The 288,358-nt window shown below is 42.1% G+C and overlaps 1 protein-coding gene across 6 annotated transcripts; it reads left to right on the forward strand.

Moving 5' to 3' along the window:
• Positions 1 to 78,452: 78,452 nt before the first annotated feature.
• On the forward strand, positions 78,453 to 220,656 carry PTPRU (protein tyrosine phosphatase receptor type U). Of its 6 annotated transcripts, none has more exons than XM_075853332.1 (32): positions 78,453 to 78,713; positions 152,779 to 152,898; positions 153,093 to 153,364; positions 173,062 to 173,143; positions 173,234 to 173,349; positions 173,906 to 174,080; positions 174,379 to 174,672; positions 174,929 to 175,222; positions 175,531 to 175,640; positions 176,291 to 176,492; positions 177,191 to 177,293; positions 178,059 to 178,332; positions 178,473 to 178,509; positions 178,775 to 178,913; positions 179,079 to 179,108; positions 179,537 to 179,688; positions 179,936 to 180,126; positions 180,571 to 180,640; positions 180,723 to 180,811; positions 189,085 to 189,102; positions 189,899 to 189,935; positions 197,182 to 197,279; positions 199,646 to 199,762; positions 199,856 to 200,010; positions 200,090 to 200,225; positions 200,336 to 200,485; positions 200,770 to 200,946; positions 202,261 to 202,401; positions 203,100 to 203,225; positions 219,420 to 219,571; positions 219,658 to 219,793; positions 219,923 to 220,656. In XM_075853332.1, exons 1-32 carry the CDS (start codon positions 78,641 to 78,643, stop codon positions 219,983 to 219,985), a joined length of 4,329 nt encoding a protein of 1,442 aa, XP_075709447.1. In that variant the 5' UTR covers positions 78,453 to 78,640; the 3' UTR covers positions 219,986 to 220,656. The 6 variants fall into 6 exon arrangements, with proteins under 6 accessions (XP_075709447.1, XP_075709449.1, XP_075709451.1 ...); XM_075853333.1 differs by having other exon boundaries at positions 78,454 to 78,713; positions 180,735 to 180,811; XM_075853334.1 differs by lacking the exon at positions 189,085 to 189,102.
• Positions 220,657 to 288,358: the final 67,702 nt, after the last annotated feature.

Here is a 288,358-nt window from a genome sequence, read left to right on the forward strand (position 1 = left end):
TGTCTTCACCCTCCAGTTGTAACCCACTAACTGCATGCTCTGTGAGCAGCAAGCTCCGTTCAAAATTGTCTATCCTCCTCAGTGTTGCATTCTGCTCCTCCAGATCTCTAATACGAGCTTCCAGGTGAACAATATGCTCACATCTGCCACAGAGATATTCACCCTGGAACTCCGGCTCCAGACGTGCATACATATGGCAAACTGTGCACTGAAGAAAACCTCCAATCTTGCTGTCCATTATCCCAGTTACAAAAAAAAACAGCGAACAGGTGTTAATCAAAAAGATAAAGAAGTAGAAGAGCACTTACTTGGGCTTTAACTCCTCTTTTCAACTCCGGTTTTTGTAACTCCACTTAATATACAAACCACTTGCTATTCAAGTCACAGAGCAGGCTCTACAGAGTAGTGAGGCCTGATTTATACCACCTGGTAGCAGCTAACCCCTCCCCCTTACTCAGCTACTCAGGAAACTGCAAAGGAAAAATGGTTACAAATTATGTCACTTTTGCAAACTTTGTAGCAAGTTCTCTTCTTCATTTCTACCACATTCATATAGTCTCTCTTTTTCGCATTTCTTGGTACCAGTACTCAACACATTTGACCCAGGTGATTTTAATTAAAGCATGACCTCATAAGGCCTCATTCACACGACAGGGTCCGAGTGTCGGCCGGTAAAATCGGCCGATTTTCCCGGCCGGTTTGCATCCGTTTTGCATCCGTTCCGATTCCGTTCCGGGCCGAGTTGCCGTTTTTACCGGCCGATTTGGACCCGATTGAATCCGTTTTTTTCCCTGTCCGTTTTAAAATCGGATGAATTTCATTAAGATTTGTTGCCACACACAGCCCTTTGTAGATAAAGCCACAGCCCCCCTGGTAGGTAATGCCACCCAGCCCCCTGTAGGTAATGCCACACAGCCCCCTGTAGGGGATGCCACCCAGCCCCCTGTATGTAATGCCACCAAGTCCCCTGTAGGTAATGCCACCAAGCCCCCTGTAGGTGATGCCACCAAGCCCCCTGTAGGTGATGCCACCAAGCCCCTTGTAGGTGATGCCACCAAGCCCCCTGTAGGAGATGCCACACAGCCACCTGTAGGCGATGCCACACAGCCACCTGTAGGCGATACCACATAGCCCCCTGTAGGTGATGCCACACAGCCCCCTGTAGGCGATGCCACACAGCCCCCTGTAGGCGATGCCACACAGCCCCCTGTAGGCGATGCCACCCTGACCCCTGTAGGCGATGCCACCCACCCTGCCCCCTGTAGGTGATGCCACCCACCCTGCCCCCTGTAGGTGATGCCACCCTGCCCCCTGTAGGTGATGCAACCCTGCCCCCTGTAGGTGATGCCACCCACCCTGCCCCCTGTAGGTGATGCCACCCTGCCCCCTGTAGGCGATGCCACCCACCCTGCCCCCTGTAGGTGATGCCACCCACCCTGCCCCCTGTAGGTGATGCCACCCTGCCCCCTGTAGGTGATGCCACCCTGCCCCCTGTAGGTGATGCCACCCTTCCCCCTGTAGGTGATGCCACCCTTCCCCCTGTAGGTGATGCCACCCACCCTGCCCCCTGTAGGTGATGCCACCCACCCTGCCCCCTGTAGGTGATGCCACACAGTCCCCTGTAGGTTGCACCCATCCCCCCCCCCTTTCCAGGAGAAGTCACTGACTTCAATGTCCATATATGGACAGTGTAGTCACTGACTTCTCCTGAAGAGGAATTCCCTGCCACAGGTCGGGAATTCCGCTTCAGCAGTGAGTGACGTCACTGTGTCCATATATGGACAGTGTAGTCACTCACTTCTCCTGTAGCTGAATCCCCGGCCATAGAGTCGGGGATTTCGCTGCAGAAGTGAGTCACTTCGCTGTGTCCATATATGGACAGTGTAGTCACTCACTTCTCCTGTAGCGGCATCCCCGGCCATAGAGTCGGCCTAAGGCGGTATTCACACGACAGGGATTCCCGGCCGGGTGCCGGCCGTTCATAAATCGGCCGGCACCTGGCTGCATTAGGAATAATAGACCCCTAATGGGGCTATTCACACGACCGATTTTTTGACGGCCGGGACATGCTCTATTTTCAGCCGGGGGCCCGGCCGCCCGGCTCCCATAGAAGTCTATGGGGCCGGGTAATACACGGCCATCACCGGAATGTGTCCCGAGTGATGGCCAGGTCTACCGTCGCTCGCGCACTCTCTCTCTCCTCCTCCTCACAGTGCAGAGTGCATGTGAGGAGGAGGAGGATCTTTTATTGCTCGCTGTAGGAGTCGGAATCCCCAATCCCCGGCTGGGGATTGGGGATTCCGCTACAGGAGAAGTGCATGACTGCACTGTCCATATATGGACACAGCGAAGTCACGCACTTCTGCAGCGGAATCCCCGACTCTATGGCCGGGGATGCCGCTACAGGAGGAGTGAGGGACTACACTGTCCATATATGGACACAGCGAAGTCACGCACTTCTGCAGCGGAATCCCCGACTCTATGGCCGGGGATGCCGCTACAGGAGAAGTGAGTGACTACAGTGTCCATATATGGACACAGCGAAGTGACTCACTTCTGCAGCGAAATCCCCGACTCTATGGCCGGGGATTCAGCTACAGGAGAAGTGTGACTACACTGTCCATATATGGACACAGTGACGTCACTCACTTCTGAAGCGGAATTCCCGACTCTATGGCCGGGGATGCCGCTACAGTAGAAGTGAGTGACTACACTGTCCATATATGGACACAGCGAAGTCACGCACTTCTGCAGCGGAATCCCCGACTCTATGGCCGGGGATGCCGCTACAGGAGAAGTGAGTGACTACACTGTCCATATATGGACACAGCGAAGTGACTCACTTCTGCAGCGAAATCCCCGACTCTATGGCCGGGGATTCAGCTACAGGAGAAGTGAGTGACTACACTGTCCATATATGGACACAGTGACGTCACTCACTTCTGAAGCGGAATTCCCGACCTGTGGCAGGGAATTCCTCTTCAGGAGAAGTCAGTGACTACACTGTCCATATATGGACATTGAAGTCAGTGACTTCTCCTGGAAAGGGGGGGGGGGATGGGTGCAACCTACAGGGGACTGTGTGGCATCACCTACAGGGGGCAGGGTGGGTGGCATCACCTACAGGGGGCAGGGTGGGTGGCATCACCTACAGGGGGCAGGGTGGGTGGCATCACCTACAGGGGGCAGGGTGGCATCACCTACAGGGGGCAGGGTGGCATCACCTACAGGGGGCAGGGTGGGTGGCATCGCCTACAGGGGGCAGGGTGGGTGGCATCGCCTACAGGGGGCAGGGTGGCATCGCCTACAGGGGGCAGGGTGGCATCGCCTACAGGGGGCTGTGTGGCATCACCTACAGGGGGCTATGTGTTATCGCCTACAGGTGGCTGTGTGGCATCGCCTACAGGTGGCTGTGTGGCATCTCCTACAGGGGGCTTGGTGGCATCACCTACAGGGGGCTTGGTGGCATCACCTACAGGGGGCTTGGTGGCATCACCTACAGGGGGCTTGGTGGCATCACCTACAGGGGACTTGGTGGCATTACCTACAGGGGGCTGGGTGGCATCCCCTACAGGGGGCTGTGTGGCATTACCTACAGGGGGCTGGGTGGCATTACTTACCAGGGGGGCTGTGGCATTATCTACAAAGGGCTGTGTGTGGCAACAAATTTTAAATGAAATTCATCCGATTTTAAAACGGACAGGGAAAAAAACGGATTCAAATCGGGTCCAAATCGGCCGGTAAAAACGGCAACTCGGCCCGGAACGGATGCAAAACGGATGCAAACCGGCCGGGAAAATCGGCCAAAAACGGCCGATTTTCCCGGCCGACACTCGGACCCTGTCGTGTGAATGAGGCCTAAGTGTTTCTTCTGGTGCTCTCAGTTGGCCACTGGGGGAACATGAAAAGGTGCTGTGTAATGGTGTCTGTCGCTGTGGTGCTGCACTAGTGGGGGGACGTGGCCCAGAGCCAAGGTGGTTTGGCGTTTGGCCTGGCACCATGAGGGCTTCCTGGCCTCTTGGTTGCTTCCACTGCGGGTGCAGTGTTGCGGGTGCGGTGCTGCAACCAATAGAGTAGGAACCCACTCAAAAGAGGTCGCTGTGAAGTGGCAAGTGGGCTTTTACAATTTGATCAAAATGTTAACAAAGAACCTCATGTTCATGTTTATTGATTAATATTGTGGATGTGCGGTCCAAGTTTCCTTCTTCATTTTGACCTTATTAAATGATAGGTAAGGAAAAATTTAAGGCACATGAATCACAAGTTCACGTTTTTCTTAATCGACAAACTAGGAGGAAACAGATGATTTCAATAAAAACAACACTTTCTACACATTCTGCAAATTATAATGGCCAAGTTAAATGGGGAAGGGACTTGGGAGCAATATCTGATAAACAATGGGGAAATGTTTATAAGGGTATTATGTTGATTTCACTTAACTTTGCCCATCGGTTAATCATAGACTATTATACAACCAAGCTTTTGATTCATGATGATATCAGAGATAGCTCTAAATATCTCAAATGTTTTATGTGTGATGCAGACTTTGCACACCTGCTCTGGCAATGTGCTAAGTTATATAAATACTGGATGGAGATATTAGGTCATCTAGTAATGTTTTTTGGACAAATATTCCAAGGGAGCCTATGCTTTGTATCCTTTTGTGATTTTGTGATGCCAGAAAAAATCATAAACTAATTTTTCAATTATACAGTAGGTCAATTGACAATTCTGTCATTGGTGTTTGAGAACACTATCATCGTTGTTGGAGTGGATAAGGCAATTGAACAGGGTCTTGCTTTTTGAGAAACTTTACTTCTTAGTGAATTTGGTAATAGAAAAGTTTTATTATAAATGGCAACATTGGAAGCATTGCTTGGATCTTACAGAAAAATATATGCTTTCTGTATAATGGGAATAAAGTAGTGGGCACCTTGATGGTGAAAAAGATAAAAAAAAAAACCTGTAAAAAAACTCAACACTTCTCTGAGCATTAAGGATTTGTAGGATAGTGAATGTGTGTGGGAATAATTTGTAGATGACTGTTATATTTGTTCATGAGAATCTGGTTTGTAAAACCAGGAATATAAATGTAAAAATAAAGACGGACATCGGAACAGGATGGACAAAGTGTGCCGGTCGGCTAATAGGAAATATTTCAGAACTGTCTTGTAAGACAAAATATCATATATAATTAGAATTCTAGTTTTTTAGATCTGTAATTCTGAAAAGTCATGGGATATGGGTTAAAGAGGAGGTGATGATTGCTAATGGTATCAGAAAACGCTGTAGGGCATAAACCAACATTTCTTTGTTTCTCATCCATTTTCATGAAATAGGTCTTTGCCTGATGTCCCTGATCTTTTAAAACTGCAGAAATAATGTTTTCACTAGGTAATTGGTTACATGACTATTATGCTTATGTTATATTCTTTATGCTATTGTGTTTACACTGGAGAACATGGTCTGCCACTGAATGAGATATTAGGGATTTAACTTTTCCTCCCTTTTCAGTGGCTCCTTTGGGAAAATCATGTAATAAAATACAGCTTTCATTTTATTTATCACTTTACTGACAAGTGTCAATGTTTTCCCCAAAAGTCTGCTTATTGCATGTCATAATTTAACAAGACACTGTGAACTTTAGTTTCTCCACCATTTATGCTGACATTTATTTCTCATATATGCCTCGCCCAGTTTAACACATAAAGGCAGGTTACATTGCCAAGATACACTCTTGTGTTTTTGGTTTGTGTTTCATCCTAGTATTATTTGCCAAAAATGGGAGCAGATCAGAGGAAAGAAGGAAAACCATTTACCCTCATTTTAAAATAAATATGTACTATGTTAAAAGAAAACACAATTAAAATAAAATATGTTAACAAATTGTAAATGCTATCTATTCGCTATCTTGTACGACTTTTGAGTGAAATAATTAATTTTCTTCTCTGTTCATGTCCAAAGCCAAATTCGGAGTTCTGCTGCTTTTCTGTAAGGGCATCTTCAGACGTGACAGAATTGCAGCCTTTGCAATGCAAAGGCTGAAACCTGTGGCAAATCGTCATGTCTGGATGAACCCTCAAAGATGAGGATTTTGCAACAGATTCATTGCGTAATTGCCGCAAATTTGCAGCAAAATCCGCAGCGGGAAATTTCCGCCACATCTGAACATACCCATAGGGAGCAGTGCAATGTGAGGACTCGATTTCCAAGCTAGAGCATATCTGTAATTGAAGTGGAGATAATCCTGTCTGTCTTCCCTAATATAGAGATTTATGGCATATCACGTAACCTCTGTTTTGTACTACAAGCTGTACCGCAGTGGCCACAATGAGGAGGAGCAGCAGGGGAGAGCGAGTTGTGCATGATCACAGCTCTCACCGTTATAGTCTATAGAAGAGATGAAAGAAAATGTACATGCATGTTACAGTTCCATTCATTTTAATGGGAAAACGGGTCAACATGCTCCAAAGAGCTAAAGCCCAAAATGCCATAGCAACATGTAAGCAAGCATATAAAAATTAGGGTTTTGTTTTAGTAATACAGAGCTCCAAATACCCTACATATACATATTAAATGATAAAATTCAAACTGCCTGCCGTCAACATAAGGGAAGCCTAGGAGTTTACTGTATAAGATTTAGGCTAGGGCTCCACAGAGCCATGAAGTTGCATGTTGTCAATTGTGTTTGTGATGTGACTTAAATTGTTACATATGGGGTAAAAATAATTGCAAGCTACCTTGTGTTTATAATAAAATTGGTGACCCTATAAGAAATCTTACAATCCTGTTTCCTATAAGGAAAAAGTTACAACCAGGATTTTACTTGGGTTATGTATGCCTACGTGTACCCATGGACAAAAAAAATCTGCTAGCTGCTAATGGCATCTAATAAATAAGCGCCTATGTGCTGCTCCAACATGCAGGGCTGGCGTTAGGGGGACCAAACAGGACAATTGCCCAGGGCCCCCATCCTCCTATGGCCCCCTGCCCGCGGATGCTATGTGCTATGGGGCCTGAGCAAGCGCACGCCGGCACGGCCCCCTCATGCTCGGTGGCGTCGGAGGCCCCGGTGCTAGCGACAGCTACATACACTTGTATCTGCGTCCTCAGGACGCAGATACAAATTAATACTACAGGCTGCAGGCCACGTTAGGCCTGCAGCCTATAAGGCGCTAGAAAAGACTCCCTGCGCAGGCCGGCGTGATAACGTCACTGCATAATGCTGGTCTGCGCATGCGTCCCAACCAGAGTGTGTGCAGCGCTTCGTCCGTCGCGGGAACGGGGCAAGGTAAGTACAATATTATTTTTTGGGGGCTGTGTGCCAATATACTGGGGGGATTGCCGTGTAGCACTATATAAAGGGGGGCTGTGTGGCACTATATACTAGGGAGGGATGCTCTGTGGCACTATATACAAGAGAGGGGCGCTGTGTGGCACTATATACAAGTGGGGGCTGTGTGGCACTATATACAAATAGGGCTGTGTGGCACTATGTACAAGGAGGGGCTGTGTTGCGCCTTATACAAGGGGGGCTGTGTGGCACTATATACCAGAGGGGCTGTGTGGCGCTATATACAGTGAAGGAAATAAGTATTTGATCCCTTGCTGATTTTGTAAGTTTGCCCACTGTCAAAGACATGAACAGTCTAGAATTTTTAGGCTAGGTTAATTGTACCAGTGAGAGATAGATTATATAAAAAAAAATAAAAAAAATCAGATTGTCAAAATTATATATATTTATTTGCATTGTGCACAGAGAAATAAGTATTTGATCCCTTTGGCAAACAAGACTTAATACTTGGTGGCAAAACCCTTGTTGGCAAGCACGGCAGTCAGACATTTTTAGTAGTTGATGATGAGGTTTGTACACGTTAGATGGAATTTTGGCCCACTCCTCTTTGCAGATCATCTGTAAATCATTAAGATTTCGAGGCTGTCGCTTGGCAACTCGGATCCTCAGCTCGCTCCATAAGTTTTCGATGGGATTAAGGTCTGGACACTGGCTAGGCCACTCCATGACCTTAATGTGCTTCTTTTTGAGCCACTCCTTTGTTGCCTTGGCTGTATGTTTCGGGTAATTGTCGTGCTGGAAGACCCAGCCACGAGCCATTTTTAATGTCTTGGTGGAGGGAAGGAGGTTGTCACTCAGGATTTGACGGTACATGGCTCCATCCATTCTCCCATTGATGCGGTGAAGTAGTCCTGTGCCCTTAGCAGAGAAACACCCCCAAAATATAATGTTTCCACCTCCATGCTTGACAGTGGGGACGGTGTTCTTTGGGTCATAGGCAGCATTTCTCTTTCTCCAAACACGGCGAGTTGAGTTAATGCCAAAGATCTCAATTTTAGTCTCATCTGACCACAGCACCTTCTCCCAATCACTCTCAGAATCATCCAGATGTTCATTTGCAAACTTCAGACGGGCCTGTACATGTGCCTTCTTGAGAAGGGGGACCTTGCGGGCACTGCAGGATTTTAATCCATTACGGCGTAATGTGTTACCAATGGTTTTCTTGGTGACTGTGGTCCCAGCTGCCTTGAGATCATTAACAAGTTCCCCCCGTGTAGTTTTCGGCTGAGCTCTCACCTTCCTCAGGATCAAGGATACCCCACAAGGTGAGATTTTGCATGGAGCCCCACATCAATGTCGATTGACAGTCATTTTGTATGTCTCCCATTTTCTTACTATTGCACCAACAGTTGTCTCCTTCTCACCCAGCGTCTTACTTATGGTTTTGTAGCCCATTCCAGCCTTGTGCAGGTCTATGATCTTGTCCCTGACATCCTTAGAAAGCTCTTTGGTCTTGCCCATGTTGTAGAGGTTAGAGTCAGACTGATTAATTGAGTCTGCGGACAGGAGTCTTTTATACAGGTGACCATGTAAGACAGCTGTCTTTAATGCAGGCACCAAGTTGATTTGGAGCGTGTAACTGGTCTGGAGGAGGCTGAACTCTTAATGGTTGGTAGGGGATCAAATACTTATTTCTCTGTGCACAATGCAAATAAATATATATAATTTTGACAATGTGATTTTCTTTTTTTTTTTTTATATAATCTATCTCTCACTGGTAAAATTAACCTAGCCTAAAAATTCTAGACTGTTCATGACTTTGACAGTGGACAAACTTACAAAATCAGCAAGGGATCAAATACTTATTTCCTCCACTGTACAAGGGGGGCTGTGTGGCACTATCTACTAGGGGCTGTATGGCCCTATTTACAAGGAGGGAGCGCTGTGTGGCTCTATCTACAAGGGGGCTGTGTGTGGCGCTATCTACAGGGGGGCTGTGTGTGGCGGTATCTACTGTGGGCTGTGAGTTTGTTTAGAGGATGGGGTATAGGTGTGGAGGATGCTGGAAAAGCAAGAAACCAACATGTCTGTGTGTCAAATCAGTAGTGACGAGTCGTGGCTGGAATAAGTCGTCACAGCGGTCTGGGCTGGATAGAGAAAAAAGGGAAAGTTAACAACTCTAATCAGAGAAAACATCACCTGTGAGACACTAGATATAAATGTGTTGTAGTCACTTTTATCGTCTGCAGTGCACCTGTGTATAACAGGCATCTACCACTATATGGTCACTATGTGGTGGTAATATTTGTCTTTGTATAGTGTTATTTATTCAGTAACAGTATAGGATATTATTCAGTCGCCATGTGGTTATGGTGTGGAGGTATTATTCAGTAACAGTATGGTGGTATTATTCATTCACTGTGTGATTATGCTGTGGATGTATTATTCAGTGACAGTATGGGGGTATTATTTCGTCATTATGTGGTTATGGTGTGGCGGTAGTATTCAGTAACTTTATGGGGGTATTATTCAGTCACTATTTGGTGGTAATATGTGGTTATGGTGTGGCAGTATTATTTGGACATTATAATGTGTTATAATTGGTAATATTTGTCTTATAATAGTGAGTAGTGTTAAGTAACAGTATGCAGGTAATATTTCATCTGGTATAGTGGTATGATTTAATAACTGTATATGTATATAGATATTTTTTTGTGAGAGAGGAAGGACATATGCTTTTGGGACTCCTGGACACGCTAGAAATCTGTGATGCAGTTCTCTGCACACCGCCTTCTGAATTGACTGTATTATTGATACAGTAAGAGTGTGTTCACATCAGCGTTTGGTTTCCGTTGGTGGGTTTCATCAGACCTTTTCGTCGGAGGAACCCATCAACTGAAAGGCAAACAGAAACCATAGCTTCCATTTGCAATACCACTGATTTCAATGGTAATGCTTTAACGCAATCATTAGTGCAGTCGACTGCGCTACTGTTTCCGGCAAAAAAATGGAAACCTTAAAGAACGTGGACAAATGGAAACCAACGGAAACATTACCATTCAAATCAGTGGTAATGCAAACGGAAAGCTATGGTTTCAGTTTGGTTTGCGTTCATGGGTTCCCCTGACAGAAAGGTCTGACGGAAGCCATCAACGGAACCCCGACGCAGATGTGAACAGGTCGGTATTGGTTCAGAGTGCACTAGACTTATAGGAGGTGCACGAATAGGGTCCCAACCCAATCGTATGTAGAGAAGTATTCGGCACACAGACAATGGTGGTTCAAAAATTCTTTCGTTTTATTTATATTGTATTCAAATGCCATGGGCGGAGTGCGTGCAACGTTTCGGTCCAAGAAACCTTCGTCAGGCACTAGAACCCTGTTGGCGTGGATGTATCCTGTTGGCGTGGATGTATCCTGTTGATGAGCGCTGTCGTTCATATCGCGGCTTACCGCTCGTTTTTGGCGCCAAAAACGAGCGGTAAGCCGCGATATGAACGACAGCGTTCATCAACAGGATACATCCACGCCAACAGGGTTCTAGTGCCTGACGAAGGTTTTTTGGACCGAAACGTTGCACGTACTCCGCCCATGGCATTTGAATACAATATAAATAAAACGAAAGAATTTTTGATCCACCATTGTCTGTGTGCCGAATACTTCTCTGCAGATGTGAACAGGTCCTAATTCAGCATTTGGAGCCCCACTTTGAACTTTGCCCAGGGCCATACCTTGTCTAAAACCGGCCCTGCCAACATAGCGCGTCATCACTGCAGTGATGTAAACAGAAATTCTTGGGGAAACCGCGGGACCATTACCACTGGTGGAGGAGGGGGAATGGGCGTTAAGAAGTGAATCGGTGCCTTTTCCTTATTTTATGCCTTGAAAATCCATTTAACTCAACACTGAATGTGTGGTGGGAAGCAGGAGGTTTGGAGCTCTGCATCAAAAAAAAGGAGCTCTGATGATTATTAAAATTCAGAATTTTGCGACTACTTAGATAAAAAAAAAAGAAGACAATACAAACAACATAATCCAACCTATATCCACTGCATGTGATTCCATTACCTGAACATCTTAGATGATCCCAATAAGTAACAGAGCTGTACTCATACAGTATATATGAAAACCTATTAGAGACTGAGTGTTTAAGCTCAATAAAAAGAAATACTTTATTTTATATTCTTTAACACTTTCACGTTACAGCCATTTTTTAGATTTTAATTTTTCCATCGATAAAGCCATATGAGGGTATGTTTTTTGCAGGACGAGTTTTAGTTTTTTATTGCTGCATTTATTGTACCATATAATGTATTGGGTAACTGTAAAAACATTATTTGTGGGGTGGAATAGGAAAAGAACAGCAATTCCTCAATATTTTGAGGGGTTTCGTTTTTACGGCTTTCACCATATGGTAAAAATGGCATGTTACCTTTATTCTACCAGTCAATACGATTACAGTAATACCAAATTTATATAGTTTTTTTTATTTTTTACTACTTTTACAAGGAAGGAACCAATGTTAAAAATAAAAATTCTGTTTTGTCGCCACAATCTGAGATCCATAACTTTTTTATTTTTTCGTCGATAGAGCGGTATGAGAGCTTATTTTTTATCCGGACAAGCTGTAGTTTCTATTGCTACCAGTTTGGGCTTAAGAGAATTTGTGATCATTTTTTATAAACTTTTTTGTAAGATATAAAGTGAGCAAAAAACAGCGATTATGGCGTTTTATATTTTTTCTTTTTACGGCATTCACCGCGTGCATTAAATAATGCTATATTGTAATAGTTCTGACATTTACGGATGTAGCGATACCAATTTAGTATATTTTTTTATTTTTTACATTACTTCAGAAAAAATGGGAAAAGTATTTTTTTTAACTTTTAATATATACATTTTTTTTACACTACTACAATCTTTATCATACTTTTTTTTTTTTACACATTTTATTAGCGCTCCTAGGGGATTTGAACCGGCGATTGTTAGATCGCTGGTACAATACATTGCAATACTAATGTATTGCAGTGTATTGTACTTTTTACAGGCTCCTGTTAAGGCAGGGCTTAACAGGAAATGAAGAAAGGCAGCCTTGGGGGCTGTGAAGTATGGTTTATTTGCTTATATTCTCCGTATTAAATTGCATTATGAATTATCAAGCAGGATGCCAAATTACTAAGATATGTATTCTCCATATTGTATTCTTTACATGATGTGAAAGTGAACCCGTTGGCAGCATCCAAGTATTTTAATAAGTAAGTGACCAGGAGGAGGGTAATAATAAATCCCCCACAGGACACCACCGTACAGTCTGACACCATAATTGTGTGGGTTAGGCCTTATTCACATGAACGTGTATTACGTCCATGATACGCGTGTGAAAATCATGCGCGTCGCATGGACCTATGTTAGTGAATGGGGCCGTTCAGACAGCCCATAATTTTCACGCAGCGTATGTCCGCTGCATAAAACTCACGACATGTCCTATACTTGGCGGTTTTTCGCACATCACGCACACATTGAAGTCACTGGGTGTGTGAAAATCGTACACGGCACATGGAAGCACTTCCGTGTGACGTGCGTGATTCGCGCAACAGTAGATAAATAAATGAAGGAAAATCACGCAGCCACGCAGCACATACTGATGTCACACGCAACTGCAATGCGCAAAAAATGCAGCGTTTTTTGCGCCCGCAAAACGCACACGTTCCTGTGAATAAGGCCTTACGCTAAGGGCGACAGTCAGTGAAGAGCAGAAGACAGATGAGGATGACAATGTACAGGACTTGTCAATGCACTGGTGGGACCCTATACCCAAACCAGACATTGCTGATGGCATTATATTATTAGTTGTGGCCCTATTGATATATTGTTTGAGGTTTATAATCATAATATATAATTTCTGTAATTTAATATGGGTTTGTGAAGGATGGTTTATTTGCTTATATGAATAAGAAAGTCATTGTTCCTTTAAGACAAGTATATTATTGTTGATTTCGTATGTTATTAAAGCTAGTTATCTTTGACCTTGGTTCCCATACGAGGCTTGCAGAGAAGGAACAGGGAGTGAGATGGGAGGGCGGCAAATATGCATGTGGGAATGCCTCCCCCATCTTACAGAAATATTCTTGCTAAGAGAGATAAGGCACCTGCAAACCTGATGTGTGAAGAATTATAATGATGTATCTGGAATGTATCGTATGTCTGTAATTGGCTGAATAAGAGTTATTGTCACATTGTCTCTGATTGGTTAACCACAAGCCTACACCCCTTCTGAATGATATTATAATTGAGCTTGGCAATAAACCTCCAGAGGAGTATTTTGAGCATATCAGCAGCATCTGTGTGTTATTTCTCCTCTCTTGATATATATTGATATGAAATCTCCTGATTAGGATGCTGGATAAAGTGCCTGGCGTGAGTGTCTGTTGGAACACTCGTCCAAATTTCAGTCTAATATATTTTGAGCCATTGACTTCGGCGACAGGGCCTTCACTAGGCCCCTGAGCTGCAATGACAACCTTCGGCACCCACTGATCGCGTCACGGGGGAGAGCGATGAGCTGTCGGAGGGGAGTGCCCACTTTCTAACATATTAGATGCTGCGATCCACACTGATGACAATAAGATGACAGGGAAATCACATACAAATTGTCATGTAGGGTTCGTGGACCCACTGGGCCGTACCGCCTTGGAGGTATGGCAGCTGGCCAACAGGGCACAGGTCAGAGTCTATAGTTTATATAGGGTACCTGTGGCAGCTCGAACAGTAGCAAGGCAGGCTAGGCAGGAACTAGGTAGCAGGTAGACGTCAGGCGTGGAGAAACAGGACAGGCGTGGTATACAGCATGGCTACAGCTAAGCACGGCACTAGATAAGGATACAGGAACAGGGAACACTGGGAGCAGGAAACACTAGGGGACCATTTGCAAGACAGACTTGGAATACAACAACAAAGGCGTGGAAGGATGGGGCTGGGACCTTCTTATAGCCCAGGGTGCTCTGGAGCAATTAGCTCAATCACCAACATTCATGTGCTCTAGCTTCTTAAGTGTGGACTGAGCTCGTGAGCGCACCCTGGTGGTCACTGTGGAGCAGGATGGCCGTATGTGCAAACATCTCTTGAGAGAAGGGCGTCGACTGGATGGAAGGAGTTTGTGGACAGTGACCACGGACGTTACAGTATCCCCCCTCTTACGCCGCCTCCTCTTTGGACCAGAACGATAGAGAAACCTCTTAATGAGGGTAGGAGCTTTGACATTCTCCTCCGGCTCCCAGGACCTCTCTTCTGGACAAAACCCCTTCCAATCTACTAAATAAAAGGTTCTTCCTCTTACTTTTTTAATGTCCAAGATCTCCTTAACCTCGAAGGTGTCTGAAAGGCCGTTGGAGGCAACCACAGGGCTTGGAGTCTTGGTAAAGTAGTTCAGAACCACTGGCTTCAGGAGAGAAACATGGAAGGAGTTGGGGATCTTGAGGGAAGGAGACAGCTGAAGCTTGTAGGCGACAGGGTTGATCTGCTGCAGGATCTCGAAGGGACCAAGGAACCTGGGAGCAAATTTGTACGACGGCACCCTCAGTCAAATATTCCTGGAGGACAGCCAGACCTTCGTGCCAGGAAGAAACTGAGGAGGTTCTCTTCTCCTTGTATCAGCCTTCCGCTTCATGCGGTCGACCGCCAGCAGGATGGAAGATCGAGTCTGCTGCCAGATCTGCAGAAAGTCCACAAAGGCCATGTCAGCAGATGGCACCTCGGACGTAACCGGGACCAGGAGCGGAATTTGTGGGTGCTGGCCATAGACAATAAGGTATGGTGTCTTCTGTGTGGACTCGCTGGTATGATTGTTGTAAGAGAACTCAGTCCACGGAAGCAACTGCACCCAGTCATCATGCTGCTTGGAGATGAAGTGGCGTAGGTAGTTCTCCAAGATCTGATTGGTCCTCTCGACCTTACCATTGGACTGAGAATGCTAGGCTGAGGAAAAGTCCAACTTTATACCTAGGAGTCCGCAGAGGGCTCTCCAGAACTTCGGGGTGAACTGAACCCCCCCCCCCCCGATCAGACACAATATGCTGCGGCAAGCCATGCAGGTGGAAGATGTGTTGGATGAACAGCTTGGCCAGCAGAGGAGCAGAAGGAAGACCGGTCAGAGGAACGCAGTGGGCCATCTTTGAAAATCCTAACCACCACCCAGACAGTACTGCATCCGGCAGAGAGAGGCAGGTCCGTAATAAAGTCCATAGCTATATATTTTGTCAGGGGGCATTGGGCACAGGCAATGGCTGGAGCAGACCAGCAGGTCTTTGAGTGAGCGACATTGTTGGCTGCACATACTGAACAGGAAGAAACAAAGTCCATATTGTCCTTGGGCAGCGTGGGCCACCAGAAATGACGAGCAATCAGATCCCGAGTCTTATGGGTCCCTGCGTGACCTGCCAGTCTAGAGGAGTGTCCCCAGCGGAGGATTCTTCCACAGTCAGCCAGGCGCACAAAAGTCCTCCCTGGAGGAATGTCCCCAACATGCAGGGGATTGACAGAGACAATGCAAGACAGATCAATGATGTTCTGTGGAATCTCCATGGTGTCTCCTGTCTCGAAAGACCTGGACAAGGCATCGGCCTTCACATTCTTGTCGGCCGGGCGATAATGGAGCTCAAATTGGAACCTGGTAAAGAACAGTGACCACCTAGCCTGACAAGGGTTCAGCCGTTGGGCCGTCTGAAGATAGGTAAGGTTCTTATGGTCCGTAAAAATCAGGATGGGATGAGCTGAGCCCTCTAGTAGATGTCTCCACTCCTCCAGAGCCAATTTGATGGCCAGTAACGCCCGATCCCCAATCGAGTAGTTGCGTTCTGCGGAAGAGAAGAGCTTACAAAAATATCCACATACCATTGACTTGCCCTTGGAGCCTCTCTGGAATAGGAGTGCACCAGCACCGACAGTGGATGCGTCCACCTCCAATGACAACTGTAGAGAGACATCTGGATCATGGAGGATAGAGGCTGACGTGAAGGCACTCTTCAGGCTAATGAATGCGGACTCTGCCTCGGGAGTCCACGCCTTGGCGTTCATGCCCTTCTTAGTGAGGTTAGAGATAGGAGAAGTCAGTGAGGAGAAGTTTGGAATAAACTGTCTGTAAAAATTGGCGTATCCCAGAAAGCGCTGTATGGCCCTCAAGCCTTGAGGGCGTGACCATTCCAGGGCAGACTTTACCTTTCAGGATCCATCTCGAGACCTCGATTCGAGACTATATAGCCCAGGAAGGGTAGAGCATCTTTTTCAAACATGCACTTTTCCAACTTAGCGTACAGACGATTCTCCCTTAACAGCAGCAAAACTTGACGGACATGTCTCCGATGCGTCACATGATCTGGAGAAAAAAATCAAGATATCATCAAGGTAGACTACTACACAAACAGAGGAGGTCACAGAAAATGTCATTTACAAATTCCTGGAAGACCGCGGGAGCCTTACACAGGCCGAAGGGCATTACTAGAAATTCATAGTGTCCATCACGGGTGTTAAATGCAGTCTTCCATTCATCACCAAATCTGGACTAGGTTGTAAGCCCCACGCAGGTCTAGTTTGGAAAAAATCTTGGCACCACGTATACGATCAAACAGTTCTGAGATCAGTGGCAACGGATATTTATTTTTCACAGTGATCTGGTTGAGACCTTGGTAGTCAATACAAGGATGAAGAGAACCATCCTTCTTATTGACGAAGAAGAACCCGGCTCCTGCCGGGGAGGAAGACTTCCGTATGACGTCCCTCTCCAAGTTCTCTTTCACATAGGCGGACATGGACAGAGTTTCCAGAGAGTCAGCTCGATAGGGCAGTCATATGCCCGGTGTGGAGGCAATGTCTCCGTCTCCCTCTTGCTGAAGACGTCCGAAAATGCAGCATAATGACCCGGCAATCCTACCAATGACCAAGGCAGCAAAGGCTGAGCCGAACTAATCTGCACCAGGCATCGGCTTTGACACTCAGGGCCCCACTGGAGAACCCCTCCAGAATTCCAGTCCAGGACTGGGGCATGTGTAGTGTCCCAGTACACTCCCTACTTCCATAATAGGAGTAGTTGTCGTATGGTAGTAGGTTTGTCACAATGTAATAGTACTGTGTGTCAGTATGCCTCTGTATATCATGTAATTCCTGTGCATACACTGTGTATATTATAATTTGCCGCCATCTATGGTTGACCCACTGTAAGTGCATGTGAGTGTAGGATTTCAATTACTGCTGAGTCATAACCAGATTTCCCTGCAGAAACTTCTAGTATTCTGTGGGTGGAGACTTTAGCCCAGCCTACCTCTTAGCAGAGGGCTCGAAAACCAGTGCAGATGAGTTCTGGGAAGTCTAGTGTGAGGTGCCAGCATCCCATGCTGTGCAAGAGATGGCAGGGAATCTACAGCTACCTATCTGCCATGCCTAGCAGCTGCATGGTGAATCTCACGGCCCATGCAAAGCACAGATATTCCTAGGACCCTTCACCAGTCCATACAGAGGGGATAACATATACATTTCTACCGCCTCCAAGAAGGAGAGAATCTACCTGCCAGAAAGGAGCAGTTTCAAGAGGAGCCTTTCTGCAATCCTGGACCTTAAAGTAGACCTCTGGTCAAGTCCAGTGCTCCGTGGTTTCCAAGCCACGTGTCTTAGGTTCGCGTCCGGCTGTCGGATACCGCGGCCCAGTAACCGTGAGTAACTAAATTTCCCTCAAGTTAGTCACCCGCCGGGAGCCAACCGGTGCAGATCCATTCTGTAGCCATAATAAGGACTGTGTCTCCCCCAAAACCATAAACTGTATAATCTGAGGAAATTACTGTGTCAGCATCACCCCTCACAAGTATATCCCTGCAAGTCAGCTAACAAGGGGTCCTCCTCACATGCACACTCCAATATACTTGTAATAAGAGACTGCATTGCTGTGAATTATTGCTGCACTTTATTGAAGTTCTCCTCAGTAAAGAGACTTTTGGTTAGCAGAGAAATGTGTCTGCTTTTGCTTTCCATTTTTTGACAATTGACTTTGTGCGTGTCCTAAGAGAGGTGCCCAGGGTAGGACCCCCCTGCCGCGACCGTGACATCACTAATAAACCAGCCATTAGGGGGACTACTACCCCCATCAGGTCCTCTCATAACATTTGCATCCTCTGGGATACCACACATGTAGTCTGAGCCAAGGCAGGCCCAGCAACACAGGGTTAACAGCATTGGATAGGGCATAGAACAACAGGAGTTCGGAGTGAAGAGCTCCCACTTGGAGCCTCAGCGGCTTGGTTACAGCTATAACTGGGTCTGGCAGAGGTAGTCCATTCACTGATGCAACCGTCAACGGCCTCTTCAGGGGTGTGGTGGATAATTGAAGAAGATTCACCAGGTCTCTACAGATGAAATTAGCAGCGGATCCAGAGTCCAGATACGCAGAGACCTGATGCGTTTTCTCGCCGGACACTATGGTCACTGGTATGGACAATTTAGACAGAAGTCCTTTCTTATCCAAGGTTGCCTCTCCTATCAACCCTAGGCTTTGGGATTTTTTGGGACATAGGCGCACAAGATGGCCACCGAGGTCGCAATATAGACAGAGTAGAGTGCCGAAGTGCATCTGTGTTGTCTCTCCTGGGTGGATAGCTTACACTGGTCCATCATCACAGACTCCTTAGGAGGATCGACATCTGAGGACAGCAGCGGTTGCTGCAAAGTAGGGACCAAACTAGGAAGGCCTCCCTCCCGATGAACCTCTTGGAGGCGTTCTCGGATCAGCATATCAATCCGGGTCGACAGAATGATGAGGTCATCCAGGGTAGATGGCAGGTCTCTTGCGGCAAGTTCATCCTTAATTTTAGGAGACAGTCCATGCCAGAATGCAGCCACCAGGGCCTCATTGTTCCATAACAGTTCTCTCACCAGGGTGCGGAAGTCTATGGCCTACTCGCTCACAGAGGGGTCTCCTCGGAGCTGAAACATATGAGCAAAGCAGAACATGTGTCCAACCAGTTAACCCCATAAATGCTGTATTCAAGTGGTACAGTACATCGGCTGATATAGCATGGGTATAGCCAGGTCCGCCATCAGGGCAGTACTAGGGGTACTCCCATCAGGGGCACGGCCACATGGCTGAAGAAAAGGGGCCCGTCGGGCTGTTGTCGTCGCCCCACCGGACTGTTGGCCCCCACGGGCCCCCCATCGCAATCCTCGCGGGCCCCCCCCCGCAACGCTCGTGCCCCCCCTGCAGACCTGTTGTAACTTCCCGAACTGGACGAATAAGAAACCAACTTCAGCATCGTAGAGGAATAACAGAAGGGGAAGATGCAGCATGAGAAGCAGAAGCTCCGTGTGGAGATCCCTCCTCCCAGACACGTCCTTCTTTACACAGCCAAGTGGACCTGCAGGCTGGTATGTTAAAATGTTTTCGTTTTTTTTCATTTTCCTAGCGTTTTTTGCAATTGCAACAAAAATGCGCAGTTTTGCCAACATTATATAAAACTCATGGCAAAACGGCATGATTTGTGCCGCAATTCGAATATTGCATGAAAAAAGGACACAAAACATGAAAAAATAGTGCTGTTAGGCTATATTCTCACAGTGCAGTCAAATCATGTTTTTGCCGCGATTTTGCAAAAATTGGGGAAAATAATTGGGATTTTACTGCTCTGTGTAACTAGACTAAGGCCTTATTCAGACAGTCGTGTTTGGTCCGTGATATATGGAGCGTGTATCGGCCGTATTTCCCAGGTCGATCACAATTCATGGAGCCGGACTCCTAGCATAACAGTAATCAATGGTTCTCCTCTGGCTCCCAGGACCTCTCTTCAGGACCAAATCCCCTCCAATCCACCAAATAAAAAGTCTTTCCTCTCACTCTCTTGGTGTCCAAGATCTCCTTGACCTCAAAGATGTCAAAGGGGCCGCTGGAGGCCACCGCAGGGCTGGGAGTCTTGGAATAGCGGTTCAGGATCACAGGTTTCAGAAGGGACACATGGAAGGAGTTGGGAATCCTGAGGGTAGAGGGCAGCCGAAGCTTGTAGGCGACAGGGTTGATCTGCTGCAGAACCTCGAATAGTTCGAGGAACATGGGGGCAAATTGACACTACCGTTCAAAAGTTTGTGGTCACCCAGACAATTTTGTGTTTTCCATGAAAACTCATTATATTTATCAAATGAGTGGCAAAATGACTAGAAAATACAGTCAAGACATTGACAACGTTAGAAATAATGATTTTTGTTTGAAATAATAATTTTCTCCTTCAAACTTTGCTTTCGTCAAAGAATGCTCCATTTGCAGCAATTACCGCATTGCAGACCTTTGGCATTCTAGCTGTTAATTTGCTGAGGTAATCAGGAGAAATTTCACCCCATGCTTGCAGAAGCCCCTCCCACAAGTTGGATTGGCTTGATGGGCACTTCTTGCGTACCATACGGTCAAGCTGCTCCCATAACAGCTCTATGGGGTTGAGATCTGGTGACTTCGCTGGCCACTCCATTACAGATAGAATACCAGCTGCCTGCTTCTTCCCTAAATAGTTTTTGCATAATTTGTAGGTGTGCTCTGGGTCATTGCCCTGTTGTAGGATGAAATTGGCTCCAATCAAGCGCTGTCCACAGGATATAGCATGGCGTTGCAAAATGGAGTGATAGCCTTCCTTATTCAAAATCCCTTTTACCTTGTACAAATCTCCCACTTTACCAGCACCAAAGCAACCCCAGACCATCACATTACCTCCACCATGCTTGACAGATGGCGTCAGGCACTCTTCCAGCATCTTTTCAGTTCTGCGTCTCACAAATGTTCTTCTGTGTGATCCAAACACCTCAAACTTCGATTTGTCTGTCCATATTTTCCAATCTTCCTCTGTCCAATGTCTGTGTGCTTTTGCCCATATTAATCTTTTCCTTTTATTAGCCAGTCTCAGATATGGCTTTTTCTTTGCCACTCTGCCCTGAACGCCAGCATCCCGGAGTCGCCTCTTCACTGTAGACGTTGACACTGGCGTTTTGCGGGTACTATTTAATGAAGCTGCCAGTTGAGGACCTGTGAGGCGTCTATTTCCCAAACTAGAGACTCTAATGTACTTGTCTTGTTGCTCAGTTGTGCAGCGGGGCCTCCCACTTCTCTTTCTACTCTGGTTAGAGCCTGTGTGTGCTGTCCTCTGAAGGGAGTAGTACACACCGTTGTAGGAAATCTTCAGTTTCTTGGCAATATCTCGCATGGAATAGCCTTTATTTCTAAGAACAAGAATAGACAGTCGAGTTTCACATGAAAGCTCTCTTTTTCTAGCCATTTTGAGAGTTTAATCGAACCCACAAATGTAATGCTCCAGATTCTCAACTAGCTCAAAGGAAGGTCAGTTTTATAGCTCCTCTAAACAGCAAAACTGTTTACAGCGGTGCTAACATAATTGCACAAGGGTTTTCAAGTGTTTTCTAATCATCCATTAGCCTTCTAACACAGTTAGCAAACACAATGTACCATTAGAACACTGGAGTGATGGTTGCTGGAAATGGGCCTCTATACACCTATGTAGATATTGCATTAAAAACCAGACGTTTGCAGCTAGAATAGTCATTTAGCACATTAACAATGTATAGAGTGTATTTCTAATTAATTTAATGTTATCTTCATTGAAAAAAACTGTGCTTTTGTTGCAAAAATAAGGAAATTTCTAAGTGACCCTAAACTTTTGAACGGTAGTGTACATGACGGCACCCTCAGTCGGATATTCCTGGACGACAGCCAGACCATAGTGCCAGGAAGAAACCGAGGAGGATCTCTTCTTCTTGTGTCAGCCTTCCGTTTCATGCGGTCCACTGCCATTAGGACGGAGGATCAAGTCTGCTGCCAGATCTTCAAAAAATCTCAAAAAGTGGAGTCAGCTGCAGGTACCTCAGAAGTATCAGGCACCGGGAGAGGAATTCGTGGGTGCTGGTCGTAGACAATGCAGAACAGTGTATTCCTAGTAGACTCGCTGGTGTGACTATTGTAGGAGAACTCCGCCCATGGGAGCAGCTGCACCCAGTCATCATGCTGCTTGGAGATGAAGTGGCGTAGGTAGTTCTCCAAAATCTGGTTGATCCTCTCAACCTGACCATTAGACTGAGGATGGTAGGCAGAAGAAAAGTCCAACTTTACGCCAAGAAGTCTGCAGAGAGCTCTCCAGAACCTCGAGGTAAACTGACCCCCCGATCAGACACAATATGCAGCGGAAAGCCGTGCAGGCAGAAGATGTGTTGGATAAATAACTTGACAAACTGAGGAGCAGAAGGAAGACTGGTCAAAGGAACGAAGTGGGCCATCTTCGAAAATCGGTCCACCACCAGCCAGACAGCACTGCATCCAGCAGAGAGAGGCAGGTCCATGATAAAGTCCATCGCTATATGCTGCCAGGGAGCATTGGGCACAGGAAATGACTGGAGCAGGCCAGCAGGTCTGGAGTGGGTGACCTTGTTAGCTGCACATACAGCACAGGAAGAAACGAAGCCCACAATATCCTTGGGCAGAGTGGGCCACCAGAAATGACAAGCAATCAAATCCCGGGTCTTACGTAACCCCGCGTGTCCTGCCAGTCTAGAGGAGTGACCCCAGCGGAGGATTCTTCCACGATCAGCCAGGCGCACAAAAGTCCTCCCTGGAGGAATGTCCCCAATTTGCAGGGGATTGACCGAGACAATGCAAGATGGATCGCTAATGTTCTGTGGACTCTCAATGGTGTCTTCTGTCTCGAAAGACCTGGACAAGGATTTGGCCCTCACATTCTTGTCGGCCGGGCAATAATGAAGCTCAAACTGTAACCTGGCAAAGAACAGTGACCACCTGGCCTGACGAGGGTTCAGCCGTTGGGCCGTCTGGAGGTAGATCAGATTCTTGTGGTCCGTAAAAATCAAGATCGGATGAGCTGCGCCCTCTAGTAGATGTCTCCACTCCTCCAGAGCCAATTTGATGGCCAGTAACGCCCGATCCCAAATCGAGTAGTTGCGTTCTGCGGAAGAGAAGAGCTTGGAAAAGTATCCGCATATCCTTGACTTGCCCTTGGGACCTCTCTGGAACAGGAGTGCACCAGCACTGACAGAGGATGCATCCATCTCCAACGAGAACTGCAGAGAGACATCCGGAAGATGGAGGCTAGAGGCTGATGTGAAGGCACTCTTCAGGCTATTGAATGCGGACTCTGCCTCAGGAGTCCACACCTTGGCGTTCATACCCTTCTTTATAAGGTTAGAGATGGGAGAAGTCAGTGAGAAGTTTGGAATAAACTGTCTGTAAAAATTAGCAAATCCCAAAAAGCGCTGTATGGCCCTCAAGCCTTGAGGGCGTGGCCACTCCAGGACAGACTTAACCTTTTCAGGGTCCATCTCAAGACCACGATTCGAGACGATGTAGCCCAGGAAGGGTAGAGCATCCTTGTGAAATACGTACTTCTCCAACTTGGTGTACAGACGATTCTCCCTTAACCGTAGCAGAACCTGACGGACATGTCTCTGGTGCGTCCTAGGATCTGGGGAGAAAATCAACATGTCATCAAGGTAGACTACAACACAAACATAGAGGAGGTCACGGAAAATGTAATTCACAAACTCCTGGAAGACCGCGTGGGCATTACACCAGCCGAAAGGCATTACTAGATACTCATAATGTCCATCACGGGTGTTAAATGCAGTCTTCCATTCATCACCCTGGCGAATCCGGACTAGGTTGTAGGCCCCACGCAGGTCTAGTTTAGAAAAAAAATGTACACCACGTATACTATCAAACAGTTCGGAGATCAGTGGCAATGGATATTTATTCTTCACTGTGATGTGGTTGAGACCACGGTAGTCGATGCAAGGATGAAGAGAGCCATTCTTCTTTTTGACGAAGAAGAACCCGGCACCTGCCGGGGAGGAAGACTTTCGTATGAAGCCCCTTTCTAAGTCCTCTTTCACATAGGCGGACATGGACAGAGTCTCTGGCAAGGAGGGAGGATACACCCTACCACGGGGAAGGGATGCACCAGGGATCAGTTTAATAGGGCCGTCATACGCCCGATGTGGGGGCAATGTCACCACCTCCCTCTTGCTGAAGACGTCCGAAACTGCAGCATAATGACCCGGCAATACTGCGAATATCCAAGGCAGAGAAGGCTGAGCCGAACGAATCCACACCAGACCTTGACACTCAGGGCCCCACTGCAGAACCTCTCCAGAATTCCAGTCCAGAACTGGGGCATGCAGTCGGAGCCAAGGCAGGCCCAGCAACATAGGGTTAACAGCTTTGGGCAGGACCTAGAACGACAGGAGTTCGGAGTGAAGGGCTCCCACCTGGAGCCTCAGCGGCTTTGTCATGGCTATAACTGGGTCTGGCAGAAGTAGTCCATTTACCGAAGCGACTGTCAACGGGCTCTCCAGAGGGGTGGTGGGCAATTGCAGAAGGTCCACCAGATCTCTGCGGATGAAATTAGCAGCGGATCCAGAGTCCAGATACGCAGAGATCTGATGCGTTTTCTCGCCGGACACTATGGTCACAGGTATGGACAATTTAGACGGAAGTCCATCTTTACCCAAGGTCGTCACTCCAAGCAACCCTAGGTTTTGGGATTTTTGGGGGCACAGGCGCACAAGATGACCATCGAGACGGCAATAAAGACAGAGTCCAGATGTGTGTCTGCGTTGTCTCTCTTGGGTAGATAACTTATAATGGTCCGTTATTATCGACTTCTTAGGAGGATCGACATCTGAGGACAGCAGGGGTTGCTGCAAAGTAGGGACCAGACTAGGAAGGGTTCTCTCCTGTTGAACCTCTTGGAGGCTTTCACGGATCCGTATATCAATCCGGGCAGTCAGAAGGATGAAGTCATCCAGGGTAGATGGCAGATCCTGGACGGCAAGTTCGTCTTTAATTCTGGAAGATAGTCCATGCCAGAATGCAGCCACCAGAGCCTCATTGTTCCAAAAGAGCTCTCCCGCCAGGGTGCGTAAGTGGATGGCGTACTCACTCACGGAGGTGTCTCCTTGGCGCAGGTTAATCAAAGTGGCCGCTGCAGATGAGACCTGTCCAGGCTCCTCAAACACCATGCGAAAAGTCCGGAGGAAGGCAGGGAAGTCACGGGTCTCTGGTCCTTGTCTCTCCCAGATAGGGTTCACCCATGCAAGAGCCTTGCCGGTGAGGAGAGAAATGATGAAAGCGACCCTGGCACCATCAGACAAAAAAGTCCTAACATACAGGCTGAAATGGATCTGGCATTGATTAAGAAAACCACGACAGGTGCTTTCTTCTCCATAATAGCGGTCAGGAAGTGGCAAAGAAACACGTGGGTCAATACTGCCAGGAGGTGTAGACTGAGGATCCACATTGCCAGGAGCTGTAGTAGGAGGAACGGCAGCTTGTGCCTCCTGCTCATGTGCAAGAATGTTCAACGCCTGGAGGAGTTGGTTCTGTCGAGACCGTAGGTCCAGCATATCCGCTTGCATCTCCTCTGACGACGTCATAGTCTTGGATCGACCAGCGGGGTCCATGGCCTGAGCGTACTGTCACAAAGGGTCTGTGGACCCACTGGGCCATACTGCCTTGGCGGTAAGGCAGCTGGCCAACAGGGAGCAGGTGAGAGTCTATAGGTACCTGTGGCAGCTCAGACAGCAGCAGGGCAGGCTCGGCTGGGACTTAGGTAGCAGGCGGACGTCAGGCGAGGTGAAGCAGGTCAGACGTGGATGCAGCACGGCACGACAGCCCGTGCTAGACCAGGAAGGTATGGATTACTAGGAGCAGGAACTGGAAACAAGTATAGGTACAGGGACAGGAACTGGAACACGGAACATACTAGGAGGCCATCACATAGACAAACTATAGGGAGCACAACAACGCTCAGGCATAGAACTAGGGGGCTGGACCCCTCTTATAGTCCAGGGTATTCACGGGTCAAAGTTCGTCCATGAGGTCCGGTGCTTGTGCTGCCCCTTTAAGAGCAGGCACGAGCGTGTGCGCGCACCCTACGGGGTCCGGCAGAGGTGAGTGGACGCAAGCGCTGGCGTCTCCTGTGGAGGCGGCTGGGGCCAGCGCTTGCCGACTCGTGGCTTCGGCTGTCAGGGGGAGGTTGGAGCTGACAGCCCGCAGCCACGGACATTACAGATATTAAGCTTACTGGTCTATAATTACCAGGGGAAGACCTAGAGCCCTTTTTGAAAATAGGCACCACATTTGCCCTGTGCCAGTCCCTTGGCACAATACCAGTCACTAGAGAATTTCTTAATATTATGAAGAGGGGGACAGAATTAACTGAACTAAGTTCTTTAAGAACTCTAGGGTGTAACCATCTGGTTCCCGAGCCTTGTGCATATTTATTTTATTTAACTTAGCTTGGACCATATCTACATTCTGCCAATTAACTATATTAATTGATGTATTAACAGCACTGGCACCACTATATCAGCTGCTCTTTCTTCTGTTGTATATACAGAGCTAAATAACCCATTTAGTAACTCTCCTGAAATAGCAGGGCAAACCACCATTTTATGTTCATCAGGAAGAATATTTAAGTTTCTTGTAAATGGTTACATTTCTCTTTGCCTAGAGCCACACCCATATAGATGAATGGAAATTCCTGTTTATGTGGCATAGGTTAATCAGTGAAAAAGTACCCACGCCCTTAGCAGAGAGTCAGCCATTGTTAAAGATGAGTTGTATGCTTGTGATTGGATAAAACAGCAGATGTAACCATATAAGGTATATACCATTTACCTCTTTGCGCTGGGCTTTATAAACCCTGAATGCAGTGACAACAAAGCAGAACCAGCTTGATTTACACACATACAATTGTGTCTGTGTGTTCTTTGATTCTCTCAAGAGCTCTTGATAATTAGAACTTTGTAGGAGGACTAGGCCCGATAGTCATTGCCTATCAACCCAAAAAGATGAATTAAGAAAATTACTCTATCACTGCCTTCTCTTGATCCCTTGTGACCAACACCCCATTACCACTATTTAGGGGTCCTACATGTTCAAGAGGCTCTATCACCACATTATAAGTGCCCCATCTCCTACATAAGGAGATCGGCGCTATAATGTAGGTAACAGCAGTGCTTTTTATTTAAAAAAAAACAATCTGTTTTCACCACTTTAATAGCGATTTTAGATTTATGCTAATGAGTTGCTTAATGCCTAAGTGGGCGTGTTTTTACTTTAGACCAAGTGGGCGTTGTACAGAGGAGTGTATGACGCTGACCAATCAGCATCATGCACTCCTCTCCATTCATTTACTCAGCGCATAGGGATCCTGCTAGATCCTTATGTGCTGTCTTATACTAACACATTAACAATACTGAAGTGTTTAGACAGTGAATAGACATTCCACGGGATGTCTGTTCACAATCTCTGCACTTTGTTACTCTGTCTGTGGTAGTTACAGCAGAGGAAGCGTAATCTCGCAAGATCTCGCTGTAAATGACAGGTTACAACGAGATTACGCTTCCTCTGCTGTAACTACCATAGAAACAGTAACGAAGTGCAGAGATTGTGAATAGACATCCCGTGGAATGTCTATTCACTGTCTAAACACTTCAGTACTGTTAATGTGTTAGTATAAGACAGCACATAAGGATCTAGCAGGATCCCTATGCGCTGAGTAAATGAATGGAGGGGAGTGCATGATGCTGATTGGTCAGCGTCATACACTCCTCTGTACAATGCCCACTTGGTCTAAAGTAAAAACACGCCCACTTGGTCTTTAAGCAACTCATTAATATAAATCTAAAATCACTAATAAAGTGGTCAAAACAGATAGTTTTTTTAAAATAAAAAGCATTACTATCACCTACATTATAACGCCCATCTCCTTATGTAGGAGATAGTGCACTTATAATGTGGTGACAGAGCCTCTTTCAGACTTTGGCTTTTTTGCATTTACATACTTGAAGAATTTTTGGGGATTTGTTTTACTATGCTTGGCCACCTGCCTTTCATTTTGTATTTTTGCTGATTTTATTACCTTTTTACAGATTTTATGAAGCTCTTTATATTTTACAAAGGCTACAACTGTACCCTCAGATTTGTATTTTTCAAATGCCCTTTTCTTGTCTTATATTGCCCTTTTTACAGAAGGTGTAAGCCATGTGGGGTTTAATTTTAGTCGTTTATACTTGTTAAATATAGGAATACATTTTGCACTATAATTATACAAATGGATTTTAAGATCTCCCATTTATCATTTGTACCTTTATTTGACATTAGTTCTTCCCAGTCTATGTCCTGAATTGCAGCCCTCATCCTGGGGAAATTGGCCTTCTTAAAATTAAGTGTTTTTGCCCTCCCAGCCTGTGTTTGTTTTTTACAGTATAGGTAAAATATAACTATATTATGATCACTGTTACCGAGGTTTTCACAAACAGTGACATTCCCAACAAGCCCTGCATTATTAGAAATGACCAGATCCAACAGAGCTTCACCTCTAGTCGGGTCTTCCACAAACTAGCCCATAAAATTTTCTTGCAACAGGTTGAGGAAATTTCTCCCTTTCGCAGTTGTACCAGAACCATGACACCAATTAATATCTGGTTAATTAAAACTCCCATTATCACTGCAGTACCAGCCTGTGCAGCCCCCTCCATCTGATTATATAGCTGACCTTCCATCTCCTCAGTTATATTGTAGGGGACTATAGATTATACCAAAAGTAATTTTTTCAGTGTTTACCTCCCTTTGTAATTCCATCCACAAGGTTTCAACCTCCTCACAATCTTCACCCACTATTGCCTCTTTCACACTCGCCTTCATATCACTTCTCACATACAGACATACAGACATACACCACCGCCATTCCTATGTGCCCTGTCTTTTCGAAACAGTAAGGCCCCATGCACACGACCGTAAAAACTGCTGTAATTACGGGGCCATAGACTTCTATTGGCCACGGGTACCTCCCCGTATGCTTACGGGAAGGTGCCAGTGCCGTTGAAAAAGATAGAACATGTCCTATTTCAGGCCGTATTTACGGCACGGGCAGCCCATAGAAGTCTATGGGGCTCCCGTAATTACAGGTGACTACGTGTGTGCACCCGTAATTACGGGAGCGTTGCTAGGTGACCTCAGTAAATAGTCACTGTCCAGGGTGCTGAAAGAGTTAAACGATCGGCAGTAACTGTTTCAGCACCCTGGACAGTGGCTACCGATCAGAATATAAATAAAGCTGTAAAAAAAAAGACGTTCATACTTACCCAGAACTCCCTGCTTCTTCCTCCAGTCCGGCCTCCTGGGATGACGTTACAGCCTATGTGACCGCTGCAGCCAATCACAGGTCAATCACAGGCTGCAGCGGTCACATGGACTGCCGCGTCATCCAGGGAGGTCGGACTGGATGTCAGGAGAGGGAAGCGTCACCAAGACAATGGCCGGGTAAGTATGAATTTCTTTTACTTTTATTACGGAAAGGCTTGTCCCTTCTCTCTATCCTGCACTGATAGAGAGAAGGCCTGCCGATTAGTGCAGTGCAATTTTGCAGCCAAAAACTTGCCCGTAAATACGGGTGGAATACGGGTGACACCGGACCCGTATTTACGGGCACGGGTCCGTAAATACTGGTGCAATACGAGTCGAATACGTGTGACCAAGGACCCGTATTTACGCCAGTATTTACGGGTGGACAAAAATACGGTCGTGTGCATGAGGCCTAAATGTGACATTTTATGCTGGAATAATAAAAAAAATTGGTTCACGAAGGTGCTTGAAAGCGAAGAGCACTGGATGCTACATTAACAATTTTCTGCTATCCGAAAATTGTTGTTTATTGATCATTTCAGATACCTCTACATATCATACATGCTTATTGTTTGATCTTCTGGCCATGCATGATTAATAATTATTGTAATAACATTAGTTTAGCTGCAAAACATCCACCAAATTTACTGAAAACACACAGAACGTTGTGCATCATCATGCCTTCTGCTTTATTGTTTTGTTTTTGTAATTCTGATCTACAGAACTAAGTCATATATACAAAATCTCATCATTGTTACATCACATGGATTCAGCTCATTGAATGAACTACAAGGAATGCATTCTGCATGACTGCATTAAGACTCATGAAGCCATGGATTATCTATGCACCTCTGGTTTTAATTGGATGAAGTAGTAATTCTACTCCCAATAAACATATGATGGTTCTTCAAATGCAAAAGAAAATATGGCCCCTCTGGGCCCTTGGATAACCTTTCCTTAACAAGCTGAGTATGTGAGATGTTATAGGAAGAAACTCTTCAAAGCAAAATAAATAATTCAAACTGGAAGCAGACGGTCAGAGATCACAGTGCGGAGAGTCTACATGCAGAGCAAAGAGATCATTTATTTTAATATTCAGTATGCATTTTGCTCCATCTCCTGTCTGTATATAACTTCAAAACCCATGAATACAGAAATATAGCTAAATGTCGAAGACCAATAACTCAAATGCTGATATTAAATGATATGCAGAATAGTGTGAAGGACCATTCAATAATTAATTTGTCAATTATAGAGCTGTGGATCGAACTTCAACCAGTTCTCTATTAGTAGTTAGAACTTAGTACTGTGGCTACTGAAGGCCATCTACATTTAATCACAAGGAAGGGCAGTTCCTATATTATACCTGCATCTACTTTTCGTCTTCTTAAAATCCCCACCTCTATATAAGGAAAGAGTAAACAGGCTTAAATGGTTATTTGGCTTTTAAATGAAAAATCAAGATCATCCTCTTTTTTATTTATAAGACTTTGGTTGTTCTTTCAAATAATTATGCCTAATTTGACTGAAGTAAAATTGTGGATCTTTGTACAAGTCTGAAAGTGGGATACTCCTGGTCCACCATATGAAATTATGCCTCCACCCTCCAATAGTGAACTAGTTCACATCTTTTTTTTAATTGTGCATTAAAGTTGTTTGTTAACATTGCAAAGACAGACAAAAGGTTAAATAGATTAGTGAATTAGCCCCAAAAAAAGAGACCTCATGGGTTCTGTTGTGGCTGGAACCTGTTATAATATCAGAACCAGGACCCACCACAGGATCCTCTGTGGACCAGCCGGACTTTAACAGATGTACTGTATATATGAACATGCGTTTCCTAAGAAGGCTTAAAACGAAACGCGCGTTGGGGTGGACACTATCTGAGGTGCAGATTATAATGGGTCAGTATTATTTTATCTTTGTATTCATTTATCTATGCGTCTTACCAGATTGATCATGTTTGCAGCACTTTGCACTTTACCTGTTGGATCATATACTGCATTGCACTTTATCACCTGTACGTTGCCCTCCCATTCCATGCAAATTGTATATACTATTTATTTTGATTGTTACTACCATTTGTTGTGAACTCCTGTACACTTTCTGCATACCTCTTGATGTTGTTCCTTTGTTGTTCTGTAGTCGTGTGTCTCATTTTTTATTGTATGTTTTCTTACATGTACTATTTTTGTGAATAAACTTATACCTTTTTATGGCATGTCTTTGCACATCTTTTTTGGTAATTAATTTCTACATATATGCAGCTGTTTGCATATGAAAGATTTATCTTTCTACTTGGTTTGTTTTATTTGTTTTACTTATTAGCTGTAGATAAATGTAGCATTACTTGGCATTCATTCAAACGAGTCAGGTGCACCAGAGCGAGCGCCATGTGTCCCGCTTTTCTGCGGCCTGAGGCGAAAATTGAAATGGCACCCTCCAGGCTGTTCTACATTACTATCAGTCATGTCTACCTCTTTTGGATGCACCGTTGCCTTGTACCCCCTGGCGATGAAGCCGGGCATAAAATGCCTCGCTGCACGGTGCATGCCCATGCAAATTGCGCATTCGAGAAAGTTGGAGGAGACTGGTAGTGATGAAGAACAGCCAGGGGATGTCAATAAAGCATGGAAAGGTGGGACTGTAGTCATTACACCGTGTTCCAAATTATTATGCACATTGGATTTAAGTGTCATAAACATTTAATTATTAGTTTTTCAATTAAACTCATGGATGGTATTGTGCCTTAGGGCTCTTTGGATCATTGTAATCAATCTCAGACACCAGTGATAATTAGTTTGCAGTGTGTGCCTAATCAAAGGAAAACTACTTAATAAGGACGTTCTACATTATTAAGCAGGCCACAGGTTTCAAGCAATATGGGAAAGAAAAAGGATCTCTCTGCTGCCGAAAAGCAGTGAACTAGTGCAATACCTTGGACAAGGTATGAAAACATTGGATATTTCAAGAAAACTTAAGCGTGATCATCGTACTGTGAAAAGATTTGTGGCTGATTCAGAGCACAGATGGGTTCGTTCAGATAAAGGCATAATGAGGAAGGTTTCTGCCAGACAAATTAATAGGATTAGGAGAGCAGCTGCTAAAATGCCATTGCAAAGCAGCAAACAGGTATTTGAAGCCACTGGTGCCTCTGGAGTCCCGCGAACCTCAAGGTGTAGGATCCTCCAGAGGTTTGCAAGTGTGCGTAAAGCTATTATTCGGCCACCCCTAACCAATGCTTACAAGCAGAAACGGTTGCAGTGGGCTCAGAAATACATGAAGACAAATTTTCAAACCGTGCTGTTTACTGATGAGTGCCGTGCAACCCTTGATGGTCCAGATGGATGGAGTAGTGGATGGTTGGTGAATGGCCACCATGTCCCATCAAGGCTGCGACATCAGCAAGGAGGTGGCGGAGTCATGTTTTGGGCTGGAATCATGGGGAGAGAGCTGATAAGGCCCTGTAGGGTCCCTGACGGTGTGAAAATGACCTCTGCAAAGTATGTAGAGTTTATGACTAACCACTTTCTTCCGTGGTACAAAAAGAAGAACCGTGCCTTCCGTAGCAAAATTATCTTCATGCATGACAATGTACCATCTCATGCTGCAAAGAATACCTCTGTGTCATTGGCTGCTATGGGCATAAAAGGAGAGGAACTCATGGTGTGGCCCCCATGTTCCCCCGACCTCAACCCTATTGAGAACCTTTGGAACATCCTCAAGCAAAATATCTATGAGGGTGGGAGGCAGTTCACGTCAAAACAGAAGCTCTGGGAGGCTATTCTGACATCCTGCAAAGATATTCAAGCAGAAATTGTCCAAACACTCACAAATTCAATGGATGCAAGAATTGTGAAGGTGATATCAAAGAAGGCGTCCTATGTTAACATGTAACTTGGCCTGTTAAGTATTTTTATTGAAAGAGCTTTTGATTTCTGTAAATATGACCTCCTGATGCTGCAAATTCAACAAATTACCATTTTAGTTTCTCTGTTGTGCATAATAATTTATCAATAAGTTATCATTAGGAGATTTGTTCAATAAAATTAGCATTATACTCCAACGGTTGATGGCTTGAAGATTATAATGACTGTCATTTACATCGACTATTTAGGAAAATCAGTGAAAAATAACATTTGCATAATAATTTGGAACGCGGTGTACTGTGTGACTCTTCAGGATAGCGGCACCGCCACATGACCATTTATAGATTAATTAGCATATAGCGTGCCCCGTTTTAAAAGTTGATTTTACATATTTTGCTTCATCCAAGAAAAAGATATATGGGAATGTTTGGAAATATTGTCAGGTCATGTATTATCGCATGGTAGCAGTTTAAGGGGTTAAAATTACCTGATTGGTTCCCATTAAATATACAATGAATTTAAACAATTCTATCTGCCCTGCAATTTTGTTATTATAAATATATCCTATATAATTACAGCACCATAGCCAAGATCAGTACATAAATACAGCACCAGAACAAAGATCAGAACATATATACAGCAGCAGAGCCAAGCTCAGTATATATATATACACTACCGTTCAAAAGTTTGGGGTCACCCAGACAATTTTGTGTTTTCCATGAAAACTCACACTTATATTTATCAAATGAGATGCAAAATGACTAGAAAATATAGTCAAGACATTGACAAGGTTAGAAATAATGATTTTTATTTGAAATAATAATTTTCTCCTTCAAACTTTTTGCTTTCGTCAAAGAATGCTCCATTTGCAGCAATTACAGCATTGCAAACCTTTGGCATTCTAGCTGTTAATTTGCTGAGGTAATCGGGAGAAATTTCACCCCATGCTTCCAGAAGCCCCTCCCACAAGTTGGATTGGCTTGATGGGCACTTCTTGCGTACCATACGGTCAAGCTGCTCCCACAACAGCTCTATGAGGTTGAGATCTGATGACTGCGCTGGCCACTCCATTACAGATAGAATACCAGCTGCCTGCTTCTTCCCTAAATAGTTCTTGCATAATTTGGAGGTGTGCTTTGGGTCATTGTCCTGTAGTAGGATGAAATTGGCTCCAATTAAGCGCTGTCCACAGGGTATGCCATGGCGTTGCAAAATGGAGTGATAGCCTTCCTTATAAAAATCCCTTTTACCTTGTACAAATCTCCCACTTTACCAGCACCAAAGCAACCCCAGACCATCACATTACCTCCACCATGCTTGACAGATGGCGTCAGGCACTCTTCCAGCATCTTTTCAGTTGTTCTGCGTCTCACAAATGTTCTTCTGTGTGATCCAAATACCTCAAACTTCGATTCGTCTGTCCATAACACTTTTTTCCAATCTTCCTCTGTCCAATGTCTGTGTGCTTTTGCCCATATTAATCTTTTCCTTTTATTAGCCAGTCTCAGATATGTCTTTTTCTTTGCCACTCTGCCCTGAACGCCAGCATCCCGGAGTCGCCTCTTCACTGTAGACGTTGACACTGGCGTTTTGCGGGTACTATTTAATGAAGCTGCCAGTTGAGGACCTGTGAGGCGTCTATTTCTCAAACTAGAGACTCTAATGTACTTGTCTTGTTGCTCAGTTGTGCAGCGGGGCCTCCCACTTCTCTTTCTACTCTGGTTAGAGCCTGTGTGTGCTGTCCTCTGAAGGGAGTAGTACACACCGTTGTAGGAAATCTTCAGTTTCTTGGCAATATCTCGCATGGAATAGCCTTTATTTCTAAGAACAAGAATAGACAGTCGAGTTTCACATGAAAGCTCTCTTTTTCTAGCCATTTTGAGAGTTTAATCGAACCCACAAATGTAATGCTCCAGATTCTCAACTAGCTCAAAGGAAGGTCAGTTTTATAGCTCCTCTAAACAGCAAAACTGTTTACAGCGGTGCTAACATAATTGCACAAGGGTTTTCAAGTGTTTTCTAATCATCCATTAGCCTTCTAACACAGTTAGCAAACACAATGTACCATTAGAACACTGGAGTGATGGTTGCTGGAAATGGGCCTCTATACACCTATGTAGATATTGCATTAAAAACCAGACGTTTGCAGCTAGAATAGTCATTTAGCACATTAACAATGTATAGAGTGTATTTCTGATTAATTTAATGTTATCTTCATTGAAAAAAACTGTGCTTTTCTTTCAAAAATAAGGAAATTTCTAAGTGACCCTAAACTTTTGAACGGTAGTGTATATATATATATATATATATATATATATATATATATATATATATATATATATAAACACACATTAACTGGCCAAAATTATGTGGACACTGGCCCATTGTCACCTATAAGAGCTTTTTAGACAAACCATTTTAAAATCATGGGCGTTGACATGGAGTTGGGCCCCCTTTTGCCTCCACTCTCCTAGGACGGCTTTCCCCAAGATTTTCGAGTGTGTCAGAGGGAATTTGTGCCCATTTAGCCAAAAGATCATTTGTGAAGTCAGTTACTGATTTTTAATGAGATGGTCTGGCTTGTAATTGGCATTTCAATTCGTCCCAAATGTGTTTGATGAGGTTGAGGTAAGGGCTCTGTGCTGGCTACTCTCATTCCTCCCCATCAAACCTCTCAACCATGCCTTTATGGACCTTTGCTTACAGAGGCACATTCATGCTGGAACACAAAGGAGCCTCTTCCAAAACGTTGCGAAAAAGTTGAAAACATACAAATGTCTAAAATTTATTTGCATTTAGCTGTAGAATTAACACTACACTCCACTAGAAATATGGGTCTTGCCCAAACCCTAAAAAAAACCAGTCCCATTATCCCTCCAACAAATTTTACAGTAGGCATTATGGTAGGTAGTGTTCTCCTGGCATCCACCAAACCCAGATTCATCCTTTAGACTGCCAGATACTGAAACATGATTCACTCCAAAGAACACATTTTCACTGTCCCAGCATCCAGTGGTGACGTGCTTTACCCCACTCTAGCCGATGCTTGGCAAGATGTTGTGCTCAGCTGGCTTTATGGAATGGCCATTCACGTCTCGCAGCTGCTGAAATCCCCAGGTCTTTATTGCTGTTGTTTGGCATAGTGTGGTCACACAACCAATAGTAAGTGTAGACTTTACACTTAACTTTTATCTTTTAGGAGGGCTTTATGCACGCTAGCACTTTAGGACCTCGGACTGCAGTATGTAAAGGAGAACACAGCAGGGTGTAATCACAGTGTTTGATGTGGAAGGGAGGCACCTAGGTTTTTGGGCCTGGTTGAAACTTCTACCTATGGTACCCCTATAACAATGCCAGTGGTGCCCCAGCCCTCCCCCAGCTCCCCGTAATGAAGAGCTACAAGTTTCAGATGTACAGTACATAGAATGTTTTTTTGCCCAGGTAATGAAAAAGCTTTAAACTACATTTGCATTTGTTCTATAACTGTAGGGAGTTAAACTTAATTAAAGCAGTAAAACACACAGCCCTCCTTTTAAGTTCATATTTCAAATATACAGTGTATTTTATTTTTGTCTACTTTGGACAAAATTAAAAAACAGCAGCAGGGTGCAAGATGACAAAAAATGGTTTTGAAGTGAAATAAGGCCTCAAATTAGCATCACTTTTAAAAGTTGTGACCACTCACATTTGACAATACTGTCTCAGACTACTACAACATACAGTATGGTGCAACACATTTTAAATGAACACCCAAAGCAGGGACACGTTCCCCCAGTTTTTTTTTTATGTGGCTTTTTTTCACACAAAGATCTTAAAAGGTTTATCTGGGCTTTATAAAAATTTTAATTCTATCTGCAAATGGTGTAGTTTACTGGAAAAAAAAGCTATACTCACCTTATAATCCCCTGCCACCCCAGTACTGCTGGTCCACGGTCTCCGGTCGTTCCCTTTTTACATTGGCTGAAGCTGTGACATACTGTACCAGCACATGCCGGCTACTGCTAATCACTGGCCGCAGTAGTCAAGGGCCTTACTCACTGAGAACATTGCTGCATCCAGTGATTGGCTGGAGCAGTCACATGCTGCCTGTTAAAGGGGGTGGGGTAATAGCGGGATTCACTGGTTAGGGTCACCCACTATTTCTACCTCCTTTATAATCAGGGTCACTAGGGTTATGCCTAGTACCCCTATCTTTTCCTTATACTAACCTCGATCTAATTGCGTTTGCTGCTACTCAAGGGAATAAGACTGTATAGTAAATAAAGGTAATATTTATTAACATACAGTAATCACTCTCATATATAAAATACAGTAACTAATTACAGTACAGTATAAACACGGTATCACAATCCTAATTATACCGCCACCCACTTACCTAAACATACATAGAAGTTACGTTACAACACAATATACATAAGTTACTTGTAATTCTCACACGCTTACTATCTCTGTCCCACTCCCTCCTAATATAACTGTCCCTGCACACTAAGTGTTAATAATCAGGTAAAAGGGTCAACAGTGGGAAGGGTTAAATGTTTCAAGTGTTAAACTAGGGATACAACAGGGGATGCGCAGGTCAGCAAGGTGTTAACTCTGGGACTGCAAGGGGTAGTAAGGGTTAACTCAGGGCAGCAATCGGTTAACTTCAGGGACTGCAAGGGACTCTGGGACAGCAAGGGTTAACTCATGGCAGCAAGGGTAAACAGGGACTCAGGGCAGCAAGGGTCAACAGGGACTCACGGCAGCAAGGGTTAACAGGGACTCAGGGGTACCAAGGGTTACTCAGAGAAGCAAGGGTCAACAGGGACTCAGGGCAGCAAGGGTTAACTCAGGGCAGCAAGGGTAAAAAGGGACTCAGGGGCACAAAGGGTTACTCTGGGACAGCAAGGGTTAACTCAGGGCAGCGAGGGTCAACAGGGACTCAGGGCAGCAAGGGTTGCTCAGAGAAGCAAGGGTCAACAGGGACTCCGGGCAGCAAGGATTAACAGGGACTCAAGGGTTACAGCAAGGGGTTAACTCATGTACAGCAAGGGTTTCAAGAGTTACTGACAGCAAGGGTTAACTCAGGGACAGCAAGGGTTAACAGGGACAGACAGACAGAGAGGGAGAGTTTAAAGTGTAGCCGTAGCTACATTGATACTTAGCGTTTTCGTTGGTGGAACAGGGGAGCAGAGCCAGGAGCCGTAGCAGGAGACAGGAGCAGGTTGTTGGAGGAGAGGCAGGACAGGAGAGGTGAGCCGCTCCGAGGTGGTGTGGGAGGCAGGCAGGTCCCAGCTGCTCCTCGTTGGTGGAGTGGTGAGGTGGTCTTCAGCCGCTGAGCGTACCGACGCAGGGCTATTTAACCCTGCCGGTATGCTCGCAGCGGGGGACGAGTGGCACTCGCCCCCGGCTAGCATGGGTCGGCATGGTGATAATATATCACCAGCCGACTCATGAGCGCCCACGGTAGATTTGAAATGGAGACAGGAGATAAAACTATATCCTGTCTCCATGGTTTCCAAACAAAGCAGGGCAATGCTAATTGTCCTGCTTTGTTTACCACAGTATTCATGAACAGGGCTGTGTTTCCACAGCCCTGGCTTATGAGATATTATATGTATTATACATACACACTAATATATATATATATATATATATATATATATATATATATATATATATATATATATATATACATATATATATACACATACACACTAATATATATATATATATATATATATATATATATATATATATATATATAAAAATAGGGACACTTCCCTTTACACTGCCGGTACAAAACATCACAGCTACAACCAATATGAATAGAGATCGACAGTGTACCGTGGACCAGAGGTAATGGAGCAGCAGGCAGGGAAATAGAAGGTGAGGACTATGCAGGTAAAATTACAATTTTTGTAAAGCCCAGATAACCCCTTTAGAGATAGGAATATTAACAAATAATCCTGTTTTATTTTTTCTAAAAAATGCACTGTGTGAACCAGGACAAATCATCTAAAGGGCTTATTTTATGTAGACAAACCCTGTCCATATGAATTATTAGAGGGTACTTCCTCAGTCAGAACCCCCTCTATGAGCCAGAGTGAAGATCCGCTTTGTAAAACAGTTTCTGTTTCGGAGGACTCAAGCCATCCATGTATTACATGAATAGCCATTCATCTGCATGGCTGCCATGCAAATACTAAATGAGTGAGAAAAAGACCAAAATTGGACCTATAACGGCGCTGCTAAGATGAAGTTTAAAACATCGAAGTATATAAATAAATATGTTTTATTAATAGATAGGCTATGCGTTACGACATCGAACTGATGTCTTCATCAGGCCAAATGAAGACATCAGTTCGATGTCGTAACGCGTAGCCTATCTATTAATAAAACATATTTATTTGTTTATATACTTCGATGTTTTAAACTTTATCTTAGCAGCGCCGTTATAGTTCCAATTTTGGTCTTTTTCTCACTTATTCTGGCGGTAACAATCCCTGTTCCCGGATCGGACCTTGGCAGCAGCTATTTCCATATTTACCCATGCACGCATCAGAGTTGTGCCTGACCAAGCACAACTCTTATAGGTGAGCTTATACCTCACCTTTTGTTTTTTTCCTTTAAACATTATTTTATCTGCACTATGGTGGCACCGTGCATTTTCTTAAATTTTTTTATTTTTCTCCCCTACAGATGCAATACTAAATGTCTGGCTGGTCATGGCTTCCTCTCCTGATCAATGCAGTGGCTCTAATCTCGGAGGGATTGTATCTTATGAGCCAAACTGTTTAATAGTTTTTTAATAAAGGGAGTCACACAGACGTTGCTTTCTTCCACTGCTAGCAGGAAATTACATGTGTGCCATTGGGTAGCTAAAAGATGGTCAGACAAATCTTCATGACTGTAAATGATTACAGAGTAAATTATTTTAACCATGACTATCAAGCAGCAATGTATCTAAGAGGAACCAATAGTTTAGGTTCCTTACACAAGGCTCCCTTCTGATTTCTAATCATGAATTCACAGAGACTGTCCCTATATATAGAGGGTTCATTGAAAGGGTTCAATGATTCCATGCCTTTGTTGTGCTGAACAGCTAAATCACAACTGTATGTACTACAATAGGCCACCTGAGATGCTTCAGAGTCTATATACTAACACCTACAATTGTGTACAATGTAGAGAATCTAGATATTAACTACACAGGTGTTGTAAAACAGTGGTATTTTAAATCAAAGTCTCTGAAATTATCCTTCCTGTATGATGTAAACCAGGCTACGCTTTTTTGTGCCTACTAATATATACTCTATTTTTCCCCTAGTCTGATAAAATATGTACCAGCCTTTTATTACCATTTCTTGGATGACTTTTGTATAGCATAATATAAGTGTGTGAACACTAAACAGTAAATATTGGGTGCCCAGTAGCTATTCTCTGCCTGGCAAAATCTCTCCCAGAGCTACTAGTAAAGTTTATGACACACTGAGATTTTCCAGTCTCATTTCGATGCTTTGCCTCCATAAATATTAAACATTGTTGGCAGAACGTGTTGAAATGGAAATATGAAAATAACAAAGCAGGAGTTTCTTGAAGGGGTTTTAGGAATGGTTTCAGGAGATGGCAGCCAAAGGTGATTACAATGTCTACAATTCCTCCCCAAAATGTTTATTTCCCTGTATAAATAACCTTGGTTTACTTTTGCATTTTGGCTGTCATAAGATCCCTAAGGCCCCATGAACATGAATGTTGCTTTTGCGGCAGCAATTCCCCCGAAAATCCACGGGAGAATTGCGGCCCCATTCATTTCTATGGGGCCATGCACACGACTGTAGTTTTTATGGTCCATGCATGGCCCGGGATCCCGCATCACAGAAAGAACGGATCCGTCTTATTATGGCCCTCTTCTGCGGCCGGGCTCATTGAAAATAATGGCCGCGGCCATGTGCATGTCCCATGATTTGCGGGTGGCTCGCGGATGACAGTCCGCAGCCGGCCGACCCGAAAATCACGGCCGTGCACATGGTTACGGTCGTATGCACGAGGCATTAGACTAATGGACTTTTTAAGACGCGACAATAGATATTTTACGAAAAAAGTTGTTGAGAGGTTTCCATGGTTACTAGCAAAGAATGAGTAGCTTCAATTTGGATATGGACTGTGCTGAAGTTGTGTTATAACATATTAATGAAAATAACCAAAGGAACGGGTAAAAATAACCCAGGAAACTTTTAGGGTGGGAGGGGGGTTGAAATGCTTGAATTTACATCAAAGAAGAAAAAATTCCTGCCAAATTAAAGAGCAGCATAGTATGGGACCAGGTCCGCTCTACTTCTTTCTAAAATAGCACAAAAAAATATTAGGCCAGATTTTCTTTTTGAAATACGCCAGGAATCGAGATCAAATTAAGGCAGAGTTCTGGCACACATGCCGTGGTTTTCACGCGGGTCGCACGGACCTATGCAAGTCTATGTGGCAGTGCAGATTGTCCGTGAGTTTTGCGCAGCGTGAGTCCGCTGCATAAAACTCACGACATGTTCTATATTTCGGCGTTTTTCGCACATCACGCACCCTTTGAAGTCAATGGGTGCGTGAAAATCACACGCACCACACGGAAGCACTTCCGTGGGACAAGCGTTATTCGCGCAACAGCAGTAAAAGAATGAATGTAAACAGAAAAGCACCACGTGCTTTTCTGTTTACAAACATCCAAACGGAGTGTCATAATGATGCCATATGAACATGACAAACGGAGCTGTCACACTGCGGTGACGCTGCTGCCACGCGCGCAAAACGCAGCGTTTATTTGCACGCGCAAAACGCTCACGTTCATGTGAATCCGCCCTAATTCAAAAACGGTTTTAGACACTTTTTGCTTTTCACTCAGCAAGGGGCGTGGTTTACAGAAAAGGAGTATGGCTTAGAAGTAAATGGAGCGTGGCTTGAAATGCACTACATTGCGGCAAAATTTGGACACAAAAAAAGGTGCCATAAGGTTAGACAAAAGTGTCTAAGGATGCACCAAATTTGTCATACAGCATGAGGCACTGTGATAAATTTTGCACATCAAGTCTAGTTCTAAGCTATCTAAATTTAAGACACTAGATAGGAAGAAAAAACACACGGCGCCACATAGTGCAGTTATCCGATGGTCAAGGAAGACAGCAATGCTAGGGCGATATACACTCACCTAGACGAGTTATGCTGACCAGGCACAACGCTGTTGAACAGTATGGAACGATCTCCAGAGAGCACAACGCTGTGAAGCTACGTGCAGAGGAGACACACCCAAGGTGTGTACGACCAGGTGCGAGGTGTAGCTGCTGCCAAGGTCCAAAGGCCGGTGAACGGGGATCCACCGTCAATGATAAGGTAAGAATATTGAAAAAAAGAGGAGGACCAATAGAAAGCGCTGCTATAACAAACTAGGTTTTTATTGAAATATGATTATTGATAGGCTACGCGTTTCGACGCAGAACATGCGTCTTCATCAGGCCATGAACATACAAAAGAAACATCATATATATATACAAGTAAGTGATAAAATATCAACCAATCACAAGAAGGGAACAGGGAGGGAACACGGGGAACTCCTACAGAGAGAACCAGACGGAATCCCGCTAAAAGAACAAACAAGTTTGATTAATAAACTGTGTGTGAATATGATAAAAAAGTATGTATGATAAATGAATTTAAAATGAATTTAAAATATGGGACAATTATGTAAAAAACAAAAATTTACTGCTAACAAGTCGAATTTAATTGGTATTTGAAGTGTAAGCCGTATTGGAAACACAACATCGCTATATCTCCTACGGCCAAAAAATACTGATCTAGTAATTTAAAATAGACAATAGTGATAAAATTGGGAGTATTGATAATAATGTATCCACTATATTGCTCCTTAATAAAGGCAAAAGAATCTAATTAACAATCAGATGGAAAAACCGGCAAAATGGACAAACGATATGAAAAATGCTATAAAATTCTATAAAAAAGCCAAATATTGTTCAGTCAATTAAAAACGAAAATTACATTTAATAATTTAATCTGACTATTCTGAATAAAAATCATGATAATAAAATCAAGAATTCATTCATAAAGGGGCGGAATGCAAGTATGTGCCAGGAGGGCTAAACTAAAAGAAAGAAAGAGAAAAGATTGATTTTTTAGATCTAACTATTTGTAGAAATGGTGAAACATTCACAACCAAAACACATTTCAAATCAGTGGATGTAAATAGCTATCTGGATTTCACCAGTGCCCACTATCCCCCGTGGCTCCGGTATGTCCCATTCGGACAATTCCGGAGATTCAGGAAAAACTGCTCCAATCCAATTGATTTTAAAAATGAATGTTTGATTTTAAGGAAAAGATTTAGGGAGAAGCATTTCCCGATTAGCCTAATTGAAGGAGCACAATCTAAAGCAACAAAAATGACCCAAGAAGAGTGTGTAAAAGTAGCGGAAATAAAGAAAGTTGATCATTTCGATTATAAATACAATTTTATTACGACCTTCAATGCTGGGAGCAAATCTATCAGGTCAATCTTATGCAAGCATTGGCATATTCTCTGCAACGATCCGGTTCTTAAGGGGTTACTTCCCCCTTTACCTAAGGTCACTTTTAGAAGATCAAAAACTCTTAAAAATCTACTAGCCCCAAGCAAACTGCAAAACAAAGGTATTCCATGTTTCTCGAGGCTACAACCACCATTATTAGGCTCATTTCGTTGCGGACAACCTAGGTGTATGTGTTGTTCCAATATCACACATAAGATCACTAAATTCACGTCTATAGTTACATCAGAATCCTTTGACATCAAGAGTTTTCTAAATTGTGGCAGTGAATATGTAATTTACCTCCTACAATGTACCTGTAAGTTACAATATATAGGACGTACTACTGAAACCCTACGGAAAAGGATTAATAACCATAGGTCAAATGTCAGCAGAGGTTTTTCCAAACAAAGTGTATCCCGACACTGCTTATATAGACATAATTGCAATTTTGACTGTATAAGCATCACTCCCATTGAGCAAATACCTGCAGACTACACCAATAGATTTTTACGCTTAAAACAGCGTGAGAACTATTGGATATACAAATTGTGTACACTTCATCCTGAAGGCTTGAACGATATTAGTGAGTCCTCTTTAGATTAGATCATTATTTAAATAGTTTTGTCCCCCACTATACACTTAGTCACTTTTTAATGGGGGTTTTATTGGTCTCCTATTCAATGTGATATGGATTGTTTTAAAAGTTACACATTTTATATAGATTTATCGCATCCTAGTGGTAGATTTATTTTCAATTGACCAAACAATATGTTTTTTTCTTATAATTAAATTATCCACTTCACAGTTGTCTCTTTTGCATTACGGTAACGCTATTCATACTTTCCGCATCATTTATTTTTCTTTGGGTAAAATAATTTCTAGTAATATAATATAATCTAATATTAATCTGAAATAGTGGCATTTAAGTGCCATGGAGGTCATTCAATTTCTGATATACTTGTGTCGTTATTATATTGTGTTTTTAGACTTGGTTCAGAATTAATCACTATGAAGTATAGCTACATATATATTTTTATTAATTGATTCTAATTTTTCATCAAATACTGACCATAATAGTTTGTCATGTTTGGAAGTTTTTGGCCGTCCTTCGCATCTCCCATTTTTTTGTGACTATTTATTAATACATTGTTTTATATAGACTCATTTTGACAATTGTTTTGTTTTTTATTATTGTATAAATTGATAATCAGTGTGATTTGAATATAGTATAAATTGTCCTATCAATTAAACATATTTTCCATGCACCTATCTTCATAAAACTGTTGTTGCTATGACTACAAAGACGCCATTAGTTTAGCCCTCCTGGCGCATACTTGCATTCCGCTCCTTTATGAATGAATTCTTGATTTTATTATCATGATTTTTATTCAGAATAGTCAGATTAAATTATTCAATGTAATTTTCGTTTTTAATTGACTGAACAATATTTGGCTTTTTTTATAGAATTTTATAGCATTTTTCATATTGTTTGCCCGTTTTGCCGGTTTTTCCATCTGATTGTTAATTAGATTCTTTTGCCTTTATTAAGGAGCAATATAGTGGATACATTATTATCAATACTCCCAATTTTATCACTATTGTCTATTTTAAATTACTAGATCAGTATTTTTTGGCCGTAGGAGATATAGCGATGTTGTGTTTCCAATACGGCTTACACTTCAAATACCAATTAAATTCGACTTGTTAGCAGTAAATTTTTGTTTTTTACATAATTGTCCCATATTTTAAATTCATTTTAAATTAATTTATCATACATACTTTTTTATCATATTCACACACAGTTTATTAATCAAACTTGTTTGTTCTTTTAGCGGGATTCCGTCTGGTTCTCTCTGTAGGAGTTCCCCGTGTCCCCTCCCTGTTCCCTTCTTGTGATTGGTTGATATTTTATCACTTACTTGTATATATATATGATGTTTCTTTTGTATGTTCATGGCCTGATGAAGACGCATGTTCTGCGTCGAAACGCGTAGCCTATCAATAATCATATTTCAATAAAAACCTAGTTTGTTATAGCAGCGCTTTCTATTGGTCCTCCTCTTTTTTTCAATATTCTTACCTTAAATTTAAGACCATATTACTGTATCTGCCCCATTGTGTCATTTGACTTATAGAACCATATAAAGAATACAGCAGACTCATAGTTATGAATCCGCTGTATTCATGAGGGGGGCTCTACCTTCTTCCCTACGCCACTCTCACCAGTGAATGATGTATAGTACCAGATCATTATCCCTCCTCCACCAAATTTCACAGTAGTAGTACTATGCATTCCGGTATGTAGCATTCTCCTGGCATCCGCTATACCGAGATTTGTCCTATCAGACTGCTAGATATTGAAACATAATGTATCATTCCAGAGAACAGGTTTCCACTGTTTTACTTTAAATCAGGTGTCAGTGCTGAATTTTGTTTATTACATAAATAAAAATTACTTTAAGTTCAAGTGTAGCTAAACGTTTGACAAACTTCTCACATGTCATAGTGACATGTTCGAAGTTTGTATTGGTGGGGGTCCGAGCACTGAGACCCCCACCAATCGCTAGAACGAAGCAGCTGAAGCATTCGTGTGAGCGCTGAGCCTCTTCGTGCCTGTTCGGCTTTTTTCGGAAATAAATGTATCGGTGTACGGACTCAATAGAAAGTCTATGAGCCCGTACTCCGATACATCGGCTTTCGGAAAAAGCCGAACAGACACGAAGCGGCTGAGCGCTCACATGAGCGCTTCAGCTGCTTCGTTCTAGTGATTGGTGTAGGTCTCAGTGCTCGGACCCCCACCAATCCAAACTTCTGACATGTCACTATGACATGTCAGAAGTTTGTCAAGCGTTTAAATACACTTTAAGGCCGGATTCACACGAGTGTGTGTTTTGCACACGCAAAAAACGCGGCATTTTGCGTGCGCAAAAGGCACTTAACAGCTCCATGTGTCAGCCCCGTATGATGCGCGGCTGCGTGATTTTCGAGAAGTTATTGTTCTACTAATGCAATAAAGGAACAAGAATGCAACAATATAGCAAGCAGGCTTAAGGAACGAGGATGCCCTATGTACAATTAAAAGAGCCAAGGGGATAGCGGATAGCAAAATCGTGAAATATGGCTGGGCATTTAAAAAAACTATTATTACAAAGGAAACAGGAAATGTTCTGATTTTCTCTACAACTTTCAGTGCGCGATATACTGTACACATATAATGGAAATTGTTAAGAAGAACATAACAATTCTGTTTCAGGATAGCATTCTTTACAAGATTCCTAAGAAAGGATGTTGTTTTGTAGCAAGTCGAGGTTTGACTGTAGGGAAATTTACTTTCCCCTACTTACTCTGAAAGTCCAGCAATAAAAATGGAAGTATGTGACTTATGACAAGGGGATTCTTGAGATCGTGCTGCATGTGTCCTTATGTTACACCTTTAAAATAATACTTTGTTCTGAAGGAACTGCAAATTAACCATTATACCTTTATCAAATGGAATACTAATCACCTAATATAGGTTATTAGTTGCACTTCATTTGATTTATCATATGTAGGATGAATGACACGTAAATTGAAAATATATTATGAATTCACAGGAAAAACTTATCAGAAGCATCCTGACATTTTTGAATAGTACATGAAGGGAAACTGGTTACCCTTAGGATATGTGCAATAGAAAAAGTGAAAACAATAAAGAGATTTGAGGCGGCTGTTATTAACACCTTCACGCCGCATGCACTTTTCATTTTCTTATCCTGCCATGAGCCCAAAGTTTTTTCTTTTTCCATCAACAGTTGTGTGTGGGGGCTTATTTTTTTCAGGGACGAGTTGTATTTTTTAATTGCACCATTTAATGTACCATATAATTGACTGAAAAACTTTTTTGTGGGGTGAAATGCAAAAAAAACCCAGCAATTCCATCGTTGTTTTTGGGGTTGTTATTTTATGATGATCAATGTGCAAAAATAATGACATGTTAGCTTTATTCTGTGGGTCAGTACAATTATGGTGATATCAAATTTATAATGTTTTTTTATTACTACTTCTAGAAAAGAAAAATATTTTTGGGCCAAGATATTCTTAGACCCATAACTTTTTTATTTTACCATCAATAGAGCTGTAGGAGGATTTTTTTTTGTGCGGCGAATTTTAGTATTTGTACCATTTTGTATACTAATTATATTTATTTCTCTTTTGTTTACATGATTTTATATAAAAAAAAAATGGGAAGGAAAAAGATTTGGGTATTACCTTTGAGAACGGAGAGTGGTCCAAAGCTTTTAGATGGATTAATAAATCCCTAAGCTGTAGTTCACATTATGAATCTGCGATGAAAACTATATTGAGATGGTACTATACTCCAGACCGGTTAAGTAAAACGTATCCAAAATCTTCTTATGGGTGTTGTAGGGGTTGTGGTCACAGGGGTACTCTACTTCATATTCTGTGGACATGCCCTTACATATTGGGGTACTGGCAATCAATTTTTAGTCTAATTTCTGGCATTATCAAGAAAACTATTGTTGGATCGCCTCAGTTAGCTTTGTTATTTCTGGAGCTTCATGTTATTCCCCTGAGATTCAGAGCTCTGGTATGCAAGATATTGATCATAGCTAAAATTGTTCTGTCCAGGTATTGGAAATCAACCTCTACTCCCCCTATCGAGGAAGTGATTTCAGTAATTAACAATATATACTTATATGAAAAGATAGTGGCGTATGGATCACCCACTCCTCAATCCTTTTCGGGCATATGGGACGCATGGAGAAATAACTCAAACTGTAATCCATAACACCCTCAAATGTTTCAGGCAGTCTGGAGTACTGAGGGGCACTTGGGACTGAAAAAAGCGAGGTTGATAAAAGTATTTTGGGACTGTAATGTTGACGGTGTATTCACAATGAACGTAATTATATGCTATACGATACACTTAACTGTCAACTTTGTGGAATATTTGTATGTACGTGTGTTTATTTTATATGTTTCTCAATGCTTATTTGCTATATCTTGTTTTATGTTATGTATGACGAGTTGAGTATTCTGTATGAGAAATCAATATGCTTAATGTCATACTTGTTATATCTGAAAAACTTTAATAAAAAAGATTGAACCATAAAAAAAATGGGAAGATTTTTTACTTAGAATTTTGTAGTTTTTTAACATGCGATCACTCCATACTTCCCCTGCTGACATCCGCCATATATATATATACACGGTGAATGTCAGGAAGGGGTTAAACATAGAGGAATTTTGGATTCTTAGTGGCCTCAACTTAAAACATTATTTCATGTATCTTTGTTGCAATTTTGCTTTTATTATTTACAGATACTAATGATAAGTCTTTGTATTTAGATTTTTTTATGTGATGCATCTGGACTGTTTTGGGATTGGATACATAGTACCATGTGATCTCGTGAAATACCAGATGTTTTGAGTTAGCACTGTATCTATAATTTAGGCTTTGACCATGGCGGTCAAATCACATTTTTTGTCACTATTTTCGCAAAATGGTGGCAAAACCATTTTGTGCAATATGTGAACACACCCAAAGGGCTGCTACTAGGCAGAAACATGTCAGCATGTGTGCACCATCTCTCTTGAATGTCTGTTGATTTTGATATTTTGCATTAATAAAAAAAATTCTACTTTTAAATGGAGAAGTGCTGGAAAAGCGAATTCTTACGCCTAGATTTTATGCATGTATTTGCAATGAGTGTGGTTGAAACACTTGCACTCAATAATTAGGAGGTGTCCACATACTTTTGGCGATAGACAGACAGACAGATTAGGTTGGGAGAAATCTTACCAAGGTCTAGGTGCCAGCTCCAAAAGATAGAATTCAGTTGCAATGCACTATATTGCTGGGTCTACACAACCTGGTTGAAGAGAGACAAATGCACATTTTGGACTATCGGGGGCGGCATCTCGCAAGCGTTCACATTTTACACAGGCTCTGACTTCGATTCGAGACCATCCACCCCCCAAAAAAATAGCCCTAGGGGACCTAGTAAACCCCCGACAGTGCTGTGTACATTCTAGAGCCCTCTCATGTGTTTCTTGAATTGTATGAATGGGTTTTCGCACGTTTATACTATTGGGTAAAAAGTAACATGTGATCACAATATATATTTCAGGTTGTTTTAAGAGGAATGTTTTTAGAGATATTTATAACTCATTTTTAATTAAAAAGATAATAAGAATATCTGTCGTTCATTCGGGTATATGAAGCAATATTTGTTTGGTTATTTATGTGATGCTATTTTTTGTTTAACCCCTTAATATCGAAGGTATTTTAAACCTTAATGACCAAGCAATTTTTTACGTTTTTCCAGCTATAACTTTTTTATTTTTCCGTTGACATAGCTGTATAAGGAATTTTTTCTGTTGTATTTTTTAATAGTGCCATTTTGGGGTACGTATAATTTATTGATTAACGTTTTATTAACTTTTTTAGTGGGATACAGGGAAAAAAACTGAAATTTCGCCATTCTTTTTTGCGTCTTAATTTTACATAATTTACTGTGTGGTATAAATAACATAAGAACTTTATTCATCGGGTCGTTACGATTGCAGCGATACCAAATTTATATAGGTTTTTTTATGTTTTCCTACCTTTTCACAGCAAAAACTAATTTTTTTTCAAAATTATTTGTTTTTGTGTCGCCATATTTTAAGAGCCATAACATTTTTATTTTTCAACCAATGCAGCTGTATGAGGGCTTTTTTTTGCATGATGACTTGTAGTTTTTATTGGTACCATTTTGGAGTGCATGCGACTTTTTGATCACTTTTTATCCAATTTTTTTGAAGGAGGATGAACAGAAAACAGCAATTCTGGCATTGTTTTTTTATTTTATTTTTTAGGGAGTTCACCGTGCGGTTTAAATAATGTAAGGGCATGACCACACGTGGCGGATTTCCTCCGCAACTGTCCGCATCAATGCCGCACAGAATCTGCGTTGCAGATTCTGCTGCGGATCTGCCCAAAATGTGCAGTAAATTGATGCGGACTGGCCATTGCGTATTGAGGTGAAAGTACTTCCCTTCTCTCTATCAGAGCAGGATAGAGAGAAGAGACAGCCCTTTCCCTAGTAAAAGTAAAAGAAATTCATACTTACCCGGCCGTTGTCTTGGCGACGCGTCCCTCTTTCATCATCCAGCCCGACCTCCCTGGATGACGCGGCAATCCATGTGACCGCTGCAGCCTGTGATTGGCTGCAGCCGTCACTGGGACTGAAACGTCATCCTGGGAAACCGGACTGGAGGAAGAAGCAGGGAGTTCTGGGTAAGTATGAACGTCTATTTTTTTTACAGGTTGATGTATATTGTGATCGGCAGTCACTGTCCAGGGTGCTGAAACAGTTACTGCCGATCGCTTAACTCTTTCAGCACCCTGGACAGTGACTATTTACTGACGTCTCCTAGCAACGCTCCCGTAATTACGGGAGCCCCATTGACTTCCTCAGTCTGGCTGTAGACCTAGAAATACATGGGTCCAGCCAGAATGAAGAAATGTCATGGCAAAAAAGCAAGACGCATCCGCAGCACACATAACATGTGCATGACAGCTGCGGACTTCATTGCGGAATTTAGAATCTCCATTGAAGTCAATGGAGAAATTCCGCCATGAGTCCGCCACTGCTCCGCAACAGACAGAGCATGCTGCGGACACCAAATTCCGCTCCGCAGCCTATGCTCCGCAGCGGAATTTTACGCCTCGTCTAAACGAACACTTCTAAATAGAAGTGGAAGGCAATGGAGAAACGGCTCCGCTGCGGATTAACGCTGCGGAGTGTCCGCAGCGGAATTTAAGTGAAATTCCGCCACGTGTGAACCCAGCCTAATAGTTTTATAGTTGTGGTCGTTACAGAGGCGGCAATACCAAATAGGAGTAACTTTTTACTTTTTCTCATAATAAAGTATTTTGTAAGGGGAAAAAGTAGGGTTTTAATTTTTTTATTTCAAACTTTATTTAACTTTAATCTTTTGATCGCTATTATAATACACTGCAATACTTCTGTATTGCAGTGCATTATTGCCTGTCAGTGTAAAACTGACAGGCATCTGTAAGTCCATGCCTCTGGCCTAACCTGCAATCACTAAAGGCAGACCTGGGGGCCTTTGTTAAGCCCCCAGGCTCCATAGCAACCATCGGCACCCCACGATGCACGCGGGGTGCCAGTGGAGGGAGAGAGGGAGCTCCTTCCCCCTAAGACCACTCAGATGCGGCGCTCGGTATTGAGCTCCGCATCTGAAGGGTTAAATATGATTGGAGACCACTGCTAGTGGTTTCCGATCATTGCCCTGAAGTCCGAGGCTGTTAGCATCAGCCCAGGCTTCAGAAGCACCCCGCATGATGCGGGAAAAGTTATTCTGAAGTGCTGCCGTGAAAAGTCGACGCTTCAGAAGAACTACCTCAAACGGCCGACATAAAACGGCTATACGCCGGTCGTTAAGGGGTTACATTTTTTGGAATACCTCCAGGACCAATCTCATTTTGGCCTTCAGGACCAGCCCAGTTTTTTTCAAATCTGACTTGTGTCACTTTATGTGGTAATAACTTTGCCATGCTTTTACCTATCCAAGCGATTATGAGCTTGTTTTCTCGTGACATATTGTACTTTATGTTAGTGGAAAAATGTGGTCAATAAATTCTTTGCTTGTTTGTGAAAAACACCAAAATTTAGAAAATTTGAAGAAATTATGATTTTTCTAATTTTGAATGTATCGGCTTGTAAAACAGATAGTTATACCACACAAAATAGTTACTAATTAACATAGCCCACATGTCTACTTTATGTTTGCATCATTTTTTGGAACATCCTTTTATTTTTCTAGGATGTTACAAGGCTTAGAACTTTAGCAGCAATTTCTCACATTTTTAAGACATTTTCAAAAGGCTATATTTTCAGGGACGAGTTCAGTTCTGAAGTGGTTTTGAGGGCCCTATATATTAGAACCACCCATAAAACACCCCATTTTGAAAGCTGCACCCCTCAAAGTATTCAAAACAGCATTCAGAAAGTGTTTTAACCCTTTAGGCGTTTTACAGGAATTGAAGTAGAGGTGAAATTTACAAATTTAATTTTTTTTGCCAAAATTCATTTGTAATAAAAAATAATTCTGTAACACAGAAGGTTTTACCCAAGAAATGCATTTCAATATTTATTGCCCAGATTCTGACGTTTTTAGAAATATACCACATGTGGCCCTAGTGTGCTACTGGACTGAAACACAGGCCTCAGAACCAAAGGAGCACCTAGAGGATTTTGGGGCCTCCTTTTTATTAGAATATATTTTAAGCCCATGTCAGGTTTGAAGAGGTCTTTTGGTGCCAAAACAGTGGAAACCCCCTAAAAGTGAACTTTTTGAGACTACATGCCTCAGGGAATTTATCTAGTGGAATCGCTAGCATTTTGACCCCACAGGTTTTTTGCTAAATCTGTTCGAATTAATCTGTGAAAATGAAAATCTATGTTTTTTTCTGTAAAAACTTAGAATATTTGAATTTTTGCAAGGAATAAAGGAACAAAAAGTAACCCAACATTTGTAAAGCAATTTCTCCCGATTAAGGAAATACCCCATATGTGGTAATAAACTCCTGTTTGGACACACGGCAGTGTTCAGAAGGGAAGAAGCACCGTTTGGATTTTGGAGCATTGATTTTACTGGTAGGGTTTTCGGTGCCATGTCGCGTTTGCAACGCGCTGGAGGGACCTAAACCGCGGAAACCCCCCAAAAGTGACCCCATTTTGGAAACTACACCCTCAAGTTTTTCTAGTGGTATAGTTAGCATTTTGACCCCACATGTTTTTCGCTGAATTTATTGGAATTGGTCTGTGAAGATGAAAATCTACTTTATTTCTGAAAAAAAAATAGAATTTTCTAATTTTTATAAGGGATAAAGGAGAAAAAGCACTCCAACATTTAGAAAGCAATTTCTCCACTTCTATACCATACACATTTCTTTTATACTATACATTCACACCCTTGCACTACACTAATACTGACACTCATTTATCGCACACTTGTGAGCACTTAGTTCGCCACTCCCCTCAAGACTAGTGGGAGTGGCTATCAATATTTAATACACTCTCCTTCTGAAGCATTTTTGACCTGTCTGCGTTCTGTTGGGAACAGGTTTTCACCTACCCACTTAGTATGTCCTTTTCTGTGTTTTTAAAGTTACAGTAGGGTGCCAGCTGTATAATACATCTGTCACCCCGCGGTGATGGTATCGGCTCTGCTTCTGAGTCAGCACCATCACCGCAACGTAACTGTACTGCAGTTTGCGGGAACACCTTCTCGACAGAGCCGTACATATACGGCGGATGTCGTTAAGGGGTTAAGAGGCGTGTTCCAATACTTATACATATACATATAGTGTATTTATTTGCTGTAAGAAAATGAGAAAATTTTTGTGTACATTCAGAGGCAGCAAACCTTTAAACAGTGGCGTAACTACCGCGGCTGCTACGGGGCCCGCGGAATGGGGGGCCTGTGCCGCCAGCCGGAACAACCCCCATGCCCTGAGGCGCTGCTAGCAGCCGCTATGGCTGCTACAGTGATAGCGATGCCACATTCAATAGTGTCTGGGTCCTCCGGACGCAGATGCTATTGAACACTATGACAGATACCTCCCTGCTCTGCCATAGGCTACTGTAAGAGTGGCGTAGCTCTAGGGGTCGCAATTGCGACTGGGTCCCTAAGCCTGGGGGGACCACAGGGCCCCCGTAACCACACAGCGATGACCGCGCTGGTCCCGCTTCCTGAATGCTGGAGCGAGGAGCTCCAGCATTCACTCTGCCGCGAGCGGCTTGGCGCAGGCAGGCGCAATGTAGTGACGTTGTAGTCACTCACAGCACAGACCGGAGGAGAAGGATGCTCCACCCGTCGTAGGAACGGGGATAGGTAATTATGTTATTATTTTTCTATTAGGCACTATGGGGCATTATACTGGGTAGGGAAGAGGGGCTGATATGGTGGCAGCTATAGGGGCATTATACTGTATGGGCAGAATTATACTGTGGGGACAGCTATGGGGGGCATTATACTGTGGGGACAGCTATGGGGGCATTATACTGTGGGGTAGCTATGGGGGCATTATATTGTGGGGCAGCTATGGGGGGCATTATACTGTGTGGGGGCATTATACTGTGGGGGCAGCAATGAGGGGCATTATACTGTGGGGACAGCTATGGGGGCATAATATTGTGTGTGGGGAATTATACTGTGGGGGCAGCTATGTGTGGCATTATACTGTGGGGGCAGCTATGGGGGGCATTATACTGTGGGGCAGCTATGAGGGGGCATTGTACTGTGCAGGGTATTATACTGTGGGGGCAACTATGGGGGCATTATACTGCATGGGGCATTGTACTGTGGGGGAAATCTACTGTGGAGGCAGCTATGGGAGGCATCATATTGTGTGGGGGCAGCCATGGGAGGCATTATACTGTGGGCGCAGCTATGGGGGTAGCTATGGGGCATTATGCTGTATGGGGGAATTTGTTTGGGCATTATACTATATGGGGCATCTGTATGGGCATTATACCGTATGAGGGCATCTGTGTGGGCATTATATTGTATTGGGCATCTGTGCGGGCTTTATACTGTATGGTGGCTTATATGGGGGCATTATACTGTGTGGGGGGCACTATGGGAGCATAATACTGTGTGGGCTAAACTGGGTGTGTATGGGCAGGGATTGGGTGGGATTAGAGGCGTGACTTAAAAGAAAAGCAAATTGCCGCTACGCGCCGCATCGATTGTTCCTCTTTGTGATACTTGATTGTATAGCACTGTCTATAGGGGGGCTGTATAGCACTGTATGGGGAGGCTATATAGCACTGTCTACAGGGGCGCTGTATAGCACTGTCTATGGGGGGGGGCTGTATAGCACTGTCTACAGGAGGGGGATGTATGACACTATTTACGGGGTGGGCACTATCTACAAGGGCAGGCTATGTACTTCTTTGCACTGAATTTTTATTGTTAATTTGCTTCCTAAATGCAAAATTAAGCAACTTTCTAAACAGTCGTCATTAAAATTCTACCATTTTGATGCTGTAGATTCTGTGCAGCTCCTGTAGATAACTGGCTGTGGTGCTGCTTGATGTCTTCTCCCCCCTCCATTTTCTCAGTGTTAGATAGTATCAGGGAGGGAGAGAATGTTGTACAGGCAGATCAGAGTGTGGAGAGGGAAGAAGGCTTCCAAATGTTCAGGGAGGGCAGATCAGACAACCTGTCAGTTTTAAAGTGAAGAGGAGGAGAGCAGAGGGGCAATCACACATGCTATCAGTGTGAAGAGAAAGCTGTGCTTATACATGAGAACTAGTAAAATCCACAGGAGCCTGGACACACAGACCTCACATCCAGCATGCATTACTGGGAAAAGTCTGAAACTCGAGCAGGTTGTAAACTGAATATCAGAGGTCTGAGTATGAATGAAGGAATGAAGATTGCAGCCTGAAACTTAGAGCAACTTTGTTACTCCCGGTAACAATCAACATATATAAAAATAATTTTCTCCATGTCAAAAGGTTTCTATAGCCTTTAAGTCTTATTTACATAAAACCGTAAAATCCATTCAAAGGTGGTGATTCTGGTAATAGAAGTATGTTAGGGAACTGTTCATAATGCAGTTCGGTTATATATGAGTTTAGTTTACTAGAGTAGATAGTGCCACACACAGACCCCCTTGTAGATGGCGCCCCACACATCCCCTCCTTGTAGATAGCGCCCCACACAGCCCCTCCTTGTAGATAGCGCCCCACGCAGCCCCCCCTTGTAGATAGCCCCACACACAGCCCCCTCATAGATAGTGCCACACACAGCCCCCCTTGTAGAAATAAATTAGACAGCCCCCCTTGTAGATGGTGCCACACAGCCCCCCTTGTAGATGGTGCCACACAGCCCCCCTTGTAGATGGTGCCACACAGCCCCCCTTGTAGATGGTGCCACACAGCCCCCCTTGTAGATTGTACCACACAACCCCCCTTTAAATGGTGCCACACAGCCACCCCTTGTAGATGATGCCACACAGCCACCCCCCCCCCTTGTAGAAATAAATTAGAAAAATTACTAACCCTGCCATTGCATAGGCCGGCGTGATCCAGTGATGAAATCACACCAGCCTGCGCTGTGACTCCATCCCAGCGTCTTATAGGCTGCAGGGCTAATATCGCCTGTAGCCTAGTGATAGCGGAGCAGGAAGCTGATCCGCCACAGTATTCAATTGTATCTGCATCCTGAGGACGCAGATACATTTAAATGTGGCATTTAAATGTGCCACCCCCCGGTGCCAAAGACTCCATGGGGCATGAGGGGGCCTTGCCGCCTGGCCCATAATTGCAATGTGCCGGATGGCGCGGGCCCCCGTATCAGCAGGGGGCCCTGAGTGGATGGGACCGCCGCAGAGCTGCGATATCAAAATAGGATATAGGGCACCCATAAGCAGCGATCAGCCTCCCCCTTCCCTACATCGTACACATGCCCCACTTGCCCCCCCCCCTAGCTACGCCCCTGGATAGATAGATATAGATAGATAGATAGAAAGCAGTAAATAGGCAGCACTTACAAAGGCTTATAGTGAAAAAAGAGGGTGCTTAATTGACCCCAAATAGTGGTCAGTTCCCTGAGGCTTGCACCCCTTTCATGTAAGCCTGTGCTGCTGGATTCTAATTTTATAGATAGATAGATAGATAGATAGATAGATAGATAGATAGATAGATAGATAGATAGTCCACCATCCAGCAGCACCAGTCAGGAATACAGGTGGGTGCACGTCCCAGGAGCCCGATCACTGCTCCTAAATCCTCAATATTCGTCCAATAAGAGACAGCACTCCAATTTGTGATAGAAAAAAACGGCTTTTTATTAGCCCCTGTGCGACGTTTCGGCTCTTAACATGGAGCCTTTCTCAAGCATACAAACAGTGTAAAAGCATGTGCTATGTATGGAGACCACACAACTGGTCTCATTAGGCAAGTGATTTAACATAAAACATAAATAAGTACAAAGATACAGTCATGTTGCATCAGTAAAAGTTATAAAATACAAAGAAGTGCCATTGTGTATATATGATGGTCCTCAGATCAATCCGGGCCATCCAGTTTACAGCAGAAAAAATGCTAATTAGTGAACAACTTTAAAAAAAAGTGCAGGTGCACCTAATATAACAAATTAAAAACATGAGCCTTGTGTTTACCTCGGATCCATGTGTTCGGGTTGTAGTTCCGGCGCCTGAAAAGTGGGGTGGCGACTATCTATGACAGAGTAGTCTCTTGCTACAGCGCACTTTCGTGCATGCGCAGTACCACCATGAGGCAGGCGGCGGCCATCTTAGTACAGTATACAAGGCCAGCAGCGGCCATGTTTGTATAATCTTATTGTCAAAATGAAAACTTTATTCTAGGAACCATGCATACAGTCGATTGCGTCCATGTACAGCGTAAAGGGAACTTAGAAGATACCAAAAAATGCAATTTAATGGAGATGACAGGGAATACACCCAGTCACCAATCATAACTGCACTGTGAGATATAGACTAGTAATTTTAAGAGTCAAGAATATGTTGCGCTAAAGATGCGCATATAAATGAGAGCAGTTGATAAAGAGACTTAAGGTAGCCATTTATAGATAAAAAACGGCAAAATAAAAGGGAAGACAGTCATCATACATATCCAGAAAGGATTATGATGATTATGATAATGTTACCCCTGGGAAAATAGCAAAAAAAATGCAAAAGTTCTAAAAACGCATGAAAAACGCTGTACAAACGCATGGTGTGCACAATACCCTTAAAAAAAAATAAAAAAATAAAAACATTTTTTCAAACATTTTTTTCTATTTTTTTATTCCTTTATTTCTTTATCTCCAAAAACCCTTTGGTAGATATATTCATATATAAAGTATTATTTAATGCAATTGAATAAGATACAAGAGGCAAATCATAACAATGTGATAAAGATGGTCCGATACCCCGAAATTGTGGATCCAAGGTAAAACACAAGTGATACTTGATATTTTCTGTTTATATGCGCATCTTTAGCGCAACATATTCTTGACTCTTAAAATTACTAGTCTATATCTCACAGTGCAGTTATGATTGGTGACTGGGTGTATTCCCTGTCATCTCCATTAAATTGCATTTTTTGGTATCTTCTAAGTTCCTTTTACGCTGTACATGGACGCAATCGACTGTATGCACGGTTCCTAGAATAAAGTTTTCATTTTGACAATAAGATTATACAAACATGGCCGCTGCTGGCCTTGCATGCTGTACTAAGATGGCCGCCGCCTGCCTCATGATGGTACTGCGCATGCACGAAAGTGCGCTGTAGAAAGAGACTACTCTGTCATTGATAGTCGCCACCCCACTTTTCAGGCGCCGGAACTACAACCCGAACACATGGATCCGAGGTAAACACAAGGCTCATGTTTTTAAATTGTTATATGATGTGCACCTGCACTTTTTTTAAAGTTGTTCACCAATTAGCATTTTTCTGCTGTAAACTGGATGGCCCTGATTGATCTGAGGACCATCATATATACACAATGGCTCTTCTTTGTATTTTATAACTTTTACTGATGCAACATGACTGTATCTTTGTACTTATTTATGTTTTATGTTAAATCACTTGCCTAATGAGACCAGTTGTGTGGTCTCCATACATAGCACATGCTTTTACACTGTTTGTATGCTTGAGAAAGGCTCCATGTTAAGAGCCGAAACGTCGCACAGGGGCTAATAAAAAGCCGTTTTTTCTATCACAAATTGGAGTGCTGTCTCTTATTGGACAAATAGATAGATAGATAGATAGATAGATAAAAAGCAGTAAATAGGCAGCACTCACAAAGGCTTATAGTCAAAAAAGAGGGTGCTTAATTGACCCCAAAAGCTTTTAGGTTGTGTGAGCCGAAATGTCGCACTTTTGGGGTCAATAAAGCACCCTCTTTTTTTCCACTATAAGCCTTTGTGAGTGCTACCTATCTACTGCTTTTTGTCTAGGGGGACAGTGGTCGGTTCCTTAAGACTTGGACCCCCTTTAATTTAAGCCTGTGCTGCTGGATTCTATTTTTGTAGATAGATTAGATAGATAGATAGATAGATAGATAGATAGATAGATAGATAGATATAGATGAAAACTGGACAGCACACTGCGAACACCAATGCAACCTAAACCACTAAATATACATAAATATGCATTACTGCTAAATCTACTTATAATAGGGAGGTTCTTAGTGCACATTTTGATCAAAAAATGTTTGCCCACCTACCACGACAAGGCGACCTCTGTAAGGTGGGGACCTAATGCAGTAATGCAGGGGTCAGGAACCTTTTTGGCTAAGAGAGCCGTAAACGCCACATATTTTGAAATATAATTCCGCGAGAGCCGTACAATATGTTTAAAGGGCCATTGACAGATCAATCGCTCCAATGTTCACTTAGTACAGCAAGGAATGCTCCTCCCTGCTGTATAAAGCCACAACTGGACTGAAACAATGGTAATTAGCAGTAAAAAAATTAAATAAATAACTTACATTGTGAGCTTGCGATGCATGACATCAGTCCAGCAGTCTGGCTTCTTCTTTTTCCTGCGCATGACTGGAAGCTGGCATTCTTCCCACCTGATGTTGAGAGAATGCCAGCTTTGAGGCATTCGCAGAAGAAAGAAGCTGGAATGTTGGACATGTCACACAACGCATTGTCAGTTATGTCAATTATCTATTTTATTATTTTACAGCGAATTATTGTTTAGGTCCAGCGGTGGCTTAGTGCAGCAGAGAGGAACACTCCTTTGTGTACTAAGTGACCGCTGGAGCAATTGTATCTGTCAGTGGCCCTTTTAAAAGTGTTGGTCTTACAGAAAATGAACAAAAAAGAGAGGCTCAGACCCATAGGGAACTAAAGCATTTACTACTTAAAGTGGTACATACAAGCAGGCACACCCAGCGTAATAAATAATTGAACTTTATTAAATAGTCTCACTGTACATAAAGTGCACACATTGACTTGTATTTAATTTTAAAGAACAACAAATCTCCGAACTCTTTTTTTTATAACATAATAATGTTTTAATGCTGTTGCTAACCAACGATGAATAGAATACTTCCTACCGTTAATGTGACTTCTGGTGCTGCATGGATTTGCTGATGGCTTTGTAATCTGGTTCATACGTGGTGAGGTTTAGCTTCATGCAGGCGTTGAGACTTCCATCCGTTAAACGTGAACGTATGTTAGTCTTGATGTGCTTTAGATGTGAGAAAGACTGCTCGCATGCATAGGTAGAGCCAAACATTGTCAGTACAGCAATACCCACACGCTGCAGTGTTTGGTATGTGACAGGAAGTGCATTCCAAGTTTTGACAATCAGCTGGTCTGCATGTTAGAGTTGTTTCATTTCTCTCCACTTGTGTTTGCTTGCCAACTCTGCTTGCTGTCGTGCAAGTTTTTCCAAATCTTCATTAAGTGATTTAAACTTATTCACCCACATGTCTGAAGCCTTCAGGTCAGCAGCTTGTAGCTCAAAATCTCTGATGGAGACACCAGGGATATAACTCAGGTCAGTGCTGTCCAGTGCACACTCATGTGGATGAGTGATGAACTTAAAAAGACGAGTGTGCTCACGAAATTCTCCAAAGCGCGCTTTGAATGATTGCAGGAGATTGGATGTAAAGCCTGCTAGCTGCTGAATATCAAGATGTTGTGCAGGGTCATTTGCTGTGCATGCATCTTTAAACTCTCCCAGTTTTTCAAAGTGTATTAAACGACCTGTTTCAATGTCTGCGATAAACAGTTCCAGCTTATTTTCAAATGCAAACACAGCTTGTTGAAGCGATAAAACTGTATTACCAACGCCTTGCATTTTCACATTGAGCTGGTTCAGATGTTCAGTCATATCTACAAGATAGAAGAACTTCAGGAGCCACTCAGTGTTGGACAACTCAGGATGGTCAACGTTTTTCATTTCAAGAAAAGTTCGTATTTCACTCAGACAAGCTGCGAAACGGCTGAGCACCTTCCCTCTTGACAGCCAGCGCACGTTGCTGTGCAGAAGCAGACCAGGATAATTATTCCCAACTTCATCCAGGAGTGTTTTAAACTGGCGATCATTTAAAGCACGGGCAACAATAAAGTTGACCACCTGAATGACAAGTGACATCACCTCACCAAGCTGCTCACTAGAGATGAGCGAACCGGGACAACCGAACCCGGTTTCGGTCCGAACTTCCGGTAAAGTTCGGTTCGCAGCGAATCCGAACTTCACCGGGTTCGGCCGAACCCGTTTTGACCGAACCCGGTCAAAAACATTATACAAATCGGCAGCCACTTATCTCTATCAATCACTGATAGAGAAAAGAGGCTGCTGATTAAAAATAAAATAAAAAGCATTTCATACGTACCCGGTCGTTGTCTTAGTGACGAGTCCCTCTTCTTCCTCCAGTCCGACCTTTTCTGACGCGGCAGCCTGTGATTGGCTGCAGAGGCCTCTGCAGCCTGTGATTGGCTGCAGAGGCCGCGGCAGCCTGTGATTGGCTGCAGCGCTCACATGGGCTGCATCGTCATCAAGGAATGTCGGGCCGGATGTCGAGAGGGACGCGTCACCAAGGCAACGGCCAGGAGACCGGACTGGAGGAAGCAGAAAGTTCTCGGTAAGTATGAACGTCTTTTTTTTTACAGGTACTGTGATCGGTAGTCACTGTCCAGGGTACTGAAACAGTTACTGCCGATCAGTTAACTCTTTCAACACCCTGGACAGTGACTATTTAGGGTATGTGCACACACACTAATTACGTCCGTAAATGACGGACGTATTTCGGCCGCAAGTACCGGACCGAACACAGTGCAGGGAGCCGGGCTCCTAGCATCATAGTTATGTACGATGCTAGGAGTCCCTGCCTCTCTGCAGGACAACTGTCCCGTACTGTAATCATGTTTTCAGTACGGGACAGTAGTTCCACGGAGAGGCAGGGACTCCTAGCATCGTACATAAATATGATGCTAGGAGCCCGGCTCCCTGCAGGGTGTTCGGTCCGGTACTTGCGGCCGAAATACGTCCGTCCATTACGGACGTAATTAGTGTGTGTGCACATACCCTTACTGACGTCGCCTAGCAACGCTGCCGTAATGACGGGTGCACACATGTAGCCACCCGTCATTACGGGGCCTCATGCACACGACCATAAAAACACCCGTTATCACGGGTCGTAATTACGACCCGAAATAGCGGGCCCATAGACTTCTGTTAGCCACGGGTACCTTCCCGTTTTCTCACGGGAAGGTGCCCGTGCCGTTAAAAAGATAGAACATGTTCTATTTTTTTATTTTACGGGCCGTGCTCGTAATTACGACTCGTAACTACGAGCACGGCCGGCCGGCCACGGGCAGCCGGCCGCTTTTGCGAACCGTGCTGTCATTATAATTATAGCAGCACGGCCCGAAAAATAGAACATGTTCTATTTTTTTAACGGCACGGGCACCTTCCCGTGAGAATACGGAAAGGTACCCGTGGGTAACAGAAGTCTATGAGCCCGTTATTGCGGGTCGTAATTACGACCCGCAATAACGGGTATTTTTACGGTCGTGTGCATGATGGGAGCACGGCTCGGAAAAACGAACGGCTGCCCGTGCTCATCTCCTGAAATAATCTGTGCTGCCTTAAACTCTGTGGACAGGTCAGGATCCTGTTTCTTTTAAATGCTGCTAGGGAACCCGCTCGATCCACTATATAAGGCTACGCTACAGTGCAGCATTTAAAAGAAACAGGATCCTGACCTGTCCACAGAATTTAAGGCAGCACAGAGTATTTCAGGAGATGAGCGTGCAGATTCAGTGCTGCTGTGAACTCTGCTCTTACCATTACGTAGCTCTCAGTCTGTTATCTCTCCTCCACTCCTGTCCTCAAGAACACCTTCACATGATTGGCAAGTCACCACGTAATGGTAAGAGCAGAGTTCACAGCAGCACAGAGTATTTCAGGAGATGAGCGTGCAGATCTTGTGCGTGGTGGTGACTTGCCAATCATGTGAACGTGTTATAGAGGACAGGAGTGGAGGAGATGTAACAGACTGAGCTACGTAATGGTAAGAACAGAGTTCACAGCAGCACAGAGTATTTCAGGAGAGGAGCGTGCAGATTCAGTGCTGCTGTGAACTCTGCTCTTACCATTACGTAGCTCAGTCTGTTACCTCTCCTCCACTCCTGTCCTCAATAACACCTTCACATGATTGGCAAGTCACCACCCCGCACAAGATCCGCACGCTCATCTCCTGAAATACTCTGTGCTGCTGTGAACTCTGCTCTTACCATTACGTGGTGACTTGCCAATCATGTGAAGGTGTTCTGGAGGACAGGAGTGGAAGAGAGGTAACAGACTGAGAGCTACGTAATGGTAAGAGCAGAGTTCGCAGCAGCACTGAATCTGAACGCTCATCTCCTGAAATACTCTGTGCTGCCTTAAACTATATGGACAGGTCAGGATCCTGTTTCTTTTAAATGCTGCACTGTAGCGCAGCCTTATATAGTGGATCGAGCGGGTTCCCCAGCAGCATTTAAAAGAAACCGTGTTTGTGTATGTGTGTGTTTGGGTATGTGACTTTGTCTGTTTTTGTTTTTATATGTGTGTTTGTGTATATGTGTGTGTATATATGGGTGTGTTTGTGTATATGTGTTTTGTGTATATGTTTGTGTATATATGGGTGTATTTGTGTATATGTTTGTGTGTAGATGTTTGTGTGTGTTTTTGTATATGTGTATATGTGTGTATATGGGTGTGTGTTTGTGTGTATATATGGGTGTGTTTGTGTATATGTGTGTTTGGGTATGTGTGTTTTTGTTTGTGTATATGTGTTCGTGTATATGTGTTCGTGTATGTGTGTATAACTGTGTGTGTGTGTGTGTTTGGATATGTGTGTTTTTGTTTGTATATGTGTGAGTTCGTGTATATGTGTGTTTGTCTGTTTATGTGTGTGTGTGTGTGTGTGTGTGTGTATATCTTGTTGTGTTTGTGTATATATGTGTGTGTCTGTGTATGGTTGTTTGTTTGTGTGTGCGTGTATATATGTGTGTAGGTGAGTAGAAGTATTGGTATTGTTCACATTGATAACTGTTTTTTTATGTTGTTGCAGATTTTGATGTACCGATTGGACTACATCTTCAATTCGTTGGACTACTGCGTAGATCTGCGTTTTTTCAAATTTTAATAAAATGGTTAACGAGGGTTTTGTTGGGGATTTCTTATTTCAATAAAAAAGAATTGTCTTTGTGTTTTTTTTTCAAACTTTATTAGTGCCTAGATAATGGCAGTTGGCTGATTGACAGCATCCATTATTAAGGCGGTACTTAGTGTTAGCCGGTGCAGAGGCTAGCACTAACCACCCATTATTACCCCGGTACCCACCACCACCAGGGGTGCCGGGAAGAGCTTGGTACGATCCAGTACCCGACCATCTGTTGTGATGGTCGGGTACTGGGGCGGCCGTAGGCTGGTATTATGAGGCTGGGAAGGGCCAAAATCAGTGGACCTTCCCACCCTTGTAATGCTAGGCTGCAGCTGCTGTGTTGTATCGGGCTGGTTATAAAAATGGGGGGGACCCCCACGTCGTTTTTTTTTTTGAATTTAACAAATTTAGCAATAGACGGGTCCCCCACATTTTTAATAACCAGCCATATACAAGGCCGCAGCAGTCTGGCATTACATGGGTGGGAAGGGCCACTGGTTTTGTCCATTCCCAGGCTAATAACACTGTGTTGTATGTGGCTGGTTATGATAAATTGGGTGGAACCCCATGTCTTTTTTAAAAAAAAAATGTAAATAAATAAATAATTTAAAAAAAATGACGTGGGGTCCCCCCCACTTTTATAACCAGCCAGATACAACACAGCAGCAGCAGCCTAGCATTACAAGGGTGGGAAGGTCCACTGTTTTTGGCCCTTCCCAGCCTCATAATACCAGCCTGCGGCCGCCCCAGGGCCCGACCATCACAACAGATGGTCGGGTACTGGATCGTACCTGGCTCTTCCCGGCACCCCTGGTGGTTTTGGGTACCGGGGTAATAATGGTGGTTAGTGTTAGCCTCTGCACCGGCTAACACTAAGCCTCGCCTTAGTAATGGATGTTGTCACTCAGACAGCGGCCATTACTAAAGTGGTAATAATAAAATTTGAAAAGACAAAGATATAGATAAAATATTTTATTGAAATAAGCACCCCCAACACAACCCTCATTAACCATTTTATTGTAGAAAAAAAAAACGTCATCTAAGTAGTCCTCGAAACCGACGTAGTCCAAACACCAAACCTGTAAAAAAAAAAAAAAAATGAAATAAAACATGTCGTAGGCTTAGATTCAGTTTAATGTGTGATACTGACTGTTATACCATGTATAGAAGCCTGCCGTGAAGTTGACTTAGATACAGGGCGCCAGCAGACAGTATCATACATGGCCATACATACATATATACAAATATACATACATACATATATACAAACATACATACATATATACAAGCATGCACATATATACATGCAAATATACATACATGCAAACATACACACATATATACATGCAAACTATCATACATACATGCATACACACACACATGAAAACATACATACAAACAAACATGCAAAGATACATACATACATATATACAAGCATGCACAAATATACATGCAAACATAAATACATGCAAACATAATTACATACATGCACATATATATAAACATACATGCAAACATACATGCAAAAATAAAAACATGCAAACATACATACATGCACATATATACATACATACATGACAACATACATACAAACATACATGACAACATACATACATGCAAACATACATACATGCAAACATACATACACACATGCAAACATATATACATGCAAATATACATACAAACATGCACATGTATACATACATGCCAACATACATGCAAACATACATGCACATATATACATACATACATGACAACATACATACATGCAAATATACATACATACACACATGCACATATATACATACATGCCAACATACATGCACATATATACATACATGACAACATACATGCATAGATGACAACATACATACATACATATATATATACACACATGCAAATATACATACAAACATGCATACATACATGCAAACATACATTCATGCAAACACACATACATGCAAACATACATACATACAAATATACATACACACATGCACATATATACATACATGACAACATACATACATACATGACAACATACATGCAAAAATACATACATGCAAACATACATACATACATACATACATACATGCAAATATATACATGCAAATATACATACAAACATGCACATATATACATACATGCCAACATACATGCACAGATATACATACATACATACATGACAACATACATACATGCCAACATACATACATACATGCCAACATACATACATGCCAAAAAATAATAATAATACGTTCATACTTACTTTCCTCCTGTCCGGCCTCCAGCGATGACGTTTCATTCATGTCGCCGCTGCAGCCTGTGATTGGCTGCAGAGGCGGTCACGTGGGATGAAGCGTCATCCTGACGTGCGTGACCGCCACTACAGCCTGTGATTGGCTGCAGCGGCGAAAGGGATGAAACGTCATCGCTGGAGGCCGGACAGGAGGAAAGTAAGTACGAACGTATAATTTTTATTTTTTTATTACATAAATAGTGTTTTCCGCGCGCCGAGCATGTACTGTGAAGGTTGCTGAAAGAGTTAGTGCAGCCCATTAACTCTATCAGCACCCTGGACAGTAGCATGCTCGGCGCACGTAAGTGACAGGTTCGGTCAGAACTAGTTCGGTCCGAACCGAACTTTTTTGTGAAATTCGGCGAACTAGCCGAACCGAACTTTTGATAAGTTCGCTCATCTCTACTGCTCACCAAACATCTGAGCACAAAGTGCCTCCTGATGTAGGATGCAGTGAAAACTAAGGATAGGTCTTTTTTCATGTTCACGAAGAAGCGCTACAAATCCTTTGTTTTTTCCTACCATGCATGGAGCACCATCAGTACACACTGAAATAAGTTTATGCATTGGTAGATTTTTTTCTTTAGTGAACTCAGTGAATGACTTGAACAAATCATCCCCTCTTGTTGTCCCTTTCAGAGGCAAAACAGCAAGACTTTCCTCATGTAACGTGTCACCGACAGCATACCTTGCAATGATGCTGAACTGAGATATATGGCTTACGTCAGTTGATTCATCCAAAGCAAGAGAAAAGAACAGAGCTGTATTTATGTCCTTCACTTGGGATGCCTCAATCTGATTTGCCATCATGATGGCACGGTCATGAACTGTTCTTGCTGACAGAGGCATGTCTTTTATCCGTTTGATAATCTTGGCTTTATCCGGAAAATCATCAAAAAGTTCATTGGCAACATCAAGCATAAATGTTTTGGCATACTCCCCATCTGTGAATGGTTTTCCGTTTCTGACAATTGCCAAAGCACCAACAAAGCTAGCCGAATTTAAGTCACCTTGTTGGGTCCAAACTCGAAGTTGCTGCTGACTAGCTTGCACTTTGCACAGCAGCTCTTGACAGGCTTTCTTCCTGCTGTCCCCTGCAGGATATTTCGATGCAAATGAAGCATGGCGTGTGTCAAAGTGGCGCTTTATATTTGACCGCTTCATGGATGCAATTTTATCATTGCATATAAGACAAACTGGTGAACCTGCTCTCTCCACAAAGGCAAATTCGTCTGTCCACTCCTGCTGAAAAGTACGATACTCCTCATCCTTCTTTCTTTTAGCCATCTTCTTCACTAACTAGTTATATTCGTTGTGCTCTGCAGCTCCGACTACCGGGTTGATCCCTGCATCTTACGTCACGCTGCTCCCTCTCTCTCCATAGAGGTAAATGGAATCTGCTGGCAGCGTATGCGCACCAGTGGCAGCACGACGTAAGATGCACGGTTCAACGCGGAAGTAAGAGCTGCGGAGCACAACGAATATAAATGGAGGGGGTTATGAAGCTCATGTCTCCTCGGTTCAGCAAGCGCCGAGGAGGCAGAGCCGGCGGCGCATGCGTGCTAGAGTGAAAGTATATGCAGCGATCCCACACAGATACGTCATCGGGTGGAATCGCTGCATTATGGGAGAAGGTAAAAACAGGGGCTAGCGCCCCAATAACATATAGCACGGGCGCCGTTCCTGAGCGCTTTATTACAGCTCTGGGAGACCTCCAGAGCTGTAAAGAAGCGCTCAGAACAGATTTTTGCCCTGATAGTGGTCCTTTAAATCAGTTTCTTATGCCCACAAGAGATTAATTTAAAGCCCCCAAGAGTGTAATATGGGTGGCAGATGTTTTTTAAGGCCATATTTTTTTTTTTTTTTTTGGGGGGGGGGGGCTATATAATGGATTATGTGGGATTATTTTCAGGGGTGAAGTGGGAAGGGGGGGTTGGTGGGACACACTGTATTACACAGCCCCTTTATTGATGCAGCTCACTGCTGCTGACCATGAGGCTGTGTAACAATTTCCATGTTATAATGTTCACATTCAAAGCAGCAGCACAGCCAGGGGTTTCTGGAACGTCCAAGGGAGACACAAGGGAGGAGGCAGATGCCGCTTCACTAGGGGACGCAGGTGCGTGCTTGCAGACGGCGCGGCTATGCAGGGAGTTATGGGAAATGTAGTCCATGCTCCCTGCCGCTCACCACTGCCGCCAATGCTTATCAGGCCATCAAAGAACTACCAATATCAGCGTGCACCGCGGCCTGATGGAGCGCGGTGCACGGGCTGATGGAGCGCGGTGCATGCATCCTTTCCATAGACAGGTAGGAGCCCTGTCTGCGAGCCAGATACGGCCATCAAAAGAGCCATATCTGGCTCGCGAGCCATAGGTTCCCGACCCCTGCAGTAATGCATATTTATTTATATTTAGTGGCTTAGGTTGCATTGGTGTTCGCAGTGTGCTGTCGCCATTCTTTTTCTGCTGTATATTTGCAGTCACAGGCGTTCTTGCACCTGTATACACATTTTATATCATTTTGTTGGAATGTACTGTTCAAACTTTTGTGTTGTTTAGATAGATAGATAGATAGATGATACATAGATAGATAGATAGATAGATAGATAGATAGATAGATAGATAAATATGGGAGAGACAGATATGAGATAGATACAAAAATAGATAGCTAGATACAAACATAGAAAGAAATATATTTATTGGAGAAAAAGTGTGTGTGTGTGTGTGTTTTATCACTAACTGTTCTCCCTCCCTGACAGCCTGGCAGGAGAGGGAAAAATTGCAGGAGGGTGGGGGGTGGGGTCGTTACCACGAGGGAGGGGGCAGGGCTGTCACGAGGGGTGGGGCGGACATCTATATCAGAGACTTTGAGCGTCATACACTCTCCATTCATGTCCATTTGTACTCAGCACAGCGTGATCTCGCGAGATCATGCTGTGCTGTCAGCTACTCACACATTAACTTTCCTGAAGTGTCTTGAGCAGTGGCGTAACTACCGCAGTAGCAGCCGTAGCGGATGCTACGGGGCCCGCGGCTTGAGGGGGCCCGTGCCGCCAGCCGACACGCCCCCCCATATGCCCGGTGACGGCGCTAGCAGCCGTTATGGCTGCTACAGCGGCAGAGCCGCTACTACGGGGCCCGCGACGCCGAGCACTCTCATGCCCGTAGGCGTCGCTGGCACCAGAGGGGGCCCCGGTGCTAGCGACAGCCAAATACATGCATTCAGCACTTTACAATGACGCTGATTGGCGGAGCAAAATTACTTGCCCTGCCAATCAGCGCCTTTCAATGTCATCGCGCCACTTCCGTGCTTGAAAGGTGCTGATCGACGGGGCAAGTCATTCTGCCCCGCCAATCAGCGTCATTGAATGAAGCGTCGTTCAGCTCCAACAGACCTGCTCAGAAGAGAGCAGATCTGCATTGCCATCGGATGGCGCGGGAACGGGATCATGTGAGTATGTAAAGTTTTTGGTTTTTTTCCAATAAAATTGTGGCTGGCATTATCTATAGTGGGGGCTCTATCTACTGGGGGGGTCGTCTTTATGTGGGCCACTATATACAGGGGGGTCTAAATGTGGGTTTGTGGAGCACTATCTATAGGGGGGGACTATATGTGGGCCACTATATACAGGGGGGTCTATATGTGGGCCACCATATACAGGGGTGGTCTATATGTGGGCCACTATATACAGGGGGAGCTATATTGTAGAGCACTATCTATAGGGGAGATATTTTTAGGGCACTTTCTATAGGGGTGGGCTATATGTGGGACACTATATACAGGGGTGGGTTACCTGTGGGGCACTAGCTACAGGGTGGCTATATGTAGGGCACTGTCTTACCTAGTTACACCCCTGGTCTTGAGAGTGAATAGACATTGCCTCCAGCCAGGATGCGATGTCTATTCACACTCCCGACACTTCGGTACAGTTTGTGTAGGACTTAATGAGATCACGCTGTTCTGTGTGAGTAAGTCCCACAAAAACGTTACCAAAGTGTCGGGAGTCTGAATAGACATCACATCCTGGCTGGAGGCAATGTCTATTCACTCTCAAGACACTTCAGTAAAGTTACTGTGGGTGTATGTGACAGGACACCCTGATATCGCGAGATCACGCTGTGCTGAGTACAAATAGACATGAATGGAGAGAAGTGTATGACACTGATTGGTGAGCGTCAGAAAACTTCTCTTTACAACGCCCAGTCAAAATTTAAAAAACGCCCAGTTGGGCATTAAGAAAGTAATTAGCATAAATCTAAAATTGCTTATAACTTACTCAAAAATGATCGTTTTTCAAAATAAAAACCACTGTTGTCACCTACATTACAGCGCCGATCACATTATGTAGGAGATAGGGCACTTATAATGTGGTGACAGAGCCTCTTTAAGGGCAGCATATTATGGGGACAGAACCGCTATACTATTAGTCCAAATGACACAAAAATAACAGCACCTAACAAAGAATACAGTGGAGTCATAGTTATGAACCAGCTGCTGTGTTCACATCCCAGTGGTGGGATCCACACCTAAGTTGAGAACGGGGGTCCCCTAACTCGCTTGATGGGACCCACACTTATCAGAAATGATACTATATTCTGTGGATATAAATGTCTGAGTTGGCAATACGCCAAAATTGTCTGGGTCCTTAATATGAATCTGTTATAAAACAATATAACAAAACATTCCTTCCATGTTATCTATATGTTATGTGCGCAATAAACAGGACCATGAATTATTATGATGTTCTGAGCTGACGTCTTATGAAGATTCCAGAAAGGAGTGATCTATAGTGTCAGGACTAGAAGTCATGTTATGATTGTGAAGAAGCTTTCCGTCTCGTCATATATGGTGTCATTTTTCCAAAGATTGTGGTCAATATTGGAACGACTATGTTCCCGCAGGGAAGATAGCAAATATCTGTAAAAATGATTGTTCAACAGTCATTTCAACATAAGGTCATCGTTCTTCCATTTTGCCAAGAAGATATCAAAGTTAATGCAACACAATGGTAAAACTATTGGTGTGAGTGTGACATCATAATTCTCAAAATATAAGGCTCTGTCCTGACTAGTGTCATGGCTTCCATTTATAACAGCCATGACAGCAATGCCGAATCCGTTTTCAAAGAGGTCCTAATGAATCCTGATGGACCCCATTGACTCTATTGGGATTTGTCAGAGTTCTAGTATTTTTGATGGCGTGAATACCGGACAGCTTGATGGAAACCCAGATGGATCCCCTTAACGTAAGTGTTAACAGAACCTTAAAGGTATGTTCTACTTGAGACAAAAGTGCACTAAGGTTGGGTTCATAACAGCGTTCACGAGTCCGTTGTTCTGCTCCGTCAAACTGGATGCGCCACTTCTGCTGTACCACAAACACCACCGACAGCCGACGGAACCTATTGACTTTAAAGAGGCTCTGTCACCAGATTTTGCAACCCCTATCTGCTATTGCAGCAGATAGGCGCTGCAATGTAGATTACAGTAACGTTTTTATTTTAAAAAAACGAGCATTTTTGGCCAAGTTATGACCATTTTTGTAGTTATGCAAATGAGGCTTGCAAAAGTCCAAGTGGGTGTGTTTAAAAGTACAAGTCCAAGTGGGTGTGTATTATGTGCGTACATCGGGGCGTTTTTAATACTTTCACTAGCTGGGCGCTCTGATGAGAAGTAACATCCTCTTCTCTTCAGAACGCCCAGCTTGTGACAGTGCAGATCTGTGACGTCACTCACAGGTCCTGCATCGTGACGGCCACATCGGCACCAGAGGCTACAGTTGATTCTGCAGCAGCATCAGCGTTTGCAGGTAAGATCGACTTACCTGCAAACGCTGATGCTGCTGCAGAATCAACTGTAGCCTCTGGTGCCGATGTGGCCGTCACGATGCAGGACCTGTGAGTGACGTCACAGATCTGCACTGTCACAAGCTGGGCGTTCTGAAGAGAAGAGGATGTTACTTCTCATCAGAGCGCCCAGCTAGTGAAAGTATTAAAAACGCCCCGATGTACGCACATAATACACACCCACTTGGACTTGTACTTTTAAACACACCCACTTGGACTTTTGCAAGCCTCATTTGCATAATTACAAAAATGGTCATAACTTGGCCAAAAATGCTCGTTTTTTAAAAATAAAAACGTTACTGTAATCTACATTGCAGCGCCTATCTGCTGCAATAGCAGATAGGGGTTGCAAAATCTGGTGACAGAGCCTCTTTAATGGGTTCCATCCGGTTCCCTTCGGGGTGTCAGTGGTTTTACCGGAAACAATAGCACAGTATGCTGTGCTATTGTTTCCAGTATTCTCGGACAGATCTGCGACAGAGGCCCCTAGAGGAACCTCTAACACAGATGTGAACGAGACCTAACCTGTGAGGTAATAAACTTTAATGCTAGAATCAAGGAGGCCATAATTTCTGCTGAACTTACTTCTAAATCTTGACTCATAAGTGCTGTGACTATGGTGACAAATGATTGGTTCTGTTGGGAATGAGTTCAATTTATGAAACTTGTTTAAAGGGGTTTTTCCAACATACTAAGTCATGGCATATCGCTAAGATATACCATCACTTACTAATAGGCCTCAAAATGTAGAATCAGCTGCACAGTTTGAGCATGGCTATTCTGTCACTGATTTTCCCTGCACAGCAACAATCCCGGCCACTAATCAGGGGCGGACATACCGCATGTGCAGCCGGTGCAGCTGCACAAGGGCCCCGCGTGGGAAGGGGGCCCGTTCCTCTGCTGGCCGACTCAGTTCTCAGCTGCGCGATGCTGAGGACTGAGACAGAGGCCCGTGGACCACTGGCGTAGCTATAGGGGTCGCAGCGGTCGCAATTGCGACCGGGCCCCGAAGCCAGGGGGGCCCACGGCCCCCCGCACCACATCAATAAAAAGTTACTATAGTAACTCGGGCCGCGGGCCCCTGTTACTATAGTAACATACTTTACTTACCTTCCTGGTTCCGGATCGCAGCGGAGGTCCTGACGTCAGGCGCTGTGCGCAGCACATGACGTCACAGCGCTATGCGCCGCGCACAGCATCGAGACGACAGAACTCCCGCCGCGGCCGAAGAGGAAGGTAAGATAGCCCTGACTGGCGGGGTCCGACTCCTGGGACCCGCCAATCAGCTGTTTTGAAGGGGCCGCAGCACTCGTACGAGAGCTGCTCCCCTTCATTCCTGTCACTTCATTCCGGTCACACTGTGAATCGGTTTCGGCGATTCACAGTGTGGGCGAGTAGTGAAATGAAGGGGAAGCAGCTCTCGTACGAGTGCTGCGGCCCCTTCAAAACAGCTGATTTGCGGGTCCCGGGCGACACATCAGCTATTGATGGCCTATCCTGAGGATAGGCCATCAATGTTTAGGGACTGCACAACCCCTAAGCCTACGATGTAGCAGGCTTAGGGGGCCCATGAGACAGGATCACAGATTGTGTGATGCTGTCTGCTGGGCCCTGTATCTAAGCCAATCACATGGTAGGCTTAGATACATGGCCCATGCGTGATCCTGTCTGCTGGGCCCTGTATCTAAGCCTACCACACTGTAGGTTTAGATACAGGGCCCCAGCACACAGTAATCTTATACTGTATAAGATTACTGTCTGCTGGACCCTGTATCTAAGCCTACCTTGTGGTAGGCTTAGATACAGGGTCCCACAGACAGTATCACACATGGGCCCTGTATCTAAGCCTTAGGGTATGTGCACAGACACTAATTACGTCCGTAAGTGACGGATGTATTTCGGCCGCAAGTACCGGACCGAACACACTGCAGGGAGCCGGGCTCCTAGCGTCGTACTTATGTACGACGCTAGGAGTCCCTGCCTCGCTGTGGGACAACTGTCCTGTACTGTAATCATGTTTTCAGTACCGGACAGTTGTCCGGCAGCGAGGCAGGGACTCCTAGCGTCGTACATAACTATGATGCTAGGAGCCCGGCTCCCTGCAGTGTGTTCGGTCCGGTACTTGCGGCCGAAATACGTCCGTCAATTCCGGACGTAATTAGTGTGTGTGCACATACCCTAACACATGTGTTACTAATCATTTTTTGTGTGTTTTCTTACAGGTTCGGTCGTTGGACTACGGCGGATTCCAGGACTACTTCGATGACAGCTTTTTTTTTTATTAATAAAATGGTTAATGAGGGTTGTGTTTTTTTTTTTTATTTCAATAAAATATTTTTTCTATGTCTTTGTGGTTTTTTTTAAACTATATTACTACCGCCTTAGTAATGGCCGCCGGCTGATTGACAGCATCCATTGCTAAGGCAGGGCTTAGTGTTAGCCGGTGCAGAGGCTAACACTAACCCCCTTTATTACCCCGGTACCCACCGCCACCAGGGGTGCTGGGAAGAGCCGGGTACGATCCAGTACCTGACCATCTGTAGTGATGGTCGGCCACTGGGGTGGCCGCAGGCTTGTATTATCAGGAGGGGAAAGGCCAGATACAGTGGCCCTTCCTACCCTGGTGATGCTAGGCTGCTGCTGCTTTATTGTATCTGGCTGGTTATGAAAATGGGGGGGACGCCACGTCATTTAAAAAATAATTGGAAAGAACGATGTCGGGTCCCCCCCAATTTTCATAACCAGCCAGATACAACACAGCAGCAGCAGGCAGCATTACAAGGGTGGGAAGGGCCACTGTTTTTGGCCTTCCCCAGCCTAATACTACCAGCCTGCGGCCACCCCGGTGCCTGCCCGTCACTACAGCTGGTCGGGTACTGGTTTGTACCCGGCTCTTCCCAGTACCCCTGGTGGCGGTGGGTACCGGGGTAATAATGGGGGTTAGTGTAGACTCTGCACCGGCTAACATTAAGCCTCGCCTTAGTAATGGAGGTTGTCAATCAGCCAGCGGCCATTACTAAGGCGGTGATAATAAAGTTTAAAAAGATACAAGCACATAGAAATTTTTTTTATTGAAATAAAAACACAACCCTCATTAACCATTTTATTGAGAATAAAAAAAACGCCGTCATTGAAGTCCTCGTATCCGAAGTCCAACAACCGAACCTGTAAAAAAAACACAAACACACAAAAATAATCAGTAACACATAAAGAAGCAAAATTATTATTCTTACCTTTCCTGGGTCCAGCGCTGGAGCCGCAATGTCAGCGAGCTGGGCCCTGTATCTAATCCTATCATGTGTGATACAGTCTGCTGAGCTGTGTATCTAATCCAATCATGTATGATACTGTGCTGGGCCCTATATCTAATCCGATCATGTGTGATACTGTCTGCTGAGCCACTGTATCTAATCCTATCATGTGTGATACTGTCTGCTGAGCCACTGTATCTAATCCTATAATGTGTGGTACTGTCTGCTGAGCCACTGTATCTAATCCTATCATGTGTGATACTGTCTGCTGAGCCACTGTATCTAATCCTATCATGTGTGGTACTGTCTGCTGAGCCACTGTATCTAATCCTATCATGTGTGGTACTGTCTGCTGAGCCACTGTATCTAATCCTATCATGTGTGATACTGTCTGCTGGGCCACTGTATCTAATCCTATCATGTGTGATACTGTCTGCTGAGCTGTGTATCTAATCCTATCATGTGTGATACTGCCTTCTGAGCCACTGTATCTAATCCTATCATGTGTGATACTGTCTGCTCAGCCACTGTATCTAATCCTATCCATAGTTTATAGGGTCGTAGTGCTATAGATATGCTATGCTGTCTCCTATACACACACTTTTTTTTGGGGCGGACACATATGTATTGGGGCTATTTCCCGGACATTTTAAGCCCTGAGGGTATGTTCACACGGCAGCGTCTGTTACGGCTGAAATTACTGTGCTGTTTTCAGGAGAAAACAGCACCGTAATTTCAGCCGTAATGGCATGTGCAGGCGTCTTTTGCTGCGTCCACTACGGAAGTAATTGAAGCTGGTTTTCCATGGAGTCCATGGAAAACGGCTCCATTTACATCTGAAGAAGTGACAGGCAGTTTTTTACGCGCCGCCTTTAGACAGCGGCGCGTAAAAAAAAATGACCATCGGCACAGAACATCGTAAGACCCATTCAAATGAATGGGCAGATGTTTTCCGACGCTTTTGAGCCGCATTTTCGGATGTAATTCAATGCTAAAACGCCCAAATTACGTCCGTAAATAGTGTGTGTGTGAACCCAGCCTTAGTGACGCCCCGGCTGCTAGTGCTGCATTGTTGGGTCACTTAGGAGACCCAGCGATGCAGCTGAAAGCGGACCGTCGGCCATGAGAAGTTTGCGGGGTGGGGGGGGGGGGGCCCTGGCACATTATCTGCACAGGGGCCTTTTGCAGTCTGTGTCCGCCACTGCCACTAATTGTACAGGGAACTGCAACATAAGCCCAATCTGCGGTCGAAGTGGGGGGCTATGATGCAGTTCCCTGCAGTGGGTGGCTGGGAGCACTGATGTGCAGGAAATAAGCCAATGGGACCCTGGTCCCTTCGTTGTCAAGAGCGTCAGGGGTCCCAGAGGTAGGACCCCACTGATCATAATGTTCCTAGTGATATGCCATATTATTAGATGGGAATAAATACCCTTTTAAGTGGGAAAATTGGCTATTTTTAGGGCATGCTGTGGAACTCTGATTGTGCTTTTCCATAGAAACAGTAATAAGGGCTCATTATAAAACGAGAAGAGTGTATGGACCCTTAGGCCATTGCCTAGATAGGGTCACATGAAACGCATGCCCTCAAATCCGCACAGATTTTTTCTGCATTATTTTAAAGAAAATAGTTTTTTTAAATTAAAATATGACTGATAAAGGTAAACCTAGAAAATACAATATTAAGTGTTTTTCTATTAGATTAGCATCTTATGTCTCGCCAGTTCCTGGGATCTGTAATTTCACACAGAAGCTGCGCATCATCAGGTACAGAACAAACTGCGACATCAATCGATGAACTGTTGCTCTGTGTTCCTCGTTACCACCAGCAGATGTCACCATTGCTCCACGTTCTCCATTTGTCCAGCAGGTGGCAGTGCTAGCATTTTTTACTTGGAGCATATGACGTCAGCCCTGATACACTGAGCTGGTCTGACACTCCGCTCCACTCTGCAACTTTCCCGTGCTGGAGCAGGCAGGAATGAAAAGGGGGGAGAGGAGTATGCTTTGAGAGAGAGGGGGGAGCCTACAGGTTGGACCGCAGGGGGTAGAAGACTAGACTAATACAGAAAGGTGGAGAAGGGCAAAATGTACCCCCAGCTGGCACTGCTGCTCCTGGTCGCCCCCCTGTGCTTCCCCATGGAGACTGAGACTCCCACAGGTCAGTCACTGGTTGCTGCTGTTGTTCCTCCCCCTCCTCGTGCTCTCACACTCCCCCCTTCCCCTCTCACTTCTTTTCCTCCTCCTCTTCACCCCCCTTTTCCCCGGTCACTTCTTTGCTACTTGCACCTTACCCCTCTTCCCTATTTCCTTCCATAGTTCCTCTGGTGGCACTTTTCTCCCCTTTTTGCATTGTTCTCTCCTTGGTCGTCTTCTTCCTTCCAGTCTCCTCACTTCTCACACAGTTCCTTGTTGACCTCCCTGACTATTATTGTATTGTATAAACTCCCAGCCCTGTCATTATACCCAGTCCTGCTGTTATTTATGCCATCTGTTATACCCCCCTTCATTGCCCCATCCCTCTTCTTGTCCCATTCTACCCTTTAGTTCCCTGCCCCCTCCCCTCATGTCCTGTCACCTTCCTGAGTGTGTATTCCTTTTCTTTTCAAGCTTCCTTTTTGTTCCCTCAAGGCATAGTTTTATCTCCTATCACCTGAGTGCCCAAAGCCATGACAAGCCAGTGTTATGGGTCCTATCCTAAACTCACGGACTCACTTCATGGGCATTAGATATGGCGTATCCAACAATCGCAGCGATAATCATTGTTTCTGTGGTGACCAAAAGATCGACTCTGACCCATAGAAGTTCATGATTCTGGTCACTAACTCACATTTTATTAAATATGACTACGAAATCCCCATGTAGGGTCCTACAGGAAGGTGTTCATTGCCATTCTCTTCAGTAAGAAAACTGTTGTCATCATAGCAAATTGTATCTATTTATTTATGTGTATCTTTATTTATTTATTGTTGCTTATAACATATTTGACAACCCCATCCACAGATTATAAATACTCTCACCATCTTTGCTTATAGGGTGCCATCAGATGAGTATTCCAATATGGAATAAAAAAATATTGTCAGCATCTTCCTATGTATGAATTATCTATTATTATGTATATATGCCTTTACCTATAAAGACTTTGCACTGGACATGATGTAGAAGGCAGCTGTCTGCACCATTTCTTACACCGCCTCCTATTACCTTCTTAACAAATAGTCCTTTTTTGTCGGTCACACCTGTGGGTAGACGCTTAACGCCAATCACTGCCCTTTGATTTATGTGTGGCACCCTCTCCATCTTTTATTTGTAATTCTTCAGAAATTGTCGCTTTATAATGTTTCACTTTTTTGTTTATTTTATACTCCCTAATGCCACTCTCCTCTGAAATATCTTCTTACCATCTCTTCACATGTGTTCTATAAACAAAATGTTGTATTGCCTTTGTCTCTATTGCATTTCGGCATGTCTACCCACATCCAGTTTATCTTTTACCATCTTTTTTTGCATCCTAAAACTTCCAATTACCCATTTTCACTCCATTTGCCTCATTCTCTTTTTCATGTTTCCTTTTTTTTCTTCCAAAACGTCTTCCCCTCCTCCACACTTTTATTTGCATAATCCCTTTCCTTCTTTCTATTTACGGTTTAACATACCTCCCTTTGATGTGTTTTTTTTTGCAAAGTGGATAGAGGAGGGGTATGTGCTGTGCTTGTATACTGGAAATCTTATTCAGGAGACCTGTAAAGTTTGACTTAATGATGGAAGGCCTTCAAAATGTTCATTAATTAGCTGCTAACATGTTAATAATTTATAGAACTTGTATTTGCTGACACAAGGTAAAATTCCAGCACTAGGATCTGTGGGGACAGATAAAGTAGATTTTCCTGAAATGAGAATATATTCCGAGACCCTGGAACTGATAAGTGACAGTCAGATGTATATGTATGTAGTATAGGAACCTGTTGCCAAAAAGGGTCACATTAGATTATGCCCGTTCAACTAGAGGGCACAATTGCATCCATTTAGAGGCAAACATGATTGCCAGGGGGAGGGTACAGTCATGACTGCAGTGGAATCACCCTGAGATCTGGTGAATGTCTGAAAGGGCTCACCGAAGATAGGGGCAACGTCATCAAGCTATTAGTCAGTCCCCTGACTAGCACTTTCTGGGGAGGTTTAGCAAGTAGATTTGCGCCCTCTAGTTCTGGTCATACCTATTTAGGAGAGATGAGGCCTATATAGTGCCCTTTTTGTTGTCTCCAAATCAGGCCTACCTTTTGTGAGGGCAGACTGGAGCCGGGTCTGTAAGATTTATCACCCAAAAGGTGTAAATTTTACTAATTTAACATGAATTTAAAGAGTAATTTCAAGATATTATTGAATGGTGTTTTGTCGCATAACAAAGAACTTATATGAGGGGATGGAACCAATTGTAAGGAACAGTTCCATGGAGAGTTTTGCATCAGCTTTTATATGGGCTGAGATCAACAATGCAAGTTTTAATTATAAAAGGATCTTGAGATGAACTGAAAACTCTTGTGATTCCTCTGAATGGATTGTACCAGCAGTGAAATAGTCACTTGTGACTCTGGACCTTCATGTCTAGACTCATCTTTTTTCTGTTGATTCACCTCACTTCCTAAAGAGATCAAAGTCCCTTTTCTCTAAAGCGCTACTTTCTAACTGCCTGGTCCCCTCTCATCAATGTCCTCATTATAACTGGGCTAGAGGTCTCTTGTCTGGGCACTGTGATGTGCATGTTCTTACATGTGTGCAGACTGCAGCACAGCAGCATTGACAATGCAGGTGGTCATATTGATCAGTGATCCATAAATGCACTAAGCTTTACCTACTGTGAATAGGCACTAAAGAAGCAGCGATATTGTGCTAGCTGCTCTTCGGATAAATCATTAATGGAATGGAATTTCCATTTAAGTGATTTTGTTGAATTGTGGTTTTATGTTGTTCTGCTGTTTACAAATGCAGCTGATATAATATATGATGCATTGTATTATGACATTTCTTGTGCTATCTGCAGTGTTACAAGGGAAAACCAAAGTCTCGTTGATGCTATAAGCCTGCGTTTGACAGTTTGGTATCCTGGATTCATAAGCAAAGTTGTATGTATTGTATAGCGTCTATGGCATGGCTTCTGTTAACTAGCGCTGAGCTGTGATGTAGTTACTGGTTACTAGAATCCTGCAATGAACACTTTAGTATAATCCATATAAAGTGGGATTAATGTGTTTGGTTACCCTCTATGACGTATGTATTGACTATAAATTTTCTTTTTCTTGGGTAGATCCTTGCTATGTGCCTAAATTCCTAGCACCAAGTCTTCTGTGAGGATCAGCCATGTTTCATTGTCATGATATTAATGTGGGAGATTACACGGAATTCCAGTCCCCCCCCCCTACACATAGTCCACACTGTTGTAGCGCCCTACAACACTATAACTAGTTTGAACAGGCACAGGGGGTCTGAAGAGGGAGACAAAAGACTGCTATATTCTGAATAGGAGGAAACAAAAGTGCAGGTTAATCGTGAGAGAAGATGATCAGGCAAGGTGATGATAGGGAAATAATGTGCTTGGGGCAAGAAGGATAGGAAAAAGAAGGTGCTGGAGGTAGATGATACGGTGGTGTCATATCAGGAGATAATAGCCACAGGTTGCAAAGGTAAGGGTTGGAGGAGCTTTGCTGTGGCTTTTAAAGGGACATTAAACCTACAGAATATTTGTAACTATGCTGTGAAATGTAATTTTCTGTTTCTGTAAGCCAATGCTGGACAAAACCCTGGAGCCAGGTAGCCAATGCACCTCGAAATGTGCTACTGGCATCTAACTTTTTGGGCTATTTTCTACAAATGTCTATGGAAGTTCCAATTGCCTGGCTACAAAAATAATCTAATTGGCTTCTGAAGTGATTTACAGTAATTTATCCATTCCTGCTGAAAACAGCCACTTCATGCTAGGAAGAGGTTGACTATTTCTGCCCCTGTGATTACTACTTTAACTCATCTATCTCCAATTTGTAAGAACATTTAAATACATTATTTGAATTGATATACGTAGCTCCTTTTATAAACTGTGTATATTAGTTAGTGCTCATTTGATAGGGAACAGAGGATTATATAAAGCATGACCAGTGGAGCTGACAGGGTACAGTTTTTATAGAATTCCAGCTTGAAATTGGAGCCAGAGAAGAGAGAGGGCAGCTTTCCTAGAAATCTTGAATGCTCTCCACAATTTAATTATCCAAGCTTTCCTTAATACTGTGGCACATTATAGGTTTACAAACAGTCCAATGTCTAGATTAAAATAAACTAGTTGTTATGCTGTCCGATACCATAACACCTCATTATCCTGTGCCCCCCATAATCTCTGCCACAGAGACGTCATCACAAGCAAGTGGAAGGGAAAAGGTTAATGTCTGCAATGAGTAATCCCGCTGACTCTTCAGCTACATGGACTAGACGCTTTGCGAAACAATAGGGACCCTGATAATCCCACAATCTGCAGCCTTGTAAAATCCCCCCTATTGTGGGAACTAGGGCAGCGTGCGCACTCTATGTTTAAAGGGGGTGTCTCATTAGGGAATCCACATTAATTTTCTGGTGGCAGGCATAAAAGAAGCATTAACTGATTTTCACAGCTCTAAAGATGAATAATTTCACATGGAAAATAGTTTTTCTTCTAGTTATGGCATGCATTATAGAAATAATATGGTTGTTTCATTTATCAGATGCTGCATGTTAATTTGAAATCAAGTGTACCTTTGTATATCAGAGAATTCGATTATAGTACGGACTTGAGTACATAGGTAAAAGATGACTGAAATTTACTTAACTAGTTATATGGTACTGTGTTTCCTGGTTTGTAGCAGAAACAGATGCCTCATCTGCTGGTTTAAAGGTTCTCACCTGTGGTAGATCTTGATCCATACTTTGATGGCACGATGTTGACACCATTTGCACCACCACACTCTTGCCAAGCCTTGTCCACAATCTAAGGTCTATGGGGATTTACTCTTCAGATAATTAGCGCTGTGACTTCATATTTATGAGGAATCAGGGTACAATTAAAATTGTACTTTCTTGGAGAAAAAAGAAAAACTCTGTTTACAAAGAGGAAGACAATAAGACATTAACCTCATGGCGAAATATGACGAGTATTCTCATCATAGTGATTTTCAATATAAGGGCAATGCAACGGCTGTAATGTACATCTGCGGCCCCACTCTAACGGTGGAAATTATAGAAACCTTTGATAGTTTAACCGTTTGTAAGCCATGATCGACTGTAATTAGAGATAGAAACTGAGGCGCACGCCTATTTGATCACATCACAGGGAATCCCTGTCTTGTATGAGCAGACAGTCCAGGGTTCAGCGCTGTTTGGCCATATTCCCTGTTGCTAGAGCATACTTAGGTATAAATTTAATATCCTCACATTCGAAGCAATCTGAACAAAAAATATATGACATCATTTATGATTGCTAATTGGTGACTACAAAATTAAATACCGTATTTTTTGGACTATAAGGCCTTATTCACACGAACGTGTCCGTTTTGCGCGTGCAAAAGTTCCATGTGGCATCAGTATGTGGTGCGTGCCTGCGTGATTTCCGCGCATATGGCAGCGTGAAGACACTCTGTTTTTATGTTTACAAACATAAAAACAGGAGGTGCATTTCTTGTTTCATTCATTTATTTTACTACAGTATCGCGAATCACGCGCGACACACGGAAGTGCTACTATATGCCGTGCGGGATTTTCACGCACCCATTGACTTCAGTGGGTGCATGATGTGCGAAAAACAGCCAAGTATAGGACATGTCGTGAGTTTTACGCAGCACACATACGCTGCGTGAAAATCACGGACTGTTTGAACGGCCCCATTCATTTACATAGGTCCGTGCGACTCGCGTGATTTTCACGCGCGTAGCACGGACGTAATATACGTTCGTGTGAATAAGGCCTAAGATGCAGTTTTTCTCTTAGAATCTGTGTTCTAATCTTCTGCTGCGTCTTATCTCCTGAAGGCAAACAAAAGCCAGGAGCAGGAGACTGAGCTCCCAGCTTCAAAGGTTCTTGCAGTGCAGTGTAATGGTAGTTGCATGTCCTGTGCTGTGTGTAAAAGATCACTGTGATCTCACTATAGCTGCCAAAATCTTGTATTTCTGTGTCTGACATTGTTATGGGGCACTGTGGCTGGCATTGTATTGGGGCACTGTGGCATTCTCTCAGGACTCATCAGTCTATATTTCAAAGACCGAGTTCTGTGTTGATGTGTGGTAGTTATGATTATCTTTAACGCCTTCCCGCAATATAATGTACATGTACGTGAAGGCAAGGTTCTCGTATACGTGAGGGTGATCGCGTGGGCGTGGCTGTGACTGAAAGCCCACTGCAACAGCCGGGATCAGAGAATTTAGATCCAAGCTCTTTAACCCCTTTAAAGAGGCTCTGTCACCACATTATAAGTGGCCTATAATGTACATGATGTGATCGGCGCTGTAATGTAGATTACAGCAGTGTTTTTTTATTTAGAAAAACAATAATTCTTGAAGGAGTTATGACCTATATTAGCTTTATGCTAATGTCTTTCTTAATAGACAACTGGGCGTGTTTGCCTTTTTGACCAAGTGGGCATTGTGGAGAGAAGTGTATGACGCTGACTAATCAGTGACCAATCAGCGTCATACACTTCTCCCCATTCATTTACACAGCACATAGTAATCTTACTAGATCACTATGTGCAGCCAAATACACACACATTAACGTTACTCAAGTGTCCTGACAATGAATAGGCATCATCCAGCCAGGACGTGATGTCTATTCAGAATCCTGACACTTCGGTAACGTTTGTGTGAGATTTACAGCAAGGCAAGCGTAATCTCGTTTTTAATAGTTTACAGCGTAATCTCGCGAGATTACGCTTGCCTTCCTGTAAATCTCACACAAACGTTACCGAAGTGTCAGGATTCTGAATAGACATCACGTCCTGGCTGGTAGTTATCTCTATTCATTGTCAGGACACTTGAGTAACGTTAGAATATGTGTGTATGTAGCTGCACATAGTGATCTAGTAAGATTACTATGTGCTGTGTAAATGAATGGGGAGAAGTGTATGACGCTGATTGGTCACTGATTGGTCAGCGTCATACACTTCTCTCCACAACGCCCACTTGGTCAAAAAGTAAAACACGCTCAGTTGTCCATTAAGAAAGTCATTAGCATAAAGCTAATATAGGTCATAACTCTGTCAAAAAACACTGCTGTAATCTACATTACAGTGCCGATTATATTATGTACAAGATAGGGCACTTATAATGTGGTGACAGAGCCACTTTAAATGCCTCTGTCAATAGTGACATTGGCATTTAAGTGGTTTGAGAGACGGAGGGGGCTCCCTCTGTCACCTACCGTCGGCCTGTGATAACTGGTCGTCTGTGTTGCAATGGCAACTTGGGACCTAACAAATGCCCATTAGCCTGTGCCACCCACAGTCCTAATAGACTTCCTGTCAGTTTTATACTTACCGGCAGTTATGCTTTGGTATACTGAGTATACCAAAGCATTATATGGTATCAGCTATCATAAGATCGCTTTGTGAGGTACCCTAATAATACTAAGAAAATAATTAAATACAGGTAAATTCTGTTTATTAAAAAATAAAAAAGTGCACTGTAAAAAAACAAAAAAACGTTTTTCCCTAAAAGTGTTTCTATCTTGTAGTGTAAAAATGAAATACACATACAATGTTTTGCAGAAGTATTTACCCCTTGGTATTTTTCCTGTGTTGATGCATTACAACCTGGAATTACAATGGATTTTAAATTTGCATTTCTGTAATAGACCTGACAAAATAGTTTAATTTGCTACAGTGGAATAAAAAATATATACCTTGTTTTAAAAAAGCAAAAAAAATTTAAATAAAAACTGAAATGTTGTGATTGCATAGATATTCACCCCCTTGCTTTGAAACCCCTAAATAAGATCCGGTCAAACCAATTCACTTCAGAAGTCACATAATTAGTTATATAAGATCCGTCTGCGTGCAAAGTGTCACATGATCTGTCACATGACATCAGTATAAATACACCTGTCCTGAAAGGCACCTGAGTCTGTAACACCACTAAGCAACGTGAAGACCAAGGAGATCTCCAAACAGGTCAGAAACAAAGTTGTGATGAAGTATATATCAGGGTTGAGTTCTAAAAAAAATCCCAAACGTTGAACATCCCACGGAGCACCATTAAATCCATTATAAAAAAATGGAAAGAATATGGCACAGCTTTAAACCTGACAAGACCGGGCAAGGAGGGCATCAATCATAGATTCAACAAAGACACCAACGATAACACTGAAGGAGCTCCAAAGATCTATAGCGGAGATGGAAGTATCTGTCCATAGGACCAGTATAAGCCGAACATGGAAGGGTGGCCAGAAATAAAAGCTGTTTTTTAAAATAAAAAAACTAACCAAAAATAAAAGAAAACACTTTTTTAGTTTGTCAAATAGCATGTGGAAGAAGGTTCCCTGGTCAGATGAAACTAAAATGTAACTTTTGTGGCCATCATAGGAAACGCTATGTGTGGCACAAACCCAACACTTCCCATCACCCCAAGAACAACATTCCTACAGTGAAGCATGGTGGTGGCAGCATCATGCTGTGGAAATGTTTTTCATTGTCAAGGACTGGAAGACTAGTCAGGACTGAAGGAAAGATGGATGCCAGTTAGTACAGGGCAATTCTAGAGGAAAACCTGTCTGCCAGAGTTTTGAGACTGGGACGGAGGCTCAACTTCCAGCAGGACAATGACCCTAAACATACTGCTAAAGCTACACTGTAGTTGAGTGGTTTAAGGGGAAAATTTTAAATCTGTCGCAGTATTTGAAGACTGCTGTACACCAAAGCGACCCATATAACTTGAAGGGGTTGGAGCAGTCTTGCCTGGAAGAATGGGAAAAAAATCCCAGTGTCTAGATGTGCTAAACTAATAGAGACCTACCCCAAGTGACTTGCATCTGTAATTTCAGCAAAAGGTGGTTACACAAAGTATTGACATTTAGTAGGGGAAAGCTTATGCACATTAGAGTTCTCAGTTTATTCGTCCAAATTTTTGTTTGTGTCACAGTAAATAATATTTTGCACCTTCAAAGTAGCTGTCATGCTGTGTAATTGAAATGGTACAAATCCTTAAAAAATACATTTAAATTCAAGGTTATAATGCAACAAAACAGGGAAAACACCAAGGGTTTGAATACTTTCGAAAGGCATTGTATATGGTATTGCTACGACACAACCTGAACAATAAAGTGAATGCGTTATTTAAATCGTATGATGAAGGCTGTAAAAAAAAAAAAAAAAAAGTTTCTTTTTCATTCCCCCAGAAAACAAAATAAATGTTAATAAGACCCATGTACCCCAAAATGGTACCAATGAAAATACATCTCATTCCGTAAAGAACAAATCCTCATACGGCTACATTAATGGAAAAAATACAAAGTTATGGCTCTTGGAACGCAACAATGCAAAAACAAATAGTTTTTGTTTAAAAATATTTTTATTTTGCAAAAGTAGTAAAACATAAAAACCTATACATTTTGGTATTACTGTAATCGTAGTAACCCATAGAATAAAGGTAACATGTTATTTATGCTGTACGGTGAACAGCGCAAATTTAAAATGTAAAAGACCATGCCGGAATAGATTTTTTTTTCACCCCTCCCCATCATAAAAGTTAATCAATAAATTATATGTACCCATAAATGATTCCATTGTATCTTTTATAAATTTTTTTGCTGGATAAAATTATTTCTTATATGGCTATGTCCAACGAAAAAAATAAAGTTAGGGCTATTGGAACACAACAAAAAAGAATGTTTGGTCATTTAAATCATTAGAGAATTGCATAAATGACAATACCATTAGGGTTTGTTCACACGGCAAACAAAAAACGTCTGTAACATACGGAGCTGTTTTCAAGGGAAAACCACATCTGATTTTCAGCCGTTTTTTATGCATCAGGCGTATTTTACTGCGTTTTTTTACGGACTTTTTCAAGCTGTTTTTCTATTGACCCAATGAATAACTGCTCCAAAAATGTCTCAAGAAGTGACATGCACTTCTTTTTTACGGGGCGTTTTTTTTACATCCAGTTTTTACAAACAGCCGCGTAAAAAATTCCCCGTGGGAACCAAATGCCGTTTTTCCCATTGAAATCGATTAGCAGATGTTTGGCGGCGTCTAGTCTCCGTATTTTAAGCCTTTTTTTTTTTTTTTTCTACGGCCCGAAAAATGGCTGAAAATAGGCCGTGTGAACATACCCTTACAATGTTCTTATTGGAATCATTTCCTTTACAAGCAGAAACTATTTAAATGTAACCCACCAGAGCTAGGTATGAACTTCTCTAATCTCCCGTGTACACGGACCAATGATTGTGTGAACGAGCGTTCACGCATGCACTCGTTCCCGAATATTGTCCTGTTTAAACAGGGCAAAGATCAGCCGATGAACGAGCAAATGCTCATTCATCGGCTGATTGCATCTTTTATGCAGCTAAAAAAATGGTTGCTAGTCGGCAGCACATCTCCCTGTGTAAACAGGCAGATATGCTGCCGACATGATGCAAAGGCATGGGGAACGAGTGATCGTAGTAACAATCGTTCGTCTCCATACTAAACGATCATTGCTCTGTTTAAAGGGTGCAACGAGCGCCGATCAACAACACAGTGGTAAATACGAGCTATATCTGCCCGTGTAAAATCACTTTAACCCCTTCCCGCCTAATCACAGTTACGTGATGGGAACTAGTGTCTTAACGCATTTCCACGTAACTGTACTTGAAGGAGATGGAGCTAGCTCAGGAGCTGAGCCTGCGCCATCACCGCCGGGTGCCAGCTATATGTTACAGCTGGCACCCTGAGGTATCGGCCAGGAGCGGAGCTAGCATCCGATCCGGCCGATTAACCCCTCACATGCTGCGTTCAATAGAGATCTCAGCATGTGAGGAGTTTTTAGCCGCCGGCACCCCAGCAACGTGAGCTAGCTCCGATTCCTGCCATTAACCCCTTCGATGCAGCGATCCATTGCGATCGCTGCATCTTAGCGGTTTGTAGCAAATCGGCAGCCTGCCATGCGATGGCAAGGCTGGCGACTGCTACTATGCCAACAAGAGGCCTAACAATTGTCTCCTGCCTGCCATTACGGAAGCTGATTAGGCCCCGCCCGTAGGCGGAGCCTGATCGGCTTGCTGTCATTGAACAACTGACAGTTCCAATACATTGCACTACATAGGTAGTGCAATGTATTAAAGATCCAACTGTTTGATGTTCTACGTCCCCTAGTGGGACTAAGGAAAAGTGTAAAAAAAGTAAAAATAAAAGTTGTAAATACAATAAAAGTTTCAAGTAATAAAATAAAACACAATCGCCCCCTTTTCCCCTTATCAAGTCATTTATTATTGAAAAAAATAAACCATACATATTTGGTATCTGGTTAGAGCCTGAAAGAACGATTAAAAAACTGATATTTTATTAGTTAAATCCTAAAGACAGCCAGTGTATTAGTGCCGTGCACATGCTGAGAGACCTCAAAAAGCACGCAACAGTGCTAACCGGCTATATTATCAATCTAACTTAATCCCTGATGACGTACCCCATATACTGGGGGTACTGAAACGCGTTGGATTCGATAATTTGTGGCAAGGGTTTCAGAGAGAGCCTATACTATAAGGGTGAACGCTGTAAAAAAAAACAAACTAAAAAATACTGACATAATTGCTGTTTTTTTGGTCACTTTGTCTTCCAAAAAGTGATCAAAAAGTCACATGTATCCAAAAATGGTACCTATAAAAACTATTACTCGTCTTGCAAAAAACAAGCTCATACAGCTCCATCGACGAAAAAATTAAAAAGTTATGGCTCTCACAACATGGCAACAGAAAAAATACATTCTCTTTACAAAAGTAATTTTATTGTGCAAAAAGTTGTAAAACATAAAAATTACCATAAATTAGGTATCGCTGGAATCGTACTGACCAGTAAAGTTAACATGTAGTTTATAACGCATGGTGAACGCTATATAATTTTTAAAAAAAAACTATGGTAGAATTTCTGTTTTTTTGTCATCTTGCCTCCCAAAAAAAAGGATAAAAAGTGATCAAAAAAGTCGCATGTACCCCAAAATGATACCAATACTACAACTCATGCCGCAAAAAAACAGCCCTCGTGCCACTACGTCTATGAAAAAATAAAATAAGTTAAGGCTCCAATAAGTCAGGAAAGAAAAATATCCAGTTGTGCAGCCCGGGGGGAACATTTCTTCTGTTCCAAGAGGCAAATTATCAAGTCACTAAAATTAGGGAACCAGGAAGGGGAGGCCCCAAACATATCTGCTGGAAGCGAGGGTGCCCGTATTATAACGGGACAACACTTCCCAGCAAAATTCCCCAAACTACAAAGGTGCAGAGTGTGGACCAAAAGGGGGATAAGGAAGGACATTTATCAGAGCCACACTGGCCTGTGCAGAAAGGATTGCTTCACAGCGTAACACATATCTATAGATTATTTTATTGTTTTTTTTACCCCATTATTATACCACCTGACTATTCCCCTGATGTACTCTGCCCAGCTCACATATGCCCCATATTATAAACAGAAACCCCAGTAAAACTCCAAACAAAACTACTACCAAGCAAAATCCACGCTATAAAAGCCAAATGGCGCTACCTCCCTTTTGAACCCTACAGCGTGCCGAAACAGCTGTTTACTAACACATATATGGCATCTCCATACCCGGGAGAACCCTTTTAACAATTTTTGGTGTGTGTGCCCCAGTGGCACAAGCTGGGCACGACATATTTGCCACTGAATTGGCATACCTAGGGAAAATTTAAATTTATACTTTGCACCTTCCGCAGTGCAATAATTTATGGAAAAGACCTGTGTGGTGAAAATGCTCACTACACCCCTTAATAAATGCCTTGAGGTGTGCAGTTTCCAAAATGGGGTCACTTGTCAGGGGTCTCTTTTATTATTTCACATCAGAGCCCTACAATTGTGAACCAATATTGTGTAAGTCGCCAAATTAGGCCTCAATTTTACATTGTGCTCTTTCACTCCTGAGCCTGGTCGAATGTCCAAGCAAAAGATTAGGGCCACATGTAGGGTGTTTCTAAAACCGGGAAACACAGCATAATAATTAGGGTGCTGTCTTGTTATGGTGGCACAAGCTGGGCACCACATATTGGCATATGTATGGAAAAAATCAAATTTTCACTCTTCAACATCGAGTGCACACTAATTTCTGCCAAACACCTGCGGGGTTAACATGCTCACTACACCCCTAGGTGAATACCTTGAGGGGTGTCGTTTCCAAAATGGGGTCACTTCTGGGGGGGGGGATCCACTGTTTTGGTCCCACAGGGACTTTGCAAATGTGACATAGCGCCCAGAAACCAAATGCAGCAAAATCTGTACTCCAAAAGCAAATGGCGCTCCTTCCATTCTGAGCCCTATTCTGTGCCCAAACCACAGTTTATGACCACGTGTGGGGTATTGCCGTACTCGGGAGAAATTGCTTTACAAGTATTAGGGTTCTTTTTGTTGTTGAGAAAATGAAACATTTTTTAGCTAAAACTATGTCTTATTTAAGAAAATTGTTTTTTTTTTTATTTTCACTGCCCAATTCTAATAAAATCTATAAAACACCTGTGGAGTCAAAATGCTCACTACACCCCTCAATGGATTCTTCAAGGGGTGTAGTTTCCTAAATAGAGACACTTTTTTGGCCTTTTCACTGTTTTGGTTCCTTAAGGGGCTTTGTAAATGTGACATGGCCTCCGCAAACCATTCCTGCTAAATTTGTGCTCCAAAAGCCAAATAGTGCTCTTTCCCTTCCAAACAGCCGTTTATGACCATATGTGGGGTATTGGTTTACTCGGGAGAAATTGCTTTACAAATGTTGCGGTGCTTTTTCTCCTTTAGTCCTCGTGGAAATTAGAAAAAATTAGCTAAACCTACATTTTCTTTGAAAGAATGCAGATTTTCATTTTCAAGGCCTACTTTCAATAATTTCTCCAAAAAACCTGCAGGGTCAAAATGCTCACTATACCCCTAGATAATTTCCTCAAGGGGTGTAGTTTCCAAAATGGGGTCACTTTTGTGGGATTTCCATTGTTTTGGCACCGCAAGAGCCCTTCAAACCTGACATGGTGCCTAAAATATTTTCTAATAAAAAGGAGGCCCCAAAATCCTCTAGGTTCTCCTTTGATTCTGAGGCTGGTGATTCAGTCCATTAGCACACTAGAACCACATGAGAGATATTTCTAAAAACTGCAGAACCTGGGCAATAAATATTGAGTTGCATTTCTCTGGTAAAACTTTCTGTGTTACAAAAAAAAAAAATGAATTTCTGCAAAAAAAAAATGAAATTGGAAAATTTCACCTCTACTTTGCTTTAATTCCTGTGAAACGTCTAAAGGGTTAAGAAACTTTCTAAATGCTGTTTTGAATACTTTGAGGGGTGAAGTTTTTAAAATGGGGTGATTTATCTTACAAGCAGATACATTTAAATGTTGCAATTTTTCACGAAATTTTGGTGTTCTTCACTAATAAATATTTAATTTATCGACCAATTTTTTCCAAAATAAGTACAATAAGCCCTTATTCACACAACAGGGTTTCCCGGCCGGGTGACGGCTGTTCATAAAACGTCCGTCACACGGCTGCAGTAGGAACAATAGACCCCTAATGGGGCTATTCACACAACCGCTTTTTTGACGGCCCGGGAAACCTGGCCGTCAAAAAATGGGACATGCCCTATTTTCGGCCGTTTACCCCGCCGCCCGGCTCCAATAGAAGCCTATGGGGCCGGGTAATACACGGCCATCACCGGAATGTTTCCCGAGTGACGGCCGTGTCTTCAGTCGCTCGCGCTCTCTCTCCTCCTCCTCCTCACAGTGCAGAGTGCATGTGGGGAGGAGGAGGAGGATCTTTTTTTGCTACCTGTAGGAGTCTGAATCCCCAATCCCCGTCCAGGGATTGGGGATTCCGCTACAGGAGAAGTGAGTGACTACACTGTCCATATATGGACACAGCGACGTCACTCACTTCTGAAGCGGAATCCTCGACCCTGACCGACCCCTATTATACTGTGTGGGAGGCACTTTGGGAGCATGATACTGTGTGGGCTGAATCGGGTGTGTATGGGCGGGGATTGGGTGGGATTAGAGGCGTGGCTTAAAATAAATAAATTGTCGTGGCACGCTGCATGCACCGTATCGGTCGTCCCTCTTTGTGATTCTTGAAAGTTGTGAGGTGTGCCTTACTGTCTTAAGGCGGGATTCACACGACAGGGTCCCGACCGAGCCCGAGTGTCGGCCGGTAAAATCGGCCATTTTGCCCGGCCGGTTTGCATAAGGTTTTGCATCCGTTCCGGGCCAGGCAGATCTGGACAGTGACATCAGCGGCAACTCCTGAAGGGGAATCCCCATGTGTTCGGGGATTCCGCTTCAGGAGTTTCCCCTGATGTCACTGCCCAGATATGGACAGAGACATCAAGCGCTCTTTCCAGGAGCGGAATCCCCGAAAACACGGGGATTCCGCTCCTTCAAGGAGCTAAAGTGGGGCTAGCACATAGCAGAGCGGGGAGATACCTCCCCGCTCTGCTATAGTGGCGTCGCTACAGTAGTAGCAGCAGCAGCAGTTGCTAGCGGTGCCATGGAAGGTGTCGCCGGGCTAGGGCGCTTTTAAAACAAGCAGGGGAAGGGAGCCAGCGCAGCGCTCCCTCCACCTGCTGTACACCCCGGCCCTGCAACACAGTCTCCGAATGGCAGCAACGCCTCCTCCTCACAATCACTCTGCGCTGTGAGGAGGAGGAGATAGAGCGCAAGCAACGGAAAACCCGGCCATCACTCAGGACACATTCCGGTGATGGCCGTGTATAGACTTCTATGGGAGCCGGGCGGCCGGGCACCCGGCCGAAAATAGAGCATGTCCTATTTTTTGACGGCCGGTTTTCCCGGCCGTCAAAAAATCGGTCGTGTGAATAGCCCCATTAGGGGTCTATTATTCCTAATGCAGCCGGGTGCCGGCCGATTTATGAACGGCCGGCACCCGGTCGGGAAACCCTGTCGTGTGAATGAAGCCTAAATGAGCAGCTCTACGCATTTGACTGCTGGTTAAAATAAAAAGATATAGAGCACGACCTACCGTAGTAGTAATGGTTACTTTTCTAGTTACCATAGGTACCTGGTAACCTTTTTTTTTTTTAAGCCTGTAGTAAAGATATCTGAAGCCAATGTTGTTTCTACTACTTTTCTGCAACAGTCTATGCATGCATTCGATGACAACAGCAGATCCCCCTATAATTCTGCAGTCACAGAGAGATCCTCCTGGGTGCTTCCTGTCTGCTGTAGATGATTTATCTTCCCCGCAGAAGAGCTATTCTCCCTAAAAGCAGAGGCTAAGGACATAGTCGTGGCACTGCTTCCTCACTTGGGAAGCTATTGTCATTTCTGCAAGAAATATGTTGCTGAAAAAATATCAGTGACCATTGTTTTTTTTTTTTCTCATTTTGAAATTTTAACATAATACCATGTATTCATGGTCTTTTCCTATGTACAACGACCAAAGAATGTACATACACTTGTTTCTAAATGTGCCTTATGCTCTGTACACATAGCCATGTTAGAGCTCTGTAAAGGATACGTAAATTCAAGGACAAGATCAGACCCTGTCCTGTAAGATCATCTTGCTTTGGGAAAGATTTTTCTGATTCTAAAGACAGAATCCAGTTCTTGACACTAAATATAAGGATCATGCACTGGACCATACTATGACTATTCTTATAGCATGTAGTGTAGCACAGAGAGCTACGCTGTTTTCGAAACTCGGGATCTACGGAAACAGCATGCTTTGTTGTGCTATGCTGTTTTCAGAACTCCTATTCACTATTATGGGAGTTCCGGAAATGGCGTAGCAAAACGCACTAGGTTGCTTCCCGAAAACCGGCCACGTTAGCGGCAGGAGTTAGGATTAGGGGTCTGTTGTATATTTCTTTCATATCCTGTGGATATGCCATACATGTCGAAGTTGGAAATTCCCCTTTAAGCCAGACTAGTAGACTTACAGGATAGCTGTGTAATGGTTAATGTTAGCCACGTCCATATTGATAGAGATGGAAAGAAAATATTAAAGCATTAACGTGTGCTTCCAACCAAAAATGAAAACTTGACTGTGTTCCTGTAGCCTTATATGCAGTAACTGTACAGTTTTTTTTCTACGCCCATCCACATATCTCAGGACTCGCTAGCAGTTGGTTACACTAAAATTCCTCCTCCCCATCCCTTTTAGGGTATGTTCACATAGTGTATTTTGGCACTGTTTTTGATGCGGAAACTGCGTCTGAAATAGTGTCAAAAAACGCCCAAAATTTTCTCCCATTGATTTCAATGGGAGGCGGAGGCGTTTTTTCCCCGCGAGCGGTAAAAACTGCTCGCAGGCAAAAGAAGCGACATGCCCTATCTTTGGGCGTTTCCATCTCTGACCTCCTTTTGACATCAATGGGAGGCAGAGAAAGCGTTTTTCATGGCGTTTTTTGCCAATGGCCACAGCCGAAAAACGCAACGAAAAAAGCTGTGAAGAACGCATCAAACAGCGTGCAGGCTGGTCAAAATCTGCCTCAAAGTTCCTGAAGAAATTTTGAGGCAGATTTTTCCGCCTGCAAAAAAACTTTGTGTGAACAGGGCTTTACTGTGCAGAGATTTAGGGATTTTATAATCTGGTGACAGCCTCTTTAAATCTCTGCCTGTAGAGTGTGGAAAATAATCTGTATCAGGTTTATTAGTCCATTAGGGATAAGTGAGACAGACCAAATTACAAGTCTTTCTTTGATTCTTTCTTTCCTTTCCCTTCCTTCCTTCCTTCCTTCCTTCCTTCCTTCCTTCCTTCCTTCCTTCCTTCCTTCCTTCCTTCCTTCCTTCCTTCCTTCTTTCTTTCTTTCTTTCTTTTTTCCTGTTCTTGCATCAACTTCGTTATTTTATGATGTTTTCATTTATATACATAGCTGCTTTTAAGGCGGCAGATTTTGTTGCAGACATTTTCTGCGACTGAAAATAGGTTCCATTCATCTGAATGGAACTTGCAAAAATACATGCATCTGATGCAGAAACAACTGTATTCAGATGTATGAAACAGATTTTCAGTTGCAAAAATTTCTGCAACAAGATCTGCTGCATGTGACTGCACCCTAAAGCTGGGCGCCCGTTGTGCAGCTTTGCTGCAGATTTTGTCTGCATTTTGTAAGCCAAAACCAGAATTAGATCCAGGAGAGCAGACCTAAAAGCAAGGCCTTTCTTTATATATTTCTTTGTTTAGGTTCCGTTCCTGGTTTTGGCTTAAAAAACGAATTCAAAATCTGCTGCGTAAAAATTCCGACCAGAAATTGACCTTCGGTGCGTATTATTCGTACTGCAGCGTGTCAATTCCTGCTCCGAAAAGTGGACTGAATTGCTGCGTTTTTCAAAGATGTCTCTTTATCTCCCAGCATTGAGAAAACGCAGCAAAATACGCACCATTTTCAGGAGTAAAAAACGCAGGAAATGTTGCGTTTTTTTCTGCAGCAGAATGCTACTTTCAATAGAATTGTTGCAGACATTTTCTGCAGCAATTCCTTTACATGTGGAGAAGCCCTAATACTCCAGACAGCTCTAGTCCGCTGCCAGATACTTCGTTAGTGCGTAACATTCATGTGAGCTTCCACAATGCAGTTCTCTTTGGTACCAGGAGAAATTACCTTTCTGTCTTAGCAGCAAATAAAACGTCATATAATTTAATGGTGGTCTCATTTTAACGAAAAATTCCACTTTAGACATTGATAAATATGTCCCTCAGCTAAGTCCAACATGACACATATTTGCAACACCTCTTTTGAAAGATCAAGTGATTTAGATGTTTTAGTCTAGGGGCCCACAATGCAGATTTTGTATGGATGTTCAGCAAATGTAAATTCCATTTTTTAATTATAAATATATATAAATGTCATGTATTTGAATGTTCTAGCACAGCATTCTCACTTGCTGTCTAACTTCTAATCCTTTTGCTGTACTTCAGCATCTTTTTCTTTCTCCCTCCTCTGCATCTAGCTATCATAGACAATGTGAGCCTGTTGTGTTTGTGCCAATATACAGGCACTCCTAGCATACAAATACAGACATATGAAATTTAGTGCTCACAAGAGCGCCCGCTGCATTTCGAGCACTGTAACTAATTCATGAATGATGTTGCAGATGGAGGAAGTTCATCTCTCCAACAATAGTGCCTTCTCCCCTAATTTTAGCAATGCTTACTGGAAGTAGGGTGCATAAATATCAAAAATAAGAAACATGTTTTTTCTGTATGGTATTTTAATGTATAACCCCTTACTGCGTGCATGACAATACTGGAATAGCTCTTAAGCAGTTAAACACCTTCTTACCTATCATATTGACATTACCTATTAGTGACCTTGTAAGGAATATACAGCAGGTAGGAAACGTAACAATAAGGACTGGCCTCACATTGGATGGTTCCTGTTCAGTATCTACCGTTGGCTCCTCCCATATAGTGTACTATCATATAGTGTACAAATAACCATACCATACAATGCATTATTATAAGTGCCATACAGTATGCCCCAATAACAGTGCCATACACTGGTAAAATAACACAGTGCAACAACCACAATACACTATAATATACAGTACACTGTACAACCGCACCATACATAATAACAATGTCTAAATGAAACTGTTATACAGTTAGGCAGAGTTCACACGGGGCAGATATGCTGCCTAAAAGCACGCAGCGTATCCTCCCTGTGCGCCGTAGGGTATTCTGGGTTAAAAACCGCACCAAACTGTGGTGCAATTTTTAGCCCGAAATGCAGCACTTAGCCGGCACGCTAGCAGCAGCAGTCACATGGCATGAAGCATCATCCCAAGAGACCAGCCCTCTGATGACATCCCGGCCGGCCTTTTGGGATAACGCTTCATCCCATGTGACCGCCGTTACAGCCGGTGATTTCAGCCTGGAGAAAGAAACACAGACTACTGGGTAAATATAAGATTTTTTTTTCTTTCAGAGTTGCGTTTTTTTGCAGTGGAATCGCTGTGAATTCACGGCAACAAAACGCAACAACTGGTATTTTTTGCGGGTATTACATCCCCACTGAATTCAATAGGGAAAACCCGCAACAAATAAGCAGCGTTTACGCAAATACAATTGACATACTGCAAAATAAAATTCCACACCGCAATTTCTGAGCGTTTTTTTCCGCTCAGTATTTATGCAGCGTGTGGATGAGATTTGTTTTATCTCATCCACTTAGCTGCTACTGTATTTGCTGTGGATTTTCCGCAAAGAATTCCGTTGCGGAAAATCCTCAGTATTTACGCAACGCGTGAACTGACCTTAAAGTTTGTTAGGGGTTGCAAACCTCAAGTTCCAGGCCATCTGTGTCTAGAGTCTACGGAGGGATGTTTGAAGCTTGGAGAAATAGGACATGTCCTATTTTCTCACTGACCCTTCACACGGTCCGTTGAAAGAATGGTCGTGTGAACAGCCACATTGAATTATATAGGTCCGTGTGATGGCGGTTGTTTCAGCGGCCGTCACACGGATGTTTAACACATTCGTGTGAATAAGGCCTAAGTCATATAATAGATGAATCAGTAGGATTTGGGAGATTTTAAGAGGGAAAACTACTTTTGTTTGTTGAAATAAACATTGCTTTCGAGGAATTTAAAGCTTTTCTGACTAAATGCTGTTAATTCCTTCAGTTGGTGCTTAGCACTGTCTGCCTCCTGTGTATGCAATTTTCTATTCTCCCAAAATCACCTAAGGCTGGGTTTACATGTCGCGGTCAAAATGTGTTTTTTTTGTAAGGATTGTTGAAAAACTGCATGGTTTTGACATGGTTCATGCCAAAAAACGCATTTTGACCACAACGTAAGAACCCAACCTAAATGTGGTTATGGCACACAAGCAGATTTTTTTTTTTTAGCAGTTTTTCATTTTTTTATTTTTTTGTGTCCATAATACATAGTTCCTAATGTTAGTCTATGAGTTTAATCACATGTGCATATAATATACACAAGTTTAAAAAAAAGAAAAAAGAAACACAATACTGTGATCCTGGCATTTATGGAAGTGTTCAGGGTCATTGTCATGCTGCGTGCTTTTGACGGCACTTCAATATTCTGAGAGATAGTCTCACTTTATTTTGAAGTGCTTTCTGGTACAATGAAAAGTCATAGGGGACTCTATAATGACCCAGGCCCTGAGTCAGTAAAGCAGACCTAAAACATATCATATCCATACTTGCTTTACAGTTGGTATCAGGTTCTTCCGGTAAAGTGCTGTCTTTGGTGCTTGCCAAACAGGTCTTCTGGTTCTGTGGACAAATAACTTTTTTCTTATTTTTTTTATTTTTTTAGAATTATTCACTTTTTTTTCTATTTCTTCAAATAATTTAACTTAATATCATGATATGTATCATGATAGAGGTAATGAGTTCAATGTCATTATTGTGATAACATTTCCGATATCGCCCAACCCTAGACTGCAAGCAGCAAATCTTCGGTAGAATAGGCTACCTGGCTTATTGGAATTTGACCAGCCTTGGTGTACTTCAACTTTGCAGATGGCATCTCTAAAATTCCAATGAGTTGATTTGAAGGACAGGTGATTAAAGGCCCTTTTACGTGGACCAATGATCGGGTACAAGAGCGTTCATATGACACAGGGCAACGATCAGCCCATGAACTCTCAAATGCTCACTCATTGACTGATCGAATAAACAGGGAGATGTGCTGCAGATATGATGCAAACGCATGGGGGTCGTGCGTCGGAGGCTCTCTGGCTGGGGGACTGAAGAAGCCCCTGATGCATTTCGGATGCCATGGCCGGGGACTCCGTAGTTAAAAGCTCCTGACGTCATTGTGCGTATATAAAAAACAGTGATGTCAGGGGATTTTCCAGTCCCGGAGTCTCCCCCCCCCCCCCCCCGGTCATAGCGATTCAAGTATGGGAGCATGGCTCGTAAAACGCAAAAGATAGAACATGTTCTTTTGCGGTACAGTTCTACGGCACGGACTCCTATCCGTAGCGATACGGGAAGGTGTCCGCAGCCAATAGGTCTGAACGGTATTTTACGGTCTTGTTCATGGGGCCTTAGCGTGTACAGCGGGGGCTTTCCTGACTTAAGCACTAAATGTAGGGCATAAACGCGATGTAAATGGGGCCTAAAAAGGAAATAAAGGTAAAAGATTCTAGAGTTTACTATTCTGAACTATATAGAACAGGGGTCAGCAACCGTTGGCACTTTGGCTGTTGTGAAACTACAACTCCCAGCATGCAGTGACAGCCAAAGGCCTTATTATTCCCTCTAAATGCTGCCAGGTCATGCTGGGATTTGTAGTTTCACAGCGTCTGGAGTGCTGAAGGTTGCTGACCCCTGATAAACTATGTTAATAAAAGATGGAGCCCCACTTTTAGGCCTTATTCAGACGAACGGGAAATACATCCGTGCAACGTGCGTGATTTTCATGTGCGTCGCACGGACCTACATTCGTCTATGAGGCCGTGCAGACATGTGCGTGATTTTTACTCAGCGTGAGTCCGCTGAAAAAAAGTCACGACATGTCCGTTCTTTGGGCGTTTTTCGCGCATCACACACCCATTGAAGTCAACGGGTGCGTGAAAACCACGCATGTTACACGGAAGCACTTCCGTGCGAACAGCGTGATTCGCGCAACAGCTGTCAAAAGGATGAATGAAAACAGAAAAGCACCACGTGCTTTTCTGTTTACAAACATCCAAATGGAGTGTCATACTGATGGCGGCTGCGCGAAAAGCATATGCTGAGGCCACACGGAGCTGTTAAGTGCTTTTTGCGCAGGCAAAAGCCACGTTTTTGCGTGCGCAAAAACACCACGCTCGTGTGAATCCAGCCTAAAACTAATATAGTGATTATATGAGTGCACATTAGGTGTTCAACAAAATGCAAGACAATCTATGGATGGGGTGTATAATTAGATTTTCTTTCTTGTTTATGTTCCAATATTTCTTTTGTATAAAACCCTTTGTGCACACACAGTACTTTTTCTCCATTGGGATCAATAATACAGATTTTAATATTTGTCTTCTTTACGATCAAAAAACAGAATAGTACATTAGGAGTTAGCGCCTACCGTGTGCACATAACAACCTTATCAGTAATTGTGTCTCAGTGACTGTATATGAAAATATTCATTTTGAGCACACCCGTAGGTGTATGTATATGATTTTTAAAAGTGATTTCAATATGAAGTAATAAATTCCTATAATATATGACCGTGGTATTCACAGGATTTTCCCAAGTGTCATCAATCATTACTATTTTTGTGCTGGAAAATTGCAGGTTAGAACGATGAGACTGTTTTGATATAGGCCTCATTCACATAATGGTTTTTACTGTCCGCAAATACGGATCCGTAGTCATCCGTATATAGGGCAAGCTGTCTACAAATACAGTGTGTAGTGCATCTGTAGTTCATTCGTATTTACGGATCCGCAATAAAAACCCGGAAGGAATCTTGGCCAATCCCCCGACGTCGCATAGCAACGTTTCCGCAATTACGGATGGCTACGCATGCACACTCCTATGGGGAGTGTGGGGACACACATCCGTAAATATACGCAGCGTATCCGACCTGGTGATGTGGTGCGTTTTTCTGGCCGGGATTTCCGCTGCGGAAAGCAGCGCTGGGGAAAAAAATGCTCATATTTGCCCCCTCCCGGCCTCCTAAGATGATGTTGCTGGCCATATGATGCTGCAGCCTGTGATTGGCTTCAGAGGTCACATGGGATGAAACGTCATCCCAGGCGGCCAGACTGCAGGAAGAAGGAGAGCGTTCTGGGTAAGTATTATTTTTTTTCCTGAGTTGCGATATTTGCTGCGGAATCGATTCGATTCAGCCGCAAATGTCGCAACACATGACTTTCTGTTTTTGGTTTTGCATCCGCATTGAATTCAAAGGGGAAAACCCTGCAAGAGAAAAGCAACAAAAATGCAGCTTAAGTTGACATGCTGCGGATTTACATTCCGCAGCGCAGGTCAATTAATTAACGTTTGTGTTTTTTTTCTGTAGGGTGGGCATGAGATTTTCTAAATCTCATCCACTTTGATGCTACTGTAAGTTCTGCGGAATTTCCGCATAGAATTCCGTTGCAGAAATTACGCAGCGTTTACGCTACGTGGGAACCCGGCCTAAGGCCTTGTTCCCACAGTGCAGATTTGCTGCAGATTTTGAATGTAATTTTTTTAAGCCAAAACCAGTAACGGAACCTAAACAGAAGAAATATATAAAGAAAGGCCTTATAGTTCTGCTCTCCTGGATCCAATTTTGGTTTTGGCTTACAAAATGCATGCAAAATCTTCAGCAAATCTGCACTGTGGGAACAAGGCGAGTGTGCAGACTTGGGTTACTTAGTGGTTTAGTGTCCAGGTGATTCAATGGTTTAGGGCTTATCCTTGGTAATCTAGAACTGAGATGTGATCGATATAAGGTGGATCATGTGTTTCAGAGACACCCAGGTCCTGCTCTCAGCCGAACCGTCAGTTTAGCTGAACTGACGGATTCGGTTGAGAGAAAGCAATGCAGTTTTATGTATGCAGCATACATAGAAGCCGAATCGTAAAAAAAATAAAAAAATAACAAAAGTCAAAAAAATAAATAAATTCAAAAGTGTACGTAGCCTTTAAAGCAATGGTTTTGGTGAACCTTTTCTTATGTATTAGGGAATTGCATCTATCTAAATTACATTAATTACCTAATATACCCCTATTAGGCTATGTTCACATGGGGCGGATTGCTGAAATTAAGCGTATATGGGTAAGGCTGGGTTCACACGAGCAGGGCCGCCATCAGGGGGGTATTAGGGGTACTCCTGTAGGGGGCCCGGCCAAACTTAATTGAAAGGGGGGCCCGGCAACTGCCGCGACTTGCCTTTGGTAGAAAAAAACAGGCCCCTGCAATGGGGCCTGTTTTTTTCACCAAAACAATGTCGTGAGCTGCGGGCCCCCCTCTCATCACCGCCGCGAAACACCGGCCGCTTGCACGCGTACGAGCGCGCGCCCGCGCGCGAACGACCGCAAGCGTGCGCGCCCACGCGCGAACGACCGCAAGCGCGCGCGCCCACGCGCGAACGACCAGGCGCGCCGCCGAGAGGGAGGCGGTGCGCCCGCAACACAAGATCTAGGGGGAAGGACAGCACACTGGACAGCGGCGCAGTCTACTTACCTGCTGGCCCGCCTCCGACTCATCCTCCTCGTCCGACTCCGCCTCCTCATCCGACTCCGCCTCCTCCTCCTCCAGAGCGTGGCTGCGTAAGGAGAGGGGGAGGAGTCTAGTTGTTGCACGGCGGCAGTTCTACGATCCCCGCCATTTTCTGGAGCCTGGAGCCTGGAGGTGAAGGACGACATCTGGACCGAAGACATCGCCTGACGAGGACTCGAGTGGGAGCAGCTCTTCTGACACGGTGAGTAAAGTGTCTCAAAGTGCTGTTTATGTATGGCCCTGTTCACACAGAGTATTTTGCAGGCCGAAAAAATCTGACTCAAAATTCCTTAAAGAATTTTGAGGCAGATTTTGACCTGCCCACACTATCTTGCCGCGTTTTCTGCTGCGTTTTTTGCCCGCGGCGATTGAGGACAGCAGACAAAAAACGCAGGGAAAAATGCATTTTCTGCCTCCCATTGATTTCGATGGGAGGTCAGAGTTAGAACCGCGGCAAGAAAGGACGTGCTGCTTTTTCTTTTTTCCGCGACTGGCTCCCATTGATTTCAGATTAAATCAATGGGAGGCGGTTTTGGAAGTTGTTTGGTGCTGATTCTGACGCAGCGTCCGAGTCAATATCAAGGCCCAAAAACTCTGTGAACTGGGCCTTATTGTTAGGGCTTATTCAGACGAACGTGTAATACGTCCGTGCAACGTGCGTGATTTTCACGCGCCTCGCACGGACCTATGTTACTCTATGGGGCCGTGCAGACTGTCAGTGATTTTCACGCACCTCGCACGGACCTATGTTAGTCTATGGGGCCGTGCGGACTGTCAGTGATTTTCACGCACCTCGCACGGACCTATGTTAGTCTATGGGGCCGTGCGGACTGTCAGTGATTTTCACGCACCTCGCACGGACCTATGTTAGTCTATGGGGCCGTGCAGACTGTCAGTGATTTTCACGCACCTCGCACGGACCTATGTTAGTCTATGGGGCCGTGCAGACTGTCAGTGATTTTCACGCACCTCGCACGGACCTATGTTAGTCTATGGGGCCGTGCAGACTGTCAGTGATTTTCACGCGCCTCGCACGGACCTATGTTACTCTATGGGGCCGGGCAGACTGTCATTGATTTTCACGCAGCGTGAGTCCGCTGCGTAAAACTCACGACATGTCCGATATTTGTGCAATGTTGGCGCATCACGCACCCATTTAAACACTTCCGCAGCCGTATAAACTATGAATGAAAACAGAAAAGCACCACGTGCTACAAACAGAGTGTCATAATGATGGCGGCTGCGCGAAAATCACGCAGCCACGCATCATACGCTGCTGCCACACGGAGCTGTTATGGACATTTTGCATGCGCAAAACGCCACGTTTTTGCGCACGCAAAAAGCACACGCTCATGTAAATCCGGCCTTAGGGTAGGAACACACTAGGCATGAACACTGCGGATTTTATGCAACACATTTTATTGTGGAAAATCCGCAGCGTATCACAGTCGCAGCCGAGTGGATGAGGTTTGAACAAATCTCATCCACACGCTGCAAACAAAATGGACCTGCAGTCTGGCTTTTGGCTTTTTAAGCCGCAGCATGTCAATGTATTCTGTGGAATCGCTGCTCCTCTGTTGCGGAAATGCTGCGGTTCTGCCGCAAAAATCACAAATGAGAAAAAAAAAAAGGTACTTTTTTACATTTATAAAAAAGTTTATACTTACCCCGGCCATAGTCCTGGTGACGCGATCCTCTATTCTTAGCGCAGCCCCGCCTCCTGTCATGACGTTTCATACCATGTGACTGCTGCAGCGGTCACATGGTCTACAGCATCATCCCAGGAGGCGGGGCTACATTCAGAAGAGAGAGACGCGTCACCTAAACTACAGCCGGGGCAAGTCTAAACTTTTTTTCCCCTGCAGGATTCCCGCAGCGGACAAGCCTCACGAAACCTGCGCCACTATTTGGTGCGGTTTTGCTGGCAGAATTCCCTGCGGCTACCGGGGCAGATAAGCTGTGTAGTTTTACTCAGCATATCCGCCTAGTGTGTCCCTTATGATGTCGCTCCTGGAGCTGCTGCCGGTCTCTAAATAGGCAGTTGGTCCAGTAGAATTTGGAATTATTTTTTTTTGTGAACCAGCTTAAAAAAATACAAAACTTTTGTGTTAGAGCCTGTTCACATCACCGTTCGCTTCCGTTCCGGGGTTCCGTCTGAGGTTTCCGTCGGGTGAACCCCGCATCGGAAAGTGAAAGTGACAGCACAGCTTCCGTTTCAGTCACCATTGATCTCAATGGTGACGGAAACATCGCTAATGGTTTCCGTTCGTCACCATTCCGGCTGGTTTTCGGACGGAATCAATAGTGTAGTCGACTGCGCTAATGGTGACGGAAATGGAAGCTGTGCTGTCACTTTCACTTTCCGTTGCGGCGTTCACCCGATGGAAACCTCAGACGGAACCCCGGAGCGGAAGCGAACGGTGATGTGAACAGGCCCTAACACAAACGTTTTGTCTTTTTTTAAGCTGGTTCACAAAAAAAAATAATTCCAAATTCTACTGGACCAACTGCCTATTTAGAGACCGGCAGCAGCTCCAGGAGCGACATCATAAGGGACACACTAGGCGGATATGCTGAGTAAAACTACACCGCTTATCCGCCCCGGTAGCCGCAGGGAATTCTGCCAGCAAAACCGCACCAAATAGTGGCTCAGGTTTCGTGAGGCGTGTCCGCTGCGGGAATCCTGCAGGGAAAAAAAAGTTTATACTTGCCCCGGCCGTAGTCCTGGTGACGCATCTCTCTCTTCTGAACGTAGCCCCGCCTCCTGGGATGATGCTGTAGACCATGTGACTGCTGCAGCAGTCACATGGGATGAAACGTCATGACAGGAGGCCGGGCTGCGCTAAGAATAGAGGATCGTGTCACCAGGACTACGGCCGGGGCAAGTCTAAACTTTTTTATAAATTTAAAAAAGTGCCTTTTTTTTTTTCTCATTTGTGATTTTTGCGGCAGAACCGCAGCATCCGTTCCGGGGTTCCGTCTGAGGTTTCCGTCGGGTGAACCCCGCATCGGAAAGTGAAAGTGACAGCACAGCTTCTTGATTTTCACGCAGCCGCCATCATTATGCCACTCTGTTTGTAGCACGCGGTGCTTTTCTGTTTTCATTCATAGTTTATACGGCTGCGGAAGTGCTGGGCGTGATTTTCACGCACCCATTGACTTCAATGGGTGCGTGATGCACAAATATCGGACATGTCGTGAAAATCACTGACAGTCCGCACGGCCCCATAGAGTAACATAGGTGCGTGAAAATCACGGGCGTTGCACGGATGTATTACACGTTCGTCTGAATAAGCCCTAACAATAAGGCCCAGTTCACAGAGTTTTTGGGCCTTGATATTGACTCGGACACTGCGTCAGAATCAGCACCAAACAACTTCCAAAACCGCCTCCCATTGATTTAATCTGAAATCAATGGGAGCCAGTCGCGGAAAAAAGAAAAAGCAGCACGTCCTTTCTTGCCGCGGTTCTGCCTCTGACCTCCCATCGAAATCAAAATGGGAGGCAGAAAATGTATTTTTCCCTGCGTTTTTTGTCTGCTGTCCTCAATCGCCGCGGGCAAAAAACGCGGCAAGATAGTGTGGGCAGGTCAAAATCTGCCTCAAAATTCGGTGCGCGGTTCCAGGCGGTCGCCGGTGCGCATGCGCGGGAGTTTGCGGGTGCGCGCGATCGGTCGCACGGGCGGCGGTGTTTGACGGTCCCCATGACGACCCCCATGCTTCCCAGGGCCGCCATCAGGGGGGGTATTAGGGGTACTGATGTGAGAGGCCCAGCCAAACCTAATTGAAAGGGGGGCCCGCAGCTCATGACATTCTTTTTGTGAAAAAAACGGGCCCCATTGCAGGGGCCTGTTTTTTTTCTACCAAAGGCAAGTCGCGGCAGTTTGCCGGGCCCCCCTTTCAATTAGGTTTGGCCGGGCCTCTCACATCAGTACTCCTAATACCCCCCCTGATGGCGGCCCTGGGTACCATGATATAGTGCTGGACGGAGTACCGTTAACAGGCGGTGCCACGGTAGGGGGGCCCAGAAAATTTAGCTGTAGGGGGCCCTGAAATTCCTGATGGCGGGCCTGCACACGAGCATGTAAAGGTCTGTAAAGGACGGAACGTATTCGGGCCGCAAGTCCTGGACCGAAACACAATGCAGGGAGCCGGGATCCTAGCATCATAGTTATGTATGATGCTAGGAGTCCCTGCCTCTCCGTAGAACTACTGTCCCCTACTGAAAACATGAATACAGTACGGGACAGTTGTCCTGCAGCGAGGCGTCCTTTACGGACGTAACATGCTCGTGTGAACCCAGCCTTAGGCCACACGGTGCAGTCACGGTGCGTTTATGTTGCGTTTTTAAACGGCAGCAAGTCATTTTTCAATAGAAGTCAATGGTGAAATGTTTGTTATGGACAGACTGCTGCTATTATATTACAATGTATTTTTTGTGCGGATGACTGTATCTTCATAATGTCAGACCGCATGCAGTTAATAACCGCGCTGCCAATGTTGTTACTGAACTGCTTGTGTTTTTGCTAACAGTTCTGCAATGCATTGTAATGAACTATATACAGGCAGCACCTAACAAACTTCAACACGGGTGAAAACTATGTCCATCAATTATTTCCTTTAAAAACGCAACAGAACTGCAGCATTACAGAGACAAAAAACGCATGCAGTTGACCGCATGCGGTTTTCAAACACAACAAAACCGCAACAGAACCGCGTCAACGACGCACCGTGTGGCCTTACCCTAACAGTAGAATTCAAAGTGGATGAAATTCAAACAAATCTCATCTACACGCTGCAGAAAAAATCAGCTGAGAAAACGTGCATAAATTGAGCTGCGATGCGTTTTTTTAATCCGCTTGTTGAACTTATACTGCGGAATCGTTGCACTTGTGTTGCGTTTTTTTCCCATTTGATTTCAATGGGGAGGTAAAAACCGCAGCAATTAGCAAATGTTGCAATCTTTGTGTCGACAAGGTGCGATTCGGTCGCAAATCTGAAAAAAAATCCAGCATTTTTTATTGTTTAAATTTGTTTAAAAAAAAGTCTATACTTACCCCTCTCCTGGCATTGTCAGGGTCAATGCACACGATGTGCATTACGTGCGACTTTTCTGCGCGTATTTGCGTGCGGAAAAAGCGCAGCGTAATACAGTACCAGCATAGACAATGAGATTCAGGTAATAATTGACCCAAGGTGCGTATCTTTGAAACCGTGGCATGTCAATTTACCCCGCTATTCCGCTTGCGAATTCTATCGCTGTAGTTCTACAGAAATACACAGCAAAACCCGCAGCATGAAAACGCCGCGATTTATGCAGCAAAACGTAAAAACTGCACCAAAAAACGGACCTTCAGGTGCGTTTTTTCCGGCTAATTTTTTTGCTGTTTCCTGCAATTTAGCTGCGTATTTTCCACAGCAAAATATGCAATGTTTGCATGTGGCCTCATAGCGACAGCTCCTTGTTCCTCTGGCTGTTCTCCGTGCAGTCAGGCCTACAGGGATGACATTTCATCCCATGTGACTGCTGCGGACAATCACAGACTGTAGTAGTCACATGGGCTGCAGCGCCATCACAGGAGGCCGGGCTGCACGGAGACCAGAGGGATGCGTCTCTTTGGCAATGCCAGTGAAGATAAGTATTGCCTTTTTTACTTTTCTCTCCGCAGCGGAGATTCTGGACGAAAATCTGCACCACAATTTGGTGCGGTCTTTCGGACGGAATCTTCTGCGGGTACTAGGTCGGATACACTGTGTACTTTTATGCAGCGTATCCAACCTGTGTGAACATACCCTTACTGTGTCACTTTCTGCACAAGTGAGAGTGATGGTTGTTAAATTGGTGAGAATAGTCATTAGGGTACTTTCACACACAGCGTTTTTGGGGAAAACGTCACTTTTTTGTGGCAAAAAAACGTTGAGGCCAGATGTTAGCTGGAAGTCAATGGTGAAATATTGAATGCATTGCAAACATTGCGTTTTTTTAGGTCAATTTTTTCTCTTTTGTTTTGAGTTTTCTGGATCTGTGGCATTTTTTCAACAAGAGTTTGGTTTGGCGTTCTTTCATGCAATTGATGGTATTTTTCACCCATAGCCCTCCATAAGTTTTTTTTTTCCTCTTAAAAAAAATGCATGTGTCAATATGTTTTTTTTTGTGTGTCTTTTTTGAGAATATATCATGTGTTGCAAAGAGGATTCCTTGAATCACATGATTTTTAAAATCACATGACTTGCAATGTAAAAAACATGTAAAACGGAAAAAAAAAATAAGCGCCATAAAAAATGCATGTACCATTTCAAAAATAAAACTGGAGGGTTTATTTAGATGCATTTGTGTGAAGGAAGACTTAGGAAATTAAGTTCCTGTCAGCCGCCTTTAAGAGAATTCGTATTTCGCAGATTTTATTAGTATCGTTTCATTAATACCACAGACTAAATTTGCCTTCTTTTCATTCCCAGCAAAGAACGTAGGTTTACATAATTTGTGAATATTGCTTTAAAAACAATGTCATAGCGTTTAGCTTTCTGAATCCCTTAATTGCTACTTGTTCCATTTAAAATGAAACACATATTTATGGTACAAAATTAAGTAATGTGGTTACAGTTTTAAATGTCACATAAATGGCTTTGTAGGAGGTCTGGAAAAGCTAGTTGTAATGATATTATTTCAAAGAAACAATTCCGAGCTGTCATGGTGCCAGTCTCCGTTTGTGTTGGTGTCTGGTAAGGGAAAGGGGCTGGGAGGAGGTGGGAAACTGATGGAATGGACTGAAGCTGGGCATAGTTTCAGAAAACATAGGGTTGGGCAGTTTGAACAGCTCAGAATTTTTATTAGCTCAGAATTGTACATGTTTTTTTTTGCAATATTGAATGTGGTGGAAACAGACTGTTTTATCAGCCATGGCCTAACCCGATGCGCTAACAATGTCCGTAAACCTGATGTTCATTCCATAACAGCACTTCCACCAAATCAGTTGAACACAGATTGCACACATTACATAATGCTGCAAAATTTCCATCCGCCATTTGTTTGCGGAAATTCTGCTACGCATTACAGTAGCAGCAAAAAGGATGAGATTTGAACAAATCTAATTTACACACTGTGGAAAAAGTCGGCAGAAAACGTTTGAGGAAATTGACCTGCGTAAGTGCTGCAAACTTGCCGCATGGAACTCCGTAAGAAAATGCAGTAGCATTTACGCTACGTGTGCAGGGGGCCTTACTCTCTTTCTAATAATAGATAATAGCAAGCACCGCATCTAAGTGGTTTTAGAAAAAAGGAGCTCCCTCTCTCACCCCATTGTTACATCCGTAATGCAATTGTGGGATGTTGATGGTTTTTAAGGCAGCCAGGGGACTAACAAAGGCCCCTAGTGGATGCCTACTAGGCCATGCCAGAGGCATGGCCTAACAGATGCCTATCAGTTTTACACTAACAGGCACAATACACTGCAATACAGAAGTACTGCAGTGTAATATAAAAGCGATCAAATTATCGCATAGTGAAGACCTCTAGTGGGACTAAAGACTAAAGTTTATAATAAACTAGAAAAAGTACCCGGCGCTGCCCTGGTATAACGTGCCGGTCTGTCGGTTTGTGTGTTCATTTGATTTTTTCCAAGGGTGCCCTGGAGGCCAATTCATGCCCTTGTAATTTCTTGGTTTACGTTAAATCGCTAGTAGCCCTATATACCCTGGCAGTTACACACTGTTTATTTCAATTTTAACTTCCTAAATACCTAACCGCTAAACTGGTAGGAAATGGAGTCATAAGATTGTAACACAGCCTATTGATTAATAACATTGGCACTTTTATTACTAGTTGGCCATAAACTATGGTTGGATCATAATTGAAAATCATGCATGAAAGCCCACTCACTATCAGCTTGCTTTCTGGCCTGGATTCAGGCATTAGTCTCTGCGCTTCTGAGAGCCACCTGTCTGATCTGTTGCTGAGAAAGCCAGGGCTGAGTTTGCTGAGGAGTTTCAGCAGCTCGAGCAGCAGTGTGACGCATTTGATCAGCTTGCAGTTGGGCAAGAGGAGACCCTGCAGCTTGTAATGCAGCTTTCCTCCTGGCCGTCAGTAAGCTATGGGTAACCTCTCCCCTGCACCTTCCCATCTGGGATTATCCTGTGCACTACCTGTTACTGCCAGATAAATACATCTTTACTATAACACTACCTGTTACTGCCAGATAAATACATCTTTACTATAAAAGCGAATGTCTGTATTCACTTTTATAGTCTTGGATCATGACCATGTGATAATGGCTAATTACAGCGAACAACAGCAATGTCGGAACCTTTACGAAAAACCTTCATGAACACCTGATGTACCTATGTGCCAAATTTGGGGTCAAATGATTCAGACGTTTGGATGGCTATAGAGGACAGACAAACCGACATTGACTCTTATAATATAGATTAGCAGAGTTACCCAGCTTCACACTGGTCTATTTGTTTGTTGTTTGTGTGTGTGTGTAGTTAAAAACTTAATTTCCTACTGATATGAAGCCGAGATATCCAATAAACTCCAAGTGCAGGGTTCCTTTTTGGAGGCTTGACTGGTCTGAAAGAAGTTAAATTTATGTAAATGCTGAAATCCACGGGCTTGGTATTGTTGAGAGATTTCAGCAGCTCAGGCAGCAGCCATGCACTTTGCCACAGCATACCTTCCAACTTTTGAATTTGGAAAAAAGGGACATTTTAAGCCACACCCCTAACCACGCCCAATATCCCGCATAAACACATCAAATCACGGCCAGGTCCTTCTGCAAATAACAAGCGCACATTCTCACTGCGGATCTCTAGACTGTCTGGATTTCACAGCTATTATGGATCAGGTTATATCGTCTTTGTGTTACTTTTCCTATCTTGGGTATAACATTTACTCATTACGGCAGCAGCTGCAGGACAAACCAAAAGGCTGAGAACAATGAAAGTCAAGAGGGAGTTCTGTAACTCTGCTACCGGTCAATGGAAAAATCATCCATCCACCAGAGCCCCCCTGTAGATTGTTCCACACACGGCCCCCCTGTAGATAGCTCCACACACAGCCCCCCTGTAGATAGCTCCACACACAGCCCCCATGTAGATAGCTCCACACACAGCCCCTCTGTAGATAGCTCCACACACAGCCCCCTGTAGATAGCACCAGATACAGCCCCCCTGTAGATAGCTCCAGAAACAGACCCCGTGTACATAGCGCCACACACAGCCCCCCTGTGCATAGCGCCACACACAGCCCCCCTGTGCATAGCGCCACACACAGCCCCCCTGTGCATAGCGCCACACACAGCCCCCCTGTAGATTGCGCCACACACAGTCCCCCTGTAGGAGCCACATTGCCACCAGAGCGGAGAGCAGTAGAGGTAGCCTACTGCTGCCACTGTCCGCTCTGCTTTGACGTCACTCACTGTCAGAAGAAGGCAGGAGTCTTGCAGCGGCGTTCTCACTGGTGTCGATGCCGGCCCGGGAGTGGACCAGTCCAGTGAGAACACCTCCGCAAGACTCCTGCCTTCTGATCGCTGCTGCAGTCAGCAGCAATCAGCTGTTTTGATGCAGTGCTCAGCGGGGCATTTTGCAGACCGCTCGGGACGGCGAGACAGCGGTGAAAAACCGAGACTGTCCCGGCGGACCCGGGACGGTTGGGAGGTATGCCACAGTAGTCTTTCGTGTAAGTGCAGGGTACCTTTTTGGAGGCATGACAGATATGAAAGGGTTTCAATGTATGAGAATGCTCAAATCCAGTATAGGTACTGTTTGTTTACGTCGAGTAAAGAAAAATGGCTTGGTTGTTATGGAAACCTGGTCTAAAACTGAGTGTATGTGAGTGAGGCTAAGAATGAGGGACCTGCGAGCTCTTCTATTGGCTAATATGGGTCATGTGATATGGAGGAAGTTCCTTGATGTGGAAGCCAGTGGTGTCATATTTGCTTTTGTGAATATGTAGAGAACGGTAGGTCTAGAGGTCTGAACCTTCAGAAGCGCGTGATTTACTTATGTGCCAAATTTGGTGCAGATTGGTCCAGTCGTTTGGCCGTGCATAAACAACAGACCACAAAAATAAATTGATAATTGATAGATAGATAGATAGATAGATTAAAAAAAATCCCAGGTGAAAGAAAATGAAAAACCCACTTTTTCCCCTTACAAAATGCTTTTTTTAAACAAAGTAAAAAAGTTACACATATTTGGTATTGCCGTGTCCGTAATGACCCCAACAAAAAAAGGATTACATTATTGCTGTTTACTGTCCATCATGCCTTTAAAAAAAATACTGTCATGTGCATGGGGCCTTAGAGTATCGCGACACAAAAAAAAAATTTTTGAAAAAAAAGTGTTTTTACTGTGTAAAAGTAGTAAAACACAAAATTTTTTTTTAAATTTGGTATCACCACAATCGTAACGACCCACTCAATAAAGTTATGTTATTTATACTACATCGTAAACAACGTAAATATAAGCCGCAAAAAAGTGTGGCAAAATTTCTGGGTTTTCTTTTCCATTTCCCCCACAAAAAAGTTAATAAAGATCGATCAATAAATTATTTGCACCCCAAAATGGTGCTATTAAAAAATACAACTTGTTCCTCAAAGAACAAGTCCTTATACAGCTATGTCGACGGAAAAATAAAAAAGTTATAGCTTTTTGAATGCGACGATGGAAAAACGTAAAAAATTGCTTGGTCAGTAAGGCCTAAAATAGGCTGGTCACTAAGGGGTTAAACTCTAAATATTACATGGTGCCACCGATTATCCGATCCAAAGACCAAAAAAAAATAGTTTTTCCCAGCACTCATTAGGGATATCAAATATTTTCCACTCAATTTAATCATTATTTATTAAAAGTCCATAAATATACTGGCAAGTGCACCCATATATTTGAATCTTAGTAAACAATTAAAACCACTGGGGTCTTTCAAATTTCGCCTGTCCACGGTATATAAAGCTACAAACGTGCAATTGTTCCCAAGTCAAGGTTTTTTCTGAGCATATGTAATGTACATCCCACTAAACATTCCCATTCAAGCAAAGATATCAGGCATTTACATTTAGTAATTGTCCCAAGTGCAAGCTATATGAGCCTCTTGAATATAGTATTCATGTGTAGGTCAGGTACAACATAGATGTATCTGCTATTTAAGCTGTTGTATTCCACAGTTTTCTACAACAAGCAATAGGAAAATGGAGTAATTGCATTTTAAGCCGTTCTATCCAATGGTTATTGGCACAGTAGGTTGAGCGGAAAGAATAATAATATAATAATATTCCACCAAACATCAAGTGATACCAATTTGTTCCACCAAACATCAAGTGACACCAGTTTGTCCAGACACATAATACAGTCCTGGCCAAAAGTTTTGAGACTCACACAAATTTTTGTTATCACAATATTTGCTGCTTCAGTTTTTATAGTGCCAATTTGCATCAACTCCAGATTGTTAAGAGTGAACAGATGAATTGCAATTAATTGCAAAGTCATTCCTTGCCATGAAAATTAATTTATTAATTTAAAAAAATTCCACTGCATTTCAGCCCTGCCACAAAATGATTTGCTAGCATAATTTCAGTGATCTGCTCAGGAGAAAATGTTAACGAGGACAAGGCAGCTAATATCTCTCTGTCATGCTGATTGAATTATAAAAGCAGACTGGTTGCTTTAAAAGGGGGATGATGCTTGAAAACATTGTCTTCTTCTGTTAACCATGGTTACCTCCAATGAAACACGTGCAGTCATCATTGCTTTGCATTAAAAAGGGCTTTACAGACAAGGACATTGCTGATTGTAAGATTGCCCCTAAATCAAACGTTTATCAGATCATCAAGAACTTCAAGGAAAGAGGTTCAATTGCTGTGAAAAATGTTTCAGGGCACCAAAGAAAGTCCAGCAAGTGCCACGACGTCTCCTAAAGACGATTCAGCTACAGAATCAGTTCAACACCAGTTCAGAGCTTGCTGAGGAATGGCAGCAGGCAGATGTCAGCGCATCTGCACGCACAGTGAGGCGAAGAGTTTTGGAGGCTAGCTTGGTGTCAAGAGGAGAAGCAAAGAAGCCACTTCTCTCCAAGAAAAATAGGATAGACTAACATTCTGCAGGAAGTACAGGGATTGGACTGCAGAGGACTGGTGTAAAGTTATTCTCTCTGATTAACGCTTCTTCAGACTGTTTGGGACATCTGGAATAATAATCGTCCAGAGAAGAAAAGGTGAGCGCTACAATGAGTCCTGTATCATGCTAACAGTAAGGTATCCTGAGACGATTCATGTTTGGGGTTGTTTTTCATCCAAGAGAGTGGGCTCACTCACAATTTTGCCTAAGAACACTTCCATGAATAAGGAATGAAATCTAAACATCCTCCAAGAGCAGCTTCTCCCAACGATCCAGGAACAATTTGGTGATGAACAATGCTTTTTTCAGCATAATGGGATCACCATGTCACAAGGTAAAAGTGATAACTAAGTGGCTCGGTGAACTAAACATTGACATTTTGGGTCCATGGCCAGGAAACTCCCCAGATCTCAATCCCAATGAGGACCTGTTGTCAATCCTCAAAAAGCGGGTGGGCAAACAAAAACACAGAAATTGTGATAAACTCCAAGCACTGATTAGGCAATAATGGGTTGCCATCAGTCAGGATTTGGCCCAGAAGCTGATATCCAGCATGCCAGGGCGAATTGCAGAAGTCTTGAAAAATAAAGGTCAACACTGTAAATATTAAGTCTTTGCATAAACTTGATGTATTTGTCAATAGTCTGAAAACGTATGAAATGCTTATAATTTTACTTCAGTATACCATAGACACATCTGACTAAAAGATCTAAAACACTGAAGCAGCAAACTTTGTGAAAACCAAAATTTGTGTCCGTCTCAAAACTTTTGGCCAAGACTGTATGTATCTATTACTTTTTTCCAAAAAGGTATCCGGTATTTTACCTCAATAGAGAATAGAGAACCTGTGATGATGCCAATCATGCCCTATGCTATTGACTAATTTGTTTCATCCCGTTCGGAACCTCCTCAGAGCCATCATCTAATGAAGGTGGTCATTGACTGACCTTTATATTCTTAAAGAGGCTCTGTCACCAGATTTTGCAACCCCTATCTGCTATTGCAGCAGATAGGCGCTGCAATGTAGATTACAGTAACGTTTTTATTTTTAAAAAACGAGCATTTTTGGCCAAGTTATGACCATTTTTGTATTTATGCAAATGAGGCTTGCAAAAGTCCAAGTGGGCGTGTATTATGTGCGTACATCGGGGCGTTTTTACTACTTTTACTAGCTGGGCGTTCTGACGAGAAGTATCATCCACTTCTCTTCAGAACGCCCAGCTTCTGGCAGTGCAGACACAGCCGTGTTCTTGAGAGATCACGCTGTGACGTCACTCACAGGTCCTGCATCGTGTCGGACGAGCGAGGACACATCGGCACCAGAGGCTACAGTTGATTCTGCAGCAGCATCGGCGTTTGCAGGTAAGTCGATGTAGCTACTTACCTGCAAACGCTGATGCTGCTGCAGAATCAACTGTAGCCTCTGGTGCCGATGTGGCCGACACGATGCAGGACCTGGGGCAGGAAGTGAGTGACGTCACAGCGTGATCTCTCGAGAACACGCTGTGTCTGCACTGCCAGAAGCTGGGCGTTCTGAAGAGAAGTGGATGATACTTCTCGTCAGAACGCCCAGCTAGTAAAAGAAGTAAAAACGCCCCGATGTACGCACATAATACACGCCCACTTGGACTTTTACTTTAAACACGCCCACTTGGACTTTTGCAAGCCTCATTTGCATAAATACAAATGGTCATAACTTGGCCAAAAATGCTCGTTTTTAAAAAATAAAAACGTTACTGTAATCTACATTGCAGCGCCTATCTGCTGCAATAGCAGATAGGGGTTGCAAAATCTGGTGACAGAGCCTCTTTAAGCATGACCGCCTCCATCAATTCGTTCGTTTATTTTTCTATTTTTATTCCAAGCATTGCAGGAAATAGTATGTAATTTCGGAATCGTCTTTTTTTAATCATGCATTACCCACAATACTTGTAATATATTCAATTTATTATCAGAAATATAGTATTTAAACCTATCATTAATAGGTTGGTAAATGTCACCCGAAAACCAATAAAAATTAAAGAAATTAATGAAAAATAGAATTAAAAATAAATCTGATAAACAAATAAAAGTGATAGGGGGGTATTTAACTTAAGCATAAGAGATGGCTTGAGACAGCAGGGAGTCGGTTAGTGATGCTAATATGTAGCCACCCCAACCGGGTCATCATCCGCCAGGACCAGATAAAACAAAATAAAAATAACCAAATAAATGGATAGAAGGGCAAAACGAAGTTAAACATTTTATCATAAAGGATAACTAGAGATGGCAGGGGGTTGGTTGGTTACAGTGCCATCCCAACTGGATCCACATCGGCCAAGGCCTGAAAAATCCCCCATGAGGTATCAAATTTAAGACTTCTGACTTCTTCTGACACTGACCACCGCAAATCCTCTGGTGCCGAAGGTAGCCAAAACAGCTAATTGGTGCCGGGTCCGGGTGTCGGACCGCCACGTTCATATACTGATGAACCGCCCTATGCCTGGACAGCCTATTTTAAGTACTGTAAACTACCATACTTGATAGGCAGTTTAAAAATGTTTTTATCATATAATCTTTGCAGTTATTGGCTTCTGTAAATGTATCTGATTTCAATACATTTCTACAGGATGTATAGGATCCACATTTGTACGTTACTTTTGGGCGACTTTTCAACCAGAACGCATTTTCCTTAGTTCGCCTTCTAAATTCTGAGCTAACTAATAGCTATTTTACAATTGCTGCTCTTTTTTTGGACCATATTATTCAGTGAGGAATCTGCACAGAGAATTCGCAACAAATCCACCACGTCTGAACATGGCCTTAGGTCAGGATGGGTTTTCAGCCTCTAAATGTAAACAAGAATGTTCTCATTCACTGACAGCAAATAAAGATATTGAAAATGGTCAGAAACTAAAATGCAAGTATATTTATTTTTTATAACTTCATTTTTTAGTAATGAAGCTATATCTACATAAAAGCAAGAAAGAATAGTAGGAATTCATCTTTTGGACAGTTATTTTGTTTTATACAAATATTATCTATGATTTGGACCATTTTGACTTTGCATTCACATTTCCACATGAAATGTACACTAACTGTGTAAGTATCGTCGAGCCTTGAATAAGTCTCACTAGACAAAGTGAAGAGTTGGCTCAAAGAAATGGTTTATTCCAACATTGCAAAACACATGTGCAGAAATGTCTTACAAAGCATCTAGCAGCAATACCCATTCTGAGGAGACAAAGTGTAGTTTCTAATTATAATGATAATTTGCCAGTGGGAATGAAGAAGTCCAATGATAAAAATCATTGATCTTCATTGAACGTGCCACTGTAAATTTAACGACGGCATAATCGTTTCCTCCCCATGTGCTGTGGGGATTGTATTGACTTAAATCCATTAGCCACGAATTTTCATAAAACCTATTGTTCAGCAGTGGTTTAAAAAGTCAGATTGTAAACCCACCCCCCCCCCCCTATATCTATTTCCTGTAAAGTTGGGTGACAATCCATATGCCCATACAGCAATCCACATCATGTTTCAGTTATTCTACTAGACACCTGAATTGCAAATCTGTCTAGCTCGTGTTCCAAATTATTATGCACATTGGATTTAAGTGTCATAAACATTTAATTATTAGTTTTTCAATTAAACTCATGGATGGTATTGTGTCTTAGGGCTCTTTGGATCATTGTAACCAATCTCAGCCACCTGTGATAATTAGTTTGCCAGGTGTGCCCAATCAAAGGAAAACTACTTAAGAAGGACGTTCCACGTTATTAAGCAGGCCACAGGTTTCAAGCAATATGGGAAAGAAAAAGGCTCTCTCTGCTGCCGAAAAGCGTGAAATAGTGCAATACCTTGGACAAGGTATGAAAACATTGGATATTTCAAGAAAACTTAGGTGCGATCATCGTACTGTGAAAAGATTTATGGCTGATTCAGAGCACAGACGGGTTCGTTCAGATAAAGGCATAATGAGGAAGGTTTCTGCCAGACAAATTAATAGGATTAGGAGAGCAGCTGCTAAAATGCCATTGCAAAGCAGCAAACAGGTATTTGAAGCCGCTGGTGCCTCTGGAGTCCCGCGAACCTCAAGGTGTAGGATCCTCCAGTGGTTTGCAAGTGTGCATAAAGCTATTATTCGGCCACCCCTAAACAATGCTCACAAGCAGAAACGGTTGCAGTGGGCTCAGAAATATATGAAGACTAATTTTCAAACCGTGTTGTCTACTGATGAGTGCCGTGCAACCCTGGGTGGTCCAGATGGATGGAGTAGTGGATGGTTGGTGAATGGCCACCATGTCCCAACAAGGCTGCGACGTCAGCAAGGAGGTGGCGGAGTCATGTTTTGGGCTGGAATCATGGGGAGAGAGCTGGTAAGCCCCTTTAGGGTCCCTGACGGTGTGAAAATGACCTCTGCAAAGTACATAGAGTTTATGACTGACCTCTTTCTTCCGTGGTACAAAAAGAAGAACCGTGCCTTCCGTAGCAAAATTATCTTCATGCATGACAATGCACCATCTCATGCTGCAAAGAATATCTCGGTGTCATTGGCTGCTATGGGCATAAAAGGAGAGAAACTCATGGTGTGGCCCACATGTTCCCCTGACCTCAACCCTATTGAGAACCTTTGGAGCATCCCCAAGCAAAATATCTATGAGGGTGGGAGGTAGTTCACATCAAAACAGAAGCTCTGGGAGGCTATTCTGACATCCTGCAAAGATATTCAAGCAGAAACTGTCCAAATACTCACAAACTCAATGAATGCAAGAATTGTGAAGGTGATATCAAAGAAGGGGTCCTATGTTAACATGTAACTTGGCCTGTTAATTTTTTTTGATTGAAAGAGCTTTTGATTTCTGTAAATATGACCTCCTGATTCTGCAAATTCAACAAATTACCATTTTAGTTCTCTTTACAACCTTTAAAATGTTTTGATCTCTGTTGTGCATAATAATTTGAAACCGTGCATTTTGAGTTTTTTTAGTTCTAAAAAAAATTCTGTTATTAGGAGATTTGTTCAATAAAATTTGCATTATACTCCAACGGTTGATGGCTTGAAGATTATACTGACTGTCATTTGCATCGACTATTTAGGAAAATCAGCGAAAAATAACATTTGCATAATAATTTGGAACGTGGTGTATAGGTAAGGGCATTGTAATAATACTTCCTGTATCTAAATTTAATTACCCCAGCGCTGTGGTCGCAAGGCCCACTAAGGTGGCCGTGTGATCTGCAAGTGCTCCTGGCTTCTTCTTGGAGAATGCTGCTAGCCCTTCCCCTCTACTTTGAGTGACGGTTCCGGCGGTCTTTTGATTAGATGCTAGAGCTGTCACTCAGAGCACAGAGTGGCACTTGCGACTGAGGCGCCAGGGGAATTAAATGTTGATTTATCGGTCGTGCGACTTGCACGACTGAGACAACAGGTAATTGTTACAGTGCCCTCCCCTATATAGCGCTGTCAGCAGTTTTAACTGGTCCCCGACCGCTGACTGTATTTCTACGGCCAGCGGTCAGGGTCCTTAAAACCCGAGCCATAGACTTTTTACGGCTCAGGTTTTAACTTGCTGCCTGCGCGATCGGGCAGCTGAATGTCTGGTCTCCGACTTTCGCTGCTTCTGTCTTCTCCGATGTCTTTTTACACAGCGCTCAATGAACGCTGTGTATAGGAATAGAGACAGCAGCGGCGCTGTCTCTATTCCTCCCGGTGATCATGGATCGCCGCGTGCCGTTACTGACAGACTGCTGCTGGGTCTTACTAGACCCAGCACAGCCCAGTTAGTGACAATTGTCACTATGAGAGGGCTGATTTCCCCTATAACTGGGGCTGCTGTGCAGCTCCAGTTACAGTGGAAAGACATGGTGTAAAAGAAAGAAAAAAAAAATATAAAGTTACCCAAAGGTCTTTTTTGACCTTTGAGGGACAGACCATAGTAATAAAAAAATAGTAAAGTGCAAAAATTTTTTTTTAATGATAAATACACATAAAATACCCACAGCAAAAAAATCGTTCCCTCCCCCCCAATCATTGTTGTAACGCTAGCGCTGACCCAATTACCCTAATATAGACATGTAATATATTAAAATTTACGGTAGACAATGACAATCACAAATAAAAGGTCTATTTTAGGGTAAAACTATGTTATTACCAAAATAAAATAGCTGAAATGTAAAAAAGCTTATTTTTTTACTATTATTCTCAAACTTTATGAATAAAAATTCTAAAATAGCAAAAAAGGTGTGTATAAAAACGATACAAAAAGAAACCTGCATTGTCTACGGAAAAAACGTCGCAAAAATCACGTCGTTAGCCCAACAAATAAAAAAGTTATAGCCATTTAACTAACACGTGCTAAAAATGGCTAAACGGTGTCTGGTCCTGAAGGCGCAAAATAGCCCCGTCCCTAACTGGTTAAAGCTATATTCAAATTCCTATTATGGAGGAGTGCTTTAAGGAGCATTTAACATATTGAAAGACAATCTAAATATCCGTAAATACATGGCTTTCACACGTGCATCTTCTATCCTTCTTAGCCTGATTAATAGACCAGAGTCTTAAATATTTGCATTATTTAGTTTTTTTTTTGTTTTTTTTTGTAAGCTGTGAAAATATATCACATTTCTGACATTCAATGTCTTCAATATGTATATCTTATGGCTAACACAATGCGAGGCATTTCTCTCATGATGGAGATGTCATTTTAAGCTGGATTACATTCTGTTCTCTCTTGTCTCTTACCAGATCTATTAGCTCGTCCTAGACAAATCAGCCTTAGAAGGGAAGCAGCGTGAGCAGTTTTATCACAAAAGAGACAGAAGTCGGCATGTCACCCTGTTGACTGGCTCTTTATCACTATTACATGCTACACACATGAATTATTCAGCATATCACTTGGAGAGAGGTTTACACAGGCATCAGTAGTACACATACTTCACACATTGTGTTGCCAACTGCAGAGCATTATGATTACATTGTAGGGGTGCTGACCGTAAGTTTTACCAGTAATGGCCACAAAGGGTTAGGTCAGCCGCTATGGGCGATGTGTGTTCATCATTCATTTGCTGGAAACTCCTGGCTAAATCACATATTCAGCCTTTTTGACAATCGTACTTTTATAAAATGCACCAAAATGATAAAAGTGGTAACTCGAAGCCTCTGGGCCGCCAATAATACTGTAAATAAATGGGAAAGACAAGATAAATACTAAATGATTAGTGTTTGGTCAGCTTCGCTCACATTCACTTGAGATTTTGGTTAAACAAAAAGGCTGATTTAGGCCATTTTATGTCTCTGTACTTTCCTAACACGAACGAGCGTGACAGATGCCGACTGAAGACCGATATTTGAGGAAAAGTTGATCTGCCGAGTTAAATTTTTTTAAATTGTTGGGTGCATTACTGGACGTTCATGGCAAACGACAGATTTTCTTTTTATCAATAAAGCCCAGACCAGGCAATTATTATTATTGTTGTTATTATTATTATTATTATTATTATTATTGTCTCGCCAGCATATTCTGAAGGGCTGTAGAGAGATTATTAAAACTCAATGTCTTCATTGAGGATCCAGGTGGCGGGACTGAGCTCTTGGGCATAAGTGGTCATCGGCACTAAACACATCCGGTAGGAGTTCTGAGGATGGAATTAAAATAATACTAGTGGGCGCCATAATAAGAATGGAACCGTTATATCTAGACACAGGAGCATTTGAATTATTCTAATTTCAAAATTGTTATGTTTTGCCTAATCTAACAAAGAAATTTAATATTTGAAGATCGGACAAACCACTGTATGTCTATCAATCTGGCTGGTATCACAACAGATTGTGAGTAATCCATATCCAGTCATTAAATTACATGGTTGAAAATGTGGTAACGAGATGACACTTGATAATCCTTATTATGCTGTGTAAGGGTAAGTTCACACAGAGTTTTTTGACGCGGAAACCGCGCCAAAAAACGTCCGAAAATGCCTCCCATTGATTTCAAGTTTTTTTTCCCACGAGCGGGAAAAGTGGCTCGTGGTACAAAGAAGCGACATGCCCTATCTTCGGGCGTTTACGTCTCTGACCTCCCATTGACATCAATGGGAGGCAGGGAAAGAGTATTTCAAGTCGGCTAACTTCCTGAAGAATTGATAATGCAAAAATATTACTGTCGAAATCATGGTAAGCTAATTACCTAAGGCAGTTGAGGGCTATATTTGAAATGTATGTATTTTTTGCACTTGGACTTACCAACCTCTCAATGTCACCATAAATATATTAACCCCTTAAGGACACAGCCATTTTTTGATTTTTCGTTTTTCACTTCCCGCCTTCCAAGAGCCATAACGTCTTTATTTTTCCGTCAATAGAGTGGTGTGAGGGCTTATATTTTGCGGGAGGAGTTGTACTTTCTATTGGTAGCATTTAAAGTACCATATAATGTTCTGGGAAACTGAAAAAAAATTATTTGCGGGCTGAAATTGGAAAAAATTGCGATTCCTCCATTATTTTTTGGGTTCCGTTTTTATGTCCTTCACCATGTAGTAAAAACAACAACTTTATTCTGCGGCTCAATACGATTACGGTGATATCAAATTTATATAGATTTTTTTTTATATTTTACTACTTTTTGTTAAAAAAATAAATAGTTTTGTTTCACCACATTCTGAGAGCCATAACTTATTTTTTTTTCCGTGCATTGAGCTGTGAGGGCTTAATTTTTACGGGACGAGCTGTAGTTTTTATTGGTACCATTTGTTGGTACAGAAGACTTTTTGATCACTTTTTATAAAAAAAAATTTGGGAGCTAAGGTGACCAAAAACTGTGATTTTGACGGTTTACACTTTCTATTTTTTACGTTGTTTACCGTGCACATTAAATAACGCCCTATTGTAATAGTTCAGACTTTTACGGACGCAGCAATACCAATTTTGTTTACTTTTTTTTTATTTTCTCCATTACTTTAGAGGAAAAATGGGAAAAGGGGGGTTTTTGGAAGTTTTAATATTTTTATTTTTTATTCACTTCTATAAACTTTATTTCACTTCTTTTTACACATTTTATTAGCCCCCCTAGGGGACTTGAAGGAGCGATCGCTAGACACCCGCAGCATATTGAGCGCACTCAGCGCGTGAGCAGGCTCCATACTCTCCCCCCCCCCTGCACCAGGACGTACTTCTGCGTCCTGGTGCGTTAAAGGGGTTAATGGAGAATTTAGTAATGGGTAACGAATAGTGATCTCTGAATAAATTATACACAAATCTAATTCAACTTTCCTAAAAGTTTCGGTTCTTTTTTTAAATTGAATTTTATTTTAAACAATGTAACCTACAGTACAATATCTACATTATCTTCCTACCCGTCTCCCACAAACAAAACAGTAAAGTTTCAGATTTGAGTACATCCGCAACTTTTGAGATTTGTCCCGCACGAGTTGCTTAAAATGGCGGCTGCTATTTTACAGATCAGAAGAAGACAGAAAAGAAGGAAGACATGACCTCCGGCAGCGGCCCGACAGACTTCCCCATAATGCTTTGCTGGAACCTCTTCCACTAGCACAGCCAATCATGAGGGGTATAGGGTGTGAATCACTGATGACAGTGGATGACCGTCATTTGAGTCATCATAGCCACTACAAACTGCCCAACCAGTAAATGCTGGTGCTTTGTGTGGAGAGAGGACGTCAGACAGATAGTGAGAGATTATAGAACACAGAATATAGATAGATAGTGTTGTACTAATGTCAGTGAGTGCGTTTTACAGTAAGAAGAGATTTTAGAATAGATTTAATATAATTTGAGAGATAGGAGTCAGTCAGTGTGTTAGTTATGCAGACACAGGCAGCCATTGCTGTGAGTGAGTTCTGCTGCAGCTATACAATTCTTACATTAATTTTGTGAATCACGAATCTTCATTGCATCATTTAAAATCTTCAATAATATTAATCCTGGTGCTGATAGCGTTCCACTGCCTTCTGAAACAGACGTCACGGATGTGATGTCACTCATTGTTCAGCATATAGCTAATAGTGGCACCAAAAATTGGCGTATTTTTCTGCATCAAACATTTATACAGCGCCGTTATACATCAGTCTGTGTCTAAGTGAATTTTTTTTGTCAAATTAATAGATTTTAATTTAAATCCTGGCACTGATGTCATGATGGCATGCTACTGCTTGCTGATGTATAATGTCACTCATTGTTTTGCATATACTTAATTGCTAATAATATTGGCACTAAGATTTGGCGTATCATTCTGCGTCAAGCAGTTATACAGCACCAATATACATCAGTCTGTGTCCAAGTGACACAAAGCGTAATTGCTGCCAATTTTACGTCCAGATTTGCGGATGTAAAAAACCACAGCGTATTACAGTAGCAGCAAAGTGAATGAAATTTTAACAATTATAAAAAATTTTAATGGTTACATATTTGTTGTGGTTTTTCCCTGTTGAGTTCAATGGGGAAGTGAAATTCTGCAACAAATTAAAATTTTGCGATTTTTGCTATAAAAAAAGCTGTGAATTTGCAGCAAAAATTGCAAGTAAAAATTAAAAAAACCAAAATCAGTCTGTACTCACATCTCCTGACGTTCCAATAGGCGTCACTCCTCCCCTGTCTGGTATCAGTTATGCTAGCCTTGTGAAGTAACGTTTCATCTAATGTGACCGCCGCAACGGTCATATGGGAGAAAATGTCATTCCAGGAAGCTGGCAGTATAGACACCAGCTCTGGGAGGAGTAACACGTCGCTATGGTAGACAAAGGGGAGGTGAGTATGTTTGTTTGTTTTTTCTTTGTTTCCCCTCCCCCCCCTCATCTGGGGTTCACAGCAGCAAATCCATCTGAAACTTGTCACTAAATCAAACACAATTTGGTGCAGACTTTCGTCCACAATTCCCTGCAGCATCCTGGTCAAATTTGCTGCAGAGTTTTGATGTACCCAATAAGTACATGCTGCAGTTTTTGCTTTTTAATAGTAAGGAGGGCAGGAAAGCTATGCAGCGCAGGAAAGTGACAAGCTCACTATTAAGCCACACTACAGTGCCACATGGTTTCTACAGAGAGAGAGGGGGCTTATCCATCATCATTTTTGAAAGCCTTCTTTGATGGAAATTTGACATTATCCTTCTGAAGACGCAATGAAGCTTTTTGTCTGACACGGTTATGCTTTTTATAATGTATTTTATGCCAACACATTGCTTGCAGAAAGCAGAGTTGCATCAGATGTGTGGCTATGCATTGCTATTTTTTCATATAAAATGTCCTTTGCTTATCAATGCCTTTTGATAATTGTTACAATTGTGAGTCACTAGATGCCTGTTTCATAACTGCAGCACGCTGTCACGTACTGTATTCCTGGAATCGCCCCTCCGCGATGGGAGCCATAATGCCAGGAATATGGCACGTGATCGCTGAGGCCTCTGATTGGCCGCAGCGGTCACATGCTGGCCGCTTGTAAACAAACACTGGGAGGACCGCCGGAGCATCAATGCTGGATCGGTATATATATATATATATATATAATTTTAACATTTGGAGATGTTTTTAAAATGTTTTTACTAGTTGTATAGCCCCTTTAAATGTGTTTTCTCATCACATTAAGTGGTGAACTATCACTTGTCTCTGATATCACTATATAATTGTTGGAGTCTAACTGCTGGGTCCCCAACCAATTCCAAGAGTAAAGGGGCCCCAGTGTTAGATAAAGCACCATGAGTGCTGCATTGGAGCTGCAGCTTCGCTACATCCAAGTGCATGCTGCAGAGTTTGGAGCTGCGATATGAAAAATCTGAAAGGACCACTACCTTTACCTACTGTGGCCCTTTTCTTATAGGGATTAGTAGGGGTTCCAGGGCGCATTTCATATGCAGAATCATCCCTGTGAACCCTCCCCTTCGCAAAATCCTCCGTACGCCTCTGCAAGTATGTATATGCAGGAGGCTAAACTTCACAGAATCATAGTGTCATTGACTATTCGGGTTGTGTGAGAAATCCGTTTCAGACTGAAATGTGTTTTCCATTAGATATCCTGCATTATACATCCTGAGTACTGCCAAATTTTCTCCACTGTTGTATAGCACTGGTATTAAACACTGCAGATTTTCAGATGTTGCTGAATACTTCTTGTATATAAATCTGGTGTTTGCTATTAGTTGTAGTAGGAAAAGTCGATCAGGGTAAGTTAGAAAGAATAGTGACAACTGATCCTTACGGTTATATAGTGAAGTTTGATCAAGGCCTTAATCAGACGAGCATTTCCGTCTTTCATCCGGAATAAAACAACGTATTGCATGCATTTTAAGTCCGTGTCGCATCAGTATGCTTTCTGTGTGGCATTATTTTTCACGTCCGTGTTAATGCACTTCCTGTTTTTTTTTTTATCATCATTTCTTTAGCAAATGATGTGTGAAAAACGGACAGTACACGGATGTCGTCCATGTGCAGTCCGTTTTTTTTTCACGCACTCCTAGATGTCAATGGGCAATGTGGTCTGCAAAAACTGACCAAAATAGGACACACAGTGAGTTTCGCACAACGGACACACACTCTGTGAAAAAACACAGACGTGTGAATAGCCCCATTGGTTTGCATGGGTCAATGTGCTGTCCGTTATTTCAACGACAACACACGGACATAAAATATGGTGATCTGAATAAGGCCTAAGCATCCTGTTTCACTGTAAACAAGTGTAAAAAGTGTAAATTTTTCAGGGGTGTAAAAAAAATGCAAACTTATTAAAAGTAAAAAAAAAACCTTTACCCATTTTTCCCCAAGCACAATGTAAAAAGTAAAAAAGATAAACAAAATTGGTATTGCCGCGTCCGTAAAAGTCAGAACTATTACAATTACCATTATTTAACTCGCATGGTGAACGGAGTAAAAAAAATGCTTTTAAATTCCAGAATTGTTGTTTTTTGGTAACCTTAGCGCTAAAAAATTAAATAAAAAGTGATCAAAAAATCGTATTACATAGTTATAGTCCGTATGGTTGAAAAAATACACATGTCCATCAAGTTCAACCAAGGGATGGGTAAAGGGAAGCAAAAAATTTCTACACATAAGAGCTTATATTTTTTTGTTCTAGGAAATTATCTAAGGCCTCATGCAAACAAACATGCTTTTGCGGCCGCAATTCCCCCGAAAATCCATGGGAGAATTGCGGCCCCATTCATGTCTATGGGGCCATGCACACGACCGTAGTTTTTACGGTCTGTGCATGGCCCGGGAGCCCGCACCGCAGAAAGAATGGACATGTCTTATTACGGCCATGTTCTGCGGCTTAGGCTCATTGAAAATAATGGCCGCGGCCATGTTCATGGCCCGCAATTTGCAAGCGGCTCGCAACTGACAGTCCGCTGCCGGCCGACCCGAAAATCACGGCCGTGCACATGGCTACGGTCGTGTGCATGAGGCCTAAGCCTTTTTTAAAGCCATCTACTGTCCCTGCTGTGACCAGCTCCTGCGGTAGACTATTCCATAGATACACAGTTCTCACAGTAAAGAAGGCTTGTCGCCTCTGCAGGTTGAACCTTTTTTTCTCCAGACGGAGGGAGTGCCCCCTTGCTTTTTGAGGGGGTTTTACATGGAACAGGATTTCACCATTTTTTTGTATGTGCCATTAATATATTTATATAAGTTAATCATGTCCCCCCTTAGTCGTCTTTTTTCAAGGCTAAATAGGTTTAGTTCTTTTAATCTTTCCTCATAACTTAGATTATCCATGCCCCTTATTAGCTTCGTTGCTCTTCTTTGTATTTTTTCTTTGTATTTTTTCTAACTCCAGGGCATCCTTTCTATGAACTGGAGCCCAGAACTGAACTGCATATTCTAGATGAGGCCTCACTAATGCTTTATAAAGTGGTAATATTACATCCCTGTCCCGCGAGTCCATGCCTTTTTTAATACACGACAATATCTTGCTGGCCTTTGAAGCAGCTGATTGACATTGCATGCTGTTATTTAGTTTATGATTTACAAGTATACCCAGATCCTTCTCAACAAGTGACTCCCCCAGTGTAGCTCCTCCTAGGACATAGGATGCATGCAGGTTTGTTCGTACCCAGGTGCATAACTTTACATTTATCTACATTAAATCTCATTTGCCAAGTGGACGCCCAAATACTCAGTTTGTTTAAACGGTCCTTGAGCCAATTCTCAATCCAATTACAAACGATACTTTCTAAACCTATATTCCTTAATTTACCCATTAGACGTCTATGAGAGACAGTGTCAAATGCCTTTGCAAAGTCCAAAAACACTATATCCATAGTGGCCGCTCTGTACTTCTGCTCGCCTCTTCATAAAAACAAATCAGGTTAGTTTGACAGCTTCTGTTCTTAGTAAAACCATGCTGGCTTTCACTTATAATACTATTTATTATCACATAATTCTGTATATAGTCCCTCAATAGCCCCTCAAACATTTTCCCCACAATGGATGTTAAGCTCACTGGTCTATAAGTACCCGGGGAAGACCTAGAGCCCTTTTTGAAAATAGGCACCACATTTGCCCTGCGCCAGTCCCTTGGCACTATACCAGTCACTAGAGAATCTCTAAATATTATGAAGAGGGGGGCAGAAATAACTGAACTAAGCTCTTTAAGAACTCTAGGGTGTAACCCATCTGGTCCCGGGGGCCTTGTGTACATTTATTTTATTTAATTTAGCTTGGACCATAGCTACATTTATCCAATTCAGTATATCAACTGATATATTAACCGCACTGGCACCGGCTACATCAGGGACCTGTTCGGTCCTGAAACGCGTAGTGTGTGAAATAAAGAAAGTTACTGGAGAACATTGATAGTCTTCACTCAAACAAATTACCTGCCTGGCACCGTATCAATTATGACAAGTCATCCAGGTCCTACAGAAGCAAAGCATCCTAAGACCATCACCACTATGTTTGACTGCTGATATGATGTTCTCACGGTAGAATGCGTTGTTAGCTTTATGCCTGATGTAATGTGACCCATGTCTTCCAAAAAATTCCACCTTTTGACTCCACAGCCCACAGAACAAAAGTCTTTGGGGGTCATCTAGATGTTTCTTGGCAACTGCGAAACAAGTCTTTGTGTTCTTTTTGTTCAGCAGTGGCTTTTGCCTTGCATCCCTCCCATGAATTGCATTGTTGTCCACGGTCTCCCGTATTGTGGATATGTGTACATTGAGCTCAACTGAGGCAAGTGAGGCCTGCAGATCTTTAGATATTCATCTGAGTTCTTTTGTGACCTCCAGTGTCTTTCTTATTGTGGAATTGTGTACATTGACCTTACCTGAGGCAAGTGAAGCCTGCAGTTCTTTAGATGTTCGTCTGGGTTCTTTTGTGACCTCCTGGATGAGTCTTCAATGCGGTCTTAGAGTAATTTTAGTAGGCTGGCCACTCCTGGAAAGTTCACCGCTGTTCCAAGTTTTTTATGTGGATAATGGCTCTCATTGTGGTTTGCTGGAGTCCCTGATCCTTAGCAATGGTTTTGTAACCCTTTCCAGACTGGTAGATTTCAATGACTTTGTTTTGCATCTTTGTTTTGAATCTCTTTAGAATGTGGCATCATTTTCTTCTTTTTGAGACCTTCTAGACTGCTTCACATTGCCAGACAGGTTCTACTTAAAGTGTAACTAAACGTTCAACAAACTTCTGACATGTCATAGTAACATGTCAGAAGTTTTTCGATTGGTGTGAGCGCTCAGCCGCTTCGTTTCTGTACGGCTTTTTCTGGAAATCAATGTATCAGAGTACGCGCTCGATAGAAAGTTTATGAGCCTGTACTCCGATACATCGGCTTTACGGAAAAAGTGGTGGGGGTCTCAGTGCTCGGACCCTCACCAATCAAAACATCTGACAAGTCACTATGACATGTAAGAAGTTTGTTGAACGATTAGTTACCCTTTAAGTGTTTAGATTAAACAGGAACGGCAGTGGGGCGTGGCCGGATATCTGCCTGAGTAGACGTGCTTCACAGCGCTCCTGAGCGCCCTGACTCCTAATCCTGCTAATATCACCGCCATCCTTCTTGCAAAGTCGTTTTTCTGGACAGGACGAGTGCCTACATTCTGTCAGGTATACTTACCTGTGTGAAGTTTCGGGATCGGAGGTTACGCTCGTTCTACTGGCAGGGGGGCACCCCAAGGTTTAGACTTAGTTTATTGCAGGCCACTAAAAGAATGGGGGGGATGGCAGTGCCTAACCTCTATTTCTACTCACAGTTGGTGCTGGCACACTGGTGAATTGACATAGATTTAAGCAATGCAGCCACTGCGTTAGCAGGAGCACTTATGACTTCTTATGAGAGTCTTACCAACCTGTTATATAGGTTTAAATCCCTGTGTCATGCGCCGCTCCCGTTGCAAACTATAGCCAGTGCCTGGAAAAGGGCACACGTCTTACTGAAGGATGTAACAGGTCCATCTCACTCTCCCAGGATCCCATTGTGGAACAATCCATGGTTATCTCACCTAATGTCATTACCGGGAGTGGGGATGTGGGCTGGGGTGGGTATTCGATTCTTGGGTCAATTTTACTCTGCAGAGAGTGGCTTTGTGTCCTTTTCTGAGCTTGAGGAGAGGTTTGGGGTGCCGAGAAGATTTTTTTCCCATTATCTCCAATTACGCCATGCCTGCGTAGCCCAGTTTGGTTCAACTACACCTTCCTTGGGGTTTTCCAGAGTGGAGACTTGCTTGGCACCCCGGACTTTCCCAAGACTTTCACTCACACATATGCCTTGTTGTTGCCTTTTGCCGGGGCATTTGTGGGGTGGAAGAGGGATATTCCTGATTTGGCTGAAGAGGAGTGGAGGGAGGTGGAGCTTTCGTTCCTTGACTCCGTTGTCAGTGTAAGGGATTTCCTAATACAGTCGAGATTTATAAACCAGATATATTATATCCCGGTTAGACTTCGTATTGGGGCGTCCAGGTCGGATAGCTGTTTTAGGTGTCAATCTGCTGTTGGCACATACCTTCATTGTATATGGTTATGTACTAAGGTTTCACCGTTTTGGTCTGCAGTAGTGGAGTTCCTTCATGATAACTTTGACTTTCCTCGGCTCCTTGACCCTAGAGTGTGCCTTTTGGGCATAATGAATGAGGTTTGTACATGGCTATTATGATCAAATATTTCTCTGCTTTGTTTTGTGCTAGGAAGGTTCTGATTATGGCATGGAAGGCCACGACGTGTCCGTGTCTGGAGTATTGGGTCCAAAAAGTAAATAAAAACGTACCTATGTACCAAAAACTGTATCTCAACAGGCGCTGCCCTGACAAATTTGGGAAGATTTGGTCTAGATGGTTGGAGGCCTCGGACACTGCCGTCTAATGTCTGTTTGCCCTTCTGGATGGACTGGGAGCAATGCGGGATGATTGGAGAGCTTGGTTGAATGGTATGTGCATGTGTGTTCTTTTAGTTGTTCTTAGGCATTTACTGCGGCCACCTCTTTTGCTACTGATTAGCAGCAAAGTATATCCTGTATTATGATACTCCTTTATTTGTTCACTGCCTTCTCTGTACTTTGACTGTCTTGTAACCATGGTGCCTTGTTTTTCCAACCAGTTTACAGGTTGGTGCTTATGTTGTCTTTACTTGTACTTTTGTACTTTGAAAAATTAATAAAAAAAACCTTTTAAAAACAGGTTCGGCAGTAATCCTGCCTGTGTGTAGCTAGTAAAATGTAACCCAATTATCAATTCAATTTGGTTAACTGGTTGATTTAGTTGCTAAGGAGGAAGTTACTTTTTAACATAGCGCCAGGTAGAAGCATTTTTCCTACAATAAATGAAATCGCTCAAAAACAGCATTTTGTGTTTACTTGGGTTATAAGTGTCTAATATTAAAAGTGGGTATATGAAACAAAAAGAAAGCTAAGAAGGACGTTGTGCTTCCAGCACAACACTACCAGGTGAGCACCGTTCTTGTTCCAATCTCATATTTTATACACCCTAGGATGATACACCATGTGCGTCGTTTATCTTTTATCTTTCTCTACAGCTAATATTAAAAGTAGTTTGATGATCTTAAACTTTCAAGTGTGACAAATATTCAAAAACAGAAGAAATTGGGGCAGGAGCAAATACTTTTTACTTTTCCACAGCATTGTATGTGTATATACCTATATGCACCTACTCTATAACTATAGTCATGAATATATTTGAACATTCCAATGGATATATATATATATATAACCCACAGAATATAAATACGTATTAAAAAAAAAGAGAGAGAAGAAAATATAACACATTTTAAAAATCCCAAAAGACTCCCTATTAATTAACCTATGAAACCTATTAGGCTGGGTTCACACTGAGTTTTTTGCATGAGGAAAATCTGCCTCAAAATTCCGTTTGGAATTTTGAGGCAGATTTTCCTCTGTCTGTAGGCCGATTTTCGTGGCGTTTTTCGCCCGCGGCCATTGAGCGCTGCGGGCATAAAACACTTTGGAATACGCTTTCTCTGCCTCCCATTGATGTCAATGGGAGGTCAGAGGCGTAAACGCCCGAAGATAGGGCATGTCCCTTCTTTTTCACGCGAGCCGGTTTTTCTGCTCGCGGGAAAAAAACGTCTCCGCCTCCCATTGAAATCAATGTGAGGCATTTTCTGCCGTTTTTTGGCGCGTTTTGCGGCGCGGTTTCCGCGTCAAAAAACTCATAAAAAAACTCAGTGTGAACTCCCCCTTACGGGAACATTTAAAGGATTTCTTTAAGGATTGTTCATTTCAAACCTGACAGATCTCTCTTGGGTTTGGGAAAAAAAGTGTTTGGAAATACTATGTTTCAAAAAAGCGATTTTTAATATTGGAGCCATGTTTAGTCAATCTTGCTCATCATCATGAGGGGGGATTCACACGAACGTGACTTGCGTCCGTGCAGCCCGCATGGTTTTCACGCGGGTCGCACGGACCTATGCAAGTCTATGGGGCAGTGCAGACTGTCCGTGAGTTTTGCGCAGCGTTAGTCCGCTGCGTAAAACTCGCGACATGTTCTCTATTTCTGCGTTTTCCGCACATCACGCACCCATTGAAGTCAATGGGTGCGTGAAAATCACGCATGCCCCACGGAAGCACTTCCGTGGGACAAGCGTTATTCGCGCAACAGCAGTAAAAGAATGAATGTAAACAGAAAAGCACCACGTGCTTTTCTGTTTACAAACATCCAAACGGAGTGTCATATTAATGGCGGCTGCGCGAAAAGCACACAGCCGCGCATCCATATGAACAGGGCACACGGAACTGTCAAGTGCCTTTTGCGCGCGCAAAACGCAGCGTTTTTTGCGCGCGCAAAAAACGTCACGTTCGTCTGAACCAGCCCTTAGGATCATTCTGCAGATGTATTTTAATCCACAGTCACATTCTAGAAGATAGATCACAAATAATGACAAGCAGTTTAAAAAAGGCTTTATCTTATTTTCCTCGGGTGTAACCCTAGATTTAAAACTTTTTTTGCCATGTCGGATATTTAGACAACTCTGAGAATAAATTTTTTTGTCACAGGTTTTTATTTTTATTATTATTATTATTATTATTATTATTATTATTATTATTCATTTTCCTGCTAGGAGATGTGCGACTGGGACTTGTTTTGCCCCTTGTTTTTCTGCTAATAATAATAATAATAATAATAATAATAATAATAACTATTATTTATAAAGCGTCAAAATATTCAGCAGCACTTTACAATTCAGCGGGAAAATATACAGGGGGCCCTGCTTGCAAGAGCTTACAATCTATTAGGATAATGGGTGACAAAAAAATGAAAAAAGTGAGTGTTTTGTATTGTGGTCCAGCCATCTTTTATAAGTATATATGGTACACATAAAGCTGCATGAGCCAGTAACCTAGTCAGTGTTAGAAAACATCCGTCACTTTAAGGTTGTCATGACTACAAGCCAAGCTTCTGGGTGGCCCTGGTTTGAGATGCAGAGCCAATATCATTTCTCTGTCTGCAACCTATCAGGGCCAAGAGTCGAGCATTTATATTTGTTCAGTTTTCTCATTATTGCTTGTGATTCTCCTCTGTATGCATGTTTCTGATCAAGCTCCTGGTTACACCCTGAATTACCTTGACTATTTGGACTCTTTGAATTGGACCTCAGATTTGTCTTTGGATTTACCCTCTGGTAAATCTGCTCTCTGCTGGTTTTGACCTCTGCAACTCATGGTATTCTTCTGTTTTGCGTTTTGGACTTTTAGTATCTCCTGTTTTTGAACTCTGTTTCTTGATTACCCCTCTGGCTTGTCTGGTTATCCGTTCTGGTAATGCCTGCATGTGCACCTCCTGTCCAACACCTTATTCTGTCAAAGCAACCTGGGTTTTATGCAGCTAATTCCGACCTGCCTTGTGGCAGGCTCTGGTGAAGACCATAGAGTAGCCTTAGACTCTGCTGACCAGAGTGGTGACGGACTTGTGGTAGGTGATTTACCTGTTCGCTTGATCCAGACATTCTCCAGCTGCCTTTGGGGAATTGCTTGTACAGCAATTCCATAAAATTTCACTCTTGGGAATTGCTCAAGTAGTGATTCCTTGACAGTCAGTATCTGCGTGCACAGATATGAAGTGCAGGGGGTGTTAGGGATACTGTTGAATAAAAGGGTCAAGTTTTGATGATTAATGTAATAGGGGGCAAAGGAAAGGAACCAGATTAGGGAATGTGATAGGCCTATCTGAAATGGTGTTTTCAGGACACTCTTAAAACTGTGAATGTTTGGAGCGTTTGGTTCGGCATATGTCGGATGTTAATCTTTGATGGTTGGCAGAATGTAGAGCACAGGTAAGGTGGTAGACAGAGATGAGGGAGGCGATGTAAGATGGTGCAGCACTGTGGAGAGCTTTGTAGGTGAGAATTGTAAGTTTAAATTGTATTATAAAGTGAATGGGCAACCAGTGCAGTGACTGGCACAGGGTAGAAGCATTAGGGTATGTGCACAGACAAAATAAAAAACTTCTGAAAATACGGAGCTGTTTTCAAGGGAAAACCGCTCCTTATTTTCAGAAGGTTTTTAATCAGTCGCGTTTTTCGCGTCGTTTTTAACAGCCGTTTTTGGAGCTGTTTTTCTATAGAGTCTATGAAAAACGGGTGAAGTAGTGACATGCACTTCTTTTTCGCGGCCTTTTTTCTTGAAAAACAGCCACGTACAAAAAAACGCCCTGTCGGAACAGAACGCCGTTTTCCCATTGAAATCAATGGGCAGATGTTTGGAGGCGCTCTGCTTCCGATTTTTCGGCGTAAAAAGAAGTAGCATGTCACTTCTTGAGGCGTTTTTTGGAGCTGATTTTCCATTGAACACTATAAAAAAAAAACGCCTGAAAAGAAGCCTCAAAAGAAGCTCCAAATTAGGCTGGGTTCACACAGAGTTTTTTTACGTGGAAACTGCGCCGCAAAACTCGCTGAAAATGCCTCCCATTGATTTCAATGGGAGGCGGAGGCGGTTTTCTCCCGGGGGCGGTAAAATCGGCTCACTGGAGAAAGTAGGGACATGCCCTATCTTCGCGCGATTACGCCTCTGACCTCCCATTGACATCAATGGGAGGCAGAGAAAGCGTATTTTGCGGCGTTTTATGCCGCGAAAATCGGCGTGCAGGCAGAGGAAAATCTGCCTCAAACTTCCAAATGGAATTTTGAGGCAGAATTTCCTCTTGCAAAAAACTCAGTGTAAACTCAGCCTTAGGCCTTGTTCACACGAACGTATCCGTTTTGCGCGCCAAAAAAATGCTGCATTTTGCACGCCTAAAAGTTCTGTGTGGCATCAGTATGTGTTGCGTGCCTGCGTGATTTCCGCGCATATGGCAGCGTGAAGACACTCTGTTTTTATGTTTACAAACATAAAAGCAGGAGGTGCTTTTCTTGTTTCATTCATTTATTTTACTACTGTATCGCGAATCACGCGCGACACACGGAAGTGCTTCTGTATGCCATGCGGGATTTTCACGCACCCATTGACTTCAATGAGTGCGTGATGCGCGAAAAACTGCCAAGTATAGGACATGTCGTGAGTTTTACGCAGCACACATACGCTGCGTGAAAATCATAGACTGTCTGAACGGCCCCATTCACTAACATAGGTCCGTGCTACGTGCGTGATTTTCACGCGCGTAGCACGTACGTAATACACGTTCGTGTGAATAAGGCCTTAAAAGAAGCTTCATTTTCAGCTTCAAAAAACGCCTGAAAATCAGAGGTTGTTTTCTCTGAAATGTGCTCAGTATTTCAGACGTTTTTTAGTAAGCGTGTGAACATACCCTTAGAAAGGAATAAATCTTGAATAAAGGTGATTTTGTTGCACACAGACCGAGCGTTCCAGAGTGTACTATTTAAAGGAGACATGAGAAGACATGCAATGAGCCAAAGGGCTCTCATTTAAAATCTCAACAAATGATCTTGCCTCCTGTTCAGTGCATGTCCAAGCGAAAAAGATGTAATCTATAAAGCGTTTATAAACCGCAATATGGTTGAAAAATTTGATGGGTCTGGGCCATAAACAGGGACTCAGTACAACCCATAAACAGATTGTGCAGGGGTGGCACAAAGTCATTCTAAGGGTATGTTCACACGCAGTGTCCCAAAACGTCTGAAAATACGGAGCGGTTTTCAGGCGAAAACAGCTCTTGATTTTCAGACGTTTTTGTAGCAACCGCATTTTTCGCGGCGTATTTTACAGTCGTTATTGGAGCTGTTTTTCAATGCAGTCTATGAAAAACCGCTCCAAAAATGTCCCAAGAAGTGACATGCACTTCTTTTTCGCGGGTGTATTTTTACGTGTCGTCTTTTGACATCGATACGTAAAATAACACCTCGTGGGAACAGAACATCGTAAAACCCATTGAAAGCAATGGGCAGATGTTTGTAGGCGTAATGGGGCCTTTTTTTCATGCATAATTCGAGGCGTAAAATGCCCGAATTACATCTGAAAACAGTGCGTGTGAACATACTCTTAGTGTCATATTGTCATAGTGTTGCTGCAGTTACACATGGCAGAGATCTATAAAAAATTATAGAAGTGTAATTGTTTGCGCCTCTGTGATATAATACCAGTAAATTGATGTGACTTTTTCAGTTGTGCTACCGCTTATTATTTTAAAATCATATTTATTGGATCCCTATTCGGGCTTATTTAGACGAACGTGTAATACGTCCGTGCAACGTGCGTGATTTTCACGCGCGTCGCACGGACCTATGTTAGTCTATGGGGCCTTGCAGACTGTCCGTGAGATTCACGCAGCGTGTGTCCGCTGCGTAAAACTCACGACATGTCCTATATTTGTGCGTTTCTCGCGCACCACGCACCCATTGAAGTCAATGGGTGCGTGAAAATCACGCGCAGCACACGGAAACACTTCCGTGGGACGCGCGTGATTCGCGCAACAGCAGTAAAAAGTATGAATGAAAACAGAAAAGCACCACGTACTTTTCCGGTTACAAACATACAAACAGAGTGTCATAATGATGGCGGCTGCGCGAATATCACGCAGCCACGCATCATATGGTGATGACACACGGAGCTGTTAAGTACCTTTTGCTCGCGCAAAACGCACATGCTCGTGTAGATCCGGCCTTAGTCACATTGAGCAATGCAGAGGTTTTTCATCATCCATCAGCGTCGGATATAGCCAGCATGCAGGATAACCTTGCTAGAATATGGAATGGACGCAGCTTATTATTGTTAAAGGCCATGTAAACCCTTGAAAGACATTTGTTTTTAATAAAAAGGTCAATCAGTGTGATTGGTGCAACTTTCTAAATAGTTTTTATTTTAAAAAAAATTACTTTTTGAGATACAGCTGCTTTGTATCTTGTATACAGAGCAGCTGTATCATTCGCTATGACCTGAATCCGTCAGTCCCGCTGACCTGACGGGTTCAGTGTCAGCGGGTCCAGCGTCTGCAGGTCCTGCGTGTCAGATCCAGATGTAATCTATCACATCTAAGTTATGAACTTAGATGTAATAGATAACAGGTGGATCCTGCGTGTCTCTAATCTCGTGTCACTGAACCAGTCAGTCCCGTGGAATGATGGAACCAGTATTTAGCGAACGATACAGCTCCTCTGTGTAGAGAATACCTTTTTATAGTAAAAAAAAACCGATGCCTTTCAAAGGTTTACATAGCCTTCAAATTATTTTACTCCTCAAGGATATTGATTTATTACAAACTGATTGTGGGTTATTGTTGATATGGATAAGCACCTAATTACATTTTGCTGCTCTAGCAGTACATTTTGTTATTTTTCCCAATTGAATATATCTCAATATTTGAATGGATTAACCCCTTGCCACTGCAGCCATTTTTCGGTTTTTAATTTATTTATGTTTCTCCCCGTCTTCCAAAATCCATAACCTTTTTGTATTTCAGTTGACATAGCCATATGTAGGATTGCTTTTGGTGGACTGAGTGGTGTTTTTTAATGCCACCATTTAATGTATGTACCATATAATGAACTGGAGAACAAACAAAAAAAAAATTTCTGGGATAGAATAGGAAAAAAACAGCAAATTCTACATTTATTTTTAGTTTAGTTTGTACAGAGTTCACTGTGCGGTAAAAATTACTTCATTCTGCAGGTCCATACAATTATGGAGATACCAAATTGATATAATTTTTTTAATGATTATTCTGAGCGCGCCATAAATTGATTTTATTTTACTGTCAATGTACCGATGTGAGGGTGAGCTGGAGTTTTTATTGCTTAACCGTCTGAGGACCAGAAACCGTTTAGCCATTTTTAGCATGCGTTAAACGGCTTTAACTTTTTTAATTTTTTGGGCTAGCGACGTGGTTTTTGTGAAGCAGGTTTTTTTTCTTATAATTTTTTATACACATAATAGGTTTTTTAGAATTTTTAGACTTAAAGTTTAAAAAAATTGAAAAAAAAATGCTTTCTTAGCAAATTTTTTTTCTTATATAGTGTAACCCTAAATTAGACTTTTTATTTGTGATAGTCATTGTCTAACATAAATTTTTATATACTATAAAAAATGCTGCGAAAAACGCGAGTTGCTAAAAAAATGACTGAAAATCAGGAGCTGTTTTCCCTTGAATACAGCTCCGTATTTTCAGACGTTTATTAGTAAGCGTATGAACATACCGTAATTGAGCTCTTTAGAATGACACATTCTATCACAAATGTTTGTATAAGCGACTGTATGGTTAAGTGCTTGATTTTATACACCTGTGGTAACGGGACTGAATGAAACAACTAAATTCAATGATCTAAGGTGTGTCGCAATAGTTTTGTGCATATAGTGTAGTTGTTTACTTGTGTCGCTATGACGACACTCTACATTGCGTTCCGCCTACTACTAATTACGTGAACAACGAGTTACCTATCACTTTATGTAATTTGCTTAGCGTTGCTTTGTATGTACCCCGGGAGCGGGGTGGACCTAATTTATTTAATGGGCCAGGTGCGTTGCTATTCTTGCGTTAATGGTAACCTCATGTGCCACATGCACAACGATGTCCAGGATTTTGGTAGCGTCCCTCATGACTTGTCCCATCGTTGTCATACTAGGCACCTCCTAATCTGTCTTTTAGTAGGGAGATTCCCATATGAGTCTATACAGCATCGTTACAATCGATGCGTAGGGAAAAATATGGGGGACTTTTTTTGAGGTAACTTTATTCTAGGGGCAAACTCTGGGCGGGGTTGCACTTTTCAAGGTGGTTACTCTGTGTTAGGGGCCATTTTGGGGGCCATTACTAGATCCTCTGACAGGGCTAACTAGCGCCAGTGAACGCAACCCCTGCTTATGGATTCCTATTTTGGATCAGATAAACTTCCCCTGATGTTGAATGAACACAAGTGGTAAGACCGTTCTGTTATTGTACCGATATACTGCAGATAACCAGTTCATTTATATAATGCACTTAGTTTCAGTTTGACCTTCGTATGCTCTTAGTCACTTATGGCAATTGTGTAATGCATTTATACCCTTGACTAAATAGTAATTTTAAACTTGAAAAATAAAAGTTATGTGAAGAATATTATTGATTTTTAAAAATCGGGGACAAAAAATATCTTAATCCCCATACCTGTATGTGGGGGGGGGGGGTGCCGTCTAAATATCTAACATGGCAAAAAAAAAAGTTTAAATCTTGGGTTAATCAGGAGAAATTTAAGATGAAGGCTGTTTTAGGGTGTCACGCTAAGCGCATTAGCTGCGGATTTTCTGTAATGGATTTCCGCAGTGTATTGGAGTAGCAGAAAAAATCAGCTAAAAAATGTTCAGAAATTGACCTGCGGTGCATTTTTTTTTTTTTTAATCCGCAGCATGTCAATTTATGCTACATTTTTGTTGCGCTTTTACCCATTCAATGGGGAGGTAAAAGCTGCAAAAAAATAGCAAATGTTGCGATATGTTGGGGAGGAAAAGCTGTAATTCTGATGCAAAAATCGCAAATGTGAAAAACAAAAAAAATATATACTGACCCTCTAGCGTTGTCATAGCAACGTCTCCTTGTTCTCCTGCCTATTCTCTGTGCAGCCTGGCCTCCTGGGATGATTTTTCATCCCATGTGACTTATGCATCCAATCACAGGCTGTAACTTTCACATGGGTTGCATCGTCATCACAGGTGGCAAGGCTGCACGGTGACCAGAGGGAAGCGTCGGTGTGGTGACATCAGTGAGATAAGTATTGGCTTTTTCTCTTTTTTTTTTAGTTATGTTTTCTGCAGCGGGGATTCTGGCCTGACAATCTGCACTACAATTTCAGTGCAGTTTTTCGGCCGTAATTCTAGGTCGGACTACTTTTACGCATCATATCCGACCAGTGTGCACATACCCTTAAACTGCTCGTCATCATTTGTGATCCATCTGATTTTATATACATTGGTACAATAAAATTGGTGGACATACCCTATAAAACCATTTTCATTTTTTTGTTGTTGTTTATAAACTTTTTATGTTGCCATTTTACTGAAAAAAAACAACCTGTTACTTTAGCTAAATGCGAAAGGTTTACCCAAGCTAAATGTTAAAAGGATAAAAAATTCATGTGTCTGTACTTTTTATGGAAGGGTGAGGTCATTGCAGTTTAACTTTTCGTAAGGATACAGATTATATGAAAGTGCCACAGTTACTGACAAATCCATATATAACATTTTCCCATTAATGTAATAAGTAAAGATGTTACATTTTACAACATAACTTCGGAAGAGGCTTATTTCCTGTACGCAGATATCTGCCCGGTAATACAGTGAAAGATATGATAGAAACTTTCCCACCAACCTACATTTAATAATAGCACAGAACAATTCTCTATACTGAGCCAAAATAGGCTTGTCAAGGTGTGGAAAGTTTTATACAAAAAGTTCATAAATAATATTTCAGCTGTAGGTGAAGTTTTACATGTAGTAGTAAATCAGATTTTACAGCAGTTATTTTATGTGTCATGTATATGTAATTGCTGCATAATGTGGTCCCTTTAATTGTTCGCCCTACTGCATTTGGTTGAGCATAACTTTTTTTTATTTTTCCATGAATGTAGCCGTATGAGGTGTTGCTTTTTGCAGCACTAGTGGTAGATTTAGGCTGGGTTCACACGACTTATTTTCAGACGTAATGGAGGCGTTTTACGCCTCGAATTACGTCTGAAAAAACGGCTCCAATACGTCAGCAAACATCTGACCATTACTTTCAATGGGCTTTACTATGTACTGTGCTGACGACCTGTCATTTTACGCGTCGCTGTCAAAAGACGGCGCGTAAAATTAGAGCCTCGTCAAAAGAAGTGCAGGACACTTCTTGGGACGTAATTGGAGCTGTTTTTCATTGACTCCAATGAAGAACAGCTCCAAATTACGTCCTTAAAAGACGCCCCGCAAAACGCGAGTAGATGCAATTACGTCTGAAATTCAGGAGCTGTTTTCTCCTGAAAAAGTTTAAGGCTATGCTCAGTATTTTGCAGGAGGAATATCTGCCTCAAAATTCCGTTTGGAAGTTTGAGGCAGATTTTCCTCTCCCTGCACGCCGATTTTCGCGCCGTTTTTTGCCCGCGGCCATTGAGCGCTGCGGGCATAAAACACAGCAAAATACGCTTTCTCTGCCTCCCATTGAAGTCAATGGGAGGTCAGAGGCGTAAACGCCCGAAGGTAGGGCATGTCGCTTCTTTTTCCCGCGAGGCAGTTTTTTTAAATCAATGGGAGGCATTTTAGGGCCGTTTTTGCGACGCTGTTTCCGCGTCAAAATACTCTGTGTGAACATAGCCTTACTTTCTGGGAAAATGTATATAGCACTTAACCCTACCCGACATTTGACTTGCACGGGGGAGTGTGGAGCAAGCTCAGGAGCTCAGTCCGCCAAATACGCAGCAAGCGTCACCTGACAACCCCTGCTCGAACGAACATAACTTTGATTCTGGCCGTATAACCACTTAGATGCCGCAATCAATTGCGACTGAAGCATCTACGCCATTAGACAGAGGGGGGGGGGGCACTCTGTCACCCCATCATACCCTAACAGAAGTATTGCAGTGTATTATGTAATCGTTCAAATGATCGCATTTTCAAGTCCAATAGGGGGACTAACATTTTTTTGAAGGAGACGTTCATAAAATGTTTAAGAATATATATAAAAAGAAAACTAGTTCAGCAATAAAACTAAACATAATTCGTATCGTGTTGTGCGTAACGATCCAAACGATTTAAATATAATGTTATTTATAATGCATAGTAAAATCCATAAAAAAAATATTTCAAATTCTAGAATTGCTGTACCCCCAATTTTTTTTAAATAAAAAGTGACCATAATGTGTATGTACCCCAAAATGTAGTAAAAACTGCAGTTTGCCTCGCAAAAAACAGGCCTTCTCTTAGCTCCATTGGTCTCAGAATATGGCAATTTTTTTTATGTTGTAAAATATACAAATAAAGACAATATGAATTTGGTATTGCCGTAATCTTATGATTTGCAGAATAATATCATGAACGCCGTAAACTATGGCAGCCCCTTAGAGTTTTTGTTTCCTGTTATCAACCAATCATCATGCATACGTTTTTTTCATTGATCTTCATCAAAATATATTTTCAGCGATTTTCATTACGGATTTCGCTACGATATTTTGCAAAATGAATAGGAAAATAGTTTCCTATCATTTTTACAAAAACAAATGTGTCAAAAAAGTAAAACGGAACTTTCACTGTGCAGGAAGAAGCTGCTGCTGCTGATTACAGGTAGATTTTCTTGCACTCATACTGCAAAACAGTATTGTCTTTTATATCCTGCCCAAACACCGCTCATGATAATCAGTAGAGAACTTAATGTCTTCACCAGGAAACGGTATCCGTATCAAGGTTACATGAACATGTCCATGTTTTTCATCACATTTGCATCACGCCAATCTGTTATTCCTGCAGAAGGAATGTCTCACATGAAGGTCAATGGGGTCATTATTGGACTGTTTACTAGGATGTTCGGGCATAACTAAAAAATACTAATTTATTTCCATTTGCTCACTGTTTGGTATTGTGGTTACAGTTTGCTTAACCTGTGAGCTACTACTTCTGACAAGTAGGTTTTACAGGAGCACTGGTCAGTAGCAGGGTTTTCTAGGGCAGACAGAAGTTCTGTTTATTATATGGACTCAGAGAAGCCCTGTTCCTGCTTAAGCTAGGTTTGGATCCACTAAACCACCAGCATGTTGTTATGCAGCTGGGGTTTAGAGTTCTAAACCTGCCCACGTCAAAACCGTCCGTTGATGCAATAATTAGCATTGCGCACATGAAACCAAGAACAGTGCACCTCGCTTCACTTCACATGTGCGGTGTACTAGCCTTAGCTTCATGTGCTCTATGCCCATGCGCCTGATGCCGCTCACAAACTGATCTCATTAACTTGTAAGTTATTTTCCTAACTATTGCCTAAGGCCCTATGCACACGACCATAGTTTTCATCCGTAATTATCGCTGAAATTGCAAACCCATTCATTTCTGCAGGCCACGGACGCATTTCCGTATATTTACGGATGCGAGTTTGGGCCGTAGAAATGATTTGCAAAATATAAAACGTCCTATTTTTGTCCGCAATTGCGGCACGGACTTGCCCATAGAAGTCTATTGGCGTTTCCGACCTTACGGACGGCTACGGAAGTGCCACCATATTTGCAGATCCATATTTGCGAACTGTAAAAACCCTTACGGTCATGTGTATGAAGCCTAAATGTCCAGTTTTGACATGGCCAGGTTGGGAACACTAAAAATGTTACTGCATGAATTATTACAGTATCTGGTCAGCCCATTTACTATACCTACTTCAGGTAATTAATAGAACTTTTATATTTTTTTTATATGTGATTTATTCAGGTTTTTCAATTACACGTTTCATGACTATGTTACAGATTGTATACTATGAATGTCATGTTCACATATATGATAGCTTAATGCACACTGTGTTAACATAGTGCTAAATGTATATCAGTAAGCTCCTATGCTCCCTCTAGTGGCTTCTGCAGGTAGCAGGAACTTAGAGCACATAGTACTCTATAAACACTTGTCAATTAGTCCGCTGTTTTTTTAATTTTATTTTTTAAATTATTATAGATCATTATTGTCATATAAAAAAAACTACCATAGTACAAAAAATACCTCCTATACTTCCTACACATTATAAATTATATCCCCAACCCTCCCGCCATCCGAAGAACATGGGTATGTAAAATGTGAAGAAAAATTAAAACCGTACATCCTCATTCTCCTTCTCTTATCTAATTTCATTTTTTCATTTATACATAGCTTCAGATCTTGGGACACCTAAAGTCTCTTTAGTTAACCTTCATAGAAAAAATAAGTGACATGTCTTCTTTTTTTATAACGATTCCAAAAAACGACTATCCCCTAATATAAGGTCAAAACGTAATTGTATTAATTTTACGTGTCATATCCTACTCTTTACACATGATCTTTACAATATGTAGTGCCCTAAAGTCACCTTTAGTGGGCCAGATTAAATTACTTGCAACAGATTCCGAAAGTGTCCCTCACTTTCTCTTATCAACATCTGTAAGTGGCAGTATTTATCCCATCTTGACAAAAACTGAAGTTGATCCGCCAGATAATATTCTCTGAAATCTGGGATTGATAGGATCCCCATCTTTCCATGAAGTATCAGATAATTGAATTTAATCCTGGCCTTCCTCCCCCTCCAAATTAACTCTAATAATACCTTCTATAATTTTTAACTACTTTTCCCCTATCCATATGGGACTGTTAGTGACCACATAGAGGTATTGGGGGAGGATTATCATTTTCGTCAAAGCAAACTTATCCTTCTGTACAAAGGACGTTTTAGCCATACTTTGATATTAACTTTTACGAATCAAGGGAAGTAGATTAAAATCAATTTACTTCAAATTATTGCTGGAAACATTGACTCCCAGGGGGTAAAGGGGTTCTCTTGTGTGATCCCACTTTTAAATAGCAGGACCCTAATCTTTTGGGCCGCAAAGAGACCGGCTACAAAGATTATCTCTCTTTCTGAAAGGTCTGGCACACCCATGCGTTAGGCAGCTAAATGATTTCAATGAGCACTGTGTAGTGCTTTATATTCCCTGCAATGGTGCTGCAGAGGAATTGATCCCTTGCAGTTTGGTGCCCCCACATATTACACCTGATCGCTTGGAGTCCAGGACACCCTGTGATTAGATTATTGTTGAGGGACCTTACTTACAAAAAACTTTCTGACCAAGTACCGTAACTTCTATTCGTGGTAACACCCATTTAATAGGCAGTATGCTTCTGATATACTGACTTTTTTCGAGTGAGAATTACCTTGCTATTGAGTCTCATAAAGTTCATACAAATGTCTTCATTAATTCAAACAGAACTAAAATTCTCTAATAAAGATCTAGATGCGATAGACAAACTAAATGCATCTATCAATTTAGTTCTAGATGTAATCCTAAATTCTATTGTAGATATTAAAGTCTATTTGTGGACTTTAGAGTCTATTTAAAGAAAATAACAATTTTATTACATCTGTACGTGTTTTATTAGTCATGAGGATGCTAGTATGTGGGAATAAGAATATCTATTAAGTCTTATATACTGAATGAAAAGATGGCTGTTAGTTACTTAAATAGCATTTTAGGGTGGGTGCAAATGCAATGCAAGACAGCTTTATTATAGTCTTTTATAGAGGAAACAGAGGTGGAGTGTAGTACTGTGTTCTAAGGATGTTTGAGAATAACTTGAGATTGATGACAAGAATATATTCAAATGTGTCTTTCTTAAAATATACTTTTGTACTCTCCATAACTGATGACGCCATAGTCATTCATGCTGGAAATTTTGAATACAACATAAGGTGCAAGGTTAGTTTAGGTTATTATAAGTAATAATAATTGGAAGAAAGGTTTAGGTAAAAATAAATAAAATTATGTTCAAACCTGTTGAGTTGGAACCTAGCATGAGAAAAGTGTAAATTATGTAGCTTTAAGGGTACCACAAGAAAATTACACAGGCACTGTTAAAGGGGTATTATAGCTTACAGCATTTATTTCACCTATCCATTGACCCCAGTGGTCGGACCTCCACCGATCTAGTATTTATCACCTATGCAGTGGATAGGTAAAAAATGCTGTAAGCTGGAATACCCCTTTAACTATTGGTCTTTAGTGAGCATAGTGCATTGCTTTACAATTCAGTAGCATAGATGCCATCTGTTTTATCATGTTTAGTTATTTTTTTCTGTTTAAGGCTGATAGTTATTAAATTTTTATAAATCAAGTTTGTTGCTATAGGTTACATCTTTTCTTATTCTTCAGCCTCCGGTTTACCAGTTTTACTTGAATCAGCTTAAATTGATGTAAACTCTTGAGCTGTTCTCGGCTTCTATACATCTACCAAGTAAAATAATTAGCAGCTAACGCAATAAATAACATTTTCACTCAAGTTAAACTGTAGTACCCCTTGAGTACACCTAAGATAGCTAAGAGTACTTGCACCGGACTAGATTTTTATATGTTTTATAATCCCTAGATATGGTGCAAGGAACATGTGAGCGGATTTGTAAGGCCATTGTGTGCTAAATACTTGACTTTTTAAAAATGTTTTAAAATGTATTTATGATTCTAGTGTATAAAGTAGCATATTCCTGTAATCTTTTAATCCTTTCCAGTCTCCTACTCTTCAAACTTTCCAATATATAAAAGATGGAAAATGAAATGGAAAGTGTAGTTTTAGCAGGCAAAAAGATCTGCGGGATACAGTGGCCCTTTTAAGATCTATCTTGCGCATTCTAGGTTCAGATTTGTTTTCTTAGCTAGATCAGTCACATATGTGTATGATTGACAGCTGACCCTGGAAAAATAGAGACAGAGTTTCCAAATACAGGAAACTGTCTACTCCCATCCTTCCTCTCTTCTTCACTCATCCATTTTTTGTTTCTTTATGCTGTGCATGTTATTGTCTTGTAGCCCCCCCTGCTGTTTCAGTCCTGCTCTGAATGTCACTGTACTGGGTCAATCGGATTGTGTTCTACTTGATAAAAGCAAGAAAAAAAAACTGCCTTCACTTCTAAGGTTACATTTTGTAAGTCATCCAATTTTCAGTTTTTTGTTTTTTTTTCCAGTTCAACTAATGACCCTTTACATTCGTTGCCAAAATTATTTCTATGCCCTTGGCCTGCTATCATATTTCCTTACCTAACCATTTGCAGTATTGTAATTTAGTAGATTAAGTAGATGCAGTAAGTCACCAACTTGTGCACACACACAAATAAATGCTCACATTGTCGAAAAAATGACATACAGTGAAGGAAATAAGTATTTGATCCCTTGCTGATTTTGTAAGTTTGCCCACTGTCAAAGACATGAACAGTCTAGAATTTTTAGGCTAGGTTAATTTTACCAGTGAGAGATAGATTATATATATTAAAAAAAAAAAAAGAAAATCACATTGTCAAAATTATATATATTTATTTGCATTGTGCACAGAGAAATAAGTATTTGATCCCTTTGGCAAACAAGACTTAATACTTGGTGGCAAAACCCTTGTTGGCAAGCACAGCAGTCAGACGTTTTTTTGTAGTTGATGATGAGGTTTGCACACATGTTAGATGTAATTTTGGCCCACTCCTCTTTGCAGATCATCTGTAAATCATTAAGATTTCGAGGCTGTCGCTTGGCAACTCGGATCTTCAGCTCCCTTCATAAGTTTTCGATGGGATTAAGGTCTGGAGGCTGGCTAGGCCACTCCATGACCTTAATGTGCTTCTTTTTGAGCCACTCCTTTGTTGCCTTGGCTGTATGTTTCGGGTCATTGTCGTGCTGGAAGACCCAGCCACGAGCCATTTTTAATGTCCTGGTGGAGGGAAGGAGGTTGTCACTCAGGATTTGACGGTACATGGCTCCATCCATTCTCCCATTGATGCGGTGAAGTAGTCCTGTGCCCTTAGCAGAGAAACACCCCCAAAACATAATGTTTCCACCTCCATGCTTGACAGTGGGGACGGTGTTCTTTGGGTCATAGGCAGCATTTCTCTTCCTCCAAACACGGCGAGTTGAGTTAATGCCAAAGAGCTCAATTTTAGTCTCATCTGACCACAGCACCTTCTCCCAATCACTCTCAGAATCATCCAGATGTTAATTTGCAAACTTCAGACGGGCCTGTACATGTGCCTTCTTGAGCAGGGGGACCTTGCGGGCACTGCAGGATTTTAATCCATTACGGCGTAATGTGTTACCAATGGTTTTCTTGGTGACTGTGGTCCCAGCTGCCTTGAGATCATTAACAAGTTCCCCCCGTGTAGTTTTCGGCTGAGCTCTCACCTTCCTCAGGATCAAGGATACCCCACGATGTGAGATTTTGCATGGAGCCCCAGATCGATGTAGATTGACAGTCATTTTGTATGTCTTCCATTTTCTTACTATTGCACCAACAGTTGTCTCCTTCTCACCCAGCGTCTTACTTATGGTTTTGTAGCCCATTCCAGCCTTGTGCAGGTCTATGATCTTGTCCCTGACATCCTTAGAAAGCTCTTTGGTCTTGCCCATGTTGTAGAGGTTAGAGTCAGACTGATTAATTGAGTCTGTGGACAGGAGTCTTTTATACAGGTGACCATGTAAGAGCTGTCTTTAATGCAGGCACCAAGTTGATTTGGAGCATGTAACTGGTCTGGAGGAGCTGAACTCTTAATGGTTGGTAGGGGATCAAATACTTATTTCTCTATGCACAATGCAAATAAATATATATAATTTTGACTGTGATTTTCTTTTTTTTTTTTTTTAATATAATCTATCTCTCACTGGTAAAATTAACCTAGCCTAAAAATTCTAGACTGTTCATGACTTTGACAATGGGCAAACTTACAAAATCAGCAAGGGATCAAATACTTATTTCCTTCACTGTATGTCTGATGGTTATGGATTTGTATACACTATAGCTGCGAAAATAAATAAGCTGCATCATTCACTCCAGTAAAAGAATATGAATTTATTCCCTAATACATGGATCTGTCAAATTTATTAGGAACAAAAACCTGTGGAGTCCCTTAGCTACCTATGTGCTTACATGTAGAACAAGTAGAGTAAAGCCGGCTAAAATATTGTTGGTGCCCTGAATAGTGTTGTTTCACTTATTCCGCTTTAGTGCCCTTATCACCTGGAACAAAAGTGGTGTAACCGATGTCAACGATAAAATATCCCAAACCACTTGATCTATCTCCGATTTCGTGCTTCCCATCTCACCTTTCATAAGACATTTAGAACCGTCTATCGACAAATTATATGACTAGTTTGCCAAAGGTGTCTACTATTAGGAGGGTGTTTCTAATAAAGTGGTAGCTTAACATATTTTACAACATTTCTTCTCAAAAACACAAAGGCTCTAGAACGTTAGTACTAAAACATTGCGATATGCGTGAATTAAAATGGAAATAGTTTTGTTTTTCTTCATACAATTCTCCACAACTTCTTTATTTACTTGAATGGAATATGCACTTACTGTGGCTGAAAGTATTATATAGCTACAGCACATTTGATTCAAGTTGACTACCTCCTCTATATGCTTTGGCACAAAAAAAACCTTCTCGCCCTTTGTGGTGAGTTCTGCTGCAGGCTCCTATTCGTACGATTGTTCTTTTTGTTCCTCCATCCATATATTCATTCATTCATTCATTCATTCATTCATTCAACCAACAACAGAGACATGAGTAATGGAAGAATGTAGATCTTGATAGAGAAACTAATGAGAGAAAAAAAAAACATGCCTGCTGTGCTAAGAAATTGAAAGGTGGTGATATCTTAAAATAGACAGATTTTCACTGAAAATAAGAAAATAATTATTTATCAAAATGTAACTGTTAACTGCCAATGTTCTTGGGGGCAAGTTTTAACAGCTTACTGTATTCACTTTATTTGGATGCCACGGCTCTTATTCTTTTTTTACACAGATTTTGCGCTAACTGGCTTTCGCATTATATTGCTTTGCATTTAAAAAGGACTTTTCTTTGGGGATCCATCTCTAGGGTATACGAACATGGTGCTCCATATACATGTTTTGATAATATACAATAGTTTCTACCCCTGAAAGCTTGTAACTTTGTATAACAGTAACACACACTGTTTTTTTCACATTAAATGCTTGATTTGTTATGAAGTGATCTTGAAGCCGTATGTTTTTCTCCCTACAGTTATATGATAATTAAAATATTGAAATACATGTAGATGGAGGCTGCCATAAGATCCCCCTTTAACAAACCTTTCCTAGATATACATTTTGACATGTATTTTGCTTTCATTACATGTTTATGGCTTAGTGACTTTTATGATGACAATATACATGTTCATATTTCATAGCTGGCTGCACATTTGAAGCCCATAGTGATATTGGCCCATGTGAGGTGACCCAGAGCGCACAGGATGACTTTGATTGGCAATTGGTGCATGACCCTCATGGAAACACTGACTTACCCCAAGGTAAGTGACTATTCTATATTCTTCCCTTATTTTTAAGATTCATATTAATATCCTCTTCATGATGGCTGTCCTTCACAAATTTTATATTTTTTTTCTTTTAAAACGGTTTGCTTTATTGTGTCTTTTGTAATGTTCATGGACAGCTTTTCTTCCATTCCACTATATTATCAGATTCATATGCTTTACCCATGTAGGTTCTTATTTTCTGGTCAACTCGTCCGGACACGCGTCAGGGAATCGAGCTCATCTCCTCTTTCAGCCACTAAGTGAAAATGATACACATTGCTTGCAGTTCAGTTACCTTCTGCATAGCAGAGATGCAAGAGGTCCTGGCTCATTACGAGTATATGTGCGAGTCAATGGTGGCCCTTTGGGCACAGCTGTTTGGGAAGTTTCGGGACCTCGTGGAAAGCAGTGGCAGCAGGCAGAACTTGCTGTTAGCACTTTTTGGCCCAGTGAATACCAGGTAATTAAAAGTTACTAGATATGTGTGCGCATCTTTATTTATATATAGATATATATATACAGTCCAGATACAAATGAACACAGCACTCCAACATACCCATATATCAGGCCATGTGCTCATCACCAGGGGATGAATCAATTCCACAATTTAGATAGAGAAAAACCATAGAACGCAGTAACGGCACCAGGACTTCAAAATAGATGAAAACAGGGTGGATTTATTCACCTCAAGACAGCAACGTTTCAGTTCAACAGGAACCTTAGCTTGAGAAAGGTTTCTGTTGAACTGAAACGTCGCTGTCTTGGGGTGAATAAATCCACCCTGTTTTCATCTATTTTGAAGTCCTGGTGCCGTTACTGCATTCTATGGTATATATATATATATATATATATATCATATGCATAGAATATATGTACCATAGAATGCGTATATAGAATATGCATAGAATATATATACCATAGAATGCATATATAGAATATGCATAGAATATATATACCATAGAATGCATATATAGAACATACATAGAATATATATACCATAGAATGCATATATAGAATATATATATATATATATATATTAAGAAAATAAATATCAAAAGTTTGGATTTTATTATATATACAGCACTGTGAAAAAGTTTTAGGCAGTTGTGGAAAAATTCTGCAGTAAGAATGCTTTCAAAAATAGAAGTGTTAATAATGTTTTTTTTTTATCAATTAACAATATACAAAGTAAATGAACAAAAGAGTAATCTAAATTAAATAATATTTGGTGTAACCTCCATTTGCCTTGAAAACAGCATAAATTCTTCTACGTACACTTGCACAAAGTCATGGATTTTTTATTAATTATAGTCAGGTGTATGATTAACCAATTATACCAGACTGGTGATAATAGTCATCATTTTCGTATGTACGTTGGAACACAGTCATTAAATGTAACAGAAACGGTTGTGTAGAAGGCTTAAAACTGAGGACCAGTCAAGCTCTGCTACAAAGGTGAGATGGTGGAAGACCGCGTCATGTCACAGGTCCACCATGGCAGGGCTGAGCATAGCAACAAGACACAAGGTAGTTATACCGCATCAGCAAGGTCTCTCCCAGGCAAAGATTTCAAAGCAGACTGGGGTTTCAAGATGTGCTGTTCAAGCTGTTTTGAAAAAGCACATAAAAATGGAAACTTTGAGGAACGTAGATGCAGTGGTCGGCCAAGAAAACATAGTCCGGCAGATCAAAGACACATCATGCTTCCCTTCGACATCCGAAGATGTCCAGCAGTGCCATCAGCTCAGAACTGAAGCAGATAATTAGACGCACACACGTCCTAAAAAATAAAAGTTCAATATGTGCACAAAGTTCATACATAATACTTAGACCTGTGTCTACATGCACATATCTTCATAAAGTCACAAGAATTTGAGAGACCAAAAATCAGTTTTTAAGCTGGAAATTTAAATGCAATCTGTTCTGCCTATATGAGGGCCACATAAAGTAGTGCCAGAAACCCTGATTCTAACGCTGTACTCACTTTTCAGCGTTCAGTAGATTTTGTAAAAATCCCATTTTATCCAATAGCTTGTAATCATGAGCAGTGGCTAGCCCCACCCACAGACCGCTGATTGACCGCTTTCTCTGCATAGGGAGATGGCTGCCAATCAGCAGTGGGTGGGCGGAACTAGCCGCAGCTACAACAGAGTGTACAACATAAAAATACAATTTAATCATTTTTACAAATGGCCATCTCTACGCAACTTACATAAATGATTTATAAGCAAATTTGTATGACAATACAACTTCCTCAAAAACAAAACTAAACTTACTCAAGCAAAATATACTCCGTAAAAAACACTAAGATGTGAGGCGTTCAAACATATCTTAAATTTGCGTTCAAAAATACCTTAAATTTCTACATCCACAGGTGCGTGCGTTAAAGAAACTACAAAACCACAGAAATGTGCCAACCAATTTTTGCATATTAAATTGGGGATTACATAGGTATATAATTTTCCATCCCCTTACACAAACTGTAAAGCTGTGTTCATACGTCACGATCAAAACGCTTTGTTTGCTGCAATTTTTGAACATTCGAGACAAAATCATGGCATTTTGCTGTGATTTTGCAAAAAACGCAAATTGATTGTGATGTGTGAACACAGCCTAGCCCTAATCAATAATCGCAAAACCCTGAACTTAATCTAAAGCGTTAACTAATACTGATGTTTTAGTGGAACTAGTTGGAAAATATAATTTATGGGTAAAAATGTATTTTCAGACTGACGGAAATCTTTTCCAATCCCAATGTAGCACATATTAAATTTGAGTGATAATCATAATTGCTATGACTTGTAAGTGTGTAACAGCTATGATTTGAGAATTGGTCAGTGGATTTTACGCAAAAAATCGGGTACGAACAGGGTAGAGACAGTGTAAAATGTGCAAACTTTATTGTTGTTTGTAACACAATGCAAGAAGAAAGAAAAAAGCCGCACTCGCCCAGTCTGATGTAGGAAATTCTTTAATGCTTGTAAAAAAGGTGTGGGGGGGGGGGGGGGGTGGGGAGACTAAGACCGTGTCAGGCAACACCCGTTTCGCGTACAACGCTTTCACAAGACCACTATTGTTGGTTGTTTGTGCGTGTAATGCGAGTGCTTTGTGCGACCAATTTAAGCAATTACTAAGGGATGGACCCCAATAGTTGGTGGGCGCAAGAGATTCAAAGTGTATGGAGTGCCTGCCGGCAAACAGAGCCCTTGTTTCCCAACTACCAAAATTAAAATAACAAGTTTTATTTGGTATAGACGACCATAAACAGACTACATAGAGATTTAAAATTCCTGGTCCATTGCTGGTAGAGATCAGCATAGTGCAATGTGTGGACACTTGAAAAAGCAGGGTACTAGCGACTGCAGATCGCAACCCCACGCTGTGAGTTAGATTACTAAAGATTCAGCAGGACCAGAGGTTAAAATTCAAAAAGCCCCCCCGACATGTTTCGCTACCGACGTAGCGTCTTCAGGGGTATTGGGGCTAGTGACAGCGAGCGGCGGAATCCACAATCTATCTTTTATATCATGTGAATGGCCAGGTGCATGTGAGTCATTTACCTGGGGAAGAGAGGGTATCGGAATGAACTATGGAAAGAAGGCAAGCCCTTGGAGGTAGTATGATGCTCTGGGTAATGTTCTGTTGGGAAGCATTGGGTCCTGGAATTCATGTGGATGTTACTTTGATATGTACCACCTACCTAAACATTGTTGCTGAACAAGTACACCCCTTCATGACAAAAGTATTCTCTAATGGCATTGACCTCTTTCAGAAAGATAATGCACCATGCCACATGCAAAAATTCTTCAGGAATGGTTTGAGGAATGTGACAAAGTGCTCAAGGTGTTGACTTGGCCTCCAAATTCCCCATATCTTAATCTGATTGAGCATTTGTGGGATGTGCTGAAAAAATAAGTTTGATCCAAGCAGGTCCCACCTTGCAATTTACAGGATTTAAAGGATCTGCTGCTAACGTTTTGGTGCCGGATACCACAGGTCACTTTTAGAGGTCTTGTGGAGTTCATGCATCGACAGGTCAGGGCTGTTTTGGCAGCACAATGGTAATCTACTCAATATTAGGCAGCAGGTTTTAATTGTGGGGATGATCGGTAAATGCTGACCTATTGTAGGTCAGCATATTGTGGGGACAGGTCCGCTGCACTATTAGTGCAAACTAAATGCTCAAAAAAATATAAAAAATTGGTATCGCCGCGTCTGTAAGTCCGAACTATTACAATATACCATTATTTAACCGGTTAACCCCTTAAGGACGCAGCCTAGTTTGGGCCTTAAGGCTCAGAGCCCATTTTTCAAATCTGACATATTTCACTTTATGTGGTAATAACGTCGGAATGCTTAAACCTATCCAAGCGATTCTGAGATTGTTTTCTCGTGACACTTTGGGCTTCATGTTCGTGGTAAAATTTGGTCGATATATTCAGTCTTTATTTGAGAAAAATTGCAAAATTTAGAGAAAATTTAGAAATAATAGCATTTTTCAGAATTTAAATGCATCTGCTTGAAAAACAGACGGTTATACCACCCAAAATAGTTACTAGTTCACATTTCCCATATGTCTACTTTAGATTGGCATCGTTTTTTGAACATTATTTTATTTTTCTTGGACGTTACAAGGCTTAGAACATAAACAGCAATTTCTCATATTTTTAAGAAAATTTCAAAAGCCTTTTTTTTAAGGTACCTGTTCAGTTCTGAAGAGGCTTTGTGGGGCCTATGTATTAGAAACCCCCATAAAGCACCCCATTTTAAAAACTAGACCCCTCAAAGTATTCAAAACAGCATTTAGAAAGTTTTTTAACCCTTCAGGCATTTCACAGGAATTAAAGCAAAGTGGAGGTGAAATTTGCAAATTTCATTTTTCTTTCTGAATTTTAATTTTATTCTATTTTTTTTCTGTAACAAAGAAGGTTTTACCAGAGAAACACAACTAAATATGTATTGTCCAGATTCTTCAGTTTTTAGAAATGTCCCACATGTGGCTCTAGTGCGCTCGTGGACTAAAACACAAGCCCCAGAAGCAAAGAAGCACCTAGTGCATTTTGGTGGTGCTTTTTTATTAGCATATATTTTAGGCAGCATGCCAGGTTTGGAGAGGTGTTGAGGTGCCAAAACAGTAGGAATCCCCCAAAACTGACCCCATTTTGGAAACTGCACCCCTCAAGGAATTAATTTATGGTTATTGTTACCATTTTGACACCGTAGTTTTTTCACAGCGCGTATATGAATTGGGCTGTGAAATTAAAAGAATGACAATTTTTCCAATAAGATGTAATTTTTGATCAGAATTTCTTATTTTCACAGGGAACAAAATGCCCCATTTTGTTGCCCAATTTGTCCTGAGTGCAGCAATACCCCATTTGTGGTGATAAACTGCTGTTTGGGCCCATGGGAGGCCTCAGAAGGAAAGGAGCGCTATGTGTTCTTAGGAGTCCAGATTTTGCTGGATTGGTTTTCGGGTGCCATGTCGCATTTGCAGAGCCTCAGAGGTATCAAAGCAATGGAAACCCACCAAAAATGACCCCATTTTGGAAACAAAACCCCTCAAGGAATTTATTTATGGATGTTGTGACCATTTAGACCCCACAGTTTTTTCACAGAACTTATTTGAATTGGGCTGTGAATTTAAAAAAAAAAACTTTTTTCCAATAAGGGTATGTTCACACGCTGAGAGGCAGTTACGTGTGAAAAGACAGACTGTTAACAGCTGCCTCGTTTCACACGTAAAAGCTCCTCCTCGTAATTTACGAGCGTCTGAGACGCTCGTAAACCTTGAGCCGTGCTTCATTGATTTCAATGAAGAACGGCTCAAATTACGTGGCAAAGAAGTGCCCTGCACTTCTTTGCCGAGGCAGTAAATTTACGGGTCGTCGTTTGACAGCTGTCAAACGACGACTCGTAAATAACAGGTCGTCTGCACAGTACGTCGGCAAACCCATTCAAATGAATGGGCAGATGTTTGCCGACGTATTGCAGCCCTATTTTCAGACGTAAAACGAGGCATAATACGCCTCGTATACGTCTGAAATTTGGCCGTGTGAACATACCCTAAGATGTAGTTTTGGCTCAAAATGTCTTATTTTCACAACGAATAAAATACCCCATTTTGTTGCCAAATTTGTCCTGAGTGCGGCAATACCCTATTTGTGGCCATAAACTGCCATTTGGGCCCATGGGAGGTATTAGAAGGAAAGGACCGCTATGTGTTCTTTGGAGCCCAGATTTTGCTGGATTGGTTTTCGGGTGCCATGTCGCATTTGCAGATCCCCAAAGGTATCAAAGCAATGGAAACCCACCAGAAGTGACCCCATTTTGGAAACTACACCCCTCAAGGAATTCATTTATGGGTGTTGTGACCATTTAGACTCCACAGTTTTTTCACAGAATTTATTTGAATTGGGCTGTGAATTAAAAATTTTTTTATTTTTTCCAATAAGTGGTAGTTTTGGCTCAAAATTTCTTATTTTCACAAGGAATAAAATACCGCATTTTGTTGCCCAATTTGTCCTGAGTGTGGCAATACCCTATTTGTGGTGATAAACTGCAGTTTGGGCCCATGGAAGGGCTCAGAAGGAAAGGACCACCATGTGGCCTACTGGGAATTTTCTGGTGCTAAGTCGTGTGTGCAGAAGCCCCTGAGGTATCAGTACAGTTGAAACCCCCGAGAAGTGACCCCGTTTTAAAAACGACACCCCTTAAGGAATTCATCTAGAGGTGTAGTGAGCATTTTGATCCCACAGTTATTGTGTAAAAGATAATGCGCAGCAGATGGTGCAGAGTGAGATTTGCAATTTTCTATATATATGCCATGTCAGTGTCCGATATATTGTGCCCAGCATGTGCCACCAGAGACATACACCCCATAAACTGTAATGTGGGCTCTCCCGGGTACGGCAATACCCTACATGTGGCTGTTATTAGCTGCCTGGGCACACGGCAGGGCTCAGAAGGAAAGGACCACCATTTGGCCTACTGGAGCTTTTCTGGTGCTAAGTCTTGTACGCAGAAGCCCCTGAGGTACCAGTACAGTTGAAACCCCCAAGAAGTGACCCTGTTTTAAAATCTAGACCCCTTAAGGCATTCATCTAGAGGTGTAGTGAGCATTTTGACCCCACAGGTATTGTGTAAAAGATAATGTGCAGCAGTTGGTGCAGAGTGAAATTTGAAATTTTCTATACATATATGCCAATTCAGTGTCCGATATATTGTGCCCAGCATGCGCCACCGGAGATATACACCTCATAAACTGTAATGTTGGCTCCCCCGGGTACGGCAATACCCTACATGTGGCTGTTATCAGCTGCCTGGGCACACAGCAGGGCTCAGAGGGGAAAGATGAGGAGGGGTAAGCTGTGCGAAGTGCATCAGAGCGAGTAAAACTCGGGTAAATGAAAAATAAAGGGATGGATGATAAATTTTAAAACACTCTTTCATACAGAGCTCTGGTTTTTCGGGACACGAGTCACATTGATATATTGTGTCCTTCCTTATCCCCCTCTTATAGCAGACTCTGCACCTCTTTTGACTTTTTCCCTTCTTGCCAGTTTGGGGAACTTCTCCTAAAAAGTGTTGCCCTGGTACAATGCCTGTGGCCCCGCTTCCAGAAGTACTGTAAGGCTTCAGGACTTGATCTGACAAGTCCACCCCTCCCATGTACCTATTGTAGTCCAGGATGCAGTCTAGTTTGGGGGTCCCTGTACTGGTACCTCGTACAGGTACATGGGTACTGGTGTGGCATCTCCCTGGTCTTGTACTTGACACACAATGTGTTGCTGCTAGATTGTGCCCTGCTCTCACCCCTTCTGAGTGTTTGCCCAAGCAGAGTCTTAGGGAGGCCTCTCAGGTTTCTTCTAGCAGTGCCGCATGCCGCAGGACTTCTGGAAGCGAGGCAGTTGAAGAGTGGGACGCTGGTATAAAAATTATCCAGGTAGAGGTGGTAACCCTGGTCCAGCAGTGGGTGCACCAAATCCCACACAATTTTTGTATTAACTCCCAGTAAGGGGGGGGTATTCTGGGGGCTGAGTACTGGTGTCCTTCCCTTTTATATATCCTAAATCTGTAGGTATACCCTGATGCACTCTCGCACAGCTTATACATCTTCACGCCATACCTTGCCCTCTTACCCGGCAGGTACTCGCGGAATTGAAGCCTCCCTTTCAAATGTACCAGGGATTCATCTATAGAAATACACTTCTCGGGGGTGAATGCTGGGAAAACCGGGCACTGAAATGGTCTAATAGGGGTCTCCGTTTATACAAACGGTCAAAACTGGGGTCATCTCGGGGTGGGCACGGCTCATTATGAGTATAATGTAAGAAGCGAAGTATTGCCTCATTTTTATTCTATTTTTTAGGTTACAGTTCAGTTCTGAAGTTGCTTTGAGGGGCCTATATATTAGACACCCTTATCAAACACCCCATTTCAGAAACTAGACCCCTCAAAGTATTCACAACAGCATTTAAAAAGTTTATTAACCCTTTAGGTGTTTCACAGGAATTTAGAGCAAAGTAGAGGTGACATTTAATTAATTTAATTTAATTTATTAGGCACCATGTCCGGTTTGAAGAGGTCTTGTGGTGCTAAAACAGTGGAAACCCCCCAAAAGTGACCCCTTTTTGGAAACTAGAGACCTTGAGGAATCCATTGTAGTTTTCTTGGGGTGCATGCGACTTTTTGATCAGTTTTTATTCTAATTTTAGGTGGCGTGGTGACTAAAAAAACAGCAATTTTACTATTGTTTTTTATTCAATTTTTTTTACAGTGTTCACCGTGCGCTATAAATGACATATTCACTTTATTCTGCGGGGCGATACGATTACGGCGATACCAGATGTTTATAGTTTTATTTTATGTCTTATGGCGTTTGCACAATAAAATACATTTTGTAAAATATAATTTATTTTTTGTGTTGCCTTATTCTAAGAGCCAGAACTGTTTTTTATTTTTCCATCAGGAAAGTCGTGCGAGGACTTATTTTTTGCGTAACGAACTGTAGTTTCGATCAGTACCATTTTTAGGTACATGCGACTTTTTGATCTCTTTTTATTCCATTTTTTGGGAGGTGAAGTGACCAAAGAATTGTGATTGTGGTACGGTTTATTATTATTTTCTCTTACGGCGTTCACCGCGCGGGATAAATAACGACATCGTTTTGTAGTTCAGGCCGTTACGGACGCGGCGATACCAATTATGTATAGTTTATTTGCTTATTTATATATTTTTATTAATAATAAAGAACTGATAAGGGAAAAAGGGGGACTTTTACTTTTATTACTTTTAAATCTTTTATTTTCTTATTTTTACACAACTTTTTTTTACTTTTTCACACTTTTTTTACTTTGTCCCACTAGGGGACATGAGGGCAGGAGGCTCTGATCGCTATTCTAATACACTGCACTACATACGTAGTGCAGTGTATTAGAGCTGTCAGCTGTTCGCTGACAGCAAGCATAGTGGGTCCTGATTTTGTCGGGACCCACTAGGCTTCCGTCGATGGCGTAGCCAGAGTCCATTGTTAGGATTCTGGTTGCCATAGTAGCCATCACGGCCCGCTATCGTGTAGCAGGCCGGCGATGGCAGCTTAACCCCTAAGAAGCCGCGATCGCTATTGAACGCGGCTTCTAAGGGGTTAATCGGCGGGGACCACCGCGATCGGTCCCTGCACACTAAGCTGTGATAGCCTGCTGTCAGAAACAGCAGTTATCACAGCTCAAGCACGCGCCGGGATTAAATGGCGCCGTGTTTACTCAGGTCAGTACTATTACTGACCTGAGCGCGAACGATGTACTTAGCGCGACGTAATAGTACTGACCTGAGCGCGAAGGGGTTAAGGACTAGGCTTTTTTACAGTTAAATGACCAGAGCAAATGTCACAATTTTGCTATGTGCTTCTTTAGATGACTATAACTATACAGGTGAATAAAGTTCATCTTTGAATTTTACACTCTTTTTAAAGGACAGATAGGGATTTGTTTTAGTGGCATTTGTCAGTATACATCATTTAATTTTTTTTCTCTAAAGTGGGCAAAATTGGAAAAAAATGCAAGAATTTAGCAATTGCGTCAGTTTATGCTAGCATTTTTCACACACAGTATAGACCACGTACAAAATTAATCTCCTTTCACATTCTTCCACTTCTCCCGTGCATGGGGATACCAAATATGTGTGCTTTATTCACTGTGCGGGCATGTGCCAGGGCTTGGCATAAAAGAGTCTTTTTTGGCCTTTTCGGTCCAGGAATTCTGCACTTGATTTTATAGCCGCATACTGTTTTCTGGGGGGCCTAATGCTGCTGAAACATTAGAAACACCCCATAAATTACTTCATTCACACAAGTAGACGCCACAAGGTTTTCTTCAAGGGGTTTATTATATTTTTAGAAAGTCCAGTTTTCTTCTGAAAGTTTCTTGAATAAGATGGAACAAAATAAAATTAGCAATTTTTTAGCAAATGCGTCAGTTTATGCTAGCATTTTTCACACACAGTATAGACCAGGGACAAAATTAATCTCCTTTCACATTCTTCCACTTCTCCTGAGCATGGGGATACCAAATATGTGGGCCTTATTATCACATAGAGAAGTAGGAGGGCGGACGATAGAAGAAGCTTATTTCACAAATCGCCTTTTTTCAAAGCTGGTTTTACAAAACTCAACAGAGTTTCTATAACACTTCCAAAATATCTGCTCTTGAAGCAGAAATCCCAAAATATTCATCTAGGGGTATAATGGGAATTAATTTTTTTGGGTTTTCTAAAATAAGAAATTGCAGGTTTATTCAAATGGAGCTCTCCAGCAGATGAACTTTAGAGAATATGCAAACATGACATGCACACCCCACCCATTCCTTCCCTCACACTTGGAGTAAAATCAGGGGAAAAATAAAAATGTAATGTAGGTAAAATTATATATTTTCAACTAATTAACTAAAATCGAATAATTCATTACAGTGTGTTTTTTTTAAAAACATTGGTCAATGCACATGCCTGGTTGCGAGGGACATGAGGGACAGAAATATCGGGAATCTTTGCGGTGCCCGTCTTTTCTGCAGATGCGGCACTTTTTCTGGGGGTTGCTTCTAGTTGGTGTTGGGGGAATCCGAGTGATGAAATGTCTTTCAGTCAGTCGCGTGACATCCTTAGACTGAGGGCATTCTCTGGTGTCCTGAACATCAAATATGAGGCCTTTGATAATTTTCTCCTGGAAATCCAAATGTGTGTCTCTGCCTCTGTTTTTTTTTTATAGAGCACAAATGAATTGTGGATTGCCACTTGATAACAGATAAATGGCCACTTTTTTGTACCAGGTTTTTGTTTTGCGTTTTACTAAATACGGCTGTAAAACCTGGTCACTTAAATCCACCCCCCCATGTACTTGTTATATTCGGACACGCTCACTGGTTTGTGCTTGTCCGATGTTGCCCCTCTTTCCCTCACTGCCACTGTTCCTGCGGTATGTATTATGCTTAGTACATACACATCTTTGCAATCCCTGTACTTGACTGCCAGCAATTCCTCAGATGCATAAGCACAGGAGTGCTTATTCCTGCAAATTGGTGGGAGTCACTATTTTTGGCATGGGTGGATGAAGGTTTCTGCCTTTATATACTGAGCGGCATATAAATTAGTTTCGTGGACAATCCTATTTAGGAGGTCATCTGTAATAAATAAATGGAAGTACTCCATTTGGACAAAATTGATAATGTCCACAGTCATGCCAGGAGTGGCAGTAATCCATGTATTCTAGGCCCAAAAGATGAAGCGGGTGCCCATACAAGAGCCAGAACTGGAGGGACCGGGCTGTCCCGTGCTACAGCGCTACTAGGCCCTGCGCTTTCATGTTCTGCAGTTTCAACTGCGTCGGGGATAACGTCTCCTGAAGATGAACCTGAAGTGATGCTATCATCGTCACTGCCTACAACAGGTTCTTGTAATGACAGGGTAGGGAGACAGACAGGTGAGCCCTAATCTACCCGCCACTCAGTCCCTGCCTACTTGCAACGACCCGTCCTAAGCGACGGGGTACAACTGGGCGACGGTCCCTACGCTCAGTAAGTGCAAGACAGACTAACAGACAAGGGTACACAGAAGCTAGGGAAACGGGGCAGCTGCCCACGGAGACACCGTGAGCAACAAGAGTAGTGAACGAGCCGAGTCAAACCAGGAGAGAACGAGGTACAAAACGCTGAGCAGGAGAGTTGTCAGAAAGCCAAGGTCAATAACAAGCAGAGGATGAGTAGTACAAGCAGCAGCAGCAAGCCAGGAAACAAGCATAGAAGAATCACAGGAGGAACAGGAAAGGCAGGTATAAATAGACAGTGGGCGGGAGCTTACTCCGTCTGGCCAGGCTGTGATAGGCTCTCCCACTCCTAAGCCTGCCATCCTGAGTGGTGGAAGATGGAGTCAGTCTCACAGATATAGGAGCAGGTGCAGACTGATTGCCCACGGGCGTCGACACAGAAGCTGTGTCTGGCAAATCCTTTACAGTTCTATTTCCGACGCCATCTCTGATGTGGTCTCAGACTCAGAACACAGCATGGCGTATACCTCCTCAGCGCTAAATAACTTCCTCGCCATAATGTCACCAACACTAACTAAACAAACTTTTTGGGGGTTTTTGTTTTTTTTATAAACACACTAACTGGTGTATATGTGTATGTATGTATGTGTGTATTTATGTATATGTATATATATATATATATATATATATATATATATACACATAAACTACACTACCACTAACAGAAAAATAAAACGCTATTGCTATATATATATATATATATATATATATATATATATATATATATATATATATATATTCCCTACCTGCCTATTCTAATGTAATAAAGGATAGATTGTATAGATAGATAGAAATCTATCTATACAGAGAATGTTTTACATTTTAACACTATTTTTTTTCACAGTATTATTCTGGCAGCAATTCTCTCAAGTCTCTTCTTCTCCTCACACTGAAACAATGTGTGAGGAGAAGAAAAAAGGCAGGAGATTTGCTGCCAGAAATTCCAAAATTAAAACAAATGTGGTCGCTGTGATAGGTTTTCACAGCGATCACATGTTCAGGGACCATCAGATTGGTAACAGCGTGGGCACAGAGCTGTGTGCACGCGATTGCGTGCACACTGTATTTTACATAGAAATGCATGTGATCGCTGTGATTGGTTGTCAGAGCGATCACATGTGCGATCACATGTTCAGAGACCAAAAGATTGGCCCCTGACACTCTGCCCAGTGCCCATGGCTGTTAGCAACAGCCAGGGCACAGGGCTGTGTGCACGCGATCGCGCATGCACAGTCTCTAATTAGTCTATATGGCGGACTTCAGAGACCCTGACCATTGGCCGTAAAAACACAGCCAGCGGTCGCGAACCTGTTTAATATATCATTATTTAACTCGCACGGTGAACGGCGTAAAAAAAAAATATTAAAACACCCGAAACACTTATTAAAAAGTGATAAAAAAATCGTATGTACCAAAAAATGGTGCCAGTAATGACTACAGCTCGCCCTGCAAAAAATAAGCACACACCGCTCAATCGACAGAAAAATAAAAAAGTTATGGCCTTCAGAATGTGGTGAAACAGACCAATTTTTTTTGTTAACAAATACTTTTTTCTTTGTAAAAGTAGTATAACCTATATAAATTTGGTATCACCGTAATTGTATTGAGATGAAGAATTAAGTTCAGTTGTCATCTTTACCGCACGCTGAAGGCTGTAAAAACAAAGTTTCCCAGTATATTATATGGTACTTTAAATGGTGCCAATTAAAGCTACAGTTCATCCCGCAAAAATAAGCCCTCACACGACTCCATTGATGGGAAAATAAAAACGTTATGGCTTTTGGAAGGCGGGGAGTGAAAAACTAAAATGTAAAAATGGCTGGGTCGTTAAAGGGTTAATGGTGTTTGGACTAATAGTACAGCGGACACTTTAAGTTTAAACTACTGACATGACCTTGAAATATGTCTGATATTAGAATTGTTTGGGCCCTATGAACCAGAACTCTTTGCCTCGCAGTGCACTTTTAGCTTGGAGTTTGGAGATTTCTATCAAAGGATGTTTCCATCTGTACATTGGGTTTTCTTTTGACAGAGATGCATAAATCTCCTAACTAAGCCGCAAGAGGTTGAACAAGTCCTTTGCTTGTTCTCTTTTTATCAAGTAGTGTGTGTATGTATATATATATATATATTTATCTGTAATTTATATATATATGCACCGCATTCCAAATTATTATGCAAATGTTATTTTTCGCTGATTTTGCTAAATAGTCGATGCAAATGACAGTCAGTATAATCTTCAAGCCATCAACCGTTGGAGTATAATGCAGATTTTATTGAACAAATCTCCTAATGATAACACATTTTTTTTTTTTAGAAGTAAAAAACTAAAAATGCACTGTTTCAAATTATTATGCACAACAGAGATCAAAACATTTTAAAGGTTGTAAAGAGAACTAAAATGGTAATTTGTTGAATTTGCAGCATCAGGAGGTCATATTTACAGAAATCAAAAGCTCTTTCAATCAAAAAAAACTTAGCAGGCCAAGTTACATGTTAACATAGGACCCCTTCTTTGATATCACCTTCACAATTCTTGCATCCATTGAATTTGTGAGTATTTGGACAGTTTCTGCTTAAATATCTTTGCAGGATGTCAGAATAGCCTCCCAGAGCTTCTGTTTTGATGTGAACTGCCTCCCACCCTCATAGATATTTTGCTTGAGTATGCTCCAAAGGTTCTCAATAGAGTTGAGGTCAGGGGAACATGGGGGCCACACCATGAGCTTCTCTCCTTTTATGTCCATAGCAGCCAATGACACAGAGGTATTCTTTGCAGCATGAGATGGTGCATTGTCATGCATGAAGATAATTTTGCTACGGAAGGCACGGTTCTTTTTGTACCACGGATGAAAAAGTGGTCAGTCATAAACTCTACGTACTTTGCAGAGGCCATTTTCACACCGTCAGGGACCCTAAAGGGGCCTACCAACTCTCTCCCCATGATTCCAGCCCAAAACATGACTCTGCCACCTCCTTGCTGACGTCGCAGTCTTGTTGGGACATGGTGGCCATTCACCAACCATCCACTACTCCATCCATCTGGACCATCTAGGGTTTCACGGCACTCATCAGTAAACAACACGGTTTGAAAATTAGTCTTCATGTATTTGTGAGCCCACTGCAACCGTTTCTACTTGTGAGCATTGTTTATGGGTGGCCGAATAATAGCTTTATGTACACTTGCAAACCTCTGGAGGATCCTACTCGAGAGGCACCAGCGGCTTCAAATACCTGTTTGCTACTTTGCAATGGTATTTTAGCAGCTGCTCTCCTAATCCTATTCATTTGTCTGGCAGAAACCTTCCTCATTATGCCTTTATCTGAACGAACCCATCTGTGCTCTGAATCAGCCACAAATCTTTTCACAGTACGATGATCACGCTTACGTTTTCTTGAAATAGCCAATATTTTCATACCTTGTCCAAGGTATTGCACTATTTCACGCTTTTCGGCAGCAGAGAGATCCTTTTTCTTTCCCATATTGCTTGAAACCTGTGGCTTGCTTAATAATGTGGAACGTCCTTTTTAAGTAGTTTTCCTTTGATTGGGCACACCTGGCAAACTATTTATCACAGGTGTCTGAGATTGATTACAATGATCCAAAGAGCCCTAAGACACAATACCATCCATGAGTTTCATTGAAAAACTAATAATTAAATGTTTATGACACTTAAATCCAATGTGCATAATAATTTGGAACACGGTGTATATATTTAACAATATATATACATAGTTGAGTCACATTATTATATCCACCTCCTACTTTCGATGTCAGGAGAGCGTAGCCAATGAAGGAAGTGATGTGGCCTGGCTTGGTGGGTATATAAGGTGTGCGATAGGCAGTCTGAACACATATCACTCATTGTTACCATGGGTAAAAGGGGCGATTTATCAGAGTTGCAAAATGGGATGATTATTGGCTTTCGGGCCAAGGGTGGCAGTATTTCTCATTCAGCGCAGTTTGTGAACTGCTCGTGTGGTGAAAGTGTATCGTGAGTGGACAAATGGCACCATTGGAAGTAACAGACGTGGACGTTGGCTACGAAGTTGTGCGAGGGCCGAACGAGATGCTACAGTGGAGCAGCTCACTGTGAAAATCAACCAGTGGGCAATTCCAGATGTGTGTCTAAAACAACAGTTTAGCAAACCCTACTGTTTATGGGGCTCAGAAGCAGACGGATGATCAATGCTCCTATGCTAACAAAGGTGCATCGGAAAAAAAGGCTTCAATTTGCATGGATTGGCAAAGGGTTGCCATCTCCGATGAGTCACGTTTTCTGCTTCATTGAACAGATGGATGTTCCAAGTAATTCACTGGCCCCCTAATTCCCCAGACTTGAACCCAATTGAGCATCTGTGGGACCACCTCGATCGTCTTGTTCGCTCTATGGATCCTCCCCCACGCAGCGTCCGGCAAATGTGGGATGCACTGCAGTCAGCATGGCTCCAGGTACCTGAGACAACCAACCAGCACCTTATTGTGTCACTCCCAGCCCGTCTAGCTGCTGTCCGTGCTGCACACGGCGGTTACTCAGGATATTAGCTGGTGGTCATAATGATGTGACTCGACTGTGTGTGAGAAGGAGACAACTGTTGGTGCAATAGTAAGAAAATGGAAGACATACAAAATGACTGTCAATCGACATCGATCTGGGGCTCCATGCAAAATCTCACCTCGTGGGGTATCCTTGATCCTGAGGAAGGTGAGAGCTCAGCTGAAAACTACACGGGGGGAACTTGTTAATGATCTCAAGGCAGCTGGGACCACAGTCACCAAGAAAACCATTGGTAACACATTACGCCGTAATGGATTAAAATCCTGCAGTGCCCGCAAGGTCCCCCTGCTCAAGAAGGCACATGTACAGGCCCGTCTGAAGTTTGCAAATGAACATCTGGATGATTCTGAGAGTGATTGGGAGAAGGTGCTGTGGTCAGGTGAGACTAAAATTGAGCTCTTTGGCATTAACTCAACTCGCCGTGTTTGGAGGAAGAGAAATGCTGCCTATGACCCAAAGAACACCGTCCCCACTGTCAAGCATGGAGGTGGAAACATTATGTTTTGGGGGTGTTTCTCTGCTAAGGGCATAGGACTACTTCACCGCATCAATGGGAGAATGGATGGAGCCATGTACCGTCAAATCCTGAGTGACAACCTCCTTCCCTCCACCAGGACATTAAAAATGGCTCGTGGCTGGGTCTTCCAGCACGACATTGACCCGAAACATACAGCCAAGGCAACAAAGGAGTGGCTCAAAAAGAAGCACATTAAGGTCATGGAGTGGCCTAGCCAGTCTCCAGACCTTAATCCCATCGAAAACTTATGGAGGGAGCTGAAGATCCGAGTTGCCAAGCGACAGCCTCGAAATCTTAATGATTTACAGATGATCTGCAAAGAGGAGTGGGCCAAAATTCCATCTAACATGTGTGCAAACCTCATCATCAACTACAAAAAAAGTCTGACTGCTGTGCTTGCCAACAAGGGTTTTGCCACCAAGTATTAAGTCTTGTTTGCCAAAGGCATCAAATACTTATTTCTCTGTGCACAATGCAAATAAATATATATAATTTTGACAATGTGATTTTCTGTTTTTTTTTTAAATATAATCTATCTCTCACTGGTAAAATTAACCTAGCCTAAAAATTCTAGACTGTTCATGTCTTTGACAGTGGGCAAACTTACAAAATCAGCAAGGGATCAAATACTTATTTCCTTCACTGTATATGTGTGTATGTATGTATGTGTATATATATATATATATATATATATATATATATACACAGCTTTAAAGATTCCTGTATGGCAGTGACATCCCCCACTGCTGTACTGCTGCATTTGTAGTTAGGTTTGTCGTTTAGGACTCTATGTAAGTTGGGTGAAACCACTCTCTGGAGCTCTAATGTTGGCTATATAGGTTGGCACCCAAATTTTGATGCATCTACTAAATGCCCAAGTAGTCTTTCAGCTACTTGCCAATAGAAAAGCAACTCAAAGAATTATATATACTTAAAGCTGTTTTCCAGGTTCAAAAAAGCATGGCTGCTTTCTTCCAAAAACATCACCACTCCTGTCCATAGGTTTTATGCGGTATTGCAGCTCAGCCTTTTCACGTAAATGGAGCTGAGTTGCAATACCAGACACAACCCGTGGACAGCAGTGGTGCTGTTTTTAGAGGAAAGCAGACATGTTTTTATGATCTTGGACAACTCCTATAATTGCTCTTTAAAGGTGTTGTGCGAGATTAGAAAAAAGGTCTGGTGTTGCAACTGAATAAAGATGAGATGCAATAATGGACACAGCCCACAGACTAGAGTGGTGCGGTTTCTGAGGAAAATTTTTTTTTTTCAATTTTATTTCTGCTAATTCCAGATAACCCCTGTCATGAACCAGAACCCATAACAATGATTTAACCCTTGCTTGCTGGCAACTAATTTAAGCTATAAATTAACAACATACTGTATCGCAGAGCAAGCCGTATATAATAATTAGCAGTAGGGCTGGTATACAAGACTGCATTACCAAGAGTTGGGTTCACTGCTAATACTGTATGCACCACTTACATACACAGCCTCTGCCACATTCAATGTCGCTTTTTACTGTAATAATGTAATATTACTGTTAATGACTTTTGTGTGAAGTCCTATGTGCCCAAAAACTTTTTATGCCATTAGTTTACATCTGTTTTGTCTCATTGTGTGTTCTTCGCTGTTTAAATTGATTCCCCTGGTATTTAACCCCTTAACGACCGCCGTATATTGCTTTGGTGGCCCTTCAGAAGATGTTTTACACGATTCAGGCGCTCTGCTCCTGAAGCCCAGGCTGTTGCTAACAGACCCGGGCTTTAGGGCAACGACTGGAGACTAATAGCAATGGTCTCCGGTCATGTTTAACCCCTCACATGCGGCGGTCAATCGCGACCGCCGCATCTGAGTGGTTTTAGAGGGAGGGGGCTCCCTCTCTCACCCCATCGGCACCCAGCAATGTGAACGTGCGGTGCCGATGGTCTTTATGGCAGCCAGGGGCCTAACAAAGGCCCCAAGTCTGCCTTTAGTGAATGCCAAAAGGCATAGCCTAACAGATACCTGTCAGTTTTATACTGACAGGCATAATACACTGCAATACAGGGGTATTGCAGTGTATTATAAAAGCGATCAAAAGCAATCGCATAGTAAAGTCCCCTAGTGGGGCTAAAGTAAAAGTTAAAAAAAAGTTTAATAAAGTATATAATAAAAAAATGTAAATCCCAAGTGCAAAAAATTAAAAACCCACTTTTTCGCCTTACAAAATACTTTACAATGAAAAAAAGTAAAAAGTTACACATATTTGGTATCGCTGCGTCCGTAATGACCCCAACTATAAAACTATTACATTATTTAACCCGCACGGTGAACGCTGTAAAAAATTAAATAAAAAACATTGCCAGAATTGCTGTTTTCTGTTCATCCTGCCTTACAAAAATATTTATAAAAAGTGTTCAAAAAGTCACATGTACTACAAAATGCCAATATACCAATAAAATATATACCAATAAAAACTACAAGTCGTCCCGCAAACAAAAAGCCCTCATACAGCTATGTCCGCAGAAAAATAAAAAGTTATGGCTCTTAAAATATGTGACACAAATACAAATAATTTAAAAAAATATATGTCTTTACTGTGTAAAATTCATAAAACATAAAAAAACTATATAAATATGGTATCGCCGCAATCGTAACGACCCGCTAAATAAAGTTATTATGTTATTTATATCACAAGGTAAACGGCGTAAATTTAAGGCGCAAAAAAGTGTGGAGAAATTTCAGTGTTTTTTTCCATTAACCCACCAAAAAAGTTAAGAAAGGTTAATCAATAAATTATATGTACCCCAAAATGGCACTATTAAAAAATACAACTTGTCCTGCGAAAAATAAGTCCTTATACAGATATGTAGATGGAAAAATAAATAAGTTATAGCTCTTTGAATGCGACGATGGAAAAACGTAAAAAATTGTTTGATCATTAAGGTTTAAAATACCTTCGGTATTACGGGGTTAATATCTGAGTGCTTTTTTTTCTATTGTAGGTGCTGTTTGAAGCGGAGGTGTCAGGAACTCCACTAGGATATATTGCACTGGATGATATTCTTCTACTTAGTTACCCCTGCAGTAAGTAGTTCAATATATGGCACATTGGTCTTATATGAAATCAAGAGAAGGATATGAAAGACATTTCATTAACCGCTTCCTCTCCCACAGCTCAGGCTCCCCATTTCTCCCGGCTTGGTGAGGTGGAAGTTAATGCTGGGCAGAATGCCACATTTCAGTGCCCTGCCGCTGGCAGGGCAAATGAAGGCGAGTCCTTCTTGCTGCAGGTGAGAAGCTTCATGTGATTCTTCTCTCTTATGAATACTGGATTGAATGGGGTATATGGAATGCAGGTGTCTGAATGGAATTGCATGAAACCAATTATGGAGTGTGGTGTCTGACTCAGGAAATGTTAAGGGGACGTCCATGGTTATTGTATCAGTGACACAATTCCTCAGCATGACTACTTCATTGTGTCTATACAGCTGCATCTACCACTTTTCTGTGCAATGCAGATGAACAGAAAGTACTACGGATGAGACCGTATAAGGTTTCTATGACAACTTCTTGAACAAATCATAGTGTTTGCTGATAGTTTAGGTTTAGGATAATTAGTTATTGGAATGCTCCTGGGAAATGAGTAGATTCTGTGTCAAAGGCATATGATGGTGTGTATTCATTCATAAACGGAGTAATCACGTTCATTCACAAGCAGGAAATTGTCACAAAGTACTGAGTAAGACGCTTGTCTCAGCTGAATACGTTTTTGTGAACATCACTGTAGTAAGATTTGACATCATTTAAACTTGGTTCTAATCATATGACTTTATTGTTGTTTTACAGAGGCAAAATGGAGGTATCACATCTTCAGGGATATTTCAACATGTCAGTCACTGGAGGCTCTTGGCTTCTTTCCAGCTTTTTGAAGCCGGGAGCGACGATCAGGACTTATATCGCTGTGTGAGCCGCTCCATTTATGGTGCAGGAGTGTCCAACTTTGCCGAGCTTGTGGTAAAAGGTGAGAGCAACTCGGTTATGATATCCTTTCAGAAAGTTTGATTACCTTGCCTATTGGAAATCACATTCATTATGGATTTCATTGTATTTCTTATTGCCTATATTTTTCTTATATATTTTGGACCTCCATTTTTTTTTATTCGTAATGTTTAATAAATCACAATGCTGGTGCCACGGAAATTCCCACCTTTTATCGGAACTGAATAAGAAACTAATACATGCACAGAGTTCAAATATGTTTACTAGTCCTATATCACTTTGTTCCTCATATTAACTTATTTCCACTGAATATCAAACAGAACCACCAACACCTATCGCTCCACCTCAACTTCTAAGGGCTGGTCCCACCTATCTGGTTGTACAACTTAACACTCGCTCCATAACTGGTGATGGACCCATCGTGCGCAGGGAAATTGAGTATCGTGTGAGTGGGGGAACCTGGCGGGAACGGCATGCCGTAACCTCACACACTTATAAACTGTGGCATTTGGACCCTGATTCACAGTATCACCTGTCTGTGTTACTTACTCGGCCTGGTGAAGGAGGCACTGGAAGACCTGGACCAGCACTCATCAGCAGGACAAAGTGTGCAGGTACATGGCATTATGGACATAATGTATATGAAAGAATGTGAGGCTTTTTTTTAGGTACCAACAAGCAACAGGTGAAGTGTAAAGATGGGATGTACTTCCTACTAAGAGAGTAGCAAAGTGCTATAGAGATTTAGCATATCATAGCAGTTGAGGTTTATAGTACCATTTGGAATCTGAATAATACATATTTACTTTTAGTGAAGAGTTTGTTTAACCAGATAGGAAACTAACTAACTGATTTTTGTTCTCCCTGCAGAGCCCATGCGAGCACCTAAAGGACTTTCATGCACAGCAGAGCAACCACGCCAACTGACTCTGCACTGGGAACCAGTAGGCTTTAATATCACCCGCTGTCACACCTACTCGGTGACACTGTGTTACCACTTTGAATCCAGTACTTTGCAAGACTGTGTTACGGTGGAGGGAGGAGCAGGCCACTATACCCTTCGGGCGCTCCCTCCATACAGTGCCATCCGCTGTCGCCTTGTAATATCTAATCCGGAGGGCCGAAAGGAGGGCAAGGAGGTTACTTGCTATACACAGGAAGATGGTGTGTATGATCTTTTAGTCTTACCTTAAGATTTTCCCACTTCTAAAGCTGATTGACTAGAAAGGTTCCTAGGCTAATCATTAAGCTTTCTCTTAAAATGTCTATTCCTTACAATTGGTCTTGAAATTCTTTCATGTATTAATGATATTAATATCATTATCTTTAATAATTATTCATTTTACTGTTTAAACCATGTATCTTGTAATAAGCCTAGTAAGTAAAATCCAACCCTCTATCATATACTGTAGGTTTTAAGTTTGGTATTTCACACAGATAATTATCTATAAATATACTTTTTTGTCTTTTAGTGCCTGGCGGAATTGCTTCCGAGTCCTTACTGATCACTTCAGTGGATGATGCTATTCTTCTCTCCTGGGATGAACCTGCTGAACCTAATGGTATCCTTACCCAATATGAGGTGGGAATGCAATCACAATATGGCCTACCTATGTCTATGTTTATAATATCTGTTTTACTTTTGTAATCTATGTGAGGTTCTGGTTTTGGCCTTCCTAGTAGCAACTACATGATTAAGGGTCTGGAAGCAGCTGTTAAGCGGCACATTGGAGTCCCTACTGGTCTATTACCGGCACAAAGATGCTACCTGTGGTGCCGCATCGTGTTTCTGTGAGCTGCCTCTGTATAGACGTGTACATGAGACCTAAGGTGGATTTCCCGCTTTTTAGCCGTGTTTGTAAAGCATCTCTGCAAATGTGGGTCCACAATACATTTTACCATTGTTATTTGCTAAATATCATAACTATCACAAACCTGCAAAGTTTTCTTAATTTCAAAAGAAAAGTTTAGTTACAAATTCAGGTCTGCTACATCTGTATGTCTGGTGATTTAAGCCATTGTAAAACTATGTTTCAGAAACAGTCTTACAATATGTGCCTCTTATAAATAGCTGAATCTATGGACTGCCTATTGATATTTTGTACATCATTTTTGATAGGTCGGAGGTTAGCCTTTGCTGCTGTCTCATTTCGATAACATTCTTGACATCTCTCTATATAAATGATAACCTCTGTGATCAATTTACCCAGCTCTACCTCTTTATCTTTTCAGCTCAGTCATCAAATCATTGAGTCTTCAGACCCTGGGGTGAGTGTTCCAGGACCTCGCTCAACCATATGTAAGCCTCCTAATGAAACTTCCCACCTTCTTACCAACTTACACCCAGGAACAACCTACCTACTGAGTGTGCGTGCACGTAATAGCAAAGGCTATGGACAGAGTGCACTTACTGAGCTCACCACGAACATTTCAGGTATCTATTTTTAATATGTGAAAGAGTTTTGTTTCGCAATAAATATTACAATTTGTCTACTATCTAGCATTACTCAAATTATCACAGTACCGTTTAAGTTTCTACTAACTTTTCAGATAAAGTAACAATAGGGTAAATCAGAAGTACATGTAAGGGCACAAAGCCACAAGTCTGGTAAGCAAGAAACGTGGTAGCATCCAATAATAATTGGGACATTTTATGACTTGTAGTTGTCCTGATGAACACAAAGGTAATGAACTCATAAGTAATGGTATCAGACTTTACTATTGATATGGAATGCCTTTTTACAGGGGCATAACTATAGGGGTCAGATAGTGCATTTGCACATGGGCCCTTGAGGGGGCCCATAGACTCCTGGGACACATACAAGTGCAGCAATATTATGAATAGATAGTTTAGGGGTATGATAGTGTTTCATGATAACTACACAATAATATACTTTTATAGTGTATATTTATCCTAAACGGTATATTAATAACAAACACGTAATTGCTTATGACAGTCAGGGGGCCGGCCCTGGTACAGATCTTGCACGAGGGCCCAGAAGCTTCAACTTATATCTCACCCTTTTTAGCAAGGATTCTACATGTAATGACATCACTGTTTCTATTATAAAGGCGTTCCCCATCAATTTATGAGAGTATTACAATTTTAAATATTTGTTGTATTTTCCATAGCTCCTGCATTTGACTACAGAGATCTACCTGCTCCAATAGCTGAGACCGATCACACTATAACTGTCCTCTTAAGGCCTGCACAGGGAAGGGGATCCCCTGTGAGGTTAGTTTTCTCTCAAACGAACCCTTTATATTATGTATACATTGATTGCAGTTTTGGTAACAAACATTTGCACCATGTTCCCCAGCATGGCGACATGTAATTTTTTACTCATGTCATACTTAAAATGCTCCATTTTGCTGCTTTTTTCTTGTTGTATCCACAAGAATATTACATAACATTCACAAATTAAATCTTTACAAAACATTACAGCTCTCACAGACCATGTTTTCCAATGTATTTGTCAATTAAAGTGTGACAAAACTTTTGACATGTCATAGTGACATGTCTGAAGTTTTGATCGGTGGGGTCCGAGCATTGAAACCCCCACTGATCACTTAAACGTAGCAGCAGAAGCACTCAGGTGAGCACCATGCCACTTAGTTTCTGATCATCTTTTCTCGGACACAAACGTTTTTTAAAAGTTTAGTTACCCTTTAAATAGTTCAGCATATTGGAAGAGATTTCCCATAGTAGCCAAGCAGATTGACATTTTTATTCTCTAAAGGGCCTCTGATAAATGAGAGCTGAAATCTGATTGGCTACTATGTTTTGATACATCTGCTCCACTGTTTTTTTAATTAAATTTTTTCTAATATCGAAATGTTTTTCCGTCAGTTTGTTTAAAAATATAATTAAAGATAAGTCCTATGAAAAGATAATAAGATGTAAGATTGTTTTAAGGCTATAATATGTTTATTCGTGGAATACAATAGACATATCTATCTTGATATAACAATGTCATTACATTTCTGCATTCTGTATTAGTTTTTACCAGGTACTGGTTGAAGGTGAAATCTCCAGTCGAGCTAGACGTGAACTGGCAGTGCCTGGCTGCTTCCCTGGGGCAGGTGGTTATGAGGAGGCAGAGATGGAAGGAGCAACTAGCTATGTAGGAGCAGAACTTCCACCAAGTGACTTGCCTCGAGATACCCCCTTTATAGTTGGGGATAATCGCAGTTATGGAGGCTACTGGAATCCACCATTGGATCCTCGAAAAGGATACCTTATTTACCTGCAGGCAGCCAGCCACCATCGTGGGGTAAGATTTCCAGAAAACTGTGACATGGACAAAATACGATGTGCTAGGCATTGATGGATATTCTAGGGATGGGTAAACTCAGAATTTATGTCCAGGGAAAGGAGTGACCAGTTATAGAAAGCTATCTTTTTTTCCCGTAGGAAACACGTCTAAATTGTGTAAGAATTGCCAGGAAAGGTAAAATCTTAAGAATCCTCCTGCATATTCCTTCATTCATTTAAATACTCAAAATTAACACCATTCATTCTTCTGTTAACTCTATGTGAATATTCTGTATTTTCTTCTACAGTTTAAACTCTTCTCTGACTCATGGCTCTCTACAATGCTACTACTGTTCTCCTCGGTATCATTTGCAACCCTTCTACCCATAGTTTGTCAGTCCATTCTTAAGCTCTCTTAATTGACCTAAATTGAGCCATGACTCTTTTTCTTCTCTTTGCAGCACCTTGTAAGGACAGTCACCGGTTCTCTATGGCTCCTCAACATTCAGAGGAGATGGGACTTGTACTAGGAATCTGTGCTGGTGGCCTCGTTGTGTTTATCATTCTGCTTGGTGCTGTGATTCTTATTGTTCGCAAGGGGTAAGGAAATGAGAACTCTCAACCAAATATTAAAAATTTGTAATAATTCTTAGATGTTAAAGTGTGGTTTTGTCAATACAGATATTTATAAAAATATTTTTGGAAAATCAGTTTTTTGACTGTAAGGATAGCTCACAGTTTCCTTCTTTTCTCTATCGCTGGCAGAAGAACACAGTTTTCTTATGCTTACTATCCGTGAGTATAACAATAATACACTAATTTTTTCATTTCACTGAGAAACTCATAACTTTTGGTGTTAAAACTTCATCCTACATCTTACTTTGCCATACTGATGGACAAATCTTACAAGCCATGAAGCCTATATGTCTATAAATTGACCCCTTACTTTTTGGCTTGTTTTCTTGCTGGGTTGCTAAAATATTCAAATTGTTTCCTGAGCTGACCATACTAGCTCCTATTATCAATAGTGTTTTATCCAACCATGCTCTCCCATATTCTAGTCTGGTATATTCAAACCAAATACCAGTTCTGTTTAGCAGTGTACTGTGCATGTGGTCCAAACAATCCGAGGTATAGTGGTGAATGATCTTCCACATATGGGTATACGAACTCAAATTTACAGGCAGATCTTTGTTGTGAAATAGGTCTTTCCTTTGTTTCAGGAAACCAGTGAGTTTAGCTAAGTCTGCTTTGCCAGTGCGACATGAAAACTCTTGCGTGGGAGCTCCTAGAGAACACGCCAAGATTTTGGATCAACCAAAGTTACTGCAGGATGATGCAGCTTTGACATTTTTACACAATTATGGTTCTCGAGGTATGAATTTGGTCCTTCTGCTCACTTTATAAAAAATAAATAAAAAAAAGGAGTTAATTTACTCATTGTTTCAAATTTTTGGAGTTAGGCTGGCTTGGGTATATATATTCGTTAAAGAGTCTAGGGTCTGAAAACACAGTCTTCCTTTAATCTTATTTAATAATACATGGAAGGACTCTAGTGCTAAATACCAATGTATAGATTACAATGCTTGAACTGATATTAAGCGGCCTTCATTTATTGTTAGGAGAGCCACGTGTTGGGTCTGTGACAGAATCAAGCAGCCTTCTGGGAGGATCTCCACGACGAAATAATGGTAGGAAAGGATCTCCATACCATACAGGACAATTACACCCAGCGGTACGAGTGGCAGATCTACTCCAACACATCAACCAGATGAAGGTGGCTGAGGGTTATGGATTCAAACAGGAATATGAGGTAAAGCCTTTGATCTATGTTTTTTTTATTGATCTAATGTAGTTTTATTTAACTCTTTGTTCCACTTAATGGTAAAATTTTAAAAAACGACGATCGTTCTATTATTTTTACTTCCTTGTCTATATGAACTTTTTTATTGTTTTTAATTGTGCTTTGCACAGAATGATGCCTAAATCAAGCAATGATTATCCTTCTTTTTCACAGCATGGGAAGACCTGCTTTTGTTATATTATGCACAGTAGAATGCGCCTTGTACATTTGTGCATGTAATAAGTAAATCATTCTGATTCTGAATAGCCTTAAAATGTGTATACAGTGAATTTTTTTGTTTCTTATGTTTTTAAAATTAAATTCACAATGATATCATCTAAATAAGTGTGTGTGTGAGACACAGCTTTGTTCTCCAGTCAACTTTGACTTCAAACTATGTTCTTTTTACGTCAGAGTTTCTTTGATTGGGATGTATCTAAGAAGAAGGACAAAAGCAAAGGAAGACAAGAGCCACCACCAAACTGTAAGTGACACTTTGGGAGCTCTTTTATGTAATACACAGCATGTACAAATGAGATACAATAATTTTGTTACATATACTAAAGTTTTACTTTCAGATGAGCGGCACCGTGTTCGACTCCACCCTCTACAGGCAGAATGCAGTTCAGAAGAAATCAATGCCAACTACATTGATGTGAGTATAAGACATACATGATGTATCCAGTGTGTAAACATACCAAATTGAGACGCTTAGAAATCAGTACAGTATGCATATTATATTTAATATGTGCAATATACTGTTGATATTTAAATGTATTGTTCTATACTTTGAGCTATATGTTTAATATGTGCTAGCTTATATCTAATAAATGCCTCCACAGTAGATTTTAATGTATGTGTGTGACCAAGACACTAAGCACCAGTAATCATGGCTTTGGATAGCGACCAAAATGATCGCCAATGCACCTTAGAATTTTCAAGGGGTGAAAAGAATTTACAGTCTTGTCAACATTTTCAACCCCCCACCACTTTTCCGCAGCTGTAACTTTAAGAAAAATAAATACATTCCATATGCAGGGTATTGCATATGTGCCGCAAGCAAAGCATGTCTGTTAGACCCACCTGCCACCGCTGCCCGCCAGAGAGGAACAGGAGTCCGGTAAGGCTATAGAGACCTTTGCACAAAGGAGAAATTTGCTCGGCCAGTGGCAGCACATAACAAATAAGGCTGCGTTCACATCTGCGTCAAGGCTCTGTTCCCACGTTCCATCTGAGCTTATTGATTCCGGTATTGATTCTGTCAAAATGACAGAACCCTTGCACAACTGAGACAAACAGAAACCATTGGCACCGGATCCGTTACCATTGAAACCTATGGTTTCAGTTCGTTTCAGTCAGTGCTCTATTCTGACGGAAAATTCAGATGGTAAGTCAGAATAGAGCCCTAACGGATATGTGAACAAAGCCGTATACACTTGCTATACAAGCCTTGCAGCAGCTGTCAGCAGCTCTAGCCATCGGTTCCCTGCTTTGTAACAGGAGAGGAAAATTTTCTTGACTCACTGGTCATAAAGGGCAGGAGCCGTCAGAGCTGTTGGAAAGATCTGCTGCCCACTGCTGCAACGTTTGCACCGCAAGTGTAAAAGATGGTATGTGTTCAACATCAGCAGCACAGACTAGGGGACGCAGTGAGCAGGAGCCTCAATTTTTAACACTGATCTTTAATGCAGCTGCCTAGTGTTACCAGTTCTCTGTAGTACTGCTGGTAACAAATCAGGACACAGGGAGGCCATCTCTGTGTCTAAGGCGTCTGCAACAGCCGCCGACGTCCCGTGTGTCCAAAGGGCTGATAGGAAATAAAAGCAGAGGCATATTGCCTGTGTGTCCTAGGACTAACTCCGGCCTCTTGCCACTGTAATATCAAAAAGTCTGGGGTAGTGTGTTGGTGTGATTGTATATGTAGTGCGTAGTCCATAAAAAGCACCATAAATGTCCCAACATTACGAGCAGAATGGCACTGTAAAAGTGCAAGCAGTGCCAACAACATATACAATGCCAACATAAATAGCACTAAGGGCTTATTTAGACGAACTTAAATGTAGTCCATGAGATGCCTGTTTTTTTAACGGTCGTCACACGACTTCATATATTATAATGGGGCTGTTCACACGGCCTTTGTTTTAATGGACAGTGAAAAGCCAGTGAAAAAATAGAACATTGTTGTTATTAAAAGTTATTTGGGCAGTGTTGACAAACTTTAGAAACATGTTTAATGCAACAGGTTGTTAATAGCTATTAGGTTATACCTAAAGAGCACTTCCTCTAACATAACAAAAATCTACAGTAAATTGGTGACAACCAACAAATCTCCCACAGGGATAGTCAGCCAGCCTTCCCAGCCAGCAGCATCTCTACCAAGTTATGCAGCGATACAAGAGCAGGGCATATATTACTTCATAATTAGGCAGATTTACCATTTAAAGGACTAGGAAAACTAGAAGACCATTCTTGTGAGAGCTGTAATGTTAATTATTCTTCGTGTCATTAACTGGTTTTCTAGAAGCAAATCTAAATCTGCCCATTTATATTAGATTAAAGTTGTTTTTTTGGTAATATATTAATGGCCTATCCAGCTCTAATGTTTATCCAGGCACAATGGCTCGTCCATACATGCGGCTGTCCCTGATAATGCACTTTAGCCCCTTTTCACTTTAATATGGCTCAGCTGCAATACTGATGTGCCCCGGTAGTCACTGGAGTACCGATTGGCCACGGTGGTCCTTGGAGTTTGTTGATTCGACTCACAATGATCACACATTGATTCATATGAATTAATGTATATTCACGGAAAACCCCTGTGATGTTGGTGGATCCTGCCAACAATCTAATGTATATGGAGAAATAATGATACGCTCCTAATGAGAGACATAGAGGAAAAGAGGATCGGACTTTGCTAAAGGTGTCTGGCACCAACTTGTCTCGCTCTTCCCACTACAATAAACATGCATGTGCATGTTTATGGGGAGGTTGGAACTGGTAGCTGTCTGATGTTTGTAGCTGAATAGAATTGTTTACAACTTGACAAAAAAAAGGATAATATAGTAAATTTACATTTAGGGCCTGTTCACACGGAGTATTTTGACGAGCTTTTTGGAGCGGAAACCGCTCCGCAAAACTTGTCAAAAACTGGCCAAAAATACCTCCCATTGATTTCAATGGGAGGCGGGGGCGGTTTTCTCCCGCGAGCGGTAAAACCGCCTCACGGGAGAAAGAAGGGACATGCCCTATCTACGCGTGTTTGCGCCTCTGACCTCCCATTGACATCAATGGGAGGCAGAGAGCGCGTATTTCGCTGAGTTTTTTGCCCGTATAACTCAATAGCCGCGGGCGAAAATCGCGGCAAACGCCGTGCAGGAAGGGCAAAATCTGTCTAAAAATCCCAAACGGAATTTTGAGGCAGAATTTTTCTCCTGCAAAAAAACTCTGTGTGAACACAGCCTTACTGGCATGTTTTACTTATTTAAGAAAGAATGGTCTAGGGAGGTTTTAAAGGTATTTCTGATTGTGAGGGCAACATAGAATGTTTGGTATATGGGAAGGTGGGCAAAGGAAACGTTAAAATGTGCCCTCTAAATTATGAATTGGAATTGAGTCATTTTGGCTTTGCACGGCAATGCCTCAAATGATACCAACAAACGCTTTCAACAAGACAGTAATTATATTTGTCATGTCAACATATATATATATATATATATATATATATGTGTGTGTGTGTATATATTATTCCTTCTCAATGAATTAAAACATCATCTAAAAGTTAATTTATTTCAGTAATTCAATTCAAAAAGTGAAACTCCGATATTATATAGATTCATCACACACAGAGTCATCTATTTCCAGCATCTTTTTTTTTTTTTTAATTTTGATGATTATGGCTAACCGTTAATGAAAACCGAAATGCGGCATGGCATTGTGGCGGTCAGCCTGTGGCACTGCTGAGGTGTTATGGAAGCCCAGGTTGCTTTGATAGCGGCCTTCAGCTCATCTGCATTGTTGGGTCTGGTGTCTCATCTTCCTCTTTACAATACCCCAAAGATTCTCTATGGGGATTAGGGCAGGCGAGTTTGCTGGCCAATCAAGGTATTGGTACTTTAAATTGGTAAGTAAATTTTGCTTTTCATTGGGAAATCAAGGTCCCAGAGTCTGGTGGAAGAGTGGAGAGGCGTCAATCCAAGTTGCTTGCAGTCCAGTGTGACGTTTCCACAGCCAGTGATGGTTTGGGGCCCATTTCATCTGCTGGTGTTGGTCCACTGTGTTATATCAAGTCCAGAGTCAACGCAGCATCTACCAGGATATTTTAGAGCAATTCATGATTCTCTCGGCTTACAAGCTTTATGGAGATATGATTTCATTTTCCAGCAGGACTTGGCACCTGCCCACGCCGCATTGATACAGTAATTCATGCAGAGACGGAGCCCCGACCAAGTATTGAGTGTATATACTGTACATACTTTTCAGTATTAAAAATCATTTTTGAAATTGGGCTTATATAATATTCTAATTTTCTGAGACACAAAAATTTTGGGTTTTCATTAACTGTTAGCCATAATCATCAAAATTTAAAAAAAAAAAAATGCTGGAAATAGATGACTCTGTGCGTGATGAATCTATATAATATGAGTTTCACTTTTTGAATTGAAATACTGAAATATATTAACTTTTTGATGATATTCTAATTCATTGAGAAGGACTAGTATGTATGTATGTATGTATGTATGCATGTGTGTGTATATATATAAGTCATGAGTGTTGTTTAACACATTCTTGGTATTTTATTACATCACTGTATATCGACGTGTTTAAAGAGGTTCTGTCACCACATTATAAGTGGCCTATATTGTACATGATGTGATCGGCGCTGTCATGTAGATTACAGCAGTGTTTTTTTATTTAGAAAAACAATCATTTTTGACGGCGTTATGACCTATTTTAGCTTTATGCTAATGAGTTTCTCAATGGACAACTGGGCGTCTTTTACTATGTGACCAAGTGGGCGTTGTACAGAGGAGTGTATGACCCTGACCAATCAGCGTCATGCACTTCTCTCCATTCATTTACACTGCAAATAGCGATATAGCTATATCGCTATGTGCAGTCACATAAACACACTATAACGCTACTCATGTGTCATGACAATGAATATACATTACCTCCAGCCAGGACGTGATGTGTATTCATTCTCCTGACCACTTCTGTAGTGATATAACTATATCGCTATCTGCAGAGTAAATGAATGGGGAGAAGTGTATGACGCTGATTGGTCACTGATTGGTCAGCGTCATACACTTCTCTGTACAACGTCCACTTGGTCATATAGTAAAACACGCCCAGTTGTCCATTGAGAAACTCATTAGCATAAAGCTAATATAGGTCATAACGCCGTCAAAAATGATCGTTTTTCTAAATAAAAAACGCTGCTGTAATCTGCATTACAGCGCCGATCACATCATGTACAAGATAGGCCACTTATAATGTGGTGACAGAGCCTCTTTAAAGACCTGCAGATTTTAACAATACTGGTGATTACATATTTATGTTATTAATATAGGTAATTATGTGCTTGCAAAATTGATGTTGGACAATTCTCCCTATGTGCACATTTTAAAACACTTAGCCATGTCTAATAAGTCTTTATGCTTGTACTCTGGGCCTTTTGGGCCAAAGGGCACCGTGGCTCTTTATGACACTTTCACCGTACAATAAACATTGATGTTTGCCAAAGTACAATAGTTGCAGCTGCTTTGTTAGCGTTGTCTGCCAGGACATTTAATTGAGAGTTTATTTTACATTCTTTGTGACAATTTTGAATCCTGTACCTTGAGCGCAGATGTAATGTAGTTTAAATGTTTTTTAATATACCTTCATCTAAGCCAAAATGGCATCATGTATAACAATTGCAAAAAGCCAAAGTGGACTGGGTTGTGTATTAAATGGAATGAATGTTGTTGTTTTGTTTTGTTTTCTTGTACATAATAATATCTGTTCTTTCCAAAATGTGTGATGAAAAAAATGTTAGCTAATTAAACTCATAAAACTAAAGCTGAACTTTTCACTGGAGTGTCTGATTTCAGTCCCATTGTTTAGTAAAGTAAATCACATTTTATATATTCTCTGACCTGGGTTCCAAATGTTAGATTGTACGTTTTATTGCTATTCCATAGCGACTAAAACACTCTGTGGGTGCTGCCTCTGTAAAAAGGCTGGAATTACACAAGCAGTTTCTAGTGCAACATGGAGTAGTCACGAAAGTGAGAATTTTCTTAAAATTTTCTTTTTTGGATCCATCCCGTCTTTGGCTAATTACGCAGCATCAAAAGCTACATGTGTGATTCTAGCTTTATACAGAAATAAACAGAAACATGTTTTAGTACAGGTAAAAAATGAATAAACTAAGAGTTACAGTCTAGTGTTTATAAAGAATCCTCATATAAATGTTTATTCTTCTCCGCTAATTTCGGAAAGGAGCTGTCACAGCGATCTGCTGATCCATTACTATATTGGTTGTCACCTGTGAATTAGTTTTTCAGCAAGTGACAACAAACTAACATTGTTATCGATAGGACATGCTCAGAAAAAGAGAGTTGATTATCAGTTGCTGAAAGATTAATCCAAAGGGGACTAATATGGTGACAGATCCTATTGCCACTTTTCCAAACATGGCACTTGCAAGATACACGTCATTATGTATATTGACCAGTTTCCGCACCTTGCCGTAATAGTATGTTGTGGGCCTTAGATTCACTGAAGCACTAAGGCTGTTAGGTATTTCAGGTATGATTATGTCCAGAAGATCATACAGGCATTCCACTATGCCCGCACGATCACCGGCGGGAGGATGACTGTAATACATTCCCACTGTAACACACTCCCGACGCAACTGCTGGCAACGGAGAAAACTCAAATCCTGACCGTTAACTTGTTCAATACTTCTGAATGTCAGTGACATGATTGCTGGGGCTGAAGTCACTGTGAAGCCTAAGACCTGACAAATATACGCATGGCTGTCTCTTGTAAAGGCCTGTTAGGGCAAAAGAGTGGTATGCCCTAACAGGTGCCTGTACACATTTCTGTGCACAGGCACAATATTGTAAGTAAAAAATCAAGGTAAAGTCAAGGTCTTTATGTGGGTCCAAAAAAGTAAAGATAAATAAATACAGTATTGTGAAAAAAAGAAAAGTTGACACAAAGATGACAAAAAACACAGTTTCTTGAAATAAAATATATTGGGGAAGATTTATTATTGGTGTTGCACCAGAATTCTGGCGTAAGTTGCAACTTCCTTTTGGCGCAAATCATTTTAGACAAATTTATCAATGAAATGCGGCAAAAAGAGCAGACGTTTGCAACTCACCCAACCAGGGGGCATAGCTTAGCGAGGAAAAGGTTGCGGCTTAAGATGTGGAAAATTGTGCCAATTTTAGCGCCAAAATAAAGAGAACTAAAAGAAGTCAGCCAAGAGGTGGTATAAAGTTAAATGGAAGTGTCTGAAGGTGCGCCAAATTTATCATCCAGCATGAGCCACTGTTATAAATTTATTGCATTATAAGCTGTCTGAATTTAAAACCGTATTAGTAAATCTGCCCCATTGTATTTAATAAAACCTATATAGAGTAATTTAAACCCCACATATTTGGTATCTTCATTGGCATAACAGCATGTACTATATATATATATATATATATATATATGTATATATATTATGGTGATCATCGTACTGTAAAAAAATATTTATCAACTTGCGTTTACTGCATTAGGTCCCACCACAACTTGCAATGCCCATAGTTATGGGCATGCAGAGGTTATGAGAAGGGAGTGATTAGCAAATGATCCTGGGTAAATTTGTTTTAACTTGAATACCAGCAGTTTTCTGCTGTCAGGTCCCTGGTCCAACACAACAAGTTGTACTGACCGCCTGCAAATGCATAATGCTATATGTGTGTGGCACCTTCCTAAAACAGTTTGCCAAATTTACTATGCAAAGCTCGCAAACATGGTCTACTAGTAGTTTTGTAAAGGAAAAGCCAGGCGTGATTAAGGCTCACATGTAGGTCCGAAGCATCACACACCACACTGTTGGGTAAATAAATGACACAGGTATTGGGGAATATATGCAACATAAGGCATTCAGAATATAACCATATATTCCAAAAATTCTTACAATGTTTAGGCTTCACATTTTTGGGAAAAAGGTGTGATTGACTATCAGTGATGTCAGAGTGCTTCTTTGTAGCCACGTGGTATTTAGTCTAGTTTTAGACTAGGCCTTTCTGGTTTCTATTTACTGTATCGTTAACTGGTGATTAGGATTTACCCACTAGAGACATTCGTGGCATATTGATTGGATAGGTCTTAAATGTCGGATGAATTGGTGTTGACTGCAGCATTGATCCTAAGATTGTAGGTTTCTGGTTCCACTCCATTATAATGAATGAAAAAAATGGAAACAGCCGATCATGCCACCGAGTAGGCTCCCTGCTGATCAGACATGTATAGCATAGCCAATTGATTCAAAGCCATATATGTCGCTAGTGGGAAAACTCCTTTAAAGTCTTAGTAGTACTTTGCTGCTTGTCTTTTTGTTTCTGCTAATACATCTTTATCCTTTCTTTTTCTCTGCTGCCTTTTCTCTATCTACTGCATTTCGTTTCTTATCCAATCTCTTACATTACTGGTCTCATACTGATATGTTCCAACCACATGTAACTTATTTTTGTTCTCCCGGTCAATCTTTCCAATTCTCCCTACTTTTCTCACTAAAATACTTATGTTTATTTCTGCTCTCCTTCCAATCTCCCCAATCTTTTTCCCTTCATTTATCCCTTTGTTTCTTGTTTCCTCTTTCCACTTTTCCTTCCTTGACATCTGTGCCCCTTTTCACTGTCTTTCTGTCTTTGGGATCACCGGTAGATCCGGATAAACAGAGAAGTGAGTATCAAGCTTGTGATCCTAATTTCCATCTCCCGTAACCAGGTGCTTTATTGCCCTAGGTTAAACAGTAGAGGATAAAAACTTATATTTGCCAGTTAGCATCTTCTCTTTCCAGAAATGTATACCTTCTAATATGATTTAATTATAAGCAGCTTCCCAAAAATCTTGGAACTTCTCAGCCTATTTTCTTCTTTGGTCACCTTCTGTCTTTATACCTTGCCTTATTCCTTTCTTATGGGCCACTGTATATTATGTTCCTCATGCATCCTTATCCTTACCCCTTCTTCCATACCAGTTTCCCCTCTTTTCCTTCTGATCTTGCTCTATACATCATATTTAGTCATCCTTCCATGAAAATACATGTTTCTGCTGAAGGCTGGTAATCTGGCTAAGATTACAAATTCATGTGCCTTCAAGTAGGTTTAAATCTCCTACTTACACCATTGCTTTTAATTTAGCTTAATAATATTAGATTTTTCAGTTACTGCCTTGAAACTCAAGGAGCTCCTCTTGAGAAAATTTCTCTCGGGAATGGTTCCCAACCCGCTTTTCATTTCACTCATAATTTCCTCACTTCTTACACTATTTTCTTTAGTCTCGTTTCTGGAATGTGTTATGTCCTTTTGAAGGTTGATGATTTAAGGGTTAATTGATGCACTCATCATTTGTCTGTCTTCCCTAATCCTTTGTCCCTTCTCCTCTGTGGATTACAGTGCTTGTCAAAATGCATGATGGGATTGTTAAACATGGGATATAGCTAACAATATGTTTACATTTTTATTTTTATTTGTAGGGTTATCATAGATCGAACCACTTCATTGCTACACAAGGTGAGCTGGTCACTGACAACAGCACAATATCACTTGTTCTCATTTACCCTGTCATTTACTCAGAGAAAATAAAAAAAATGAAAGATTCCTCAGTAAGGCTAGGTTCACGCCTTGTTTTTTGCCTTTTATTTAATCCAAACTGTACAACTACGGCATAAAATTATATTATTCGTTTTTTCAGTCAGCTTTTTTGGATTGCCTGAATTTACAGGACTTTTGGTCCGCAAAACAACAACTACTGAATTAATCTAAATGCTACATAGAAATACTCATAGAAATTATTAGGATCCTTCAGGGTCCGACTGACAAACCAGTGTATCAGAGGATCATCTGACACATGAATGAAAACCAGAGATCCAGCATAAGGCCTCATGCACAGGGCCGTGCCCGTAAACACAGCCCGCGATTGCGGGCACGGTCGGCCACTGACGCCCGCGGGGCGCGCTCCGCATTTTCGTGCCGTGCTCCCATAGAAAGAATAGGAGCACGGCCCGCAAAATCCGAAAAGTAGGACATTCTCCATATGTCCCGGCATGGTTCTACGGCACGGACACCTTTTCGTAGCGCTGCGGAAAGGTGTCCACGGCCCATAGAACCGGGCGGGTCCGTAATTGCCACTAGGGTCTATTTCTAATGGAATTATTCACAAATATCCTATTTAACATTATTGATGAAATGTCCTGTGTGTGCAATGATAACAACCAATTAAATAAAAAGGGGCTGTGTACATGGTTTGTTTAGATGGAGGGTGGAAATCCTTTTCTCTAGTGGACCCAAGGAACCCAAGTGTGACCTTGGAACCATTTCATTTGTTTGTTTTTTTTTGTTTTGTTTTTTTTAAAACTAAAGACAAGCATTATTTTGAGAGGTACAAAAGAAATTTCAGTGTTGCACATCCTTACTATGTTTAGAGTTGAAAAAGTGTTGTCAATTCAGCCTTTGTTCAGTTTAATGTTAACCCCTTAATGCAACAAACCTAACTATACGTCATGGATTGCCTTAACATTGAGGCACCATGACGTACAGTTATGTCATCGTGAATCGTAGCTTTGCCCATACGATCACCGCAGAAGACTGGCAGTGATTGACAGCAGGATTTCCACTGTATCGCTGAGATAAGAGCAACCACTGATCCCAGCCGTGTAACCCCTTAGATCCCACCTTCAATAGTGACTGCAACATCTAAGGTGTTTGATAGAGAAAGGGGGCTCCCTCTTTGAGTCACCGGTGCCCCGCAATGCAATCTTGATGCGACGGGTTACCATTGCAGCCGGGACCCCGGGATGGCCATAAGCAACTGCCTATGAGGCCATGAAATAAAGATACTTTTGAGATTGCCATATTTGTACCATACTGTAGGATAAAGTTAACTTGTTATTTTTACTGCACAGTTAACAGAGGGGACAAGAAATGCAAAAAACAATGGTGGAATTGCAGGTTTTATTTCCAATCCACCAAAAAAAATATTAATAAAAGCTAAACAATAAATTAAATATACCCCCCAAGTGGTGCCATAAAAATACAACCGGTCTCGCAGAGAGCAAGCCCTCATGCAGCTACATCGACCATAAACAAAAAAAGTTATGACTCTTCTAATGCAATGAAAAAATGAAAAACAATGCTTGTTTCTTAAGGCCCAAAATAGGCTGGCCCTTAAAGGGGTTTTCCAACATCGTTTTTGTAATTTTATATACCTTAATATCTGTTACCTATGTTCAGACTATGTTCCCCACTTGTTTTTAAGGCTCATTTCCTTCATTATATGCTCCCTGCGTGTATTATTCAGTTTGTTTACCTCGCTCTTTTGTTGTGAACGTCTGTTTCCCATTATTCCAAGCGATTCTCGCAAAATTTCTCCTTCATCTATCTCGGAATCGGAAGGCGGAGTAAGAGTAGATTCTAACACCCCTTAGCAGTGAGTACACTCACGTCATTTATGACATAACTGTACATTCTGATAGCCGGAAACAGGAAGTTACAGCATGCACGTGGCTGTAAAGGAAGTTCGGATTTTGGGTTAGCGAGGCGTCACGTAACCAAAGAAGAAATATACCACTATGAACATTGACGAAACACAAGTACATTGAAAAAATATTTGGTTGTACATGTTTAGTTATGCAGAAGAGGATTTATTGGTTCTGGAAAACCCCTTTAAGGTTAATAGTATGTAGAGAAGGTGGAAATCTAGCCAAAAATCATCATTTGACGTGCCATATATATATGTCAGAAAACCTTATGGGTAGAGCCCAGGTTTTCCAAACAAAATCTCTGAGTAATAGTGAAGGAATTTGAGTACTCTATAATTGTGTAGATCATTGCGGTTCGGAGCACCATCACATTAATCTCCCTATTACATATTAGATGATGTTTGGGGGGATTACCCCTTCAATATTATCATCCAGGATCTGTTTAAACTAATCCATTATTATTTTTCCACATGCAGTCACCAATCTTGCAGGTTATAAATATGTTTTAATAAACAATTTAACCCTTTCCCGCACCTTGACGTTACTGTCAGTTAGCACACCTTGACGTGCAGTTACGTTCAGAGTTTAACAGTTAACCACTGCGTGGCGCTGCACCGCAGCGGCGGTTATCTGTGCAGGGTGTCTGCCCTGCTCTCCCTGTTGCCGATCAGCAGCCCATTGTCGCTGATTGTGGCGACCGATTCCGATCGCCACATTTAGAGGGTTTGTACCACATCGGCAGCCCCCACATTTCGATTTCAGGGGCATGGCAACTGGAGGCCGAACAATGGCCTTCGGGTGTGCCATGTACGGAAGCCTATCAGGTCCAGCCTCCGGCTGGTCCTCATAGGCTTCCTATGACGTCACTGTCGGTGTCACACTGACAGTTAGAATATATTACACTACACAGGTAGTGTAATGTATTCTAGCAGCAATCAGAGCTGCAAGTTTTCAAGTCCCCTAGTGGGACAAAAAATAAAAGTTTAAAAAAGTTAATAAAAATATTTTAAAAAAGTGTAAAAATAAAAGTTATAAGTTACAAAAACAAAAAAATGCTTCTTTTCCTATAATAAGACTTTTATTAAAGGAAAAGAATTAAAACGTTAAAAAAGTATACAAGTTTGGTATCACCGCATTCATAACGACCCAAACTATAAAACTATAATATTATTTTTCCCACACGGTGAACAGCGCAAAAAAAAAAAAGTAAAAATCAATGCTAGAATACCTATTTTTTTGGTCACCACCCCTCCCAAAATATAGAATATAAGTGATCAAAAAGTTGCATGTACCCGAAAATAGTACCAATATAAACTACAACCCGTCCCGCAAAATACAAGCCCTTACACAGCTTTTTTGACTGAAAAATTAAAAAGTTATGGCTCTCAGAATATGGTGACACAAAAAATTAATAATTTTTATAAAAAAGTGATTTTATTGCGCTGCAAAACATAAAAATAAAATTATATACATATGGTATCATTGTAATCGTATCGACCTGCAGCATAAAGTAAAATTGTCATTTATATCCCACGGTGACCGCCGTAAAATAAAGAATTAAAAACATTGCAGAATTGATGGTTTTTGGTCACCTTGCTTGCCAAAAAATGGAATAAAAAGTGATCCAAAAGTGGCATGTATCCCAAATGGGTACCAATGAAAACTACAGATTGTCCCGCAATTTAAGGCCTCACACAGCTCCGTTAGAAAACATAGGAAAGTTCTGGCTCTCAGAATATAGCAATGCAAAAATGTGCAGAGCGTTCCAAAAGCAGATAAGATTGGGCGCCATTTATCAATGCGACACTGGGCACACATTTGCAGATTATTATTTATTTCCTGCATTATTATACCCTCTTATTATGCCCTGATGTACTTCGAACAGATTACATATGCCCCCACATTATAAACTGAAACACCAGTAAAACCTCAAATAGAACTATTACCAAGCAAAATCTGCGCTCCAAAAGCCAAGTGGCGCCCCCTCTCTTCTGAGCCCTAGCGTGTCCAAACAGCAGTTTACGTCCACATATATGGGATTGCCATACCTGGGAGAACCCGCTTAACATTTTATGAGGTATTTGTCTTCAACCTGGGCACAACATATTGTGCACTAAAATAGCATATCAGTGGAAAATGATCATTTTCACTTTGCACCATCCGCTGCGCATTAACCCCTTCGCGCACCACAACTTAATAGCATGTCGTGGTGCGGGGGGGGGGGTGATGCATGGAGCGGTGCTGCGGGTGTCAGCTGTGTATTATAGCTGATACCCGGGACCAAAGGACACGAACAGCGATCGTAACTGCAACAGGAGCCTGTAAAAATGACAATATATTGCAATACATTAGTAATGATCTAATGATTGCTGGTTCAAGTCCCCTAGGGGGACTAATAAAATGTGTAAAAAAAAAACAGTTAATAAAGTTATTGTTAGTGAAAGAAATTAAATATCTAAAGTCCAAAAATAAAAAAATTCCAATTTTTCCTCTAAAGTAAAAAATAAAGAATTTAAAACTCCAAAATCGCTGTTTTTTGGTCACCTTTGCCCTAAAAAGAAGTAATAAAAAGTGATCAAAATGTTGTATGTACCAAAAAATGGCACCAATAAAAACTACATTCCCGCAAAAATTAAGCCCTCACACTGCTCAATCGACCAATTGAATAAAAAAAGTTATGGCTCTCGGAATGTGGTGAAACAAAACATTTTTTTTATTTAACAAATAGATTTTACTTTGTAAATGTAGTAAAATATTTTAAAAAACGATATAAATTTGGTATCACCGTAATCGTATTGAGTCGCAGAAAAAATTAAAGTTTTCGTTTTTCCGCACAGTGAATGACGTAAAAACAAAACCCCAAAAAACAATGGAGGAATCGCAGTTTTTTCCAATTTCAGCCTGCAAAGAAGATTTTTTTCAGTTTCTCAGTACATTATATGGTACTTTAAATGGTGTCAATTGAAACTACAACTCCTAACACAGAAAATAAGCCCTCACACCACTCTATTGACGAAAAAATAAAACGTTATGGCTCTTGGAAAGCGGGGAGGGAAAAACGAAAATAAAAAAGCAAAAAATGGATCAGTCCTGAAAGGGTTACTTCATTTCTAATGAAAAAGCATTTATGACCAAATGTGGGGTATTGCCGTACTCGGGAGAAGTTGCTTTACAAATGTTGAGGTGATTTTTCCTCCTTTATCCTTTGTGAAAATGAAAAAATTTAACATTTTTGTAGAAAAAATGTTGATATTCATTTTCACGGCCTAATTCTAATACATCCTTCAAAAGACCTGTGGGCTCTAAATGCTCACTATACCCCTAGATAGATTCCTTAAGGGGTGTAGTTTCCCAAATGGGGGTCACTTTTGGGGTGTTTCCACTGTTTCAGACTTTCAAGGGCTTTGCAAATAAGACATGACCCCTGAAAACCATTCCAGCTAAATTTGAGCTTCAAAAGCCAAATAGTGCTCCTTCCCTTCTAAGCCCTGGAGTGAGTCCAAACAACAGTTTATTATCACTTATGGGGTATTGTCGTAATCAAGAGAAATTACTTTACAAATGTTGGGGTTCTTTTTCCCCTTTATTCCTTGTAAAAATGTAAAACTTCTATGTTTTTTCAGAAAAAAAGATTTTAATTTTCACAGACCCCACAGACCTGTGGGGTCATGATGCTAACTATACCCCTAGATAAATTCCTTGAGGGCTGTAGTTTCCAAAACGGGGTCACTTTTGGTTTTTTTTCACTGTTTTGGCACCACAAGACCTCAAAATCCACTGTGCTCCTTTGCTTGTGAGGCCTGTGTTTCAGTCCATTAGGACACTAGAGCCACATGTGGGGTATTTCTAACAACTGCAGAATCTGGGCAATAAATATTGAGTTGCGTTTCTCTGGCAAAACGTTCTGCGTAGCAGAAAAAATTGTATGTATGTAGAACTGAACTAGTCCCTAAAAAATAGTGGACATAAGGTAAATGTTAACTGGTAACTATTTTGTGTGGTATTACTATTTGTTTTACAAGCAGATACATTAAAATTTAGAAAAATGCAAATTTTTGCAAATTTTCTAAAAATGTTGGTGTTTTTTACAAATAATTAATTTATCGACCAAATTATCCCACTAACATAGTACAATGTGTCACGAGAACACAATCTCAGAATCGCTTGGATAGGTAAAAGCATTCCAATGTTATTGCCACATAAAGTGACACGTCAGATTTGAAAAAATCTGCATCGTCCTCAAGGCCAAAACAGACTCAATCCTGAAGGGGTTAATTGCCGCATTAATATCTTTATATAGTTGCTGTCTCAGGACGCTGGGCACTAAGGACATTACACTAATAACACTCAAAAATTCCTGATTTAACAGGAGCAAATATGATCATTTGTATCTTTTTATTATAATTTGCAAACAAGTTTTTAAATATTGTAATGGAAAAGAATGATAAAAATGTGATCAGCCATATTTATTGGCCTCCGCCTCAACTTCGAGTATTATGTAAATAATATTTTCTAAGCTTCGTTTTGTGTTGTTTTTAATCCATGAAAAGTCTATGTTCTAGGTAATTCAGCAATTATTTTAAATTCTACCTTGTAGGTTGCTTACATGGTTGCTACAGGTTTGATCTAAGCATACAAAGTCCTACAAAATCATAGTTGTTTTTTTTTCCAGCACATATTAATGATATTTGCACCTACAGTATGTGCGTCTTCTTCATGTTTATATTGTTTATGCAAAATATGCTGTATGCAGTGATGTGGTTCTCTACCCCCATCCTCCTCCTGGTACCTCACTCACTCTTACAGGGTCCAGGAAGCTGAGATCTGCTGTTTTTAGGGGCTTGGCATAGAAGCTCTTTCATGTGACATGGAGTAAATAAATGTTTTTTCTTCCTGGATAACAATACCCTCCAGTAGCTCTGGAGGATCATAAATTATCTACTTTTAACTTCTTGACTTTGTAGAGGCCCCTTTTTGTTAACCATTAAAAAAACAAAAATTACCAGTGACTGCTTTGTTTCTAATAAGTCAGTTCTTCACGTACAGAGACAACTAGGCTAGCTCTCCCGTACAAGGACCCTGCATATAGCAGCATCAGTCTCAGCTTTCTGCGCATCTGAATATGACTTAAAAACATTTGTACGATGCTTCTTAACTACATTCAAGCTTGAGTTCTCAGTTTTTGATTGGCGTTAGGCTTTACAGAACACAACGGTAAAATGTAAATCGACATTTCTAGTAATGCATACGTTTTTGTCCCAATAACTGGCCCACTACAGGTCCAAAACAGGATATGATCTATGACTTCTGGAGGATGGTTTGGCAAGAACACTGCTCAAGTATAGTGATGATTACCAAACTAGTAGAAGTTGGAAGGGTAAGTGCTTTTATATGCTAGCCACGTGTGCTGGAATTATGTTGCATGTCTTTACCAGAATGATAGTAGACAGATTGGACACTTGGGTTGATCATCTGGATCGTTCCTGGCATGTTCATGGTCTATTAGTATGATTGGATAATGTACACATTATGGCGGTCTTAAATATAAAGTGTATAACCTCTATAGTCACCGGTGAGTGATCAAGCCACACACTAGTAGAGCAGAGTGTCTATTAACTTAGTTATATGACGACCACATGCATATAAATCTGACAGCATTCAAATTCCTTCCTAACCCACATCTTGTGACCAGTCAGTTGTCTATTAGGGCCCATACATGCATTATTTCAGCCAATAAGTTCTCTTTCTTTTAATTTATGCTGTCCATATTAGCTAGCAGAGAAAGGATTAAACCCTTTGATGGAAAAGCATATAGATCTGTGTTTAATCTTTTCCAGCTGAGTAGGGAGAATTTCAGAACATTGAATAAGCTCATTTCTCGAATGCATATTGTGTCTGCTCTGCAGCTATAGGGATATGTTATAAAAAATTTTTAAAAAAAATGCAGATTATGAATGGAGCGATACTATAGGCAAATAGAGAACAGCAAAACAGAGCAGATGTTTGGTAGTTCTAATGTATTTTTTTTCCTATGAATCCGGGTTGTGTCATAGATATGTGTGAAGTTGTCGGGAAAAACAGCAGTTATTGCTGTGTACTGGATTGTTCTCGGCTAATATGATTAGTATTGTCGCTGTGTTGCTCTGACTGGTAATTAAGAACAATGTTCCTAACATCAGATCATTTTTTAAATTGTGTTTTCCCGTAAATCTCCATTAACTGTAATGATTTTGTTTGGTCTCCGCTGGTCTAATTTTCCCTGCTCATTAGCGCTCTTCCTTCAGCACCCTACCATACAGTGCTGACGTGAACGCATTGTAATTAGTTTACTCTCTTTATCACTGTGTGTCTTGTATTGCATCCATCACACAGTCGTGGGATTAACACACTTCACAAAGTGCAGTCCCATTCTGGATGGTCACCATGTACCTACTAAGCATTTTTCTTATCCAATTTATCACCTTCCCAAAGAAAAATATTCTCAATTCTAGGTACATTATTTTCATTCTAACCACCCTGAAAAAGGCTAAAAATAGACATTTTGTCTATTATTCCCATCTATCTATCTGTCTATCTATCGCAGTATATTGAGATATATATATATATATATATATATATATATACACAGTATGTGTGTATATATATATATATATATATATATATATATATATACATACTAGTCCTTCTCAATGAATTAGAATATCATCAAAAAGTTAATTTATTTCAGTAATTCAATTCAAAAAGTGAAACTCATATTCTATAGATTCATTACACGCAGAGTGATCTATTTCCAGCAATTTTTTCTTTTAATGTTGATGATTATGGCTAACAGTTAATGAAAACCCAAAATTTAGTGTCTCAGAAAATGAGAATATTATATAAGCCCAATCTAAAAAATTATTTTTAATACCGAAATGTTGGCCTACTGAAAAGTATGTACAGTATATGCCCTCAATACTTAGTCGGGGCTCCTTTTGCATGATTTACTGCATCAATGCGGCGTGGCATGGAGGCGATCAGCCTGTGGCACTGCTGAGGTGTTATGGAAGCCCAGGTTGCTTTGATAGCGGCCTTCAGCTCGTCTGCATTGTTGGGTCTGGTGTCTCATCTTCCTCTTGACAATACCCCATGGATTCTCTATGGGGTTTAGGTCGGGCGAGTTTGCTGGCCAATCAAGCAGAGTGATACTGTGGTTATTAAACCAGGTATTGGAACTTTTGGCAGTGTGGGCAGGTGCCAAGTCCTGCTGGAAATGAAGCATGAAGTGCTCGAAAATTTCCTGGTAGACGGCTGCATTGACTCTGGACTTGATATAACACAGTGGACAAACATCAGCAGATGACATGGCCCCCAAACCATCACTGACTGTGGAAACTACACACTGGACCGCGAGCAACTTGGATTGATGCCTCTCCACTCTTCCTTCAGGAACCTTATTTCAAAATGAAATGCAAAATTTGCTTTCACCTGAAAACAGGACTTTGGACCACTGCGCAATTATATTATATTGTAAATTTTTTTTTTTTGTTGCATAGAAAAGGGTAATTGATGCATACTGTTGTCCCACTCTCACTGTTCCCTCAAATATTCAAACATAATATAGTATGGTAGTATGGGAAAAGCCACACTGCTGGAATCCTCTTTCCGTGATATGGGGAAGTTGGTTATTTTTCTTCATTTTTGGGACACTATATGCTCCATTACAGCATTTGCCTGAAGTTGATTTTATCACCCTCTGCACAGGTCAAATGTAGCAAGTACTGGCCAGATACTACAGAAACATATGGGGATATTCGCATCACCTTACTTAATACAGAAACCCTGGCAGAATATACAGTTAGGACACTTGCTATGGAGCGGGTAAGTGACAAAATTGCTTATGTGTGCCAAGTAGATTAAAAACGTCCTTATTTTTATTTAACTAAATTTAAAAAAAAAAACTTTTTTTTCTAGCGGGGTTACACTGCCAGACATGAAGTAAAGCAATTTCACTTCCTTTCATGGCCTGAACATGGAGTACCCTTCCATGCTACAGGACTGCTTGCTTTTATTCGTAGAGTTAAGTCTTCTACACCACCTGATGCTGGCCCTGTTGTAGTTCATTGCAGGTCGGTAACACCAATTGTCTTTTTGTTCTCTTATGTTTTTTTATGTTTGTGCGTAGTTAACCTTGTGTCTTTTTAATAGCTCTGGAGCTGGCAGGACTGGATGCTACATTGTCTTGGATGTGATGCTGGACATGGCTGAGTGTGAGGGAGTTGTTGATATTTACAATTGTGTCAAAACACTGTGCTCTCGTCGCATCAACATGGTGCAGACACAGGTAAGATGTTTTGCAAAGGAAATTTAGGAATTTCCATGGAGAAGATAATATTGAGATGGCCTGGCAGTTTTTGATACATTGATTTATTAAGTTTATCCTAATTTCTTCAGGAGCAATATGTTTTTATCCATGATGCCATCCTTGAGGCTTGCCTTTGTGGGGATACAGCTATACCTGCATGTGACTTCAGGCAGACGTACAAGGAAATGCTACAGATAGATACGCAGAGCAACTCGACACACCTGAGAGATGAATTCCAGGTACCACTGCATATATAGCACAATGAGTATTGAACAATCATAATTGTAAAGAGGTTGTCCAGTTTAGAAAACCCATTTTCATATAACTTAGTAGGGAATTCTGATTTAAAGTGTACCTGTCACCTTTTCTGAAACGTAAATACTTGTATTCCCCATGAAATAATAATTCTGAACCCTTTTCACAAGCAGAATTTGTCAAAAGCAGACAACCCCTTTTAATACTACATAATATTAATTATATTTACAGTTTATTTTACTTGCAAACTACTCTGTTCTTTCTACAGACGCTAAATTCAGTGACAGCACAACTTGGTGTAGAGGAGTGCAGCGTCGCTTTGTTACCGCACAACCGCGACAAGAACCGAAGTATGGATGTGTTGCCCCCTGATCGTTCTCTGCCTTTGTTACTCTCTGCACATGGAGAGGATACCAGCAATTACATTAATGCTGCCCTAACTGATGTGAGCTACTGACCTTAATCTCCATGTATAGGCTTGAAATTCTGATATTTGTTTTTTGCCTAGTGCTATATGCAATTGAGTTTTTTGGCACAAGTAGTCTTTTAGTGTTGAGTGTTCTTAAGTACTTTCTTGTAATAGGTTTCATAGAGAAGAAAAAATGAATATATTTAAAGATTTAGGTGTTTTCTCTTTTTTGAACAGTACACTTTGCAAAAATATAAGTCACCTATACAATAATTTGGGGAAAAGAGTCTTGTCCACAGGTACATTTTTCACCATAAGGTTATCCAAGATTTCACCTCTTTTCTGATGAGTCAGAAATATGAATTCTATTGCTTTCTCTAAAGTGTATAGATAGTTTATGGTTGAGCTTGATGGAACAGTATTCATAAAGTTGTACTGAAAAGGCTAGACGGAAAATTAAAAACATGAAATATGGCTCTGCAGGTTGCTTCTGAATCCACCTTCCGAAAAAGAATGCTCTAGGAAAAAGCGGTCATTGCTTGTTTGCTGTGAATACTTTCTTTCTCGAGCAAGAGTTACTGTAGATAACATTTTGCTTTTTGTATTCATTTGTATTGTTATTGGTTGTTTTTTTCTTGTGTGTGTGTGTGTGTATGTATGCGTGTATATATCTATATATATATATATATATATATATATATATATATATACACATCACTGCACGAAATGTTACTGTGCTTATATTTATTATCTTAAAGGGGTTTTTATAAATTAGTGTATAAAAGAAAAAATAAACTCACCTGTTCTATCCTCAGTGATTCAGCTCCTCTGCTGTGGTGGTCCCTGCTGGTCTGTGCTAACTTTTTTGCAGTCATGATGTTCCATTCATGTTCATGATCGCTGCAGCCAGACACTGGCCTCAGTGGTGATGTGGCATGAGACCACGGAGGCCACTGTTTGGCTGCAGTAGTCGTGCATGAATGGCACGTTATCACTGCAGGACGTCAACAAACACCAGCAGGGACAAACAGTGCGGCGGTACTCTATCATCGGGGAATGAAACAGATGAGTTTTGTTTTTTTAGCTTTCCTACTTACATTTTAAGTCTCCTAGTGTTACTCATTGAATTATCTATTTAAGGAGAAGATAAAACAGCCAATAGAATTCTAGTTTCTCAGTGGTATTGCATGAGGGAAAGTGGTAACAAACATCTGTCTGTACTGGCATGGCAAAGTGATTTCATGAACCACCACCAGAATGGAAACCAAATTTTTCATTTGACAAAAAGATCAATTTTTATAGCAATATATCCTACACAACGATTTAGAATTGTATTTTGCTGTTTTTCAGAGTTACAAAAGAAGTTCACATGTCATTGTCACAGTACACCCACTGCAGAACACAATTACTGACTTCTGGAGGCTGGTATATGACTACGGTTGCAGTAGCATTGTTATGTTGAATCAGCTAAACCAATCAAATTCTGCCTGGGTGAGAGAAAACAATCTATTTTACCAAATGACTAATATGTAACGGTTTGCATGTAACCTATATATTACTTTTGCTCAAATGAACAGAGTTTGCAAATTAAAACTAGTTGTGACAAAGGAAGATTGGTTATAGTGTTGCAGCTGTATTGGCTCAAGCATGGGCATGCCAGTAGTATATATTGTAATACAGTACACTGTCTCTGGCACCTGTGACATACTTTGTCCTACCCTTGTGACCAAGTGGTATATCGGTTACTGGGAAGCAGAGGTTAAAGGAAAATTCCACGTTGAAACACATATTGAAATATATTTGTATATTTATGTTGTTTATTTTTAAAATGATGTCTTAAATTCACTTAATAATCACCTTACTTTATTTATTTATTTTAAAGTAGAATTTTCTTTTATTGCTAGAATATAACCCAATTATGGGTTTAATATAGTCACAGTGAGGCACACAAACTTTTTTGTTATCAGTGTTGCCCAAAGCAACCCATAAACCTTTTGTTTTTAAACCTTTTTTTATAACTAAAAAAAGCTGTGTTCCATGATACTGTAGTTTACGACAACAGTCATCTCCAATGTACAAAATCTGCATCACCAGCCACTGACATCCACAGAGCTACACATACGTTTTAAATCAGGATCAATTTAAGGTTCTTATTTAGGAATTCCTCTGTTCTATATCCTAAAAACTAGCCCTGTTTACAGTACTGGCCAGACAATGGTATATCCAGATATGGACCAATGGAAGTTCAGTTTGTGTCTGGGTCTGTGGATGAAGATGTAGTGACCCGTCTGTTCCGAGTACAAAACATCACAAGGGTGAGTTACTCAGCACATTTGAGAATCTTGGTAAGGGACCTCTACAATATTGTTATTTCTTTATGAAAATAAGTATATGATAGCTAGCTGTAGATCAGCTACCCGACCACTTTCGGTGAAAAAACTACTATTTACAGAGAGCACGATCTATTTCCTGCAATACGTTTAAGAAAGAGTAATGCTGTATTAACACAAGCCAATGCATCTAAGGGGTGTTGCGCCTATTTCTGAATAAGTTCATATTGTGGGGCTTGAAAACTTGTTGATTGAGGACTTTGACCAACCACATTTATTGTTGCACAGTAGTGTATGTGATGTTTCATGACGGGTCAGTCACCTGTCAGCATGAAAGAGGAGGCTACTAAATTATGCGTAATAGTCTGAAGAGTGGCTGGACCCCAAATGAATATTCATGAGCAGAGACCTAAAATTCAGGAGAATGCATGTGTGCAAATATATTCATTTCTAAACAACCAAGAAAAAGATGGAAACTTTCTCAATCAGTGAAACCCCAGGAATACCCTGAATATAGGAGGACTGGCGAATTGCCAGTGCCAGAGGCTCAATAGCATCCTCCCGTAGGAGTGGGGATAGGGAACACTCTTGCCTTGATCTTCCTAACTTAAAACATCAAGATTTATCCTAATCCAAGCCTTGGGAGACATATAGAGTAAATGTACCTTTGGAATCGGGGCCATTGTTCATGTAGACAGAAATTTCCAGAGATAATGGCATTCAAGTCGAAAGAATTGAGTCGAAAGCTTTACATGTATCCAAGGACAGCACAAAACCAGGGAAGGGTTTGCCGCAATGTTAGGGTAAAGACGTTGAATATTAGTGTCTGTCTCATTTCCTGGCATAAAGCCTGTCTAGTCAGGGTGTCTAGGGGACAAAATAATGTTTAGCTGTGTGGCTAGAATTTTAATGTCCAAATTTAGAAGTGATATTGACTGGTAAGAATGAGGGGTTAGAGGGTCCTTCCCTGCCTTCAATATTACTCCCACATAGATTTAGGCGAGGAACCCTGGTCGTATGCTGCCTCGAACAGTACCAGTAACCAAGGTTTACTCATATCACAATTAACCTTCTACTAATCCCTCACTAAGTCATCAGTGATGTTACTTGAAGACAGAGATTGGGCGGCTACATCTACGTAGTTTTTAGTAGTCGAGGCATCTAGTTATTTGTGTACTGGACTCCCTGACTATCAACCACACAGGAGATCGAAGTGCCTGGGCGCTCCACGTGATCCAAATATGCCAGGAGCCTACCATTCTTATCCCCTATCTCAAAAATAGCAGCATCCTTAGATAAAAGTTCTCTTTGCGCATGCACCTAGTGGCGTTTATTGAGCAACGTGGAGATCTACAATGTCCGACTACTCTGCCTTTTGTGCCTCAGATATCAATTGCAATTCTTTGTCTTTAAACTGCCATCTGTGGTTTTCCACCCCAGCAATAAATGCACCCGATTGTGGCCTTATAGACATCCCATCTTACAAAAGCGACACAAAGGTCAAAATAATGGGCTCAGTACTCCACATATGCAGAGTGCTTTACAGTATATACTACCGGGAATTGGTGCTTATACACTGTATATGGGACTTAGCGAGGGTCCAGCTGAGATTGATCTTATATACCCCTAAGAATATTGTTGAAATTTAACACTGGTAGGAGCAAGTCAGGAAAGGTCAAATGATTTATGTGTCGTCAAGTAATATAAGTACACCTGCCCATCTGGGAATTTCCACCTCCAAATATAATTTAATCGTAGGGCTGGGCACCAGGTGTTGAGGCGAAGCGAGGCGAGGTCCGGACCACCATTTGCGGTCCATAAAGGCATTGAGAACATAGTGAAAGCCTCCCAGGCAGACTATGGGGCTGTTTTGAAAAGTAGACCGTTTTTGAGATACATGCTCAAGGAGGGCTGGATCAAATGGAGGAGCACATACATTTTTACGATCATAAAGGAGAAATTATTGAGCGACAATGTAAAATAATGTAACGACCAAAGTGATCACAAGCCACTTCTGTAATCACCAGCAGAAGCTCCTTAGTAACCAAAACAGAGATGCCCCTTGAGTAACTAGAGTAGGTAGCATGAACACCTTTCGCAACCAAGGCCCATTTCAGAGCAAGGATTCTCTGACCCATTAAGTGGGTTTCTTGCAGACATATAATATGTGGTGAGTGTTTTCTCCAAATGTCCAAAACTAAGGCCCATTTAAAAATGGTGTCCCCAGACAATCCAACTGACTATATTAAGGGGCTTCATAAAGGCGGTTTAAAACATAGTGCCACAGCCAGAGACTACTAAGGGCGGGAGGAGAAGGGAAGAAGATGCAACCAACACTCAGATAACCAAGTATAAACCAAATATACAAAAAATAGCAGAGTATTACTATTGAGGCGGTATACACTTATACGAGAATAAACAAAGCGCACTGTAAGAGCTCTGCAGGGATCCCACCAAATAGATGAATGCAATATCGATTAAAAATGTGAGGGAGCCCGTGGAGGACTGTTCTGTGGTGGCATAGGAGGAGCAGTCTCAGTCCAAGCCAGTGCCTTGGCCGGAGAACTGAAGAAGCGCACAGTAGAGACGTTCACAATTCTTAGTTTGGCAGGGTAAATCATAGCGTAGATATAGCCTTTTTCCCGGAGCTTGGTTTGATAAAACGGTGAATTCGGCCCGCTGTGTTCGCACTGGAAAAAAAATACTTTAAAATTATTGTAGAGTATTTCACTCTTGGATATCACCAATTGGAGAATGGCGTCTTGGCCCGAAAATGCAGCAGCTTTGCAAGGAGAGGTTTGGGAGGGGACCCTAGTGAGCCCTTTCAATTGCAAAGAATGTGGAGAAAGTGGATGCATCCAGTAGATTTTTAAGCCAGGATTACATAAAGGCAATGGCGTTATTGCCCTATACTTTCACCGAAAGGCCTACCACACATATATAATTTCTCCTTAGTCGATTTCAAAAATCGTTGACTCTGTCAATGGAGGCCGTCATTTGACGTTGCAGGGTAACAATTTGTGCAGACAGAGACCTGTGAGCATCCTTCAACTCTGAGATGCGTCTCTCTATATCAGTGGTTCGGTCACTGAGTTTTTTCAGGTCATTTTAATCATTAGAGTAGATTAGCAGGTGCTGTTAGCCAAAAGGATTTCTAAGAATTTTCTATCAATCTGAGAAGTGGGTGTAGGGAAGCGCTGTGGAGTTTTAGGAGGGGAAAGGCTGGGGGAGCCATTAAAAAAAGGACACAGGGGATATGTGATGAGCCTCTTTCCGGATATTGGGTAATGGAGAACTGTTCGAAGCGTTTGGCAGCGTTAGTGCACACTTGGGATAATAAAACAGGGGGACCCAACTCTTGATCATCTTTGGGTGGTGGTGACGATGGAGGTGCCATTTCCGGAGTCCAGAACTGCTTGGGAGCCAGTCATTTTTAAATACTCTTTTGTTTTTTTCCGATTCCCCTTACCCACCATATTCCCCACGTAGTAGGAGTGATAGCAGAAGTTGTTCAACGCGGGTTAAGAGGGGGGGGGGGGGTTTCACCAGAGCCACTAGCTAGGCTCAGGGACTAGGCGTACTTTTCAGAATATGCATCCTTTGGTCCCCCAGGGCTAAAATGATACACATCTATGTGGGGGATTACCAGAAGAGGCTCCACTTAGTTGTTGGGTTGGCTGGCCCTGTAAATGGCACAGAAAGATAATGAAAACAGGGACCAATTTTGGACCCCTCACTAAGGCAGCTAAAGCAAGGTCACCCCCTTTGAGGTTTTTAGGAGCTTAGAGGAGCCCAGTTGGCTTGCAGGGCCACAAAGCCGAATGGAAAATCAAATATAAATGCCCCCCGAGGCTAGGAAGATATGAACTCTATAAGGGGAGAGACCCCCCTCAGTATCTGCTGGAGTGTGCCAGCTAGCTTACACTCACATTCCAGACAAGGATGGAGCTTGCAAAGTGAAAAGAGGCAGAAGGAGGCCTCAACCGAATGGCAAGATGGCGGCAATTTCGGCCCATTAGGAGAGAAAGTCCACACCAGTACCCGACCTCAGCAGCCGTGCCAGAAGAACTTGGGGTGGTCAGGAGCCAGGTGCAGGTCCATATGGCACTTAAGTGCAGCACACAGCCTATGAAGCAGGCTGCATGCCAGCAGCAAGATGGCGACCGCTTAAGGGAGGCAGGAGATGCAAGAAGTTCGAGATTTCTGCGACAGAGCTCAAAACACCCGAGATTACTTGATCCCCAGGTACAGGGCTCTGCAGGGAAGATGTTTGGTGGGTTTGGAGAGGGTTGTATTACAGGATGGCAGATATTATGCCAGGATTCTGTGGCAGATTTTCAGGAGCTAAAAAACTTGCATCCGCCCAGGCAGCCATCCAAATCACAACCCAGAATCTTACTTCTCAAGCACTTAAGCAGTTAAATTAATGATTGTCCATCTGACAGCTAATGTGCTAAGCTTCAGAATCAAGAATGGTGGGGTGCATTCTTAAACCTCTGCCTTGGACACCAAGACAGCTTGTCCCACCACTGTATGTCTGTAAGGGAGGGGTGGGAGGCAGGTAGCTGCAAGGCACAGCAGGAAGAAAGAACACAGTCTGTTACTATCATCCCTCCCCCTGTACAGTGATCTCTCAGGGGAGTGATACAGCAGCACTGAGGTTTTGGTTTTTTTACAGTTTGCCATGTGTCTACTTTCAGAAAAATTATGGGTATGACATTATAAAATAATTTTTTAGGGAAGGCAGATTTAACAGAAGTTCTCATAAGTGACCCATTTCACTGTTTGAGGAGCCCTGGTCTAGAATGGAAGGTACATTATGGTCGTGGCAGAACATTGGTAGAAATGTAAGTTTAAAAGCAAAGAAAAAAAAAACATCGAAACCACTCATGCTCCTTGTAAAAACCTTTTCTAGATAATATGATTCTTATATAACCAGGAAAATCTCACATCATTGCTGTTTAGCTTTGAATTAGCTGACTATGTAGAAATGATCTGAAATTAGAAATTTTAGAAATTAACTGTTTAAACCACAAGTAATCTTATTTGTTTCCCTCTTAATAATTATTTTACAAACACAGTGTGGGTATGTAACCTAGTATCAGTCAGTATGCATAATATTATTATTATGGCTTTGACCAATACTGTCAATAATATATGGAGAAGAGTATAAACAGGAGGTGATCACATCTCTTGGGCTTGCTCATAAGCCATGCAAAAGGATAACCTGAAACTTTTTATGTGTGAATACAAAATTCTCTATTTTTGACAGTATTCCAGATATACATTTGATGTGGTTAATATCCCTTTAAGATAAAACCGCAGTATATATAAAATAAATCTCCCACTAAATTAGCCGACTCCTTGTTTGCTGGCAGGTCATGTTTCGAGGGCTTATTCGGCAGCAGACTTCTTAAACTGTAAGCTTTATTCGGAGGACCATTTATTTCAATGTGTTCATAACACAGAGCTTTGCACTGTGCCCTATAACCTCACTGGACATATGAATAAATAATATTACACCTATAATATTACACCTATATTACCAAGTAATATAATAGTAAGCAGAAATAATGGCATATTTACATCTTATCTTACTAGGACGATAGCTTGTTCTGATAACAGTGTCTTTCGTACTAAAACCATTAATTTGCACACTTCTGATTGACAGTTTCAGCAAATGTTTGTGTAGCACTTAAGTGAAATTTGCATGCAGTTAGTGTAGTTGTTACTTCGGATTTTCTCTGCATTTATCTGTCTACTTTGCTGTTTGACATGTAAGTTCGATTTTTACATTGATTTTCTTTAGGCCAAGTCTGATTATTTTCTTGATACAACGTCTTTAGAAGTCGGCTGTGGTAGGAGTTTAATTATCACTTTCAGGATCATATTTCATGTTTATATTTGTTAGGCTATAATTTTGCATAGAATTGGGGTAATATATATTAAAGAGGACCTGTCACCTCTCCTGACATGTCTATTTTAGCAAATACTTGTATTTCCCATAAAATAAAAATTCTGCAACATATTTTCTTGGAGCTTTGTAACATTCCTCTTTTATTTCTCCTGGAAATTTATGAATAAATTGGCAACTGGGTGTTACCATTCCGCTTGTCAAAAGGGTTTGTCCCTATACAGTCTGACATTCTCAGCACGGATTGGACCGTGTCCAACTAGTAACACCCAGTTGTCAATTTATTCATTCATAAATTTTTAGGAGAAAATACAGAATACTGGCACAATGTAGAGTTTGAAAAAAAAAAATGGTCCTGAATTGTTATTTATTTGTGAATACAATCATCTACTAAAAAAAGACATGTCAGGAAAGGTGACTGGTCCTTCTTAAGACGCTATATAGGGTGCAAGAGGGGGTAAAATATTATCAGATTTAGGTTAATGACCGTCAAATCCATTCATGACAAATGTAAAATCGGAGACATACATTTACTTTTTTTTAGAATATGCCATCAGCAGGTATCTGTAACCTAATTGGGTACACCATAAAGACGTGAGAACATGGAAAATTTGCTTTTTATACAACAAAGGGAAATTGGCACCAAAAAACCCTTCTGAAATAATTAAATATTTCCTTTAGTGGTAATCCCTGAGGCAATTCTCACGCTACTACTCTATCGATTTCTATCATATTTAACAAATTATTGTGCAAATTTCAGGGACTTATGTGTAACATTTTATAATGGCTTTATATGCATATGATCAAAAGTTTGGACAAATTGCCAGATGGTAGAATGTGAGCTAGGAAAAAACATGTAAATGAGCAGAAAGAATTCCCTGTCGAATATGGAAATATTTACTGGGGAGAGACTGGTGCTCTATTTGTACAGTGCACCAATATTGTGTCAAATTGTTAAATCTAGCATGTTTGTATGGTCATAATTTTACATCGTTTTTCCATGTTACTACTCTACTACTTCAATGTCATCTTTGTCTAGTAACTTGTCTTAGAGTACTTAATGCTGTTGAAACGTTAGGGTTAAAGTATCCACAACACTCAGAATCCATAGTTTACTAAACAATTCACTGGGTCACAAGCATTTTTTTTTAGAACAAGTGACTACATGCATACCGGAGGGTTTATACACACATCTTAGGCCTAGTGCCAAGAATTATAGTATAGACATAGGAAAGTAGGAAGCCCTGAACAATCCATAATTGTCAATAAATCTAGTCTACGTACAATATTACTGTTGTGGATGCGGGTCTAACTGAGTATCTAACAGCCAGTTAAGGTCAATTTCACACATTAAGGCCATAAAACATTCATAAGACCCAGACCTCTGAGTTTCTACTGGACCCAGTTTAGATCACTGCTAAAATGTAGATTTATTACCGTTGTGTGAAACCGGTCTTATGCCCCCTGCAGCTCTGCCCATTGACACCTAAATAACCAGTTTGAGTATAGTGTTTGATTGTTTGGAGTTACTAAAAATCAGGTATCTATGTGTTTAAAGCAGTAGTGAGATCTGGCATTATAAGCGATTCTCTGTGTTGATGGTTTCCATGTTACATAGTTATATAGTACGGTTGGAAAAAAACACATGTCCATCAAGTTCAACCAAGGAATGGGAAAAGGAAAGAGAAAAATGTCTACAACACAGGAGCTGATTCTTTTAAGTTCTAGGAAATTATCCAGGCGTTTTTTTAAAGCCATCTACTGTCCCGCCTGTGCCCAGCTCCTGTGGTAGGCTATACCATAGATTCACAGTTCTCACAGTAAAGAAGGCTTGTCGTCTCTGATGATTAAACCTTTTTTTTCACCAGATGTAGGAAGTGCGCCCTTGTTTTTTGAGGGCATTTTACATGGAACAGGATTTCACCATATTTTTTGTATGTACCATTCATATATTTCTAGAAGTTCATCATGTACCCCCTTACTCATCTATTTTCAAGGCTAAATAGGTTTAATTCTTTTAATCTTTCCTCATAACTTAGATTCTCCATGCCCCTTATTAGCTTCGTTGCTCTTCTTTGTAATTTTTCCAACTCCAGGGCATCCTTTCTATGAACTGGAGCCCAGAACTGAACTGCATATTCTAGGTGAGGCCTCACTAATGCTATGTCAGGTGGTAATATTGTATCCCTTTCGCGCAAGTCCATGCCTCTTTTAATACACGACAATATCTTGCTAGCCTTAGAACCAGCTGATTGACATTGCATGCTGTTGTTTAGTTTATGATCTACAAGTACACCCACATCCTTCTCAACAAGTTACTCTCCCATTATAGCTCCCCCTAGGACATATGATGCATGCAGATTGTTGGTACCCAGATGCATAACTTTACATTTATCTACATTAAACCTAATTTACCAAGTGGATGCCCAAACACTTAGTGTATCCAAATGAGCTTGCAATTTACGAACATCTTCCATAGACTGAACATTACTACATAGCTTGGTGTCATCTGCAAAAATAGAAATGGTGCTATTAATCCCATCCTCTATATCATTAATAAATAAGTTGAATAATAGTGGCCGCAGCACGGAACCCTGGGGTACAACACTTATAACCGGTGACCATTCAGAGTAGGAATCATTGAGCACAACTGTCTGGATACAATCCTAGAGCCAATTCTCAATCCAATTGCAAACTGTACTTTCTAACCCTATAGTCGTCTATGAGGGACAGTGTCAAATGCTTTCGCAAAGTCCAAAAACACTATATCCAAAGTGGCCCCTCTGTCTAGGCTTCTGCTCACCTCTTCATAAAAATAAATCAGGTTGGTTTGACAACTTCTGTCCTTAGTAAAACCGTGCTGGCTATCACTTGTAATACTATTTTTTGTCACAAAATCCAGTATATAGTCCCTCAATAGCCCCTCAAACATTTCCCCTACGATTAATTTTACTTATTGGTCTATAATTACCCGGGGATGACCTAGAGCCCTTTTTGAAAATAGGCACCACATTTGCCCTGCGCCAGTCCCTTGGCATTATACTAGTCACTAGAGAATCTCTAAATATTATGAAGAAGGGGACAGAAATAACTGAACCTAAGCAGGGCTAAGAGTCTTAGAGTAGCGGTTCAGGACCACAGGTTTCAGGAGAGAAACTTTGAAAGGAGTTGGGGATCCAGAGGGTCACGGGCAGCCAAAGCTTATAAGAGACCAGGTTGATCCGCTGCAGGATCTCAAAGGGTCCGAGGAACCTGGGAGCGCATTAGCATGACTGCACCCTCAGTCGGATATTTCTTGAGGACAGCCAGACCTTGGTACCCGGAAGAAACAAAGACGGCGCTCTTGTCCTTGTATGTGCCTTTTGCTTCATGCGGTCGACTGCCTTGCATAATAGAGGACCGGGTTTGCTGCCAGATCCGTAAAAAGTCCCGGGAATGCAGAGTCAGCTGCAGGCACCTGGGACGCAGAAACAGAGAGAGGAATACGTGGATGTTGGCCGTAAACTATGAAGAACGATGTGGAGGCGGTGGACTCACTTGTGTCGTTGTTATAGGAGAACTCTTCCCAAGGAAGAATCTACACCCAGTCATCATGCTGTCTGGATATTAAGTGTCATAAGTAGTTCTCCATGATCTGATTGATCCTCTCAACTTGGCCATTGGACTGGAGGTGGTAGGCTTAGAAAAAGTCCAACTTTATATCAAGGAGTTTACAGAGGGCCCTCCAGAACTTTCAGGGTAACTGAACCCCCCCCCCCCCCCCGATCAGACACGATATGTAGAGGTAGGCCGTGCAGGTGAAAGATGAGTTGGATGAAGAGGTTGGCCAGTCGAGAAGCAGAAGGTAGGCCAGTCAGCGGAACAAAGTGAGCCATCTTTGAGAATCAGTCCACCACCACTCAGACCGTACTGCATCCAGCAGAGTGAGGCAAATCCGTGACGAAGTCCATTGCAATGCAGGAAGAGACAAAGTCCATAATCTCTTTGGGCAGAGTGGGCCAACAGAACTGACGGGCAATCAGGTCTCGGGTTTTATGGACACCCACATGACCTGCCAGTTTAGAGCTATGTCCCCAGTGGAGGATTCTTCTTGTGTCTGCCAGACGCACAAAAGATCCATTCCCAGAGGGATGTCTCTAACTTGCAGAGGGTTGACAGAGATGATGCAGAATGGGTCAATGATATTTTGTGGAGGCTCCATGGTGTCCTCTGTCTCAAACGACCTGGACAAGGAATCAGCCCTCACATGCTTGTCGGCAGGGCGATAGTGGAGCTCAAACTGGAACCGGGCAAAGAACAGCGACCACCTGGCTTGACGGGGGTTCAGCCGTTGGGCCGTCTGGAGATAGGTGAGGTTCTTGTGGTCAGTGAAAATCAGGATCGGATGAACTGCGCTCCCTAGTAGGTGTCTCCACTCTTCCAGAGCCAGTTTAATGGCCAGTAATTCCCTATCCCCAATCGAGTAATTGCGCTCTGCGGAAGAGAAAAGCTTGGAGTAATAGCCACATACCATTGTCTTGCTTTTGGGACCTCTCTGAAGCATAAGTGCGCCAGCACCAACAGAGGGGGTGTCCTCCTCCGACAAAAACTGCAGAGACAAATCAGGATTATGGAGGGTTGAGGCTGACGTGAAGGCACTCTTCAAGCTATTGAATGCGGCCTCTGCCTCTGGAGTCCACACCTTGGCGTTCATGCCTTTCTTGGTGAGGGTAGAGAAGGGAGCGGTCAGTGAGGAGAAGTTTGGGATGAACTGTCGATAAAAGTTGGCGAATACCGAGAAACGCTCTATGGCCCTTAAGCCTTTCGGGCGTGGCCATTCCAGGATGGCCTTTACCTTCTCAGGATCCATCTTGAGATCCTGATCCGAGATAATGTAGCCCAGGAAGGGTAGAGACTTTCTCTCAAACACACATTTCTCCAGCTAGACATACAGACGATTCTCCCTTAATCGCAGCAAAATTTGACTGACATGTCTTTGAGTCACTGGATCTGAGAAAAAATCAGAATGTCATTGAGATAGACAACAACACAGACATAGAGGAGATCTCGGAAGATGTCATTGACAAACTCTTGGAGGACCGCGGGAGCATTACACAGACCGAAGGGTATTACCAGGTGTTCATAGTCTCGAGTGTTAAATGGCGTCTTCCATTCGTCACCCCGGCGAATCCGGATTAGGTGCTAAGCCCCACGCAGGTCTAGTTTAGAGAAAATTTTGGCTCCTCGTATGCGATCAAACAGTTCTGAAATTAATGGCAATAGATATCTGTTTCTTACCGTGATCTGGTTGAGACCCCGGTAGTCGATACAGGGTCGAAGAGATCCGTCGTCCTTCTTGACGAAGAAGAACCCTGCCCGGCCGGGGAGGTGGCTTTTCGTATGGAACCCCTCTCCAAATTCTCATTAATATAGGCGGACATATACTGAGTCTCTGGCTAGGAGAGAGGGTATACCCTTCCACGGGGAAGGGACGTGTCAGTAACCTGTTCAATTGGGCAGTCATACGCCCGGTGTGGGGGCAGCGTCTCCACCTCCCTCTTGCTAAAGACATTCACAAATCTGAGAGTAGTGAGAAGGCAATCCTGCCAATGACAGAGACTGGGGAGACTGGGCCAGATGGATCTGACCCAGGCCAAGGTTGAGGCACTCGGAACCCCACTGGAGAACCTCTTTAGAATTCCAGTCCTGAACTGGGGCATGTAGTCGGATCCAGGGCAGACGCAACAGCACCGGGTTTACAGCCCTGGGCAGGACAAAAAATTAGATGAGCTCAGAATGAAGGGCTCCCACTTGGAGGCTTCAGTGGTTTGGTCACAGCTACAATCGGGTCTGGCAGAGGCAATCCATTCACTGAGGCAACAATCAAAGGCCTCTCCAGAGGGGTTGTGGGCAACTGGAGAAGATCCACCTGGTCTTTCCAAATGAAGTTAGCTGCGGATCCAGAGTCCAGATAGGCAGAGACCCGGTGCGTTCTCTCATGGACAGCTTGGAAGAAAGTCCCTCCTAACCCAGAGTTGTCTCTCCAACCAACCCTAGGTTCTTGGGCTTTTGGGGGCACAGATGCACAAGATGGCCTCCGAGGCCACAATACAGACAGAGTCCCGAGGTGAGGCTGCATTGTCTCTTCTGGATAGAGAGTCTGGGATGGTCCAACACCTTAGGTGGAACAACAGATGAGGACAGCAGGGTTTGCTGAAATGTGAGAGCCGGACTAGGGAGTTCTCTCTCCCAACGAGCCTCTCGGAACCGTTCTCAGATACTTATGTCAATCCGGGTGGCCAGAAGAATGAGATTATCCAGGGTAGATGGCAGATCTCGGATGGCAAGCTCATCCTTAATCACGGGGGACAGTCCCTGCCAAAATGTTGCCACCAAGGCCTCGTTGTTCCATAACCACTATCCCGCTAGAGTGCGGAAGTGAATGGCGTACTCGCCCACGGAAGTGTCTCCCTGGCGAAGGTTCAGCAAGGAGGCGGCTGCCGACGAGACTCATCCAGGTTCCCCAAATACCATACGAAATGTTCGTAGGAACCCCTGGAAATCACGGGTCTCTGGTTCTTGTCGTGCCCAGATGGGGTATGCCCATGCTAGGGCCCTGCCAGTGAGGAGAGATACGATGCGACCCTTGCACCGTCAGTGGAAAATGCTTTGGCATACAGGCTGAAGTGGATCTGGCACTGGTTGAGAAATCCCCTGCAGGTCCTCGCGTCTCCATCATAGTGATGAGGAAGTAGCAGAGAAAATCGAGGGTCAGCACTGCCAGGAGGTGTAGTAGAAGGAACAGCAGAGGCAATAGGAGCAGGTGGTGGGAGAACTGCAGCTTGCACATCCAGTCTGTCTGTAATGGAGTTCACCGCCTGGAGGAGTTGGTCCTGTCGTACTTAGCAGACCAGGATATCCAACTGCATGGCTTGCGATGCGGTCACTGTCTTGAGTTCACCAGCGGGGTCCATGGCCTGAGAATACTGTCACGATCTGTGGGTATGTGGACCCACTGGGCCGTACTGCCATAGCAGTATAGCAGCTGGCCAAACAGGGTACAGAGTAAATCTCTATAGTTCGGATAAATGTACCTGTGACAATACAGACAGTAGCGATGGTTAAGGCTCAGATGGAACTCAGGCAGCAGGCAGACAATAGATGCGGAGAAACACAGCGGGTGTAGTAGTCGACACAACACGACTCCAACTCAGTATAGCACAGGAACACGGTAGCACGGGAAACAGGATACAGAACACTGGATGTAGATAACAGCAGTCATTTTTATTTTGAAAAACGATCATTTTTGAGCAAGTTATGAGCTAGTTTAGATTTATGCCAATGAGTTTCTCAATGGACAACTGGGCGTTTTTTAACTTTTTACCAACTGGGTGTTGTACAGAGGAGTGTATGAGGCTGACCAATCAGTGACCCATCAGTGTCCTACACTTCTCATTGTTCCAGCCCAGCATGATCCACAGCACAGTGTGATTGTGCAGTGAAAGGAGTTGTCCTAAAACAATGAGAAGTGCAGGACGCTGATTGGTCACTGATTGGTCAGCCTCATACACTCCTCTGTACAACACCCAGTTGGTAAAAAGTAAAAAAACGCCCAGTTGTCCATTGAGAAACTCATTGGCATAAATCTAAACTAGCTCATAACTTGCTCAAAAATTATTGTTTTTCAAAATAAAAACCACTGCTGTTATCTACATTACAGCGCCGATCAGACTATGTAGGAGATAGGGCACTTATAATCTGGTGACAGAGCCTCTTTAAGGCTGGACTGAGGTCGCGAGCGCACCCTAGTGGTCAAATGCGGAACATTATGCATGTGCAGACAGGGTGGGAGGAGTTTGTGGTCATCGACCATGGACGTTACAATGTGTTTTTGTTTTTTACAGTATAGGTAAAATGTAACTATATTGTGATCACTGTTACCGAGGTTTTCACAAACATTGACATTCCCAACAAGCTCGGCATTATTAGAAATGACCAGATCCAACACAGCATCACCTCTAGTCGGGTCTTCCACAAACTGGCTCATAAAATTTTCCTGCAACAGGTTGAAGAAATTTCTCAGTTGAAGCCGAACCATGACACGAATTAATATCTGCGTAATTAAAACCTCCCATTATCACTACAGTACCCCCCTGTGCTGCACACTCCATCTGTTTTTATATAGCTGACCTCCCATCTCCTCAGTTGTATTGGGGGGGGGGGGGTCTATAGATTACACCAAAATTACTTTTTTTCAGTGTTTACTTCCCTTTGTAATTCCACCTACAAGGTTTCAATCTCCTTACAATCTTCACCCCCTATTTGTCTCTTTCACACTCACCTTCATATCACTTCTCACATACAGACATACACCACCACCTTTCCTATTTATCCTGTCTTTCCGAAACCGTGTAAAACCCTGTAGATTTACAGCCCAGTCATGTGAAGAGTCTAGCCATGTTTCAGCAACACCAAATATATCTATATGTTCCTCCAGTACCAAGGCCTCCAGCTCCCCCATTTTGCTTGCTAGACATCTGGCATTTGTGCACATACACTTTAACTTGCATTTCAAATTGCCATGTTTGGTATCAGAAATTTGATTATTAGACATTATGTGGGCTTTTTTATTTTCATTGCTGTAACAAAAGGATCTCCTTATCCTGTTTTCTAGTCCTCTCCCCACAGTCTATTTCTCCCCCCACCAATTTAGTCTGACCCCTCTCTAACCTAACTACCCCTTTTTTTTCTACATTGTCCTCCCTGCTCAGCCCTAGTTTAAGGCCACCCCAGTTAGAATTCTCTACCCCAGCACAGCGGAGCCCCTTCCATTTAGGTGCAGATCATCTGCAGAATACAGTTTGTACCCCAATGAAAAGTCAGCCAAGTGCTCTAGGAACCCAAAGCCTTCTCCTCTACATGAAGACTTAAGCCATGCATTTAACTCTCTGAGCTCCCGCTGTCTTTCCTGTGATGCGCATGGCACAGGCAGTATTCCTGAGAATACTACCTTGGAGGTCCTTCCCTTCAGCTTGTAGCCTAGTTCTTTACAATTATTCTTAAGGCTCCTTCTCCTACCATGTATTCTGTCGTTGGTTCCCACATGGACCACGACAGCTGGATCATCACCAGCCCCTCCAAGTAATTTATCCACCCGTTCCACCACATGTCGAACCCTGGCACCAGGGAGACAGCAAATCATTCGGTTGAGGCGGTCTTGGCGACAAATTATTCTATCAGTCTTCCTGATTATAGAATCCCCTACAACTACTAATTGTCTTAGTACCTTACCTGCATTTCCATCCCGCCGACTACTAGCTGGGCTGTTCTCCTGGCTGTTAGGGAAATCCGTATCCACTAGGGCTGCCATTTCTGAGACTGACACCCTTGGATCATCACCCAACTTGGCAATTTTGCTTGGAATAACAGAAACTGGATTGGCCTTTCTCTTCTTTGACCCATTTCTACTGCCCCTAACGACATTAACCCAGCTACTTGCCTGGTCCTGCTGACCCATGTCTTCACCCTCCAGGTTTACCCCACTAACTCCTTACTCAGTGAGCAGCATTCTCCGCTCAAGATTGTCTATCGCCCTCAGTGTTGCATTTTGCTCCTCCAGATCTCTAATGCGAGCTTCCACGTGAACAACATTCTCACATCTGCCACAGAGGTATTCACTCTGGAACTCTGGCTCCAGACATGCATACATATGGCAAACTGTGCACTGAAGAAAACCTCCAATCATTCTCCCAGTTACAAAAAAACAGTGAACAATTGAAAAAGTAAAGATAAAGAAGAGTACTTACTGCGATTTTAACCTCTCTTTTCAACTCCAGTTTAATAACTCCACTTGATATACAAGCCACAACAGTTACAACAGTTTTTTTTTCTCAAAATTAACTGAAAGATATCTTGAAACACCAAAAAGTTAGAAAGATTATAGATTTTACATCTACTGACTATTTTCCATGTTAATAAAACACGCAAAGTTTCACTTCAAAACCTTGGGCTTGTCGTAAACCGTGTAGTAGAGATATATATTAGATGGTACAATAAATGGTTCTTATTATGCAGCCCAATGTGTTTGCTTCCTATTATGAATCTAAAATATTCTCTGTGTTGTGTAAAACATATACTCTTCAAACAATGTTAGGTGGATTGGGGTTAGGGAATAAACTATATTCCGAAAAGTAGAACAATTGTGGCATTCTCCATTGATACCTTTCAGGTTCACAGTCTTCAGTGTTGCTGCAATGTTACTCACATTTGTATTATCTGTGCTGTAGGATGAACATCTCCTGGTCAAACATTTCCAATATCTACGATGGTCTCCATACAGAGATACTCCAGACACCAAAAGATCCTTCTTACAACTCCTTTCTATGGTGGAACAATGGCAGGAGCAGAACAGAGAACATAGGACCCTTGTGCACTGTCTGTAAGCATTTATACATTGAGGCCTTTGACTTTCTTCATAAATCTTTGTAATTTTCATGACGTTTGTTCTGCACCTGCTTTTTACAGGAATGGCGGAGGTCGGAGCGGGACATTTTGTGCATGTGCAATACTGTGTGAGATGACCCGATGTCACCATGTGGTTGACGTTTTCTATGCTGTTAAAAGTTTGCGGAACATAAAGCCAAATATGGTGGAAACACTGGTAAGGCTGTAGTAGTTACTAAATTACAAGTATAAACGAAATGTATTTCTGCAAATTTTTTTATAATTGACATAGAATACTTAAGCTATATTACTAATCATGTAATACATTTTTTATTTTTCTCAACAGGACCAATTCCGATTTTGTTATGAAATTGCTCTGGAATACCTAGAACTGCATGATGCTAGATAGCATCCATCAAAATAGGGATTTGGATAAAAACCCTACTGCCTGGGCCCTTTTGAAATAGACATGTGCCAATCAGATGCATTTATATTTTGTGGCCAAAATCAAAAAGGACTTCAGTCACGTCTTCTAATCCAGTATGAAAAAAAGGGCTTCTCTTTGCTATCTCCTTGTGATACAGATAGGGTTTTATAAGTGGAAGTCATGCCAATGAATGCCTGTACATATTTTTAGTTGTACATATAAGTGTGATTATGGAAAGCATAGCTAGAATTCCCAGCCCATAACATATTTTACTTGTGAGATATATTCATATGAAATTAGCATATGCAAATCAACACAGGTAGCAAAAAATATTCTCAGTGTCAGTGGTATTATAGGACACCTGAGTTGTATATAAGCGATCTTCAACTTTCATCTCTCAATGTGTGATCTTATAATAGGTGGGGAGGGTGACAGCAATGGGGTAAACTGCATCAGCTGAAAGGCAAACAAAGTAACGTGTCTCTCTATATGTGTAATGGATGTCCCTATGTGATCCTCTATGCCACAATATACACTGAGTTTGCAATCATGATCATTATTTGTATATAAAGGTAAAGGATGTACTAACCCCACAAGTAATGAAGGGGTTTTTATTGCTTTATTGTACGCAAATAAACGGCTTGTTTTTATTAGTTCTGTTTTCTTAAAGCTGGGTGAGACACCAGGAGATGATAGAAGTTCTTTAATGCTTGTACTTTGTGATGAAATTATTCCAGTATGAAAAAGTGCAAATGTCTGCTTTAAGGCTTCTGGCAATTTAAATTTTTACATATACATGGAGGTGTGCGGTATGAGTGCTGTTTCCTTTGTGTTAAAGGGAACCTGTCACCAGCATTTTAGCTATAAAGCCAGCAATACCTGGTGAAAGTGGGTGAAAAATCATTGTCATTAAGCTATAAATATGTTCGAAGTAAGCTCTGTAACTTTAGTATTCCGTTTTTCAGTGGTCCCGAGCTGTATGCAAATGAGCAGAAAAGAGTCAAATCTTCATCTGAAAAGAGTCAGGTTTTCATTCCTCCAGCATCTCAGAGTGGACTCTACCTCCTTCTTTTTGATTGACAGCTCCTTAGCCAGCCAGGGCCGGACAGGTGGTGGCAGTGGGTGTGGTTAAGAAGCTGCATCCCAGAGGGAAAAATAATTACCATAAAAGGCGGGAAAAGTTGAAACAACTATATTTACTGACAGAGGAGGACTTCAGGAAAGAAGAGAACAGGAACGCACTCTGGACAGCTGCGGCCATTGAGGGGTCAGGCGAGTTTAACATGTAAGATGTTGATGACAGGATCCCTTTAAGAAGTAAAAGGCATCTCTCCCTCATGAGACTGTTTATTAGGAGGAGATAAAAAGTTTGTCTAAATTATACAGAAATTACAAGTGTGGTCTTCACCTCTGCCCTGGGGACAATCTCTGTACGTCTATATATGCAGTGTGTGTGTGTGTGTGTATATATTGATATATATACACTACCGTTCAAAAGTTTGGGGTCACCCAGACAATTTTGTGTTTTCTGTGAAGCGTTGTGCAGCGGGGCCTCCCACTTCTCTTTCTACCCTGGTTAGAGCCGGTTTGTGCTGTCCTCTGAAGGGAGTAGTACACACCGTTGTAGGAAATCTTCAGTTTCTTGGCAATTTCTCGCATGGAATAGCCTTCATTTATAAGAACAAGAATAGACTGTCGAGTTTCACATGAAAGCTCTCTTTTTCTAGCCATTTTGAGAGTTTAATCGAACCCACAAATGTAATGCTCCAGATTCTCAACTAGCTCAAAGGAAGGTCAGTTTTATAGCTCCTCTAAACAGCAAAACTGTTTACAGCGGTGCTAACATAATTGCACAAGGGTTTTCAAGTGTTTTCTAATCATTCATTAGCCTTCTAACACAGTTAGCAAACACAATGTACCATTAGAACACTGGAGTGATGGTTGCTGGAAATGGGCCTATGTACACCTATGTAGATATTGCATTAAAAACCAGACGTTTGCAGCTAGAATAGTCATTTAGCACATTAACAATGTATAGAGTGTATTTCTGATTAATTTAACGCTATCTTCATTGAAAAAACTGTGCTTTTCTTTCAAAAAGAAGGAAATTTCTAAGTGACCCTAAACTTTTGAACGGTACTGTATATATATATATATATATATATGTATGTATATATATATATATATATATATATGCCTGTGGTGTGGTGACAATATCGTGCATCATATGTGAATGTTGCAAGAAAGGGGACAGGTGCTCTATAGTTCTGCAGTGGTTTTTATTTTCTGCCTTGCAGGGATGATTAAAAATAATTGGGCAGACAGCTACTTGGTCATTTGTCCTTGTGTCAGGGGACTGGACAGCCTCCATCGGCAGTGCACCACATTTTCCACTAGTTTACTGATGATTCAGTTGCCCCTGGACAGGGCCAGAGGTCGGCAGCCTGTCAATACAAGAAGCAAAGACCTATAATAACAATCCTTGAAGTGATTACCTTCGTCAGCAGCAATAAAGTGAAACACTTTCAACTGCCTTTACTATTAGATCAAGACAGTTCTTGAATGTCATGATGATCTATGTACCTGGATATGTTTATCTAGGTGTTATATTAGTTGTATATTAGTTCTTCTGTATTAAAGTAACATAATCAGGTATGTGTTAAGTTTATATTGGACCCTGGACCGTACACAGTATGGATATCTGCAATTTACACAATATTTTGTTTCATTACATCATAACAATATGGTTAACTACTGAGAAGGTCCATACTATGGTTAAAAACATTCACCCTTTCCGAAAACAGAGCAACAACAAGTCTTATTAATATGCGTGTAACACATAAAAAACTACAATGTACATGTCCGCATATATAAAATTTACTTTTGTTTACCTCAGTTTAACCCCACAATCTAGAATATAACAACATATCCTAATAGCCATATAGAATTATGTCCACAACTAATTTCCCTACAGGGTTAATACCTCTGAGTCTTCTAGTTGTCCCAAATGTCATAATATCCCCATAGGTTAGCTCCATATTGGCCAACAGACTCACTTTAAATATATTGGCCTACTTATAACTAACTTACAATAATTATTATTAAAAAATCAATTATCAATGTGGTCACTAAATACAGTTATGGGGGTGTTTTCAACTTTCTGACAACTGATGACCTATCCACCGGATAGGTCATCAGAATATTATTGGTGCGTATCCAAAACACAGACCTCGGACCGATCCGCCACTCTGGCTGCCTCCGTGCATCGGATGTTTGGAACGGTATGCAGTAGTTGGAGCCGAAAGCAGATGGCTCCAACCTCTGCAAAGCGGCCGTTCGGTAGAACTGCAGCTCTGCTCCTATTCACTTGAATAGGAGCAGAGCTGCAGCTCGGCCAGTATTCTTGGACCCGAGCCATCTGCTCTTGGCATGTACAGCCCGTGCCCGTAGGCAGCCGGAGTAGTGCAGGGTCCGGGTGTCAGACACGCACCGATCGTATCCAGAGGATAGGTCATCGGTTGTCAGAACGTGGAAAACCCCTTTAAGCACAATCAATGCAATATCTGGGACAATCGAGAAGTATATAATAATGAATGACTATAGATTCACTCACCCAGCTGCACATGGTACAATGAAGTTTCAATCAAAGAATAGTAGGATGGTATCTCGATGTCTGTACCTAATCATATAATAGTCCCAAAAGTTTGTGGTTAGAGCACTAATAGGAAACAAAATTTCTAACCCTGTTTTTATTCACTAATGCTCTTCTCACAGAGCATTACCCTAATTAGGGCGACCCTATAAGGCTGTACCCTGATGTACCATGAGCTATTCCCTCAATAATTAATCCCAGACGTGTAGTAGCTACTACCTGGATGTCACAGCATGTGGTAACTGGCCTGATATCCATTTATTGTTTCAAATATTTTTTACGTTGTTTTGTGTCGACCCTATCGATATCCCACTGATGACACCACAATACTGGTAGTAGTTACTGGTTCAAAAGCTGTGAGTGGGCACAGGTGCAACATAATATACTAAGTAGCCCAAAAGTATGAGCATATCCAATAGGCTGCTAGCCAGCACAGTGCACTACATGTAACCATGTGACACGCATTATATTATAGCCAAACCACACTGCATCAACACCATTATAGTAATGGATGGAGCTCTCCACGCTGTAACCAGGTTAGACATCTACACCTGATTCCTAAATGACACCGATAAAAGAATCACATAGGATGCTGGCAGTGTTTTTTTTTATAATATATGCTGGTGTTCTATTGTTTAGTTTGTATTGCTGTATGTATTTCTGTTTTTGGATTACAAAGGGGCCTATTGTAGAACATGGGGGAAGCCAGCCACAGCAGCTTAACTTTTGTGGTAACATAGTGGATCCCATGAATAATCAAAATGTAAAGCTGGCACACCTATAAACCAAGCAAAGTAATAGAAGAATTAGATATTTTGTATTACTTGTCTGTGAAGTCAATCTCTAGCCAAAACTAAATACTGTGTCAGCAATATATAAATGATATAGCTAAAAGAAGAGCCAATATTTATAGAGTAAATGCAAAATTAATGAAAAAATAATTGCACATAGTGTGGAATCCAATGCCCCAGGGAACGTGGTTAGTACAGCCAGGTGACTGATGAAGTGAGCGAAGCATGAGGAAATATTCTTTCAAACTGAAAAAAACATCGATACTAATTACATTGGATGCTTCAGAAGGAAGATGAATAATTGATGAATAATAGCCCATCGTACCCAGAAATATCTTCTGAAGTTCTTGACAACATTTAGGATTGCATAAGAATTGGTTTTGGGACACTTTCCTCATGTCACACTATAGTCAGAAGATGCAATATCCCAACACAACTTGCACAAATTATTGTTAAAACTTTGTAATGTTCAATATTGTCACATTCATACACCAAGAAAATGTATTGACAAAGAAGAGTATCCATTTCATTGTTAATAAGATATTAAATATATCTAAGGGCCGATTCACATCAGCGTTCGCTTTCCGTTCAGGGGTTCCGTCAGAGGTTTCCGTCGTAGAACCACGCAACGGAAAGTCAAACGGAAACCACAGCTTCCGTTTGCATCACCATTGAAAAAAAATGGTGACGAAAACATTTCCAACGCTGATGTGAACAGGCCCTAAGCCAAATTACAAAAGTATCATATTTTTTAGGGAAAAGATTGTGTTGACCCACTTCTATTCCATCGCTAGAAAAAGATGGCCACAAGGTGAGGTTTCTTTGCATATGTAATAAAAGTTGTGTTTAAACTCTGTAACTCATTGGGTTGCACAAGAAAGTCAAGCGAAGTGTAATAAAGCCAGACAAATACACTAGAAACATTTCAAGATGGTGCACTCTTTTGCATCAATTAAAGGGATTATAGCAAAAATGATTAAAGTGGCAGCAATAAAACTATATAAATTATACATCATTTCAGTAACTGCTTTTGCAAGCCACTACAGTCCACTTTCTGCAAAAATATGTTCCTGGACCTATGGAAATCCGAGACTACATTATCAAGAATGGAAATGGAATAAATACAACCTCTGCAAAGCGGCCGTTCAGCAATAAAGAAGATCCGAGACTACATTATCAAGAATGGAAATGGAATAAATACAAATCTCTGCAAAGCGGCCTTTCGGTAGAACTGCAGCTCTGCTCCTATTCACTTCTTTATTGCTGTATGATTGACAATTGAAGCAGGTGGGCATGAGACACCAGTGTAGTTATGATAACCGACCCAGACTTGAAGTTCAAATATAAAGATGGCAGAACACCTGCCCATTAACAAAATAGCTCTTGTGGGATGAGCCAAGGGAATGGAATCCGCAATGCAACGAGAAAGATACTTCCTTTATTGTTAACTGAAAAAGGGACGAAAAGTTTTTCTTCTTCTCCACAAGATGTAAAGATTCCCCCACCTCAGATGATGAGAAAAGCATTGACAAACCATTGTATGATATGCACTGCCTTGTAAAAGTATTTACCATCGCCCCTTGATCAGTGGCATAACTACCGCTGTAGTGGCTGCTACGGGGCCCGCGGCATGAGGGGGCCCGTGTCGCCCGCCGGCACGGGCCCCCACCATGGCCGGAGGCTCCGCTAGCAGTCGCTATGGCTGCTACAGCGCGACGCCACTGAACACTACGGCAGAGCAGGGAGGTATCTCCCCGCTCTGCCATTAAACAAAAGACATGTATCCCCTATCCACAGGATAGGGGATACATGCGTGATCGCTGGCATTGATAGGGAGAACGGGGGACCGAAAGTCCCCTGAAGTTCTCCATCACAAACCTCGGACTTCCGGGGTCTGTGTCGGCAGCTCCGTAAAAATGAATGGAGTGTCGGTTGCGCTTGTGCACATGCGTGACCAGCACTCCTTTCATTTTTATTGAGCTGCGCAGACTCCGAAAGTCAGGTTAGTCATGGAGAACTTCGGGGGACTTTCGGTCCCCTGTTCTCCCTATCGCTGCCAGCGATCACACATGTATCCCCTATCCTGTGGATAGGGGATACATGTCTTTTGTAGGACACACTGTAGGTCGGATTTTTTTGGGGGGTTGTGGCTGTACGGCGTTACCTACAGGGGGGGCTGTATGGCGTTACCTACAGGGGCGGGTTGTATAGCGTTACCTACAGGGGGGGCTGTATAGCGTTACCTACAGGGGGGCTGTATGGCGTTACCTACAGGGGAGGCTGTATGGCGTTCTCTACAGGGGGGCTGTATGGCGTTCTCTACAGTGGGGGCTGTATGGCGCTATCTACAGAGGGGACTGTATGGCGCTATCTACAGAGGGGGCTGTATGGCGTTATTTACAGAGGGGGCTGTATGGCGTTATCTACAGGGGGCTGTATGGCGTTATCTACAGGGGGGCTGTATGGCGTTATCTACAGGGGGGCTGTATGGCGTTGTCTACAGGGGGGACTGTATGGCCTTATCTACAGGGTGGCTGTATGGCGTTATTTACAGGGGGGGGCTGTATTGCGTTATCTACATGGGCGGCTGTATGGCGTTATCTACAGGGGGCTGTATGGCGTTATCTACAGGGGGGGCTGTATGGCGTTATCTACAGGGGGGGCTGTATGGCGTTATCTACAGAGGGGGCTGTATGGCCTTATCTACAGGGGCGGCTGTATGGCGTTATCTACAGAGGGGGCTGTATGGCCTTATCTACAGGGGGGCTCTATGGCGTTATCTACAGGGGGGGCTGTATTGCGTTATCTACAGGGCGGCTGTATGGCGTTATCTACAGGGGGCTGTATGGCGCTATCTACAGAGGGGGCTGTATGGCGTTATCTACAGGGGGGCTGTATGGCGTTATCTACAAGGGGGGGGGGTTGTGTAACACCCAGGGGAGGGGGACCCCAGTCAAAAGTTTGCTATGGGGCCCAGTCTTTCCTAGTTACGCCCCTGCCCTTGATGTTTTTTTTTCTTTCTTTGGTTGCATTACAACCTTGAATTAAAATTTATTTTTTAGAGGAGATTTGTACCACACAATACATCAATTACTTTGAGACAAAAAACAGAGAATTTTAATGTGCATAAGTATTCACCCCCTGAAGGTCAATACCTCGTGGGGTTACCTTTTGCTGAAATTACATATGTAAGTCCCTTGGGGTAGGTCTCTATTAGCTTACGGCAATATTTAGAGGAAAAAGACATGGACCGCACAATCCACAATGTATACGTTGATCTGAGCCGCTAGGCATAATTTCTAAACATGAACATGAGGTTCTTAGTTAACATTTTGATCAAATTGTATAAGCCCACTTGCCACTACACGGCGACCTCTTTTAAAGTGGGTCCCTACACTAGCGGTTGCAGCACCGCATGGCGGCCACCGCAGCACCGCTCCTGCAGAGGGAGCAACCCAGGGGCCCAAAAGCATCAGACCGTGCCAAGCCTCCTTGGCTCTGGGCTACGTCCCCCCACAAATGCAGCACTACAGCAACAGACACCACCATACAGTACCCGCTAGAGTAGGGACCAACTTTAAAAGAGGTCGCCGTGAAGTGGCAAGTGGGCTTATACTGTTTGATTATAATGTTAACTAAGAACCTCATGTTCATGTTTCGACATTTTGCCTTGCGACCCCCAGATCAACGTATACATTGTGGATTGTGCGGTCCATGTCTTTTCCTCTAAATTTTGCTCTATTAGCTTACCACATCTAGACACTATGATTTTTGCACATTCTTCCAGGCAAAATTGCTCCAACTCCTACAAGTTAGATGGGTTACATTGGTGTACATCAGTCTTCATGTCATGTCCCAAATTCTCTATTTGATTGAGGTCTGGTCTTTGACTAGGTCATTCTAAGTCCTTTAAATGTTTTCCCTTTAAACCACCCCAGTGTATTTTTAGCAGTATGTTTAGGGTCATTGTTCTGCTGGAAGGTGAACCTCCGTCCCTGTCTCAAATCTCTGGCACACCTCAGTAATCGCCCTTTATTTACTGCCATTCAACTTTCCCTCAATCCTGAACAGTTTTCCAGTCCCTGCCGATGCATCCCCACAGCTTGATGCTGCCACCACCATGCTTCTCTGTATAAATGTTTTTCCTTTAGTGGTCTTCATTGTTGAATCTTTGATGCCCTACTTGCCTGCTCTTTGAGTTTAAGTGGGTGGCCATCTCTTTGTAGTTGTGCCATGTTTTTCCCATTTTCTTATAATGACCTGTTTGGAGAGCTCCTGGCTTAGTGGTGTTGTAGACTCAGGGACCTTTCAGAACAGGTGTATTTATACTGACATCATGTGACACTTTGATTGCACACGGGACCTTATTCTACTAATTATGTGATTTCTGCAGTTAATTGGTTTGACCAGATCCTAGGGGTTTCATACCAAAGGGGGTAAATACATATACACTAACAACTTCCCCCTGCTTGCATTCTGGGCCCTAATGACCAAGCCATTTTTTACGTTTTTCCATCGTCACATTCGAAGAGCTATAACTTTTTTATTTTAGCGTCGACATAGCAGTATAAGGTCTTGTTTTTTGCGGGACAAGTTGTATTTTTTAATAGCACCATTTTGGGGTACATATTATTTATTGATTAACTTTTATTAACTTTTTTTTTGGGGGGGGATAGAAGAAAACCTGAAATTTTGCCACTCTTTTTTGCGTCCTAAATCTACGCCGTTTACCGTGTGGTATAAATAACACAATAACTTTATTCAACTTGTTTTTACGATTGCAACAATACCAAATTTGTATAGATTTTGTATCTTTTACTACTTACACAGTAAAAACACTTTTTTTTCAAAATTATTTGTTTTTGTGTCTGAATTTTTGAAGAGCCATAACTTTTTTATTGTTCCACCGATGCAGTTGTATGAGGGCTTTTGTTTTGTGGGACGACTTGTAGTTTTTATTGGTACTATCTTGGAGTAGTTGCGACTTTTGGATCACTCTTTATCACATTTTTTTAAAGTCAGGATTCACAGAAAACAGCAATTTTTCCATTGTTTTTATTTTATTTTTTACGGCGTTCACCGTGCGGGTTAAATGATGTAATAACTTTATAGTTGGGGTTGTTACGGACGCTGCGATACCAAATATGTGTAACTTTTTTTGCTTTATTTTGTTTTTTTGAGGGTATGTTCACACGCTAGCTGGCTTTTACGGCTGAAATGACAGCCTGTTTTCAGAAGAAAACAGCAGCGTAGTTTCAACCGTAAATGCTCCTCCTCGTAATATACGAGGCGTCTGTGACGCTCGTAAATCTTGAGCTGCTCTTCATTGAGTTCAATGAAGAACGGCTCAAATTACGTGGCAAAGAAGTGCCCTGCACTTCTTTGCCGAGGCAGTCAATTTACGCGTCGTCGTTTGACAGCTGTCAAACGACGACGCGTAAATTACAGGTCGTCTGCACAATACGTCGGCAAACCCATTCAAATGAATGGGCAGATGTTTGCCGACGTATTGTAGCCCTATTTTCAGGCATAAAACGAGGCATAATACGCATCGTTTACGTCTGAAAATAGGTCGTGTGAACCCAGCCTAATAGTTAATCATTTTGTAAGGGGAAAAAGTTTTTTTTTTATTTCTTTATCACATTTTTTTTATTATCTTTATTAAACTTTTTTTTTACTTTTTTATTAGTCCTACTAGGGGACTTTAATATGCGATCATCCGATCGCTTTTATAATACACTGCAATACTTTTGTATTGCAGTATGTTACTGCCTGTCTGTTTAAAACGGACAGGCATTTGCTAGGTCATGCCTACGGCATGACCTAGCAGGCATACACTACAGGCAGACCTGGGGGCCTTTATTAGGCCCCTGGCTGCCATCGGAGACACACACTTGGTGATCTTATTGCCGGGTGTCGGTGGGATGAGAGGGAGCTCCCTCCCTCTCTCCAAAACCCCTCAAATGCCGTGCTCGCTATTGAAGGGTTAAACGGGTGAGATCGATACTAATACTCCACTTCTGCATCCCCCTGGCGGATCAGTGACATCATCATAACTGATTGCCTAATAATAGCCTTGCTCTAGTTTTTTTTTTCGAGCACTTGGTTTTTGCTTTTGTTACAAAAAAAACTAAAACAAATATAGATATATCAAAAACTGTATATATATATAGTTCTGGTTAGGGACTCGCAAGGCACTGGGGACCCTTGACGTTGGGTTGCGAGCTTTGCGTATTTTGGCCAAAATAACAACTAATACCCCATGTTTCATGGATATTTCTTACTACGTATACTACACTTTTTTTCAGGACGCAGCCGGGTCTTATATGCTGGGAGGGCATGATGTGCTGGCGTTTGGTTTGGAATGCAGAGCAGCCCGCTTTAGCTAACACTAGCGGCGTTACAAATAGGCTGTTATTCGGCAAGATACGCCATGCCTGACGACCAGCACATTATCCCTCCACGTATTACACATAGTACTGACACCCCATGTACTATTCACAGCACTGACCCCTATTCATCACATTTATTTTATTTATTTTTATTACATTATTACACAGTTCTGACACTTTCATACATACATATTTATTTTTTACCATCCATTCACACCCTAGCACTACACTGACACACATTTATCGCACACCTTTGAGCACTTAGTCCGCCACTCCCCTCAAGACTAGTGGGAGGGGCTATCACTATTTAATGCACACTCCTTCTGCAGCATTCTTTGACCCGTCTGCGTCCTGATGGGAACGGGTTTTCACCCACCCACCTACCTAGTGAGTATGGCCTTTTTTGTGGTTTTGATATTTATGTCCCATTTTTTCTGTTTGTGTTTTTAAATTAGGAACGAAAAGTTCTGGTTAGGGACTCGCAAGGCACTGGGGACCCTTGACGTTGGGTTGCGAGCTTTGCGTATTTTGGCCAAAATAACAACTAATACCCCATGTTTCATGGATATTTCTTACTACGTATACTACACTTTTTTTCAGGACGCAGCCGGGTCTTATATGCTGGGAGGGCATGATGTGCTGGCGTTTGGTTTGGAATGCAGAGCAGCCCGCTTTAGCTAACACTAGCGGCGTTACAAATAGGCTGTTATTCGGCAAGATACGCCATGCCTGACGACCAGCACATTATCCCTCCACGTATTACACATAGTACTGACACCCCATGTACTATTCACAGCACTGACCCCTATTCATCACATTTATTTTATTTATTTTTATTACATTATTACACAGTTCTGACACTTTCATACATACATATTTATTTTTTACCATCCATTCACACCCTAGCACTACACTGACACACATTTATCGCACACCTTTGAGCACTTAGTCCGCCACTCCCCTCAAGACTAGTGGGAGGGGCTATCACTATTTAATGCACACTCCTTCTGCAGCATTCTTTGACCCGTCTGCGTCCTGATGGGAACGGGTTTTCACCCACCCACCTACCTAGTGAGTATGGCCTTTTTTGTGGTTTTGATATATATATATATATATATATTAGTTTAGTTAGGTAGGTTTCGCTGGTGACGAAAACTCCACTTTTGCATACCCCAGCTCATCGATGACATTGTCAAAACTGAACTATAATCAGGACGCTAAGTTTTTTTTTTTTGTAGCTTTTTATATTTGTGAGACATACTCATAATTTGTGTACCTGTGGCTGATTAGTGACATCACCATTGCTGATCTATAGTTCAGACCTTGCTGTTATTTTTTTTTTCTTAGAAAAAAGTTCTAGTACAAAACGTTTTTTGTAATAAAATTTGTTTAGCTGGTTACACATTCTACATACTACACGTGTTGAAGCCCAACTCACATTCACACAACACACCTATCTGATAAAGAGCATTAATGGCCCGCAGAGTATTTACGGCTGAGGAGGCATATGCCATTATTGCTTCGGAAAGTGAGTCTGGAAGTGAGATAGAAACCCTCTTCTACCTCACCTCTTCCTCATCAAGTGAGGATGATGAACCGCCAAGACTTGGCCCTGGATGTCTACCTCACCAGCCCCCTTAGAGCAGTAACCCCATGTGGACCCCAATTCCCGAGAACTTGCTCCAAATTTTTTCCAAACTTTATAACAAAAATTCTTCTTAGCCCTGCTGTGTGCCTAGGTCAAACTCGGAAAAAAAACAGCTGAGTGCAGCTGCACATATATCAGTCCTGCATCCCTGTGGCTTATCAGTGACATCGCCATGACTGATTTATATTCCAGAACTTGCTCCAAATTTTATTTAAACTTTATTAAAAAAATATTCTTCTTAGCCCTGCCGTGTGCCTAGGCCTTGCCCGGAAGGACCAGCTCAACACATCTGCACATATTTTAGTCCTGTATTCCTGTGGCTGATCAGTGACTTTCATCCAAACTATCCAGATTTCCAACTTTATCAAAATTTTATGCAAACTTATATAAACATTTCAGTGTAAGTTTTCTATAAATTTTTATACTAAAAACCATTTCAGCAAAATCTAAGCTCCAAAAGCTAAATGGCGCTCATTCCCTTCTGAGCCTTGCTGTGTGCCTAGGCAGCAGATAATGGTCACATGTAGGGTATTGCCATTCCCGGACAACCCGCAAAACAATTTATGGTGGAAGTGTCTCCGATAACATAAGCTGGGCACAACACCTTGGATAGGTGTTTAAAGTAATAGGAGAGTTTGGACGACCATCGAGAATAAAGGACTTTATTGTCAAATAGGCTACGTGTTTCGACACCGAACCTGGGCACAACATATTGGGCACTGAAATGGCATAATTGTGAAAAATTTTAAATTTTTCATGTTTCATCAAATTCTGGAAAACTTGTGTGGGGTCAAAATTGCCAATTGATTGGCCTGAGGAAGACGCTGGTTCGGTGTCGAAACGCGTAGCCTATTTGACAATAAAGTCCTTTATTCTCGGTGGTCGTCCAAACTCTCCTATTACTTTAAACACCTATCCAAGCAGCGCCGTCGGTCCGATTTTTCTAAATTCTCAACCACCTTCCAACTGACATCAAATTTTGGTTGCTGTGTTCGGACCTGGCTGCAGCTTTCCATGCCTTTCTGACACCTATGGTGTCCACCATCCGAGGTGAGCGTAATTGTTTCATCCATCGTGGCCCTTTAGCCTATCCGGTTTTCATTTGCCATTTTGTGGCGCCGTGTCTTTTTTCTAATCTACTTAACATAAGGAGATGGGCGCTGTAATGTAGGTGACAGTAATGCTTTTTATTTAGAAAAACGATCTTTTTTCACAACGTTAGGACCGATTTTGGTTTATGCTAATGAGCTTTCTTAATGCCCAAGTGGGCGTGTTTTACTTTTGACCAAGTGGGCGTTATACAGAGGAGTGCATGACGCTGACCAATCAGCGTCATGCACTCCTCTCCATTCATTTACACTTCACTAGCGATATAGTTATATCCCTATGTGCAGCAACATACACAAACCCTAACATTACTACAGTGTCCTGATAATGAATACACATGAAATCCAGCCTGGACGTCATGTGTACTCAGAATCCTGACACTTCTGAATCTTTTCTGTGAGATTCCGGCAAGTGAAACCAAATCTCGTTTAGCTGCGTAATCTCGCGAGATTTGGTTTCACTTGCCGGAATCACAAAAAAAAGATTCAGAAGTGTCAGGATTCTGAGTACACATGACGTCCAGGCTGGATGGTCATGTGTATTCATTATCAGGACACTGTAGTAATGTTAGGGTTTGTGTATGAGGCTGCACTAGCGATATAACTATATCGCTAGTGCAGTGTAAATGAATGGAGAGGAGTGCATGATGCCGATTGGTCAGCGTCATGCACTCCTCTGTACAACGCCCACTTGGTCGAAAGTAAAAGTACACCCACTTGGGCATTAAGAAAGCTCATTAGCATAAACCAAAATCGCTCCTAACGTTGTGAAAAAGATCATTTTTTTTAAATAAAAAGCATTACTGTCACCTACATTACAGCGCCGATCTCCTTATGTAGGAGATAGGGCACTTATAATGTGGTGATAGAGCCTCTTTAACAAAGTTTATAAATGCATTTTTAAATAATGTGAGGGGTGACGTTTGTAAAACGGGGTCATTTATTGCGGTTTCTATCATATAGGCCCCTCAAAATCACTTCAGATCTGAACTTCACCCTATAAAAATAGGCTTTTGAACATTTCTTCAAAATGTGAGAAATTGCTGCTAAACTTATAAACCTTGTAACGTCCTAGAAAAATAAAAGGACGTTCCAAAAAGGATGCCAACATAAAGTAGACATATGGTAAATATTAATTGGTAACTATTTTGTGGAGTATAACTATATGTCTTACAAGCAGATACATTGAAATGTAGAAAAATGCTAATTTTTGCACATTTTCGCAAAATTTTGCTGTTTTTCACAAATGAGCAATGAATTTATTGACCAAATTTTACCCTGACATAAAGTACAATTTGTCACAAGAAACAATTTCAGAATCGCTTGGATAGGTGAAAGCATTCCAAAGTTATTACCACATAAAATGAACCGTCAGATTTGAGAAATGGGGCTACATACTAAAACTTAAAATCTATTGACTCATTGAGAGACAACAACTTGTTAAAGTCGAAAAAGATATTCAGATAAGCCGGTGAGATAAACGTCTGGAATCTGAAGAGCTTCGACAGAGACCCATGTGGAAGGTAAGTCAGCGTTTGATCTCCGTACCTGGAATCTGAAGGGCTTCGGCAGAGACCCAGGTGGAAGGTAAGTCGGCATTTGAACTACGCCAGTAGTTCAAACGCCGACTTACCTTCCACCTGGGTCTGTGCTGAAGCTCTTCAGATTCCAGGTCTGGAATAAACGATGTCTCACCAGCTTATCTGAATCAAAGGATTGCACCTTTGCACAATTGTTATAGTGTATTTGTATACTATCATATTTATACAAAGAATATATTTTTTACGACTTTAACAAGTTGCTGTCTCTCATTTTTGTATGCCTATATTTATACTTTGACTATTTTGAGATTATGTGAAGCATCTCATTGGAACACAACACCCCTATGTATTTAAAGGTCTATTCATCCATTTCTATGAGGAAGACAATATGCCCGGTCCGACCCCATGCCATGTTGCTACTGAGAAACCGGGTCAGGAGGTCACTGTGCAGGAAGGACTGGAAGAGGAGGCTTACCAGTTTTTACTCAAGAGGAAAGGGCAAGGATGTAGTGCAACACCCAGTCCCCATAGCAAATGGTGGCAGGCATATAAGGTGTTTCCAAGTTCTTCAGCATCCTGCATGCTTGCCTACTTAGTGAGTGATAAGTGCATATGAGACATAAAAGTTAGGGATGATGATTGGGTAAGCCAGTTTTTTGGTACCTCTCTATAAGAGCAATTTTTTTTTCTATCTTCCCAAAGGAAACTCACACACTATAAAACCACTTTCTAGTGCACAAAAGTGATGTGGTTTTGATTTAAAAAAGCAAAAGCTGAAAAGAAATGGTCTAACTCCAAACCAAATCTGAAACTGGGATCCAACTGGTTTCTGGGCTAACAGATTGGAGTAGTGGGCCGTACGCAGCCAGTTTGTCACATAGATGCTGCTCTGTAGTGCTTTGTGTCTTTTCAGAGAGGGTGCTTAGCATGGCAGGTACTTGTAATAACACTCACTATTCTCTTCATAACCTCAAATATAAGAAGTTCTAGTAAGAGGCAAAACAACAGTGCTGACCACTAAGCCTCCGTGAACTTCCACAGCTTAAACATTTAGGTAACCCAGAGGCAGATTGTCATCAAGTGCCATGGTCCAATGAAACAAAGATTGAACTATGGCTACAAACACCACTCTCATTGTAGGCAATGAACCGTTTAGGGAAAGTGGCAGGGACTGCAAGGGATGGAGGAGGAGAGGTGAAAAGTTCATGAAATGCCCAGGGATCCAGGATTGGTTACAGGGTAGTGCGAGGGGTGTGGCATTGCCTCCATAACCGTCACAGACATCATAGATCCACGTCGTCTTCCAGCGAGATACCCCCCTCTTCGTCTTCTTCAACATCGTCAAGGTCTCCGCGGGAGTCGGCTAGGGATCGTTCAAAGAAGCGGAATTACAGTAGGCATCAGGAAGCGCATTGCGTACTCGCACCGGTAGCCCCACTGTCCCAGGGGTCTTCCATTGCCTGTCCGCCAGGTGGGAGTCAACCTTTGGTTCCAACAGGATTGCCAGCGGACATTATACCTTCAGGAGACGTTACGACTTCTGCCCCCGGTGAGTATACATGTAATAACGCATGGCTTAATAAGGGTGTTTTGTCTGGGAATGATTTTGTTTCTGTTTTAAAGGCTGTTAAAGCTGGTTTAAATGTAAATGAGGCAGCTACTGCTTCGTCGGCTCTGCCAGGGTGGGGCGAAGCTCCTGTCTGCGAAGGAATCGGAATTGAGTAGTTTGAAGTTTAGGGACTCTATATTTTGTGGTGTGGCTCCTCTGGGTACTCACCTGTCGGCAGAAATCAAGGAAAAAATATGGAAGAATGATTTTGTTGATATTTGGTCATTGGTTTCTGTTGAACAGGTGACTGTTGATAAGGACCGCACGTTTGAAAAGGGTTCAGATAAGAAAGTTAAAGTAGCAAAGACATTTAATAATTCGCTTCAGGGTTATTCTACCCTGGCGCACATTATTTGTCAGTGCATCCCCGAAAAAGGGGCTCAATTGTTAGTGTATTTTGATACGATATTTAGCGCCCACAGACTGCACGGAGGTGCGGACTGGTGGCGCTATGAAGAGGAATTCCTTCGTCGTTTGGCTTTGTCGTCTGACATCAGTTGGGCGTCCAAGGCAACTGACGTATGGTTGCAACTCATGTTTGCGCAGACAGGGAAGTCCGCACACCCCTTTTCACAGCTGGCCGCAGCTTTAGGTAATGCTCCTGCAGCCGGGGTCGCTCAGCCCACGGGGGCCTGCTGGTTGTACAACGAAGGTCACTGCCGTTTCTTTGCAAATGGCAGGTTTTGGCACGAGTGCTTCATCTGTGGGCGCGGGCACGCGGCGCTTAGATGTTTCCGGAGAGGTAAGCAGCCTTTTAAGGCGCCTCTTTCCGGCGCAACAGAGAACGCCGGTGAGCGACCACGAGATGTGGCCTTGGCTAGGTCGGTACCCCAGGAGGCGGGAGGCAGAGCTGCTCACTGAAGGTTTTAGTTTTGGTTTCGTAATTCCTTATGAGCATACGTCTACTTTGTTATTGTCGGATAATTTAAAGTCGGTCAGGGAAAACGTTGACTTTGCACGAAAAAAGATTGCTAAAGAAGTGGAGCTGGGTAGTATGACAAGACCTTTTTCGGAACCCCCCGTATTCTAACCTGAGGGTATCTCCCCTTGGCTTGGTGCCCAAAAAAGAGCGAGGTAGTTTTAAACTTATACATTTGTCCTTCCCTCGCGAGGCATCAGTTAACGATGGTATTCCCAGGGAAGATTCGATGGTTTCTTACACTTCATTTAATGTTGCGGTTCAACTGGTGCGGGTGGCGGGCCAGGGTACATTGTTAGCGAATAGTGGTAGTACATTTTGAGTCAGGTTTTTCTTCTGTCATTCATTATTTGGATGATTTTTTGTTTGTCGGCCCTAAATGGTCCAATATGTGTGGATACTTGTTGTCAGTTTTTCGGAGGATGTCGGCGCGTTTCGGTGTGCCGATTTCTGAAGAATAGACGTTTTTTTCATTTTTAGGTATTGAAATTGACATGGTTAAGATGGTTTTCAAGTTGCCTGACGATAAGTTGACTAGTTTAGTGTTACAAATTGATCAGGTGGTGGGGTCAAGGAAGGTAACGCTGCGACAATTGCAATCTTTACTGGGAGTGTTGATTTTTGCATGTCGTATAATTTCGATGGGTAGAGTTTTTTCGAGGCATTTGTCACTGGCCACTAAAGCGTCCTGAACACTTTATATGGGTTACTGCTAGTATGCGTAATGATTTATTTGTTTGGCAGGAATTTTTGGCTTCTTATAATGAGCGCACGGTCTGTCAGGAAATGGAAGATTTTCAGTTGTTTACGGATGCTGCCGGTAGTGACGGTTTTGGAGTGATATTTGGTTGTAGATGGTGCAGGTCCCCTTGGCCGGTTTCTTGGTGTGACCTCAGTTTGACCAAGAATTTAACATTGTTGGAACTTTTTCCTATCGTTGTAGAAGTTGAGTTGTGGGGCCATGAGATGGCTAACAGACGCATTCGTTTTTTGACAGATAATATGTCTGTGGTGCACGCTGTGAATGGCTTGTTGTCTGTTTGTTGCCCGTTCTGGCTTTGTTGCATTGTTTGGTTTTGAGATGCTTGCATTTTAATGTATGGTTTAGGGCGAAACATGTGCCAGGTGGGTGTAATAAAATGGCTGACGCATTGTCTCGTTCGCAGATGTTGTTGTTCGGCTGGAGAGAGGGAGTCCCCCACCCTGTCACTTATGGGTCCTGGTAGAGGAGAACTTGTAACTTGTCTTTTGATGGGGTCGTTTGTTCCGTCTATATTTAAGAGTCATTGTAAGTCATGGTCCTTGTGGATGGAAGCAGCAGTTAATGTTTTTCCGGTTAACGATGAACGGCATTTGGAGGTTACTTTGGAATTTATGGTTCGCTTGCGCAGATTGGATTGTAGCGCTGCTACAGTGGGCAAACACTTAACAGGTGTGGCCTTTATGTTCAAGTTATGGGAGGTTAATGATGTCACTAAATCATTTGTAGTACGGCAAGCACTTAAAGGTTGGAAGAAGGAGAAGGTCACGCGAGATATGAAACGTCTTATTAGAAAAATTCTTGATGGCAGTGCTACAAGTGTGTCGAGATCAGTATGAAGCTTCCCTGTTTCGTGCAGCTTTTTCCTTGGCTTTCTTCGCGGCTTTGCGCATTAGTAAATTGGTCCCCCTAGTGCGGTTAGGGCGGGGGGTTTGGCATTTTCGGATGTAGTAGTTAGCTCTGAATGTTTGAAAGTGTGTGTGCGTAGATCTAAGACTGACCAGTTGGGAAGAGGTTCTTGGGTATCAATCGGGCAATTAGGTGGGAGCCATTGCCCACTGGCTCTGGTGTCTGAATATGTGAAAGTACGTGTTCCAGGGCTGCAGTTCTTGTTGCACACCAATTCCTCCCCCCTTACTCGTTTTCAGTTCACTTCAGTATTTAAGTCATGCTTACGGCACATGGGTCTGCCGGCGCATGAATTTGGGACTCATTCCTTTCGTATAGGTGCGGCCACGGAAGCGGATGCACTGGGTCTGGGAGACGGCACAATAATGCGGTTAGGCAGGTGGACTTCGGGGAGCTTTAAGTCTTATGTACGCTCGGATTTAGTGGTCAAGGAGGTTTGAGAGTGCTAACGCTGGTTTTTCGTTTTCTTGGTTTTTGTATCATATAATGATGTTTGTGTGTTGTCGTACTGAGGTTCTCGTTTTCTTTACTCGGCAGGAGCTGGGAGGGGGAGGCCCAAAATTTGGATCATAGGACACTCATACATACATTGGGCTGCTATCCGTGCAGCTTGGCGGCCTTTGGGCGCCAATTTGGTTTGGTTAACGCCGAGGTGCAGTGGCACGGTTTCAGGGTCATGCGGTGGGTACAGTTGTTGCCGAAGTTGGTATCCTTAAGTACTAATGAAAATATTCTATCTGTGTTAATAGTACATCTTGGGGGAAACGATTTAGGTCAGGTAAAAGTAGGGGAGTTATTGTCCTTTATGCGCTTAGACCTGGGTTGTTTGCAGCAACTCTTTCCCAAGTGTATTTTAATAAGGTCGGAAATAGTTGCCAGGTCAGTATGGCGCGGTGCCAGGGATAGCTCGGCAATAGAGAGAGCTAGGAGATTAGTGAATGTGTGCATCTCCAGATTTGTGCGCGTAGCGGGGTATTTGCTTTGGATCGCTTACTGGAAGGTTATAATGCAGGACTTCTGGCTCTAGATGGCGTACATCTAAATGATATAGGCCTAGAGATTTTTATTTTGGATCTGCTCGACGGGGCCGAGCGAGGTATGGCGCATCTTAGTAGGGTGGCGGGTAACTGAGTAGGTTTCTCCATTTCCCTTCATGGTGGAGTTTAGCTAGGAAGGCAGTTTAGTACCCTACATGCCCGCTGGAATAGCGGTTCGATGGCATCTCAGGCTTTGGAACAAACAACATTAAAGAGGATAAAGCCTTCAAGCTGAATGTAAGTGTTAAATTATTAAAATAAAGTGTTTTGAAAATAAAGCTGTGGCCACTCCACTTCCCAATAAAACGTGTCCTAGTTTTATAATAGAATAAAGAGTAATGGATCCTGGGCGGTGTGATGGTATGAAGGTGGATATCCTTGCGGTCTCATAATGCAGGGATAGGTGATATGTTTTTCCACACTACCACCATGTGTGAACCCAGCCTTAAAATTACTAGCACCTGTACTGCTGAGAAACGTCAGGAAAACATAGGCACAGTAAGCAAGTGGCTCCAGTGCGTGGCGTGTATGCATGCCTGAGATGGAAAATTAGATGGTGGGCTTCAGAGAGATCAGGGACTGTGTCTGTGAAGCACATTCTATGTATAGCACCTTGTAATATGTTGGTGCTATATAAATAACAAGCAAGATTTCTTTCCCACCATGTTTCTGTCCACATGGTTGAGTAGACATTTTTTCTTGGAAAATAAAAAAATATGTTTGTCTCAACTGTATGCAAAAAAAAAAAGACAATATATACAAAAAGTTAAATATATTTGCTATTGACTTTCTTTGTAAAAAAAAAAATTGTGCGGAATTGCATAGTATGGTAGAATACGCTTTTAGTATTGTCAAAACAGTATCCAGATGTTTACCTATCAAACTGAGATACATTTGGCCGATAGAGAGTTTATTGGTATGTCCCAGTATGTTTTTGGATACTTTTATTTGCTTCCCAACCATATTCATCTGACTTAGCCCATAAACGTGATCTGAAAGGAGCCTTATAAGGTAAGTGAATTGTGAGGAATGAAGCCAAAAATCACTGGACATGAAGTTGCACGGTGCAACTTCAATTGTTCTACATGAAAGGGAAATTTGCATGGTTGTGTGTGACTTTTTCTCCCCTGTGGTTTACGATACAACTGAAGTTGTATCGTATCCCACAATTCACTTGCAAGTTCTGATGTTGCTGTGTAGCCCCCACCTTAGCCTAAAGGTGGCCATACATATTATAAACCAAAATTGGATCAAGGAGGAAGAATAAGTATTAGTTCCTTCATATTTCCTATTCCTTATTAAACCGCTTCCGGCTTTGGCTCAAAAATCTGCAACACAATCTGAAACAAATTGCGAAGTGTGAACATAGCCTAAAGGAGAGACCATCTATTTTATTCTGATCCGTTGATGGACAGGTTGAGGTGAGGTTTCGCGCAAACAACCCAGCCTTCACACCAGAGTTACAATCCAGTGTTTCAGGGGTGCATGACATCTCAGATAACAAAATATTGAGGCTAAATCAATTCCCCCTTTAATTTCCGTCATAAACCTGATTTAGTAAAAAAAAAATTAAAAAAAATACACGTGATATGGCCGGAATCACAACAACCCGTACAAAAAAGTTTTCACATTATTTGAACTACACGGTGAACGGCGTAGAAAAAAACAAAAAAAAAAAACACAAAAATACAGCAGAATTGCTTTTTTTTAATTCTTTCTCCAAACATATAACAATAAAAGTTAAACAATAGTTCATATGTACCCCATAAATTTTCTATTTAAAAAGTTTGACTCATCCTGCAAAAAGCAGTCATATGGTTACATCGATGGAGAAATTAAAAAAAAGTTATCGATTTTGGAATGCGGTACTGTGCAAAAGTAGTATAACATAAAGAAAACTATACATGTTATCGCTGTAATTGTACCCACTCATAGAATTAAGGTAACCTGTTTTTTACTATTTTTTTTTGCCTCTGGCATGGCCTATAAGGCAGGTGCCTTTGAAATACCTAGGAGCCTTTGTTAGGCCCGTGGCTGCCATGGAAACCCATTGGCACGTGGCGAACAGGACGTGGTGTGCTTACAGAGCTCCCTCTCTCTGTCAAACTCCTTAGATGCTGCAATCACTATTGACCATGACATCTAACGAATTAAATGGCTGAGATTGTATATGACAGCTGGTATTCGCTGCTAATGACATAGGCACAGCTCCTGTGACTATGTAATCCACTTGATGTACCATTAGATCCTATTGCGGTAAGAACATCGCAAATAGGAAGTAATGGTATGTCAGTTTGATGAAGGGGTTACCCATTCACTATTTAGGCATTGCATAGTAGTGTTATTTAACATTAAATAACAGATTTATTTTCGCATTGAATCGCAATATTGTGTAAAATATACACTTTATGGACAAAAGTATTGGGACACACCTCATTGAGTCCAGTTATTTAATTCAGTCCCATTGCCACGGGTGTATAAAATTCAGCACCTAGCCATGCAGCCAGCCTTTACAAACACTTGTGAAAAAAATGGGTTGTTCTAAAGAGCTCACTGAATTCAAGCGTGGTACTGTTATAGGATGCCACCATTGCAACAAGTCAACTTGCAAAATGTATTCCCTCCTAGATATTCCACAATCAACTGTGAGTGGTATTATTGCAAGTTGGAAGCATTTAGGAACCACAGCAACTTGTAAAGTTACAGAGCGGGGTCACCTAGTGCTGAGGCCCATAGTGCATAAAAGTGACCAATGCTCTGCTGACTCAATAACTGCAGAGTTCCAAAACTCCTCTGGCATTAACATAAGCACAAAAACTGTGCGCCAGGAGCTTCATGGTATGGATTTTCATGGCCAAGTAGCTGCATGCAAGCCTTACATCACCAAGCACAATGCCAAGCATCCGATGGAGTGGTGTAAGCACGCCACCACTGGACTCTGGAGCAGTGGAAACATGTTCTGTGGAGTGACGAATCACGCATCTATATCTGGCAATCTCATGGACGACTCTGGAGTTGGCAAATGCCAGGAGAACGTTACCTGCCTGACTGCATTGTGCCAACTGTAAAGTTTGGTGGAGGAGGGATAATGTTATGGGGTTGTTTTTCAGGGGTTCGCCTAGCTGAGCAATAAATAGAGAAAGAAGAAATTGAATCTAGTGATTTTCTGGTGCTTTTCTACAGTGTTCTTTAGTTTTAACAGATTATTTTCACACCTCCTGGCTGCCACTCAACTTCACAACATTCTTGGTATCCCTCATCAGCATTTATGAAATTAAAGTGACTCTCAAGGCTCATCCTTAATAAGGCTACATTCACACGACAGTGAAAAACGGCCGTGTGACGTTGCCGACGCTCTGGCTGGTGAGTCCGCTCCTGGAGGAGCTTCTAACGTCACTGTCCATACAGTGGATATAAAAAGTCTACACACCTCTGTTAAAATGCCAGTTGTCATGTTACAAAATCAGTACAAGATAAATCATTTCAGAACTTTCTCTACCTTTAATGTGACCCACAATCTGTACAATTCCATTGAAAAACAAACTGAAATATTTTAGAGTGGAAAAATCAAAATCAAAATTATTGTGGTTGCATAAATATGCACACCCTTAGACTAATACTTTGTTGAATGACCCTTTGATTTTATGACAGCATTCAGTATTTTTGGGTAGAAGTCTATCAGCATGGCACATCTTGACTTGGCAATTGTTGCCCACTCTTCCTTGCAAAAGTGCTCCAAATCTGTCAAACCTTGGATTGCGAGGGCATCTCCTGTGTACAGCCCTCTTCAGGTCACCCCACAGATTTTCAATGGGATTAAGGTCTGGGCTCTCGCTGGGCCATTACAAAACGTTGATTTTCTTCTGGTGAGCTCATTCTTTTGTTGATTTGGAGGTATGCTTTGGGTCGTTGTCGTTGTCGTGCTGAAAGGTGAAATTCCTCTTAATCTTCAGCTTTTTAGCAGAGGCCTGCAAGTTTTGTGCCAATATTGACTGATATTTGGAACTGTTCATAATTCCCTTCACCTTGACTAAAGCCCCAGTTCCAGCTGCAGAAAAACAGCCCCAAAGCATAATGCTGCCTCCACCATGCTTCATTGTGGGTATGGTGTTCTTTTGGTGATATGCAGTGTTGGCTTTGCGACAAACATACCTTTTGGAATTATAGGACCATAACCCGTTTTCCCACATGCTTTTGGCAGACTTGATGTAGGTCTTTGCAAAACATAGACAGGCTTGGATGTTTTTCTTTCTTAGAAAAGGCTTCCGTCTTGCCACCCTACCCCACAGCCCAGACATAAACGGGAGATTGTTGTCACATGCACTATACAACTAGTACCTGCCAGAAAGTCCTGCAGCTCTTTTAATGTTGCTGTAGGCCTCTTGGTAGCCTCCCGGACCAATTTTCGTCTTGTCTTTTCATCAAGTTTGGAAGGAAGTCCAGTTTTTGGTAATGTCACTGTTGTGCCATATGTTTTCCCAAAAATAGCATGTAGCTGTGGAAAAACCCCTTTAACTCTATAACTGTGTGAGGGATATAAAGATCTGAATCTGAAAAATCGACCGCCAGCCCTAAAAAATCTATGTAATCAGAATTTTGTACCTGGAGCGAAATTGAGAGGTACACTTTAAAAAGAAGCAACAATGCTTCATTCTTACTACTGGATTGCCACAGCTCAAAATCATTGCTGGGTTGTGATCTACCGGAAAAATTACATTAGTGGAAGATATGCTATAGAATGAACAAAGTAGAACTCTATGACAGGCTTGCCCTTGACAATTCAGCTGTTGGGCAGCAAAGTGCCCAGTCACTTTACTCACTTCTGTTGCCTATGTTGGGCCCTGCACAACAGGATATACACAGTAAGTTTGAGCTAATTTGTTATTAAGCCAAATTATCCTTTGTGAATGCATCATTCAACTGTGTACTAAGTGTATGATATCATGGTAAGATTAAAAGTGCATGTAGCATATGGTGCCCACCCCTTCTGCCCTTGGCAATGCTTTACCACTCCTGGCATGCACGTTTCCATGCTAATTATACCGGAAATTTATGAAGCAGGACAATGATATGGGAGAGGATTGGTGCCGCGGCTGGTGGTAAGTGGATCAGTAATGCCAGATCCCCCATGACAACATTTCCTTATGAAGTGCTTAGCTTAATCATAGAAACAGTTGACTACAGCACAGTCTTTTTATGTAATGCTTTGCAAGTACACTATATGAACAAAAGGATTGTGACACCTACACATTGCACCTACTGGAGCTTTTATGACACCCCATTCTAAATCTCTAGGCATAAATATCTAGTTATTCCCCCTCTTTGAAGCTAAAAAAGCTTCTAGTCTTCTGGGAAGTCTTTCTACAAGATTTTGGAGTGTGTATGTGGGAATTTTTGCCCATTCATCCAGAAGAGCATTCGTGAGGTCAGACACTGATGATGGACGACAGGGCCTGGCTCACAGTCTCCATTATAGTTCATCAAAAAGATGTTCCATTGGGTTGAGGTGAGGACTCTGTTCGAGCCAGCCAAGTTCTTCCACACCAAACTCACCCAACCATGTCTTTATAAAGCTTGCTTTGTGCACTGGGTCACAGTCATGCTGGAACAGAAAAGGGCCTTTCCCAAACTGTTTCCACAAAGTTGGAAGCAAACAATTGTCCAAAATATATTGGTATGCTGAAGCATTGGGATTTCCCTTTGCTGGAACTAAGCGGTCTAGGCCAAGCCCTGAAAAACAGCACCATGGCATTATCCCTCCTCCACCAAATTTGACTTTTGGCACAATGCACTCAGGCAGGGCCGCCATGAGGAATTTCTGGGCCCCATACAGCCAAGATGTCTCGGCCCCCCCTCCATTACCAGGGTTGGGCAATGGAAAGTGTGGTGCTCACATTTGTATGTTATAAGCATTATGTAATGATGGGGGTAAGGAAACAGACAAGTGAGCCCTAATCTACCCGCCACTCAGTCCCTGCCTACTTGCAACGACCCGCCCTAGGCGACGGGGTACAACTGGGCGACAGTCCCTATGCTCAATATATGCACGACAGACAAACAGACAAGGGTACACAGAAGCAAGGGTAAAGGGGCAGTTGCCCACGGCAACACTGAGAGCAGCAAGAGTGGTGAACGAGCCGAGTCAAACCAGGAGTGTACGAGGTACCAAACGCAGAGCAGGAGAGTAGTGAACAAGCCGAGTCAAACCAGGAGTGTACGAGGTACCAAACGCAGAGCAGGAGAGTAGTCAGTAAGCCAGGGTCAATATGAAGCAGGGTCAAATAGATCAAGAAGCTGCAGCAGGGCCAGGAAAACAAATGAGAAGAATCACAAGCAAGGAGGAACAGGAAAGGCAGGTATAAATAGACAGAGGGCAGGAGCTAGCTCCGTCTGGCCAGGCTATGATAGGCTCTCCCACTCCTAAGCCTGCCATCCTGAGTGGTGGAAGATGGAGTCAGTCTCCCAGACATAGAAGCAGGTGCAGACTGATTACCTATGGGCGTGGATACAGAAGCTGTGCCTGGTAGATCCTTAACAGTACCCCCCCTTTTATGAGGGGCCACCGGACCCTTTCTAGATGGACCTGGTTTATTGGGGAAACGAAGGTGGAACCTCCTGACCAATACCCCAGCGTGAACATCCCGGGCAGGTACCCAAGTCCTCTCCTCAGGCCCGTATCCTCTCCAATGGACCAGGTACTGGAGGGAGCCTTGGACCATCTTGCTGTCCACAATCTTGGCCACCTCGAATTCTACCCCCTCAGGGGTGAGAAAGGGGACAGGAGGTTTCCTCGAGGGAGCCAAGGACGGAGAGCAGCGTTTAAGGAGGGAGGCATGAAACACGTCGTGTACTCGAAAAGATGGGGGCAACTCCAGTCGGAAGGAGACAGGATTGAGGACTTCAATGACCTTGTACGGCCCTATAAACCGGGGAGCAAACTTCTTGGACGGGACTTTAAGGCGCAAGTTCTTTGACGATAGCCACACCAGATCCCCGACCATAAACAAGGGGTTAGCAGAACGTCTTCTATCTGCCTGAGTTTTTTGTATGCTCTTGGACGCCTCTAGGTTCTTCTGAACCTGGACCCAGACACAGTTCCCGATGAACGACCTCTACCTCAGGATTGTTGGAACTACCATGTGAAACGGAGGAGAACCGTGGATTAAACCCAAAATTACAGAAAAAGGGGGAGACCCCTGACGAGTTACTGACCCGGTTATTAAGGGAAAATTCAGCGAGGGGGATGAATGAGACCCAATCATATTGACAGTCAGAGATAAAACACCTTAAATATTGTTCTAGAGACTGATTAGTCCTCTCAGTTTGGCCATTAGTTTCAGGATGGAAGGCAGAGGAGAAGGACAGATCAATCTCCAACTTTTTACAGAAGGCTCTCCAAAACAAGGAAACAAATTGTACCCCTCTGTCAGAAACAATATTGACAGGGACCCCATGGAGACGCAGGATATGTTTGACAAACAAGGTAGCTAACGTCTTAGGGTATGTTCACACATAGTCAACAAAAACGTCTGAAAATCCAGAGCTGTTTTCAAGGGAAAACAGACCCTGCTTTTCAGACGTTTTTTTACCAACTCGCATTTTTCGGGGCGTTTTCACGCCGTTTTCGCAGCGTTTTTTACGTCCGTTTTTGGAGCTGTTTTCATTGGAGTCTATGAGAAAACAGCTCCAAAAACGTCCAAAGAAGTGTCCTGCACTTCTTTTGACGAGGCTCGACGCGTAAATAACAGGTCGTCTGCACAGTACGTCGGCAAACCCATTCAAATGAATGGGCAGATGTTTGCCGACGTATTGTAGCCCTATTTTCAGACGTAAAACGAGGCATAATACGCCTCGTTTACGTCTAAAAATAGGTCGTGTGAACATACCCTTAGCATTGGGTAGTTTTTTGAGGGGCACAAAGTGGCACATCTTACTGAAGCGGTCTACTACAACCCACACCACCGACTTGCCTTGAGATGGAGGCAAATCGGTGATAAAATCCATGGAGATATGGGTCCAAGGTCTCTGGGGAATCGGCAAAGAATGTAGTAAGCCCACAGGTCGGGACCTGGGAGTCTTGGACCTAGCACAAACCTCACAAGCGGCGACGTAGGCCTTAACGTCTTTAGGCAACCAAGGCCACCAATAGTTTCTGGCAATGAGGTGCTTGGTACCCAGGATGCCTGGATGACCAGATAGAGCGGAGTCATGATTTTGCCTAAGTACGCTTAGCCGGAATTGCAGAGGAACAAACAGCTTGTTCTCAGGAAGGTTCCCGGGAGCTGAACCTTGATCAGCAGAAATTTCAGAAACGAAATCAGAATCAATAGAGGAAATGATTATACCTGGAGGCAAAATACAAGCAGGATCTTCCTCCAAAGGAGGGCTGGCCATGAAGCTACGCGACAGTGCATCAGCCTTAATATTTTTAGACCCAGCCCTATAGGTAACCAAAAAGTTGAATCTGGTAAAAAATAACGCCAATCGAGCTTGTCTCGGGTTTAGCCTCCGTGCAGATTCTAGGAAAACCAGATTCTTGTGGTCGGTAAGGACCGTTACCTGGTGCCTAGCCCCCTCCAGGAAGTGGCGCCACTCTTCAAATGCCCATGTAATGTCTAAGAGTTCGCGGTTGCCAGTATCATAGTTACTCTCAGTGGGCGAAAACTTCCTGGAGAAGTAGGCACAGGGACGGAGATGGGTGAGGGACCTGGTACCCTGGGACAAGACAGCCCCCACTCCCACCTCGGACGCGTCAACCTCCACGATAAATGGCTCCATTTGGTTGGGCTGAACCAACACCGGGGCCGAGATAAAGCACTTCTTAAGGACCTCAAAAGCCTGGACAGCCTCAGGAGGCCAGCGGAGGAGATCAGCACCCTTGCGAGTGAGGTCCGTAAGAGGCTTAGCGATGACCGAGAAGTTAGCAATAAATCTCCTGTAATAATTAGCGAACCCCAAGAAGCACTGTAACGCCTTCAGAGAGGCAGGTTGGACCCATTCCGCCACAGCCTGGACCTTGGCGGGGTCCATGCGGAAATCATGAGGAGTGAGGATTTGACCCAAAAATGGTATCTCCTGCACCCCAAACACACATTTTTTGGTCTTCGCAAACAGTTTGTTTTCCTGAAGGACCTGGAGCACCTTCCTGACATGCTCAATGTGGGAGGACCAGTCCTTGGAAAACACAAGTATGTCATCAAGGTACACTACAAGAAATACCCCCATGTAATCTCTTAAAATCTAATTGATGAAATTCTGGAAGACCGCGTGAGCATTACACAACCCAAAGGGCATGACTAGGTATTCGAAATGACCTTCGGGCGTGTTAAACGCAGTCTTCCACTCATCCCCCTCTTTGATGCGGATAAGGTTATACGCCCCCCCGTAGATCAAACTTAGAGAACCATTGGGCCCCCTGAACCTGATTAAAGAGATCAGGAATCAAAGGAAGGGGATACTGGTTCCTTACAGTGACCTTATTCAAGTTACGGTAGTCAATGCATGGCCTAAGACCACCATCCTTCTTCCCTACGAAGAAGAAGCCAGCACCTACCGGAGAAGTAGAGGGGCAAATGTAACCCTTGGCCAGGCATTCCTGGATATACTCTCTCATGGCTTCACGTTCGGGACAAGATAGATTAAATATCCTACCCTTAGGGAGCTTAGCTCCTGGTACCAAATCGATAGCTCAATCGTATTCTCTATGAGGAGGTAACACTTCGGAGGCCTCCTTAGAGAAAACATCAGCGAAGTCCTGAACAAACTCAGGTAGCGTGTTCACCTCCTCAGGGGGAGAAATAGAATTAACAGAAAAACATGACGTCAAGCATTCATTACCCCATTTGGTAAGATCCCCAGTATTCCAGTCAAACGTGGGATTATGCAACTGCAACCAGGGAAGGCCTAAAACCAAATCGGATGATAATCCCTGCATCAACAGAACAGAGCACTGCTCCAAATGCATGGAGCCAACAAGGAGTTCAAAAACAGGGGTATGCTGTGTAAAATAACCATTAGCAAGAGGAGTGGAGTCGATACCCACTACCGGGACAGGTTTAGGCAAATCAATCAAAGGCATAGCTAGAGACATAGCAAATTCCACAGACATAATATTAGCAGATGACCCTGAATCCACGAAGGCACTGCCGGTAGCAGACCTACCACCAAAAGAGACCTGAAAGGGAAGCAAGATTTTATTACGTTTCATATTTACGGGAAATACCTGTGCGCCCAAGTGACCTCCCCGATGATCACTTAGGCGCGGAAGTTTTCCGGCTGCTTACTCCTACGCCTAGGACAGGTGTTCACTTGATGCTTGTCATCCCCACAATAGAAGCAGAGACCATTCTTCCTGCGGAACTCTCTACGTTGTTGGGGGGACACGGAGGCTCCGAGTTGCATAGGTACCTCGAGTCTTCCGTGGAAGAACGAAGCAACGGAGCCTCGGGAGCCATCATGGGGGAGCCAGAGGAAAAGGCACAAAAACGTTCAAGTCGTTGTTCCCTGAGACGTCGGTCAAGACGTACCACTAAAGCCATAACCTGATCTAGAGAGTCAGAAGAGGGATAGCTAACTAACAGGTCTTTCAGGGCATTCGACAGACCCAATCTAAACTGGCACCTCAAGGCAGGGTCATTCCAGCGAGAAGCTACACACCACTTCCTAAAGTCAGAACAGTACTCTTCAACGGGTCTCTTACCCTGACGTAAGGTCACCAGCTGACTTTCGGCAAAGGCAGTCTTGTCAGTCTCGTCATAGATGTGCCCGAGAGCGGAAAAAAAGGTCAACAGAGGAAAGTTCAGGGGCGTCAGGAGCCAAGGAGAAGGCCCATTCTTGGGGGCCATCCTTGAGCCGGGGAGACAATTATACCCACTCGCTGGCTCTCAGAACCTGAGGAGTGGGGCCTTAGACGGAAATAGAGTCTACAACTCTCCCGAAAGGAGAAAAAAAGTCTTCCGGGTTCCCTGAAAACCGGTCAGGCAACTTGAGATGGAGTTCAAGAGGTGAGGTGGAGGGCACTAGCTGGTTAGCATCACACTGGTCGCACCTCTGAGCCAGGGCTTGGACCTGTAGAGAGAGACCCTGCATTTGCTGAGCCAGGGTCTCAAGGGGGTCCATAGTAGTAGGAACCAGGGTAGAAAAGGTATATGGACCTGTAATTATGTAATGACGGGTTAAGAAGAATGCATGGAAGAAATATACCAGGCAGAATAGTGTTGGTACAGATCCTCCCTCAGTGAAGCAGGAAGGACATCTAACTTTTTATTGAACAAAGAGGTTACAAAAAAAAATCTTCTCTGTAGGAAGGTGGGACGTGCTTAAAGAGGCTCTGTGACCAGATTTTGAAACCCCTATCTGCTATTGCAGCAGATAGGCGCTGCAATGTAGATTACAGTAACGTTTTTATTTTTAAAAAACGAGCATTTTTGGCCAAGTTATGACCATTTTTGTATTTATGCAAATGAGGCTTGCAAAAGTACACCTGGGCGTGTTGAAAAGTAAAAGTACAACTGGACGTGTATTATGTGCGTACATCGGGGCGTTTTTACTTCTTTTACTAGCTGGGCGTTCTGACGAGAAGTATCATCCACTTCTCTTCACAACGCCCAGCTTCTGGCAGTGCAGACACAGCGTGTTCTCGAGAGATCACGCTGTGACGTCACTCACAGGTCCTGCATCGTGTCAGACGAGCGAGGACACATCGGCACCAGAGGCTACAGATGATTCTGCAGCAGCAGCGTTTGCAGGTAAGTCGATGTAGCTACTTACCTGCAAACGCTGATGCTGCTGCAGAATCCACTGTAGCCTCTGGTGATGATGTGTCCTCGCTCGTCTGACACGATGCAGGACCCGGGGAAGTGACGTCACAGCGTGATCTGCCAGAAGCTGGGCGTTCTGAAGAGAAGTGGATGATACTTCTTGTCAGAACGCCCAGCTAGTAAAAGAAGTAAAAACGCCCCGATGTACGCACATAATACACACCCAGTTGTACTTTTACTTTTCAACACGCCCAGTTGTACTTTTGCAAGCCTTATTTGCATAAATACAAAAATGGTCATAACTCGGCCAAAAATGCTTGTTTTTTAAAAATAAAAACGTTACTGTAATCTACATTGCAGCGCCTATCTGCTGCAATAGCAGATAGGGGTTGCAAAATCTGGTGACAGAGCCTCTTTAAGCCCCATTTGCTCTATTCAGCTGTAAGTTCATCTGTACACTCCACTTGCATTCCAGGGGCGGTGTCTCCATAGGCATGTTCCTTATGCAGCCTCCATCTTCTTACATAGATTCAAGCTCTTTGTGTAATATATTGATATATATAATATGTATGTAAGGATAATATTTTTGCAAATACATGCTAATGATCACTGACAGTCCCCCCTAAAAATATTATTACTCTATCCCTGAGTCTTACCTAGCAACCTACTACTGACCACTTGAACCAGGCGGGTAGGGGTTTTGGATTTCTTCACCAGCTTGAGACAAGCTACTCCTTATGAGCAACCCCCCTTTGTACCTGGACTTCCAAGGTTTCAGAGTGGTCCTAACTTTCCCTATTCTCCTCAGGATACAGGATGGTTGTCTTTAAAGGGACTGTCGGTGTCACCTCGTCTATTTGTGTAAACATAGTGGGCACAGTTGAGGTGGTCCCTAGTTGTCGGCTAACCCTTGTAAAGCATCTCGGGTATAAATTACAAACTGCTGCTGGTTGCAATATATAATCCAGTCTACATTTTTATTAACGGTAATAATTGTCGCACTGTCACTTACTGTCCTAATGGGACTTTTACCCCTGCAGATATAACAGGTCATGGGCAGCAACTTCCCCAAACCTAAAGACACTCAGGTAACATAACCTCCGGGCTCTCATTGCTGCCATGTACTTCTTACATATGAGTGACAACAACTAGTGACCTTCACCTCATAACTCCACATAAACCTCCTCAGATTGTAATTTGCAGTACCGTGGCATATGTACACACATTATAATTATAAACCTCAGACAATATAAACAATAGGGCCTCAATTAATAATATAATGCTATCACCAATCTCATGCTATCACCCTCAGGTTTTGGGTCCCATCAGTTCATTGCAAGTCCTGTACATCATCGTCCTCTTCTTCTCCTGTCTTCTGCTCTTCACTGACTGTCGCCCTCAGGGTAACCCACACAATTGTGGAGTCAGACTGCACAGTGGTGTCCAGTGGGGGATTTATTATTACCCCCCCCCCCCGTCACTTACTTATTAAAACACTTGTTACTGCTGACGGATTCACTCAGGTCTTTGGTCTTTACTTCACTTTGCTGATGTCATCAGGACTTGGTTTGGTTTGGTCCTTCTCATCTTTCAGACACCGTCACTTTTAGTATACGTCACCGGGCTGTACATAGCACCTCATGCTGTGAGCCTGGGGTGAGTTCCCACGTAGACGGAGTGGTGGAGTTTTATTGTGACTACCACAAACCCTCCGCATCTGTCCTCTTCCTCTGGCAAGTTACTTGTCTGCACGGCTGCTTAGAATGGTGACACTGCCCCGTTGTACTGGCTCAGGCTGCGCCTGCCGCATCTCAGTGATGGAGTTCATCATATTAAAAGTCTTCTAGTTCATGTTTACTGGCACTTGCTGGGGACCCAACCCTTGTCAATTGTTAAAATAAATACTAATCTGGTGATAACATCATCCGCATACATTATAAACGTTGTTCTAAGTACATATAATAATAATGTCAGGCCCTTAAACCACATCAAACACCTTTATATAAGAAAAACTTCTCTGTTCCACTGGACAGGGCACCGAGAAAGATGTGTAATTACTGGGTACATTGTATTTGCACTTGGTGTTACACTTTTCAGCAGGATTTGTACCTTGATCTCAGCTGATTACCTGGAACAGCTCCTACTCACAGAAATATACACGGATTCCACATGTTTATCTGACAAGTGCCTCAAACCAATTTTTCTCCACCTACTCTGGTTTGTTTTACCTGGGAAGGCCTCTCAAGGTCTGTTCTCTTTGTGGGAGGCGGGTATGATAAGGTTGGCACCGGTCTCCAGGACTTTTCTGTAGGCAAATCAAACAGCTCTAACAGAATTTACCAGCCTCAGCTGTAAAGCCTGGGACATACCAATTATATCTTACCACATCGATCCTTGCAATCTTGGGGCATATGTGGGGTCATACACCATCAATGCAAGTGCCATCAAGAGTGCCTTGGATGCTACCGGTTTACCTTCCTTTTTCTGTCCACATTCAGTCAGAATCTGGTTCTCACGCCTTCCACTCCCAGTTGGACACTTCCTGTGGAGAACAATATTTTCATCGCATAATCAGTAATTGATCTTAATCAGATAATTAATTTGAAGAAAACCATTAACAAATAACATCTTTACATTAAACGTTCACATTGAGCAATAACTAAAACTGATATACACAAACTGATTCTCCTTCTCTTTATATATATATATATATATATATATATATATATATATATATATATATATATATATATATATACATACACATATACACTGCACAAAATTCTCTGCTCTAAAATTTTCCTTTCACATCAAAAATATTTTCAAATGGGAATCTACTTGCACCAAGACGTTATCATCTACACAAACATAATACTGACGCAGGCCTCCAATAGTCCAATGCTAAGGCTGGTCCAGAACTTTACATAAAACTTAACCTGAGTATTTAATATTCCCACAACACTTTCTAAATATCGTTATTAAACAAACTAACTTTGGAATAATGTCTGGAGAACTGCTGACATCTTATCATTGTACAAACACCAGTTCAATCCTTGGGATAACACTGTTCCCCTGTCACTTACACAGAACGTCTGCAGTGGGGAAGATACCGGCCGGGCTTCAGGCCCCCTGAGAACAGGTCTACACACACGAGCACCTTTTCATACACTTCTTCCTCAGGTAGCTGTATGTTCTGCAGTCGCTGGGACGGGTAATCTGGCCAGGGTTGCACATTTCATAGGTACCTTTACTGTTTTACCTATGTCATGCCATGCGCACATCATGCAGGCTGCTACAAGCCTAGTGGTGGCATTATTGTATCCAGGGACAAGCCAATTTACTGACACCTGGCTGCACATACTCTTGTTGTCAGTTCTGTCATCTCTTGGTCTCTCAATTGGCTTACCCGATGATCCAATAAAGTTCCTACTACCAATGGGCCCATAATTGTGGGCAATGCCAAAAGCGTACCTAGAGTCAGTGTAAATGTCGCCCGTCTTACCTTCTGCCAGGCTACAAGCCTCAGCAAGCACCTCCAGCTCTGCTCCTTGAGATAAACAAGAAGGTGAGAGTGGTTTCTGGATAATTTACCTGATGCCTCGTATCCTGTCTTGTACGTACTGTATGAAGTATTTCTACATTACAAATTTACATTAAAAACCCATGTCACATATAGATAGAACATTTCAAAGGGGTGGCATCTTCATTCTCTTAAATAAAAACAAATGTTATACACATCTCCACACTCATCTGATAATCAAGAACACTTTGAGAATCTCACTTTTATCAGGTTCTGTAAATACTTCATTAATACATAAACAAATAAAAATTACTAAAATCTTTACATAAAATTAACAATGTTCAGATAATTTTCACCTCCTTCCCTACTCAATCTGTAAAGACTCATCTGTGAGTGACCTCGGCCTCTTGTGTAAATTTGCTGGAGGATGATGATCTCCTGGAACCAAATTCATTAATTCAAAGCAAACCTAAATTGTACCTGATCAGTCCCTTCACCATTCCCCCCTTTTTGGATTCTGCAAAAGTAATGTAGCAGGGTTCAAAACGACATCTCAGCATAATAAGGTCGGGCACTCTATCTGGGGGGCACTAGTTTAACCCCCTGTAATACACAATAGCCTGGAACAAAAATGACTATCTCCTGACAAAAATAAATTTTATCTTTAAAATGACTTGCAACCATTTACCTGTAAAACATCTCACATTTTCCAAAATAACATTTAGGCCGCACTATAGCATGTGCCTCGTGTGTGAAAACAAAAAACAAAACAATTGTAATTAGTTATTCAATAAAACAGAAAATAATATATATCTGCTAATATTAATTACTGCAAACCAATAAACTGTATATAAAAATAGGGAACAGTGGGGGCACATACATGTTCAAGACCCCGTGTCTCACAATATCTGTATTTTAATTCATTTGAATTAACATCAAAACATTCCAACATTAAATCTTATCACATCATAACACATAAATATGCAGCGTAACTTTTATCGTTTTGCAGACATATCCAGTGGTCTGTAATATTTTTCTCGCTTGGTGAAGTTACGGACAACAGCGCATGCGCAAAGATAAGAAACTTTCCTTTACACAGAAAAAAAGAAACTGATTTTAACCCCATACACAAAACACTAAGATTTTTTTTTTAGACATTACTGCTGTTAAAAATAAGAGCATACAATATAGATCTAAAATCAGTGCAATATTGTAATCCCTTGTGTCATCAGTCTACGCTCTATATACAAGCTTATACCAGTCTGCTTCTCAGACTTCACACTGCACACAGTATATCACACACATGTTACATCACACAGCCCCCTCCCCGTCACACTCTATCTCTCACACACACACACACACACACACACACACACGTTACATCAAATTATACAGGAGGGGGTCACGCACTTACTCCTCACAGCTTCTGTTCTCACAATCGTAACAATTTCAATGCCGGAAAAAAGTCTCCCATACAATGAACCTCCAAGAGTCACACATCTGTACAACAACTCAAGATAACGTACGTATCTGCAATCATTCATCACACTATTGTATAGGAATTATCTACGTTCAAAACATCAAACACATGATCTGTAACAGTGTCCAATCTATCGGCCACTATCTCTATATTATGATGTGTCTTTTCACCAGTACACGGCGTCCTGCACCCCTGGGACGGAATCTAGAATAGAAGAAAACACTGCAGCATGTGTTACTGGGAACTCTTTACTGAGGGAAATTACAAAATTAACAAGGCTGTCATTTCATACTGATTTGGTTGGGCCAGGCGTCACCTCATCAGGGGGTGGGGGCAGCCTCTCCCACAGGAAACACATTGCTCAGCTGTGAGGGGGGTTTTGCTTCCCACAATGAGGTCACACCCAACATGAGGGACTGCCGCCATTATAGGGCGGTGGCTGGTCCTGTGGTTTATAATACATATAACAAAATACTATGCCTTTCTTATTTCCATCTTCCTTTTGTTCTCTAGAATACCTTTTGCCCAGTCTCCGGCCGGCTTGTAGCCGCCCTCCCCTATGCATCCCGCCACTTCCATCAATTTCTTTGTTTTACTTACATACTGTTTCCCTTCCCTTCACCAAATCATACGAATAGGATCGTCCGGGTACAGGTGATCCTGATGATTTGAATATGGACCGTAAACCATCCATTCTAACCTTCTATATCCTTCACGTAATTTATATAACAATTTTCGGTCCACAACTCTCTAGGTCTGGCCGGAATATTAAAATTTCTCAGTCTGCAACTCACTAGCTCTGGCTGGAATATTAAAATTTCTCAGTCTGCAACTCACTAGGTCTGGCTGGATTATTAAAATTTCTCAGTCTGCAACTCTCTAGGTCTGGCTGGAATATTACAATTTCTTATCACACGTCTTATCGTGCCCCTGTATAAGACAGGTTATATTTTCTAGCTAGTCCCTAATTACCCAGAGGATGGTTAGTCGGGCGCGACTAATTTCTTACGGGTTCGTGACCACACAGCGGGGATGTCGCTCCTGTCGCCTGAGCTAATCCAGGCAATCGACCAGGGTTCTACAGACTACCACAAGACCGTCCACTAACACAGATAAGTCGAAGATTTATAAAACCAACTGACTTACCGTGTTATTGTGGAGGTGATCAGGCTCCTTCAGTGGGCAGTCCCGGGTCGTCTGCTTCACCCTGTAATCGTCGGTTGTCCGGATTCCGAGATCCCCTCGAGTGTGGCCACACGTTTCGGGCGCCAATTGTCAGGGTCATTGTCAGGGTAACTTCCTTTTCCCTGTTATTTCACACCAAATAGCCACCTCTGTAAATTGGAAACTGAGTGCATGCATGGAAGAAATATACCAGGCAGAATAGTGTTGGCACAGATCCTCCCTCAGTGAAGCAGGAAGGACAACTAACTTTTTATTGAACAAAGGGGTTACAAAAAAAATCTTCTCTGTAGGAAGGTGGGACGTGCTTAAGCCCCATTGGCTCTATTCAGCTGTAAGTTCATCTGTACACTCCTCTTGCATTCCAGGGGCGGTGTCTCCATAGGCGTGTTCCTTATGCAGCCTCCATCTTCTTACATAGATTCAAGCTCTTTGTGTAATATACTGATATATATATATATATATATGTATGTAAGGATAATATTTTTGCAAACAATATACAGGCTAATGATCCCTGACAGTAGCAGATCGAGTTACTCTAACAGACCTAGGAGCAGATTCAGACTGATTAACCACGGGCGTCGACACAGAAGCTGTGTCTGGCAGATCCTTAACAGTCCCATAGCAAGCTCTTGACTGGGCCCCCCAGTTGCCACAAGCAGCCCCCCTGTAGACAGTGCTATACAGCCCCGCCTATAGACCGTGTCACACCCCACTTGTAGATAGCGCCCCTGACCTCCCCCTTGTAGATAGCACCCCCGACCTCCCCCTTGTAGATAGTGCCATACAGCCCCCTGTAGATATCGCCATAAAGCCCCCCTGTATATAGCGCTATACAGCTCCCATTGTATATAGTGCCACACATCCCACATCTCTTGTATATAGTGCCACACAGCCCCCCTTAGTAGATAGTGCCGCACAGATCCCCTTAGTGGATAGTGCCGCACAGCTCCACCTTGTGTATAGTGCCACACAGCTTCCCCTTGTGTATAGTGCCACACAGCTCCCCCTTGTGTATAGTGCCACACAGCCCCCCCTTGTGTATAGTGCCAAGGGGATGTCAATCAAACATGGAAAGTTGGGTTTGGAGGCAGGACTATGTGACTCTTCAGGATAGCGGCACTGCCCCATAACGCTTTAATGAGTAATTAGCATATAGTTTGCACCATTTTAAAAGTGGATTTTAAAGATTTTGCTGCATCTGAAAAAAACATAAATATTGTCAGGTCATGTATTACCAGGGGGTTAAAACTACCAAACAGGTTCCCATGAAATATACAATGATTTGAGAACAATTCCATCTGCCCTGCAATTTTGTTATTATAAATATATTCTATATAATTACATCTCCAGAACCAAGCTCTGACATATACGGCTCCAGAACCAAGCTCAATACATATATACAGCTCCAAAACTGAGCTCAGTACATATATACAGCCCCAGAACCAAGCTCAGTACATATATACAACACCAGAACAAATACAGCTCAATTTTGTGCAACCCCTGCCATATGGGGTTGTACAGCATAAAACTACAGCTCCCAGGATGGCCCGAACAATAGTAAGGATATGCTGGGAGATATTGTTTCACAAAAAAACAACCATACCACCCATCATCTCAATGCAGATCATACAGTGACTACAGTGCTGATTAGAAGCAGAATAAACATTTACGTTAAGTGACTCACCAGTGACGTCTCAGATTCTAGTTATTTGCTTCTCCCTCCGGTCCAGACCTCTGTGATGGATTTCTTCCAGACACGACCCATTTCTGCAGTTTTCCGCTCAGATGTCTTCAGCTTCTCACTTTTAAAACATTTCTGCACCTATAAACGGAGTTAAAATTCTCAACACCTCTAAATATAATAAAGAGCCATACACTGCACCTCTAATTATAATAGCGCCATACACTGTGTCCCTGATTATAATAGTACCATACACTTTGTCACACACACACACACACACACACACACACACACACACACACACGCACGCACGCACACACACACGAACAGACACACACACACACACACACACACACATACCGTGCCCCCTGTAGATAGTGCCACCATACCCCCCTTTAGATAGTGACCCCCATAGAGCCTCTGTAGATAGTGTCCTACATAGAAGCCCCTGTAGATAGTGCCCCTCATACAGCCCTCTGTAGATAGTGCCCACATATGGACTCCAGAGCTGCAAGGCAATAGTGCTAACCACTGAGCAACTATAGATAGTGCTCCACATATAGCCCACCTCTGTAGACAGTGACCTACATATAGCCCCCTGTAGATAGTGCCCCACAGGTAACCCACCCATGTATATACTGTCCCACATATAGCCCACACCTGTAGATAGTGCCCTACAAATAGCTACCCCTATAGATAGTGCTCCACATATAGCCCACCTCTGTAGATAGTGCCTCACATATAGCTCCCCCTGTATACAGTGCCCCACATATAGCCCACCACTGTAGACAGTGCCCTACAAATAGCCCCCCTGTAGTTAGTGCCCCGCAGATAACCCAACCCTGTATATAGTACATGTAGCCCACCCCTATAGATAGTGCCCTACAAGTAGCTCCCCTATAGATAGTGCTCTACATATAGCCCACTCCTGTATATAGTGTCCCACATGTAGCTTCCCGTGTATATAGTGCCCCACATATAGAACCCCCTGTAGATACTGGCCCAAACCCCCACATATAGACCCCTGTATATAGTGCCCCACATATAGACCCCCCTATTTTGCCCCGTCAATCAGCATCATCGTAAGGCGCTGAATGGTCGGGCATGTTACATGCCCGGCCATTCAGCGCTAATGCATGTAAACATCCATAGTGCAGGTGGAAAAAGTAAGTGAACCCTTAAATGTAGTAACCTGTAGATGCCCGTTAAGCATCAATCACTTCCACCAAATGTTTTCTGTAGCTGCAAATTTGATTTGCACAATTTTAAGGTGGAATATTGGACCTGTAAATGTGTTTCAGTTCATCAATATTTCTGGGATGCCTTGCATGCACAGCTCTCTTCAGGTTATGCCACAGCATCTCGATAGTTTTAAGCTCAGGACTCTGACTTGGTCATTCCAAAATGCTAATTCACTTCTTTTTCAACCTTCCTTTAGTTGATTCTCTTGTGTGCTTTGTGTCATTGTTTTGTTGCATCTCCCAACGTCTCTTCCGCTTGAGGTCATGGACTGTTGCCCTTACATTCTTCTGTAAAATGTTTTGATACACCATTGAATTGATTGTTCCCTCAATGATCAAAAGGCATCTGTGCCCTGAGGCAGCAAAGCAGCCCCAAACCATGACACTCCCTCCACCATTCTTTACATATGGGAAGAGGTTTTGGTGTAGAAGTGCGGTGTTCTTTTTCCTCCATACATAGTGTTGTGCATTTGTGCTCAAAAGTTCCACTTTTGTCTCATCTGTTCATAGAACTTTTTCCCAAAAGCATTGTGGAACATCCATGTGTTCTCAGGCAAACGGGCCGCAATGTTTTTTTTACAGTGGTGGCTTCCCTCGTGGTGTTCTTCTGAACCACAGTTTTATTTAGTATTTCTTCTAATAGTAGACAGAAGAACAGAGGTTTTTGCTGTTTGTGCAGTCTTCAATAGGCCTTTTGCTGTTACCCTTTGATTCTCTTTCACCTCTTTCAGGATTGCCCGTTGTGCTCTTGGAGTGAACGTAACAGGACGCCCAATCCTAGGGAGAGTAGCAACAGTTCTGAATTTTCTCCATTTGTAGACAATTTGTCTAACCGTGTGTTGATGTACACCTAGGTCTTTAGTAATACATTTGTTGCCTTTTCCAGCTACATGCGTCTCTGTACCACGTCTTCCAAGGTCTTCTGAAAGTTGCTCGCATCGAGGAAAGGTTCACAATACCAATATTTCTTGGGAAGAACAGATTTGTCAGTAATGAGGCTTTGTGTGTCTTTACTTAATCGACAAAGCACCTGTTAAACCCACAATTCCAATCTCCTTAAAGGGATACTTCCATCTTGAACATTTATGGCATATCCGCAGGATATGCCATAAATGTCCGATATACATTGTTCCTACCTCTGGGGCCCACACCTATAGCTAGAATAGAGCCCCCTGACCCCCCCCCCCACCTACCATCCACCACGGTCGCTGGGCTCTGATCTCATTTTGCTACGCTGTTTCAGGAACTCCTATAGAAGTAAATGGCTGTGCCAGAAGCAGCAAAAAACAGCGAGATACGCTGTTTCTGGAACTCAGGAGCTACGGAAACTCCAATTCACTTTTATGGGGGTACCGGAAATAGTGTAGCTAAACGTTCTCGGCTGTTTCCTGAAAACCAAGTCACTTTGTAACTTAGTGGCCCGGAACCCAGTGACAGTGGCAGAAGGTAGAGCACATAGTGACATGTCAGAAGTTTGGATTAGTAGGGGTCCAAGCATTGAAACCCTCACCAATCGTTAGAATGAAGCAGCTGAAGCGCTCAGCTGCTTCGTCTTTGTTCGGCTTTTTCCAGAAAAGTACGGGCTCATAGACTTTCTATTGAGTCCGTACACTATACATTTATTTCCAGAAAAAGCCAAACAGACACGAAGCGGCTGAGCGCTCACACGAGCTCTTCAGCTGCTTCTTTCTAGCGATTGGTGGGGTCTCAGTGCTCGGACCCCCACCAATCCAAACTTCTGACATGTCACTATGACATGTCAGAAGTTTGTCAAACGTTTAGCTACACTTTAAAGGCTCGGTACACATTTGACTGATGGGTTCAGTGAAAGTTATGAACTTAGAATCGATAGCAGCTTGATCCGCTGACACTGAATGGTCAGTCCCGCGGACCTGACAGATACAGGTTTCAGTGCTGGATACAGCTGCTCTGTATACAGTATACAAAGCAGCTGTATCTCAAAAAGTAAAAAAAAAAAAAAAAAACGATTTCAAAAGGTGTACATAGCCTTTAACCCCTTAAGGACGCAGCCTAGTTTTGGCCTTAAGGCTCAGAGCCCATTTTTCAAATCGGACATATTTCACTTTATGTGGTAATAACGTCGGAATGCTTAAACCTACCCAAGCAATTCTGAGATTGTTTTCTCGTGACACATTGGGCTTCATGTTTGTGGTAAAATTTGGTCGATATAGTCAGTGTTTATTGGTGGAAAACTGCAAAATTTAGAGAAAATTTTGAAAAAATAGCATTTTTCAGAATTTAAATGCATCTGCTTGTAAAACAGACGGTTATACCACCCAAAATAGTTACTAGTTCACATTTCCCATATGTCTACTTTGGATTGGCATCGTTTTTTGAACATTCTTTTATTTTTCTTGGACGTTACAAGGCTTAGAACATAAACAGCAATTTCTCATATTTTTAAGAAAATTTCAAAAGCCTTTTTTTTAAGGTACCTCGAGTTCTGAAGTGGCTTTGAGGGGCCTGTGTATTAGAAACCCTGATAAAACACCCCATTTTAAAAACTAGACCCCTCAAAGTATTCAAAACAGCATTTAGAAAGTTTTTAACCCTTCAGGCATTTCACAGGAATTAAAGCAAAGTGGAGGTGAAATTTGCAAATGTCATTTTTCTTGCTGAATTTCAATTTTATTCATTTTTTTTTCTGTAACACAGAAGGTTTTACCAGAGAAATACTACTAAATATGTATTGTCCAGATTCTGCAGTTTTTAGAAATGTCCCACATGTGGACCTACTGCGCTCGTGGAATAAAACACAAGCCCTAGAAGCAAAGAAGCACCTAGTGCATTTTGAGTCCTCTTTTTTATTAGAATATATTTTAGGCAGCATGCCAGGTTTGAAGAGGTGTTGAGGTGCCAAAACAGTAGGAATCCCCCAATAGTGACCCCATTTTGGAAACTACACCCCTCAAGGAATTCATTTATGGCTGTTGTTAGCATTTTGACCGCACAGTTTTTTCACAGCACGTATTTGAATTGGGCTGTGAAATGAAATGAATTTTTTCCAATAAGATGTAATTTTTTATCAAAATTTCTTATTTTCACAGGGAACAAAATACTCCATTTTGTTGCCCAATTTCTCCTGAGTGCAGCAATACCCCATTTGTGGTGATAAACTGCCGTTTGGGCTCATGGGAGGCCTCAGAAGGGAAGGAGCGCTGTGTGTTCTTTGGAGTGCAGATTTTGCTGGTTTGGTTTTCGGGTGCCATGTCACATTTGCAGAGCCCCAGAGGTATCAAAGCAATGGAAACCCACCAGAAGTGACCCCATTTTGGAAACTACACCCCTCAAGGAATTTATTTATGGGTAATGTGACCATTTAGACCCAATAGTTTCTTCACAGAACTTATTTGAATTGGGCTGGGAATGAAAACAAAATTATTTTTTTCAAATAATATGTAGTTTTGGCTGAAAATTTCTTATTTCCACAAGAAACAAAATACCCCATTCTGTTGCACAATTTGTTCTGAGTGCTGCAATACCCGATTTGTGGTGATAAACTGCTGTTTGGGCCCATGGGAGGGCTCAGAAGGAAAGGACCACCATTTGGCCTACTGGGGATTTTCTAGTGCGAAGTCATGTATGCAGAAGCACCTGAGGTACCAGTACAGTTGAAACCCGCAAGAAGTGACCCCGTTTTAAAAACTACACCCTTAAGCATTCATCTAGAGGTGTAGTGAGCATTTTGACCGGAGACCTACACCTGTAATGTGGGTTCTCCTGGGTACGGCAATACCCTACATGTGGCTGTTATCAGCTGCCTGGGCACACAGCAGGGCTCAGAGGGGAAAGACGAGGGGGGATAAGCTGTGCGGAGTGTATCAGGGTAAGTAAAATTGGGGTAAATTATAAACCAAGGGATGTATGATAAATTTTAAAACACTCTTTCATACAGAGCTCTGGTTATCCGGGACACATGTCACATTGATATATTGTGTCATCCCTTATAGCAGACTTTGCACCTCATTTGACTTTTTCCCTTCTTGCCAGTTTGGGGAACTTCTCCTGGAAAGTGTTGCAGCCCTGGTACGATGCGTGTGGCCCCGCTTCCAGAAGTACTGGGTGCCCCCCCTTCTTGGTCCCTAAAGATTAGGTTCTTGATAATCACCTCTTGAAATTCCAGGAAAGTTCCCATCTGGCCTGCACATCGACGTAGCACGTACGCATTGTACAATGCCACCTGTATGATGTGCCCGGCCAGCTTCTTATACCACACCGCATGGCGCTGTAGGGCTTCAGGATTTGATCTGACAAGTCCATCCCTCCAATGTACCTATTGTAGTCCAGGATGCAGTCTGGTTTGGTGGTGGCCTTTCCTTCATATATCCTAAACCTGTAGGTATACCCTGATGCACTCTCGCACAGCTTAGACATCTTCACGCCATACCTTGCCCTCTTACCCGGCAGGTACTCGCGGAATTGAACCCTCCCTTTAAAATGTACCAGGGACTCATCAATAGAAATACACTTCTCGGGGGTGTATGCTTGGGAAAACCGGGCACTGAAACGGTCTAATAGGGGTCTCCGTTTATACAAACGGTCAAAATTGGGGTCATCTCGGGGTGGGCACGGCTCATTATCAGTATAATGTAAGAAGCGAAGTATTGCCTCATTTATTTATTTTTTTAGGTTACAGTTCAGTTCTGAAGTTGCTTTGAGGGGCCCATATATTAGAAACCCCTATCAAACACCCCATTTTAGAAACTAGACCCCTCAAAGTATTCACAACAGCATTTAGAAAGTTTATGAACCCTTTAGGTGTTTCACAGAAATTTAGAGCAAAGAAGAGGTGAAGTTTACTTTTTTTTTTTGTCAGAAAATCCTCTTTATACCATTTTTTTTTACAACACAAAAGGATTTATCAGAGAAACGCAACTTAATACGTATTGCCCAGATTCTGCAGTTTAGAGAAATATCCCACATGTGGCCCTCGGGCGGTAATGGACTGAAGCACCGGCCTCCGAAGCAAAGGAGCACCTAGTGGATTTTGAGGCCTCTTTTTTATTAGGCACCATGTCCGGTTTGAAGAGGTCTTGTGGTGCCAAAACATTGGAAACCCCCCAAAAGTGACCCCAATTTGGAAACTAGACCCCTTGAGGAATCCATTGTAGTTTTCTTGGGGTGCATGCGGCTTTTTGATCAGTTTTTATTCTATTTTTAGGTGGCGTGGTGACTAAAAAACAGCAATTCTACTATTGTTTTTTTATTCTATTTTTTTTACAGCGTGCACCGTGCGCTATAAATGACATATTCACTTTATTCTGCGGGGCGATACGATTATGGCAATACCATATGTTTATAGTTTTTTTTATGTCTTATGCCGTTTGCACAATAAAATAAGTTTTGTAAAAAATCATTCACTTTTTGTGTTACCTTATTCTAAGAGCCAGAACTTTTTTATTTTTCAATCAATAAAACCGTGCGAGGACTTATTTTTTGCGTAACGAACTGTAGTTTCAATCATTACCATTTTTCGGTACATGCGACTTTTTGATCTCTTTTTATTCCATTTTTTGGGAGGTGAAGTGACCAAACAATTGTGATTGTGGTACGGTTTATTATTATTTTCTTTTACGGCATTCAGCGTGCGGGATAAATAACAAAATAATTTTGTAGTTCAGGCCGTTACGGAAGCGGCTATACCAATTATGTATAGTTTATTTGTTTGTTTATCTATTTTTATTAATAATAAATGACTGATAAGGTAAAAAGGGGGATTTTTACTTTTAATACTTTTAAAACTTTTATTTTCTTATTTTTACACATCTTTTTTGAACTTTTTTTTAACTTTATTACTTTGTCCCACTAGGGGACTTGAGGGCAGGAGGCCCTGATCGCTATTCTAATACACTGCACTACATGCGTAGTGCAGTGTATTAGAACTGTCAGCTACTCACTGACAGCAAGCATAGTGGGTCCTGACGTTGTCAGGACCCACTAGGCTTCCGTCTATGGCATAGCCGCTATCGTGTAGCAGGCCGGCGATGACAGCTTAACCCCTAAAAAGCCGCGATCTCTATAGAACGCGGCTTTTAAGAGGTTAATCAGCGGGGACACAGCGATCGGTCCCCACTGTAGGAGCTGTGACAGCTGCTGAACAAGACAGCAGCTGTCACAGCTCCTGTATGTGTCGGGAGGACGGCCGAAACGTCCGTTACTCCCGAGACGTACTATTAGGTCATGGAGCGTGAACGCGTTACCATGACCTAATAGTACATCCAGGAGCGAGAAGGGGTTAAAGGGGTTTTCCCAGTTTCTGACAACTGATGAGCTATCAACCGGATAGGTCATCAGTATATCATCGGTGCGGGTACAATGACAGGACTACGCACTGCGGGCACCAGATGTTATGGCACATAATGCTATGTACGGAGCCGGAAGCAGTTGGCTCCGTACATAGCATAGCGGCCGTGCTGCAGAGCTTAAGGTCTGCTCTTATTCACTTGAATAGGAGCAGAGCTGTAGTACTACAGCTCGGCCGCTATTTCGTGGTCGGAGCCAACTGCTTCCGGTATGTACTGTATGTCCGGTGCACGGAGGTCCAGCTGATCTGTGCGTGGTCCAGGTGCCGGTGGATAGGTCATCAGATCGTGGAAAAGCCCTTTAACACAGTGGTTCACTTACTGTACTATTTTTCCGTGCACTGTGTATATTTACTCAATGTGCTCAATAAAATACACAGTTCAACTGTTTGCGTGTTATAAGTTTAGTTACATTGTGTTGGACTATAAGGGTATGTTCACACAGCCTATTTCCGGCAGTTTTTTGGGCTGTAAACGCCCGAAAAATCGTAAGCAGAACACCTCCAAACCTCTGCCTATTGATTTCAATGGGAAAAACGGCGTTCTATTCCGACGGGCCTTTTTTTTGTAAATGCGTAAAAAAACGGCAGCAAAAAAGATGTGCAGGTCACTTCTTGGGATATCTTTGGAGGCCTTTTTCATTGACTCTATAGAAAACAGCTCCATAAACGGCCGTAAAAAACGCAGCGAAAAGCGCCCCAAAAATCGCGAGTGGCTTAAAAAATGTTTGAAAATCAGGAGCTGTTTTCCCTTGAAAACAGCTTCGTATTTTCAGACGTTTTTGCGTTTGCGTGTGAACATACCTTAATTGTGACTTAGATAACAATCAGTCCACATTTTATTAGTAATCAATGCAGAAATTCAGGTAAATCCAAAGGGGTCACTTACATTTTCTTGCAACTGTATTACTGTTTTTTTGTTCTAGTAAACTGCCTTGAGGGCAACCATGTCTCCAAGCTGTTGTGGTTCCTCAAGTCCCAGCTAGCAGTGCCAATCAATTGCTTTTTGCTGCTTTTCTACATGGTAATTAATTCCTTAGTCAATCACAGAATAACAATACCAGCCTTAAATAAACTGGGTTCTTTCTGCTGTGTGCATTAAACAAGAAAGGGAATAACAGGTGTAATGTTACACTGCTAGGAAAAATACTATCTGTGGAGCAGTGTTGAAATATGAGGCTTACACCAAGATAAATTGTGATATATGATGCCTATATAGTATAATGGACTCCACAACACCATAGGACTGTACTGCAAGAAACTAAGTTGTATCAACAATGACATGTTGTGATAGCTAAAAGGGAATTTAACATGTACTAACACATGGAAAATTGTCCAGGATAATAATGATTTTAGCAACGTAGTCCTCTTCTTGATTAAGAATAAAGATCTGTTAAATTGAATGTACTTCCTGCAGCGCCAATACAGCATTTGTACATCAAAACGATCCCGTGCAAGTACTTGTATATTGTACATAAAGGGTTTTGCTGCCTCAGCAGTGTAAAAAAAAAAAGGAACATAGCCACTGTGGGTAAACCCTTCCTGTGCTAGCTATATTGCACAGTCTGGGAGGAGGGTGGGGGCTAACAAATAAAAAGTATTATCCCAGACAATCGCTTTAAAGGGTTTTTCCCACAATTGACATTTCTCACTGATTCATAGAATAGGTGATAAATGTCGGATCACTCGGGGCCCCAGTGAGGAGGATCTTGAAAGAAGTAGAGATCGAACATGCGCCCTGCCGCTTCATTTAATGTCTATGGGGCTGACGGAAACAGCGGAGCGCTGTACTCTGCTGTCTCCTTCAGTCCTATAGACTTTTAATGGAGTGGCACCGCGCATTCTTGACCACCACTCCACTCTATTTTCCTCTCTGTAGTCATGCAGTGAGAAGGAACAGAGGGTTTGGGACCCTTCTGGTGATTGTTGGGGGAACTAGCATAGCCGGGACTAAGGGTAAGTGAACGTAGTCTGCTACCTCTCATTTTTCAGAGGCCCTTGGAAAAAAGGGAGAAGCAGCAACCTAATTGGTTGCCATGGACAACTTATCCAAATTTCCTTTGCAGCTTTTCTTTTTTAGTTCATAATTTCTAGGCATTCATTTAAAGTGGTATTCCAGCCAAAGCATTTTTCACCTATCTATTGGATAGTTGATAAATGCTAGATCAATCCCCCAGCTGTAGGACGGTGGCTAAGAGGAGTTTGAATGAAGCGTTGGTTGAGAATGCGCCCTGCCGCTCCATTCAAAATCTATGGCTCTGATAGAAACACCAGAACTCTGCACTGGGATAGCCCTATAAGGGTATGTGCACACACACTAATTACGTCCATAATTGACGGACGTATTTCGGCCGCAAGTACCGGACCGAACACAGTGCAGGGAGCCGGGCTCCTAGCATCATACTTATATACGATGCTAGGAGTCCCTGCCTCGCTGCAGGACAACTGTCCCGTACTGTAATCATGTTTTCAGTACGGGACAGTTGTCCTGCAGCGAGGCAGGGACTCCTAGCATCGTACATAAGTATGATGCTAGGAGCCCGGCTCCCTGCACTGTGTTCGGTCCGGTACTTGCGGCCGAAATACGTCCGTCAATTACGGACGTAATTAGTGTGTGTGCACATACCCTAAGACTTGTGGGCTCAGTGTTCTGGGTTTGCAGATCCAGTCATTTTCTCTGTTTTTTAGTATGAAAATTCGTTCCATTTTATTAATTTTTGGAATTTGTTCTATTGGAGGAAGTTTGATGCAGTCAGGGTCTTTGTAGTAGAACAAAATGCAATATTTAGAAACACTGTGTTATATGGTATGCTCATCATATTGCAAGTGTCAATCACATTCCAATATTTAAATAAGATATTTCAATCCCCAGTTTATTAATTTGTTAACCCTTATGGCTTATTCAGACGAACGTATAATGGGTCCATGCAACGCGCGTGATTTTCAAATGACAGGTAACTGTTAAAGTCCACTTTTTTGAAAAATGTGGCTTATCTACTATTCAAAATGTGCAAGGATTCTGGCTCAATTCGAGCAAAAATTCTGATGCATGCAGTGCTCCACATTTATTAACTGCTTTAGACACTTTTGGTGCCCTGCTCGACTTGGGGGTGTGAAGTAGAGGGAAAGGGCTGTGGTCTAACAAGAGGGTAAGGATTAAAATGTGCAACATTGCGCAAAAATTTTGTTGCTAAAAAATTGGTCTAAAGTAAGCCAACACTGTCTAAAAATGCGCTCAATTTATCATCTGGCATGGGCCGCTGTAATTAATTTGGCGCACCTAGTCTAGTTCTAAGCTGTCTAAATTTAAGACAGTATTAATAAATCTGAGAACATACAGTAACCAAAGTATAAATAGAAATGCCCAAAAGATCATTCAAAAAAATGTGTATACAATTTACTAACACAAAATTAAGTAAACAATAAATGACAGTAATGCAATCAGTTAAAATATTGGAGAAACTCTCAAGTGAGGACGATCATGTGAGTGGACGTGTCTGCGTGCGCTCTCTCTCTCTCATCTCCTCCCTCCTCCTCGTTGGAGCATGAAGTGTGTGGCAGGAACACATTGAGGCTGAGCGGGACTCAGTGAGTGCCTGCGGACGTCGGTAGAACTGGGGAGTGCGGACGCTTATTATGGTCGGCTCTCTGGAGCGCTGCGGGCTTCATTAAGTTGAGAGTCTGGTCCTCGCTGGAGCTCTTGGTGCGGGGCGACTGGCTCCACATTGTGATGTCAGGCGGGGCTGCTCTGTGATTCTGATGATTATGCTGGAAGTGAAAGCAAAGTAAAGATACCATTACTTTCTACCTGTTACCTCTTTAACTGCGTTAACTGAGTATGGTCTGATTCACACGAACGTGTCCATTTTGCGTCCGCAAAAAACGCACCATCTTTAATGCGTTGCAGTTCCGTGTGCCATCAGTTATTTATGTCAGTGTTGGTGCACATTTTAATATTTTTTTCTTAGCCTTTCTTTAGCAACTGTTGCGTGAAACACAGACAGCACATGGATGATGTCCGTGTGCTGTCCGTGATTTTCACATACCCATAGACTTCAATGGACGCATGGTCTGCAAAAATAAACTAGAATAGGACATGCAGTGAGTTTCACACATCGGAAATACGCTGCGTGAAAAACACGCATGTCTAAATAGCCCCACTGAATTGCATAGGTCCGTCTGCTGTCCGTTGTTTTAACGGACAGCACACGGACATATAAAACGTTTGTGTGAATCAGTCCTATGGCTGAGGTTTGAGGGTCTCCAAGTGCTTTTCATTGTATTGTGGAGTTCCTTCATCATTGAATACTTTTGATGTTCCCTCATTATTGCTGAATTTCTCCCTAGCTGTTTAGTTCCTCCATTGCTGGTGTGTTCCTCCATTAATCCTGAGTCCCGCCGGTGTTGCTGAGTTTCTCAATTGCTACCAATTTCCTGCATTGCTGGTGTGTTCCTCCATTGCTGCTGAGTTCCTCAATTGTTGCTGAGTTCCTCCATTGCTTTTGAGTTCTTCCTTTGCTGCTGAGTTCCTCCATTGCTGCTAAGTTCCTCCACTGCTGCTGAGTTCCGCCGGTGCTGCTGAGTTCTTCAATTGCTTCTGAGTTCTTCCATTGCTGCTGAGTTCCTTTATTGCTGCTGAGTTCCTCCACTGCTGCTGAGTTCCTCCATTGCTGCTGAGCTCCTCCATTGCTGCTCAGTTCCTCCATTGCTGCTCAGTTCCTCCATTGCTGCTGAACTCCTCCATTGCTGCTGAGTTTCTCCATTGCTGCTGTTTCTTCATTGCTGCTGTGTTTCTTCATTGCTGCCGAGTTCCTCCATTGCCGCTGAGCTCCTCCATCGTTGCTGAGTTCCTCCATCGCTGCCGAGCTCCTCCATCGCAGCTGAGCTCCTCCATTGCAGCCAAACTCTCCCATCGCAGCCAAGCTCCTCCATTGCAGCCAAGCTCTCCCATCGCTGCGGAGCTCCTCCATTGCTGCTTTGCCTCTCTATTTCTACTTAGCTCCTCTACTGCTGCAGTACTCCTCCATAGCTTTTGGGTTCTTAACCGAGGTAGATTAATGCCGTGAATATGCCGGCTAAAAGACAGCCTGAAAAGGGCAATTGGATCACAGCCTCCTCAATGCCCGCCCCATTCATTCTCTGCTTATGTTTCAATGCCGGCACTATTTACTTTGCTTTAATGCTATTCCTAAGTGCTCATACGCTGGCTGCCCCGGAAAGGCGAGCAGCGCACGAGCATGGAGGAATAGCATGAAAGCGAAGTAAATGGTGCCGGCATTGAAACATAATCAGAGACTGAACGGGGCGGGCATTGAGGAGGCTCCAATAGGATGTCTCAAACCCGGGACTTTCTTTCACTGCACAATCACACTGTGCTGTGGATCATGCTGGGCTGGAACAATGAGAAGTGTAGGACACTGATTAGTCACTGATTGGTCAGCCTCATACACTCCTCTGTACAACACCCAGTTGGTAAAAAGTAAAAACACACCCAGTTGTCCATTGAGAAACTCATTAGCATAAATCTAAACTAGCTCATAACTTGCTCAAAAATGATCGTTTTTCAAAATAAAAACCACTGCTGTTATCTACTTTACAGCGGCAATCAGATTATGTAGGAGATAGAGCATTTATAATCTGGTGACAGAGCCTCTTTAAGCTTCAATGACAGACCTGTGTCGATACTCAATGACGTATTGACACAGATCTGTCTGCATAATAACGCTCGTGCACGAGCTTGTGTCAAAGTAAGAAAACCCATGAATGAAAAGCAGAACTTCCGGCCGACCAGAGGTAGGGGGAATACCAACAAATGTGTTCCCATTTTTGACACAATTTATATTAGGAAGTTTATTTAATTTAGACATAGAGTATAAGTACAAAAATTTCGTATCCCTGGAAAACCCCTTTAAAAAAGTTTTCATGAACATAACGGGACCTCAGAAGCACAATCAGATATATTTTTTAAACTGCAAACAATATTATTTTGAAGCTAGTAAATTAAGTAAAGTTTTGGCCCATATTGTAAGCAACCAACAGCCTTCTAACTCTATTACCTCCATTAGGAACATAAAGGGGCAATTTGTTCATGATTCAGGGGAAATAGTAGAAGAATTCAGAGGATTTTTATCAAGATCTTTATTGCTCTAAGTTAAAAGATTCTGAGGATAGCATAGACATCTATCTGGATGGAATTGAATTTCCCAAAACAAACAATGATGAAAGACTAATGTTAGATGACCCGGTAGGGTCGGAAGAATTGGGTGTGTCCTTGCGTGAAACGCTCAATAACAAAGCGGTCAGGGTATTCCATTTGAATTATATAAAATATACCAGGCTAAAATAATCCCTGCTTAAGCAAAAACGGTAAATGTCACCTATGTAAGTGTCACGATCTGTGGGTATGTGGACCCTCTGGGCCGTATCGCCGTAGCGGTATAGCAGCTGGCCAAACAGGGTACAAATTAAATGTCTATAGTTCAGATAAAGGTACCTGTGGCAATACAGACTGTAGCGATGGTTTAGGCTCGGCTGGAACTCTGGCAGCAGGCATACAACTGGTGCGGTGAAACACAGTGAGTGTAGCAGGCGACACAACATGACTCCAACTCTGTACAGCACAGGAACACGGTAGCACAGGATACAGGTAGCAGGAACAGGAACACTGGGAACTAGAGAACAATCAAGGGACCATTTGCAAAGACTGACACGGGAAGGTACAAACAACGCACAGGCAATGAAGGAAGGGGCAGGACCCTTCTTATAGTCAAGAATGATCTGGGAGCAATCAGCTGAATCTCACACATGTGTGCCCTCTGGCTCTTTAAGGCTGGACTGAGCTCATGCGTGCACCCTAGTGGTCACTGTGGTCACTGCGGGACAGGACGGTCGCATGTGCATTTCCGGAGAGAAAGGCGTTGGCAGGATGAAAAGAGTTTGTGGTCAGCGACCGCAGATGTTACAGTTAGTGGTAGGCTTCTTGAGTCTATGGAGGCTACAGAGATTATTGTGATCCCCAAGAAGGATAAGGACCCTCTTTTGCCGGAATTGTACCGGCCTATTTCATTGTTAAATGCCGATGTCAAGCTGTTGGTCAAAGGTTTGGCCGGCAGATTGATGAAGGTAATGAATAGTATAATTCATCCTGATCAGACCGGGTTTATTCCCGGTAGGGTTATGGTTAAGAATGTTCGACGAGTCTTTGCTAATTTACAGTATGGCAGAGTGTTTGCTAAGGGGGGTGCCAACCTCTCAATCGATGCTATGAAAGCTTTGATACAGTGGAATAGCGTTTTTTTTTAGGATTTTGGGACGTTTCGGTATTGGGGAAAAATTCACAAACTGGATGAAATTTCTGCATAGACAGCCAAAGGCTATAGCGGGCATTAGGGGTCAGAAATCAGCATACTTTAACTTAAAAAGGGGAGTGCGGCAGGGTTGTCCTCTGTCCCCCCTCTTATTTACCTTAGTAATTGAGGTCTTGGCAATGAAGATGAAAACTTCTGATAATATAGTGGGTTTTCAAATTGGGAATAAGGTTGATAAAATCCCGTTATATGCAGATGATGTACACCTGTTTATAACGGATTTAACCTTGGTCGAGTATGTAATTCGTTTATATCAGGAATTTGGTAATCTGGCTGGCCTTCAAATAAACTGTCAAGAATCAAGTTTGTTAAATGTCTCGGCCCGAGGTAAACCCAGGTCAGGTCTCCTCCTTGAATTCTGTTGAGGTATTTGAATATTTAGGTGTAAAAATCTCTAGGGATCCTGCAGATTACATCACACTGAATATAATTCTCCTGTCTGCATATTTGAGAAACAAAGTCAAAGTTAAATTACCATCGACTAGAGCTGCAAAAATAGCATTAATAAATATGATTATTTTACCTAAAATATTACATTTCTTCTCCAATTGTCCGATTTGGTTGCCGGAATTTTTTTTTTTTAAACTTTTTAAGCCATTTCTAATGATTTAATTTGGAACGGGAAAAATCGCACTAAATACTCTGTCCTTACCTATCCTGTATATAAAGGGGGCTTTGCCCTTCCTTCTTGGCTTCTCGGTTCCAACAGTTTTAGGACTGGGAGTGCCTTGGTGCTAATAGATTTCTGTTGAAAACACTAGGGGTATGTGGTCTAATGTATTTGAAATTTTAGAAGCTGGGGTTTTGACATCTTCTGATCTGGGACTGGGGCCTATCTATAAAAACCAGCAGCGGGTTTGGGATGCTGTTAAGCTCATTGAAAAGATAAATACCTTTACTAAAGTTACCGCTTTATGGGATAACAGGAATATTGGTGAGTTTGACAGCCTCCCAGACTCTCTTTTTTGCAAAAAGTACCACATTACAACGATATCACATTTATTTAATAATGCACAATTAAAAACTTTTACTGAAATGCAGAGACTGTACAAAATCCCTAATCACGGCTGGTTCAGATATTTTCAAATAAAACACGCCTTTTTGGCTATTAAATATAAATCAAGGTTTGTTCTTACACCTTTTCTTTCTTTAGAGTGTTTAAAAATAAGAAAGGACTTTTGTCCTCAACATATAAAAAATTCTTTCTACTGGATGAAGGAAATAATATTAAAAAATCACAAGAAAAATTGGGGAAGTTTCACTAAATCACGATTACCGATTTATTTGGTTTATGATATCATAGACTTTATTATACACTGAAGCTTTTAAAGGTCATGGGGTTAAGGAATAACGATAACTGTCAGAAATCCAGAATACACCAAGCGGATCTCATCCACTTGTTATGTCCCAAATTACCTAGGTAAAGGGTATTTATTATTGGCATTTCTGATCTCCTGAAAGATTGTAGTTGTAGTAAATTATTTAGAAATATTTTGTTTCTGGCAAGGTTGGTTATCATTTATAAATGGATTTCAAAAGATTTCCAACGGGAAGTAGAATGGCACCATAAGGTGAATAGAGTTATGCTCTTGGAAAGAACATATTATCTGACATCAAATAAGGAGGAAGGGGAAAGCTTTTTCTATAAGTTATAGGATAGATGGATAGCGGAATTATCCCCCGAACAGAAAAAGGCCGTAGGGCTGGATCAATGGTTAGTTACATAAATTGTGTGAGTAGCTGATCAAGTAAGGTGTTTTTTCAAGTAAGGTGTTTATCTATTAAAATCTCTCTAATTGTGTCTATTATCCCTAAAGAGGGCCTGTGGTTGGCAGAATGTCAGGGCTCTGGAGGCTCTCTACTAATGATTATTAAACAAACCTCTTTCGTATTAAGTAATCTGCCAGTTTAGTGTTGTCATAAGTGTGGTCTCAGAATATTAAGTTCATATGACAGTCTGCCCCATGAAGCGGCTATTCTGAGTTGTTTCACTGGGATCTCAGGGATTGAATGTCAATAAATCCCTATGGGGATAATTTTTGTACTATATAACATTTTGTTGGAATATAATGTTAATTTTGATACTACTTATTTTCTGTTATGTAGTGCGGAGTACTTTGGTATAATTCAACAATAATACAAAATATATTGGAAAAAAAATAGGGGAGAAAAAGTGGGCATAAAATGACAAGTCCAAAATACACAGAATACACCTCCATGCAATCAACACACACACAGATTGTAGGCTTCAACAAACATTGTATAGTAACATTGTAATAGCCTTACAATATGTCAAAAGTTTGACACTAAATGCAACACTGAGTCAGTATGCCATACAAAAGAGTCTACAGGATGTCCTGGGTATGAGACCATAGCATGCCATTAGATAAAAGTGCTATAAAAGCCTGTATGTAAAGTGGCCATGTATGGAACAGATAATGGTGTACATATTCTTATGGGAGAACGAAATATAGATCCCAAAGAAAAAACTCCGTACCAATCATTTGTCATGTAGTATCTAGCGAAAAAGACCCTGAAATGGCCTGTGGAGTAAAAAAGAAAAAAAGAGCCGGATGAGGAAGTAGTAAAAAGGTCATACCCCAAGACATCTTTATATGTGGGAAGTGGCGAAGAGGATAAACACCTCGGCACGCGTTTCGCAAGACCAGTAGCTTCGTCAGGAGGTTTAGAGTGAATAAAAGAATGGCGTATACAGTGCTTTCGAAAAAGCCTTCAGACCCTTTCACTTTTTTCACGTTTTGTTATGTTGATGCCTTGTGCTAAAATGAAAAAATGTAAGTTTTTTCCCCATCATTCTGCACGCAATACCCCATAATGACAAAGTGAAAACAGAATTTTAGAAATTTTTAGAGCCTTTGCAATGGCACTAGAAATTTAGCTTTCGGGCCTCCATTTTTTTTTTAGATCATATTTTAAATGTTTCTACACCTTGATTGGAGTCCACCTGTGGTAAATTCATTTGATTTGACATGATTTGGAAAATCACACCCCGTCTATATAATGTCTCACAGTTGAAAATGCATATCTGAGCAAAAACCAAGCCATGAGGAGGAAGGAACTGCCTGTAGAGCTCAGAGACCGGATTGTGTGGAGGCACAGATCTGGAGAAGAAAAAAAAAATTCTGCTGCACTGAAAGTTCCCAAGAGCACAGTGGCCTCCATAAGTCTTAAATGGAAGAAGTGTGGCACAACCAGGACTCTTTCTAGAGCTGGCGCCATCTCCAAATTAAGTAATCGGGGAGAAGCGCCTTGGGCCTTGGTGAGAGAGGGGACGATGAACCCAATGGTCACTCTGGCTGAGATAAGAACCTGTGTGCAGATGGGAGAAACTTCCAGAAGGTCAATTATCACTGCAGCACTCCACTAATCTGGGCTTTATGGCAGAGTGGCCAGAAAGAAGCCTTTCCTCAGTAAAAGACACATGAAAGCCCGCCTGGCGTTTGCAAAAATTCACCTAAAGGACTCTCAGACTGAGAAACAAGATTCTATGGTCTGATGAAAACAAGATTAAACTTGTTGCCCCCAATTCTAAGCGTCATGTTTGGAGGAAACCAGATTCTGTGGTCTGATGAAACCAAGATTAAACTTGTTGCCCCAATTCTAAGCGTCATGTTTGGAGGAAACCAGGCACAAACCTGCCCAATACCATCCCTACAGTGAAGCATGGGGGTGGCAGCATAATGCTGTGGGGGTATTTTTCAGTGGCTGGGACAGGGCGACTGGCAGGGTTGAGGGAAAGATGAATGGAGCAAATGTAGATATTCTTAATGAAAACCTGATCCAGGGTTCTCTGGACCACAGACTGGGCCGAAGGTTCACATTTCAACAAGACAATGACACTGATGATGGGCAAAAACGAGAATTTTTTTTTATTTAAGCAAAAGGCCTCAACATAACAAAATGTGAACAAACTGAAAGTGTCTGAAGACTTTCCAAATGAATTGTATATATTACAACACTAAACATTTTCACAAAACACCTGTCAAATCGGCATGCAACCACCATGATGATCCACATGCTGGGGCAAGCATACGCACACACTCATCCACAGCGACGTAGTGCACGTGACATATGTCACCACGCTCGTGGCCTAGGCAACACATGTACACAACGGCCCCGCACTAGAGAATGGCAACAGCGCATGTACGGACCCCGTCTTTTCGCCAAAAAACAAGAGCTCGGAACAGGATATGGAAGATGTGTGTAATAAAATTTACCTATACTAGCAGGACATACTTTAAAGGGTAGAATAATAAATATAAATCAATACAAGACAATTCAAAAGAGGCCACATATATTTACAAAACATGTAAAGCAAATATTGACAGATAACAAATATATATAAATACAAATCAGTGCATACGTGAATATTATTTTATAAAATATATTATATAAAGTTCTATAATGAGGAATAAATCGAAGTCATGGACCGATGGGGCCAGCCGCTCCTCACAACCTCGCAGAGGGTGGATGGCTAAAGACGGACCAGGTCCGAACATAATATAAGTGATGTCGAAAGCAAGGCTAGTGTGAGACTGCAGGAACAGTCCGGTCCTGGTAAAAAAACACGGGCCCGGCTGGCACCGGCAGAACACACCAGTCAAACAACATACTACACGTAATGATGAGAAAAAAATGTAACAATGCAGACACAGAAAATATTATATGAAGCGTATTATACAAAGTGCCATAATAAAATATATGAGAGGACCAAAACCAGGGTTCATCAGCGCCAGCCACTTTCCGCCCCCAGCGGAGAGCATATGGCACAAGCGCTGACCCGATCCAGATATAATGTGAGTGATAACGAATATATGGCCCGTGTGAGATGGCAGCACCAGTCCGGCCCCGGGACAACTACGGGTCCCGACTGGCAATGGTAGGACACACCAGGTATGCACAGCATCATAGTAGTAAGAAATCAGCAATAGCACCGCAAAGAGTATAAAAAGAACTAATAAAACCAGTGTCAATAATGGCACCATACACACTATGTTTGTTAAGAAGAAAGAAGGTGAAATGAAAAAAGTGTGAAATAAAATAAAAAAAAAGCAGAGCCGTGTGACCACCACGGCTCGCAAATCATGAGAAGCGCAGAGGACAAAGTGGCACACAGCACAGCCAAGAGTGGAAGTGTAAAAAATAAATAAATATGCAATATACAAAAACTGTGCTGAATGTGGATGGAATATGATATCACTGTACCTCATGTTCCAGTACAATGCCTAGTTCTTTCCAAGGATTCAGACAGGTGAGTGGTATTATAAATTAATATAACAAATAAAAAACATATATCACAACCCCAAGTCAAAAATAAATACACACACAAATTTATAGAAAAGATTTGAAGCTAACAGGCTCATTCTGTCCCCAAGGTGAGACTGAGGAGACGTATTATACACTTTGTTTCCTTCTGTGTCCTGATGCCGATGCTGACTTTCTCAATTCCTTGCACCTTAAAATCTTTTGGTTTGTAGTCAGGAAATTCCCAAAAGTGTTTTGGAATTAATTTTAGTTTGTCCACATATTGTTCTTTTTGTGCTCACTTAATGTCCCTTACATGTTCTAAAATACAAACTTTAAGTTGTCTTGTAGTCATACCCACATAGATGCGTTCACAAGGACAGGTAGGTGTAAAATTTTAAAATCACCTGCCGAGTTGTCAAACATAAAAGAACGGATTATATATTTGCAGGCCAAACATTTGCCACAGAAAAAAAGAGCCCCAATGGCCCTTGCTACCACAGATAATACGTTCCATGATGGAACATAGTGGCTCTTCGCCAGCACGTCGCTAAGGTTATAGGATCTCCTCCACGTAACCATAGGTAAGGCCGACAAACAGCCAGCTAGATCCTTATTCATAAGGAGCACAGGCCAGTGCATGGTCAAAGTATCCTTCATCACAATCTACTGTGAATTAAATGTAGTAGTAAAGTATGATTTATGATCTCGAACTCTGTTCCATTTGCTTACCTGAAGCAAATCACGAGACGAAGGTTTCGCCCTAACATTCTTCATCGTTTTACGATTATAGCCTCTGTCTTGTAATCTACTAGTAAGATCTCTTGCTTTTGTTACAAATTTTTAGTCACTGGAGCAGATATGCTGCATTTTTAAAAACTGACCCAAAGGAATGGCCTTCTTCACCTGTGGATAATGGGACAATGTAGCATACAAATGTGAATTAGTCATGGTGGATTTGCTATAAACATCAGTTGTAATAAAACCCCTCGGATCTCTTTCTATTTGAATATCCGGAAATTCTATTTGTGTTTGACTGAACATACAGATAAGTTTGATGTAGAACTCATTAGCATTTAAAGTATTCAAAAACTTCTTCAAATGTGACAAAAGCCCTGCCAGATGAATAAAATATCATCTATATACCGTGACCATGAATTCATCGCATCATATCCCTGTGTGCTAGAAACAAATTTGCATATGAGGCTGTACAAGTTGCCCCCCGTAGCAGTACCTTGGAGCTGTAGGAAAAAGTATTAATAAATCTGCCCTATGTTATTTTGCATATTGTGAAAATTGAGAAAAATATCAAAGTGAGAATTACAGTATTCAATGAAACATTTTTGAATGTTGTGTGTAAATTGTAGATTGAAGTTATTGGAATTAAAGTATTGGATAAAATGATGTGCTTGTTCCATACCATATGAATATGAGGCCTTCAATGTATCTGTGGTAGAGGACAATATTGTCAAGGAAAGGATATTCCTCTTCAAAATGACCTATGAAAAAGTTTGTAAATCTTGGGGCAAATTTTAAGTCCATCATGGTCCCTTTTAACTGCCGATATATTGGTTTTGGAGAATCAAGCAGATTGCATCTAAAGTTTTGTCTGGGTGGCATCAAAGTGTACTAAAACAAGTAGTGATCATTGTATTGTGATCCCAGTCTATTTGAAATATTTGAATAAAAGGCTGTGATGTCCACTCTGAGCCAGAGATACATCTTTCGGTTGCATTGTATTGGATACATAGTGTTGATGAGATCTGCAGTATATCTGAGCTAGGATGGTAAGTTGACCACCCAATTCTCCAGGTGTGTATTTAGATAATGTTACCAATTGGTCATGGAGTATATTCCTGCAATGATGGGCCTACCTGGGGGAGTGGCTGTGTTCTTATGTTTGCTGGATAACTTACTCAAAAATTCAGTTTTTGTATATGGTGAAAGAAGGTAGGCTTTTTATTTTTGGTTATGACACTTATCTCTTTTGACAGTGATTACGTATGAAACTTTAGTCCCCCGTCACTACCATAACACACTCACCTCCTCCTGTTCATCGGCAGGCCTGATCTCAATCACACACATCAACTAAGCATCCACCTTCAACACACTCGCTTAATTTTCCATAATGCATATGTAATTCATGGAAATGCACTTGTTTTTGGTGTCCTTTTTGTTTTTAAAACTTAACTGAAACATGTATGTTTTAAATAGTTTGTTTAAGAAGGGCTTGGCTTAAACTCGAGACGTGTTACAATAAAATATCACTTATAAGTAGCCATCTAGACTGTATTTATAGGCTGCAATACAGGCATTGCCTCTGCAATAATATACAGTCTACCCGCTGCCTCCTCCCAGCCATTTCAAGAATACAGCACCTCCAATGCTACACTCTCTAAGGGTAAATTGACATGTATAAGATTTGTTGCAGAAATTTTTGCAACTGTTTTATTCATCCGAATGTGGCTTGCAGAAATCCATGTGCTTGCTAAAGAAGCAAATGATGAATGGAACTGATTTTAAGTTGCAAAAATTTCTGCAACAAATCTGCGCATGTGAATTTACCCTAAAAGTTCAATATTGCTGCAGGGCAACTGACTGCCGAACACACCAGGAGATCAGACACGCATTAGCAGAGGCTACTCTAAAGACCAATGGACAAAGCCTGTAAAAACAAGTGAAGCTCCTTAGAAGACTGTCTGAGACATCACCATTCACCCGATAAGCTTAACCACAAAACTTCTACAAAGTAAGCAGGACCTTATAAAGGTATATTGAGTAATTTGTTTGCCCAAAACTGTTTATTTTACCTTGAGTCTAGGTAAGATTCTCCTTCCAACCAAGCCAGATCTAAGGGATCTTGCCTGAAGAGTACATATAACACACCAACGAGTTGGCACACCACCCAGAATAATTCCCACATATCACCACGTTAAAGGTCATTTTTTCACCCATAGTTTTTGAGCCTTATCTGAGTATTCTACATATCCACGCCTCCTCTTATTTCTCTACCTTGTCTAGCTCACCCCAGGAGGCCAGGCAGAGGATCCTATCAGGTCACTGCCTAAATTTGTATTCCCACTTTTGCTTGTTAGTGATGAATACTATAATATTTTTTCTGTCTGGATTGTTTTCTCTTGCTGGTCAGCAATTGTCTTGTTGCAATTGTCTTATCTGGGAGGTTTCAAGGTTTAGGGTAAACCCAGTTGATATGGTTTAAACTTACAGTGCATTCAGAGAGCATTACTCTGTCCACATTTTGTTATGTTACAGCTGTATTCTAAAATTTAGAAGAAAAGTTATAATATGTAAACCCCATAATGGAAAAACAGGTTTGGGAAAATTTGTGAGAATTGATGAGAACGAAACAACTGAAGTATACCAAAGGTATTCAGACTTTTCCCTAAGTACCGTCCTAAGTATCGTATTTTTCGGACTACAAGATGCAGTTTTTAGCAAGAATAAATCTTGCTAAAATGTCCCTGCGTCTTATAGTTGGCAGTCAAGGGACCCGGCAGCGCTGCGACCCCTGACCGCTTCTTACTTAACGATGATGGTACGAGTTGATAGAGTTGTGTCCTATACAACACAGAAACAAGTTACATTAACAGAGATGTGTAAGAAATGTAAAAAGAGGGGGTATCCTAGGAGCCTCATACAGAAACAAAGAGACAGATTAGAAACTGAACCATTGGAATTAAAAAACAAACTTAAACAGGATGAACGAATACCATTTATGTCAACATTTGGAAACGTAAGTCGTATTAGTAATATTTTGCAAAAGAATTGACCGGTGATGTCCAAAGGACATAGTGAGATTACTACATTGGGTGTACCACCCATCATGTCTTACCGGAGAACTAGGAACATCAGAGATTGACTAGTTAAGCTAGATGTAGGTAGCAAAAACAAAGACACACAGATGGGCCTTTGTCCTCCTAAAAATGGAAATTTTCCTTGTTTGAATTGCTGCAATTGCAATAATATTTTAAAGGGTGACAAGTTTCAGCACCCTTACACTGGGAAAATCGTCAATATTAGACATAGGTTTGCGTGCAATTCTGATTTTGACGTGTATGATAGTATGCCCTTGCTCATTAATTTAAATAGGAGAAACGACTATGCCAATTAAATTGAGAATAAATAAACATAAGAGCACAATCAGGAAGAAAATGATAGAGTTACCATTACCGAAACATTTCATTGAAAAAAACCATCAACTAAATCAATTAAGATTTAGAACAATAGACTGTGTCGCAATACTTAGAAGGGGTGGGGATAGACAGAAGATGCTAAAAAGGAAAGCATTACGATGGATTTATGAGCTCGACACTTTACAACCTAGGGGTCTGAACTTGGGGTATAAGATAGTACTCGGACTCTGAGTTTTCATTGCTGTTTTTAATAATTTTTTTATCTAATATTCTTCACATTGGTGTTCACTTAGGTGATCATTGATATACATTTATTATTCTTACAGTTGTTGGAGATTTCTTACCATGGAGATTCATTCACCACATGTCAGCAAACACATTTTTGGCCATTATTTATGACAACTCTCGTTTTCACTATGTATATATATATATATATATATATATATATATATAAAATCCAAAAAAATGAAATATATATATATATACATACAGTGAAGGAAATAAGTATTTGATCCCTTGCTGATTTTGTAAGTTTGCCCACTGTCAAAGACATGAACAGTCTAGAATTTTTAGGCTAGGTTAATTTTACCAGTGAGAGAGATAGATTATATTAAAAAAAAACAACAGAAAATCACATAGTCAAAATTATATATATTTATTTGCAATGTGCACAGAGAAATAAGTATTTAATCCCTTTGCCAAACAAAACTTAATACTTGGTGGAAAAACCCTTGTTGGCAAGCACAGCAGTCAGACGTTTTTTGTAGTTGATGATGAGGTTTGCACACATGTTAGATTGAATTTTGGCCCACTCCTCTTTGCAGATCATCTGTAAATCATTAAGATTTCGAGGCTGTCGTTTAATGGCGGGGTAGGGAGACAGACAGGTGAGCCCTAATCTACCCGCCACTCAGTCCCTGCCTACTTGCAACGGCCCGTCCTAGGCGACGGCGTACAACTGGGTGACGGTCCCTACGCTCAATAAGTGCACGACAGACAAAGAGACAAGGGTACCCAGAAGCTAAGGGAAATGGGGCAGTTGCCCACGGCAACACAGTGAGCAACAAGAGAAGTGAACGAGCCGAGTCAAACCAGGAGTGCACGAGGTACAAATCGCAGAGCAGGAGCGTAGTCAGTAAAGCCAGGGTCAAAAATGAAGCAAGGTCAATAATCATATCAGGAGCAGCAGAGCCAGGAAACAGAAAAGAATCACAGGCAAAGGAGGAGCAGGACATGCAGGTATAAATAGACAGAGGGTGGGAGCTAGCTCCATCTGGCCAGGCTGCGATAGGCTCTCCCACTCCTCAGCCTCCCAGCCTGACTGGTAGAAGATCGTGTCACTCTCTCAGACTTAGGAGCAGGTGCAGACTGATTACCCACGGGCGTCGACAAAGAAGCTGTGTCTGGCAGATCCTTTACATGTCGCTTGGCAACTCGGATCTTCAGCTCCCTCCATAAGTTTTCGATGGTATTAAGGTCTGGAGACTGGCTAGGCCACTCCATGACCTTAATTTGCTTCTTTTTGAGCCACTCCTTTGTTGTCTTGGCTGTATGTTTCGGGTCATTGTCGTGCTGGAAGACCCAGCCACGAGCCATTTTTAATGTCCTAGTGGAGGGAAGGAGGTTGTCACTCAGGATTTGACGGTACATGGCTCCATCCATTCTCCCATTGATGTGGTGAAGTAGTCCTGTGCCCTTAGCAGAGAAACACCCCCAAAACATAATGTTTCCACCTCCATGCTTGACAGTGGGGATGGTGTTCTTTGGGTCATAGGCAGCATTTCTCTTCCTCCAAACACGGCGAGTTGAGTTAATGCCAAAGAGCTTAATTTTAGTCTCATCGGACCACAGCACCTTCTCCCAATCACTCTCAGAATCATCCAGATGTTCATTTGCAAACTTCAGACGGGCCTGTACATGTGCCTTCTTGAGCAGGGGGACCTTGCGGGCACTGCAGGATTTTAATCCATTACGGCGTAATGTGTTACCAATGGTTTTCTTGGTGACTGTGGTCCCAGCTGCCTTGAGATCATTAACAAGTTCCCCCCGTGTAGTTTTCGGCTGAGCTCTCACCTTCCTCAGGATCAAGGATACCCCACGAGGTCAGATTTTGCATGGAGCCCCAGATCGATGTCGATTGACAGTCATTTTGTATGTCTTCCATTTTCTTACTATTGCACCAACAGTTGTCTCCTTCTCACCCAGCGTCTTACTTATGGTTTTGTAGCCCATTCCAGCCTTGAGCAGGTCTATGATCTTGTCCCTGACATCCTTAGAAAGCTCTTTGGTCTAGCCCATGTTGTAGAGGTTAGAGTCAGACTGATTAATTGAGTCTGTGGACAGGAATCTTTTAGACAGGTGACCATTTAAGACAGCTGTCTTTAATGCAGGCACCAAGTTGATTTGGAGCGTGTAACTGGTCTGGAGGAGGCTGAACTCTTAAGGTTGGTAGGGGATCAAATACTTATTTCTCTGTGCACAATGTGATTTTCTGTTTTTTTTTTGTTTTTTTTTATATAATGTATCTCTCACTGGTAAAATTAACCTAGCCTAAAAATTCTAGACTGTTCATGACTTTGACAGTGGGCAAACTTACAAAATCAGCAAGGGATCAAATACTTATTTCCTTCACTGTATATACAGTATATATATATATATATATATATATATATATATATATATATATATATATATATATATATATATATAGTAATTTACAAGACAATGTGGGTTTGATGGGAAATATCATAAGAGTCTATTGTCAAGTTATAATTTATCCGGTTATTGCGCTATACATATGTTTGGCTATTTGATCAGACGTATGTTATGAGCGCTCCCATTAATAATATTATAATCACTTTTGTGATATACAATGTAAAGGGCATTTACATTAGAGAATGACTTGATTAAGAATATTAGAATACATATATAAAATATCATACTATACCAGACAGGGCCGCCATCAGAAATTTCTGGGCCCCATTCAGCCAAGGAGTCTGGGGCCCCCCTCACTATTGTGGCGGGCACAAAGTAAAGGGGTGGGAGGTAAGGCAGTGGTGAAAAGCAAACTAGTAGGGTCTCTTTGGAAGGGCAGGGCAGAGACAGCTGGTGGGTATCAGGGGGCAAGGTGGAGAGACTAAGTGCCGGGACTCAGTGGGAGAAGGAGGGGATTTCTGGGAGAACAGAAAGTGGCACGCGTGGCGACACCGGGCATGAGGGCGCCTGTGCCGCCTGTCGGAACGGGCCACGCCATGGCCGGCGGCGTACTATAGCAGAGCAGGGAGGTATCTCCCTGCTCTTCAATCTACTAGCGCCACTGTAGCTCCCTGAAGGAGCGAAATCCCTGTGTGGCCGGGAATTCTACTCCTGGAGCGCTCCGCTTGATGTCTCTGTCCATATATGGACAGTGACATCAGGGGCAACACCTGAAGGGGAATCACCGTCCACAGCGGTGCCGACTCTGTGAACGAGGATTCCACTCCTGTAGAAGCCTTTGACGTCACTGTCCATAAATGGACACAGACAACAGGGGCTTCTCCTGGAGTGTAATCCCCGGTCACAGCGTCGGCAACGCTGTGAACGGAGATTCTGCTTCAGGAGTTGCCCCTGATGTCACTGTCCATATATGGATTCTGCTCCTTCAGGGAGCTACAGTGGTGCTATCTACAGGAAGGGGGGTGCTATCTAAAAGGGGGCTGTGTGGCCCTACCTGCAAGGGGGCTGTTTGGCAATACCTGCAAGGGGGCTGTGTGGCACTACCTGCAAGGGGGCTGTGTGACACTACCTACCATGTGGCTTGCAGTACTACCTACCTTGGGGCTGTGTGGCACTACCTACAAGGGGGCTGTGTGGCACTACCTACAGGGGGAATCTGTGAGTGACGGGCTGATGGTCATTTTACTGTGAGGGGGGTGAGCTGATGGTCATTTTACTATGAGGTGGGGCTGATGGTTATTTTACGGTCAGTGGGGGACTGATGGTCATTTTACTGTGGGTGGGGGACTGATGGTTATTTTA

Source organism: Rhinoderma darwinii, chromosome 2 (assembly GCF_050947455.1).
Source record: "Rhinoderma darwinii isolate aRhiDar2 chromosome 2, aRhiDar2.hap1, whole genome shotgun sequence".
NCBI lineage: Eukaryota > Metazoa > Chordata > Amphibia > Anura > Rhinodermatidae > Rhinoderma > Rhinoderma darwinii.

What these genes read in the sequence shown, in the direction of transcription:
- PTPRU (XM_075853332.1), top strand. Translation starts at nt 78,641, where the DNA reads ATGTACCCCCAGCTGGCACTGCTGCTCCTGGTCGCCCCCCTGTGCTTC. An exon ending in ATTCTTATTGTTCGCAAGGG is followed by an intron (nt 178,914 to 179,078) that starts GTAAGGAAATGA and finishes TATCGCTGGCAG; the next exon opens with AAGAACACAGTTTTCTTATG. An exon ending in CCTGTTGTAGTTCATTGCAG is followed by an intron (nt 200,011 to 200,089) that starts GTCGGTAACACC and finishes TCTTTTTAATAG; the next exon opens with CTCTGGAGCTGGCAGGACTG.